Genomic DNA, 224,493 nt, shown 5'->3' with positions numbered 1-224,493 from the left:
ATTGGGAGGTTAAGTCTGGTTACAGTCCTGAGACCCCACACTGGGAATTCCTAAAGACTGACTTCACAAACAGACAGCCAGTACCTATAAATATTAATTTTTCAAAAAGAAAGACAAGAGGAAAGGCAGCAACAGTTCAAAAGTGAAGCCTTGAATAACTTGATGTGGAGGAAGGACAGTGGAAATAAAACAGGTAGAAGCTCATAAGCAGAAACATACAATAATTAAACAAACTCCCTGAAGTTTAATATGTGGTTAAAACTTTAAGCCCACAACAGCATTCCTCAGCCCTGGCTTCAAAGGCACATGACAGCATGTACTTTAGTACGTTAACAGCAAGCGGTTAGTGAAAGGAAATTCATTTGAGTCAATAACTTGAGCTGGTTATTTGTCAAGGTGCTTGTTCCAGCACAGAGACCTGGCAGCTGTTGTCTAGAGACTTTGTCTTCTATGCCCATGTGGTTATTTCTGAGACACTGCAGCGGCATTCTTGTGCTCTGACATCAGTGGCTGGACTGCAGATTTGATTATTAGCTACTCTTTTAAACACATTATCATTAAGAACTCATTACAGTGAATGAAGCGTTTTGTTTCTGAATCCCTCCTCATGTGCTGTACGTGATATACCTTACCTGATTCCTTCCAGACTCTCTCAGTGAATTTGTTCTGCAGATAGAGACTCATCCGAATGCGGAGCAACTCAGAGAGGTTTCTTTTCTTGAGTAACAGTGCCAGTTCCAAAGTACAGAAATAACTGATTATGAGTAAAAGTTGTGACTTTTTAAAAGAATTACCGGCTTATTATTATTGAAAATTTGCCCTTTGTGCTAATAATGGCAACTGTCAGTGACAGAACCTGCAGTTCCACATACAACCACATGAGGCTGACACCAAGAGTAGTTCAGCATGGTGGAGGGGTGGTGAGCACCTCACATCAGGAAGGTCCTGAATGTCAATACAGGACAGGGCCTTTTTGTGTGCAGTTGCATATATGCATGTTCTCCCTGTGTCTGTGTGGGTTTTCTGCAGGATCTGCAGCTTTTCTGCCATCTTCCTCCCAAAGAAGTGCACGAGGTTAGGTTAATTAGGATTTTTAAATTGGCTGTGAATGTGAATCATTGCTTATCTCTATGTTAGCCCTGCAACAGGCTGGTGGACATTTCTGTACTTTGCTTTGCTTCATTGGCCAGTAAAGATAGTGGATGCATAGTCTTCACTACAGGTTTTCGGGCTTTCAAAGGTTCTTTGGAGATTGGGTGCTTTTTCACTATTATCAATCCATTCTTTGTACCTGACTGTTTAATGAGGAAAAAATACACAAGCACAACAAGGGCACCAAACTCAATAGCTGAACCAGTGTTGTGTCTACACATAACAGACAACCAATTTTATATTCTATCTTCAGGCACTTTGTTACTAGCAGCTTCAAAATGCATCATTCAGTCCCATCTCTTACATTGTTGAATCTGCAAAATATTCCACACACAACACAGTTTGACAACCATGAAATAGTAAAATTTTTAGCCAACAAGGTGATTCTCAAAGCTCTAGTAGCTGAAAACTTGGTGTATCCTGGTTTGGTGTGCAGTGTGTTCTTAACAAAATTTGAGGGAAAGGACCTGAGAGATGCATATGGCCCTTCTGGTGATTCATTCATGATTCATTTAAAACTCTTCAGGGATGCTATCAGTGGAAGTGGTTCTGAAGGAAATCATACACAGCGAAGTGTCAAGCTACCTAAGAACCAAACTGAAAATCAGTGTAAAAAGGTCTCTAATTTTCATGCTTTTGGTAAAAATAATCATCAAATATTAAAATAATCAACAAGATGTACAGAGGTGGTCAGGAGAAGTACAACAATGAGTGTCTACAGCCATCTGTAAAACACAGTGGAGGCTCTATCAGGATTTGGGATTGCATTTCACCCAGAGCATTTTGATCCACCATGCAATACCATCTGGAAGGTGATTGTCAACAGATTCATTTTTCAGCATGACAGTGATCTCAAACACACTGCTAATGTAATAAAAGCATACCTGGATGGAAAAACACACAATGGAACACAATCAGTGATGGACTGGTTTCCCCGGAGTCCAGACCTCATCATTTTTTAAGCACTGTGGGATCATCTTTTTTTTTTCTTTTTTTTTTTCTGCCTGTCCCATTTGGTTCTTTAGCCGTCAGAATTGTTGTCTGAAGACCAACAAGGATACCCAATGGATTTATTTTGCCAAATGGATCATCATGGCATTGCCATATTGCCGTATTGGTCCATTTGATCGACCTTTGTTTTTATTATTTATTTTATTTTATTTTCAGTTGTTACAGACGGGACAGACATGAGTGAGGGATAGGAAAGGGAGAAAGAAAGAGGAAGGAAAAGAAAAACACAAGGGGAGAGGGACAGTGAGAAAGGGGGGGGGGGGGGGGGGGGGGGGAATATCTCCGGGATCACCTGTTGAGAGAAAAAGAATAGAAAACAAGCAAAAAAAACAAAACAAAGCAACATACTATACACAACACCATCGCATTAATCTAGCTAAGTGTAAACAGCAGTAAATACTAAATATTGAATGTTGTTGTGCAGCACGCAGGACAGACAGCGCACAATGTGCTTTGAAGTAGCAGCCAAGAAAGGTGTGATTTAAGTCTATGAACAGTGAACACCTGTGTGCACACCTGTGTGGATCGGCGCTCGTCCTTTAAGAAGCCTGGAGAACTACTCCTGAAGACTACTGAAATACAAACATGAAAAGAAGGTTTGCCTAAGAGAGTTCAGGCTGAGTAAATGAATAAAGGTGGTCATCCCAAGTATTAAGTTTAAGCACATTTTAAACTCTGCTCATGTTTGCATGTTGCAGTGAATTTCTGTGATTTTCCTAGCAAAATATCTAGAAATGAAGGACGGTTAAAGACTTTTGCATGGCACTTTTTATTTTACCCTTGTCAACTACATTAAGACTTAACATTATCCATGTCTAGGAGTGAATGGGCCAGTAAGTGGTAATTAGTAGGTATCAGACCCATAGAGTCCCTGAATGCACCTTGCTAACCTATACAGGTGATAAACACAGCCTGTTAATATTGTGGCAAAAGTGGCAAAAGTGACTTAGTTACTGTCACTGTTTTTGCTTTGTTATTTAAAAAAATAGAAAGTTTTTACACCACGGCTAAATCTAGATTTATCTGGCAACATGGCCAATATTCATCAAACAGTTAAAAGAATGCATCCGGTGTACATCCTGCTCATTATCCTAATGGTCAGTTTTCTGAGTTACCTGAGCTGAATAAGCAGCTCAGCCAAGGTATGCAGGACAAGTATTAAGGGAACAAAGACTAATGTTCTCAGTCTAAGTGGCACTTCCCGAAATGGATGTTTGTTGATTTGAGTCTTAGGCGGCTTTTCTTACTTCCCGAAAGACAACATTTTTCAGAGGATTCTGAAAAGGCCGGAGATTTTGTTTCACATCTGACAAGAAGTTTTGACTGCATTTGGTCTTAGTCAGGATAAATGATGATTACAAATCCTGACTGCAGTGAAAGTGCAGCCTGGCCCACGAAGAACCCATGAGGCAAATACGAGAAGAACAAAGGCTGCGTGCTCTCTGACTTCTCACCTGCCTAATGAGGTTTAGTCTATGAGAAACTTGAAAGGCCAGGTGTGCCATGTCCCTGGCCAGGCTTATTTTATTACATCAAACCCCAAAGTGGAGATTGCAGGAAAGGGCCTAGACGGAGGTTTGTGTATTTTTTTTTTTAAATTTTTAAAAAAAAATGGGGATCACACACCAGGCTAGACTCTTATGAAAGGCCGCCCTGCTCCTTCTCCAGCCAGCGAATCGGAAATTAAAAACTCCCAGAGAAACCTGGAGCTGAAAGAATGTGAGTGAGAAAGCCAGCAGACTGGGCTGTTACTACAGAGGAAGTTTCCCCATATAAGGGCGTCTGCTCTTTTCCTAATAAGGATATGTTCTCTCTCTGTTCTGGCTCAGTACAGTAGGGACTCCTGGACCACAGTTGTGAGAGAAAGTGGTGTGTGTGTGTGTGTGTGTCTTGTCAGTCATTACAGCCTCAGGACCTAAATTCAAGTTCAGGGATATCTGAAGGAAACAGCTTGATGGAGAAATAGACTCCTGCCACAAACAACACTCTGACTGACATTGTTATCTGACGTGCGGAGTAATCTAGAGTCTGTCAGGCTGTTTATTTAGTCTTTTGATTCATGCGTCACAGGCAGTTTTTAAGCTGCTTTTTAGAAATGTGTTTTGAAGATGTTTGCAGTTGTAACAAAAGTACAATGAATAAATGCTGCTTCGTTTAAGGTCAGCTGTGTCCCGGACAGCCACCGTAACCCTGGGCCTAGGTTTGGAAACTTATCTTTCTGGATGTTGTTATGATGCTGTCACAGCGAGCGCTCACTAACTTTGGCCTGTCAGCTTCGGGAATCTTTTTTCGTTCTGAATAACAGCAGGCTGACTGGCTGCGTTCTCCCTGTTTTGCAGATCTGGATGTGTGGACGTGATGGCTGTGGTGGCCAAAGGAAACATATGGCTCTGTGTGTGGCAGGCTCAGATATGTCAGGGCTAAGTATAGACTGAGATATTTGCCTCGGAGAGTTGGTTAGAATCCATAATGGAGCTGTGGTGGTGTTACAGGGGAGTCTGGAGAGCTTTGTACTTTTTAGCACCACTGTTATTAAACATGTCTGTATGCTAACTGACAATTTTACACAGTGGAAAAATCTGTTGTTTAGTTCACTAGTTTACTTTTGATTGTTATAGTTGGAGTGAATGTTAGATGTTAAATAACTCACCAACTACTTTGCTAGAACTAGGTTGGAACCTCCTTTGCCTTCTGAAAAACTTTAAATCATGCCACACAGCTCGGTGCTGGAAACATCCCTCAGAGATTCTGGACCGTGTTGACATGATAGGACCACAGAGTTACTTTACATCCATAATGGGAAACTCCTGTCCCACCAAAGTGTTCTCTATTTGATTCTGCCATCAGAGGCCATCAGAGGATATGTACAACGTGGTCATAAACTAATGGGTCCAGTCAGCAAGAACACTCAGGTAGGCTGTAGTGTTTAAATGATGCTCAGTTGGTATTAATGGCTCTAAAGAGTGCAAAAAATATCCCTGACAGTATTACACCACCGTCTGCAGCTAACCCACTGATCAAAGTTAGGATGGCTCAATAGTTGTTTACACCAAATTCTGACCCTACCATCCAAATGTCACACAAGAAATTGAAACTCGTCAGACCAGGCAACGTTTTTCTAATCTTCTGTTGTGGAGAGCCCAAAATAATGTGGTTTACATGACACTTAATTTCTTTAGCAACATCCGACTCCTGCTTTAAGTGAAACTTGCACATCTTCAGTTATGTCTGCCTCATATCTGACTCTTGCTGTCAAACTTCCCACTGTGTTTGGATGCTAGCTGCTATTTTATGATGTTGATTAGAGTGACGAGAGTGAACCAAAACTGCCAGGTACTGTAGATAAAGATAAAAATAACCCTTTGCACATCCAGCCTCACCATTAGACTAAACTTTAGCCATGACATCACCTGAGATCATGTGGCCCGCGTAGTAATTTGAGGTCAAGGCCTGCCTCTTACGGTCCAGATTTACTCTAGTCGCCGCTTGCTCGTTATAGCCTCATTACGTTCGTGCTTCATTCATTCTTACTGTGTGACATCACAAGGCAGCAGAAGCATGTCAGCTGGGAGCTCACCAACTTTAGGATCTGCGGTGATGACAGACTCAGTGTCTGACCACGCTACATTTTCATACGCCTACGTCAGGTTCTGGGAACAACGCGTACCTCATTTAGCCACCTCTGGAAAGTGGAAATAATTCCCAGTTTTCTTAAACACCTCATATGTGTGTTCTATCACACCACGGTTGATGACTTCATAGCTGGTGCTGACGACACAGAGCAGGCCTCTGTGTCCCGTGGGGCATCTCCTCACCTTTTCCAAGCTTCGCAGACACTGTCTGCATTCAGCACCACTGCAGTCAGTGTGGGGCCTTCCCAGCACTTTCAAAGTTAAACAGGAATATAAAAAACAAAATTAGCAGTCGCACAAAACATTCTGTCCTGAGGTTTCATTGTAGTTCCGAACCAGGTCAGATACACTACGAACACCTTCAGTACACACAGTGCAACTAAAAGTGTCTGCCTTCAGTTTGCTTTTATGTACTTTCCATTTCTTGCTTGTTTAAAAAAAAAAAGGGCATGAGGTTTAGTAGATGCATTTATCCAAGCAGTGCAGAAGTACTTAGTGGACTTTATTGCTGCACCCTGTTGCCAGTTTGTTAGATACACCTAATTAAAACTAATGCATGCTATTACAGCCGTCATGAAGGTCAGAGTTAGCTTTTGTTCTGATTTATGCTCACTTTATAACTGTGCATCTATACGCATATGCTGGCAAACCCAGTATGTTTTTACCAAACTTTGTCCACATTTCAGGCTGTAGTTGTGTTACCTCCACTCAGCTGTCCATTAAACTAAATTCCATTAGTGGTAGCTGGCAGACTATTCGAGGAATGTTCCATGGCTTTGGCCTTCAAACAAACCATCTATGTACCACTAAACCGAACATGAAGCCAAGATCTCAAAATGATTTTCCTGCCTGCATATTTCTGCTTCTTTGAACTCGGTGGCTGACTGCAGAGAGATGGCGAGAGCGTAAAAGCTGAAAACAACCCAGAGAGACCTTATTATTATTTTGCACTTAATTAAGATGTCGGGCATTTTAATTGTCTTTCCGAAAGCACGGTGCACATACTTTTGCGTCAACGCTGCACGCACAGCCACTCCACGAAGAAGGCGAAACTCGATCACAACAGCAGAATAAGTGCATAACATGTCATTTGCAGTGTCTTTGTTTCAGCAGCAAAGCAAACAGGCTAATGAAGACTTGCTGGAACAGTAAATTGCTCCTTTGTTTCACAGTTTGGAGTCAGTCTGCAAAAACACTCAGAGGGGAAATTTTTAAATGAATTGGATGGTGATCTGTAGATATTTAACAATGGAGAAGGGACTGGTCCATTACTGACAGAAAGGGTTGAAAACCGATGGAAACCCTTTGAAGGCTGTCTATGAAGAGACAAGCAGTGGAGACCAATAATGGATCTGGAGCCTGGTATGATTTGTGGAGATTTAACAATGGGGTTGGTGGGCAGATAAACTGTCAAGCTGGAAACTGAGTCTATTTAAAGGCTGCACTGGGGGAAAATGTTCAGCCTGGAAACATGCATGAGACCTAATCTTTTTCAGGCACAGCCTGCATGAAATAGTTGGGTTTAATATTACTTGGGGTAATGGACCTAAGTATAATATACTGACAATTTGATGCCAAAGAGACATAGTTGAAAGGTAGATTGCATTTTTCAGTCAAATTTTCTCATAAATCATTAAGTTGGGTAGAAGGGAAAGGGAAGATATCATTTTCATCTCCTGTGGACAAAGCCTTTTTCCCTAGCTGTAAAATAGTGTCACAGGTGGAAACTATAGTAATAGGCTGAGAGCCTGGGAACATCTGTACAGATATAACCGGAGGACGGATGAGTTTCTGAGCTGTCAAAGGAAGAGAGAGTGGAAACTGCCTGTTTAAATCCTGCATCCTGGAAATTGTTTAGACTAGAGACACAGATGAGAATTTTGGGCTATAACTCTTTCAACAAACAACAGAAGCTCATCACAGCTCGAGATTTACTGCCACACACATGGATGTGGAAGTCAGATGGTCTTCACCTAAACACAACTACATGTGGGTCCAGTACAGCATCTGTTCTGTTTCTGTGACCTCTCAGCTGGAGGTCGAGCGGGTTTCTAAACTTAGAAATAATCTCTGACTCTCTGGGTTCTCACTGAGCCCTTCATCCTGTGGACCTCATGCCGAGCTATGAAGGTTGATGAAACCAGGTGGTATTTTGGCAACCTGACTTCAGCCCTGCCAGGAAGTTTTACACCATCATGAAACCATCACTACTGATCAGAATTAACTTTTCAGACCTACAAATGCCAGCAGCAGCTAAAAGAAACTGTGAATTCTAGGGGTCATCAAGTCTCTGTGGCCCTAAAGATGGACCAGCCTGAACAGATGATAGTTTTCTAAATATGGCATCAGCCCGGCCACACACTGTGCTATAACTACAGCAGAGGCAGCTCCTTCAGAGTGATTCGAAAATTTGTTAAAGATCTGAGATGAAAAGAATTGTTCACTTAAAAGAAAACAAAATACAAAAAACACTTGGTCACTTCTTTATCAGATTTAGGTGAATAACAATCCTACGTCAGGTGCAGATTTGTGGGCTTTAAACCGTACCTACAAACACCCCTAAAACCTAATTTACCCATTAACACTAGATTATTCAATAAAATAGATATATTGACTTTTTCATGTCATAGTCTCTATTCCACTACAAAGGAGTGTAGTTGGGAGGGAGGTGGAGGTATGAAAGTCAGTAGAAGCGAGACAGAATACATGTGTTTGTATGAGAGGGATACAAGTGCAGTGTTGGGGAGTAACGGAATACATGTACCGCCGTTACGTATTTAAAATACAAAATATGAGTAATTGTATTCCGTTACAGTTACCTTTTAAAAAGGTGGTATTTAGAATACAGTTACTTTGTTGAAATAAATGGATTACACGGTGGTACTTCCCTGTTTCATATTGTGGCGGGTCAGGCCTGTTTGGGTTTTGTTTGACAGTTATGTTCTGTTGTTCCAGGCGGCAGCGTTACGGTTGCCATGGCTACAGGGTGACGCTCTCTCTCTGCGTGTTTCCTGGGTGAGAGAGGCCTTTTTGTTGTTGTTGTGCTAAGCTAATAGGCAGAATGCTACCGGTATAGCTTTAAAGAATGTAGCATCATAGGCAGTGTAGTCCGTGCTGCAGGGAGAATGGACTGCCATACACGTTATGTGTCTGTGAGCGAGGGAGGGAGAAAAAGGAAAAGTACGAGCTGTCATCAACCAAAAACGGGAGCTGGAAGCATGTAGATATAATAATAACCACTGCAGCCAAGAAGAGTGCCTGACGAGCCCAGTTGTAAGTAAGCTATTAAGACTCGACTGTACACCGTGTTCGTGTTTTCCTCCAAAAACAATAAGTTATGTTGGAGCAGCCTTTCAACGCCTCTCTCTGTCTCTCGCTAGCATAGTTGACCCAGACAACAAAGTAAAGCTAGTTTTCGGCTACGAGCCCGACGAAGAACCCACCGTATTAGCCAGAGGTCCCTTTACTACGGTTCGGAGCCGCGGACCTTCAGTAACAGTAATAAATCACAGCAATAGTACATTCATGTAGTTGTAAACAACATGATAATATATTAAGTAATCCAAAGTATTCAGAATGCAAGAAGCAGAGGGATTGATGGTGGAGGAGATTAAATACCTGGAACCATCCAAAGCAACAGACTGTACACGAGAGGTGAAGGAGAGAGTGCAAGCAGGGTGGAGTAGGTGGAGATTTTAAGAGGGTTAAAGATGTTAAGATTTTCATTGGGACTGATCAAAGAAAAGATTAATAATGAGTATATCAGAGTGCTGGGTTAGCTCAGTGTGTGAGCGGGCAACCACATATCACATGGCTAGAATGCAAAAGCCTGGGTTCGAGTTTGACCTACACGTCTTCACCCTGATTTCCTGTTCATCTCTACTTGCTATCCAGTAAAAAATGTGAAAACCCCAAAAAATAATATTTAAAAAACAGCATATAAGAGAGACAGGAGGAGAAGAGTAAGACCACAGAGAAGATGGAAGGATGTAGTGCTCCTGTGAAGGGAGCAGCCAAAGTCCACGACAAAAGTCATTTTACATTTCTTTTCTCTGCCAACTAAACAAATGAGACACAAATATATGATTACCTATGAAAAGGCAGGTTATCTGGCTACTGTAAACAGTTCAGTTTTTTATAAAGAATACTGCACTGAGAGCAGTGGCCAAGGCACCTGTACACACCTGTACATACTGCCACATTGCAGCAACTAAAATCTGAGTCTGTGCTTTTTTGGGGTCACATTTTTATGATTTTGTCCTTTTAAAAAGAATCTGATTGAATATTAACTGTGGCTGAGGAGACATAGAGCGGGTCATCAACCAATAGGAAGGTTGGGGCTCCCCACTCATTTCTCTCAGTTCCTATTGAATGCCAGACAAAGTGCTTAAAGAGGCAGAGTGAAAGCACATGTGTTTATGTGTGTGTGATTGGTGTACCAGTCCAGTGTTGTTCACTGACACCACGGTGGTGCAGTGAGTGGAAATGTACAAGAATGTTCAGTTCAGTTTGTCCTTCAAGTCTACCAGATGTGATGGGAAAAGCCATTCCTATTGACTTGAGACAGCCATGTTCCCTCTGTGAACACCGCAGACCCTCAAAGTGACATCACTGATTTCGTTTGTAAACTCAAATTCAGCATTTTGGCTGACAACCCTCTTGTGTTTTTGAAACCAAGTGGTGGTCTCGCATAAGAGACCAAGGACACTGCAAATGCATGCAATAACAATTTGTCAATCACAAAGTAACAGTGCTCTAAATTCTACCCTGTTATACTCTAAATGGGATCAATATTTTTAAAATGAACATAATATAGTATTAATTATCTTAAACTAGTGATGGATACAATCAGTTTAATTTGGAGAAGGTGTCCAATAAGGTCGGAGATCAAATGAGAAGTAGACTTCTATACTGTCGCACTTCAGGAGCTGCCCCCTGATGGACATTAGAAGAATGCAGGCTTAAGGGACATTTACAGTAGCTTTACTTTGGGAGACCCATATCTATCTTTAATATATAGTGTACAGTGAAGAGAGAATATCTTAAGTCCCCCTGACAACAAGATGCTTTTAGTTTGATATTGCCAAACTAAATCCAGCAGCTTTGCTCAGCAGGAATTACCTGACCACGTATTAAAAGGGTAACTTTGCACTAGTTCCTGTTTGGGTGCTTATACTACATTTCAAAGTAACCTTTATCACCTTGTTTAAAAGGAGAAATAATTCGAGCTCTCCTCTGCCAAATTTTCTCATCTTGCGGCAAAAGTGAGCTTGACCACATCCAAGCTTTTCTTCGTTTTTCACTTGGGGGGGAAAAAAAATCATGTCGTGAATAGTTTGAATTGAACATCTTGCGGCTCACACAGAGGAGGCTGTGAATGTAAACACGTCTTCTTTAGCTTTCTGAGGCCACTGCTTCCCTGCAGGAACGGCAGCTTCCCCCTATTAGCCTGGCACACGACTGCATACCTCGGTTAATTAGCTTCCCGTGAAAGCCTTGAATAAAAACATCTCCTTTAATCACACGCTACTGCCTCGTCTCATTCGCTGCCAAGGTAAATGTTACTTCAAGCGTTTAAAAAAAAAATTGACGTTTTGCTTCATGGGCTTCTACTTCCCAGACAGGTGTTTCACTCTGTGATGTGCAGCGACACAGGTCAAGATGTTACCTTAAAAATTCCTGAACATCAGACCAACTCAGTGTTTTTCTATCTATTCGAGTCTCTCACACTGAAGGTGTCTGAGATGTCAAACTGGTTTCAGGAGTGTTTGTTTAGTGTCTGTTTTACTGGATGGTTATTTACTGGCTGTCAGAGGGAAACCGTGCTCTCATACAGATTCACATAAAGCTTAGGGCTGCTTTAAAAGTTTGTTTACTGTTAGATAAATAGTGTACCTGCTACATAGCTTGTTGACTCGAATTTGATTATTTAGCAAATGCCGGTAACACAAATCTCCATTTACTGCAATACACCCATTCAAACATAGAAATAATTTAATGCTGTTTACCTGTTTGCAGCTGCTTATTTGACTTTTATGAATAGACATACAACATCTTGTAGACCCCCATTCATTACGGTGAAAACAGGTTTTAATTTAAAAAGTTATTGCAGGATTCCCTTGCATCTTGGGGTGACAGTAGCTCAGGCGACAGAGAAGGTCATCCACTAATTGAAAGGTTGGTAGTTGGATCCCTAGTTGCTCAGTCTGCATGCCAAAGTATCCCTGAACAAGATTCTGAACCCCAGTTTGCTCTCCAGTGAATCCATCTGACTGCTGATGTGTGTCAATGTTACATAGAATATTTTTTCTACTTAGGCTGGGGGAAAAAATGCATGTATGAATGAGGGATGTTGTTTAAAGCACTTTGAGTGCTCATTTAGAGTAGAAAAGCCCTACATTAGCAGCAGAACCAGCCCACATGCAAGGAGTAATAACTTTTAGACATGTTGTGGTCATAATACTTCTGAAGTCCAACGTGAAATCTTGACACTGTCTACTATATTCACAAAATCCATTTAAAAGTCAATAACAGTCATTGCAGCCAATCATTTGTACTGATTACTTTCTCAATCAAGTCATCAATAGTACATATAGACAAAACACTGGAAAATATATCTATACATCTATACCTCAGCTATCCTATAACACAACTGCAGCTTCTGTTGACTGACTAGCTTGACTAGACTTGCTTTGGATCATTTCACATCTCCATCTGTCCATGTATCCATTTATCCATTTTGAACGTGGATTTTTTACCAGTTGAATATACCTGAAACACCTGACCTTGTCAGATGTCCAAACTACCTCAATCGGCTCCTTTGAAGGTCTGTCGATGTTCCATGTGTCTAAAGCCACTTTTTCGGAATGTTTAGGTCCCTTCTTGTTGCCCAGTCCACAAAGCACCCGGCCTTTCCTAGGCTTCACTGACCTGCCAACCCTGCTCAGTCTGCCAACTGTAGGGTTCAAACAAGACAACATTTAGGTTTCAAATTCAAGGATATTCTGGATTTAAATTTGTACATTGTTGCTATTTTAGTGTTGCTATATGTAGACTGTGCATGGTCACAACACCTCTTTCCGAACCTAGACAACGATTTGCAATAACCATCATCAAATTGTTCAGCTTGTCTGCAGCTGGACAGATGCATTGTTTGTGTTTCTACAGCGGTTCAATTGCCGTTTTATTTAAGTGTGGATTAATTTAACTTTCAACTATAGAAAAGCCAATTACTCAAAGAGACACGCACATAGCTCAACTAACAATTATTTACTCTTTGTGTTTAGTCTCTGTCTTTACAGTGTAAGGACAGGGGAGATAGTAGCATTCAGCCAATCTTTCTGTGAATCCAGGATTAACTGCCTAACCAGTCAGGTTGTGGGTTGCCAGGTTGCACTGACAGGAAAAAACTGTACTTATTGTATTGTATTGGGTCTTATGGGTTCCAGCCAGGTTGGCCTGAAGAAGCCACATAGGTCCTGCTACCTATGAAGGCCTTTATGGTATTAGCCCCTTCACTGACAACATTCTGGGATACCTTAGGGACTTTCTACATGGTAAAGTTTGCAGTTTACAGAAATTGCATATTGCTAATTTTTATGTATAAATATAAGTATATAATATATTTCAATATCTACAAGTACATCACAACTGGGGAAACCTGCTGATGAACAGATATGGTCGAAAGCTCCAGAACAGCTCCAGATGGAGCTAGATAATAAAATAGTACCTCAGGGGATTTTCCATTGCAGTCGTTAGATGTTCTTGTAGAAGCTGAGTTCTTAGGTCAGTCTTCAAAAATGCCTTGCTATAGTGTAATTCATATGTTTAGTTAGGCCACCCCCTGCCTGGTCAGCATGGCTTTTCCACTCCACAGCCCTAGTTTGGAGTGTAGACTTTGTGTTATAAATTTGTAAGCTCAAAACCCAAGCTGAGAAAACCCTTATGTCATCATTAGGATTATTCTCTAAGACTTAACAAAACTCCTCCAGAGCCAGGAGACATGATAAACACAGGTAGAATAGTAATGAGTAATGAGTTTTCTAAGGCTGGGAAGCACTCTCCGTGGAAACTGACTTATGTATAAAGTAGGAGGAAGGAACCTTTAAAGATATAATATACTGTACTGTTGATGTTAAAACATAAAGTTCGATGTACATAATCAGTCCTCAGTGCACAGGACTCTTGTTTTTAAATACTTTGTCCTGTGCCTGTACTCCCTGTCTATGTTCTTATGTAATACAAAACACATAGTACTGCATGGATAATGACTCATCTTCAAAAAGTTCATCTTCAAGTATTTTGCTTGTGGTTTAAACAGAAAACTAGCCCAAAGGTTCAAACACAAAGAGAATGTGAAATAGCAAATTTCAAGCCACAGACAGTCTTATTATTGAAGTGTGCTATGAGCGCCTCTCAGCACTGCCGTGCTTTTTGGCTTTACTAGTGAAACCTGGTCGGACCCTTTGGCACTGGTGTCAAAAAAATAGCATCTGTGCGATGTCTGAGGTGAAAGTACAGTCAAAGTCAACAGCAGGTTTGTCTTTTGATGGAGTTGTTAGTGCTGAATGCTGCAGAAGTGAACACTGTTTTCACATGACTAATGCGAATGGACAAAAAGTGAAAGATTACTTCGAGGAGGACTTCAATTTCATAAATGGCTGTGAAAATATGACTTTTCTGGGGTTTTTCCCCTTCTGCTAAGCTGTTAGTATAAACATAAATGTGCTTTCGGTGAAATAAAGGATTATAAAACAATGCTTTCAGCTGTGGGAAAAGTAAAGTGTTGGAACAGTGAAATGCTTTGTACAAAGGAGCAAACTGTAAGCTCCTAACAGAATTGTGCTGCGCCGTATAGAAGTAATCTGGCCAGGGTTCCCATCAGCACTAATTGTTTCCAGATATACAGTCTCGCACAGTGGCTATGAGGACCCCTCCCAGTCTGTCTTAGCGTCTGGAGCAAAAAGGCTTCTCTCCATCTGTCTGCGAGCTGCAAGGTCAGACTGCAGACTACACCCTCGCCTTGCATCTGTCTGTTTGTCTGCTGGCAACCTGATGCTCTGCGATTGTCTAACTTGAAGGACACAGCTGGTCTGTTTTTACATTCCCCTAAACTCAAAAAGATCAACCGCTGAAACTTATCAGGTTTTCTTTCAAATGACTACCACAACAGCTGAATTTAACATTTCTCACAGATCTAACCATCTGCAAAACAAAATAGTGAGTATTTACTCTGTTAACTTGTAGTTTTCAGTGTAATACAAAAGTAATAATAGGTCTAAGTACTGCACTAACACAAACACTGGGAGAATGTGAGATCCTGGGATAAACATGGGAAACAAATTCCAACTACAGTCATGTGGAAAAAGTCCACTGAGTCTATTTCCATATGAATTAAGAGGGTAAGCAACAGCCAGGTGCTGTTAATTAAATGTACTTGATTACTTGCTCATCGGCAAGTGTAAACACCTTTATAAAATCCAGGGTTTGACAGTTCGCTGCGCTGGAGCTTTCAGGTGTGTGTTAATTTTGAGTCAAGGAGAAAAGACCACTGTCATGGACGCCTAGTTTTGATTTATTTGTATTGTTATTTTGGCTTCTGGGATGGGGTCCATTGTTGATCTTAGCTTTGTTTTATTTTGAGTCACGATTCTCGTGTTTATGACCATACCAGGGGTTTGGTACAGGGGTTATACAGCGCCTTATTGGTCATATTCTTGGTTTAGTCTTTAGGTTTCTTAACCTGTACTAATGCTGCCTTTGAAAATCTAGCTTCTGTTTGTGTTTAGAGCTGTAGCTATATATTTAATTCCTTAATCTCTGTCTTGGGTATATCCTTGTTTAATTATCAAGGAGTCCCTGTTTCTTTTGCCTCACTGTCAGTTTTATTTCCTTGTCATTCTCATCCTCATCCCTTGTCAATTTGGTCCTGCTTCCTTGCGCTTTGTCCTCAATGGATTTTGCTGTGGTTTTGGACTTGATATTGGGTAAATTATACTATTTGGGGAGAGAATATTAAAACTGGCAATACTGCACAGCATCACATTTGAGAAAAGCCAAATACAGCATATCAGCACAAACATCTCATACCGTGTACCAAGAACGTTGGTGGATGTTTGTGGATGATTTGGGATTTTTTTGCATTTGTCATGCAACGGGGTAATGATGCAAACCACTGCAGCAAATCTTTAATAAAATTGCTGAAAACAAAAAGAATCAAGGTCAAAGACCTCAACCTGATTGAAATGCTCTAATGGGACCTTATAGGAAAGATGTTCATAAACAAACAGCCTCAAATCCTAATGAACTCAAGCAATGTTGTAAAAAAGAGTGGGCCAAAATCCATCCAATTATACAGAAAACCTTTACTTAAAGTTAATGCTGCTACAGATGCTTCTACAAGCTATCAAAATGTGGGGTGTACTTAGTTTTCACAGGACTGTGAAATAATTTTTCCATCACATGACTGTGTGCTGATTGAATGCTCTTCACATTATCATACCTGTACCAAAGCTGAGAGTGACAGTGGAAAATCTTTTCCTCCCACCACACTTTTCACAGCAACCGTGGACCAGTTGACAGTGGATTCCTCAGCAAAGTGAGGAGGAAGTGATGACGCAGGAAGGAGTTATCAGTCAGCAAACTGTCAAGCCAGCTGCAGACAACCCAGGTTTCACAAGTTTCTCCTACTTCACCACAGACACAAGAAACATGTTTTCCATTCTAAGCAGGAGTGATTCAGGGCAAGTCTTACAATAGTGTAGTGGTTAAAAAATGTAAACCATTGAGGTGTCATTGTGAAGTGCTAATGTTAACAATTGTGTTTTTGCATGTTACAGCATAAAGAAACTATTTGAACATTTCTGAAGAACATTTTTTTGCCCTCTTTCTGAGATTTAAGTGAGAGGATGGATCGCAGTCTCACGTTTGTTTGCTATCAATCCGGTCGTTAAGTCTGACGTCACTAGCCGTGTCTGGGCCTAAACTCTGCTGCAGGTCCATATATCAAACGATCACTATGGCATTACTGAGAGTTGAAAAACTGTCTAAAGTCTTTCATCTTTAATAAAATGATCAGCGTTCTGCTCTACCAGGTAACAATTGAGTTTAACATCCAGGCATCCATGAAAACGGAATTTATGACATTTAACGGAGTTAGAAGTTAGCAGGAAGTTAGCTCGCTAGCTTCTATCTAAATACAATATAGCATGTCTTGACTGCGGGGTTTTGGAAACAAATTAAAACGTACAGCTCTGTTATCACTTCCAACATAAATGAAGACAGAAAACTAAACAACAAGTGACATTTGTAGGGTTACTGAAGTTTGGCTAGCTGGTGTGCTACGTGACCGCTAGCGGCACAGCTATGTTAGCATAATATAAACAAGCTAACTTTTTTTCCACTCGATAAAAGTTAGCTAGCTTAGCTTGGCTTAACAAGACCAAATATATTCAAGTCATAAATGGTATAACAGATGGATGTAGCTTGTGAAGCCTTTGTGGAAGTGCCTAAAGAACTCTGTGGCCTTAGTAAAGACTTTCTTCATAACTTTATGGGCTAAATTTCTAGTTTCAGATCTTACTAAAAAAACACGAGTTTCATTTTATATATTACTGTCGTTAATAGAGTGAGGAAGATTATCCACTGTAGCTTATAGCTACAGACTTTTCATTGACTTCGCTAACCAGTGGGTGATGTCACGGTGGCCTCATTCATGTTTTTTTTGTATTGTCTGAGTCATATTTCCTCCTATAAACATTGGTTCAGTCTTTGTGTGAAGCTAACTGTGTGTATTGTGGTGCATAAGAATGTGTTCCCAACATGAATGGACCCTAAACTCCCCAGAAAGTCGATTCTGTTCTTCTGGATTAAGATTTTTCAGTGGGAGAAACATTTCGTCACTCATCCAAGTGTCTTCTTCAGTCTCACTTGACTTGGTGCATACTTGGTTACATAATGACCAAAACTAGCACCACTGACTAACTATAAGTCGTGAGATCAGTTCATTAATATGCGTTTCTCCCACCAAAAAATGCTAAATCCAGATGAACAGAAACAACTTTCTGGGATTTCCTTACCTGGATGATTGAGCATGGATCAAGAGAGCCTAAAGTTAAAACAACTTGGAAATGTGGTTATCGGTAAGAAATTTTAGATTTATGATGGAAATTTCTGTTGTCATTATTTGCAAGATTTAATTTTTCGTATAGTGTTATACACTCTTGGTGTGTGGAAGTGTGAGGATCCAGGTGCAGACACAGAAGAGGGGACAGTACTGAAGTTGAAATGAAAAGCAAGCCTTTATTTGGGCTGATTAATGTGGAAAATAACAGAAAGCACCGAGGCAAGACAAAACTAGAAGCTGAACTGGGAAAACTAAGAACTGACACTTAACTCAGACAACAGGGAAGGCTAAGATAAGGTGACAATGATGCATATGACTGAGAAAACTATGAACAGGACTCTGTGCTGGAACAAGAAAGAACTATGAAACGTAAGCAATATGACCATGACCAGCACAGCGTCCTGAAACCTGACATAGCATGGGGGACGTTAAACAGACGATGCAACGCCGAACAAAGGAAGACTGAGGACTTAAATACACACATGAGGTGATCAGGGGAAGTGGAGACATATGAGGACACAGCTGACCAGAATGAAGCTTAATGACAACACAGGGGAGAGTAATACTAACTACAATGAACAAAGAACACCAGACTCTTCCAAAATAAAACAGGAAACACAGAGACATAGATATGACACGAACTTGACAACAAGAACCACACAGACATGAAACATGACAGGTAGATGCACGGACCAGGGAGAGATGACAAAAGGGACTAAGAAACAAAGGACTAAACTGCAACCTAGAAATCAACTAGATGAGTTAAACTATAACACAAATGAATACAAAAATATGCATTAAAACTCAAACACTGGGCCACACGACCCAGTACCGTGACATTTAGTTGCACATAGTGACCTAAACTGTTTAACAACATGATTTATTGGCAGGATGCTAACCCTAACAAAGTCAGAAGAGCAACTTGCAGACCATAAGAAGAGTGTGTGAATGCGCAAAAACCTCTTTTTATTATATTCTGAGCCAAGCTAACTGTCCTCAGAACCACGTTACTAAATTTACCTAGTACAGAATATCTGCTTGCTAATTAAATATATTGCTTGAGGTTCCTGGAGGTTGGTGGCTGTTGCTAGGTGTAACTCACCAAAAACCTCCTTGTGCTTGCTTGTTTACTAGTAAATTACTAGATTACTGCAGTCCCCTGTGGTTTGCATGGAGACTGCAACTTGTCAGCAAACAGTCATAAACTACCAGTCCAGCTGTAGTCATGCTTGAAAAATGCAAATGAAAAATAAAGAATGTTAGCCTTCAAAGTAAAAGTTATGCCTTAGCCCTGCAACCAACATGTTTTAAAAGGTGCAAGTTTTACACTGAAGGTTAATATTTTCTTTCTGGTTTATCTCGCACTTTAGCGCTTAGTAGTAGTTAGCAGGTGTTGGTAGAAAAATTACCATCTTCCATGGAAACTATGATTAACCAGTCTGCTAAAGACCAAAGAGATCATAATGCCTTTTTCATTGCAGCACCGTATACCTGTTTATGACCAATTTCACCTAGCAACTGCTGCAGATCTCCAGCAACCATTGCCCAAAAAGGAATACACATTTGTTGCCGATAGGTCTGTGTGAATGGGGCCTAATTCACTTGACTCTACAGCAACACATGTCCAAAATGGTGAACAAGCTATAGTCACACGGTTAATAGTCATGTGACTGCAAAACCAGGATATATGTCCATCCATTCGCTTCCGCTTATCCATTTCAGGGTCGCGGGGGCGCTGGAGCCTATCCCAGCTGTCATAGGGCGAGAGGCGGGGTACACCCTGGACAGGTCGCCAGTCTATCGCAGGGCCAACACACAGGGACAGACAACCATTCGCACTCACATTCATTCGCACATTCACACCTAGTGACAATTTGGATTATCCAACAAGCTGCATGTCTTTGGACGGTGGGAGGAAGCCGGAGTACCCGGAGGGAACCCACGCAAACACGGGGAGAACATGCAAACTCCACACAGAAAGACCCCGGCCTGATGTTGGAATTGAACTCAGGACCTTCTTGCTGTGCGGCAACAGTGCTAACCACCGTGCTGCCCCAGGATACATGTATTAAATATAATACATTCCCCTTCAACACATTTCTGACTTGTTCATACTGTAGCATTCTTTTTCTTTTAAGGCTGATTTATTGTACAAGTCTTAATCCACCTAAAAGCATCATTGTTATCTTCTACTCCCCAAATACTTTGAATGAATCATCAGCTGTGAGCTCACTGCTATTTCTACAGCTGTATTCAGTCATCACCAGCAAACATGAAGGCAATGACGCAGGAAGGAACTATCACTCTATCTGTTTAATCAGTGGCAGCAAACCTGGATGTTTTGCAGCTGTTCTAATGCATTTTGTAGACATGACTGCAGACGATTTATAACTCCGTATTTATACTCATTTATTAAACAAAATTCACTGTATTAAATCGCTATTTTCAGCTTCTTTTTCTCTCTGAGATCACTGTCATGTTTACAGTCTGTCTGGGTACTCTGTAGGGAAAAGACAGGGGTCACCTCCCATTCGCTATTCCCAGTTAATGTTTATAAACTCGGCAAACAAGACTAAACATTAGACTAAATAACCTCGTAATAGCATTTCTTCAAATCTAAAACCCTGGTGGCTTGTAGGACCAGGGTCCCTTGTGAGGTCTCGAAGGTACAATGACTGAAGGGTTTGATAGTTAGGTGATTACAACGTGTCATGTGATGCTATGTGACTATGAGGCCTTGTCCTGGTAAGCAGAGTTTTTACAGAGCACATCTGACAGGAAGGTGTTCTGTCGCCGCATGAATACGTAGCCTGTCTCAGTTACACGTTTCCTTTATAACCTTTATACATTCACCATGCTGAATTATCCCCACCGTTTCTGAGTATGATATCAATTTTAACACTTTCCCTTTTGTTTGCCTCCTCCACCCATCTGTTTTTTCCCCCTCATTTTCCACTCTGTGACATATTGTATAAAGTCTTCTGTATTTTGTTACCGGGTGTTTTTTTGTCTGTACTTCAAACACTTAAACCAAACTTGGCCGGCCGACTTTCATTAAGCATGTACTGTATAAACTGAAGGTTGTGCCTTTCCTGCCTTTTGAGCGCGACCTTCTGCGGTTAACTATATGCTACGATCCCTTCGCTTCTCACGGTAACTGTTCCCAGGTATGTTATTCTCCTGCCTTTTGGACATGTGGTTTAGCGTGCCTGGCAGGGCGGCAGGCAGCTCTCCTGGCTCGATGTGTTTATGCAGGTGCGGGACGTTCAGGACACACCGCCCTGCAGAGTATTTTGGAGGTGCTTTTCAGAGCAGCTTACCCTGCAGTATTAGAAGGGGCCGCCTATATGTGGCATTTAAGTGGGACAGCCCAGAAAAGGCATTTCCTCGGCTTACTGGAAATGGAGTCTTAAAAAGCTTGAAACTGAGTCAAACACATCATAGTGAGAAATGCTCTAATGACAGCAGAAAGATTGATGTTCCCGTACACAATGTGAGACAACAAGATCATCGAAAAGAAGAATGCTGAGCACACGTTACATAAGCCACCTTATTTTTTGAACAAGTGTCTGTTAGTGTGTGTTTCTTGAGCAATAAACCATTGTCATTCTCTTTGAGTTAAGCAAATCATAATCAAGGAAACTAGTTTAAAGGGCTTGCTTGATATCACAGGAAAAAACATGCAATGCTTTGTTGCTAAGAGACTGTAAAATATCCAGATGCATCAGATGCAACAGCTTTAGAAGCAAATGTAAAACCTCTGTCTTTTGAAACCTTTGGACCAAACTGCTGTTTGTATTGTCTATTCAGTGCATATGTTTATCTGATGTGTGTGCCAGATTTGCAGGTTGCATAAAGTGCCACCTCTAAATTGCCTGTAGGTTTGACTCTGAATGGTTTTCTTTCTGTTTGGCAGACTGGTGAAGTGTCCAGGTTGTAATCTACCCCTTTCAAAGAGGGAGGTTTCCAGACCTAAGATAAGACCTAAGAAGACTTGTCGAGATAAGTCTTCTGGGTTTTTTTGTAGAAATCTTTATCTAGTTAAGAGTGAGTTGATCAGCTCTTGAAATAAATCAACCTCTTTGCTGTAAATTCAGCTGAAGTGTAATCTCAGAAGAATATCTTTGCTCAAAAGGAAAATTAAAAGGCATTTTCACAGTGTCATCGTTTCCAAACATTAAATGGTGTTGTCAGTATTTGAAACAGGATGATAAGATAACAGTGGTCATCCTGTTTAGAAGTACTGACAGGGCAATTGTTTGCTATGGTTTCATTGTCAGGAAGCATGAGAGAGAAGAATAGCCTTGCCCTGCTTGGCTGACACTGTTCTGCAAAGTTTCCTGGATAATGAATTCCTCTGGTTTTGGTCAGCCAACAGTGAAAAACCAGGATAAAGGGGGGAGAAGGACTTAAAGAGTGAGAGAGGAGGCCTGAGGTGATTGTCCAGTCAGCATGGAGGGTGTTAGCAAGTCCTCTGTATTGTGGATAATTGCAGATTACTGGTTAGATAAGTGGATTGACTAGAAATGTGTGGGAGTACAGAAATGCAAAACAACAAACTGAATTTTATTTTGAAAGTGTCTTTTTAAGGTAGAACTTCGTCAAGTCTTCATGAACCCTGGTACTTCAATCAGAGGGAGGAAACTACCAGAGCAAATATTTTGCACTGCAAATTAGAAACCAGGCCTGCTGGCCACAGAAAGCTGAGTTCAATCCAGTACGCATCTACCTGCTATCCTTCACGTTAACAACCAGCGCTGGGGCTGACTGGATTTACACAGGCACAAAACCCCGTAATATTCTCACTTTCCAGCATATTCCACTTTAAAGCATATGAACTCTGGCACCAGTTTAAAATGAGCACACGCTCAATGAGCCATACTGTTGCTACGCTGGTTCAAACACAGATGCATCTTAAAACAGAGTAAGAACATACACAAAGTACACTGCGCCTCTACAGCGGAGGGAACTAGGTTGAGAAATTTGAAAGAAAACAAACAGGATTCCAGAGCGGTGCGCTGTGGCGTGAGGCTGCTGGACTGAAACACAAAGAGAGGCCTGTTCACTGCATACGGGAGCATTCCAGCTAACAGAACAGGCTCTGGGATGCTGTTGACCTAAGCTACTTTAGAATGTTTGTGCAATAGCGTTTGACCACTTGATTAAAAATATCGTTTGATGCTGAAGTGGCTCTGTCCTAGCAACGGGCAGTTCAGACTGGTCTGAGCAGAGCAACAAGGATGGCTCTTATGAAAAGATGAGCACTGAATGTTTTGCTCACTGAGAATGAACATCCAAGTGTCACTTTTAGATTGCCATTGGAAAGCCTGTTTATTTCATCTTAAATGGTGCCACATTTGTAAGCAAAATACATTTGAAGGTTGAGCAACAGAGTTGAGTATGTGGATTTAAGGGGATGCGACTGTTGAAACTTGCCATATCTTCTCTGCCAGTGCCAAACAGGTTATTTAGCTATTGACTCATGATTGGTGTCTTTTATGGGATAAGATGAAATAAGACATATTGCCAATTTAAGAATTTATTCATTTATAAAACATGGGCCTCAGTAGCTTGTGGACGATCCATACACAGCCACATCAGCCTGGCACCTCCTCATCATGCTGGTCACCAGTTTTGTCACACACTGCCATGAGATGGCATCCTATTCTTCAACCACAACTCAGGCAGTGTGGTTGTGTTGGCCACTCTCGCACAAAGAGCATGTCCAAACTGATCCCACAAGTTCTGTGGATTTAAGGTCAGGACTGCCGGCAGGTCGTTCCATCTTCTCAACTCCCAAATTCTAGAGGTAGTTTCTAATAAACCCCACTCTGTGGAGGCAAGTGCCAGAATCTTTGAGTACAGGGTTCAATTCTCTATGCATTCAGATTGCTTCCAATGATGACAAACCTTGGTTTTCTAGTGATGGAGATGCTGCACCAAACTATCAAAAGCTGCTACTGTATTGGTGTAGCAATCAGCACAGCGTTCTCTGTGTCTTCCCCACACTTTGACCCTACAATCTAATTGCCATAGGCAGAATTTGGACTCGTCGCTGAGCAGCACTGTCAATCAACCTAGGGTACCACAAGCTCAAAGAGTCAGTACATACTCAACTCTGCTGCTCAACCCTCAAATGCATTTTCCTTACAAATGTGGCACCGTTTAAACGGACATAAACTGGCTTTTCAACAGTAAGATTTATTGCCAAGAACCATTGTTACATTGTAACCATTACATCGATCAAACACAAATTGAGAAAATAATTGAGGAAAGTGATAGAAATATGATTTAAATCCAGAATAATGGTAACAATAGGACACAACACTTTGTGAAGGTAATTCACTCACAGCCATTTAGTCAGTCAGATCCTTTTAAACATGCATAAAAAAATCCCCATGCTGCTATTGTTGACCATTATGAATAAACAGTAAAAAGTAAAACTAGAACTAAAGACATTTTCTGTTTCATTTTTTTTTATTTCAGTTTATTTCGTTTTTCAACCACACAACATTTTTAGTTAGTTCTCTATTCAAATTCTAGTCTTTGTTTTATTTATTATTTATTTTTATTACATAAAATATTTTGCTTACAGCTAGTATTAGTTTGTCAGCTAATTATTAACATCATAGCCAATATACCTTATCAACCTGATACATTTACAAATGTATATGCAAAAAATATTGTCAAAGTTTTTGGCTATCTCCATCCTTTACATACAGTCTATGTCATAATCATGCTTAAATTAGCATATAGCAGTCTTCCTATGGGACGCAATCAACAGAAATTAGGCCTAAAATGTGTATCAGGATGATTACAGATTTTTACTGCCAAGTTTAACAATATGTTCTAAATCTGCTGATCTAAAATTTGGCTCTCGCAATTAATAAAATATTTTTTATTAGCTGAGGCTTAAAAATTACTCTTGATTGGATGAGTTTCACTGAGTTTTTTCTTTTTAATATGTCTCATTATACAAAGGGACTAGTTCCAATATGTGCCAGTCTTAACTTTAAACAAGAAAGCTGATGTGAAAATTGAGATATATCTTGGATTTGCCAAGAAAAATCCAGCTCTGGGAAGTGAATGTGACCTGATTCTTTCTTTTTTAACTAATACCATAGAAATGCCCTTGAGCAATTTTCTGAACTCCAGATTGCTCTGATGGAGCTGCTCACTGGACGAACAGTAGAAGACTGTGGTTGCACTGGGCAACTGCCAGGTATGAATGTGTGTAACTTTGTACGTGTGAAGAAGGGTGTTGATGAAAGAGACTGTGTGTACTTGGCAAATATTCCCAGGATAAATTAAGGCAAAAAAGCAAAAGTCTATACTGAGAACCAAAAAAAGAATTGCTTGATGTGGTGGCAGATTTGTGCCTTTGATGGTCGGATTGAACCAGTCAGTGCAGAAACATGGAGATGAATTTAGCTGAAGTCTGACATTGATTCTTTTTGGCTTGTTGTGTCTTACTGGTTTATTAAACTGCCGCTTGAAGTCACCGACAAAAAAAAAAAAAAATGTGAAAAGGTATAGGCTTTGCAAAAATATAATCTCGTGACATGTCATGATCCTGGGTTTTTTACCGAGTCCTGTGGGTTTGGGACTTTCTTTTCTGTTTCTCAGTGTTTCTCTTATATGATTACCTTTGTTACAATTTATACAATTTTCATTCTTGGTTTCTCTTTATGTTTATTTCCTGAGGCTGGTTTAGTTAGAATTATGTGGCTTCTGTTCGTATATGGAGGAGGTTAGAGAGAGGTACAACAGTGAGGGTCTGCAACCATCTGTAAAACATGGTGGAGCCTCTTTCATGGTTTGGGACTGCATTTCAGCCAGTGGTGTTGGGCATCTTGTCAAAACTGATGGAATTATGAACACACAAAAGTATCATCAGGAACAGACATCATGCAATGCCATCTGGAAAGCATCTGATTGCCAACAGCTTCATTTTCAACATATCAATGATCCCAAACACACGGCCACTGCAGGAAAAGCATACCTGGATAGAAAAGCACACAGTTAAACACTATCAGTCATGGACTGGCCTCCTCGGAACCCAGATCTCAACATTATTGAAGCAGTGTGGGATCATCTTGACAAATAGCGAAACAAGACAGCCAGCATCCAAAGAAGAGCTTTAAATGTTCTTCAGGAAGCCTGGAGAACAATTCCTGAAGATTACGACAAGTCTAAGAGAGTTGTGTTGAAGAATAAAGGCGGTCATACCAAATATGGACTTTGAAGCTGATTAGAATTGTACAAACTTTATTTTGGCTTATGTACTGCATTTCCATTTACCACCTATTTACAATTTACCTGGATAAGTGAAAATAAATTTGGGATGGCTCGAGACTTTTGCACAGTACTGTGTATCTTATACATTTTCTTTTTTTTAATTTTGGTAGTGAATGTCACCTCTTCTCCTTTTATCTTCGTTTCACCTTTTCAGTGTGATTGAGCTCATCTTGTGGCATGTATATACATCTGATTTCATGTATGACATAAAATTCATCTCACCGTTAGCTTTTTCACACAGGAAGGTCTGGATATCTTTTTTTTCACCTAACAAACAAAATCATCATTTAGAAACTCTGGTAATTTATTTATTTGAAGTCTTGTCTCAGTTATTCTCATAGACCTGATCTTTAACACACAGCTACATTTTTACAGTTAAAGGTAAATCCCAGACGATAAAATGGAAACAAACAGTCTGAGAATCCCCCTGACGAATCTATCACAACACTGTGAGTAAACTGAGGGCCTCCCTCCTTCACTCTTTGCCTCTCGTAAGCACTCCGTCTACCTTCTCTTCCTTCCTCTTCCTTCCTCACACACTCATCCGCTTATTCCTCTCTCACGGTTTCGTGGATGTCCACACATCTCCAGCATGCTCGTGACAGCAAGCTGTGTTTGCGGAGCACCATTCATTCGATCCCCACCATCTCTCCACCCATCGAACCCTCTTAACCCTTGACCCCGTCCGCTCCACCTGCCTCCTCAAACACGCTTGTGCACACACTGTTGACACCTCTTCCTCTGTTAGCTCTTTCCGTCTCTGACGTCAAAACCCCTGTCAGTGAAGCTCATTAACAGGTATATCTCACTTGAGACTCAAGTCTATGGGATCCACAAACATGGAATCACATTCTTACTCACGAGACGTTGTCCGGCCAGTCGGGTACACAGAAAAAGATTTAAAATTGTATGTTTTTTAACATCTTTTTCAGTCTCTGAAAATGGTTGGGGAGGAGAGAGAAAGAGGTGTTTCATTATACACATGTAAACACTTAATGTCAGTAACTCTAATGACCACGCAGATTCTTGAGGACTCTCCATAAGGCTGTGTGCAGCGTACAGGTTACCTCATTCTTTTCCTTTCCATTACAATTATATCTTCTGGTTTGCTCTTAGCCCTCCAATGAGCTACCATGGAATGAGAGGAAACAGAAAATGGTGTGGATTTGTTTCCCCGACCGCCTAAAACCATGCAGTTAGCATGGAAGACTGTATACCATCTCAATATTTTAAGTGTAACTGTGGTTCAACAGGAACTAGAAACTAGAGCCAAATTCCTACACTCCCACCGTGACATACACCCACAATTTATTACCCGCCATTATGGAAACCAAGAATCAAATATCTACCAGGATCCAGACTCTAATTCCAATGGTCCACCATGAAGTTAAATCTTACCACTACACAACAATAACAAGAGCTGGATTCTGGCGAGGCCATGGTGCTAGTGTGTGTACGTACATGTGTGTGTGTGTGTGTGTGTGGTCTGACTGGTGCCCACATCCTTCCAGGACAACAACATGGCCACCTAGGAGACACACATTCATTCCTCAATTACCTCCCTGCCTTCTTCCAACCATTCCCTCATCATTCATCCTTCATTCCCTCCAACAGCGAGGCGGCTGGAGGCTGTGACGTCTGTTGTGTAATACGAATTCGCCATAGCTTGTCTTCCAGCATTTTTTCCTCGTGGTGACATTCCTCTGTTCAAACAGCCTCCTACATATATAGGAGGTGATTTGAGCTGAGCAAACCACGCTTGTTCACACAAGACATTTGAAGGGGAGGTTGAAGAAATCCTTCTTTACTTTGCTTCTTGTTTATTAACGAGTAAATAAATGAACGTCCTGCCCATTTGACAGTTAAATCCACTCAATCAAGTATGTCTGCAGGGTAAGCAGGACTCTAGAAGTTGATCATGCTCCTGGCTTTGGAAGATGAATTATACACACTTACCAACCAATTTATTAGGTGCACCTCGCTAATACCAGGTTGGACTCTCCTTTTCCTTTAGAACTGTAGCATCCCTGGCTGAATGATGGTCTCTTATACTGATGCTTCACAGAGGTTTTATTGGAAATGTTTTTATTGAAACATTCAGTGAAGACACCGTAAGAGCTAGGAGCAAAACAAAACCAGCAATATTAATATCATAACATCAAAGTAAACAAATTTCTCCTGCTCACATATAGCATATACATCAAATTTACATCACTCAATTCATTATATCACCTCACTAACTTACAACTACACATAAAGGTCAAGGTCAAGGTTAACAACATAAACTCTATTAAACGACATTTTGATTGCATGTAACTTATTCCGTTAAAGGAAACATTAACAAACCTTGTGCCACTGTCAGCCAGGTACTAATTGGCAAAGGAAACGTACATATTTTTCACTTTAAGGCACACTATTTACCATATCCTAAAAGAAACGTTACTAACAGCCCTTTAACGGTTTTGCGCCAGTTTCCTGTTTCAAAATAAAAGCATGTATTTCAAAATAAAACCGAAGTGCATTTCAAACAAACGTAAAAATATTTACCAAATTTAAAGGTCATTTACAAGAACTGCTGTACGTTTTTGTGACATAGATTCAGTAAATTCCTGGAGACATTCCTCAGGGATATTGGTCCATATTGGCACGACATTGTCAGTAGCAATACTAAGGTAGAATTTGATGTTTAAACAATGCTCAGTTGGTATTTCGGTGCCCACGGTGTGCTAAGAACTATCCTCCACACCATTATACCATGATTAGCTGTTGATGTAAGCAAGGGTGGATCGATGCTTTCATGTTGTTTATGCCTAATTGTGACCCTACCAACTACAGCAGAAATAGAGATTCAACAGACCAGGCAACTGGTCAAGAATCCATCCATTCACTTCTGCTTTTTCAGGGTCGCGGGGGGCGCTGGAGCCTATCCCAGCTGTCTTAGGGCGAGAGGCAGGGTACACACTGGACTGGACAGATCACTAGTCTGTCGCAGGGCTAACACATAGACAAAAAAACCATTTGCGTTCACATTCACTCCCACATTTACACCTATGGGCAATTTATCCTATCTCCACTAATTGCATGTTTTTGGACTGTGGGAGAGGGCCAGAGTACCCGGGGTGAACCCACACAAACACAGGGAGTAACATGCAAACTCTGCACAAAAAGACCCCATCCTGATGGTGTAATTGAACTCAGGACCTTCTTGCTGTGAGGTAACAGGGCTAACCACAGTGCCATCGTGCATCTATTGTCGAATTTTGGTGAGTCCGCGTGAACTTTAGCCTCAGTTTCCTGTTCTTAGTTGACTGGAGTGCCACTCAGTGCGGTCTTCTGCTGCTGTAGCCCATCTGCTTCAAAGTTTGATGTGTGTGCATTCAGAGACGCTCTTCTGTATATCCTATTTGTAATCAGTGTAATGAGTTTCCTTTAATTATTTATGTTTACCTATTCGAGTTACTGTTGCCGTCCTATGAGCTCAAAGCATTCTGGTCATTCTGCTCTGATCGCTGGCATCAACAAGGCATTTTCTCCCAGAGAACTTCAGCTCACTGGATATTTTCCCTCTTTTTTTAGACCATTTTAGAGATGGTCATGTGTGAAAATCCAAGTAGATCAGCAGTTTCTAAAAATAATTTGAACAGCCCATTTGACACCAACAACCATGCCATGTTCAAAGTCACGTAAATCCCCTTTCTGCCCCATTCTGCACAAGTGCTTTGAGTTGCTGCCATGCGATTGGCAGATTAGATTTGTGCATGTCAGTTGAACAGACATACTTAATAAAGAATCTGGTGATTGTAACAACCAACTTAGCAGATAAGTGTAACTGGTCACAATGGAACCAGTCGTTATCAGCGTAATGTTCCTGTTAGGCCCAAGGAACACAGCCCTGTGTGCTAACACATACATTCCCTCATTTTGTAAATGAGTACGTCTGCGGTAGCTTATTTTTTCATAATGTAAGCTAAGCTAAATATTCTCTCTCTTTTAAGCTAAGCTTTCCCCTTCATTAACTCACACTTAAGCCTTTTATGATAACTAGTACAGAACCTGCTCAAAACGAGGACAGTTTGCAAAGGCACGATTGAGGCTTGCAACTTTCAAGAAAATTTCTCACTGTCTGCTGCAGACAGAATAAATTACGGAAGTCAAGTGAGACTAAAACAAAACAGCAAATTAGTGCAGTGTAAAATGCTAAAAAGCTAGTAGTAGAATTACTTACAGTTACTCGTTAAGTTTATCCATCACCCTCTATCAGGTGGTGATTTTTAGTATTTTCAGTGTTTAAGTATGTCTTACTGTTAATTTAAGTACACATCCATTCATACAACATACATACAATTCAGATTTAAAGTGGCACACTGTCATTGGTACAAAGAGGGCTGTAAAGCTATACTTAAGTAGAAATACTGCTAATAGTACTATGTTTTTAATCAACTCAAGTTTAAAAAACAAAACAAAGTAGGTCAGTTAAAATTAAAAAACAAACAAACAAACAAACAAACACTAAATACAGCTTGGTAAATGTAATCTTTTAGCCCCACATCTGAGCCAGACGATGCCAGTCCCTTATTCTTACTAACCTGGACACTAAAAAGGAAAGTCCCTTACATTTCTGCCTCTTTGATCCCCGATGGTAAATATCAGCCTGGTTTGGTGTTTACCAATTGGTTATTGAAGTTTTTTAAGCATTTACCACGAGCTCCTTGTGGCCTTTTTACGAGAAGTCGTTAGACTTCAAAAACACAGTATTTACTTTGTCTCAATGTCATTTCTTTGTTGTGTTTTTCAACACAGGGAGGTACAGTTTTTCACAGGTGCACTCGTTGGCGTGTGTGACTTTCGATTTTTAGCTTTGAAACAGCAGGTGAGTGCAGCGGTTTCACCTCAGCGTGGAACATCCTGTCACATAACTGAGAGCTACTTCCTCCTCAGGAAAAAAAACATCAATATTTACTGGAATACACAGAAGCCTCTAAATCCAACCCTCCCCCCTAACCCACAGCATGCTTTTCTGTTCTAGTGCCAGTTGTCATCCCACCAGTGAGAGCTGTACCTCATCTTTATTTATAACTTTTTTTCTTCTAATATTCATAGACCGCAGAGAGGACATTTTGACAGCAAACATTCTGCATTCCTTCTGCTAGACTCCAAAGTAAAGTTTACATTCCTGGGATATTGGGTGGAATGCTGCCCTCTGCAGCTCTGGACCCCCTCGAGAAATACAAGTGGATGGAGACTGGGATGCTTAAGGAGAGGTTATGCAACACAAACTTTATTTAGAAAGTCCTTATCTCAACATTACAGAGACAACCTGGGATTGCAGAAAGAGAGTGAAGACACTGAGACAGAATAAATCCAGAAAAAAGACAAGAAAGTAATTGAGTTGACTTATCTATTCTTCTGTTCACTGAACTTCAGATGATTTGAAATTAATTTCTGAATATGAGTTATGAACTTCAGCAATTCATGAGATTCAATAGCAATGAAAATACTGTCAGTAACCCTGACTACCTTCAAAATAGAGACTGGATCCTCATGAAACCAAAAATAATGAATAAAGTTATGTACAACTTATCTAACATTGTGCAGGTCTCCATATTCCTGCCATGATAGCTCTGAATCGTCAGAGTGGGGTGCGCTTCTTTAACAATGTTCAGGTTGCGTGGTAAATGTCAAGGTAACATTAACAAGAATGCTAGACCCAGTGTTTCCTAGCAGAACAGTGCATCGTAACAAGACGATCACTCGTATTCACCTAACCCATCAGTAGTTTTAATGCTGCGGCTGACTGATGCATTTAATAACAAAGTAGAATGGATAAGAGGTAGCATGAGCCATAGCAACGGACAGGACAAAAGGAGGTTAAAATAAATGGATAAAAATAAGATTCAATTATGATGGGAACAAGTCTGCTGCTAACAAGATTTCACCTTAAATGATAAATAAGCTACTGCTCCATTGCTCCATCGGATAATAGTACTTATTAGTAGATTTGCACCCTACATCAGGAGGGGACACTTTGTCCATCTCAAGGACACTCAATGCACTGCATGGCTACTGAAGGGCTCGAAATTGGAGTTTCTTTAGAGGACAGTCTGGACTTTGATTCAAGTGAATTAACATGGATCATACACAGATGATCTAATTTAAGGAAAGATCAGAGCCCTGATTGGTTGGCCTGATTTAATTGTGTCACTACATAATGATTTGTCTGCATGTGAGCACTACTATAAAACAGCAGGCAGCAGAAGTGTTTATGTAGCTGTTCTGTTTCTGGAAAAAAGTGTTTCATAAGCACATTAACATACCACTCTAATAACATCATTAGAATGCCACTGAAAAATAAAAAGTAAGGTCATTGCACTGTGGTATATTATGAGCTTTATAGCAGCCAATACAACACTGCCCCCTGCTGGCAGCAATAATTACCTACTTTCTAATTCAGAAATGGGCTTTTTACCAAACATACCCATTATCATTAAGGTAATGTACATTATAAAGTACCTGCTGTGAAAAGTGCTTTGAATGTGGTGAGCAGCTAAATTTACACATAAAGAAATGTGTTATTATTTCAAATGACTTCACTTCGTGAAAACAGTTTTGTTTTCTGCATCTGGGAAAAATGCAATGAAACCTAGATTTAATGAGTCTAAAAGCATCTGTGTAAAGCAAACCAGGTAAATCTAACAAAAGATTGGATTAGGTGAATTGTAGGAAATGTAGGTTCCAGTGTTTTTGGAGCTTTTAGGGACTATAAACTGGATATAAATGGTGGACACACCCACTGTGACCTCAGCCACGGTTTCTGAACTGAGCAATTTAAACCCATGTACATGTTAGCTGCTAATTAGGGATTGCTACTAGATTAATAAACACCGTCATTTCAATCCCTAAAACAGAACTACAGGCCTCTTGGACAGACTTTAAGTCATAGTATTTCAGATAGTTACTGTACATAACCCTCAAACTCCCAAGCTTCTTTTGGAGCTAAACATTCAAAAGGCCATTAGAGGAACTGCCATTTCTGCCACTTCTTGTTGGCTTCAATTTTGAGTTCCATGTTTTTAACAATGTTCTCTTTCATGTCCCTCGATCTGTTGGAAGTCTAATATTTATTACTTTGGTTCGACCGTGGCTCAGGACCAGTTGAAAGGTTGGTGGTTTGATCTTTGGCTTCAACACCCTGCGTGTCAAAATCTTTCTAAATTTCTGAAGTGTCCTCTAATATTCATCTAAGATTTATGTCTGACAGCATATGTATATCAGTTTTCTGCTCTGTGAATTAATGTAACTAGGCAGTGCGTAATTCAGAATTTGAGTTACAATGATCAAAATCTCTTCTCTCGTCTCTGGAAAAAAAAAAGTTGACACAAGAAATGCCACCTTCTCTTCCATTTACGTTTTTTCAAACAGCTTCTTTCAGGAAAAAAAAGAAAAGGAAAGCTAATAGCAACTTGTTATTTCCTCTGGTCCATCTTCTGATGACGCACTAACAAACCTCGCTTCAGTGAGGTCATTGTTCGTTCCAGAGGAGGTTATTATCTCCACTTTTTAACTTTTGAGCGAAGGAGTGTAGTTTCCATATACTATTGCTCCTGTTAGCTGTACTTATGTGATAAATTAGGGTTTTTCTAGACACATTATATTATTATAAAATGATATGCATTAACACATTACTTCCACCAAAAAGTTAAATCCTTTTAAAAATAATACGTCCTTTAATTTGTCCTCCAAAACCTAAAAATCTCCACCTTCTCTTGTGGTAACTTTGTACCCAGTCAAACTTTCCTCATCCTCCACAGCTGGGAGGTTTCTGTTGGGAAGGAAAATCCTGCTCAGCTATTTGCAGCAACCTGCTACTTTCTGTGTTCGTAAGCAGCTCAAAATATTCCCTGTCCTACTGACGCTCAGTTCAACTCTTTCTGTGCCTCGGTGATGAATTTGCAACAGTGTCCAGTATTCCTCATCACTCACTCTGCCATGGAAACTTTTGCTTTCTGCGTCACAGCAATCTGTTACTTCCACATCCGAATCCAACTCCAACACTGTCTGTTCTGAATTTCTAGCTACCTCAACTGCTCCCTGATCTCATCCTCTGTTGAATGCTATTTCCTCCTGTTTACATTAAACAAGAATATCATATACCGTACAACGTGGATTTTTAACTATTTTCAAGGTACAGTTGAAAATGTTTTTCATTAAAATTCCCATGAGGTGTACCACAGGATCTATTACTAGTCCTCTTCTCTCTTTTTTTGGTTTTTCACTTCACTATTTATATTTAAATGCTACTTTTGTGAAATCAGAGACATTCACTTTTATGTAAACAACACTGGGTCAGGCACAACCCCAGCCTTTAATGAAACATTTACTTGGCTAACCTATAGGTTCAGAACATAGGCCGCCCTTATCTGGAAAAAATGCTGACTCAGTATTGTCACCAAGAAATAGGAACCAGTTCTCAAATGTCACTCAAAGTTTACACTCAACCCTGGGTACATACAGGTAGCAAGACTCAGATCTTGATCAGATAAATTTCCAATACTAGATTCCCTAGAAATGAGATGACTTTGTACCACTTTGTACTCTAAATCTAAAGCTTCTACAAAAATAATTGCAAATATTTACCATAGTACCAGAGGAACCAACGTTTAACTGGTTCTTGACTACTTTCTTTTGCATCTTGCTTCCATAAAACACAGAAACGTGAATCTGCAAAGCAACTTCTTGGGAAGCTCATGGATTTTAAAACGCTTTGATATGAATCAATCAGTTTTGATTTTTATGAGGCATTGTGCAAGAGGAATGCCAAGCCCATTTTGCAAAAGTCAACAGTTGGTTGCAGCCTATTACACAATGTGCTCTCACCATGGTAACTAACTATTGACATATGTGGAGGCCTATGGGGCAGTTGGTGATGACTAATTTGAAATTGAGTAATTGGTAGATTTAAATTTCATCTGACTGTCTGTGATTTTGAGTAAGGGCATACAGTAAACACCAATCTATATTAAACTTTCAGGTCATACTATAGTTTAAATGCAAATCATCACAGACTTAAGTATTGATTATCATCATTTTCTTGTCTTTCTCTCATACATATCCTTAATAATAATAATAGCTCTAAATTTTGTGGATTTTTTTTTTTTTTTTCTTCACTGAACTCTTTCAAAACTGCCCTGGGATAGTTACAGGAACTGAATAGGAGGCTGTGAAATCTCAGCTTCTTTCCCACCAAGAAAATTTTTTATTTTGTGAAATTTAAAATGTCAATTCAAGTCATTAACAAAGTGCTTAGATTTTCAAACTAAAAGGTCACAGTTGACAATGAATCTGTCTCAGCTCCGGTATGACGGGAGGCAAATCACAAAGGGGTCATAAGATCAAGAAGAAGATGAATAAGACAAAACAATCCAAACTGTTCATGGGTTACGTTCAACCACCCGCCCCACCCACCTCCACTTCCCTTTTTCCCCCCTGCTCATTTTCGCCTTCTTCTTCTATATGTTACTGAAAAGGAAAATGAATCGAAATAAAGTTTTAAAAATATATTTCAAAAAACTTATTAATTTGCTATCTCACTTCAGCTTTCTACCTCCAACTTGGTACCAGTAGCAACAGAGAGAGGTCTGCAGTACAACAGTCTCAGAAAGTGCATCTAGTTTCAAGTATCCTACAATTTTGGTTAAAAATCAGTCTTCACACTTCAGATTCTGAATTTTTATTTAGCAAATAGAAGACACGTGTGTGCACGCACGCACACACACACATAATTTTCCATCGGGTTCAAATACAGAAGCATGACAACAACAGTGTTAGTGTTTACTAATACAAGGTAACTTAGGATACTTTGCATTAGTATATTTTGGTTTAAGATCAGTCGTCTAATTATTTGTTTTTAAAAACAAGGGATAAGAGAGTTCTCACAGAAAATAGTGTCAACTTTCCTTCAGCTCTTACATAATTTGCTCAATTAGATGCCTTTTCCTGAGAACCACAAGTGAATGCCAAATAACCTACAAATGCTCTCACTGTGTATTACTTCACTTGCCACTATTTACTGTGAATATTTTACTTCAGTCCTTTGTGAGACAGGCAGTGAAATGAAAAGGATTTCCCTGACAAGCTAAAAGAAATAACCATGAAACAGTTTTTTCATGGTTGGCTACGTTTTCTGTGTTCACTGCATTTTGCTTTTATTTACATTTTACACAGCGCTGCCATTTTTACCCTTCCCCTTATTATTTGGAGTGTAGTCTAACGTCTTAACAGCAAGATTAAAGTTGCACTTGCTTTTATTTTTGTTATACATAAGACTGAATAAAAATCAAATAATTTAAAATATTGGAAACAACAGATAAAAACACTGTTGCCCCTCAGAGGCTTTAAATATTCTGAATGTAGTTTGCCTACATTTTACTGCAACCCACAGCTAGCGCTTGTTCATTTCCACTTAATTTACATACTGCACTTCATTGTTTTATTGCTGAGAAACTTATAGTATGTAAATTTTGCATATGTAACCAGACAAAAAGAGGCAGCTGCAGCAGCATCCCCTACCAACATGCTGCTTATTGCACCCAGGAGCGTTGTGTGTACTGTGTACATCCAATTTATTGGAGCGACTCCACATTGCTAGAGCAGGACGTACTCAACAACAATGACTGTCACTAAACACGAATACTTGCCTCGTTCATCTGATAAGTCTTCAATCTCAGAGGAAACCATGTCTAAATCAGACACTGATCATGACAATAAAGCTACCAGAGCTAGATTTGCTTCACAGCAAACAAGGTTGTAGTCCTGACAGTATATATATATATATACACACACAATATCTTAAAAACATAATTGATTTTTTTTTAAAAAAGCTTCAAAAAAAGACAGAGGAGAAGACAGATGGTGTTTCAATCGCCCCCCCCCGTCAGTTTTTGAAGAAGAAAAAGATTAAGAATGAAATTTCATTCTTGGTCCATGGTGATACACACAGGAGGAGGAGGAGGAAGAGGAAGCCCTCAGGGTTTGAGGGAGCCCCAGATGATTAGTCCTACTACAACAGCAACAACAACCAACACTATCAGTATAATGCAAATCTTCTTCCGGGAGCTTTGCTAGAAGAAATTAAGCAGAAGGAATTTAATGTTTGTGATTTTTTTTCCTTTATGATCCAACTAATAAGTTGATTAAATGATCTAGAGTCATGCACACATTCTGCTTTACAGAAACAGGCTCTAACAACCAGTCTTGCTTTACTAATCCAAGTTAAAATCTCATTTTTCTAGCATTTATTACAGCTCATCTGTCTTTTCATACTCCTGTTCCTCACCACTTCTGTCATATCATATATTAAGATATCTCTGTCACATTACCTGGTAGTCTGAGGCTCGGGCCAGCTGGTGCATCCCTTTCTGGATATTGGTCTCGGTACTCTCCACGTTGGCTTCTATGCTGTCTGCAGGAAACAAAACAAAATACATAATTTACTTGCGGTAAGAGTAGAAACTGCACAATCCTGCTCACTGAGCCGTAAACTGTCAATGTGAAGCTGTTTCACCTGTCAGCATTAACTTACTGAAACATTCTTACCTATCATGTCTCCTTGCTCGTGGACCATCATACCCAGGTCCTTGAAGATGTCATTTATGTCTACGATGTCAGACTAAAAATCAAGAGAGCCGGTCCATATTCAAGAGGCACTTACAGTATGTTTGTGACTTTGTGTTTGTGGAATTTTTTTTTGCACAGATATTAGGTGTTGAAATTTGATCCCTACCTCCAGCTGCCTTAGAGCTGATTCTCTCTCCAGGATCAGTCTCAGATCCTCTTCAGTGACAGCGTCAGCCTGAACCTGTATCTGGGAATCACTGCATACAGATGCAACGAGACTAGTTAAAACATTATTTACTATAATAATAAAAAGCAGAAAGAATAATACTGTTCAGAAACAGTGGCTTTACCTCGGTATAGGAGGAACATTTCGAAAGCTGTCTTCAGGCTGACCACCCTGCTAGAAGTCAATTGAACACATTTAAGTCTTATTGTTGCAAATCTGCAGAGGTCCTTCTATTCCTGATTATGGGTATAGCAATGATTCAGTAAGTACAGAATGTCCTTTGTTGCAATATATAAGTAAAAAAAAAAGAATTATTAAGTATTTGCAGAACACTTCATTGTTAAAATATATGCATGGCCAAGTTGAATAAATTCACCTTGCAGCTTTATTTACTGTGCAAAAATAAATTATTAAACATAGCAGCAGTAACACGCTGTTCCTACTTATCAGCAGCATAGCAGATAAAAAAAAACATTGAGTGAAGCGAGATAAGCAAGAGTGAGATAAGGGAACACAGCTGTGAGTGGGTCCAATCATGGGAATCTGTGACTACAACAATCACAACTAAAGATACTTTTTGATTCACAATCATGTGACAGCTTCATGTGAAACTACTTCTGAACTGACGGCTGTGGTTGCAACAATTTTAAGAGGAGTGAAACTGTAACCAGCTGTGACTATTTCAAGCAAGCACTGTGGTGGAGTACAGTGCAATAACAATTTTATGTGGATTTTTGTAAAAATAAAAAAATGTAGAAATTTCTCAACAGAAGCCGACATACTGAAGAGAGAAACCCAACGAGGTTTGTGAACGAGCACTTTGTGACAGTGGGGAGAGAAAGATAGCCCCCTTAACATGCAGCAGAACTACACTCAGCGATGGTGACCATCTGCCTCGGCAGGCTGGGGAGAGGAAGCAGAGAGTGAAAACAGTAAGAACCACGAAAGTGAGAACAAACACTAGTGAAATCTGCTGCTGAAAGGAAAAAGCCAGTGAGCCTTGATGTACAGCACCTACTTGTTTTGCTGGATTGTTAGTGCAAAGCTTAAACAAGCTACTAAAAAGCAGTGCATAAAACCATTTTTTTATTTTCTACGGTTTCAAGAATGTCTAATTTTCCAGTCTCTTCTCTTCTGTAGGTTTTCAATAGGATACCAAACATATTCTCCTCTGCTATCCATCACAACCACTTATGCTGACAAAAATCGCCTGTATGTGTCGTCCAGTTTATGGCTAAGCAGAAAAACGCAACACTTCTTAAACAGCACTTCACACGCGTGTCAAAAGACCTGAATTCCATCTTAATCTACGCAATGATGTGTTTACATTTATAGCAGTTGCTTTACCCTACTCTCATACTCCCATATAGGGCTGTGCGATATGACCAAAATATCATATCCCGATATGAGACATCTATTGTCCCGATAACGATATAAATCACGAAACTTTTACATTTTCTGTAAATTCTGTGAATCTCGGGCAGCTCGACTAGCATGAAGTGTTTCCAGCTGGGCGTCGTGTACCTGGAGTCCAGTGTTTTAACCGATGCATGAAACGATACATTTTTAGACACAAGTTGTAACGGCCGCCGTTTTCTTTGTGAGTATTTATTACACGGCGTGCTGCGGGGAAAAGCCTGTTCTAACGTTTGAGTCTAAGGTTTATTTTTTAGCACCTGACGGCTCTTTTTTGCTTCTCACCCGTAAATACTCTGCACTTTGTTCAAAATACTCCGTTTATTTTTGAAAAGTCTCAACAGGATCTTGAGCTTTATTCTGAAAGGTTTATGTGGAAAATAAACAAGCGGACACGGGATGGTTTTATCGTCGTTGTTGCTAACGACAACGCATAAAAACAGGCGCTTGTCCGTCCAAAGTGTGGTTATATTACATATAAGAGAAATAGAGAACTTTAAGAAATTAATATAGCCACTACAGTGACCATCAAAACCATGAATAAATATTGCCGTAAACAGTTTATTTTGCGACACCACGAAACAAACGATAGCGTAAAATGAAACGATAGACGTTTTTATATCGTCATCCGATATATATCGTTATATCGAACAGCCCTACTCCCATACAGTACCTATTTTATAACTGTCGTTTAATGCTCTACCCACCAACCTGGTGATCTGATGACAGGCAGTTACTTACAGACAGTCTGGAGCTGGCTCTGACTCTGGCCACAAACTCCTTCTCTTTGCTGGCGGCATCTCGCTGCGACTTTTGAAAGCTGTTCAGAGCAGCGGAGAAGTCGTTCAGCAGGCGCTCTCTCTGTATCTTTCTCTGACGCTAAAATAAACACAAAAATATTGTAAACAGATGAACAAATGGACTTGTCAGAACTATGGTCTGTACTTAATCAGTCTGGTATGGTACCACAGATTCTACAGAAAAGATGGATTACAATGCTCATTGGTCAGTGGACTGCTATTTTGAACATTTAGATGTTGCCATGGTTTCTTTGGAACTACAAGTAACCACTTTGAATGAAAGAGTGAAGCGCTATGATGTGATATATAAATAACAATTATAGCTAAGAAGTCAAAAGCATTTTTGTTTCAATCTGTCAACACATTTATTTCTGCAGTGAAGCTGTGAAGTTGGGCATTTAACATGGCAGTCTATGTAAACAGGCCCCAGGGACATGTGAGGAACTACAGCTTTTGTGCCAGTGAGTTTATTTTTCAGACCGAGAGGTTGTTCTTTGTGGTTTGCTTGACTGTGACAAACCTTTTAGATCAGGAAGACTTTAGAAACTCATTACCTGATCAGGTCCGACCGGGAGAGCAGTAAATGCTTTCATCAGTCGGTCAGTCTCCTTTGCCAAGTGGTTGCCTTGTTGCTGCTTCTGTTGACTAATGACATTAAAAAATTAATTTGTTAAAGTCGAGAATAGTACTCAGACATTACAAAGACAAAGGATGGTAGGCATAATACTGTGCATAGGTTTAAAAGGAATCAGAAGTAATTTAGAGTATCTAAAAAAAATTAGCCGGCATTAAACATTGCTGTAATAGTCTAACATTTTCTTCACTTGCACATTTACACTTTCACTAAGATACTTCTGATAACCGCCCAGGTATGTAAATCCAACCAAGCCCCAGTAACTCACATCGTCTGTAGTAGCTGGCTGCTGTCCTGTTCAGTTCCCAGCACAGAGATTGCCCTTTGCAGCTCGGAGTCTGGCAAAAAAGTCACAGAGAAGCATGTTGTTTATTTGTATTGAAGTGTGTCCACGTGCTGGACGCGCTGGCTGACAATAATGTGTTTTTATGTGTGCATTTCTTACTCAGCAGTGTGATCTTCTGGATGTTGGAGCTGATCTGGTTAACCAAAACACTGGGCTCCTCTGGAATCCCAGCCTGGTAGGCCATGATGAAAGCTACGAGGACACACAAGACCACAGGCTTCACTCGACTCGCTCATGAGTTAACAGTGAGATCTAATTAGCGTCTGGAGTCAGCTCACTGTTCTCGTGACTGTCATGTGTAGAAGGAAAAAATGAGGCTTTCGGGGTGAAAGCATTTGTGTAGATATAGTATAATCATTGTATCTTGCAAATTTCCAAGAAGAGATGTTGCAGCTGTGCTTCTATTTATGGCATCTTTGACATTAGGTACAGCATTAAATACAAGATAAAAGAGTGATTTCTGTGATCTCCTCTCCCCAAAAATGATGCAACGTTTGTGACACATTACTTACATTTCACCTTCTTTCTACAGGTTTTCATCTTGAAGCAAAGCTCCAGAAATATGAGAAGCTCACTACTATCTTTCACTGGGTGCTCCTTAATACTCATGAACTCAGTCCGGGGTTTTATTCTCACACAACACAGTAAAGCCTGCCACACGGCTGGTGTCCTCATTGCTCACAGTGTTTAATAAATTTGAGTTCAGAGTTCTGAGGAGGCAAGTTTATTTCTTTTACACAGGAATACTCTCTTATTAAAAGTACAGTGGACCCACCCCTCCCCAAACACTGAGTACAGTGTGTGATTAGTCACAGTAAGCTTAAGCCTCAAGCTAAGAGGAGCAAGGATGGAAGCTGAAATAGTAAAGTGAAGGAGTGGCTTAAATAAATCACTTTATAATACAACTCATGACCTAGAAATGGCTCAGAGGTCCAGCTTCTTTGGAATGTGATACTGTAAACATGAGCAACCTGAAACAAGAAAAAATACTGTAACAATAATAAGTTTTATGCTGGTACTTATCCACTAAAAACACTGTGAAACTAATACACTTACATTATTGAGGGATCACACAAATGATCATTACAGCTAAAATGATTTGATATCAATGCTGTGAAATAAAATATAATAAATATAATAATATATATTATATTGCATATAATAAAATATGCTGCAGAATTTAAATATTTTCATCTTTTAACCTTAAAAAAAAAAAAAAAAAACAGCTATCAAGGCCCAAGAGGAAAGTCCTACAGTCTGATAAAGGTGCTCATATCATACTGTACAACCTGAAGTGAAGGAGTGTTGGGTCGGGAATATTTAGAACAAGCTCCTCATGCAGACTTCCTGACTCAAAAAAAAAGACTGAAACCTAGTATGCAAATAGCCACCTGCTAAGAAACTGTCACAGTGACAGGATATTTCTCGTTTGCTTTAATTAAAGATTAAAGTGTGATTAGGGTTAATTAAACCAACGTGCGTGTTCTGTTTCTGTCTCCTTGCCAACAAGGAAAAAATGCGGAAATCACCAGAGTATTTTTATGCCATCAACATGAACGGATAAACTGCAAATACTTAGTTATGACCTACTTGTGTTTGTTGGAGTTAACGCTGTCCTAATGTTTCCTGTACACTGCTCTTCATTTTAACATTAGCGGGTTTAAGAGTCGTGAAGTTACAAGAGAAGTTAGTATGAAGATGTTTGTCGCTTTTCGTTGCAAAACAAAACAAAAAAACTTAAAAATACAAAACAGCCTCGTAAAAATACGTTGGTCGTCTAAAACGTTAGTGAAATCGTCAAGAATGACTAAAAGTTTACTTGAGTTGTGTAAAAGTTTGAACTTTACCTTTCTCGTGACTTGTTTCTTGCGTCGTTGTGCTTCCTGATTTTTTCTTTTGGCCACTCCTCCGTCACATGATGTCTGCTGCACTCACAGCGAGATCGCAGCTGTAAATTAAAGGTGTCAAACGGTAACATATGGAGCCCAGAAAAGTATAGAAACAGAAAACTGTCCTTTTCTTAAAAACAGAGCAACGACGCAGTACAGCAAGCCTATTCAAATGGCGGCCCGCGGGCCAAATGCGGCCCAGAAGCAACCTGCGAGTGGCCCTGCCTGTGGTCCTGGCAGAAACACAGAGAAAACGCAAAAAATTAATTCATTAATTAATTTTTAATAAATTAAAAAATCCTACAGCGTAGTGTAGACTGTGAATGCAACACTTCAGTAGCCTAGCAATATTTAACCCACAATGCACCGTGATGTAAACATATTAAACAATCATCGTAATATATGATGCGACTACAGCACGTCTTTCTCAGTCCAAAAGCTCAAAATTGACAATGAACCCTGCCTGGACTGACAAATACTTTTTCATTTTACCGCCAAATCCAAATGCCAAACCAATGTGTTTAATTTGCAGTGAGTGTGTTGCTGTACTTACGAAGGCACCACAATGACAAACACCAGACTTTCTACACAAACTTTCCAGAGCAATCTCAGGAGAGGGCTGCAAAAGTACAGTTTAACTGCGAGTTTAATAATTTTACAACCGGAGTTGTACTACCATGGTGAAGATCCTGTACAGTCCAAGAGAGAGTTGCAGCAGCTTCCCTTCGTGTTTGCACAGTGAAATACTGCATGCTGGCCGTGGTGGATGCGGTGATAAGTGACGAAAAAATTAAAGTAAGTGTGACATCTGCTATTAAAAACGTACCCCTGTCAGACAGTTCGTAGAGTTGAAGTTCTGGTGTCAGACGAGTTTGAAATGCTGTTAGATGACCTGAGGAAAACTGATGTAATATCTATAGCAGGAGATGGGTTCACAGACAGAACTGATAATGCACAGTTGTGCATATATGTCCGTTTTTTTGGATGGGAAATTGCTCGCTTGCTACCGTTAGAGGGACACACAGCTGGCGAAATAATGTTTGAGAAGATTTCAGCTCTTTTTGAGGAAAATGGTCTGGATATGAAGCGTGTCTGTATACTTGTGATGGATGGGGCTCCATCCATGGCAGGAAAAGTGAGTCGTCAGCAAAATATTTGTTTTAATTTGAAAGGGAATTATCAAAATGTTTTTTTAATTATTATTATTTCAAATGTGCAAAAAAAAAAAATAGTTTAGTTATAGTTCCCCTTTTTTAAATGGACCTTTTGGTGTGCATTTGTGAGAGGTCACCAGATTTACAGGGGAAAAAGGAATTTAAAAAATTACTTGTTTTTCAATACAGTTGTGTGAGTTTGAAATTGATCATGATCTGCTGCTTACTGGCTGCAAAAAAATATCTGGCCCAGATAAATTCCTCGGTTTGAAAATCTGGCCCAACTAACTTCTTAGTTGAATAGCCATGCTGTACAGGTTAAGTGCTTCATGTCTTTCATTCTTAGGTATTTATCGGCTGTAGGCTACCAGGTGAGATGCTGGTTCGTGGGCAGGTGAGGGGTCCAAATCAGTTCCAAAAATGCTAGTTTACACTGGACAACATCAGTGCTTCAAGTTAGTGTAAAAGCCATAAAAAGGATTATAATTCTGTTTAGGTTTTGGGTGTCATACATGATCCTCGGGGCCCAGAATCGGCCTAATAAATTGAATTCACATTGAATTGAATACATTCCTTTTAAATCGTGGGCCACATACAGCCAACTTTATAAAAGCCCCTTTCTCTGAACGTAAAGACGTTTCACAGCACAATTAATCCCCTTTTATATAAGAAACAATTAGTGCAATTTCAACCTCACACCTATGCCGTTTTTCTACATGGTAAAGTGGATGGTTGGTTTCCACAGTGTGTTTTTTAGCCTGTTTCCCTCCCATCGTGCCCAACTAGTCACTGCAGATGGCCTCCCCTTGTTGAGCGTGGTTCTTCCAGAGGTTTCTTCCTGTTAAATGGAAAGTTTTTTATTCCCACTGTCACAAATTGCTTTCTCATAGAGGGTCATTTGATTGTAGCAGTTTTCTCTCTGTTATTGTAGGTTCTTATGTGTGCACTATGTGTGCAGAAATGTACACAACAAAATATAAGTATGAATGTGTAAAGTGTGTCCATGTGCTTCAGTGTGTATGTATGTTACTAGTCTAGTTGATTCATGTAGGGTGTTCACTTCTATGTGCATGAGTTTCCAGTCCAGACTCTGAGTACTTCCTTCAGGCTTTCTGAGGCCTGAAGGAAGAAACTGTTACTGGGACTAGATGTTCTGGTACATCTTGTGAGGCGGCAGGAGAGTAAAAGGTTTGTGTCAGGTGTGTGGGGGATCATACACAATGATGGTGGCTTTGTGAATACAGAGTTTGTGGGAAATGTCCTTGAAGGTGGGGAAAGAAACTGGGGTCCTGCAGCTAACATGGTTCCTAACCGATTAACCACAACAATAAAACAACTGACAGGTGAAATGAATACATTCATTATCTCTTTGCAATGCAGCGTTTTCATGGAAACCCTTGTATTTTAAAATTCTTGTGAATGTTACTTTTACAGGTGTCTATCCACCAAATATTTCACTAGCACCCTCCAATGGCAGCATCCTCCTATTGCAGGACAGCGCATCTTGCCACTCCACAAAGCTGCTCTGGACAGTTAATTTGCATAAATCAAACTCCTCAGATCCCAACCTGAACATCCACGAATGAGCCAGAATCAAAGGGCTCATGTTCATGCATTAATGGGCCAGAACTGAACTGTGTACAAATGATGGATGTAATGTAAACGTGTCTGTCTCTAAAGCGCTTTGGTTCACCTTCTGTGCTTTATATGTGCTATAGGCTAAATAAAAAGTGGCAGTGGGCTGCATACTGAACTCAGATAATAGAAACAGTATTGATTCTATCATGCTAGTATCAATTCAATACCAACAGTAGCACTGGTAATGATATTAATAGTTCCCAAATAGAGTCAAAAAGTCAAAATTCAAAAAGAACAGTAACATAGAGTATCCTATTAGGTGGGCCTACCTTGTCTGAGAAATCACCACAATACTGTGAGTGTCCCTCAGTTAGATCAATCCCTTGCATGTCACGTCCACAGCATGATGACAAAACACTCAGCTTGAGGTTGCAACACAACATTTGTGTGCAGTTAAAGGGCAGCACAAAGGGAGCTTGTAGAAATAACTGGTTTTAATGTTTTGCTGATATGTGCATTTGCTAAATTATTTCCTTTAAGCTTGTACTGGACAATTTTTTAAAATATGCTGCTTTATAGGAGGGCAATCGTGGCTCAAGAGTTGGGAGTTCGCCTTGTAATCGGAAGGTTGCCGGTTCGAGCCCCGGTGGTCAGAGAGCCCGGTGGCGCCAGTGTCCGGCAGCCTCGCCTCTGTCAGTGCGCACCAGGGTGGCTGTGGCTACTGTGGGATTGAACAAAAGTATTTTATCAGTACAATATAATCTGCGGTATAATCATTGCTTTAACAATGTAACAGATAGCTTTAAGATGGCCTTAAAATGTTTATTTATACTGTTATCATATCAACCTTTTATTCCAGATGATTCATTGTTATCTTTTATTCATTTGTATCTTTTCATTAAGCTTTGAAGTAGTGGCATTCATTTACAGCATTTATTCCATATATTATATTTATAGTTTTAGTAAACTGCTAACACATTTGAGGGTGGCCTCTGTTTGACTGTGAGTGTTAGTGGGTGAGGGGAGAGGTGACACAGAGTGTCAATTGAGGTCAGGACACACACACACACCTGCATACACTGTAGGTAGGCTATGTTCTAGGTGAGAGTTCAGATATCTGCTGGTCACTGCATTTTTGTGCGTGCAGAATTGTTAAGTTTGTTGCAGAAGCAGGGTTCGAGGTTTTGGAGAAGCGAGGGGAGACGAGCCACCGGAAGACACATGGCGCGGAGGCGAAGAAGATGCTCTTTTGAACTTTGTTAAAATCGTTAATGAAACGTTTGTGGTTTTGAAACCTATGTATCTGTTTGACGTTGAAGGGGCGTCATTAAATTTAAGCCCTAATGGTATAAAACATCTGCTTGTGCATTGTTAGTTAGAGATCGAACAGTGGTCTCTCCACGCGTGTCATTAAAATCATTGTTTGACTTCACCCGGCCGGATCAGTGTTGTTATTTTTTGGATTACCTCCTGTATCCCTCCTCAATATTTGAACCCTTAACATTTTGGAGGCTCGTCCGGTTATTGAGGAGGGAGAGTGAGTTGGAGGCTTGGACGGAGAAATCCGGGTTCCGAGGTGGTCAGACGTGATCAGTGGTCGAAGTGAGTGGGCGTACGCCGGCGTATCACATCTAAACAGGTACAATGCTACAATGTAGCTTATCATCACCAGTGTGTGAATGTATGTGTGAATGGGTGGATGACTGGATGTGTAAAGCACTTTGGGCTCCTTAGGGACTAGAAAAGTGCTATACAAATACAGGCCATTTATACATACATGCCACCATATTGCTGAAAGATATTTCTTTTTAATTTGCTACCCTAGTTTACATATAAAATTGGCTTTGCTTTCAGAATAATGCAGAATCTGCATTAAATAGTATTACCTAACAGTTCACTTGCTAACACCACCTCAACTTTTTTAAATTGTTGTTATAATTTGGTTCTTGCACCTTTCCATGCAAAGTGTGGTAAATTTACAAAACACATTATGATGTTACATAAAGCTGCGAGACACGTTCTGTTTCAGGCACATCAAAGTTCACTCAGATTAACCAAATCAATAACAGTCTTAACTTCTGTATCCAGTACAGACTCACTGGAGTATACTACACTTTGTTAGGTGCACTGGTTTGACTCTTGAGGTGATTCTCTAATCAGCCAATCTCATGGCTGCAACTACATGCATAGACATGTAGACCATATCTAAATGTCCAGGCACATAGCCAAGGCCAAGATGACCTAATGAAGTTCAAACTGAGGATCAGAATGGGGATGAAAGGTTATAGTGGCTTTAAAGGTGTTGGTTGTTGTGGACTGGTCTGGCTCTTTTAGGAATTTCCCCACTCAGCCATCTCTAGGGTTTACAAAGAAGGTCCAAAAAAGAGAAAAAAGACTGCTTCAAGATTATAGTAAGGCAACAGTAACTCAAATAACCACTGAACCTTGAAGCAGATGGGCTCCAGCAGCACGCTGGATGCCACTCCTATCAGCCAAGAACATAAAACTAAGGCTATGGACTTGTTGAGTGTGTGACACAAAGAATTAAGGCAGTTCTGATGAGAAAAGGGGGCCCAACCTGGTGCGAGCAAGGTGTAACTAATGAAGTCTTCTGTGAGTGTATGTGGAAGTAAATTTTATGAGTTTTTCCAGATAAAAAGTGTTATCTTTGGCTACTTAAGGGGGTAAAAATCTGTATACTTTTCCCAAGAATTCTTAGAATTTATTTGGGGGTTTGTGTTTCCAGATTCAATTTACTGATGGTATCAATATAAAAGTTGTGGATTTGGGTTCATGAAAACAAATCAGCTCGATCGATGAACAGATGTACTTTGCACTGAACTCAGTATTCTCTGTTTGGACAAAATTCAGCTCTATGTACTTAAATTCTCTTATCTGTTGGTCAGGGTCGAGTGAGCCGTATGTCACATGGAATAATGTGATTGGTGCAGATCTGCATGCACTGACTTTGGTAATCAGAGAAGTTACATAAACGCTGTATTTAAGGGAAAACTCTCAGTCCAGAGTTGCTGCTCTTGACTCTATCCTTCTCTGCAGACCCAGCACCTCAGCCATGCTTCGTTTGTTGGTCCTTGGCCTTGTCCTGGCATGTGCAGTGTCTCTCAGCAGCTCTGCAGTAATTCTAGAAAATGGCGCTCCTGTCCTTTGGGCACAAACGGCCAGCCAAGTGACTGAGTTGCCAATGCACGATGGGATTCTGGTTCCAGACCCCTGGAACTACCTTCACCGCATGAGTTTATACCGGCTGATGATAGCTGCTACAGACCCCTTCATGGGATCCATGGGGACAAATGCTACTGACAGTCCGCTGTGGGGACTGCCACTGCAGCTCGCATGGATGTTAACTTCAGGTGAAGTCAAAGTATCATTTCATTTTTTTAAAGTCAATAATAATCCTTTCATCACAATTTAACAAACGTTGTAGTACAAAACTGAATAAAGAGCCTCCTAATAATGAAACTAACAAAGAAACAAGACCGCAGCTAATGATCTGTTGTTTTTACAGGGCGTCTCGCTGATCCAACGGGTGCAACAACTTGTGGCCTGGAAGCAGAGCCTTTGTGCATTTCTACCCAGAGTTGGTGGGCCTGTAAGTACAAGAAACAAATGCATAAAAAACAAACACAGGGGGAATACAAATGACCTCTTTATGTTTCTCCAGGTGTGAACTATTTTGCATCTGTACTTCCCTTTCTATCTGCTGCACAACAGGGCTTTATGGGAGCAGGAGCTCAGGTACTGTCTTAAACTGAAAATGAACACTTTGAAAATAAAACAACAACAACTGCAATAATAATAATAATAATAAGAAGAAGAAGAAGAAGAAGAGGACACTTTTTCATGCCATCACACAAATATTTGCAGTTTAAATAATAATGAATATGACCATTTTGTATTATTTATAATGTATGTTATATAGTGCATATTATCATGTATGTTATTACATTACCAGGTCCAGATGCAGGTGCCTGCAGGAGTACAGGACTATTGTACAACTTATACTGACTGTAAAGCTAAATACCCTGATGCCATGTCTAAGTGGGATGCCTTTTTTCAGGTATTGAAACACAGATATACACTGGTACATATACACACAGTTTCTATTCACATCCTAATATCCTACAATTTTAAAGGGGAACTGAACTTGTATTATTTTGCCCTTAGCAGAAAACATTACATTTTAAAAAGTCAGGGCCATTTGCCATTATAGTTCAAAACGGGTCTGTGTTCCCTGAATGCACCAGCTTTATGAAGTAACAAAGCTACATTGCTGAAATAGGTGTACTCCTTTAATTGTTCATATTGTTTTAAGGGTCTGAAGACTACTAGTGAATCTCTTCTGCCTGATGATGTGAAGAAAGACACTATCCTTGGTGTCTACTGGGACGCCCAAATGGCTTCAACCTATGCCTCTGCAGCATGTAATCCCAGGTAATTTCTTTTACTTTTACTGTAACCATGTTGCTTATTAATTGTGGACTATATCATTTTCATTTTTTATTCTACTGCTGTAACACAGCTTAGTTTTACCAGTGTCGGTACTCTTTCCTGCACAAATTTTAACATCAATGCCCTTATTGCCAATACTAATGATGGTGGAAAAAGTATTAAAGCAAAAATGATCACTATCCTTATTATTTATAAATGTTTATTTATTTATTTATTTATTTATTTATTTATTTTTATTTTTTTTCTGCCTGTCCCATTTGGTTCTTTAGCCGTCAGAATTGTTGTCTGAAGACCAACAAGGATACCCAATGGATTTATTTTGCCAAATGGATCATCATGGCATTGCCGTATTGGTCCATTTGATCAACCTTTGTTTTTATTATTTATTTTATATTCTTTTCAGTTGTTACAGACGGGACAGACATGAGTGAGGGATAGGAAAGGGAGAAAGAAAGAGGAAGGAAAAGAAAAACAGAAGGGGAGAGGGACAGTGAGAAAGGGGGGGAAAAAAATATCTCCGGGATCACCTGTTGAGAGAAAAAGAATAGAAAACAAGCAAAAAAAACAAAACAAAGCAACATACTATACACAACACCATCGCATTAATCTACCTAAGTGTAAACAGCAGTAAACACTAAATATTGAATGTTGTTGTGCAGCACGCAGGACAGACAGCGCACAATGTGCTTTGAAGTAGCAGCCAAGAAAGGTGTGATTTAAGTCTACAAACAGTGAACACCTGTGTGCACACCTGTGTGGATCGGCGCGCTTGTATTCAAATGGTTTCCCCATGTAATGGTCTGCAAGAGGATGTAGAGAGCCATAGCCCTGTCCCCCAGGGCATGAAGCAGGCATGGAGGAGATCCAGGCCCCAGACATCCAGAGGTCCCAGAGTGCAAGAGCCCAAGGAGGACCACCGGAGGGGCATCCGTGCCACCTTCATGGGAAGGGCTGAGGATCCCCAGACGAGGGGTCACCCAGTAGCCACCGGGCAGAAACTAGAGGGGGCTGCACCAGCGTGCCCGTCGGCTCCGCCGGCAGCCAGCTGTGCCAGAGTGAACCGAGCCGCAGGCACAGAGGCCGGAGGCCCGAGGGCCCTCCGCGCCCCGGAAGAGGCCTGACTGAGCAGCAGGCGCCAGGCCCCGCCAAGTAGCCACCAGGAGTGAGCTGGCACATGACCTGAGCGCCCAGCCCCGGACACCAAGAACCAACAATGCACCGACCCCTGAGGGCATCAGTCACCGGCAGGGAGTGTGGTGAGGGGAGATAGGCCTCCACACTTGGAGGGCCTGGGAGTTCCCAGAGAGGTGGAGTCTAAGACCCGACCTGACATATAGACACAGACAAACAGGCACACACAGACACAGACATGCATTCCCACCCTCATGCACACATATACAAACACTCAGCACTCACCCAACGTAGGAATAAACGTAAATGGACATGTACACACAATCACACTCCCCAAACATACTCTATACCCCGGGTCCAGGTATCCTCGCCCCCAGAGGGGGAAACGGCACCCAGACCCAAGAGATGTTACCCTTCCCTCCGGGGTGGAGGCTAGCAGACCGCCCCAGGCTCCGCAGCAGCAGGGAGGCCAATCGGACAGCCAGCATCTCTTCCCAGCCCCCCCGCCCCGATGGCTAGCAGAGAACGGGGGTGTGTTAAGACCCCATACCCTCCTCCTCCCGCTCAAGTGTAGTGTTGCTGCGTGTTGCTCTAAAGTGTGTTTAAAACAAGGGAGAGCATGGTGCTGCTGCCAGAGAGCAGCAGGTGTTAGCACGGCCCCTCCCGAGAACCCTCAATGTCTACATGGATTTAAAATTGAGAGGTGGGCACCGGCGCCAGAGGTAGGTTTGAATACACAGACCGTCTACTGGACGCCGTTAACGTGCCCACCCTCAAGGCCCTATATATATATATATATATATATATATGTGTGTGTGTGTGTGTTATGAGAGTGTAAGTAATGTGGATGTCTAAGTTGTGAGATAAAATTGAGGCACAGGTGGCCAGAAGAGGACAGAGGGGGGGGGAATGTCTCCCCTGCACCCTGGTGACACACCCGCACCCCAAAGCCCTACCTGTGTGGGTGGGTGTGGTGGAGCGGGAAGAGGGAGGCAGCCGGGGATGGGGAGGAAAAGAAGGGAGGGGAGGGTGTCCCTCCCTAGGGCCAGCTCCCCCGCTGACCCCAATAGGCACCCCCGTCCTCTGGCATCCACCAAGGCAAGGGAGCCCAGGCCCATCCAGACCGGGGCCTACGGCAGCAGCACCGCTATAAATTGTATTTATAAATGTTTATAAATACAATTTTTTTTTGTCCATTGAACTATTTTTGGTAGTTCAGTGCACACCAAAACTACCAAGGACGAGGCCTTGCTGTTTTTCCCTGCAAGTGGTCAAAAAAGCCAAACATTTATCTCAAATTTCAGCTCTCTTAATCTCAGCTTCTGTGTTCTCGCTTCTCCTACAGGCAGAGCCACTATTCCTCTGTAGAAGTGTCATTTGCTCACAGCTGGCTGAACGCAGCAGAATATGTAGCAGCAGCTCGATTCCAGACCAACATGAATTTAGCAGTGCTTTTCCTATCCCCTCTGCCAAGTCGGATTTTACAGGTACATATCTTCAACCTTTTCCATCTGTTTATTTTACACATCACTTCTTTTTTTCTGAAACACACAAAGTGAGAGAAGGCTTTTGTCCACTCTCCATTCTGTCTTATCATTTTAGGAGGGCGACAGCGCCCCTAACATTGTTGGTCTGACTGCAGAGGAGAACCACACACTCTATATCTTCAGCTGGATGAAGACTATTGACAGTCTGCTTGGTAGGACACACACGCACGCACACAAGCAAACACAAAATATTATTGCTAAGCTTTTATTTTAAGTTATGCTCATGATGATGATCTACCAGGTGGGACATTGGTGCGTATGTGGAAAGGTGCCATGTGTTCAGTAAACACAAGGCAAAAAGGTGCGCAGGTGCTAGAGCAGCTCCTCCTGAATCCCAGCTTTGCTACAAGCACTTTCCTGTCCATCATCTCTGAGATGACTACAAGCTGCTGAGTCAAACAAGATAAATACATAACTGTATTCATTTTTTCTCCTGAAAAATGACATTTTTGTCCATTAAACAAAGTTGTTTTGTCACTGGTTTTTAAGGTCAACTTGTTGCACTTATCTGTGGTGTATACCTGGCAGTACATTAAAGTAATTTCTTGGCTCCAGTTCAACTAGTATTCTAAAATGTGTCTCACAGATTTGTTTGGGGGTTTTTTTTGTTTTTTTCCACAAATAATCATTTTCCAGCAATATGTTTCCAGTGTAGTATAGCTACTTCTACTACTTAATTAAGGATATGATTAAAACAAATTCTCAATGATTTTGACCTATGCCTAAATCTAAAGAAATAAGTGTTCCATGAATTCAACAATGAGAAGTCTACTGCAGCGTAAATCCAGAGTTCAACTCCACACCAATACTGGTACCTAGTGGTAAAAAAATGTAAATACTACCAAGTAAGATTTCTAGCAATGACTATACGAATCTATAATATATGACTATCAATCTATATAATATAATCATTGATGAGAGTGGAAAGTGCTTTCATAAGGTGAACATTCATTTGATACTACTGGAAAATGAGTTTATTCTTCTGTCACTGCTCACTGTAGAGTATTCATACACAGAGGGTGAGAGACAGGAAAGCAGCAATATGTGATGGGGAGGACATGTTCATATTAGACACAGTCATCTTGGCTAGTACTTCAATGTCTAATTGTCAGTTTATGTAAAACAGTTGTTAATAGAAAATTGTACTTAGTAGTCAGTATAATCTTTTAGTTTACATATGGTAGTGATAGGATGTGCGATCCTTAATAGTCTGCAAAGGCTTTGTGTGCATTCCAGAGTGCTCTAGCATTCACAACCACATCCTGGGAGCATGGGAGAGGTCGTACCTTCTTTTATTGTTTTACGGTAGGATAAACGTAGCTATTTCAGTTTTAGTCTAAGTGCCTTTTTTACATATAGATGAACTGTTGGATTTTCCAGGCCAGCAGATTTAGGGAAGTCGTTTATGGGGTCACACTCTGACACACACACACACACACACACACATACATATACACCACCACATTTCAATGTAAGGAACAAACACCCACTGATGTATAAAATAAAGACCGGGGCAGTCTCAGAGCTGCGAGTCCCTGAGCCCTCACTCTCGTGCGAGAGCTCAGAGCTGCCCTTGCTAAGCAACAAGTAAAACTGTGTGTTTCCCCTCTCTTATTCTCAGCTGAAGAAGTGTTTTAGAATATATCTCTTAACACAGTTCACTGGAATGAGAGAATATTCCCACAGGAGAAATTGGAAACAGGTCTGCTACTGACCGGGCTATTTTCATTATATGGTTAATATACAAGCAAACAAGAATCAAGCTCTTTATTTTAACACAATAATGAAACATTTATTTTAACAAAACATCACACATTTGGATCACTGTAGTTGATGGCATCACCCCCTCTTCCCCACCCAAAAACACCGTACATGACATTTGTGTAAGGAAGACGCAAATGACATTGAAAACTCACCAGAGAAAAGCACAGTGAAAGCCTCAGTGTGTTAATAATGTGTCTATGCTACCTCATGATTGTCAGTGGAAACGTGTTATCAAATACAAACACATAATAACACAAAACACAAATGCAAAATGTGATATCCTGTCAGGAGAAGCACACTATGTGTACTTTGAGGATCATTTTCTCCTTTTCTCATTTCTTCTCTTGACGTGTTTCGCTTTTGAGAGTCAACTTTTTTTCATAATATAAACAATTTTCACAGATTTTAGTGCTCAGTCTAACATGTAACCAAGTAAACATTAGCCTTATTCACACAGCTGTACAAATGCAGCACTCCCAGAATATATTCTGTTTTTAACTGCATACAAAACACAGGACACAACAGTATATGCTGCTTCCTTGAGAGATAATAATGTATGAAGGTTTCATTATAAACACGTTGCATTGGAAAATTTACACGAGTGGTTCCCAAACTGTTGGAAAGGCCCTCTATATGGATGTTCATTTTGAAAGATGTCTTCACCCAAATGAAAGAGCATGCTGCCAAAGCAACAGGTGATGGTTTAAACCTGACCTTATAGAAATGTTAGACAATATGGAGCCTAAAAAAACTAGCAGAAAGCACAGTCTGATATAAAAAAAAAAGATGATATGAGTGGACAAAATCTGGAAAAAAACTAAGAAACGTGACTTTTTGAAAATCTTCACCCTGGAAGAAGCTCCCATTTTCAGTGCCTTGGACGAAAGGTCAAAATGCATAGAAAAGGCTATGTTTATTAAAATACCTGTGTATGTATGGATAGTGTAGAGTGAAACAATAAAAGCTGAACATTTTTCAAAAAATAAAGGCTGTTCCATCAAAGCTTAGAAAGAACAACTACTTACTGCTGACCAGTCCACACCATTGGACTTCTAAGCACTTAACCGGACAGGCAACACTGAAAGACTTGAGTATAATAAGAAATTGATTGGATTGCTGTCTGATGAAGAGTTATGTTCAATCTCCAATTAAAGATATGATGTATGGTTAGAGGCTAAAATCACAATGCTAGTTATTGAACCTTTTTCACAGAAATCATTTTGACATGAACATTAATTAAGCCTTGCTCCTAAATAGAAGATGTTCATTATTGTCATTAGTAACATATCCATTTACCTTCTATGTCAAAATGGATGTTGTGAAAAAAGTCTAAAAGTTGATAGCTTAGCTTCAGTGTTTTAGTTGTGGCTTTTTAGGCATGATTAAACCCTTTTTATGGTGTTTTTTCTTTTAAAATGAGTCAGCTGAATAGCTTAAAACGTTCAATCAACTCATGGAGTTAGCATGAAATAGCTGGCTAGCAGCAGCTGCTAGTGAAGTTATTTTTTCAGACAAAAACCAAAGTCAGCGAAAGTGTAGGCAAATAAATTGTTTAAACTGTGATATGTGAATCTACCACTGCAAACGTTCCCTTCAAATTAACTATAAAAAAAACAGAAGGATTATTAAGGAATTGTTTAAAGAACAAAAGTGGGCTCTGATGCTAGCAAGGCTAACGATATTCAGGTTAATGTCAAAATTTACTGAGAAGAAAACCTGTAGCTCGGGCTCATTGACATGTCAGTCAAATAAAGTATGAAGTTGTATTCTTAGTTCACTGAAGATGTAAAGTTGTATTTCTAATAAGAAATTTCAGGTATTTATTTAATAAAATGCAGTCAGTCTATAACTTGGCTGGGAAGTAGGAGATAGAAAAAGTTTGGGAACCACAGATTTACAGATGACATTTAGATGAATATTTTTTTAATTCTACTTTTTAAAGTATTACACCATTAGTAAGGTGTCCTACTGAGCACCACAGTATCCTGGTAACTGAACGAATACAGAAAAACAGACGTGGATATAAAGTCACTACGCTCCAAAGGGAATGATAGTGGAGGCTGTTTTATCGCCCCATTTCCCCTTAACGCAGGATATAAATTTCACCAAGCTTGACAAAACCTGTGAAAGATGGCATAACTAATACTGAGTCTGTCCAGATGTAAAGTGGGAATGTCACTGTAAAATCTAAACATAGCAGAGGAGTAGAGCTGGAAGGAGAAATCTAAACAAACATTAGTCAAACTCACTCAAGGTTCCCCCACTGGAGAACTTAAGCTACAAGGGAAGGAAGTGATGCAGCTTCAGCAAATACTCTAGGAGAAACACCTTCCAAATCATACTCAAATAAATCCAAATCAGGGGGGAGAACATGCAGAAATGCAGTTAAAATAAACGTGTACTTCACATGCATATGTTCTACACCGTATTGGCCATCTTGCTTTGGCTTTTTGCTGTCTGCTGAGAGGTGAGGTAGAGAAACGAGGGAACAGCAGATCTGCTGTTAGCTGACTTACGCTTAAGATGGCGTATGGCATTTGCATCTGTGAGTGTCGCTTTGCTTTATGAGAGGTAGAGGATCTCTGAGCCTCACACGGGAAACTAAGCCCTGAGCCTGCTAATGCACCGGAGTGTGTATCTGTGTATATGTGGGTATTGTGTGTGTGTGTGTGTGTGTGTGTGTGTGTGTGTGTGTGTTGGGTTTTATCTGGGAGAAAGTATATGTCAAACAGTAAGTGCATCTGTACAAATATATATATATTGTGTTTACATGTGCTTTAAAAAATGTCCAGGGTGTCCTTTATGCTTCTCCATAGGCTGAGGCCTTGTCTTTTAACAAGTCCAAACACAAGTGACAGCTCCAGCTTCCTGTAAAGAGAGGAGAGAAGGAATGGTTGAAATCTTTTCCATATATAGACTTTGCCTGTAGCAGCTTTCAAACATATAATATAGCACCACTGATGTACACTAAAAGCTGTCAGAGTGGCTTTCGGCTGCGGTACCTTCAGGAGGCTGGGTCATCGGTGGCTTCAGGCAGTACATGTGGTATCCTCTGTCACAGTCATCGCAGAACAGCAGCTGGTCCTGCATGAACACACAGTCGCTGTCATTATTTTATACAATACATTATAAAACAGGGGCTTGCTGGTTGCACATTGCATTTAAAGTTAAAATCTTAATTAATCTTTACAGACTTTCAAATTTTTTTGCGTATTTGGCTCCATATAATTCTATATCTACACACAGATAATTTAATATGTATTATTTCTCTGATAGGCTGCACACAAGCTGGTGAAAGGTCATTCCATAGCTTCACAGCCAATTCAAAGTGAGAGCCGACATTTCTGGAGACACAAAGGTTGGCACAAGGTTTTCCTCTGTGATACATACATCATTTTCCGAGGTGCCACAGAGGCTGCAGGACTTGCACTCGATGCACTGCCACTGGTATGTCCTGACAGCCTGCATCATGTTCTCAGTGAACTGCAGACATGTCGGATGACCTGTGTCGGGACGGTGAGACAAACACAAAGGGAAGCAGGGGCAGGAGAAGTGGATTGCCGAAAAGAAGTTTACAAACTGTTTTGGAGTGATTTTAAAGTGGATCTGTTAAACTGATTTCTAGCTTTATATTCTTATTCTCTTATTTTGTGACTCACCTAGCAGCTTTGCACAGTTACAGTTACGTGTTTTGAATTAATTTTAACACTGGCCATCTGTCTGGTGACAGTGAAGGCCAGTGAGTTCATTGTCATGTTCAAACAAACTCCGATCACTGATTACCAATTTGTAACAGCACATTATCCTTCTGGATCAGTAGATGGGTACACTGTGGTCTTAAAAGCATGAACATGTTTGGCAATAATATGGCAACTGTACTAAGGGCACCAAAGTATCCCATTTGAATGTCCAAGCAGAATTCAACTCATCAGACCAGGCAGCGTTTCTTTCAATGGTTCTGTTTTCCAATTTTGGGAAAGTCATGTCCCAGTGGATCAGCACTTTCTGAAATACCCACCATGCACCATGTTTGGCACCAGCAAACATGGCGCATTCAAGATCACTTTAATCCCCTGTCTTCCTGAACTTTAGCTGGTTGTTTGTCTACATTAATGGAGTGGCTGTAGCTCAGCAGGTAGAGCAAGTCATCCACTAATTGGAGGGTTTTTGGTTTGATTCCCAGCTGCTCCAGTCTGCATGCCAAATTGGACAAAATAATGAACCCAGAGTTGCTCTCTGAAGCATCCAACGGAGTATGAATGTTAGATAGAAAAGCATGTTGTTGTTTCTGCTCTACTCAGGTAGAGTAGAAAATCGCTATATAAAAACCTTTACCATTTACACATTGGACCGGGTTGCTGACCAGGTGTGCCTAATAAAGTGGCCAGTGTGTGTCCTTTTGCCGCTGTCCAGGTGGTTTTGCTTTTTATGTTTTAACTTTCATTTCATTTGCCTTTAAATTGGTTTTAGTTCATCCAAATGCGTTACATTTCGTTTTAGCTGCTTGCTGTGTAGCACATTGACCAATATCTGCTGTGTTTAAATGTGCTATATACATAAAGTGACTTGGCTAACATTGTGAAATATTTCCTCTAATGTGATCTAGTTCACACACAAAAAAAAGGATTTGACTCTTCACCCAGATGGTTGCGTGTTTCTCTGTCTTTGTCTTCTATGACAGTGTTGACAGTGTATACAGCAAGTGATTATATGACAGGAAAACAAAACACATGCAGTCATGTGTGCACAGTTAAACACAGCCGAGACATATTTTATCCTCTTCTGGTAAGCCAACCATGACAACACAAAAAGAAATATGTAAAGTGGTCCTCTTGTTGCCTGCCTTAATAACATTGTTTTATGTAGCCTGCCCACATCATCACAGTTATGAGAGGACAGTCATAAGTACACTGGTGTCAATGGGGTATCAATGAGCCATATGCAAGGGTGAACTGACATATATCTGGACTGGGAAAGAAGCCCAAAACACTGATCGCACTGATCCGTCTAAGCCTCATGAGTAAAATAACAAGGAATGTGACCTGTGTAGATATTTGAGTTACTGCCGTCCTCACAAATTACTCTAAGGAATCGCAGTTGAGAAGAAATCCGCTGAGACACTTTTAACAGACATCCTGTCGGCTTAAATGGATAATGGAGTGGTGACTGGCTCTTACCTCGCTGCTCACTGTCCTCTTTAGCTAGTGGAGTGACTTGAGAGTCCAAGTGCCTCCCTCTCCCATGTCACGTGTTTGTTTTACCATGGAAAAGTCATGTTTTGAATTCCTTATTCCGTAGTCCACAGTGCTATCGATGTTTTTGGTCCAGATTTAAGTGGCATGTAGCAAAGATGTATAGTTTGTTATATTGATTATCTGATGCAAAGTCAAATGTAAGGACATTTTTATTTGTTTAATTTTTTGTTTATGAAAAATGGAAAATGGCTCAATTGTTGAAAAATCCATGAGGATGGTAAAAAAATATATATTAGTGTGTCCATGAGAAACAAATTCCCAAGCAGAAGCATATGTGAATATATATCCTACATCCTTTCCAAGATACTTTCCAGAAGTGTCTTCACTGTGGTTTTCTGCAGTCCATTATGTGCCTCATGAGTCTTTCATTGTTCCCTCGAAAAAAGTTTTAATGGCAGAAGGCTCAGTTAGTCAAGTTGTCCCATTATTAGCTGTCAGCAACTACATCACTGTCTGAGAACGAAATATCTTCCAGCTCTGCATCTTCAAAGCCATGAAACGTGGAGGCCTCGCTGTCTGACGCGCTGCCGAACAATTCTTCGAGAGTGCTCCGCTTCCTCCCATCCTTCTTCGCTCCTCCTCTTCCAGCTACCATGAAAACATCAGCATCAGAGCAACACAGACAAGGCCACACAGTCTCCCAGTTGTTCTAGCACACTCTACCGTAGTAAGACAACATCTCGCTTGCTGAAATGATTCAACCAAAGGTTTTTTGCTGAGATATCCAGCAGATGCCGTTTTCGGCTAGTGTGGGAAACAAAACGGGGGGGGAAAAAAGGTGGAAAAATGCAGCCACGTGTGCCAAAGGATAATGCATGAAAACTGAGCAACAAAAGAGTGAAAGCATGTTGTCTAAAGGCAGAGGTCTTTACTGATGGACGAGGCTGACATGGAGAAGCATGCAGGATGGAAGCAAGCGGCGGATTCTGCAAATTCGTATGATTCTTTCCTGTGGTTGGCTCTCAGTTCTTATGATCTGAAAGGCTCATTGACAACCCCATTGAAGAGACACTTGAAAGCTTTTATTGCACACCAAAAGCATCTAAATCTACATTATCACCTGAAGGTACAGATTTGTTTGAATTTTTGGGGAACTTGTTCTGAAAGGACTACATTAAACTGGGTAACAACATGTACCTCCCCTCATCTCCCTCCTAAATATATGTGTGTAATTTATTCCTTTATATTTGATGCAAACTTTTAAACTGCATCGCATCTGTGGCCGATAGAGAAACACAATTTAAATCCATGTGGCAAAGATTAACATCGCAAGAAAGCGAGCGATACACATGAACAAGATCGTGGACAAAAAGGAAGTAAAGAGAAACAAAAATGAGATGTGTAGTAAGACTTAAAGTAAAGTATGAGTCTAGCAGACAACACATTTCTGAAATATCTCCACTGTCATTCTTACCTGCAAAGAGAGACCAATGAAGTGATTGATACAACTCACACACAGCTAGAGGGCAGTTAGCTTAGCTTAGCATAAAAATGTAGAACGGGCAGGAGCGGTGGGGGTTACAGGCTCTTTCATGAGGTAACAACATCTTACCAGCACATCTAAAGTTCACATTTTGTTTTGTTTTTTAAATCCATTTAAAAACCAAAAAGGAGATTTTGTTACCTCTGAACCAAACGAGGCTAACTGTTCCTTTTAAATTGGACTAAGCTAACCTAAGTGTACTGTGTTCTCATGAAAGTTTCTGTAACTTGCTGGAGTTTTTACGAGATGGAGGTGTTAGCCCGATGCCTAGCCCCAAACACGAAGGGTCATGTGCTGTTTTTGCCATGCCTTGCCAGGGTTAAACCCTCAAGCCTACCCACCATGGCAAGGTAACAGCACATGGGCAGCCTAAGCTTATGGAGAGGGGGGCAGGCTTAAGACCACCAGGTGGAGGACAGTAATGGCAAAGCTGGAACAGATGGGACTTTCAGGGGGTGAAGCAAGTGCTCATCACCCACCAGGGACACCATGTAATAGATACATAAAACCTAACCTTATGCATGGTATCAAATCTCATACTTCAGTATTTACGTTTAACTAATAAAAAAATAGTTTCCACTTGAGAAATTTTATTGTCTTTCCACTTAAGTCAGTGGGAACAAAGTTGGAAAACAACTAGGAAAGCCAGTTAAACTCCAGTTACTGAGCTGTTGTTGTCACATACGTACAGAGTTGTGTACATTCGTTAGAAACTTTATTAGCAGGCACACAAATCTGGCTGTGAGCACAGTAGCCATTCCCACAAGTTGCTGACACCTTCAGGTTACAAAACACAAGCCAACTGGAAGAAAGTTGGCTTAAAGGAACGATGGTCTTAAAAGGAATAATGTGGGTTGTTTCAGGCAGAGGATGAACTAAGAGGTGGCATAAAGGCCCAGTTTATGATAGCAATTTTCGTTCTGAAATACGAGTGATACAAAGCTACTTTAGTACAGACAATGAATAAAAATATACAACTGGAAATGAGCACAACTGGTCGCCATTAACTTAATGTTAAGCTTAGATGGTGCAAACTGTATATGAACAGACACATGAGTTGTATCAATACTTTCATGTCACTCTTGGCAGAAAAGTGAATGGGCACATTCTTAGTACGCCTTCTTGCTGTCCTACTGAAATCACTCATATGGCATTCACTTTTTTCTACTAAGTCTTCTGGAAGGATTATATAACTATTGCTCCACTTGTGGTATCAATTAGTGCTTAGGCAAATACAAAATCTCAGGTTTTCACATAAACCATCTATGACCAGTAAGTGAGGACTCACCAGAACGTCCGCAGTCAGAGCAGGACACCAGCTCCTCTGCTTGTCCTGTTTTCCTGTTGGAGTCCTGGTCTCCCAGGCAGAAGTCACAGTAGTCGTTGGGGATAACAGCACCATCGGGGCCCTTTTGAGCTGTTAGCAGGAGAAATAAGGGTAATGGTCCACGAGCTTCCATTCAGTCTGAGCTTTCGTAAGTAAGTGAAAGTTTTTGTGACCTGGAAATATCCCGTTAATCAGTATGATTAAATACCAGCCAGCAACTTACGTTTATGGTTCTCTGAACTCTGAGGAGGAGACGGAGCCATCTCTGGTTCCTTCTCCTCTTCTCCCTCCTCCTCTGCCAGGTGAGTGTGTGTGTAATGGTAGCTCAGGCCAGGCCGGTTCTTGTAGCGCTTTCCACACACTACAGATTTTTTTTTTTTTTAAATCACAGGAAAGTTAAAACCATGCAAAACTGCACACTGTCAGGTGAAAACATCAGTGTATGACACGGGTCTAAGTTAGTTGCTGTGAACACCTAGAGAGTCAGTGGAAGACGGTAAGGCAGAACCTCTATCTGCGAAATAACTACAACTATTTGTTGCTAAGAAAATGTTTCCTAAGGTAAATAAGTGGAACTATAGCAAAGTTAAAAGACAGAGAAAGACTTAAAAGAAAAATCATCTCATTTATGATATTTTCATGTTCATTTAGGAGTTTTTACATGGGTACACTGGCCTTGTAGCCATTATAGACATTTCTCATTACACAGCTCTCTGGTGCATTATTGATCCAGCTATTTCAGCCTTAACAACAATCAACCAATCAATTCTATTTTCAAATATATAGAAATAAATCAAACCAGTGCAAACACTTATCTAAGAATAGCACACAGCTATAGAGAAACCTATTAAGCATGCACCCCTTAGATGAGCTGGTGTTTAAGCATCAGTTGGCGCATGCTTTGCAACAAGCAAGCATTGAGGCATTAGGTTTACTGTTAGCATCATGCAGTGCTTGCACAGGGATGCCTAGACTACCTTAAAGCAATTAAAGCATTGCACATATTCAGAGCATTAGCATTCAGTCAGTCAAGGACGCCAAATGCTCGCTAGCAAAAAGGCCATTCATAAAGACAGCTCAAGAAGCTCCTAGAAAGACAAGATGGAGACAGGTTGAGATACCTTCTTCAGCCTTTTTTGAGTTATACTTTTGTTTGTATCTATCTGGAACAGAGAAGACACAAAAGCAAACAATATCGGAAAGACAGAACAAGACACAAAAACGAGGATGAAATTCATCTGTCTGAGGCTTAGTCAGCATCTCTAGCCACAATTCCCGCGGCAATCCATTACTGAGGAATTCTGTCCAAGTACGAAAGTGGCATGCTGGTCAGGTCTGGATTAACAGCAAACTCTTTCTTCATGCTGCAGAGGACTGCTCTTAGCAACAGAGAGAGGGCTTTAAAATATATATATATTGATACACATGTTTTTTCTCTTAACAGCCAGATCTCAGGAGAACACAGTAGCTCTGCTCTGAGAAAACACAGTGACTGTAATCGCACCGATCGCAGGATGGTACATGTACAAAGAATGAAGTTTTCTTTGCCCTTACTGTCACAGACATAAGGTTTATCCTGGTCCTCGATGTTAACGGGGTCTGCCCTTCTGCGGCTCGAGCCTCGGTTCTGAAAGGATACACAAAACACATGTGATCATCCATTTATTTCCTCCAACATAAGTTAAAAAAAGCTTACTGTATCCTATAATGCTGGTAAAGTATTCTGCTTTCAGGTTGATGGTGGTGTTGAGTCTTAACCTATTTGGATTTTGTATTAATGTGACAAATTATTTTTTTCTGTATTATTCTGTATTACATTACAATTCAACACACACCGTCATATATATAAATCCTGTTTTTGCTTTCGACACTCACTTTGCCTCTGTTTCTGTTCTTTCTCTTCGGAGTGTCGAGTTCAAAGTCTTCATCGTCATGGAAGCCATCCCCATTTTCCTCTGCCTCGAGTACTCTCTGCAGAGTGCAAACGCAAACAGAAAGACAGGGGTTAGACAGAGGTAGCATTACGTCTCAGAAAGCTGGAAATATATAGATGCAGACATATTTACAATTCTCCTGGTTAATGTTTGATTTACTTGTCGGGGGGTTTTCATTGTCATTTGTTGCAGGAAGACATCAAATCTACCTGGCCAATTTTCAGGGAAAGTTGGTGGAGAAACAAAACTTGAGATGCTGCTGTGATTTATTAAAAAAAATCCATGTATTTACACTGGCTGCACCTCAGAGAAGAGTGGACTTCGGGCATTGGCCAAATAAGATGTCAAATGAGACGCATACATGAAGTTAAAGGGACCCCTACTGGTGACATATACTAATCTTCCTTATCTTATTAACCATACCTGTATTTCTAGCAATGTCTCGTCTTCCTTACTGAGGTTGTTTTTTTTCTCCAGCAGGTTGTCCCCCCTTAGTAGGGCCTCCAGGGCTGTGGCCTCCCCCGGTGCCCCCTCACGCTTTGGGGCCAGTTCTGCTTCTGAAGAGAGAAGGCGAAGGAGGGAATGACAAAAAGGAAACAAAGACCACTTGAGTATGTGTATGTGTCTGTGTATAGCAAGGCAAGTGTGCATCAACCTGTGTGTTTTAATCCCACTTCTTCATCCCAGCATTTCGCACTAAAGTGGCTAAAAGCTGTTTAACCTGTGGCCAGGCAGAAAAGAGCACTTGGGGTGTAAGGCTGCTATAAGTAAAGCTCTTATGTGAATGCATCCTTTCACACTGCGCCTCGTGCTTCTCGACACTTACAAGTACAACTTTACAGTATAAATCTCCTGACAGAACCACAGTGATGCTTAAATCTATCTGTAAAAAAATGTAAAAACATTTTTTTATTGCAGTATGCTAGATTAAGCTACTAAACTGAAAACATATATTCCACCATAAGAAGTTGCCTGTGAGCCATGCAGCTCATGTCAGCCTGTGCTCTCCAGGCTGCCGCTGGTAAGATAAAATGATCATATGATGATGATATTAAAGAAAAATAGCGTGACGGCATTTAAAAGTAAATATATCTTCCTATAAATACAGAGGAAGAAGAAAGAAGCTCAGCACTGTGGTTACTTACACGTGTATTTAGGTACATTTTGCCTAAATGCCTCAAAGTCATTCGTTAACAGGTCGTCTAGTCCATTTATTTTATTTATCGTTTTATTATGTGAGGTGCAGTTGTGGTAATTTAGCACAGATGGTAGGTGACAGAGTTTAATGATTATCATCGGGGTGGACGAGGTTTTATGAGGAAGGAGGGAGCTTTGGGAATAATGAAAAGCAGGCTACCAGATCCAACATCAATAAAAGATAAGACAAGCGTGCTATGGGAAGGAAATTATCCAAATACATATATTTTTAAAAAAACATTCACTGCTTTTAAGCCTGTAATATTTCTCATATATCTCATTCTTCTTTATTTCTCCCCCTATCTAATCTCCTTCATCGTTCCTGCTTTTGCTCTGTTCATTTCCACAGAGACGAACTTGCTGCAGCAGCCCTGCCTCCTTGTCCTCTCCTTTCATCTCTAATACCAGGATGAGAGCCGAATGAAACTAAGGCTATGATAAGAAAAGCAGGGAGCGAGCACAGCTGCTGAGGATGTAAGACACTTATTGAATACAGAGCTTCTGTACCTCTGCGTTTTCCCTCCTCCTCTTCCTCCTCCTCTCATTTGTCTTTTTGTATGCTATGACTTTGTGCTTGCACTGCCTCTGTGTTTTCTTCATTCAATCACCGCTCTGCCTCCCCTCCCCAGCACATACACATTGTCCTTTACTTTGGTCTCTTTTGACAGCCTCCTTCCTGTACATGAAACCCACTTTCCTCCTCTAGATTGTCCTTCATTCGTGTCTTTACCTTCTTTTTGGGGGCTAAAGAACACATTGCCTCAGTTAATACATGCATGCACAAGTTGCCTGGATTTAAATTTTTAGGTGTGCATCAATAATTTTAAATGTAAAGTCCAGTTTACTCATCTTCAGCCTGTGAAAGCAGTTGCACAACACCTTTTTTCCCTCTGGAGGATCAAAAGAGGTTTTTGGATGTTTGAAAGAAGTGGGCATGACGAAAGATGCTGCTGAGTTGCTTTGTGAGATTTTGAGAGCGACTTCACAGTCAGGATATCTTGACTTCTGCTGCTCCTACACAGATCTCATGTGTTTTGTTTTAACCTGCTATATAGAAGACTAGTTGAGAGGACAGAAAAATGGTTGCTGAAACATGAGCTGGGACGTGAAAAAGGAAAAGCAAAACTCTACAAGAACAAGGAATTCATAAGTGGCATGGCTTCTGTGTATTCACAGAGACAAACCTCTCTGCTCAGGAAGCATTAAATAAACATAAAGCATTTTGCAAAAGCCCACGAGGGGAGAATTCACATTCTTCTGTTTTGTTATGATAGACATCTGGTCCAAACTACACAATAGGATATCTCAAAAACAAAAGTCAAGAATTCTGCACTTCTACTCTCGGCGTCCAGGAAATTTTGCATGCCTCTTTAACTGCAGTGTTACCTTCTCTAATTTCTTCTGTTTTTATGCAAGCTTGTTGGTTGATGAGCTGGTTAGCTGTAGCTTTTGTTTTTTTCTTGTTGTTTTTTTCCTAATCAGAAGGACTCTCTGTCCTCATTTTGAAAGCAAAGCATGTCATTCTTAGCGGAAAGCTCCAGAGTATTAGATTGCATCTGGAAGACAGCGAGAGGGGAAACAATAGAGTAGAAAAGCAGAAACAAAGACTTGCCTTCATTCCCCTCCTTCACAGGTTCCTGGGGGCATTCCTTTGCTAAAATCCCAACCCACCCGTTATAACACACATTCTGTATGCATGCATGGATGCACACACTCATAAGAGAGAACACACTTCCACCTCATAGGACTCACTTACATTGTTATGCCTCATGGACAAATGATTATAGAGGCCCAGTTAGGGTGCTTCTGTGGTGCAACGGGGAGCAAGAGTCATGTGTGTGTGTGTGGGGGGGTATTTGTGTGCCTATACATTCGTGCGCCTATAGCCACAGAACAGAGAGAGAGGCGGCATTGATTCGAAGGAGAAAATGAACCTGGAGACCTGGTAGGAGAGACGGGCTAACCCGAGCCAGATGGCCAGACAGCAAGCGTGCGCAATAGCTACATGCAGATACCCAGCAGCACAGAGGCCACAAATAAAACAGATGTATTTATGTGACGGCATGAATAAATAAAATAAAATGCATTAAAGTAGGCTCCGTTGCGTAACTGTGGGTCTCGACTTTCACTGCATGGCTGTGCTGTTTGTCTCACCTAGTCGAAGCTCACACAGGCGGAGCTGGGGATCCAGGGGAGGGTGGAGTCGCCTCTTCTTTCTCCAGCAACGAGCGGGGTAGGTATACATCTGTCCTGCTGCCTGGCCTGGAAACACACACACATCCATATATATGTACACACAGAGAGTCACACAGGCACACAGGAAGAATTTTAACAACCACTGGCAAGCGTACCATTTTAACAAACCTTGCATTGAGCTCTGCAACACGCAAACACAGTAATGCACACAGAGGCCTGGTCTTTCCTGACACTTAATATGTTGTAATATGATTTCCGTAGTGCTCAGGCACTACCCCATATATTCAGAGGGGTCCAGCTCTTGTGATCAAATTCTAGAGACTATGTATCACTCGCAAGCTAAAATCGCAGCTTTAATGACATTTATCTAAGAAGTACCAAGAGATACATCAGTATGCTAATGTTGAGAAGATGCAGTTTTACTTTTTTCCAGTCAAATGCTGTTTGCTCTCAAACCCTAATCGTATTCCACCAATAGCCACGTAGGAGGGAGAGATGAAAAACAGGGGTTTTAAGTCTGCATGAGCGGTGAATAAAAATCAAGAGTTGGAGGGGGAGGGATAAACCTAGAATAAATGCATATAATGTGACTTAGGTCTGCCACAAAGTATAGGGTGTGGCCTGAAGGGCTTTGCATACAAGATGGAGAGGAGGCTATTTGTGTCCAGCTCCCAGTAAATAGCAGATTGTTCCCTTTGGCTTCACAGAAGAACCAGATGCGCATAATGCATTCTAACTGCTTAAGGATAAATCAGCAAACAGTAACTCGGGGAATATACAAAAGTTGAGCTGGCAGACTTTTTTTTACTGATGGAGGAAATCCATTAATTCATATTTATCAGTGTTTTCTGATATATGTTTATTAACTTTCCTGCAGCGAGTTGGGCAAGAAGATTGATACCACTCTCATGCCTGTGCAGTGAAGATGAAGCTCCAGCATGAGGCTGTTCATCTTAGCTTAGCGTAAAAACTGGAAGGTAAAAGCTAATAGCTAGCCCAGCTCTAAATTCACCTACCAGAACTTGTAAGGCTCGCAAATTAACATGCTATATTTCACAGTCATTTCCTGGAGTCTGCACTGGTTTCCTGGCAGGCTCGTTTCAATATTCCCTGAGGAGTGATTGTTTCTGGCCAAAAAATTAATCCAGCTGTAATTCAGACTTTTGACTTTTGTTAGCAGATATACTGTATCGGTGAGTGAGTTGTAGACGGACTGTTTGTATATTCACAGTCAAGTCAAGGGAGCTGTTCTTCCTTCTTTTCTTAAATCTGAGAAAGTAACTTCTTTCTGGCCAAAATCATAATTCAGATCCCAAAAGCAAACAAATAATGTGGTTCTTTTTAAAGGTTTTTTTTTTTGTGTAAATTCTTTCAGCTCCAAAAAGAGTTACTGTAGCTTTATTGGCCAAAAAAAGATTTATTATAAACATAGTGTGCCATATTACACAAAGCATAAACTACACTCACGAGATTTGATGAAGTTCAGTTAGTTGATATATAATATCTCCAAGACATCAATGATACAGGATTTTTAAGACGAATACTGATGCTGATATTTAGTGATTTAAAAATCCAATAATCTGATATGTTGGTCGATTTTTTTTTTCTTTCAGACACACAAAACAAGAACAGATTTCCCTGACATTTGTTAGGGAAATGTGACTCTGCCCAGTCTGCTGAGAGCCTGATAGGGATGTTGCAGAGCGCCCTCTGGACAAACTATGCAAAATAAAAGCTGTTTCTCCTGTCTGTTCACTTTTTGAAGTATTCATTTATCAGATGGTAAAAAATGTCAGTACTGATAGATCAGACCAAGGCTAATATCAGCCGAAAATATTGGCTCATTGATAAATTGGTTGGGCTCTAATATCTGCCAACTTGTAGCTATAGAGGTATAACCATTGCCCAGGTACTTTATTCAAGTTTTTTTTTAGTTGATTTATTTTAGTAAGAGGAAGACATGCACTAAATGGCCTGTTTCAAATCTGGGCTGCTGCGTTAGCCTCATGGCATATGGGTTATTTGTTTAACCCAGTGAGTTAAATGGTGCACCTACTCAAGAATGATTTTAATTTTTTTTATGAACACATTCGTGAATAGAGCCTGTTCAGGTCTTTACATATGACATATTTAGTGAGTAAAAAAATCCACACTAGTGGCAGTATACACTTTACATTTTTACTACTGTTTGCATTCAGTGCTGCAGCCAGTAGCTGTAGCCTTATGTTGAATTTTTAAACGAGAGTGACATCAATCATCTCCCTGAAGCAAAAAAAAGCAGATATCTCCAAATGCAGACTTAATGAATGAATAACTTTTGCTACATTTTTCAACCTTTGCAGTGTTTCTCACCTGGCTGACGTTGATGCTTTTCCATCCAGATGTAACAGTTGTTCTGTGCCACACCGGTTTGTGAGTCCAAGAAGGGCATCCGCACGCTGCGCTCTGCACAGAGTCGGGCATTGTAGTTCCTACAGTGTTCGATGGCCTCCTTGTAGAACTGGTCGCCAAGCCTGTCCACAGAAAGTACACGAAGAACATGTTAGGAAAACAGGCACACGCAGCTTTGATTCCAGTGTAATCCATCAGGTTTGTTAGCATTAACTTCTACATCAACTGCCCCATTCATTCAACATCTGAATTAAATGCATTATATGTGGCTACTGAGTCACTCACAACAAATTCCTGCTGTTTATATCTTATTAACTAAATGCTAACATTTGTGGATCGCCACTAGTATAAAGTGGATATCAGCTGGGTGTTAGTATAATACAAAAACTTGTTCTGGCTTTAAAGGCAGCTGAACTGAAAGTGACTGGCATTAGAACAGTGAGGAAAAAAATAACAGGAAATGATTAGGAACCATTAGAAGAGATGAAATGTTTCATGCTGTCAAATTTATAGATGACTAAGTGTGCCACAATAAAGTCCACACAACAGATGTGCTATAAACAGATGTGCATCGACTGATAAGAGGATACAAATCAGGATGTGAACCATCAATAACCTACACAGTCCCAGTCTCACAGCAGGATTTCTGCAGCTAAGATCATAAGAGTCAGAGAGAACAAATCAAGATTTATTTGCTTCCCTTAATGATTAAGTCTTTCTTAAATCAGACACATGTAAAAGAGACTTTTCTGTTTAGCATGAAATCCCTGATCGTTTAATCCAATGCAGCGTAATTAGTGTCAAGGAGGTTGTTTTCATAATGCCACAAGGACCTTCTGTTGCTAGGCTGGAACATGTCGAAAGCAGCAGAACAGCGTCAGTTTTTCTGTTTATTTACATACAAGTCTATCTGGCTGCCTATCACCCGTCTCTCTGACTGGCCAAGCTAAGACGGGCGGTCTGTGGATACTGCGCACAGATATGTAAAGAATGCCAAGCTGGACAAAGACCAGCTCTCTGGTCACACTGAATCTCACAAAGATGTGCAGTGTTTGGAGATGGAGGGTGCAGAGGGTGAAGGAAGGAGGGATGGATAATGGGAAGGGAGAGGGGTAAGAAGTGGAGTGACTAGCAGTGAAGCGTGAACCAGGTAGTGCATGCATAAGATGAAGGAAAAGAGGGGGTGAGTGTCACATAAGAAGTAAGAAGGGGGTGCCTACTTTGTAAGAGCAAAGAGGACATAAATAGGAATAGGAAGAGAGAAAACTGAACAATCGGACATGTGTAGAACAAATGGCAGCTGCATGTTTTTCACATTTGTTAAATGTGAACGTCAACTTTGGCTATACTGGTGCATCTGGACAAGGATGTTTCCTTGTTTTACTCCCCACATGTTGCATCTGCAGGGAGAACAAAGGCTCGTCTAAACCCAGAACCCTCTTTACTGGGTTTGACCACATGTCACAGTGTAGAAGGAATCATGCAAATCTGTACCTTTAATTGCTTGGTAACCTTTTTTGCTCTCAAAATTAGGTCCAACAATTAGCTTTAGAGGGTATAGTTTTGTAGAATGTAAATGCAGTAACAGAAATGGCTTTTTATGGGAGGCAAAAAGTCCTAGTGGAAAACATATCACATGTCTGGAAACATACAAAGGACTGTTGTGTCCTATATCTGGATGCACAGCACTGCCTGACACACGCACTTCGGGTAAATCATCACATTTAACTCTAGTTATTCGTGTTATGAAGGAATGATAATTGCAGAAATGCCACTGAAATCCCATCAAAGCTCACTGTCTTGTCTGTGAATTGTAAAATGGCCTGTATTTGTAAAGCGCTTTACTAGTCCCCAAGGACCACAAAGCACTTTACACATCCAGTTATCCACCCATTCAGACACACATTCACACACACATTCACACACTGGTGATGGCAAGCTACATTGTAGCCACAGCCACCCTGGGGCGCACTGACAGAGAATGAATTGTTATCAAAAGTATATTTAATCTAATCCACAGTGCTACAAAAATAACTTTGGATTAATGTCAGAGAGAAGCAACTCCTTTCAGAAACAGGCAGCCAGCAGAGACTCCAAGACCAGGCAATAAACAGTCCAACAAGTGATCCCCATAAGTCCACAAATATAAGTCAAACTGCTGTTTGTCTTATAGATTTCTCTAACTCAAATCTGCTGGTGACTGTGGACTGGAATTCATTTATATCAGGAACAATTCTCTTCATGTTGACTAAGGTTTTTGTGCAGAGACCTCCAGAAATGAGGGATGCAGCTGGTGCTTTTTGTGACACGTGTTTTTACAGTATGAGACCAGCAGTCACAGTGATCCACTCAAATCCAAATCTCCAGAAGAGACTTCCTGTCACATAACTCATGTTCCCAGAGGTAAAGTGTTATCTCGGCTGTCACTATCAGTTGGCTAGATTGAATTGTGTGCGTGCGCATGTGTGTGTGTGTGTGTGTGTGTGTGTGTGTACCTACGGGTACTTCTCCTCATCCTTCCTCCCTCATTTTTTTCCCTCCCCCGTGTCATCCCATATTGCCTGTACGTTTCTGTCCCGTTTCCGACAACAAAGCGTCTGCATAACCTCCCCGGGCGACTTCATAAACTCTTACGTAAGTGAGTGTTCGTGCACAGCTCGTTTGCCTGCTGTGCATTTGTCTGCGTGTTGTATTCATTACGTGAGAGTAAATAGTGTATGAGGATGCCTCCGAGACTTCTGTCTGCGGCTTGCGTGTCCTGAGACATTCCTACCCAAACTTGATTTGACTATCCTCAATTGCTCTGTGCTCCAACCGTGAGTTAACTGTATGGCTGTGTGCAGTGATGGAGCTTATGTAAGGCGAGTTTTGCATGTCAGGGAACGCATTCCTCTTGGACACCAGCTTCCTGGATACTGATGGAATCTGCAGTTGTTACGTGTGTTTTTGTGTCTGTGTGCACCACTACGACTGTTTTAGCTCATCCCATGCTGGCACAAAAGAGCTGTGTATACAACAGTCAGTATAGGTTTCATTGGTCTTGGATCACTATTTCATTCTATACCTATAGGCACAGGTAGGTCTATCGGTAAAAGCTCATGGAGGTAAAGAATATTTCAATCCCATCCTTTGTTCTGTGTTTGGACATCAGGGGCTATTGCCCTCACAGGTACCCATTAATGATGTATCACAGTTAAAGGGAGACATCATTGAACAGTTGAGGGGCTAATTTCATTTGCATTCAACTCAAGGCGAGCAAACAGGGTCTCACACGCACACATGCTAGAGAAGGAAGTCCAAAAAGGGCTAATGAACGTTATGAATATTTAATGTGGTACTCAGTCCTTAGCCAAGGGGAGTGGAGGCTCCATTAATCAACCTTTGTGTTTGGATATCTGCTGTCATTTCTCTTCATCAGTCTTACTCGTATCTGTCACTTTCTCTTCCTCCTCGGTGAATTGAATATTTAGCCACTGAAAGAACTCATCAACAGCAAAATAAATCACTGTCATCCGTCTCTTCACATTTGTGTTAATCTCTCAAGACTCTCTGTTTTCTTGCTCTTTTGATCCCATCTCAGTTTGCTATAATGTGCTACTGTATCTCCCAGCCGATTATTTGCTTTGTTTTTAATAGTCTTTGCATTTTTAACACAAAAAGAAAAAAAAATTGGCCCCCAAAAAATTTAGACCTGTGTTCTCAAATGTGAACATTTAACACTTTCGTTCCCATGTGTGATAAACTGCCTTTACTAATTATCCAAACCTGTTGACTTGAAAAAATAAATTCTATTCTATTTTATTTATATGGTGCCAATTCACAACAATAATCACCTCAAGGCACTTTATATTGTAAGGTAAAGACCCTACAATGTTAGAAAGAACCCTCAACAATCACACGACCACCAATGAGGAAGCACTTGGTGACAGTGAGAAGGAAAAACTCCATTTTAACAGGAAGAAACTCATGGTGGAACCAGGTTCAGGGATGAGCAACCAGTTGGTGGGGAGGAGGAAGAGAAGACAGCAGAGAGACGGGACAAAAGACACACTATGAGAAACAGAGCAAGAGTTTAATATTAACTAATGATTAAATGCAGTAGTGGTATATAAAGACACAGAGAGTGAAAACAGATAAGCAAAGAAGACGTGCTCAGTGCATCATGGGAAGCCCCCAACAGCCTAGGCCTATGCCCCTGCAGCATAACTACGGGATGGTTCAGGGTCATCTGATTCAACTTTAAGCTTAATTGTTAAGTTACATTCATTTAACAAGGGTGAGTTATACTGGCTTGTAAAAGTTAAAAACACTTTAGTGCTTAGTTTAACAATTTTTTGCAATGAATAAACTCACAAAACGACATTATGAATGGTCACATAAAATAAGAAAAGTGTCATGTGCCATAGACTGACAGTCTGTCCAGGGTGTACCCCACCTCTTGCCCTGTGACAGCTGGGATAGGCTCCCTTCCCACAATTCTGTTTTGGACAGGCGGAAGAAAATGGATGGTAAAATTAACGGGCTGATTTTCTTCTGAACACAAATATGAGATATTATTACATCTGCTAACATGCAAAAATGCTTTTTGTAGGTGAACTCCAGCAAGCACCGTCTAATATAGTTCCAATTCTTAACCACAAAATGAGACCCTAATTACAGCATAATAAACTGTCTGAGCCTGTTTTTGGACGGAGCGTTTGTGTGTCTGGGGGCAGGCGGTTTGTTTGCAGGTGTGAATGCATAGCAGATTAAACTGTTGCTCTTTCACTACAGTTATTTGGAATTTTGAGATGTAGGCAGCTCTTTATCACACTAGTTTATAAAACTGGGCGGATATCAGTCATCAAGGCCATGACTGTCAGCTCCCTCTTCTTCTCTCATTCTCTCCCCCTCCCTCTCCTGTTGCTACTTCAATCATGAAACTGATCAATGATCAGCTGAGACGCAAGTCCCGTCTCTCTTGTTTGTTTATCGCTCACTTTGCGCCAGAAAGAGGAAACCAGCGGATGTCGTGCAACAGCAGCACGTTTAAGCTTGATCAGCTGTTGTTAGAATTGATTTAATATTAATTTCAAGTATCAGTAGATGTTTGTTGGAGCCACAGCCGTAAAGCTTCTGGTCATGATATCGGTTTGGATATGTGGTGAGAGGGAAACATGAAGATGAAACCAGGAGATGTCCTTACTGAATCATCAGAGCTGATGGAGAAACAGGTTTACCTTTAAGGTCACATTAATGAGTTGAAGGGAAGTTATGAACTGTTTCTGAGAGACAAATAACACCAGGATCCTTTTCTAAGTAGCTGACAGCTGGTAACTGTGCAGGGACAGGTCTAGAAAAGTTTTGACTGGGCTCCAGGTGGGGCATTAACAGGGAGAGGGGGGCACAAAGAAATGCTTTTCTTTCTTATTCTCATTTAAAGTGTCTCGCTTTTATTAAATAATTATCTGAATCTTACAACCAAAGTTTTTATCTGACATAAAATGTATAGAAATCATACATATACCAACAAGACTGTACATCACTGTCACAACAGTGTTTGTTTTCATTCAAAGGCTTTAAGGCTTTTCCTATAATACCTGGTGGGCCGGTCTCTAGTCAAAATGCCTGGGCCGATTTTTTGTCCCAGTCCAGCCCTGGGGACGACACGCAGTGAATTAATCTGAGAAGGTGCATTAAAAAATAAATGGCCGGGCCGGCAGTGCACATCACAAATTAGCTCACATAGACATATTAGTTGTGGCGCTTCTTAATGACGGTATCTTAGCTAACAACCCCAACTACCAGATTCAACTTGTAATTGGCTAAAAATAACCTAGCCTACTGGTGAGAATGACGTTGCTAGCTGGCAGTTTTTTCAAGCGATGTCGAAATTTCCACATTCAGACACTTCAAATGCTTCAGGAGCTGTTTGCTCAGTGCAGCATCAGTATGACGGAAAGACACGGATACATCCGTAGACTTGAGACAGAATTCACAATGCGTTTTCGGGACTTTCAGGTGTATGGACCAATGTTTTCTTTTCTGATCAAACCAGAAAGCTTTAATGAGCAGCTGGATTTGTCTCCCATTAACTGGCTGGACACAGAAGACATCGAAATGCAGCTGATTAAACTGAAAAGCACGACTCTGTGGGGGGTCACAAACTCAGCTCGAATCCACAGCTGTGCGTGTTCATGGAGCTTGCATTTTCACCTGCTGGACATCACTACCTGACAAGTGTAACTGTTAATATAGAGCGTTATTAAATTTATTGCTAATGCAATCATATGGCACATTGACTTCTGAGGAAATTTTAGATGGCACTCATCATCAGAAAGGTTGCCGACCCCTGATGTAAAGTTACAGAGCGAGGTCATCGACTGATGAGGCTCATAAGTTACCAACAATCTGCTCACTCAGTAAATTCAGAGTTTCAGACCTTATCTGACATTAACATCAACACAAAAACTGTGCACTGGTAGCTTCACGGCAGGCTTTCCATGGTCAAGCAGGTGTCATGTACAGGTGACCCAGTACTGTTATTCACATATAGGTGTATAAGCGGTTCATCAATACAGACCATGGCATGCAATTTTTGTTTTTATTGTTGTTTTTTATTGATTAAAGTTTAAATTAGCAGCTTCTGTACTGTATTGGAGCAGTATATTCACTGATTGGTAATTAAATGATGACTATAACAGTATGGCATGTTTTCTGAAATATTTTTTCCACTTCGCAGTACAGTACAGTTGTGGCATTTGTAGTTCTTGAGTTACAGGAAAACTGAACAATCCTGCAAAAGAGACTGTGTCAAATACTTTAGAGATGGAGCCCTGAAACATGCAGAACTGTTTAAATGTTGTGTGTCTGGCCGTATGTGAGAGGTAATGGAAAGCTGTATGAGCAACGCTTTCACAATACAGTAATTAGGATGATCTCTGTAACATTACACAGATGGATCTTTCTAATAGACTGTGCTGGACAGTACAACATATACACAGCATCTTGAAGGAAAGTTAATAGCATTAGGGAATGCTGGAGGTTAACCGCATATTGAGCAAAAGATGGTCAGAGGAGATCTAATCCAGTATAGGAGTAAGTAGGAGCCCTAGGGGGATGTGTGAAGCGGGGCAACAGCATGTGGGTACTGATCGGCTTCTTTGTGTGGCACTTTGTAGGTCGAGCAGTGTGAAGCATAGAGAAGGGAGACGGAGGAGGAGGGGCCAAGGAGGCAGAATGGAAGGGAAAGGGGGTGGCGGGGTACAGGGTGGGGATTTGATATGTCCTGGGGCACACGTGTTCCCTTTCAAACCCTGTCACACTCATTTTTCTCCCAAACACACAAATGACCGTACACACGAGCGCATTCATGCACACACACGCACACACACACACACACTCTTGCCTGTACGCAAACAGACACACAAAGGGAGTAAAAGGGAAAGGTGCAAAGTGCAGTCCGAGGTGGAGGGAAGAAGGAGAGAGGCAGGGCAAACAGCTGAAGAGGAAAGGGTGTTGCAGAAGGGGGGAAACCCTGAATTAGATGCTCTTGCTGTTGTTTTGCTGAGGGACGGGTGGAGGACCAGAGACACCAGAAGTCAGGAGAGGTGAAGGAGTGGAAGGTGTAGACATGGCTTGACCCATACGTCATTTCAACTCAGCATGAGCATTACTGGAGGAAATGTGGAGGATAAAATGTTTGTCCAACATAAAAGATTCTATTTTATATTGTAAAGGATACCACATGCTTATCTCTCAGCTCTCCAAAGTCTCACCCATAGAGAGAGAAAAATGTTTCCATGTGCAGAACATGGAAAAAAAAGAAAAAGCATTGATCACTGCTTGGAGGTTTCCATTTAAAAAAAATGTTCCTGTCCATTTAATTGTCTGTGCCTGGAAACCATTCTATTCCCATTCCCTGAGCTCGGATAGACAAAGGCCAGGGTTCAACCCAGCGCTCAGAGTGTAGCATAAATGTATGCAGCAGGACTAAATGCAGCCAGACAGACACCCCTCCACCCACCTCCATCACTCACTCATGCTCCCTCTCACAAGAACTGGGGGAGGGGCGCACTTCTAGCAAACATGCAAAAAAAAAACCCACAATAAAAACCCACGACCCCAAACACACTGACAACCCTACATCTCTCTTACATTTCCTCTAATCTCAGTTCAAGTTCTCTCAATCCTTGTGCAAACACAACCAAACCACATCCCACCTGAGCTCTTTGGTTTTTATTTACAAATCCAACTCTAATGAAAGAAGGTAACAGGCGCGATATGCACATCTCTGCATATGAATCGCAGCGCTTATTTGAATACTTCTCATGTCGGCTTCTCATTATCCCACCCGGCCTCCCAGGATTCAATTACCAGAAGTCCTTTTGAAAATGAGAATTTGAGTCAGTTGAGGAAAATATGCATTGTTAAACATGAGCGAGCGAGTCCACAAAGCCAGACATATTTACTGCCATGTTCCTTATGATTATAATTCATTTGTCAGAGCTGGGCACTGACAAGAGAGCAGGCTAGATTATTACCACGTCCTCACTGAGCGCGCATTATTAACGTGCCACATCCTGAGTGCGACTCAGAAGTAAGGCCTTTTGTTTCAAACACAGCAGACTCTGTCTAAGACCACGACTTTACTTCCCAAGGCTGTAACTCACATGTTACTTGATATTGGGTCTTACATTCCAACACATTACACTTCACATACACTTTTCATTACAGTTGCCTCTCATATTTTGCTCTGAGCTTATACTAGTATGTCTGTTGTGGTAGGTGGGGTCATGTGTCCATATGCATATCGCTTTCCCTTTTTTGCAGATATTAGATTGGTGGGGGGGGGGGGGGGGTCTATCTGAGAAAGCCCTGCTGCATGCAAAGGGAAGATGGGACTCCCTCCCTCCCTCTGCCCCAGCATCAGCCTGTCTTTTTTTTTTTTTTTTTTTTTTTTACGTGTACCTCCGTTAACAGATGGACCCAGCGAAACACTGAAATACTGGGACGCTCTCTAATCTGCTGCTCTACATGCACACAAAAGCAAACACATATACCTTCATTCCCCACAGCCTAATCTGTTTCGGTACAACACAGTCCCCCCCTCCTCCACACAGTAACCATGACATGTTTCTGGTTGTCAACAACAACAAAAACAACAACAATAAAGAGCTCTACAAAATAAGAGCATCATTTCAGAATTAAGGGACCCGCAGCAGCATTCCGTTCAAATTATTAAAACACTTGCCTCTTGCACAAGAAACTGTCAAACACTGCGCATTCCACATGACCAGTGGTAAACATCTGCCGTCAGACAGCAGCGGGTGGGGGGGGGGGGGGGGCATGCATTCTGTGATATAATGAAAGTTGGTTTTATCCCGTAAATCTTTACTCTACTTAGGATCACATCCCATTAACCTTTTTTTTAAACCCATGCACATATACATATTTTTCTACAAATGCATTTTCAAACCGCCAAGATCGGCTTTAAGCAGTTTATTCCTCCACGCACACAAATTAAAGTTAATGTAATAACCTGCTGTGCGTGAGCTTGTCAGGCTCAGACAAGCACGAGTCGCGCAGTGGGAGCTTTGTGTCAGTACTTGCATTATATTAACTACACAAATATCCCCGACAAGGAGCGCAAGCAAACTACTGACAGACGGATATTTTTAAAAATTCTATTTATTTTTAAAAGTAGAATCTCCGCAACTTTATGCATAAATGAAACTGAGTGTAGTCATTTGCGCGCGGACTGGGGATGTTTTCCGTTCGCACACCGTGCATAAGTGCATGCTTTTATATTCGTATTGCACAATACAGCAACTAGGCAACGGTACCTGAAGATACGGAGACTGCCCAAGTATATACTAAAGGTATTAAATGTTAGACTTATTTAAAAGCGCGTGCAATCCCCATACAGTCATAATAGCTCGTTACATCCATCTTACACGATGCAGTAATTTCGTTAAAATAATAATAACAAAAAAGAAATGTACTTACGATTTCAAAGGATTATGAATGACAGTCGCCATCTTCCTGTAGGACTATAACGTAATATTCCAAATCTCGGTGTAGTTTGGGACCCTTATGAAAAAAAGAAAAAAGAAGAAAAAAACAGCCAATGCGGTCCTGTGCGCTGTGCTCCCTGCCAATACAACACCAGCATCAGGACTTTAGGCGTGGCTTCAGATAAATCTGTCAAAATGAATGCCCCAGACCCCAGATTGTAATAACACCATGAAATTAACTTGATTTAGCCTTATCAGTGAAAACCACAACATGAATGCTATGTAGCATGAGATACTATTACAGTCTTCACTTCTAATGTTTTTTGTTTGTTTTGTTTTGTGGGTTTTTTTGTTTTGTTTTGTTTTTTTTGGGGGGGGGGGGGGTTGAATTTTTTGGGGGGTTTTAACGGCTGGAAAATAAATCCAACGACATATCAAACATTAATTGTTTTTTTGTAATTTAAAGTCGGTGCCGCTTTAAAATATATAGTGTTAAGGACGTATATATGTCGAACAGTCACTTTATTTTGTATTTCAATATCCAACTGTTTCCGAGAATCCAGTGAAATAAAAGTAATTTTCTACACGGTTATCCCGAGAGCTCGCGGAGAAACTTACCAATAGCTGTCTAGAACGTCAGACATTATTGTTCTCAATGGACCAATGAACGACGTGTGGAGGCGGGGATGGCGTGGCTGGACGTTACTACACGGGAGTTAGCTAGCTAGTGACTACTTACTTTCACGTTAGTGCCATGTTATTAAGAAGGTAAACCCAGTACAGTATCAACTCAAAGTTTGTTTATCGACCTATAAATACGTCGTTTACTTTAATCGATGGTGAATGTCCAGCAAACGTGTCAAAACGTGTGTAGAAAGATGTGCAGCTAACGTTAGCCCAACGGTGTTGATGGTAATCTGCCTGTAAACACCTGGACTGCCAAACACAGAGAAGTGAATGAAAAGCAACACGCCGTCGGGACCATTTTACTTCTAGACCGAACCATAAGAAATGAGGAAGTGGAACTGGCGAGAAGGACAGCGACCGCACACGCGACAAGGTGCTGGTCAGCGCCGTGGATGGCACCGAGGAAACCGACAACAGTGGTAGCTACGTTAAATGACACTTATATCACGTTAAAGTATGGAGCATGTGCCATACTAGTATACAGTGTTTGTAATGACAGTGATCAGTATGTCAGTATCATTGTTGTGTGTGTGTGTGTGTGTTTCCTGTTCAAAGGTATGAACGTGATGATGCAGGGCCCTCACACAGACCATCTCAGAGACACCATGCTAACCAGCCTGCCTCACATTCCTCTTCTTCCTTGCCTTCCTCGTCTTGTTCTAAGGCCAGCAGTGCTGCACCAGGTCAGTAACATACAGCATTGAAAGTGCACGTTTGCGTTCGGAAGCCCCCATTTCTTATTATTAAAGGCATCAGAAGAGCACAACACTTAAATAAACACATATGTACATAAACAGTAGTTTTACATGCAGTGTCTTGTCCAGGAGCACTTAAAGTAGAAGGATATTGACAGGAAAATTCCTGTTGTACACTTGGAAAATCAAATAGATGCAATGAAAGATGCACAAGCCTAATTTTTGCCTCCTTTTCTCCTGCCAGAGCTGCCAGGTTTCTATTTTGACCCAGAGAAAAACCGTTACTTCCGGCTGTTGCCCGGGCACAACAACTGTAACCCACTAACCAGAGAGCAGCTACAACAAAAAGAAAGAGAGAAGGAGAGGAACAAGATGTTGGCAGAAGATGAAAAAACAAGAAAAGTAAGTCTCTCATCAAGGGTGGTGGGCAAATCTTTTTAATCTTCTTTGTCTTTTAGCATTTTTATCATATTTATTCTTTAAGATTCCATTAAGCTTTTTCCTGTTGCTGTAGACAGACACAGTCATCTGATATGCTAAAGTTATGCCCCCTAGATGAAAGCTTAACATAAACCTCATGCAGTGTACTAAAGGATTATGGCTATGGTAGCAGCTGTAATGACATCATCACAGTACAGCATTAGAGCACAACTGCAAACTGTGTAGGAATAAAACACTTGAGATCACAGTTGATCTTAGCAGAAGCACATGCTTTTCTTCAATCTGGGACATAAATGTTTAAGAAGTTGTAAAGAAAGAAACCTTGGTCGTAAACATGTACGCACATTTTCCTTGTCATTTACAGAAAGCACCAAGAAGAGGACTAAACACTTCGCTGCTACTTCAGAAACGACATCTAGGTGTATTACCTGAGCATTCCTATTGCAGGTACTGTGTCACAGCCCTGCAGGCACGCAAAACTCAACATAACACTGTTTTTCTCGTGTCCTAGCCACAGCTGTAACGGATTATGGGAAACAAAGAGAAACTTTAACGCTAATCAGTTCTGCATGTGTAGAGTGACTTTTCTTCGGAGCTTTGCTGGCCACTAATAATGATGCTAATCTGTTTAGACAAGTTATTTTAAATGGTAATAAAAAGATGGAGAAACATGCATAAATACAGTCAAAGAAAATACTCTGCATCACTGGGAATGATATGAATAAATGGAAAAACAAAAAGTAATGAAATGCATATGAGGAAGTTTCTAGTTCTTTTTATCCTACAGGCAAACTGTCTAAATAAATACATAAATTACTACAGAGACACTGTCAGAAAGCTAAGAGAAAAGTGTATCAATTATCCTGGTTTAGTAGATTGTTTGCAGACAGTGCTAGTCTGTTACTATGGTTACTGCTGTGTGTGTGAATGACTGAATGTAGTGTAGAGCGCTTTGGGGTCCTTAGGGACTAAGTAAAGCGCTATACAAATATAGGCCATTTACTGTTTATCTCCAGGCTCGTCCATGAGGTGAAGGTCAGTGAAATGAGACGCCACAAACTAGAGATCCAGAGCACAGACAACAGCATCTCGAACACTGACAACTTCAGACTCATAGTGGTGAGAACACACACAAACACAGTGCAAAACACATGTTTCAATAGAATAAATGTTTGTTATAGTTGGTTTCAAGGGAGGGAGAGGGAGTAAGAACAGTTTGCTTCATCCAGAGGATGATTTGGGTCCACCAAGGCCCTGTGTATGATTTAAAAAAAACAACAACAAAAAAGATTGTTTTGAATGTTAAACGTTGACGTTAGAGTCCTTTTTTTTTCTTAATCGCTGGAAATGAACACAGTAGGTTACCTTTAAAAATGGCCTCTCTGTACTTGATGATGTGCATACGCTTTGTTTCTTTGTTGCCGTTTCTTTTTCAGGGGGATTCGGCGTGTGAGCGAGTGTTCACAGTCAACGATGTCTCTCATGGCGGCTGCAAGTATGGCATCATGAACTTCAGCAGCAGCAGCAAGGGGTCTCTGTCTGTGGAAATGTGTGATAACCTCTACTTCACTAACCGGAAGGTAGGAGCATTTCTTTGGAGATAAAAGACCCTCTCTGAATACAAAGAATATGTTTGCATTTTTGTAGTTTCTATTTAGTACACTGCAGGAAATAAAAATTAATGAACTCACATTTATCTTGGAGCCTGTTTTTATGATGTGTCTACAAACATTTGGTCTGTTTAAATAATATTAATCACTCTGATCTGGTTAACATGTTTCAGGTCAATTCCATCTGCTGGGCTTCGGTAAATTACCCCGATTCTCATGTGTTGTATCCTTCCACAGTTTAATTAGAGCTCTAACTCTAGTTCACTTAACCTTCCAATAAAGGGCTTAACCTGGCAACAAAGATCACTTATAAGTTGTCCGTTTCATTTGCATTATTTGTGGATTCATACTGCTGTTGTTTCCAAAAGAATACACTTGGTGACTATCATCAAAATGGTAACATTTTAGCTCTGTAAAGTGCACACCTGTGTCACAGCGTGTCATCTCTTCACTGTTTTGGTGAAACTTGTATGTCCTTGACTGAAGTAACTATCAGGCTGTGTCTGGTGGGAGTAGCAGACACCCCTGGCTGCGTGAGTTTACTTCCTGCTTCCCTCTTCAGCAACTCCAACCCAGGTTTGTCAGGGTTCTTGCACAATATGCAGCAGTCACATTGCCTTTCTGTAGTTCATTTGTGAAGGACCCAGGTAGCAGTATAGTAAAACATACTTTTCTAATAAGCTTCTTCAGTCTTGGAATTATTATTCTAGAAGACTTTTATTTTGAAATATGTTTTGAAAGCAGTTTTGCTGTTGTTGTGTACCTCCCAATTACCCTCAACACCCTTCTCCTCTTACTTCTTGTACTCGTTCAGATCAGCCTGGGATGCTGTGCAGCTTTAAGATATCCTCAGCCTGGTCTTGTGCTTGGTGCCTCAACCCCCAGTTTGACAAGACGTTCAGCACTGGTTAGTACTGCAGCTAAACATTTCTGTCGTTATAGAAAGGAGAAAATTACACATCTAAAATAATCATGTTTATGTGTGTGTTGACAGGCCTGTCTCGTAGAGTGATTGTGAAGGATGCAGAGACGGGCAGAACACAGACGTACAGCGTCGGCAGTGATGTCCTGGCTCAGCAGTTTGCCCTTAGGGTGAGGCATTTGTAACTTTAAAGTTGTTGAAGCACTCTGTAAGAACACCAAGCAAAAGAAAGTACACCTTTCCGTCCACAGGTTCCTGTCCTGTTTAACGGTTGCAGATCGGGGGAGATCTTCAGCATCGACCTCCGACAGCGCGGCCGCAGAGATCACAGCTGGAAGGCCAGTCGCTTCCATCAAGAATCAGCCATCACCTCTGTACGCGTCCTGCAGGATGAGAACTACCTGCTGGCTGCTGACATGCTGGGCCAGGTCAGGTTCTTGACTTGACTCTTTTAAGATAATACTTTCAGGTTCTTAATTACGGGTATTTTACTTATGTTTTAGCCTCATGCGGAAAGACTTGGTAAACACAGAACCATCAGGCCATACTGACAAACTGTGGTAGAAAATATCAGAAAGGAATGATTTGAAATTAGGTAATAATTCAAGGATAGTTCTGTTGAGCCTTTGTGTGTTTTCTAATTTCTTTGCAGATTAAGCTGTGGGATGTGCGAGGCACAAAGCCAGTGCAGGAATACAAAGGTCATCATAACGAGCATGCCTACCTTCCCATCCATGTCAATGAGTGTGAAGGGCTTTTGCTAGCAGGTAGGAGAGGATGAAACACTCTCAATACTCTCACTGGTATAAACCTTTTTTGCGTGCAATTTCACTGTTTACCATCCTTTCCACAGTGGGTCAGGATTGCTACACAAGGTTATGGAGCCTTAAGGACGGTCATCTATTGAGAACCATCCCATCACCCCACCCGGCCGCAAATGACTTGATCCCAAGTGTTGTGTTTTCATCTAACCTGGGTGGCAGCAGGGGCCTCCCCGGGCTGCTCATGGCTGTCAAACACGACCTCTATTACTTCCCATACAACACGGACTACCAAGAATGAGGAGTGCTGAGGCCAGCTGTATCACTGTGTATTTGAGAGAGTGTGGCTGGGTAAAGATGTTATGTGACAACCATTTACACTAAATTTAGACTGAAGTGGTGACCTCAAAGAACTGCTTTTAAATTTCATGGGAGTTGCCTCATCATACACATGATTGCGTTTTTGTGCCAAAAGGAAATGGAAGTGCTGCATTCACATGTGCACACCGGTACAGTTCGGTTTTCCTTACTGTTCTTTTTACAGAAGAAGTGCACTTATTTTAAACACAGCTAACCTTGATTGTTACTGGAAATAAGGGTGCTGGGATTGAAATTTGAAAATGATGATACCGTTTGTTTACTAAATCAACATGTTTTATAGTCTTTGTTGATTCCCAGTAAAGTTTATTAAAAACCTTAGCCCACTGCATTGTATTCAACCCATACACAGACACCTTAAGATTCCACTGTTTAATACATATGTATGAGCATACATAAATACAAGGTATTGATTGGTTCCATGTGATATCTATAGTCATTGATCTCTGTTTGAGACAGGATAAATCTATTATTCATGTTGAAGTCTGTTATTTCAGCTTATTTGATTGATCACAAGCAAACCAACTCTTCCAGTTCGTTAACAAGAAACAAACAAACAAAAAAAATCCTACACAGTCAAATCTCATAATACCAAGATATTCATTAGAAAGCCTGAATGCATCAAGTGTCATCTTCATTTAATAGTAATCAGGTCAGATACTCTGTACAGTCCTGTTGAAATACAAGCAACCTTGAATGTTGCTGACAAAGAAGAGCGACGCAGCCTGAGCTGACAGTAAAAGACTACTCTTACTAATGATCTCTGTTTTGAGGGGCCAGCCTCAAACATGGTTTGAAACCTCAACTGTGTTAAGTCCCTACTGTGATCCAGCCACTCTATAAAGCAGTTTCTGTTGCATTGAATCCCACCTTAGTCAGATTTGTCCTGATACGCAGTTATGACATTTAAAAATAAAATGAGGCAATTAAAAAAATTCCCTATTAAAGTAAACATTTTTCCCATATATGTACTGTGCATACTAAGTAGAATTCAAACAGTTAACATGGACAGCATTATTAAGGCTGTTCTCGTTTTTTTTGTTTGTTTTAAATCTGCCCATTCAAATTCACAAACAACCACAAATAATCAATGGGACTATTTAAGTAGTAATTACGAATTATATATGTTGGAATGCATCTTGCTGCTACAGTACATCAGTGGCTTCCGATATAATGATCTAATATAGTCCCTGTGAAGCCAAAACGAAAGAAAAGTAGCTCTAGCAGGGGTGAATTAGAGGTAATCTACCTCAGTATTTCCAAAAAAGGGATCAGAATTCAATGTGGTTGATGACTTTTGAGGTGTTCTATCTAAAGCTGGTCCTAAATATTACATCCAGATCACCTGCACAAACCATTTTAGAACTAATAAGACATGATTACCTGGAAATGCTATTAAAAAGAAAAAAGGTCAGTACTTGTATTTTTTAAAAGGCTTAAATATGTAGCTCCAAACCAGGCAAAGGGAGCTAATGGTACTAGCATATCACATAGAGGGTGTGCAAGAATACAAATCTGAACGGATCTACAGAGCAACATGGAAATTTACCTGAAGTCATTTGTAAGCAAGCTTGTACAAAACTCACTTTGATCATCTCTCTGTTGTTTTTCTCTCCTGTCCTTATAATATTCAAGTCTTGCTCTGGCCTGTCTTCACAGTGTAAATTATAGGCATATTAAAGAGAAAAGCGATCGATGGACTGATGTTACAGGAGGCCAGAACTAACAAATAATACACGAGTCCCACCTGTACGGTCTAGAGGCATCCAGAAAAACAAAAATACCCCCAATGAAACCTGTTAGACTCAAGATGTCGCAGATTCCAGTTTCCACAAACGCTGGCATCTTTAATTGCTCTATTGAGTCCTGCTAGAGTTCCCCTGTTTTCTGGTTGCAGCCGTTGCAGACCCTCACGGGGTGGTCCCATCCACGGGACGGCACGGGGCGCCGCTCCTGGGAGCAGTCATCGCACACGCCCTGCCCACAGGCGCGACAGTGGTGGATGGAGAGACGTGGTGAGAACTCCCTTTGGCACTCGCAACAAGAGTGGATGTCCTGATCTGGCACCCAGTAGGCCGGCCGAGCTGCGTCCTTCACTAGGCCTGGAAACAAATTTTTATTTCTCTCACTCTTTTTTTTTTTTTTTTTTTAAACGTTGTTTCTCTTGCTCGCTATATTATTTTTTAGATCCTATGCTTACCAAGAGGTATATCGATGGCACCAACTACAGCCCCCAAAGTGTTCTGGACAGCTTCTCCAACCTTCCTCGCTATCAGGGTGCCTCCCTCCTCCTCCAACGCAGCATCCAGCAACTCTACAACATGCACACATCAAATCATATCATGTTGTGAACATTAAAACAGCCTGAACCAGCCCGGCAAACAATACCGGACTCTTAAACTCCCACAGAGAGACTCATTTGCGTACCAGTTGGAATTCCTCTGTTGTGGAAACACGCATCGCAGACCCTAACAGGCGCAAGACCCCAGCCCCTCTCAGGGACCGGCCGGGTTTTGGAGGAGCAGGCGTCACAGAAGCCCTCTCCGCAGGCACGGCAGTGGTGCTTGGTGTCGTTGGGCTGGAACTCCTCCCCACATTTATGACATTTCTACGGCACAATAATAAGTAATGCGATTTATCGGCATAACAGTAACATAACAGGAACACTGCAGCATGTCAAATGTCAACCTACATTGTCTCGATGGGCTATCACCAAGAAAATGTTTTACTTACACAAGTGATGTTTCCTTCACAACTACACATTCTGGCCCTGTGATTCCTTATATATAGTTAGCTAAGTATTGGTTGCATACCAGGATGAGGGAATTGGATTTCCAGTAGGCAGGAGCAATCTGGTCAGTGAGCCAGGAAGTGACCGCTTTGGCAGGCTTGACGCTGAGTTCAGACACAGACTGAGAAATGTATTTGACTCCGTCCAACAACCTCTGAGCAGCGTTGTTGTTGTCTTTCAAAAAGCCATCCGACTGCAAAGAACAGTGTAAAAACACATAATTACAGTACGCCATAGAAGTTGTGTTTATACAAGCGTCCCTCACAATTATCACTAAATACTGACAACAGTGCTGACAGAAATACAATGCCTGCCTTACCAGCTGGCGTTTGCACTGCTATATTCAGACTTGTGACTAATTATGCTTAGATCAACATGTTCCAGGAGAACACGCGGCGTTACTTTTCTGGATATTAACATACAGTATAAGCCACTCGCCTCAAAGTGGCCAAATTCATATGACTCAAAGCAAACAAAAACTGAGCTTTTAGATTTCAGCGGTTTAAGTGAATTCACTGTGGCCTTACCCCAGGCCAGATGTGCTGGATTTCTGTTCTGACCACTGTTTCCACTGGGTCCTGGTTTCCATACCAGTACTGCCTGCTTCTGTAGATCACTGAACAGTTGGGACACTCAATGACATACCTGTAAAAAGACAAAACCATCTCAGTTTCAGCACAGGGAGGAAAGGTTCCAGAGGTGCCACACACTTTTTATATCAACTGTGCTCATTTTTTCATAAACTTTAAAGGGACATATGAAGATATTTATGAAAAATCATTCTATACTCGCAGGACTCACCCTGACCAAGCGTAGATGGCCAAGCCAAACCACGGCGAGTCAGACGAGGCCGTCGTTTTGGGAACCACTATGACTTCCTTTCCCCTTTCGTAGCAGGCCTGAGAAGTTCAGCACAGTTGCTCAGAACCTTGTCAAGCAGGTATACTTCAAATGTGGCATAGATGTATGTTTGTACTTGCCTTGCATGTGTAGATGCGGTTGTCGTACTGTGCAGAGTACCGGCAGCGGTGTTTGGCTTCATGGTCAAGACCTTCCTTTAGGTGATTCATGCTCCTCTTACAGCCTGACCTGAAAGTTGGTGCCCAGCAAGTTTTATAAATAAGTAAAAGTAAAAGGTACTGGCAGTGATGATGCTGTAGAAATCTGACTTAAAGTATTTTTGATATTTTTTTTAGCAAAGCATGAACACGTACCCACAACTGAGGCAGATGCTGGAGCAGGTAAAGTATTCATCTGGAAAGAAGGAGTTACTGGTCATATGTTCATCTGGAATCTCCCCACTGAAGCGCTCACTCAGGGCCTGAAAGAAGGCCACAGGTGGAGATGGGAAAGGTATAAACACATTTCCATTGGCTATGCCAAAACATACTTAAATGTAAGCACTGCTACCTGCAGGGCCTTGAAGATGACACTGGCAGATCGTGGCGAGCGTGTCGTATTGTTGTCCAGCTGCTGCTCCAGGCTGCGGAGCAAACCACTGAAGTCCGTGGGAGGGTTGTAGGTTCGAGTCCCACGATACTGGATGGAGCTGAATGCTTCCGGAAATAAGCCCAGCTTCCTGAAACGCTCCTGGATAAGGCGCTCAGCAGATTCTGATGGCGTGTCTGAATTTGGGGTACACATACAGATGGAGACAAAGGAATGAGGCGGTGGTTTGTGTGCTTATTTTTGAAAAACACTGAGATGAGACAAACTTCTTTGATGCACCTGATCCTAGTAGATTGGTGTGGACAGTCTCGTGGAAGATGATCACCGCGGGGCCCAGAGTGGACAACGGTACATCAAGACCACAGCGATTGGTAGTTGCCTTTAATTCTCTAGTGAAATGTTTCAGGTAGGCATCTGATGCATCACCAAGGAACTTGAAGAGATCGTCATGGAGACGGTCAGCGTGTGTCCGGTAGATTACCACATCAGAGATAGCCAGGACCTTGAGGAGCAGCCGAGTTCTCTGACCCTGATTAGCCCCTGATAAGTTTAAAAAAAGAATCATGAATGCCTGCCTGCTTCTACCCCCGTTTGTTTCATAATATTAAGTAAATTAATAATTTCATACCAGCTCCAAGCAGTCCCTCTGTATCGATGACTACAACCCGATGCAGAGGGTCCATAGCTGCCCAAACACCCACAGTGCAGGACTCCTGAGTGGGAGACGTCTTGAACACTTCTCTCCCAAGAAAGAACGTATGGTTCAGGGTGTAGGATTTTCCCTCACCAGTGTTCCCAAAAATGGAGACCACCTTGAGGAGCTCATCTGGACTACAACCCAGTCTGCTGACAAAGTCCTCCTCATCCTTCACCTGAGAATGCAGACAAGATCAGCTCAATGGTTGTAACGCATCATTAATAAAACACCATCAAACGCCGAGTACCTCAACAAGTGCTTACCTGCATTTCCTCCTTCTCATCCACTAGCAGGAAGCTGCGCACCTTCTCCAGTTTGGATTTGAGGATTTCCATTTCACTCTCCCCATCACTGACACTGTTCTCTTGAGGAGCTTTGGCAGGTGGGTAAGATACCAGAGGGTGCTTCCTCTTGTTGACTCCCCCATGGGTGCGTTTTTGGCAATCCAAACACAGGTTGATCTTACAGCCCTGGCAGCGGACCACCGCTCTGAGTCTCCCAGAGCAGCTGCCATCCCCTTTGCAGGAGTCACAGAAAGGAACGTGGCCCGAGGCGACCCGAACCCGGTCGTGATTCCTCATGCGCTCCTGCCGATGTAGCTCCAGTTCACAGCGGGCACACTGCAAGCTGCCACACTCATCGCATTCGAACACAGCCTCGTCCGAGCCCCCACAGGCATAGCTCTCCTGACAGACCAGGATGGTGCTCATTCCTTTGTTTACAGCTGGACCTTGACCACTCATCTCAAACCTGTGAGGTCAGGAATCCCCTGGTATGAAAACAAGTATAAAGGATTACTGTGGGTAATTGGGACGGCACAAGGTTATGGCACCGTTTTGTGAATCTATATAACCAGATGTCAGATAACCTGTTTTGTTAAAATACTGAAATAAACCAAAAACAAATTCACTCATGAGCAGTACTGTCAACAAAACGATAGCAATCCATGCCCCTTTTCTCTCTCCTTGCTTTTTAATGGGGATATTCAGTTTATTAAAACAGCAAAATTAAACACACAAAACTCGGACTAGTTTGTTTACCTTTGTTTACAACAGCTCTGTAGCTAACAATAGCTGGCCGGTATCTGTTTTCTTGTTCTGGTAACGCTAACTTTCTACATGAGAGTATCCCACACTGTTCTATACATTAAAAATGCCTAAAAACAGGCATTAAAACTCAGTAGTAAAGATTCATTAGCTAACAGCATTCACACAAAGAGACACTCCTGAAACAAACAACCTTCTTTTGAGTCGACTGACCTAACAGTTGCTACCAGTCCGACGGCTGTCTCGTTAAATAACCTGCTGAATCGACACAGTCTAAAAGTGGACACGTACACTACCTAACACCATACCGCCGAATGCCACGGAGAGCTGACGCTGGCGGGGGGGCAAAGTTAGCAAGCTGTTATTGTGTCAGACCCCTGTAGATGTTGCTGCTTTTACATCAGCTGATCGGCTTGTTTTTATCCAGAGGTCAAAAGTCACGGAAACACAAAGCATTTTGGGAAACGAAGGCCTTGCAAGTGACATGGAAAAGCGCTTGCTAAAGACGAGCTGTTTGTAACCTGTTTATGGCACATACACCAACGTATACCCCGCATTTGACTTTTACAGACTGTTTGACGAAAGCTGTGGACCAGCTTGAGTTATCGACGGAGATATCGACGAAAAATCAATCGTTGCCCACAATGCTTTGCTTTTTCAAGCGACTATAGGGTCTGTTTTTATTCTACACCAGCGTGGGCCGGAGGCACAAGCTGAGACGGAGACAGAAGCTGAAGCTGACACGTATCTCGTTGATATCAAACGAATAATAATAAATGTTACACTTACAAGTTGTTCTATGCATTAAAGTACATTTAGTTGTTTTATGAACTAGTTTTTTCGCGGTCTTTTGCTTTTGTGTATGCGAGAGCCCCGCACCCTTTCTGGACACCCCGGTGTCAAAACAGTGCAGCCACATGAGTGGGGATGGATTGTGGCACCACTACAGTTGTAGTTGACTCTTTAATTCAGCTCTTTAGCTATTTTTCCCTTTTAATTTATTTAAAGCATAGTACTTCAAGCAGTTTTCTCTTTTCGTCATCATTATAAATTTATCACCGCCTGTCTTAATGTGCTGCTGCCCCGGTCTATTTCCGAGCTAGCAACAATTAATGCTAGCTCGGTGCTAACTTGACAGGGTAACCGTGTTGACACCATACAAAGGTCATCACTCGTCTTTTATGCTCATTCACCTCGTTTCGCTGTTCAGTCGTCATGGAAGACGAAGCCTTCACTGACATTAGCGGTAAACCAATCTCTCTGGACTGTCAGACTCACTCCAGCTTTTGCAGGGAGTTCATTATCAGCTCCCCAAAAGTGTCCATGGGCAAAGTGATGGCATACACCTGCTCCGTGTGGCTTCTGGCATATGCAGTGTTCTTCTTCACCCAGGTAAGATGATGCTCTGAGCCCCTTCTTGTTTGCGATGATGACGGTCAGGCAGGAGTGTCCATAGACTGATGTGGGTGGCTGTAGCTCAGGTGGCAGAGCAGGTCAGCCACTGATCAGAAGGTCGGTGGTTCGATCCCAGGCTACCTCCTGGCTGCCTGACTTTTCCAATTCAGTGCCGCAGGGGTTGCACACCTCTGAGCAATTTAGAATCACCAATTAACCTAACCCAACTAACTGCATGTTTTTGGACTGTGGGAGGAAGTCTGGGTACCCGGAGAGAACCCACGCTGATATGGGGAGAACATTCATACTCCACACAGTAAGGCCCCCTCCAGATGGGGGGTGGTGGTACCCTCTTGCTGTAAGAGAACAGTGGTAACCACCACCACCATTAGGTAGATATATATCAGATAAAGGATGTTGAATATGGAGCTCGCAGGCAGGAGGAAATGAGGAAGACCATAGAGAAGATTAATGGATTTACATGAAGAGGATTGGTGTGACATAGGCGGGATAGGGTTTGATAGAGACAGATGATCTGCTATGGTGACCCCTAAACGGAGCAGCAAAAAGAAGGCAGAATACATTTCTTTCTTTCTTTCTTTCTTTCTTTCTTTCTTTCTTAAAGATACTTGTTGTAATCAGAATTACAAAATACTGGCCCACCACAAGGGGCCAGTATTTTACAAGAAAGTCTTAATGTAGTCGCCCTAATTTTGCAGCATTTTTTTAATGGCTCTGGGATAAATATATATACACTTTGAGACTTTTCCAGTGATGAAAAGATAGTTAGATGTTTACTTTTGTTTTGTCTCACATCATTTCTGTTTTTTCCAACTGAGCGTGGTTTCTTTCCGGAAGTGTGTGATAAAAGTCACTTTTAAGGTGCATCGGCCATTGTTTGCTGATCCCTTCACTAGGATATCTCTCTATCAGCATTTCCTCTTCCTCTTCTGTTGGACTCAGAATAGACTGGATGCCACACCATTAGTATCCTGCAAATTGGCATCGCGCAGAAGTGCGCTCAAAGTTTTGTTTAGCTCTCCAACTCAGTATGTAGATGTTCTGTATATAATGTCATTCTGTTGCTAGCATTAGGTACTTTTGAATGGTTGTATATTATTTTAACTTACAATGATTATTTTAAATTGAATACTTTTCCTCTCTTGCAGAACACTGCCGTTCTGTCTGGCGCTATTCTTGTCACCCTTATTGGCATGATGCTTCACATCCACTTTGTGAAGGTAGACCACGAGTCCCTTCTCGTCATTGGCTCCTTAGGCATCCAGGTGTCCTCCAGCTATGCCTCGGGCCGCGAGATAACCACTTTCATTGAGATGAGCAAGATCAAGGATATCGTCATCAATGAAGCTATTTACATGGTGCGTTGGTGAACCTGTGCCTCTGTACTTGTGTGACATGTTGACATTTTCTCATGTAGTTATTCTACAGTTTGCCACGAAAGATTGGATTAACGTCTAATGCTTTTATTTCAGCATCAGATCATCTACTACCTCTGTGTACTGTTGAAGGACCCCTCAGAGCCCGATGCAGTGTCAAGTGTTGTGCCATTGTTTCAGGTGAGGATGAACATATCTCAAGAGCCTGTTTAGTGACTTGATTACCTGCAGGGCTGTTGATGTGGTGTCATTCATAGGAACCTGTTTTGAATTAACTCTATTTTTTTCCCTTTAGAGTTCAAAGCCAAGGCTGAACTGCTTGGTGAAAGTCTACAAAAGCTGTCAGGAGATTCTTTCAAAGTGCCAATGAAGCACATGTCATACAGGAACACCTGAGGTCATTCACCATGTTTTTCTTTTAGCCTCTTCCTTGTTTGTGTTGACACATCTTAGGTGTATTTTATAAACATTGCATTTCTTAATGTTTTGCTTTCAAGGATAATGGTGTCATAATTTTGTACTGTGTTACATGATTAATTTAAATAAATAAAACACTGGTCTTGACTACTTGTTTAAACCTAAAAAGCCAAATTCTTTAACTTGAAATGTAACTTGTAATGTAAGATCATAAAAATAATATTTAACCTTATAGTTTTTTTTTATATGCTTAGAATTCCACAAATTATACAAGTTTGTGTATTTTGGCACAATTAGCACGCTCTATTGTGTATTTGTTTTTGTCCCCCCCCCCCCCCCCCCCCCAAAAAAAAAAGAAAAAAAAAAGAAATTCATAGAATATAACAAACCAATATTCATTAATTACATAGATATTGGTAGTATTTGCTCGTCTTTAAAAGTTTGTGTTTAGTTGTTTAGTTTTACCACTAGGGGGCAGCAGTACTCACAAACTTTTGGGTCCACGCATCAGTTTTTACAAGTGATTCAAATGTACACCATGTCCTGTTCTTTGTTGGCTCATTGTTGTTGTTTTTTTTCCATGAATTGCTTTTGAATGTAATCTCTGTGAGAAAACAAAAGTCTCAGCACAGTTTTATAAGGCAACAGTCGTATATGTGTATAAGATGGACTGTGTGTGTGTGTGTGTGTAAGTGTAAAATAAAGATCTACACCCTTTTCCTAAAAGTATTTTCACTTCCTCATATCTACTTGCACCTTCATCTCTTAGGAGCAGTAGGTCACGTTTACCACAGAAGTCTGAAATATCACTGTTGGCATACCAGACCTGTTTTCAGAACAGTTTTTCAAGGTTACCTCATCAACTGAATGACAATCAATATATTGTTATTGCATTAATTGTATTCTTTTTATCCTGCAGCTGTAACACTGTAATTACTATAATAACCCTTGTGGCATCAGTAAAGTGTCTACCTATACAGTGTGTATTTTTTTTAAAGCGTTACATTATAAATGTTAATACACCAATAATTGTCTAACTGCCTATCAGATTAACGCCTAGGACACTCACAAGTCATCGCCACCTTTCACTTCTGTTTCCTCTTTTTAGGCCTTATTCTTGTAGGGCCTTTTCATGGCGACTCTGTAAATTCAAGTCAGACCCTCGTGTGAACTCCATGTGGTACAGACCAAAAAACAAAAAGCAGAAGGGTGTGATTTTCACGGGGTGAAGCATCACACTGCTGTGAGAAGTAGCCCCTTGACAGGATAATAGTCCCTCCTGGAGGTGTAAAACAGCCAGGAGCCAGTTCAAGAAGAAAACCTGGGAGTGACCAGGAGTGGCACCTCTGGGCTTTTAAATAAGCCCCATAAAGCAGGAGGAACACCAACACACCCCTTCCCCCTCCACCTAAGTAGGGGAAAGATTTGAAACAGCAAAAACCCTGTGAGCTAGAGCTGTGGACCGTTATATGCCCATGATAGCAGCAGGGCTGTGACGATTGTGCCTCCCCTTCTGTGTATGTTGTGGACTCACGTATTGTAATGTATGAATTCAGTCAAATGTGTTTTTTATATAAAGACTGTTTTTCTCTGTTATCTAAGCAGATGGCAGATGCTTAAGATCAGCTGAATGTTTTGGGTGTGAGAATCTTGTGCTTCAGTGGGAGAGGAGGGGTGTTAACCCCTTTACCTCCTGCAGTGCGCGCACACACACACACTTACACCCACACACCTGCACACATTTGTTTTTGTTGTTTCTGAGACATTAAAACAGAATTCCCACACTTTCCAAACACTCTAAAGTAGATTTGAGGTATAATTCAACGTTTTTCCCAGTAGTCATAATAATTTCCTTCATGGAAGAGACAGCACCACTCTTAAGGCTGATCAGCAGCAGCTTGACTTAGCATGAAGACAGGGGACTCTTAAATAATAACCCCACCTACCTAAATGCACTGCTAAAATACACAAATTTATATATTATTATTGTCCGGGTCAAATCTCACAAAACACTAAAGCACAAACAGAAACTCTGAGTCTTGACTGCTTTCAGACAATAAAAGACTGAGGTAATTACACCAGTGTAAAGCAGATTAAACCAGGAATATCAACGCAATTAAAGATCATTCAAATACGAGCACTAAAATCCATCCATGCCTAATAATGTATAATAACTACTGATAATAAGAAACTCAAAATCGTTTCTTTTAGTGCATTCTGAAAATGTTCATTGTTAAGTGTTCATATGCAATACATATGCAAACTTTGGGTTAAACAAATAGATCTAGCGAGTGAGGGGATGCACTTTAATTTTGAATTAATACAAATTTTTTTCACAAACACAACCGCCACCCCCCACCCCAACCATGCCCACCCACCTCACCACCTCACCTCACCATCTGAGCTGTAGAGATCTCAGGGATAGGCACGATTGTGGCTCTTTTTCACTCTTTAGCACTACGGTCACCTCGGTGAGCCGAGGAGAGTTCGAACTTCTCAATTGATTAATTATACTTTTAAAAGTAGAAAGTGAGATTGGTTCTGGTAGAAGTTGGACGGAGATCTACCACAAGGAAGAGGATTCACCACAATGGATGAGAGAGTGAGGTTTTTAGAAGTGAGATTTTCCTCATAAAATAATTGAAAAATTGCTCACAGAGAGCTGGGGAGGCAAAGTCTAGTTTATCAGGGCAAGGACTGATGGCAGAATTGAACATTTTAAACAGGGCCCGGGGGTTATGGCTATTAGTCACGATGAAGTCGGACAAAAAAGCAGCTTTAGAAGTCTTAACAGCGTCCCGATATATAGTGCGGCAGCTACGTAAAATGTCCAGGGATACCTGAAGCTTATCTTTTTTCCACCTCCTCTCAAATTGAGGACAGATAAGACGTAAATCTCGTATATATAGAGTCATTTAACCAGGTTTGAGGGGAGGATCTAAGACGCTTCACATTAGACTGTACATTATACCACCACCCATCCATTTTTGCTCCACTTATCCAACTCATGGCTATGGTTGGGCCTGAGCCTATCCCGTACCCCAGCAGGAGGCTGGGTACAACCATTCATGCTCACACCTACGGTCAGTTAAGTCAGCCATTAACCTAACGTGCTGTGGGACTGTGGGCGGAAACTGGAGTACCTGGAAAGAACCCAAAACCAGGACCTTCTTGCCCTGAGGCGATGTTGCCCTTTCCTTATACCTTTAATTCTAGTATTTATGCTAAGCCAACCAAAGGCTACGTATTAACGATACAAACATATACATGATGGTATTCTCATCTCTTTCCAAGATCGGTAATCTAATAATAATATATACATTTTTATAAAGGATCCAAGGTACTTGTTGTTAAAAGTCAACACACAAATTCATTCGCTTTACTTCCACTCCATGTTTTACATGTAAGGTTCGGAACTTTATGCTAAAAAAATCAAAATGAACGAACTGCACAGAACACACATGTTAGGGCAGTCCACTGAAATTAATTGTGTGCTGCGGTTTTTCATTTGTTGCGTATAAGCTACTCTTTGTATTCACAATGTTCTGTCCTTGTATTGTTGTCCTGTGTGTGTATGTGCACCAGTTCCTGGCTGACAGGTGCAGGAAGAAAACGTTATTGTATTGTTTAAAATGTGTCAGTTTATCTTCTTTATATACCAGTTCAAACAGGCAGGAGCAACATGATGTCAGTTTGGATTTGAATCTCAAAAAAAGAAAAAAAAAAGGCCTTCCCCGCCTCACTGGCAACGTCACAGGGACTTTTACCGGTCACTTATCTCTCCTCCATGTTGAACACTGCCTACAGTGCTTTGGTAGAAGTGTGGAAGTGTATTTTTCCAGTGGGACTCGCATTTACATGTCTCCCTCGGGGGGCGTTTTTTTTCCACGGATAGTTTTAATCTGCCTGTCATGGAAAGCTTAGAAAAAAAAACTTCTTGGCACTGGAGCTCCACCTGGGACTCCAGCTGCAGAGCCTCATTGTTCTTCAGTTCAACGCTAAAAATGTGCCTGATCAAGCCTCACTCAAAACAAGCCTTTGTCTTTATAGTGTGCTTCCAAGGGCCAAGGGCAGGCTAAAGAGAAACACACCTTCTCATTTAATGGCTTTTCTTTATTTTTACTACTTCCTACGTTGTAGATACATACAGAACACATCAAATATATGAAGCAAGATATATATATATTGTTAAATTACTCTAAATATGTCTTATATTTTTGATTCCTTAAAGTAGCCACCCTTTGCTTTGTTGACACTGCTGCAAACCCTTGGCTTTCTCTCAATGAGCTTCATAATGTAGTCACCTGAAATGGTTTTCACTTCACAGGTGTGCCTTGTCCATTTGTGAAATTTCTTCTTAGGGGTAACATGAAGTGAAAGAAAAGCAAATTAATTTAATTGTGTTGACTTTTAACAACATGTAAGTTAGATCCTTTAAAAACGACACACATATATATATATATCAGTTATATCATGATCAGTAGATCATGTTTATATTGCTGTATAGTTAATACACAGCGTGTTATAAATACTGGAAAAACACCACTGCCTCATGGTTTTGAATAGACAGACAGACAGACAGACAGACAGACAGACAGACAGACAGACAGATAGATAGATAGATAGATAGATAGATAGATAGATAGATAGATAGATAGATAGATAGATAGATAGAAAATAGGCAATCCAAAAATGGGTTTCTAGTTATTTATACACCACTCTGTATTTAATTACGAGTTATTATTAATCTGGCTTTCCTGTCTCCCTCCCCTTACCATCAAGCAGGGCAACAGATTGCTGCCCCTCCCTGTGCCTGGTTCTGCCAGAAGGTCCTTCCTGTTAAAAGGTAGTTTTTCTTTTCCACTGTGGCTGATGTGCTTGCTCATAGGAGGTACTCTGATTGATGGGATTTTCTCTGTATTATTGGAAGGTCTTTACCTTACAATATAAAGCGCCTTGAGTCAACTGTTGCTGTGATTTTATGAAACTGTTGGATAACTATGCAAATGATCTTTTATTTAAAAATAACATTCTGCCCACTTTGACTGAATAGAACCCATCAATATATTATTTTATTCTAAATTTTAATTCATTCAATTCAACTCAGTTTTATGTATATAAGCCACTTGTATTTTGAGTAAAAATTATAGTGAGATCCTCAATAATATGATGATCCCCAAGAAGTGATGGGGACACTGTCTTATGATTTTATACATGTTCACTGATATTCATTTAATCCACCAGTCCAACCGAAGGTGTGACAGCGGTGGAGGTTTGGACAGCTTCCATCATGGTCATTACTTTTCTTTTCAGTTCTTATTTGCACAGAGATTAGTTTCTCTCTTGAACAGGAAAGTCTGGTGTTGCCTTCTTTCTTTCCTCAGGCTCACTCTATCACTTCAGTCAACCTGCCTGCCTACTGCTGCAGTTGTAGTTCTTGATGAGCTGACGATTGAGCCTTTTGGCACAGTTACAGAAAAAAGACTCCCTTCTTTTGAGCTTTTGTAATCTGCCATTCACTCGGTTTAAAAGAAAGAAAGAAAAAAAATCATTGTTTTAAAATCTGCAATGAAGCAACAGGCTCTTCTCAGGCCACACCCTTGCAGAGTCACCTGTACATGAGGTAAGGGAGACAAACTTCTTGTCAGACCAGCTGGCAGCAGATAAGAAAGACAAGCCTGCTCTACAGGTCTGTCAGGGGGAGCTGACAGCAGGGAGCTACCTGCTAAAACACACATCCTCTATTGAAAAGAGCCAACCATTGTTATGAGTGCATACAGGCCTGTAATACTGTGTGTGTGGACGAAGGCAGGCCTAAACTGCCGTATTCAAATCCACTGGGTAGGTTTGTGCTTTTAGTGGTCTGGAAATAAGTGATCTGATTATCCTTCTATTGCGTATGCATCCTCATTCCATTACTCCCACATCTGTCATATACCATTGCTGTACGATGACAGCTGCTGAGTATCTTCACTTTCAGTGGTGCCGAGCTGTCTGTGACCAGTCATTCAGTCACAGCTATTGTGGTTTGCATAAAATATTACAGCAATAAATTGAAAACAAATAAAAAGCGGGCCGCAAACAACCCTACCAAGCTGTACGTCTTTTATTGTTCATCTGAAAGCCTGGTGTTAATTTCCATCCCTAACTTTTGTATCAGTCTTAACTGTGACTCATCCCAGCATGAAAAATACTCTGGGCCTCTTCGCCTCATGTGCGATTCCAGATAGGCATGCGCATATGTGTGTCACTTTGCCCATCACTGTGTAACGCTGAGAGGTATGCTTGCTCTGTAATCAGCTGCTGCAAAAAGATGCGAATTATGAAGACACTCCGTCATTTCTTCCAAAATACCCGCACGGTGATCGTGCTGCAGTGGCATGCAAAGTGACATAACAGTGGCTTGAGACACACAAAGGACGAGCGGACGAGGAGTTAAGGGGAAGAAAGGAAGCTACTGAAAGTTTCCTCAAACAAAATATCGGAATTTCTTATTCACTCCCACGCTATTAAGGTTACAATGAAAATGGTTGGCTTTTAAACTGTAGAACATTTCTGTGTGGAGCTCAGATATTGTTGAGCAAAAGAAATAGAAAGATTAATATTTGTTTAACAACAAGACAGCAAAATTCCAATAAAATGATCCTGAAATGTTTTTTTGTTGTTGCTGAAGTGAGACTCATCCTCTGGAGACAACACTAAGAAGATGTTCATCCTGGAGGCTGTCTCATGAGCCAGTTCTTGGAAAGCCCCGCAGCACATTTCTGTTGTGTCACCATGAACACATGACACATGCACACTGGCCCAACAGACTTGTGTATCTGAAAAGGGAGACTTGGAGTCTGTATACAAACAACTTTGCTAGCAGGAGATCCACGACTTCAAACATGATAAAACCAACCCCCACCACAGGGAGCTGATGAGACATTGTGGTTAGCTCTGCTGGGTCTTTGTGTCAGTGTTAAAATACAGCTTACACCTCCTCCTGTTTTCTTGACATAAACAGTTGTTGTCAACAGACCTGCTTTATACAACTGGTCTCGTGTTGACGTGAATAATTTAGCACTGTTTTTCAAACATTATCATCTGTACGTGACCGTACATACAGTGCTGTGGAAAGTATTTGGCCCCTTCTTGGTTTTTTCATCTTCCTTTTTTGCATATTTGTCACACTTACACTTGTCAGCTCATCAATCAAATTCTAATACTAGACAGAGATAACCAAAGTAAATGCAAAAATGCCGTTTTAAAATGTTCATTTTATTCATCAAAGGCGAAAAAAACTATCCAACCTATTATGTTGTCTAAGTGTGGTGAAAACCACTGCTGACCATGAAGGAACCAAAGGGTCGTCTGTTTGTTTTTTTACCAAAAAAACATCTTGATGATCACTAAGACTTTTGGAAAAATATTCTGTGGATTGCCGAGACAACAACTGAACTTTTTGTAAGCTTTCAGTCCCGTTACACGTGGCATAAAACTAACACGTTTCATAAAAATAATATCATACCAACAGGCAAACATGGTGGTGTTAGTGTGAAGGTCTGGTGCTGCTCCCTAGCAGAAAAAACACTTACTAGAATTAGGGGACAATTAGTTTTTCACACAGGCCCAGATAGGTTGGATAGGCTTTTTTCCCCCTTAATAGATGAACTCATCATTTAAAAACAGCACTGAATTTACTTGAGTTAGCTTTGACTAATATTAACATTTATTTAATGATCTGAAACATGTGGGTGTGACAAATATTCCAAAAAAAGAACCCAAGAAGTGGACAAATACTTTTCCATGTCACTGCACTTTAATTTAATTGCTTTCTTTTTCTTTGTTTTTAGGTAGGTTTTTTAGGAAGATCAAAAAATTGGTTTTTACTCTTTTCAGGGATTCAAGTATTTCTATTGTCATTCCAACAGATGACATGTGTATACACGTATACACATGAGGTGAAATAAAAGTCAACAAGAACACAATGAGAGCATTAAACCCAAAGACAAGGGAATAAGAAACATATTTACAGTGTAGCAGTAGCAGTTAGTGGTAATAAAAGTTTGTTTTCCACAGTAAAAAAAAAACCACACTAATGCTTTCTCATGTCTGTTATCTACGGAGCCCCGCAGGGGACATCGGAGAAACAAAAATTAAGACAGACTTTTGCGAGATCTCGCAAAACAAACTCGGGATCTCGCAAAACTTTTGCGAGATCTCGCAAAAGTTTTAGCCGCATTCTTCGGAGGCCGCCAGCTCGAAGCCGACCGGGAGGTTGAGGCACGATGTGCCGGGAAAGCGGTGTTCCTCCCGGCTGTAGTAGGTCTCGACCTCCCGTTAGCTTCGAAATAGTGGGTGTCAGATCTCCGAAAACATCGGAGCACTTTTGCAAATATGGGATGTCTTGTAAACAGAGCAGGTATCTGACGTTTACACAACTACATTCACGAGATCTCGCAAAAGTCCGTCTTAATTTTTTTTTCTCCCATGTCTCCTGCGGGGCTCCGTAGTTATCTGTGGTACAGTCTCGATTATATTAATAAGCTACTATGACATCACCCACTGGTTTGTGAACTTTTATAAATGAATGATTTTTATAGTCATTATACATGGTACAATGAAACTTGGTTTAATTTTCTCTTAAGATAAAAACACCAATATAATGACTAGGTAAGTAACAGATAGATAAGTAATTATAGATAAAAATAAACTTAGCAGGAAACTTAGTAGCATATTATATATATTCATCTTGGGGGTTTTTTATATTCCTGCTGTTTCTACATATCTCTCATGTTTGTTATTCCTGCTGTCTTACTATTTATATTTCTGCACAGTTTGTGTGGAGCACCCACAATTTCGTTGTGCATGTACAATGACAATAAAGGGCTATTCTATTCTATTCTATTCTATTCTATTCTATTCTACTGTGAGTGCAACTGGAAACATTACAGTATGTGTCCGATCACTGCATTGAAAATGTCCCAAAAAGCAAGAACATGGGTCCTACTCAGTGATTTGAATTTGTCGGGCTGAAGCATGCTGACTACAGCAAAAGGTGGCCACACCCACCTGGAAGGCAGCCACGCCCCTACTGAGGCAAAAAACATTTCAAGCGAGTTAAAAGACAGAATTGGTGAATTAGTCACAGAGACTTCAACCTTTTTTAAGAGTTTAAATTCGAACATTTCTTTTGTTAAAAATCTTTCTGTTTAAACTGTCTTTTTTCTAGATACTTGAAATAATTTAATTATTTTTTATCTACAACTTTTTTTATGGCATTTCATTTTTAGTTTATCCTGTTTTATATCCAGTACTTTGTGACCAAAAGGCGATTTCATAAATAAAGATTACTTGTTTGCTTTAGGAAGCAGCCACAAGTGGCCATTCCAGTAACTGCAGTTTGCAGCACTCATGGCATGTAGAAGGACAAAAATAATTAATAATATTCTATATATATAAATGGTAAATGGCCTGCATTTGGATAGCGCTTTTCTAGTCCTTAAGGACCCCAAAGCGCTTTACACTACATTCAGTCATTCACCCATTCACACACTGGCGATGGCAAGCTACATTGTAGCCACAGCTGCCCTGGGGTGCACTGACAGAGGGGAGGCTGCCGGACACAGGCGCCACCGGGCCCTCTGACCACCACCAGTAGGCAAACATTGGGGTTAGTATCTTGACCAAGGATATTTGGCATGCAGCCAGGAGGCAGCCTGGGAGCCTTCTGATTAGTGGCTGACCTGCTCTGCCACCTGAGGTACAGCCACCCATATGGCTGGTTTAATACACATTTCCCCATATATATAACAGAGGCATTATTTAGTTAAAAACAAAACAAAAAGTCTCAAGTTGGAATCAGTACAAAATAGTTCTTCTAGTGTTACCACTTTTACTCCAAAAATATGCAAACACTTGAGGTTACAGCAGCCAATTAGGCAGAAAGAAACTGATACACTGTTTTCTGACATCTCTTTTTCACCTTCATTGTAAAGATGCCCCAAACACGTAGACGTGCTTTTGTGATGGCGGTGACACAAAAACATCTTGAGTAAGCCGATTTACTTTCTGTGAGTAATCCGTCACTCTCTGCTGAACAAGTCCAGACACAGCATATTGCTCTCACAGAAAGAGTGACTGAAACGCACAATCTAGCTATTTATCTGTTGTCATTGACCTTCCAGACCACATCACGTCTTGTCAAACCCGTCCTTCCAAGTCTGGGGACTGTGAGCGTTTACATGTAGGTTTACCTATATTTTTGTTTATATTCTTGCATTTCTATTAACACTACATGTGCACATAGTGGTATCTGTACACGCGTGTCTGTTTGTGCGCATCAATATACTTGTCAACGAGGGGGCTTGGGACAATGAGGGTTGTGTTGACTCGCATCGCGCTCTCACTTGCTTCACTGCCATCATATGTGGATGTCACAACACCCCCTCCCTCCTCTCCTCATCCCCCAACGCCACTGTGAGAACACCTCACCCCCTTGATTCCCAGACGCGCACACACCCAATTCACAGACTCACATCCAATCAAATTGCCTACTTCCCATATGCAAATGACTATCATATTCCCTCCTAAAGTTAACTGTCACTTTTTTTAAGGATTTGAATCTAAAACACTGATGTAGTCCTGCCTCTATTTATCTGTCTGCTCCATCTCCAGCTTTGCTACAGATTAAGATGCGACTCGATAAGCAAGATAAAAACAAACCCGCGTTAGTATCAGTTACTTATAATTCATTTGACACTATATTACTCAATACTGTTTAATACGCTGGCAAGATCATCACATTTCCATCACTCTGTATGTTGCCTTTTCTATAAGTTTGTCACAAAAGTTTGGAAAACACTTTGGTGGCTGGTTTAATACACATCCAGTGTGTATTCACACTTTATAATGATTCATGTAGTCACAGTCGCCGAGCAAGACGATCAGTCTCACATACAACCACAGACTCTTTTCAAATTGGAAAGCAGGCGTTAGGCTCACTCATCTTCAGTCTCTATTCAGTTGAGTGTGGCACTGAGTAAATGATTACTCAGTGAAGACTTTGGTTCGAATGCATGTGTATTTCATCACAGATACAAGTTTAGGCACTGGAGACTGGTTTCACATACAACACATGAGCTCATCTTTACGCACAAATAACAAAATGATTTAAAATGTGCAATTTAGGACGCCTTCCTGCTGTCAGTATTCAGTGTGTCTCCCCCGGGAAGCACCTTGTGAACCATTTGTAATTACAAGGGTTTCACCATTGATTATTCATTAAATCTGGTTTAATTTTCATTTAAGTTGGCTTAGTTTTGATGTAACTTGACTGACTCATATTTCTCTGGGTTCGTGGGAACAGTTAAGAAAAGTGTGTGGTTTCACTGAAGACTTAGATAACGTGTCCCAATACTTTTGGACTAGTTTCTACTAGCCCAAAGGTAACATGGAAAGGTAACAGACTCATTATACTTGTTTTGATTGAGATAAATAAGACCCATACATAGACAGAATAAGCACTTATTAACAATACAGTTAAAAAGTGAATTATTCTTTTGATCCCCTCTTTGTGTCACTGATGCCTCCAGCCCCCCACCCCCCTCTAACTTCTGATTAAGATCTGTGCAAGTCCAAAGTGTAGACAATGGCAGTGTGACTAAACTAATAACATACAAGGTGTGTGCTCAAACTTCTCATGTGTTTGTTGTTCACACTGAGTGATCACTTCGAGTGCAAGCTAGAATTGATCTCCTGTGCCCTTTTTAGGAAGTGTGTTTTGTGAAGCTTGGCCCTCCCTGTAAACAAAGCATGACCTTTCTCGTATATTAAGTTTTCTTTCGCAAGAAAGACATGTTGATGCAAACCATGCCTCAATCACAGCAATTTTAAGAGGATCTTCAAAGAAGCATTAAAGTGACAATCCAAAATGGAATATCCTACAAAAGCTAGACCTGAATGTTTGTGTGTCCATAATACAAAAAAGGCAGGGCTGTGGCTTCTCTGAGGTGGGTCTTTCTGCATCCAGCTTCTTCTTTGTCTAATTCTCTGTCCTATGAAAGACATAAAAGAAACCCAAACTTCTCTTGAAAAATGACAAAAACACATTTCAGCATATCTTAAGTGTGGAAAAATAAACAAGTAAACATAAAACTTAACTCGGGGACGGGTACTTGATTTTCCCAAAGGGCCACATGAGAAACTGGGACTGTTGTGGAGGTCCACACCAATAAGCTGATTTCACTTCTTCTCAGTATTATTATTCAGTGTGGTTGTTGCACTCTTCTTTTAGTGTGTAACAAACTGCTGCCAATCATTATTATTATTATTATTATTATTATTATTATTATTATTATTATTATTATTATTATTATTATTATTATTATTATTATTATTATTATTATTATTATTATTATTATTATCATCAAGCAGAATATAGTTCAGCTTATTGGAGTGGTCCTCCACAACAGTCCCAGTTTCTCACTATATTGTCCAATCAAATGTGTTTAACAGCACTTTGAGGAAGATTTCCTGTGAACTGTTCAGCATGGTGGAGGGAGCATCATGGTTTGCGGCTGCTTTACCTTGAATGCCCGGGAATCACCGAGAACAAAATTGAATTCTGATTTTTATCAAAACATTTTACAGAAGAGTGTCGGGACAGCCCACCATGACCTGAAGCTTAGAGGAGGGTGGCTGTTGCCCTCTGGTATATGCAACAAGTTCATGAAAACAAGCAAAGAAAAGATTTTAAAAAATGTTCTTATCCAAGTGGTGACTAGATTGGAAGCATAAAACCTGAGATGAAGGCAGTTCCTGCTGAAGGAGGTTGTGAAAGTTACTAAAGTAAAGACTTCCCCTGCTTTTTTTCAGTTTATACTGTGAATGATTACTCATGTTGTTCATGAAAACTACACTTGTACTGTATGTGAGTCATAGTTTGGTCAGACTGTTGTTGCCTGTAATTGAGTATTATATGAAAATACTTACTTTGGCACCTTTTTTTCGATTGATACAGAGCTGCTGATATTTCTTTATTGCAGCTCTAATATACACACAAATATAAAACATTTATTAGGGTGTAACATTAGGATGTGCTATTTCAACAGCATAGTAGTATCACATAAGATGACTCACATAAATTTGTGTGCAAACTTCAGCTTTGAGCACCTTGGCACTGAGAATTTCACATAGCGTGCTCTGCTTATTGTAGCATTAATTATTCATCTACAAGTTGATTTCCATGCCATGTTTCCATGTGAGCGCTGCAGCTCGGAGCCTTATATTATCTGCTGAAGTTTTTGTTTCATTATGAATATTTGCTATCAGTCAAGAAAATCCCTTTTGCTTAATAATGATAAAGAATAAATGTCACAGCATGGATGTGGATGCAGTGAACAAACAGCATCACATTACATGCAGGCCTTTCTTCTTTTACACTACATAAAAAACCCAATAAAAATACTGATTTTGCTACTTTGTCACAGCTTTAGTGTCCTGCTGTTGTCCTGAGCTGTGAAGGGGCGATAGTGTCTGGGTGTTTGAGGGTCGTCTGTGGTAATAACGAGCCTTGTGATGAGGCCCATTTGAAGTGCTAATCATCTCATTTCAAAAGCAGCGTGCACCTTTATATGCACACTCCTTTGATCATATGTGATTGTTGATGGTCACTCTGAAGTCATTTTGTCCCTCTTGATAGCTGCAGATTCACTTGCAGGTTAAAACTCAGCATGAACAGAAAGAAAGAGTTGCATTTGATAACGAGCTGAATGGCTCACGTGCCTATAGAAATGACAAGTGCAAAAGGAGCAATGCTCACGTGTATTATTACCCAGGTATAACTCAACTATCCAACATGAATATTAAGCCCAGCACATGCATATGCATGGAGCGGAACTTGTGCTGTTGACTGTGGGACAGAAATTATCGTTGTTGCCTCCAGGCACAGCCAGAGTCGAGAACTGGGACCTTTCCTTATTGGCTTTGCTTGACATCGAAACTGGCAGTTGTTTTTTTTTTTTCAATGCAGTGTTCTGCACACTGAATGTGACTGACAGGTTGTTTTTGCTCTACAAAACACATCAATATAGATACTGCACGGAAAACAATGATTACCATAGTAATTTAAGCATTTAATAGCTTGTTGAGTTTAAGAACGATGCAACTCTGTCATGCACATGTCTCAAAATTTAGACCAAAGGCAACAATAACAGGAGCAAAAAAAGAAGAAGAAGAAAACAATTATAATCACAACAGTCAGTTTTCTGTCTGTGTGAAAGAGAAACTACAAGCACTGCCAAGTTCAAACTGCCAATTTGGATGACCGAGGAAGAGCAGCGGTGAGCCAATAGGCTTTGTCCCCAGCTAGGCAGACCTGTTGGTGCACCTGCTGATTCCCAGGCTTCCTTGCCAGGCTTTGACTACAGTGAAACCAACCTGAGTGAAACTGGCTCAGTGCCAGAGGAAGAGCTGGTTGACTACTTTTGACACAATCGCTAAAAGCAGGGGATCCTGGAAGGCGGACCAGCCCTCACTGACAGGACGAGAAAAAAAAAAGAAAGATGACTAACGATGAGAAGAGAGAAGAGGGCGGAGGAGAAGAAGGGTACAGTTCAAGGATCTCCTGGGAACCTGGAACCTGTCCGGCATGGCCTTGACGATTGCTCAATCAATACTACGCAACCTCTTAAGTGTTTCTGCTTGCATAGGCGAGCGGATGAAACTTCTGACATGATTTTTGTATTATAGTGAAGGACTTTGCAGAACATTTTTCACTTTTAATGACTGACTGGAAAGCAATCATAGCTTTTTGAAGAAGAAAAGAAGGAAAGAACGAGTGATAAATAACACTGGATGAGATAAGGAGTCTCACGGCCTGCCTCGACTGAGGTCTGCTACCCTTCAAGATGTTAAAACCCATAGTGCTTCTGACCTACAGCTGCCCTTACACACACACACACACACACGAACACGCACGCACACACACTCTCCACCAACTCCTGAAAGAAACATATAGTATTTGGGCTTTTGGCACCTTCATATCGAGCAGGCGCCTGGATAAGACAGTTTCCAATTTCATTGTACTACTGCACTATGTATGACTGTGCAATGACAATAAAGAGTTATCTTAAAGCAGGCCCTTCCCATCACAATGCCTTCTAATGTTCCTATTCAGTCTCATGCCTTCCTTTTGTGTCTCATCTTCGGTGCATAACACGATTCTCATTATTACACGCAAGCGTTAGAGCACAGACGACTCTATGGGCTCCTCAGTCTTACAAATATCACAGACGTATCAAAATCTAAGGAATAAAATAATTAACAATTACTGAACGACATGAGGCAAAGCATGCAGCTTTGAAGCGGCAACAGCAAGATCTACTGCAGACATCTGAATAAAATCATTTCAAAATGTGCTGTACTTGACAAAATCTGCTACCGGACAAAAAGAAGGAAAAACCTTGGTGGATATTAAGATAACCCTCACAATAGTGAGATTAGTCATACTGCAAACAGGCTTTTCTGGGCTTTCCATTCAGTTTTCAACTTCTGCTTCTTCCTGCTGACTTTCTATTTGTATCGTAATCACTGTGCAGTAATTCTTACTTTAACTGCTATAAAGAATACACTTGTGAATATGTCAATCTTTAAAAAATACTGTACTGTCATTTATCTAATGGATTCGATGACTCAAAGAGGACTGATTAACATCTAGGCCACTGCATATCAGTACATTTCCTTTCCATTAGCTATCCTACAAGTTAAGTGTCACAGATCTTTGATATTACAGTGAATTATGATGTATTTCAGAAGGCTTTATGTATTTCTCGTTCACCAGGTGTGATCACAAAGTGGTGTCTGAACAGAGGCAGTGTCAAAATCTGCTTCAAACTGACCTGAAGGTTCATACGAAGGGTAACCGCCCGGCGATGAGAGCTGGGTGTCCTGTTACAACCAATTTTTATTCAAAGACAGCAGGAGCTCCAAAACAGCCCCACAGGTGAGGTGCACGAGCGGGAGCTCACTTGTCGTTATTTCAACATTCATCAGGGTAAGGATGTCAGCACAAACGTCTTACATTAACATCCTGAAGTGCGTGAGGGAGAACATTCCGGAAACCATCTGAACTCACTTCTAAAAACCACTTTCTCAAGAACATTAAGACCCAAATCCTCATTCATAATTTCTTACTGTTAGTTTCTGACTCACCGTTGCAGCTTATATAAAAATGATGATGTCGTCTAAATGCAACAGGCCATGAAAAGCTATAAAGCTACATTCTCTGATTTTAAAAAGGTTATATCTCTTGCAAGTTTTTATTAAACTGTGATCATGCGTAACACCTGTTTTATTCATTTTTGCATATGTCTTTGTACACAGGTGTCTCTCAAAAAAGAGATCTCAATCTCAATGAAAACACCTGTTTAAATAAAGGATTTAACAATAATATCTGTAGTCTGTGTCAGCTTGCAATCGCAACAGCACAGGAGGGATTTTGTATTGGGTTTGTCTTTTTTTCCTTTTTTTTGTTAGTCATATCAACGCAATCTTTGTTGACCGACAGATTTGCCTGCAATTTGATCCACTTCCTGAAAATGAAAATCATGTTTTATTGATTGCAGTTTTGACACACTGGAGAAGATTCAGAGCCCAGAAGCACACAAGTACAAATACAAAAGATCATAGATCTCTTTTTTCAGATAAAGGGGTAGTTAGGCAGGCAGGTAGGTAGGCAGAAACTTTATTGGTCCCACAAGGGAAATGATCATGTTACAGCACCTTAATAAAGAAAACAAACAATACAGTCTAAAATAAATAAACAACATGGTTGAAGTAAAAGTGCCATGTGCGCACACTGAAGGTCTTAGACTGTGATATAGTGATATAGTCATATATCGTAGCAAGAAAATAAGACTGAGACTGTAAGAACCTTAAATGTGGGATTGGCCACACCTGTATCAGGTAAGGCTTTTGAGTTTTATGGACCAGTTCTCCCAATGTTTTGATCACACTTCTTATTAGGTGCTAGTTTCTGGCAGTATCTCTCGCCATGCTAATATAAATGCTCTGCTATGTTTTTCAGCAGCTGCTGCCTTTAGCTGCTGTTTGAAGGTGGGCAGGTAGCATGCAGTCACCTTTTAGAGTCTTTAGCGCCATACATAATATTAAACTGTGGGAGGTTGAAATAGTGAACACTGATTTGGATGATAAAGCTTTGTGTTTGTCACTGAAAAGCACCCACACAGTACAAGATCATCATTTAAACCATTGCTCATATGGAATTATTTGTAAGAGCAGCTTTAATCTTTCTATGGACCTCTGTGACTGTTGTCAGTGGTCATGGCTAACACCAGCTGGTTACCGAGAGTTCATGTGTGAAAGCGCTGTCACGCTGTCAGATTGCAAAACACCAGCTCCCTTCTGTGACCTCTCCACTGCATGAGGTCAGTAGGCCAAGAGTGAGATGTCCCGCGCTTCCCTATCAATAACAGACGTTCAAACAGAACCCTGACAGATTTCCACATGACGGACTGCCCACTGACTAATGGCAAACAGATTTCTGAAGTATTGGGGTGAACGCGTTTTCATATGCTCTCGCTCACTGCTCTGAACAAAGGCACTTCTCATGCTTTCCTCTGTCATGTTCACCCTCAGTTTCCTCGGCGACACTCCGTCCATGTTTATTTTTCTGCAGCTCGGGCTTAAAAACGAGTACAAGAGATTCCTTTCAGATAAAAGCATGCATGCAGTCTGTAATCAATGTTCTGTGCTCCACTGCTAGTGTTTATTCTCAATCAGTGCATTTGATTCAGTCACTCTCTCCCAAATGTCACTCTCCCGTGTCATTTTGGAAAAAGGCCTAATCAAGATGTGGCAATCAGTCACAGCATGACACTGCTAGTACCCATTAACAGTCATGTGGATTGCATTGGAACTGATCGAGCTGACGCACAGCTGGAGCCCAGAGGTTGTTTATCATATGTTTGGGCTGAGGGTGGTTCAGGAAAACTACCCGGTGTGATCCTGGGGACCTTTCGGGCACCCTGCAGAGAGCAGTGCTTTGGCTTTTTACAAAGTTTTCCTTCGCATCACGCTACATAAACAACTGTTTAACAACTTTAAAAAAATATATATACATAACACAGAAGATAGATGAGCTTCACTTCATTTATTGGCATCACATCACTCCATGTAAAGGACACACAGCTTTAGAGCAGAAGGTGGTTAAGATTAATGGTGATTTGGTAATGATACAAAATATAACAAATCTGTAGTGTACATTAATCCTGTTAAAACTCGTGCCTCGTGTGATATTTCATAAACATACGCGCGACGATAAGACCTGTTTTTAACAAACAGAACAGTTTAAACATTTAGTCGACTTCCACGAGAAGCATAACAAAATATACAAAAGTTTACACCACCAGATAACAAAACACTGGAGTGCAAATGTAAGTTTTTTTCATTCTTACACATTTGTCACAGGTACAAGCTTGTTTTTTTTAAAGTGTATTTACCTTACACTTGCATTCACACTGAGGCTGTTTAGCAACCCCTAACTGTACACACAGGAGGAGATAAGCAGCGTATTGAGCCAACAAAACAAAGAAGAGGCGAATAAGACAGCCGGGATGAAGATGGTTGGTGTTAGGAAGTCGGGATCCCTGCAGTGCTAGCTTTCACAGATGCAGATTGATGAGGAGAGGGGAATAAAAAGCCAAAGGTCACTGGTCTCTTGCAACCTTTCACCTTAAGACGAGGAGATTTACAAACTAGCTCCTCGGCCCGACTTGATGTGTCACAAACAAAATCTCCCTCTGTGTTTTCTTTATCAATTGTGCATCAGGAAATAAACACCGGTCACATCAGCTGACCTTAAATGGGGAGGACAGAAAATAGCAACAGAAAAACCAGCCTGGGGAGATTTGCACGCAGGTAAGAATGCAGCAGCTCACACAGCAAGGTGAACTCACAGCTGCTGCATATAAATCGCTGGTGCAGTCAGGCAGTGGGAACACAGCAGCGAAGTGGCTAACGCCCATCTGCTCAAACACAGACCCGACACTTTCCGTTTCTCTATCTCTCTCACATGCCTACATTAAAAGGCAGAGCACCATGCAAATTCACAGCTTTACATGAAGACCTGGTCTTTTCTCTTCTCTCTCCCTGTGCCTGCGCGAGCTTGATCTCTTCATCTCCCCACACTGAAGTGTCAGCTCACACCGTCCTATCCTCTCAAGAGGGCGCAGGCTACGTGAACCAAATCAAACATGTAAATGTAATGTAAACAATACTGTTGTCCCGGGTCAATGTGAGAACGACCCAGAATCCTCTCTGCAGTCACTGCTGATGTTAGCTCAGTGCTCTCAATCGTGTCTTTTGTTTCCCCATTTGGCATCCCACTGAAAATAAGCCAAATCATTTTTTAAAAAAAAGGAAACAGTGCTACGCTGCCACATACTGAATATGTGATCGAAGTGAAAGTAGGAGAATCAAATAAATAACAAGGTTCTGTCCACAACCCACAGGGTCGACAATCACAAGGAGTTCAGATGAAGCAGAAGAACTTCTTCCAGCTACACCTGGAGAACGCTTTGGTTCGCCTGTCAGAAAACCTCCTCTTCTTGGTTTTACGCGTTTTGTTCTTTATGGCAGCGAAGATGGCGGAGTCAAAAGCCTCCTTTAAGTTCTTCTGCGTGAGTGACGAGCACTCTATGTACTCCGTGGCTCTGATCTTCTCCGCCATGCTCCGGGCCCGGGAGCTCAGAATCGGCTTGACGTTGGATCGGTCCAGGTTGATGAGGACGTTTACGTCCAGCAGCCGGTCGGACTGAGTCCCTACGAGAATGATGGGAGCAGTCGGGTTGTTAGAACGGATCTCTGGTACCCACTTCTTGGTGATGTTGTGAAACGAGGTGGGGTTGACCATGCTGAAGCACAGGAGGAAGACATCCGTGTGGGCGTAGGACATAGCGCGGAATTCATCAAACTCCTCCTGTGTGGAGACAGAGCGAGGGTTAATGCCGATCAAAGTGAGCACCAAGTCTGAGTCACTAAATAAAGATACGCCATTAACATTCAGTTTGAAATCCTGTCAGTGAGTCACACAGTGGGTTAAGCAGGGATGTGACGGTCTGTACTTTCATAGCTCATATCATTAAATTCAAAAGGGTGTCTCATCAGTGGATAATTTGGTATTTTGTGTCAGCCTTAAATGAAACTCTTGATTCAAGTGTAAAGGCATTCATACCTGGCCAGCAGTGTCCACAAGCTGAACTTTGACAGGAGATCCGTCAATTTGGACCTGACCTGTTAAAAACCACATCAGTCAGTCAGTTTACAGTAAACACAGTAACCAATTCAAACATCAGAACATGCAGCTCGTGCACTCTCGTGCCATTCCACTTCCAACATAACTTGCCACTCAATGTAAATCTGTGCTGTCATTAAAAACTAAAAATCATCACTCACCGGAGAACACATCAAAGCCTGTCTGCTTGTACTCTGTCGGATATCCGTTGGAGGTGTAGCTGATGATCATGCTGGTCTTCCCGACGGCTCCGTCTCCGACCAGCATACAGCTGATGACAGCGGGATCGAGCTCATCCTCCCGGGTCAGCCCGCACGCAGATGGGACTCGGGACTCGTGGTAAAAGTAATCCATGTGAGGTGGCATGTCGAGCCGAACATTAAACCTCTGGATGCAAACTCTTCTCCGTCCCGGTCGCAGCGACACTAGATACCGTAGGTTACCTCTCTCTCTGACACATACCACCAGACTGACTGTAGAAGGACGACTGAGGAGCAACATGTGCGGGGTGGGACGTATTTAGGGCAACCACTGTGCTCAGACAGGTTGTGATTTGCATAGACACGCCTACTGACAGAACAATAACAACAGCTTTCTTTCAGCTTTTCTCTCTATTAGATAGATATATAGATTAGCTTGTTTTAATAAAGCCCATATATATTAGACATTCATTGTGGAGAAAATATTATATACAAATTCTTTGCCGTCTGTAAGTTAAAAATGAAAAGTATCCGATACTTAAACAACATGTAAATGACAAAAGCGCTCAGGATTTATTTATATTTCTTCTAAGCGTCTAAATACAATCACTTTTGGACGAACTACGCTCCCTGGTGTTTACAAGGTAGCATTGCAGTCAAAGTGGTCACATGATTCCATGTGTCACCTGATTATCACGGTCTACCCTGCGTTCTGTACGCGGAAGCTAAGTTAGCTGGTGTGAGAAAACGAATGATCGAAATTTCCTCTCTTCGTGTGTTAATGCTGCAGAATAAACGCGTCTGTTGTGCTTTTTTGTTCTTAACTTTACGCACGCGGAGAAAGGAAATACGTTACTGCAGCTTTAACGGGTAAATTTGTGCTAGCTGGCTAGCTACCTGCTAGCAGGTTTTCTTTCCCACCCCATGTTGCTTTAGGGTTGGCTCCTGTCCTGTATTGTTAATCCATTCAATAAGTGAGCTGAGGCACTTTTAACCATGGCTTCAATTCTCGATGAGTACGAGGATTCTCAAAACATCCGGCAAAGTGCGCAGCAGCACAGCCGCCTGTCAAGCACCAACATCGGGATAACCCATTCTGGTAGGTCGCCCTCTTCGTTTTTTTTAAAGCTCCGTGCTAAGATGCAGTGGGAAATATTTGGCTGATACAGACATTTATATTCTCAACGTTAGGCTTTGTCAACGCGAGGCTTGAAGAAGAGAAGCCGATATTCAACAAGCAGAGGATTGATTTCACCCCACCTGAGAAGATAAATCATCTGGCTGTCTGCAACAATCAGCTGTGCATGAGTCTGGGAAAGGACACCTTGCTAAGGCAAATAGCACAATGACATGCAGTTCAAGCGCTCACTGCTGTTTGTATGGCTTTGATTAGTTTCATTAGGTTTTGTTATTTTGTTTTGTAATTTACCGTCATTAACCCATTTTGTAAAAACATGGAGGTGCAGTTTAAAATGTAAATCAAAAGTGTTTTGGATCAGGGACGTGTTTACCACACTGCTGTATTATCTTTCATTTAAACAACGCTCTGCCAGTGTGGGAGAGGAGCTGATGCTGTTGGGAAATCAACTGTCAATCAATCATCTGTGCTCGGCATTGAATTTCATCTGCTTACAGCAGCTCATGGACTTCTCGTTTGAAAAGTGTTTTTAATCTCCCACACACTGTCACTACACAGCTATGCCCGTGGAATATGTGAACAATGACGTATGGCATGCTTAGCATCGTCTTCCTGAAAGAAGTAAGGCCTAAGTTTAGAAGATATTGTATGGTTAATATGTTGGACCCTAAACTGAATGTCTCTCTGCAACAGCACAGAGATAGACTGGTCACCTGTCCAAAGTCTGCTCCATCATTTGCCCTGTGACAGCCAGAATAGGCCCCAGTCCGATCACAACTGTGAATTGGATATGCAGAAGAAAATAGATGGCTAGAGCATTTCTGTTTTTTTCAGACCTCAAATTCACAATGGGCACAATCTTCCTAGTTTTAAACATTTGTCAGGTTGTGTTTACGCTTGCTTTAGTTTAGCTGTGTTCTGTTTTTATTCACATTTTTACACAGCGTTCTAACTTTGTTGTTAAGACAGTTGTATTATTCAGCTCATCTGTCTCAAGATATTGTACTAAGGTTTTCCATTTTATTGTTCTTTTGTGTAGGATTGACTTAGCAAAACCAGATCAACCCAACCAGACTGAATTAGGAAGGAAAGATGACAGTAAAGTGCACAGACTGTTCCTGGACCCAACAGGTGAGATAAACCATAATAGTTTTCAAAATATTGTTTATACATCATAAATGCACTGCTAATTACTATCGAACATTCTGCAAGACAGTGCTATGTTATGTTGTTATAGATTATGCAGAGATTATATATTGTTGTATAATTGGAGAAGTAATTGATTTTGATTAGTCATTGTGTATTTTTGAGGTGATTCAGCATTCATACATAAGTGCTGTAATATTAGCAGCAAGTCTGAACTTGGATAAAGACAACAGTTTCATATGATAACACAATTAGAAAAAAATGTCTGGCAGTGCATCAATCTATAAAGCATCATCATCATCATTAAATGCTATGTCACAGTTATGACTGCTTAACAACAGCTATAACCTCCTCCATATTTTCCCGTTACAGGCTCCCATCTGCTGATCAGCTTGAACACCAGTGAGTGTCTGTACCTCAACAGGAACACCCAGAAGGTGCGCAGTTTGTCCCGCTGGAGAGGCCACCTCATCGAGAGTGTGGGCTGGAACAAGCTGCTGGGCAACGAGACCAGCACAGGACCCATCCTGGTCGGCACGAGTCAAGGCATCATTTTTGAGGCAGAGATCTCTGCGAATGAGGGCAGCTTGTTTAACACCAATCCAGATCAATACTTTAGACAGGTGAGAAAGTGATTACGTCTGCTATTTAGCACACGATAGCCACATCTGCTTTGTACGTTTTAACTGTTCAAACTGTATTATAAGCATATACATTTAATGCACTTGTGGAAACAGAAGAAAATCCTGATGTAGTTCATTTCTTCCTCTTGATATAATTGATAACATCCTGATGTAGGTTCACTCTGTGGAGGAGGACGGCAAACCTGCTCCAGTCTGCTGTTTGGAGGTCGAGCGGGGCCTGGAGAACAAGTACTTTATCATAGCTACCACACGCAAACGCCTGTTCCAGTTTGTGGGTAAGGTAGCCGAGGGGTCGGAGCAGCAAGGCTTCAGTTCCATTTTCAATCAAAATCAGGACTTGCTGCCCAGTTTCCAGGAGTTCCCAGTCAATATGGGACACAGCGAGATCACCTTCTACACCCCTAAGCTGCGAACGTCCCCCAAGGCGTTCGCCTGGATGATGGGTAATGGAGTTCTTTATGGTCAGCTCGACTACGTCAGGCCTGATTCCCTGCTGAGTGATGTGCAGGTAAATGTCAGTCAGCATGTGTGAAAACTTTTTAACATTTTTCTTAGTAATATCTCATCCTTGCTGTCTTTATGTGTCATATACTATCTCCACATCTCCTCTTTCACAAACAGGTGTGGGAATACACTCCAGACATTGACCTTGATCAAAACAAGCCTATCTCCATTGTGCTGACACAGTTCCACTTCCTGCTCCTGCTTCACGACCGAGTTAAGGCCATCTGCACTCTGAACGGGCAAGTGGTTTACGAGGACTTGTTCCCAGATAAATTTGGCAGCCTCAAGAAAATGATCAAAGACCCAGTTGGCGGGTTGGTGTGGATCTACACTGAGCGGGCAGTTTTTCGATATCACATCCAGCGGGAGTCCAGGGATGTCTGGCAGATGTACATGAGCATGAATAAATTTGATCTGGCCAAGGAGTACTGTCGCGATCGGCCTGAGTGTATGGACATGGTGCTGGCAAAGGAGGCTGAGCACTGTTTCCAGAATAAACGCTATCTGGAGAGCGCCATGTGCTACGCACAAACACAGAACTATTTTGAAGAGATTGCTCTCAAGTTCATAGAAGCCAAACAAGAGGAGGCCTTAAAGGAGTTCTTACTGAAGAAGCTAAACAATCTCAAACCCAGTGAGAGAACTCAGATCACCTTGTTGGTCACCTGGTTAGCTGAGCTCTACTTGAATCGCCTCGGCCAGCTGGAGAGTGACGGCAACAGCGTCATTTTCAAAGAAACCCGTGACGAGTTTCGTCAGTTCCTTGGCAGCTCCAAGCACAGAGACTGCCTGTACAACAACCGCACCACCATCTACGACCTGCTGGCCAGCCACGGCAACGTGGACGACATGGTTTACTTCTCAGTCGTCATGCAGGACTACGAGAGAGTGATATCCCACTACTGCCAGCACGACGAGTACAGCGCCGCTCTGGATGTGCTCTCCAAGCACTGTGACGAAAAGCTTTTTTACAAGTTCTCCCCGGTGCTCATGCAGCACATTCCCAAAAACGTGGTGGACGCGTGGATTCAGATGGGCAAGAGGCTGGACCCAAAGAAGCTCATCCCAGCTCTGATGAACTACAGCCAGATGGGCAGCACGCAGCAGATCAATGAGACCATCCGCTACATGGAGTTCTGCGTTTATGAGCTGATGGTAACAGAGGAGGCCATCCATAACTACTTGCTGTCGCTTTATGCAAAGTACAAACCAGACTCTCTGCTGTGGTATCTAGAGCAGGCAGGCACACACGCCTCAGAGATCCACTACGATCTCAAGTATGCTCTCAGGCTGTGTGCGGAGCATGGCTACAGGCAGGCCTGTGTGCTGGTTTATAGGATTATGGAACTGTATGAGGAGGCAGTGGATCTTGCTTTAGAAGTAAGTAATGTATATTAATGGATCAGCAGTGCTCGTAAAGAAGCGGTGAACATATGTAGATCATTGAAATGTTGTGTCACTTTTTTTCTTTTTTCCAGATGATCAAAATTATAGACAGCAGTTGGCGATTTCAATTGTCGCACTGTTTTTTGTCGTTTTTTTAATTGTCCGCAGGTAGACGTGGACTTGGCCAAGTCCTGCGCTGACCTCCCAGAGGATGATGAGGAGTTGAGGAAAAAGCTTTGGCTGAAAATCGCCAAGCATGTGGTGCAGAAGGAGGAAGATGTTAAGAAAGCCATGAACTGTCTGTCCAGCTGCAACCTGCTCAAAATTGAAGACATCCTTCCTTTCTTTCCAGACTTTGTCACCATCGACCACTTTAAGGTCTGTAATAAGTAGGATGTTCTTTCCTGTCTTTTTTTCCCCCTCAGTGTGTGTGTTTTTACAGTAAATTGAGCGGTCGGGTGAGACCTGATCTCAGTAATCACATTCTGTGTATTCATAAGTAGAATCTTTAAGCAGTGGGCAAGGTTTTAGGCAGTTTTTTCTTTCTATTTGTAGTAGGTGATGAGTATCCAGATGGGGTGATACTGGCTGGCATCTGCATTCACAAAGACACAAAATAGTGTACTATTTCAAATGAAGGTTCTTAATGCTCTGTTCATCATGGTTTCTCAGGAGGCCATCTGCCTTTCCCTGGAGGAGTACAACCAGCACATTGAAGAGCTGAAGCAGGAAATGGAAGAGGCCACAGAGAGCGCAAAACGTATTAGGGAAGACATACAGGAAATGAGGAACAAGTATGGTGTAGTGGATTCCCAAGAAAAGTGTGCTGCTTGTGACTTCCCATTGCTCAACAGGCCCTTCTATCTGTTCCTCTGTGGGCACATGTTCCACAATGACTGCCTGTTGCAGGTAACTTGCTGCACACAGGAATATTTCACTTTTTATTTAATTCAGTCAGTAATCAATCTGGAAATTATCGACTCTGAATATGTCCTCTGACCTTTTTTTTTTTCTCCTTCTACGTTTTTTTTAGGAAGTGACTCCTCATTTGTCGGCCTTCAAGCAGAATCGCCTGGAGGATCTTCATAAAAAGCTGGCAGCAACCACACAATCGTCCAAATCGCGCCACCGTCCAGCACCAAAGGATGAGGGTGACACGTCAAGCTTGGGCAAGGCCACTGCGGGCACAAGCCGTGAGCAGATAAAATCGGACATTGATGACATCGTCGCATCCGAGTGCGTATACTGCGGCGAACTGATGATCAAATCTATCGACAAGCCTTTCATCGATCCGCAGAAATTTGAGGAGGAGAAATCCAGCTGGCTGTGAACAAAGACTTTTTTTCTCTTCGTTACAAACTCACTATATGTCAGCGAAAGTGGATGATCCACAGGACAGACACATTAAGCGGAGACATGCCGATATCCTGTTGGTAGTGCCTACTGCTGAACACTTAATCAGCTTCTGTCCTCTAGAAACTGCACTTGTTTTGTTGTCAGTATTTGAAACTGAACATTTGCACTGTAGTGAAGAACATAGAGAAGACATAAACCAACCTGATCTATGCTTGTGCTAGAGTTGTATACTGCATACATGTGCCTAAACCTCAGATTATATATAAGGATACAACTGCTTTACACTCATTTCTAGCTGTTAACTGCATTATGTTGTGTATTTGTTTGATTCAGTGAAAACACAAAATGCACTAACAAAATATCTGCTTGTCCTAAGCTTGGTTTGTTCTCTCCAATTAATGCATCTGTGTTCATCTAAACATTATATAACATATAGGCTGTTTTTGAGTTCAGCTATGGCACAGTACAGCTTCTCAGTTATGACAGGTTTTTTTTTTTTTTGACTTGGCTTAAATGTAAAAAATATTTAACAAATCATTTTATGTTTACTGTGAAAAATGAAAAGCCCTGTGCTTCATCAAAGTTTCTCAAGATTGCAGTTGACTACTAACAGCCCAGTAAGTTAAAGGAAGATGAGAAAAGAGCAGCATAAGTGAAAAAGATGCAACTGGTGATTTTGTGTAAACTGCATTTTAACAGGAAGATCTGAGTTTAAGTGATTGCAAATACACGTGTCATTGTTGGGATCGCTGCCTGCCAGTTTTTGGAAGTTTTTCTTTTCTTTTAAGTTACAATTGTCAGGATCAAGATTTGAGAGGCTGACAACTGGTACTATAATCCAAACACAGGTGACAGGAAGCTAATGTGCCTACAGTGGTGGACTTGCCATGTTCAATAAACAGATGTGCAAGAATTTTCCTGTATATTTAATTTTATTGTTGCAAAAAACTAATTATTGTTTCTGTTAGTTTTAATTTCTTCGAAGTCTAATTCTTATTTTTATTTCAGTTTACAGAAATAATTGGTTTATAAGTAACTTCAATTCTTAGTTTTAATTATAATAACCTTGCTACCAACTCCATGAGCCTGTAGTCATTATATAATTCAGTCATTATCAGCGACTATAACTGGTAAGTTAGACTATAAAATATGTTTTTCGTTGTTTTTGTTGTCCTCCGAGAATCTTAAGCCAATTACTTACTCACATTTTTTCAAAATTTTGTGACGGTGTCCACTTTACCTAAAACGGAGTTCCCTTCTAGTGACGTAAGACGTAGCTCGGTAATCTTCGCAGCCAGCAGACACGATCAATCAACATCGGAAATTCATCGATACATTTACGTTAGTTGCAAAGACACGTTCCAAACCCGAAGGCATGATAGCGCTATCTCGTATTTTATTAGCGAAATATACAGGTGAAAATTTTGTCATGGTCATGTCCTAGGAGACGTGGATAGGTTGGCGTCCTTCTCTCTGGGATTGATTAAAATGCCTGCTCCTTGCTGTACCTTCGCCATGGCGTCGTGTCTCTGCTCTCTCAGTAACAGAAAGTGGCCGCCTCTCCGCTGTTGCTGCCGACTCAAAGCTCACAGACTCGCTCGGCATCTCAAACCGCCATTTTGGAGTCAGAGAACCGAGAGTCGGCAGCAGCGACGAGAGAGACTGAAAGGCGGACACGGGGCCGAGGTGAGAGACTCTGCGGTGGTTGTTATGGCGAAGGAGCAATGGGGAAGATGGCCGGGAGGGAGAAAGAATTAAAAGATGGGGATCATGCGTGCGCCAAGCAACCGAGCCGCGGCTCGTATCCGAAACGAGGGTCCAAGAGGCGCGGGCGGAGGCCCTAGCTGTCGCTGCATGGTGACAGCAAGCAAGCTAAAGAGTTGTCATTAAACCGATTTCATATCTTAATACATTGTTTAGGCAGGGAGGTGGTGGCCTTAAAGAGACAGGGCCGATTTAAATACTTCATATTAATGGTGTGAGAGGACGAAGGTGTCAAAACGCCTTAGTATTTGATAAGCTAACTAGCTAACGTTAATGATACGCTAAGTTACAAAGATAGCAAGGAGAGGCTAGCTATAGTAAAACTACCTGTGCTACCTAATTGAACTGGCGTGGGCAAAGCCGTCAGTGAGCGTCTGTAGCAGCACATTGAGCCTCTTTACTGTCACTGATCCGAGGCAATGCTGCTTTTGCTGACAGCTAACGGTCGTTAGCTTTGAAGCTACAGTATTGCTGAAGGTTAGCTAGCAAGCCCTGGCTAACACTAGCTTGGTTTTGCTATCCACCAAAGCACAACGTAACGACGTGATAGCAATGCTATTTAAAATAGTATTTATTTTTAAACTTTAGTCCCTTGCAGCCTGCTACATTTGAGGAAATGAGCTCACAGAAAGTCAAGTGAATAAATACCATAGTGTTGTTTATGGGTATTGTTGTGGACAGCTGAGTTAACTTTAGCATGGAAACTCTCAAAACAACCACCTGACTCTTCATAAGGACCTAATGCATAATAACACTTAATTAATTACACTATGCCTAAAGTTTAATTTTATTTTTTAATAAACTGCAAGGACTGAAAATGATTACCAAGATTACTTACACACACTATCGAACATAATATATGGCTGATTATAACGTATCATAACTTATTTTTTATTGAAGATAAACTAAAATAAATTCTCAAAATTGAGTTCAAAGCACAATTTACTGTACGACGTATTTATACTGAAACATGGGAGCAAATAATTTTTACTTTAAACGCATAGAGATGTTCAAATAAACTAACTTTTCCTTTGTCATTTTGAAATCACGTGCATAAACACTGTTAGTACAGCACTGTAAAATGAGCTTCTAATAAAAGCTTTTGTTTTTGCCATTTAATTGTCAGTGTGTGACTGCATTTCTTATTTTGTAGGCTTTTCATCTTGATCATTAGTGTTGGAATCGAAAATCAATGGCATCCATTATTGAGAAGGTATGTCCATTAAAAAAAATAAAATAATAGAATAAACATTTTGTAGAATGGACAGTATCATACTTCATATCTGTGCATTTGGAGGCAAGTATTTTGTCTTTGGTGTAAGTGCCTTTTTTCTGACCTTGACAAAAAAAATGTAGGCAGTAATTATGAAATCATTATGAAAACATACTAGGAGATTATCTCCCATTATACCAGATTAGCTGAGAAAATGAAGCAATGTACAGTTCCTTTTAGTCTGGACCATTTTTACTCTTTAGGTGAACACTTTAGGTGCATAACATTAAAATGTTTTTCTTCACATAGCTGTAACTTTCCTGTACTGCTCATTCTTACCTTGTGCCGTTTGCACATCTATTTCTTCCACACTTCTCTCTTCAGTAAAAGGTCCTGCCCTGCTGGGCAGAGGTGGTCTGTGGTGTATGGCGTCAGGGCAGGGTGGCCAGCTGGAGGTTGGGGTATCAGGGGCCTCCAACCTAGCCAAACCTCTCTACCTGCAGCGCTTAGAAAGATCCCTGAAGTTGGACAGTTTTTTGCGTCAAACCGCTGCTATCTTCAACAGAGACATAACCAGGTACAGAAAAAGAGGTGCTGATAGTGGGCATTCACTTGTTGCTTCCAGGCTAAGGTTTGTTTTGGCCACCTATAAAAAAAAAACCAAAGTGTTTTGCAGCAATCTTCCCATCTTATAAAAATGAAACTGTATGTTGTGTGTGTGTGTGTGTGTGTGTGTGTGTGTGTATATATATATATATATATATATATATATATATGTATATATATATATATATATATATATATATATGTTTTGCATGGCTGATTGCACCTCTTGTCATCTGCTTTACATTACACTGTCTAAGAAGAGAACAGATAATATACAAATAGGATGCAAATGTTGAGCTTACGGCCATACATTTCTCTTGTAGTGATGATAGCGATGACAGCGAGGGTGGACTGGAGCCAGGGATATCCCTGGATGCCACCACTCATGATACGGCGTTGACAATAAAGAATGAGTCGTGTGATCAAGGAGATGGATTGGCAGATGGCAAGCCGCTTAATGGAGTACTTCTGCAAGGTAAAGGTAAGATGTATTGAGAAATGTGTTAGTGACATGTTGCTACACATCCACACTCATTGGTTTAATGAATCTTTTCATGCATATTTATCCTGTGTTGTTTCTTTTTTTTGTTTGTTTCACAGACCAAAAGGCAAATAAAACAAGCCTTTACAATTTTTCTAAGCTGAAGAAGAACAGGAAATGGCTGAAGGTATTTACACTGGCTAATACTGACCTCCATATTTGAAGAATTTTAGTTTTATATCTACCTCCTTTCTCATAGGATACGTTTGTGTGTGACATGTTCTCAGCTTCCTGTAACCATGCCTGTACTTACTTTTTTTCTCATGTAGAGTATCTTGTTGAGTGATGACACCACAGACTCAGATACAGACTCAGATGACGCTAACTTCAGCATGTCTCGGGAAGAACTACATGACATGCTGAGGCTCCATCGTTACACGAGGCAGCATCAGAGCAACTTCTACTCTGACCGGGAGGTACAAATACACACATAAATAAAGAACACTAATTGCTAATACTTTGTGTCAATTTAATGTCATTGTAATAATAAGCTTCTTAATTAAGTTCTTAATCAATAAGTTCTACAAAACAAAAGGAGCAAATAACACTGCTTGTGCTTGATTCATAGTGGTTTCTCATAATTTCTTCTGGTTTAGCGTCATTTAGCTGTCGAAATGTGTTGGAAATCCCCTCTCAGAGAGTCAGAACATAATGCAGGATGTAGCTCTGGGGCCAGAACAGGTGGTGAAATATATAATTGGGTGAAATCAATGGCATGGCCATGCATAATTTGCCTCAGGGATAATATATAAGAAGCAAATAAGTGGGGACTCAAAATAGTACCTTGGGGAACCCCACTAAATAAAGAAGTACAGGACAAGACATTTACTTTAAAAAAATGAAAATCAGCCAATTCAGAGCCTCATCACCTACAACAAAGTTCTTCAGACATATTAATTAAGATGCATCATGGTCCTCTGTGTGTTTGTGTTTGCTCAGCTTCACCAATATCAGTACTACAGCACGGGACTCTTATCTACTCATGATCCCTTCTATGAGCAACAACGCCATCTGCTGGGTCCAAAGAAAAAGAAAATCAAAGATGAAAAGAAATTTAAGGGTAAGAAGAAAAAAGGCATGCCAGTGTCAGTGCCTTTAAGGAAAACAAAAACAAACAAGAAAAACATATTTTAAAACCGCAAACAAGATCTACCTGTTCATTTAAATGTCTTTCCTTTTTTTTGTAGCCAAACTAAAAAAAGTAAAGAAGAAGAAGAAACGGGGAGAGGGAGAATTTGCGGATGAGGAGCGTCCCTTCGTCACCAAAATATTTGCTAAGTTTTCCCATGATGCTCCGCTGCCCATGGTGAAGAAAAAACATCTCACCGTCGAGCAGCTGAATGCTCGCCGACGCAAAGTCTGGCTCACCATTGCCAAAAAAGAAATCCCCAAGGTTAGTTAAGCAAAGAGTCAGTTTTGTTTTGATGTTGGTCCCAATTTTCCAACATTTTCTAATGCCAACTGTCCCATTTCTACTTTTTTTCAGTCCTTCAAGCAGAAGACTTCTGCTAAGAATCTGGTATTAACCAATGCAAAAAAGGTGAGTAAAGTGTACACAGCACTGTATGGTTAGGTACATTTAAAGCATTTTGTTAAATGTTTTTGGTTTTGCACACATGTGTTCAGCGTGTTGGTAACTCTCCATGTCTGTATATTGCAAAAGTAACTTTTAACGTGTGATTCATGTCCTCTTAGCTGGCTCACCAGTGCATGCGAGAGGTCCGGCGTGCAGCTATTCAGGCTCAGAAGAACTGTAAAGAAACATTACCCCGTGCCCGGCGTCTTACCAAGGAGATGATGCTCTACTGGAAAAAATATGACAAGGTGGAAAAGGAGCACAGAAAGAGAGCCGAGAAGGAAGCCCTGGAGCAACGTAAACTCGATGAAGAAATGAGAGAGGTCTGTGACAAGGAAGTTATTATGGAGACATTTTTAATTTGCCATTACAGGTTTTTTGAAAATCCTAAATATAGATACATTTTTCTCCCTGGGTTTTTTTTTTTTTTTTTTTTTTTGACTCTCTCAGGCCAAGCGTCAGCAGCGCAAACTGAATTTTCTCATTACCCAGACGGAGCTGTATGCTCATTTTATGAGTGGTAAAGCTAGCGTGGGGGCTCCAGGTGGAGATGCGGCACAGGAGGAAATTCTGAGAAAACTTGAAGACACTGCAGCCCAGAGACAGATAGACATTGGAGGAGGAGTAATGGTCAACATGGGACAAGAGGACTATGGTATGAACGACTCAATCGAGTTTAATGTATTACAGAAGAAATTAGTAGTCATCGTTGATGGCTGAAATTTATATATATATATATATTGACTCCCTTCATCAACTATAACAGTGTGAAATTAAATGGGACGAAGCTCATTTCTGTTTGTTTCCTGTCTAATCTTCTACTTGTAGATTAGATTTTCTTTTCTTCCTCTACAATGGTAAAACAAAAGTACACTCTCCATCTATTCACAAGCATGATAAAAATGATCTAGTCCTCAGTAGGTCTTAAAATTAACCTCAAATGAACCGAAGCACATGATGTGTTACACTGTGTCATTATGTATTTAACAAAACCTAAGTCAAAATGCAAAAGCGTTGTGTGGAAAAGTAAGAACACCCTTGATTCAGGATCTTGTAGAACCGCCCTTAGTAGCAATAACTTGGAACGAGTGACTTCATCAGTCTCTCGTGTCACTGTGGAATGATTTTGGTCCAGTCTTCTTTATGGATCATTTAGATTTGTAGGTATTCTATCACAGCATTTGGGTCATGGTTAGGCCTGGCCTTTGACTCGGCTATTGCAACACCGTGATTCTTTTCTTTTTCATTCATTCTGTCATAAATTTGTCGCTGTGCTTGTGATCAGTGTCATGTTGCGTGACTCAGTTTGGGCCAGGTTTTAGCTGTTGGACTGATGGCCTAATATTTGACTCTAGAATACTTTGACATACAGCTTGCAGTCATTGAGTCATGGTTGACTCAATGACTGCAAGGTGCCCAGGTCCTGTCACTGTAGAGCAAACCCAAATCATCACCGTTGCACGAGTCTTTTTCTAATTGTACTGTCACAAATGTTAACATTTGGCATACTAACTGAGGCCTGCAGGGCCTGAGATATAGGTCTTGGGTCTGGCGTTGGGGTGAATTAACACATTAAGTTAACACACACACACTCCAGGCCAGCAAACTCCCAAAATGTCTGCTGTTGAACACGTGCTGATGATCAGGTAAACAAGTGCATTTGCTTAGCAGCAGCAGCTGACTGCTGCTTCTCCTGCTAATTCATGGGGAAGCAGTAAGTATGTACTTATTTTTTTTTACTCAATTTGTCTGCATTTTGCTTTTTCGGTAAATAGATAACGACAGTGTAACATGTCGTGTTTTGTACATTTGCAAGATTTTAAGGCAAAAACGTTAAAATTTAAAGAGTGTGTACTTTGTTTTTATCATGATTGCTGTCATTATACCGTTTACTAATGATGATAATTTGCAGTTCATTTGATTAAGTATAAAGAATTGTGGTAATACATTAGTAAGAATTTCAGTTTAGACCAGCTGTGTTTCGACTATATACTCTGTCAGAAGAAATATTACATTTAAATGGTTTGCAATGCATTTATGCACAAGATGATGGTATGTGATTGCAGATAGCGAATACTACAAATCCCAGGCTTTGAGGAATGCCCAAGAGGCCTACCAGATTCATCAGGAGAGAGTGAGTAATTCACGCACATCCTTTATTAGATGCCCTAATTCACACAGCGCAACTGGCGGTAATGTCCAAATCTCCTCCTTTAGACGCGAATGTTCGATGAAGAGGCTAAAGACAGTCGCAGTGCATCCCTGCATGCAGCTGGCAGCTTGTCCACAGGAGCCGGCTCTGGGTTCGGAGAAAGCTACAGCCTTTCAAACCCATCCATCCGTGCAGATGAAGACATTCCTCAGCCCACCATCTTCAACGGAAAACTCAAGGGCTACCAACTCAAAGGCATGAACTGGCTGGCTAACCTTTATGAACAGGTACACATGTCTTATTTTATTGTTTTTTATTGTTTTTTCTGACTTATGCTGCGCTTTTCTGAAACTCTCAGTATTCCTTTAGTTTGTTTTCATTACTATGAATTGGGCAGTTTTTAATGGCCAACAGTATAAAAGAAATCTTTATTAGTGTTTTGGTTAAGAAAATTTATGAATCTCTAGTGTAACAGCACTAACATGATTCAGGGTTTGTTAGCATTGTTTTTGGTCAACATGTGTACAGTTTTAGGATGTTTTCTAATATTTTTTTTCCTCCCCACTGAGTGATTTAATTCTTCTTCCCTTTTCTCTTTTGCTCTTCATTTCCACAGGGAATCAATGGAATCTTGGCAGATGAAATGGGACTGGGAAAGACGGTTCAGAGTATCGCTTTGTTGGCACACTTAGCAGAGGTGAGAGAGAGGACGGGGGGCCAAAAGGTTTCATTCACCACACTCTTCCAAAACACTTTGCGGAATATTCAGTTGACTCCACCATTGTTTTCGACTTGCGATAAAACATCTAAAAGGCAGCCTATTTGCACCTGCATCCTTTAAAGGGTCCCCAGTTTCTGGCTTTTTGCAGGTGCTGGAACATTTCAATGAATTAGTCATATGACTTCACTCCTCTGAAGAGCTGATTTGCCAGCTCTTTACATTTTTTAGTCTCACAACCCCAAAGGCCAAAAAAAAAAAAAAAAAAAAAGGTGGAAATGTGAGCTTTTCAGTCAACTGTCGTTGGCAGGAAGGTGCATGCTGTGGGCTTCACAGGCCCTCCAGGACTTCCTGTTTTCTGGGTGCTGCTCACACAAGCACAGCAGACCACCTGTTGCGGTGGTTGACATTGTATTTGCTTTTCTGTTCCTGCAACAGAGAGATAACATCTGGGGTCCATTCCTGATCATCTCTCCAGCGTCCACACTCAACAACTGGCATCAGGAGTTCACCCGCTTTGTGCCAAAATTCAAGGTGAGAACCCATCGTGGCTAAGCGAGCACACACACACTGAAACATCTGCAGAAGCACGTCCAAAGGAACTGCTGATTCGCCATTTCTGTTGTTCTGCCGCCAATGCATTTCTCTTTCCGCTTCTTAATGCAGTGGTTTGTTAGTTTTGACATTCTGAGAGCAAGTGCAGGTTACCAGATGAAATGTTATCTAGAGCTGTCCATTAGGGGGCAGTATTGTAGCACTTTTCGCATTGACACATAACTACATAGCTGTTTTTATTTTTGTTGAGTGGTACTTCTCAAAAAAATCATTTTGCATGCCATAACTGGCTCTTGAAAGACTGTGCGTAGCCAAAATATTATCAAATGCATCAATATGTCAGCTATGCTTGAACACACACACACACAGTCAGTCAGTGATAAACATGACTCTTTGTTGTGTACGACATTCAGCTTTGCCCATTTTCTCAGCCAGTTTGGAAATAAATCAATTGCAGTTTGTTTTGCTAATGAGGTGTGAAAAGACCCCATTACACAATTTGAAGATAAGCTTCCTGAACATTCAAAGCAAGACTGACTGAAAACAATGGGAAAGCGGCTTGCGTTGAGCGACGTAATGATGTGTAAATCTTTTCACATCGCATTTTATATCTCAACAAGTGGGGCAGTGGTTCATGTGCGATGTTATGCCTAGACATTTTCTCTGAGAACATCACTGTGGCTCTGTTTTTCCAGCATTGCTCAGTCTTAACTGTAGGGTTTTGTTTTTTTTATTCTTTTTTTTTATTAAACATGTTCACATGGGGATTATTTTGATCTATGAAGGTTTTCTGACAGAACAGTGTTACTGATATGTCCCATAGGTGTTACCGTACTGGGGAAATCCTCACGATCGGAAAGTGATTCGGAAATTTTGGAGCCAGGTAAACATTGAAGGATACATCACCGTACATTTTGCAGCCAGTAAACTCAGCACTTTTTGATCCTTTTAACTCTTAACGCTGTGTTTTGTCACACAGAAAACCCTTTACACGCAAAATGCACCGTTCCACGTGGTCATCACGAGCTACCAGCTGGTGGTCCAAGATGTCAAGTACTTTCAGAGGGTCAAGTGGCAGTACATGGTTCTAGATGAAGCCCAGGCACTGAAAAGCAGCACAAGGTAAAGTGTTATCATGGTGGCATTTATATTTCTGATCACAGGGTCAAAGGTTCATGTGTCGATGCGTGATATCTGATTTATCAGACTTTGTATTTAAAGATTTTATCTTACCCTTCTTTGGCAATTCAATAACTAGCCTGAGCATACAAACATTATTAAGATGTTTTAAATGCAGACCGGCCTTTTAACAACTTTACTAACCAATTATAATGTCATTCTGGCCAAAACACAAGTGTTGTAAAATAAATGACTCTTTTCTAGTCCCAGCAGTTCTAACTTGCACAGAATGCTGTGGCCATTTGTAAGTTTTCTTGTTTTTTGTCTTAACAAATAAAGCCCTGCGTGCTTTGGATAAGTGTCTTGAGAAATGCAAGTGAAAAAAGTTTGTAATAAATCAGCTAAAATATGCAGAACGAGGGAAACTGTTCTTTAAATCATTTGGTAAATCAACAAAAATGTCTGGAAAAATAAAGTAATCGGTCTCTACGGTTTCACTAGTATGTGTCATTTCTCGGCTCCTACTGGAGACCAGCCAAAATCAATAGACTGGCCAAACGTACAGCTACACACAAGAGATAATCCCAAAAAATGTAGTACATCCAGTGATTACATTAAATGAAGTGTTAAATGCAGATGATAAACATCTGTAGCTGTCACAGCAGGTGACGGTCCTGGTTTCTGTGCTTTTTCAGCGTTCGGTGGAAAATCCTCCTGCAGTTCCAGTGTCGGAACAGACTTCTGCTAACCGGGACGCCCATTCAGAACACAATGGCTGAGGTGAGCGACGTGTGTGTGTGTGCGCGTGTGTGTGTGCGTGTGTGTGTGTGTGTGTTGGCAAGTGTGTGGTCATCTGGGCAGAACTGTAAGAGACTGCATGTTTTCCTCTCAGCTGTGGGCCCTGCTGCATTTCATCATGCCTACGTTGTTCGATTCCCATGAAGAGTTTAACGAGTGGTTCTCCAAGGACATAGAGAGCCACGCTGAAAACAAGTCTGCCATCGATGAGAGTGAGTACAGCAAAGGCTACTATTTTTCCCCCTATTTTATATGTATGCTTTTTAGCTTATTTGAAAATAGGTGCACCAACACTGTCCTTCTATCCTCGCTCTATTTGCATGTGATATGATTTGTAAGTAAACATAATTTTTTTGTTGTTGTTTTTCAGACCAACTATCCAGATTGCATATGATCCTGAAGCCTTTTATGCTGCGCAGAATCAAGAAGGATGTGGAAAACGAACTTTCAGACAAGGTAGAAGAACCAAGAGTGTATTAACAATTAAGGTTGACACGACAATCTCATTTTTCAGTTTTCCTAAGGGCAAAAAAGATGGGTTTCTTCCCCCCAAGTGGCATCCTTCCTGTTATGCCACATTCCCTCTCCATATTTTAATCCCTATACTCTGCTAAGATAGTATAAGAAATATTGGATTTACAGTGGTCCCTCCTTTATCACAGTAGTTACGTTCTAAAAATAACCCATGATAGGTAAAATCTGTTTTTTTTACAATTATTATAGATGTTTTAAAACCCCTCACTACACACTTTATACACTTTTCTCAGACAGGCATGAACATTTTCACACTTTTGTCTCTTGTTTAAACACAAAGTTCAAACCTTCATAGAAAAATAAGTCCAGTAGTATAGAATCAAACCAAAGGCACCTGCAGGTGCCTTTGACAGTCCAAAATGTTTCGTCGACATTGTAACTTTTATCCCCAACAAACACCAAACATACTGTACAGCACTCAGAGTCACATTGCTAGCGATCGAAGATTTATGTAAATTTGACAAGCTGAACACATTCTGTACCGGACAGGAGACACGGCACGGAGATGAGTGATTAAAAATGGTCTACAGCCGATCAGGATGCAGAACACAATGCGCTATAAAAAAAAACAAAAAAAAAAACAACGAAAGGTGACCCAAGTTATAGCGAGGGACCACTGTATCCCGAATGTTGGGAAATGACAGTGTGACAGCAGCCCGTAGAATAGAAAATATGTCCAAATAAGAAGTGAGGATCTCAATAAATGAAATCTTTATGCAATATAGGAGCTTAAAGCTTGAAGATTTCTGTATCTGTCCATGTGTCAATGAATGAAACCAACGTTAGAGATGTGGTGCAGTGGATGATCTCGATGCATTAATTATCCACATCCTTTACCACTGCAACAACAGAATCACCTCTGCTGCAGCTGATGATGGAATAGTATATTGATACAACCTAGATTCAAACAGCAATGATGAATTTCCTCCATGAGTTACATCAATTCATCCCAATAGCCGGCAGTTCAGTATTCAGCCACAGTGATGTGCTTTAGTACAGTCCCTCCACATTTCTTCTCACCACCCAGATTAACATCTTTGCCTGCCTAAAAAGTTCAGAAGCCATGTATGGTCACTACAATAGCTTTGTTTGATTCAGACCTTAAATCAAAACTTAGTTACTTTATATTGGCTGTAGGAGCCTCTCCAGAGTTCATCCACTGTGTGAAACAAGCTATCTTTCTTCTGATTGGCTGCATCCCACAAACTGAAGGCTTGAACCGACGGTGGGTGGAGCCAAGAATATAAAAACACTGTAACTGAAACGCAATAATTTTTTAAACACTAACGTTCAGATAGCAGAGTTTATACTTTATTATCTGAAACTTTCGTCATGTTTCTCATAAACAAGGTAAGCAAAACGCAGACTTTTAATAGAGGACTTTTTCATGAAAAACTTGGTTTATGAATTGAATAGAGAGAGAGAGAGAGGATTAGAGCATGCAGGCCTGCTGGGGAAAAACAGATCTGTATGTAATTGCATTTTATACAGCAGTTCTCAGCTATAATGCAACCATATTGTGTCAGTAAGAAGCCATGCTTGTCACCTCTCCTGGTTAAACATGGAGCCTTCCTCCATCTGTCTCTCTGTACACCTCATTGACAGAGAAAGTATTGTAATGAGGGTATGAGTGATGCTTGTGCTGGCAGATCCTCCTGACAGATGTTGGACCCGAGGTCACACACGCACACACGCAGTCGCTCATGCTCTGTGGGAGTCTCGAGGAATGACAGAGTTCACCACTCGCCCACATCTGTCTTTTTCACTTTCCTTTGCACCCACATGTAGTCCTGCCAGCCCACTTCCCTCACGTCTCCGCTCTCCGCTGGTTCCTCTTTGTTTTGTCAGAACACTGAAAGCCAATACTAACCAGGAAAGTTCACTGGTGGTTCACGGTATGGTTTTATGGATCGTTACCGTTGGGTTTCACGGCTTTCGTCAAAGCGTGGCACAAGATAAAACCAGAGATTTGAATGTTTGTTTAAAGACTGTTGGGCAAATGGCATGAAGTCCATACTCACATAACAGTTTGGGCTATGCTCACAGGAAAACACTGTGTGTGTTCTAATGGGATAGTAATGCTGACTCAGAAAAATCAAAACCATTTTGTTCGGCTGACCAAAGAGGAGGGGACAATGTAAAGTTAATTTGAACTACACATGATGAAGCATCCTTCGTTGAGAACAATGATTCTGCAGTACAGTTTTAATGAGGCATTATTCTGCATGTATGTTATGTGAGTTATATTTCTTTTTTTAATGTTTGAACTCTCCTTACCTTCTTCAGATTGAGATCCTGACTTACTGTCAGCTGACCTCCCGGCAAAGGTTGCTCTACCAGGCTCTGAGAAACAAGATCTCTATCGAGGATCTGCTGCAGTCCTCGATGGGCACGGCCCAGCAGGCTCACAGCACCACCTCCTCCCTCATGAATCTGGTCATGCAGTTTAGAAAGGTATGAGCTCTGATCCATATTTTATTGTCTTTATGGTATTCAATGCTAAAAATGTATGAAAACTAGAAGACTTGAAGAGACCTATACGCTCAGCAAATAACTAGATATTCAAGAACGATAAATAAGACTATGGATACGCATATGTTTGGATGTTTGAACAATAAATTGGTTACATCACACAGCACATAACAATACGAACTAATTGCCAATCACAAAGTCATTGTGCAATGAGCAGACCCTAGGTAATCTTCTTTTCTGTCCAATATGACCAAAATATACAAAATGGACCAAATCTTTTATTTCGTATGACCTAAATTGCATAATTCATAGAGAAAGGGGGGCATTTTCACATAGATGCCATCACAAATTGTTCTTTAGGGGCCCTTTAAAAGCCTTGGACCCTAAGCAGTTCCCTGGCGTATGTGCTCGTGACAGGATTGTTAAAGTAATTGTGAAATCAGCACCGTAATGCTGCTCCAGCCACTGAAAATTGGCCTGTTACTTTTTGGCACTAAAACAGACAAGCACTGATGTAAACATAACCTATTTAGTAATTATTAAGGTATAGTGGGTTTAAAAAACAAATTATATTAATTCTTATATTTTGGTTGGCTGTGGCTCAGGAGGTAGAGCAGGTCATCTGCTAATCAGAAGATGGCTGGCTGCTCCAACCTGCATGCCAAAGTGTCCTTGTGCAAAATACTGAACTGCTGATGCGTTCTGCAGAGTGTGAATGTGTGGCTATTGGGTAGGAACTCTTAAATGTGTGTTTGTGTGAAATTGGTGAAAGAGAGATGTTGTATAAAGCGGTTTAATTGCTCAAGTAGAGTAGAAGTGCTGTATAAGAACCAGTTCATTTACCATTTGTTGAGAATGTTAGTCTGATCCGAACAATGACTTGGCTGCACAAAACAAACATGCTGATTCCTGAACTCCAACTGTGCGTATGTTTGTGCGTAGCTCTGCAACCACCCTGACTTGTTTGAGCGTCAGGAGACCCGCTCACCTTTCCACATGTCCCTCAAGCCCTACGTCATGTGCAAGTTCCTCTACCGTCATGGCCTCATTCACACGCACAATCAGACCAGGAAAAAGTGAGTTCTTACACACAGAGACATTCACAGGATCACGTAATCTTCACTAATATTCACTTAATCCAATAATAGACGGTCTGTCAGAGTTTCTGTTAACAGTGTTTTAGGGTTACGTTTACATTTGACATTACTGTGTAAACACTTTGAAAACTGTCTGGTTTTTTTCTTCAACAAATATTCAGCCTTGTGGACATAAGCTGACTTTGGGGCTCACAAGTGGTTATTATCCCAATTATAGATAGGAAAATAAGAATTTGTGTGGGTTGGACTGAGATCAGATGATCATGTCAAATTTAGGTTCAGGTCTGCTATCCCTCCTTTTTATTTTTTAAACTTTGGTGTAACCTGGTCTTTCTCTCCACGTCGTCCTCAGATTACTTCAAGTGCTGCTGTCTCCCTTCTCCCCGAATCACATACAGCAGTCTCTCTTTCACAGGAAAGGTGAGCACACGTCAAGCTCTCAGCTAGAATACAGACAGTTCTTGCTCAAACCAGGAGTTGGTTTTCTCCTGTGACGTGACCTGACATCCAAACCTCAGTTTCTGTCTTCTTAATTTGATGTTTCCATTAGGGATGCGCTGATAATACAATGATACTTATGATGGCAGTGGCTGATGATAACCTGTTGTCACACCAGTTTGGTGTTGGCTACATGTTCAGTCAGTGTGGTGAAGACCTGACACACAGTTCAGCTATTTTTAATCAGAAATATTGTCAGAAAAACGGGCACAGGGGGCATTTTAAATACCTGTGTTTGCCTCCATCAATCAAAAGTGGTTAATCCCTGACTTCCATTAATCCATGCTTAACATTTTCTCCTTTTTTGATTTCTTTAGTGTCATGTTTCAAATATTTTAATATTTTTTTTGCCATTTTCAGGTGATGACAAAGGAAGCTGTTTCTCCTTCTTGCGTTTCATTGACGTGTCACCAGCTGAACTGTCCAATCTTATCCTCCAAGGCACCTTAGTAAGGTAGGCATCAAATAGGCTTTAGACTGCTCTAAATGCTCTGTTTCAGACGGATATTTTTACTCTTAGCTAAGTAAGAGATCAGTGAGAGTGGATATATATGACCTTATGTGACCTTATATGGTCATCTTAAGCACAGCCCCATCCACCTGCTGTTAAATCCTTTTGTTTGTGAAGATTTGGGAATTAAGTTGGCTTAAACAGTGGGTTGCCTTAAAGCCAAAGGGGGTAAGCAAAATTACTGTAGTCCAATTTTAAACGTTGTAAATCCACCTTAATTGAGGCTGAGCTTATGTATCACTTAAACCCATTTCTACAGTTTTTTTCCCCCATTTGTAACTTGAGTCTTCATTTCCTGCCTTTACAGGTGGTTAGCCCTTTTTCTGTCTCTGAAAGCTGCATACCGGCTCCATCATCAGCGCCTGTTCGACCTTGAAGAACAGGGCCAGGAGGAAGCCGGAGACGGGGAGGCTTGCAGAGGAAAGTTACAGCCAGGGATTAAGTGTCTGTCTCGCAAGGACCTGATTCTGTGGCTGAACAGACCCATTTCCTTCGCCAACATGCACAACAGTCCTGTTTTGCAGGTAAGAAACATCAAGGTGCATGCATGCTGATGGCAAGCTATATGCAAGAAATTCCTGAGTAGCCATCTGCAGTGCACATTAATGCGTGGCAGAAATGAGAAACGCCAGTAAAGGATCCATGTCCTGCTGACAGTGCTGAAATTCTCTCCAGAGCATCAGCCGGTGTTTGGCCACACATCATGCTCTCTGCCCCAAGCTTCCTCTCCGTCCACAGGGACGCAATGTGGAACCTAATCCCTTTGTAGCCCTGTGACCCATTAATGTCGATTTCCCTCCTGGTATATGTTTCTACGACCTCGCAGCACACCGCCTAGCTTCACTCTTACATCAGATGTGTAGAGGAAATCTCCTCAAATCATTAAACACCATTTCAAAAATATGTATACAAAGTCTTGTATTAATAATTAAAACATATCGATCTGCTTTTAGTACAGACTTTTAGCTGGTTGTGAGGTCTGTCTGTGTGGATTAGTATACATGACCAGTGTGTTGCTGGTGTTTTATGGCAAAATATGATTAGTGATGTGTAATGTTCGTCGGTAAAGATGATAAATGTAATACATGCAGCAAAGCCTTTTCTCTACACGCAAATAGTTTCATGGGTACTGCTGAGACAGCACATTATTGCTTCGACTTTTTTTTTTCTTTGTATTATTTGGCAATATGGAAATCTTATTGTTAGTACAGAAGTGGTGCAATGCCAGTTCAAATACAAAGAATAGTAAAAAAATAATAATAAAAGCTCTACACTGTCGCTGCTTAAAATTCCTGCTCCTTCACTTATCTGCTTAACTGAAAAGCCTAAAAAAAGTCATCAAGATTTCACTCGGCAAACTGCTAGCAATTGGCAGATACTTTCTGTATCGCATTTCCACCCTTCCACCAATTCTAGCTTAACTTGTTGGGTGGAAAATACTCAGGAGTAAATGCTGCCGGGGGTAATTCCATCCTCCTCTTCCTTTCCCGGCCTCATCATGCTGGGTTAGGCAGCTGTCTAGCATCTTAGGTTCCCCCCTGGAGCTTCTCAACATATGAGAATAAGAATATTAGATGCAACTTCAAATATGAGCAAGGAATAGAAACTCGCAGACACCTGGAGAGTTTTTACTGTATGTGTGCTTTATGACCACGCTGACCCCAAACTCCTACTTGTAGAAATGACTCACTCCCGCAGTTCTTGCCAACTTCTTTTAACTCCTCATTTTTCTTTTAAAACTGCATGGAGCTGGCACACAGTGGCACTTCTTTCTGCTTGGCTCATCTCTCTCTGGCTGTGTACTTGACAGCGTGGCCAGTATTGCTTTCAGCTTTCCTTTTGCTTCTATCAAGGAATTGAGAAAACCGAGAGAACCAAGACGCGCACTATTATACCCAGAAAGCTGTGGGGGAGCATTGGATTGGCTGTCTGTCCCTCTGTTTCACTCTCACTGCATCTCTGTTCCATCTCAGTGCTGAAACAGTCGTAATATACAAACAGCATGTTGTCTTTCTCTTAATGTCATCCATATCTATCTTATGAAACTCTGCTTTTGTTTGTATCTGACATCTTAATTATGTTCCACAACCATAAAGATGTGCTGATATGATTTTTGCATATTGTCAGCACATTTTTAAACTGTATTTTTTTGTCTTAATTGCAATCTGCTAACAATCGTAACATCCTCCTGTATGTTCAAGCTGTTGAAGCTTTAGCACTGAAAGCTTCAACAGGCTTAAAAAATCTGCTCTTGCTGGGTTTGAAAAACTAAAATCTTCCTTGGTGCATTGCTTTTGTGAAACACACAAAGCATTATGGCCTTCAACAAAGAAAATGAAGAAAAAATTGTAGTTGCTAAGCACTGCCTGAGTTGGTCTGACACTGATAGTTGATTTTATTTATTTTTTTGTCTGCCATTAGATGGCACTGTGTAGCCATAATCTCACACACGTCACATAAAAGCAGACATTACCATATTCCTTTAAAAACCTACCATTCTGTAATACTCTACTATACTTTGTTCCAAATGAATGTTTGTGTTTACCACAGTGTTTTATCCTGATGTCCACATGCTGTGACATGTGGAGTTTAAACCATATAGGCTGCAGTAATCTTACATTTCACATAGCAATTTCAGCCTTAAGTTGAAATGTTATGTAATGTCTTTGGATAAAAGCCAGATAAACTTAAATATAATGTGAGAACAGCTTATAAAACGATGAGCACTGAACTCAGTGAGCTTTGTATGATCCTACTTTGTTTACTTCTGTTTGCAGTTCCTCTCTTTTCTGCTTAAGCAAAATCATTGATTCATTGTGGTGATTTCTGTATATGCTTTTCAGGATTTGGTGTTCACGGCCTCCAGGCCCGGCGTGGTGGGGCACACAGATGTAAAGGTCCACTGCAGAAAATTGGGCACCTTTACAATCCGATCCTGCCAGCCCACGCTGCCACCTAAGTTCCTGCTAGCCGCCACACCCAGGGTATGTGTATAAGAGCAACAAACAGACTGAGGAGGACACACTTGCAAGTCCTGCCTGTCTGTATGTGATGACAGTCGGGGTTGTGTGCTGGCGCGCTTAAAACAGCTAAGCATTTGGGTGGTCATGGAAATGGAAGAGGGAAGCGCTGTGAACAATGCTTTTGTGGCTTTTTAACAATGAGAAGCTCTTATCTGTGAAATGTTTGTATGACTGTGTGTGGTTGGGGTACAGGAGGTCAACACTGTGACTCCCAGCTGCACTTAAAACAAACGGAGTCTCCAAAAAAGGGCTTCTTGCTCAGGTTATTCAGTAGTTGTTCAGCTTCCTCTTGCCCCCCTCACCTCCTCCTCCCTCTACACACACAAACATACGCAGATGCAGAAGTTGCTGATTCAGTGAAACCAGGACTGCATGCATCGACATCTCTCCATCTACAGCTTGAATCTCTCTGGAGCAAAGTTATCAGTTTTAGTCTTAAAAACCGAGCCTATGTCAGCGTACAGTATTTGTGCTTTGCCATCGTAAAATGTTGTTTCTAACCATCATGCAATGCTGTCTTTTGTTTCCAAGGTGACAGCAGTTCCCATGGAGCGCTATTGTAACGACCGCAGTGCTGAATACGAGTGGCAGGTGACACGCAGCGGAGGAGGCACGATCTTTAAACAGTGTTTCCTGTACGGCTCTCCTGAACTGGCATCAGAATGGCGTGTGAGGGCTAATGCCTTTCACCCACAATGCCCTGGGGGTGTGATGGCCCTCTATCCCCGCCATGGATGGTCCTTTATACGGATACCTGGTAAGTCCTGTCAGTCTCTCTGTGTGTGTGTGTGTGTGTGTGTGTGTGTGTGTGTGTGTGTGTGTGTGTGTGTGTGTGTGTGTGTGTGTGTGTGTGTTACTACTGAACATTCAAATGAGTCCCCCTGGTCTCATGCACAGCTTTTCACACTAGGCTATCAAATCCCATAAGTAAATGTCCCACAATTTACAGTCTAACAAATAGATGTATTAGATGTAGCATGTAACAGCAATGACTGTTCAAGGGGCAGCTAATCTGAAGAAAGTTTGCTTATGTGGAGAGAGATACAGAGCTTGTTTAGGGCAGTAAATGAGGTAAGTTTAGCACCACACAGAGGTGACCAATAACAGTAAATAGTGGATATCCTCTTTTATAGAATAGTGAGTAATAGAGGCCCGTGGGAGAATCCATAGATCTTAGTTCTGGGTCAGGAGGGCAGGGCAAGCAACATCACCCTCCACTATCTCTACCTGTAGGTCACACAGTGACTTCCCAGGGAACTGCTGAGATAAAGGGCTTCTGCAGAGCTTCACAACACATACCAGCAATTTCCATTGAATTATGAGATTCAATGGAAAGATTGTGTTTTGTTTTGGGGGGTTTGTCCAAGTGAATTTATGGCTTAGCAGGCCTTTATCAGAAAAGATTGGCTTGTTGAGCAAAGGGTTAGCTGCAGCACACTGAAAGGTGATTCACCACCAGGCTTCAGATGACTGATGGATGTCTAAGGTGAGAGAGGCCGCTACCTTCTTACAGAAAGCACATCCGTTCTCAGTGACCTAATGAAGGGGTCTCTGATAAACTCTGTTATGGATTATGATGACTGTTTTGTCAAATTGTCCCAGCGCAGCGGACACTGGATACCTTGTTTGATAAGCCTGCAGTGCGCTCATTTAACGACCTTTCTGAGGTGCACTGTAAAACAACAGCTTCTCTAAAAATCATAATAGGTCCTTTAGATCCTGTCAGATAAATAATAATAAAGCTTAGTCCTTTTTTTAAGCTCCTGTGTATACATGTGCTTGTGAGAGCGTTTCTGTGTAAAAGTGAGAAACAAAACAAGTATTTGTGCGTCTGTGTGAGAACAGCCTGAAAGCTCTTGTGAAGTTATACGGAGGCAGACAAAGCGAGGAAGTTTAGCTACTGGTCATTGTTCAAGTGCTCAGTTAGGTAACACTAATAGATGGTCTGCCTGTGTGCGAGTGAGTGTGTGTATATGTGTGTTGTTTCTGTACAGTCGAGCCCATTCAGGGACGTGTGCGGTGCTCACACGGGGACCGAGGTGTCTCTCAGCCCTCCGCACACACTCTCCCACGCTCAGGGGGACAAGCTTTTAGCGCTGTCTCTCCTTCACTAACAGACAGGACGGTGCGCTGGGCTGAAATCAGTATCTGGCCACGGGCTCTCAGTCCGTCTGGTCTCCCACTTCTTTCTCAGCCTCAGTAGGAAGGAAGTGACCCAACACTCAGGCACCCGTCCTCCGCTGAACACATTGTTGCCACATCAAGGCTCAGATATGTACAGTAGCTCAGCTGAAGTTTCCCACCCTCCGTCTCCTCCGCACTCCCAGCCCCACACCTTTAGAACAAATGGCAGAGCTGAATAACTGTTTGTTTTGAGCGCCATGGCGTGAGTACAGCTGCCCACTGATATCGATGGAGGAATCTAATCAGAGGACTTATTAGGAATCAGGCCAAAGAGGAGGAAAAAACAATGGGCTGTAACATTTTGGACCGTAGATTATTTTTTGTTTGTTTGTTTATTTGTTTTGATGTCGTGGTAATTGTATTATTTCCTTGAAGGAAAAAAGAGAGAGAATTAATTACATGTTAAAAATGTTAACACCGATGATGACACGATGCTTCTGTATGTCTCTGAAAGAAAGCAACATGTATTATCAGCTCAAAAATGAAGTACAAACAGCCACACTATCTTCTCCACGGAGACATGGCAGAAAAAGAAGATTGGACTCTAGTTACAGAGAAATTCTGGGCTTGTTTTCTTGCCAAATTAGTTTAGTTTGCTTTGTGAAAATTCTACTCCTCGCAACCACTCAATTAAAAAAAAAAAAAAATCAAATGGAGACAGATTTAAAGTTTAAAAGAAACTTTCAGTTCCACAGAAATAGCGTTCCTTGCTGTCTGTGTGGCCTCTGTCTCCCTCGCATTAATTAGAAGCAGCCACTCCACAAAATAACGGGCTTCTCACTATAGCACCGACTCCTTAACTCCTTTTCTAGCTTTATTGTGTACTGTTAAACGACTGTTGCTGCCATGAAGGAATCTCTGAAGGAGATGGTTGGCAGGTTGTGGAGCTGTTTTTTGGTTGTTGTTGGTTTTTTTTTTTGTTTGTTTGGTTTTTTTAGCTGCATTAGAAATCGCACAGGAGTCTGTGTGCGCGTGCTTCCATATCCATCAGTAAAGTTCTGGCCCTGCCGTTCACATTAGGCTGTGGGAAATGCAGTTCTGCCTTCCTGTCCCTTCAAAGAAACTCTGCTCTCCACCAAAATGGCAGGAAGCTTCCCCGGCCCTCTGATAGACAGGCACAAAACAACACAGACTGCCAGCCTCACCACATCACCGTCTGACTCTGCCCTTTTTAATCGGCATTAAGCTGGCACCGGTGTCCGTCTGTGGAATTCAGCTTTTTTTTTTTCTTTTCTTTTCTTTTTTTTTTGCTAGCAATGAAAAACAAATATACAGCCAAGTGTGTAAAGGGATTGTGATTTCCTTGTCCAATTTATGGCTATAAATGTGTCCACAAGAAAGAGCAAATTTAAAAAAAAATCCAGTGTAGACTGAAGGGGGAGACATTAGCCACATTATTTTTCTATGCTGGGATCTTTAAACATGGAAGCCAAGTAATCTTTGTGCTTTGATCTGTGGTAAGTTCTGAGTCAATGCCAGCCAAGGGTAACTAGCAGTAATCTGTCTTAATGACAGAGTTCAGAGTGGGCTGCTGTGGTGTGGTGCGGTGAGGTTCCCCAGCGAAACTTGGGAGTCTTCATCAGACTGTCTGTCTCTTCCGCTGCTTTAACGACTCCTAGAGAACCAAAAGAAGCGTTCCTCTTGCATGCTTGAGGGGAGGCGGTGGTGTATGTGTGAACATGTTCCATATATGCTCCTCCATCGCTCAGACGCTGCCACACTTAGTTGTGCAAGCATATTTTTTTTCTTTTAAGGGGATTCATGTTCTTTTTTTCTTTTTTTTAATGACTCTCTTTCAGGCTCCAGAGCAGAGATGCTGCTTTCTGGATGCAGACTGACTTTGTTTGGGGGGGTTGTAAACCTTCACTAAATTCTCCTGTTTTCTGTCGGGCTTCTCACTTCCTAGCTTTCAAATCCTCCCACTGGCATCTGGCTCTTAGCTGTACTGATGCTGTCGCTGTAAGAAAATTAAGTTTCACTCTGATTTTTGTCAATATATGCAGAAGCAGCAAAGTAGTGTCAGGCTAATATTTCCATCATCGGCGGTGCTGAACAAGTGTTGCTCATTGACTTATTGATTGCCCAGTATAATGTATCATTGTACAGTGAGGGGCTGGTGCTTGGTTCGATCGTTGATTCGACCTGTTCTGTGGCCTCCCATCTGTCTCTCTTTCTCACATAACCATCCATCCATCTTCCTTTACTAACTCCTTCTCTGCAAAATCGCTGTTCTTCATCACATCTGGCTCGCTTCCCTCCGTGTTCAGGGCAGCTCCCCGCTTGGCTTTGGCAGGCAACAGCAGCAGAGGGGAAGGAAACAGAGGACAGCATAGAAGATTGTAGCGGCGTATTAATGAAATTAGCGCCATAGTTGGTTTGGGAGTATCAGGCGCCAGGCACCAGGGCTGGGCCGGGGTTAATTAGCTGGCAGCAGGCCTCTAATTGGGTCAGGACCATGTCAGACCCCTGGCTCTGGCCCTGCAGGGATTGGATTACAACGTCGGGGGACAGACAGCAGGGGGAGGGAAGGGGCGAGCGAGAGAGGGTGTGTGTCGTGGGGTGGGAGGGTGAGTGTAGAAGTGGAGGAGGGAAGGATGGAGAGGCTGCTGGAGGGTGCTACAGTGGATGTAGTAGAATGGGGGTGTGAGGAGGGACAAGGGAGTGCAGCTTAATCTGCCAGCAGGCGGTAAGCATGAAGGAGATGGGGAGGGCCTGGCTGGGTGAATACCTCTGTTAGACTGGATTGGATTGAAGCGGGTGGTGGTGGTGGCGAGGAGGGGGGTGCTGTGAAAGGGGGGCAGGGCAGGTGGTGAAGCTTGATATGTGTATCCATAGCAACGGCAGAGTGGTGTGACACCACATGGGATTTGCTCGTGTTTTGGGGTGTGGTCTTATCGCAGTCCTCATCCCTGTCAGGCCATGATTTTAAAGTTGTTTTGTGCCCCCCCCCCCCCCCCCCCCCCCTTTTTTTTTTTTTTTTTTTTTTTTTTTTTTTTGCTTTCAGTTTTACTCCACAATTTGATTTACACACCACAACATATTTGGACACGATCTCTTTGTTTGCAATCAGCTACATAATATCGCTGTTGCTATGTCAATGAATTTTAGTGACTCTTTCGAGCCAACACACTGTTTTTTTTTTAGCCGTAAGGACCTTTTCATTTAAATTCCTCCAAACCGTCCATAATTCATGGTACATGCGTAGTTACTATATCCAGTTTGCTCACACTTAAGGGCAGTGGTCCTGCATTTCATTGCCACCACATGTAGCTTATAATGTAAGCATAAGTGTTACATTGGAATGAGACAGACCACCAAAGTCCTCCCAAATTGTAATTATTCATTTTCTTGGCTTCCCTTTTATAGAGTATAGGAATATGAAACTGGGGTTTTCTCAATGCAGTACTAAATGCTTTGAACTCTGCAACCTCTCTATAAGCCACATTGCTGTGGGACGATTTTTTTCTGCCTGTTTTCTTGCTTGCCTTTCTTTCTTTCCTTTTTTATTGTCTTTGTGTTAATAATTTCTCTGTGTATGAATGCAACTCAGAATTCAATATGATGATGATCAAGTGATGCCGATAAGCAACTACCAAATGCTGTATCATGGTCACCGGTGTCATCAAACACCAGAAGGTTGCTTTCTTAAGGAGCAGAGCAGCTTCCCTATTAATGGTCTCCCTCATAATCCAGTCATAAACAAAAGGATTATTGTGACTGACACGTCTCTGTATACAAGAATAATAGTATCCAACTGTTTAATATGGGATTTTCTCATTGCCTGTTAATGCCATTCAAGACTTAGTTTAAGTACATGCAACATTTAGTCCTCTTTGGCCAGAAAAATCCTCAGATAGGGGCTTTTAACCTGTCTTAAAACATGACACTGGAGTCTGGAGGCTTAAATATAATCTGCTAAACACAAACAGATCAGTAGCAGGGGTTTAGCAGTGTTGTCTTATATGAGTATTTGTGTCTCTGCCAAGTGGTGGTTTTGCGCCTGGGTGGTTGGCAGCGTGGCCCGCAAGTGTTAGTCAGTGCCCTTGACTGAGCAGCGGCCCTGGTTAGACTGGCACCTGCGGCCGGGAGGCCCCGTCTGATCTCAGCCACAACATCACCGCCGCCGCCACCACCAGGCTAATCCAGCTTCGCTGTAGCCGGAGCCACCACAGACCCCCTTTCCTCTCCGTCTGTCCCTCTCTGTCTGGACCTCTTTTTTTTCTGTTCTGCATGTCTAATCTGCTGCATGCCTGCCTCTCTTGTCTTTTACTTTCTCAGTCCATTCACTTTCTTGACGCCAAGGCCAATTACAGGCCTTTCACGGAAGGGTACATTGTGTATCTCATGGTTTGCGGTGCACTGGGCTCTTTGTACAAACCGAATAGAACCACAGCAATGCACAACTGCCTATTTTAGAGTAAATAAAGTGTCACATCGAATCTGCTTCAGTTGTACTTTAATGCCTTTAGCTATAGGTGTATTATTTAAGCCATTCATTATCCTCCTTAAAGCATTTCCTATGTCATTTCACAATTTTTCAATATTTTGTGAGTTAGCTCAATTCATTGTAGGTGTTTTCTCTTTTGTATTTACAATATAACAAGAAAAGATACTAATCTGGAAGAACGCATATCATTTACTAAATGTAGATCCCTGTTGCACCTTTCATTTTACATAATGACAGGAGATAAAACGCTCATCCTGCTAACCAAATCTTTCTAGCAAGTCTTGCCCTTTGGCAGCCATCTTGGTAATGCCCCCCAAGCAGCTATTTGGGTATTTCGAAGCCTCTGCCTGAATAAGGAGAGAGCGTACTTAATATCAGGACATAACAGCTGTTTTATTTATATTTATATTTAAAATGTTCAGCTAAACCCATTACACACACCATGCATGTGCAAAGCTTCATAACATTACAGCTTTTTAACAGCTCAGCCAGCAGTGCAGTAACTATCAGCTTCTTTCTACCAGAGCACTGAACAAGTACCATTCTAATTCAGCCTGTATGATAAACTGTGAAAACATGCAGCACACATACATCTTTTCTTCTATAATGACTAGATGCGCCCTCTACAAAGCTGAAACTGTGGGTGTAGCAAAAGCACGGTTGGCTCACATGCTTTCCAGTTTGACTGTTGGTTGTTGTTGGTGAACTTCTTTGTTTATTGTAATGGCGTAAAGTACTTGCGTTAGTAGTGCGTAGGTGCTACGTAGAGCTTTGCAGACCCACATTTACACGTTGCTATCTACGCCATACATGGAAAAACCAGTAACGTGGGCTACTCTTATTTATGCAAGTGCTGTTGATCGTCTTTAAGCTCGCTCTTGCTGCAAAGGAGACGGTAGTCATGTTATACAATGAAATTCTTAGCAGTGGAGTGAAACTGTTAAAAACAAAACTATTCACTGCAGCCATTGTCTGCGTTTCTCTTACGTGATTCTTTGATATTTGATATTTTGCACTTCTTCCTCTACGTGGCAAACTCCACTGTGGTCTCACTCTTTCATGTTCAAGCCAACTTTTTGACCGGTCAACACACAAACCTTTGCACAATCCTCTTTTCTGCAAATGGAAAAAAAATACAGGATACTTGACAAAAAAGCTACGCGCCTCAGAAAACATGAACCTTTTTCAGCTTTTCAGCTGTCCAGAAGAAAAATACAACAAGCGAAATTAAAGACGTGTATGAATTTAATCCAGAACAAATTTTGCCAGCGTATTCCCAGGAGCTGTAGGTTGTGAGTGCGAGTGAGACCAGGACTGGATGTATTTGACAGGCTGACACCACTCCACAGTGACCTGTAGGTGAGCTCTCCAATACTTCCCCAGAGCATTTCACCTATTCATCTGTTCTATTAGTTCCTCTTTAACACCTCTGCCAGGCCTGACATTTTTTCAGGAGGTTATACTAAAAGGTCACAGGTCAGGGTTCAGTCCAAGTACAAATTAGCATAGAAGGGTCTCCTTAAAAAAAGATCTATTTGAGATTGTGGGTCTGTGGTACATTTTAACACAGGTGTATATTTCAATTATTTTTTGCATGTTTCAAATATGTTCCAGGAGGCTATTTTTTTTGAAGGTATCTCAGTCTGTTTTTTGCTTTTTGGAGAATGTGTTTTGAATTAATGGCCGAAGCAAAGTGAAGAAATAACACTGGGAAATATTTATAAGCCCAGGTTTGCAGCGCACAAAAGGGCTTGGGGACAGGAGTCCACCTCTTATGTAAGACGGTCAAGCCTCACTCTCCCATAGGGACTCTCTTGTAATCCTGACCTGACCCTGTCCCCTGACCCTGGACCTGGCTTTAGGTTCTTCCCACTCAGGGCCACGACCTCTCGGTCAAACACCATCGTGTGCCTGTCACAGGGTCGAATGCAGGCACAGCTTTTTCCTTATTCTACCATTGTGTCAGATGACGTTAATTCCTCATCAGCTGGACATCGAGGAAACCACTTCAGCAGCAGACCCAGGGTCAGAACACCCCCCTCTTTCCCATTGCTCTTGTCGGTAAATCACTTGAAGGCCAGCGAATACCTGATGTGGTATCAACAGAAACGTGACCAACTGCCAGGCCTGTTTGTTCACCTTTTGTGCCTTTGTCTAAAATGGAGTGTAAATCACTTTTTCCTCAGTTTCACTTTGTCTCTTATTCATCGTATCCTTAATTCTCTCTGCTCTCAGCAACAGCACAGTCAATCATGGCACAGGCTTTATTTAAACGGTCACTAAATTAGGGCCAGATCTAGGAGGATCGGTTATTCAAGAGTCTTATCTAACTTCTGAATTAATTGGAGTTTGTTTTTTTTAACTTTGTAAGTAAGCAGATATTTTATTGTGTCAACTCACTAAATATTTTCAGTGATTAATGTGATTTCGTCACACAGCTACTTACTGAGAGTGATATTGAAAAGTTGCTGTGTTGCCACCCGGGTGGTTTGTGTGGTAAAACTTTCTTTCCCTCTTTCAGATAAGGAAAGCCTGATTACAGAAAGTGGAAAGCTCCACACCTTGGATATCCTGTTGAGTCGACTAAAGGCTCAGGGACACAGAGTCCTCATCTACTCTCAGATGACTCGCATGATAGACCTGCTTGAGGTATAAAAGCACACATACACGGCATACATCTATGAACAGAACAGTTTGTTCCTCATTTTCATTACCTTTGCCCCTTTACAGCTCTGCTCGCTCTATTCATATGTATTCTATTTATAAGTTACCCTCACACTATTGCTAATTGTAGAAAAAGTAACGCCCTGAATTCCATTCAGTAATATGTAACCTGAAGGTGAGTTAAATCTTTTAGATATCCGCTTAAATAAATTCCAAGTTTCCAAGTAAGTTGTTTAAGCTCCTCACCCGAGCAGTGTAACCGTTGGGGTGTGGCGCTACAGCACCTCTAAACCACCCGCCTGTCCCTCGTTGGTGCACTCATTAGACTGCTAATTAACAGGTCAGGACTAATTAGAGGGGTCTCATCTGCAGGGGAGGCAGCCAGATGGGAGGGATAACTGGGTGCAATAAGGAAAGCGGGGAAGTGGAGGGGAAATGGGTGATGGGAGTGGCAGGGTCTTTGGGGTTAGAGGAGAAGGAAATAACATGAAAACCGAGACAAAGGTAGATGGATGAGGAAAAGGTGGGAACAAATAAACGATCACAAAATCAGTTTTTCCCGGTTCGAGCTGGATAAATGAACCCGTATTACTTTTACCCACATGCATGTTTTTCTTTTTAACTTCTTAGATAGTTATAATCTTATTGGAAGGTCAGAGGCTGTCAGTTTGGAATCCAAGATGAAGATCGAAGTGCATTACTGCTCTCCCTACAGGAATATAATGCTGAAACACAGCCCTGACAGTGATTATGTGTCGACAGCCTCGGTGCACTACTCTGTTGTTGCCTCCATATTTGTTGCAAACATCACTATGGAGCCAAAAGCCTCTCGCATGATGTCATTGGGAATTCTGTCCCTATTCGCGCAGTGCAGAGCTGGTTCCACAGCTAAATGCTTTGATGGTAGATGGACCTGGCCCAGGTGGCTAAGGACCGTCTTCCTGTGTGTCTGGAAAACAGCAGGAATGCCTCGTGTTAAAGGCCACTGGAAAACGACAGTGATGAGAAAGCTCAAGATGGCTTCGATAATGCTGGCTAGTCATTCTGCTTTAGTGTTCTTCTCACTGATTGCCCCACCTATAGTCGTTCCCTCTAGCTATGATTTAATGAGACAACATTACAGCGCCCTGTGTATCACAGAAGTCATTGTGTATAAGTGACCTCATAATGCAATGGGAGGTGGGCGTTGGTTGAGGGGGAGGTTGTATATGACAGCATCTCCTCTGCTAATGGGCTCAAGGCAATCACGGATGAAATCATACATTCACCCAATTTGGCTTCAGTGTTTTTTTTCCTCCTCCATGTTTGTCCTTGGTCATAGCTAAAAAAATAAATAAATCTGCAGATGGAGTTCATTATCTGAAAGTGAGTCTCTGACTAAGAGAGAGAGTGCGGGAGAAGCTGATGTTGATCTGTGTCATTATCATCATTGTTTTCGTCACCAGTCGGCTGCCGGTTCTTCTGGTGACATCACGCGGTCAGTTGATGGATTAAGATTCGGGTGGCCTAAAGAAAAATAACACTGTTTGCTTTCTTTGGCAGCAGCTGATAGTGTAGTGGGACCACAGAGTCACTGCCTTCCTATTTAAGCTGAGTTTCTGGGGCTACTTAGACATCATTTTACTGCACTCTAAGTCTGAAAAGCTTAAAATGCAGGAATGAGGGGAAATGCCCACAGTCTCTTGGAACTGCTGCCAAACCAGAATAGAATTTTGTCGGTAAATGAATTAATGCAATTTGCCTTTCAGGTGTGCCTTGTTCATTATTCAATTCAATTCAGGTTAGTTTTATTTATATAGTGCCAAATCACAACAGCAATCACATCAAGGCACTTGATATTGTAAAGCAGACACCCTACAATAATACAGAGAACCTTTCAACAATCAAACGACCCCCTATGAGCAAGCACTTGGCGACAGTGGGAAGGAAAAACTTCCTCGGTGGGGCGGCCAGCTGCCATCACTAGTTTGGGGTGAGGGGAAATTGTCTTGGACTGTTGGAGTGACACACAGTGACCTATTATTCAATGAAAAGCTCGGCTTCTGCATAGATTATTTTGTGGAACATATTATGACAGTTTGTTTGTACGTTTCTGTACACTATGATTGCAAATATAGAAACTCTACAGCCTGTGACACAGAAGGAAAAGCCAGAGAGTGGAGTTTTAGTTACCGTGTTTGTTAACACTGTGGTTTTGATGAATGGATAGTTTTGCAGGTTTCATCACCTTGTCCTTGTCTGAACTGGTTTTCTGCTTATACATGCAACTTTTTAGCAGTAGCTAATCAAAGTTCACGTTCTTGCTCGCTGACACTTTGAAGGTTACTGCAGTCATTTGGCTCCTGTAATATTGTGGAACTATTTTTGAAGCCAAAATGATCTGAACTGTTGTAGTGAACCAGAGATTGCATTTTTCCTGCATTTCATTCTCCTCAATGCAGTTTGGTCGCTCACTTCTTACTCTGAGAGTTGAGTATGCTGTACTAGAGGGGGATAGAAGGGTCCAATGAGCTTTCTGCTAAGGTGTGATTTATACTGCTGTGTTGATACATGTCAAAGATATGATGTAGTTTTCATATAGCCTGCCACACACACCCTCCCCAGACATTTAATGACACGCACACACACTGATTTGTCCGCACGGTGGCGATATGCTTTGCGTCTGTGAAACAAAATGTGGTCATTTATATATTTATTCTCATTTTCTTTGCTATTTCAATCTGTGTATAGACTCTCTCTTCAGCGTTGCATTAATTTAATGCTAAATAACTGTGGCTAAACATTTATTAAGTGGGAAAAAAAGCCAACATGATCTGCTTTTGCAGTCACCATGAGAAACAGAACACGGAGAAACTCGACAGACTGGCATAGGAGCCAATGCCAGATAGCATTTTTGTAATTGCAGAATGATTCAGCCACACATGCAAAAAGAAATGTGCATAGACTACACCATAGGATGTTTTACAAAGTGTTTTTTCACACATCTGTATTAATGCCTAAAATGGGAAACACCGTTTAATAGTTAAGGTCAGTGAAGTTCTGCTGCTCCTGTGGTCTTGGGCAGGTGTTGTATGTACCACGTCACTGACAGCAGACATAACAGTCTTAAGCCCAGCTCAGTTCTGAAGTGGACTCTGTTTTATTATGGTGCCACAGCATGTTCTTTTCAGTTATTACAGCTGTTGGGTTAGGAACAGTCTGTGACCACGCACACTAATCTAACAGCATTTGCTTGACTGTGGGGACTCATTTTTAACGGGAAGTTGGGAACAGCCTGTGTTCCCAGAGCCACTTTGAAAGAAAAAGCAAAATTGCAATTGGAGTGGATAGAAAAGTATCGGGCATTCTTAAAACAAATTTGCGGGTTCCCATGCGTCGTGAACTTCGGGAAACATAGGGGTTTGGGGAGGTTTTGTTTTGGTTTTTTTGGTTTTGTTTTGTTTTTTTTGGCAAAATGTGGTTCATAATGGGCCGATGATAAGAGTAAACATTTTGTCCAGTCAGGCCGACCCGGACATAGTGCTTGATTTATAACATTTGTAAAGGAATACATTAGAAAATGAGTGAAAAACTGCAGAAATATCACACTTTCACCTACGGTTAGCACAAACTGGATCAGAATATTGTAGAAAATTGCCAGCTGTTGGGATTTATATTTCAGTGTGGCAGTAATCCAAAGCATGCTACAACTAACCAGGACTCCAAGTGTAAACCACAAAAAGGCTGCAGAGGAATTTGATCTGTCAGGTGTAACTTTTCTAAAACGTTGATTCTGCAGATTTAGATGGAGATTAGAAAGACAGCAGCGTTGTGCTGGCAAGATACCAAAGCCCAATTCAACAAGGTTAGCAGCATTTTGGCGAGCGCTGCCCTAATGGTCCCTAATGTAGTGTTCGGTTAGAGCAGATGGGGCTGTTGGGAACAGAGCCAGACACTCAGAGCGATGAGGGGGCAGGCCCTACCGGGACTGAGGGCCCCGGGTGTCGTGAGAGGGGATTTGGAGGGGGTCATAGAAAACATAGCTTCAAATCATCGTTATCATTGATAATGGCTGTGTGAGGGGAGTTGTTATGTGTGGCCATTTATTGTGACTGGTTCAGGGGGGACTGACATGTTTCATCGAGGAGGTCGCGAGTTCAGGGCAGCGCTCAAAGGAAGCTCAGCGAGTCACCTCATCACTGCTGTTGCTCTGACTTCAGAGCTCCTCCCATCAAACCCACACACACAGGCGCACACAGCGCAGCTTAGCAGACTTTGGGGGGGATAGAATATCAAGCTCTTGATTTCTCAATGCCTCCCTGGGCTCGGATTGAGGTTTCAACTCCAGCAAATGCACATAAGAAATGTGGGATTTTGGAATTTTGGACACAAAATTGCTGTCAGAAAGAAATTCTTACAGCACAGATGAATATTCCTTGACCCTTGAAATTTAACAAGTAGGGCTGCAGGCTTTATCTACTCCTCAGAGAAAGAATAGAATTTCATATTTGAGAGCTTATTAGATTCAGTGTGTAGTTGCTGCTTGCAATCCCCAGAGCAGAGGCTGAAGAACAGTTTGAGATTTGAGTTTTGGATTTGAAGTTTGGATAAGTTTGGTTTGCTGGTTTCGAAATCACTGGTGAGGGCGATCTATGAATGCCAAATATTGGCTAATCCTAGAGTACAGATTTTTTTTTATTAACTTGATGCAGATCTAGTTATTCTAGTTATAGGTTTTATGAAAATAAAGCAAAAGATGTTGTGATATTCCTCCCTACTGGAAGTAAGCCAACCTTCTGCTCTGCGAAAGACCAGAATAAATGAGGAGTCATTATTTATTTATTAGTAATTATTTTCTTTACTGTCTTTGTCCCATCTTTCCAGGAGTACATGGTTTATCGCAAGCACACCTACATGCGCCTCGATGGATCCTCCAAGATTTCTGAGCGCAGGGATATGGTGGCTGACTTCCAGAGTCGGTGGGTAAAGATAAAATACGACCTAGAGTGCAAGTGGTTGTGCGTGCACGAAATAAGACGTCACCCATACATCGAAATATATATGGGTGTGTTTAGTCCACATTCTCTGGTTTGCATTAGTACATAGCTCTCAGGCGCCAGCATTACTCTTTTTGGAGGACAAAAGAGTTTGAAGTTTATTGGAGTTTATTGAAGTTGCGTTACGGTGCAGGACTTTCACTACTGGTGCACATTTCACATCCTGTACAGGACTTAAGCTTGACATTTTTATTCTTAACTTACATTGCAACTTCATTTAATGGCATGATATGTGGATATTTGTGCTGTAGCTGCAGTTGGAAATGATATCTTCTGATTTTGTCCCCCTCTTCTATTCCCTCCACCCCCACTCCTCTCTCACTGGCCTCCACAGAACGGATATCTTTGTCTTTCTGCTGAGCACACGGGCCGGAGGGCTTGGCATTAACCTGACTGCTGCTGACACTGTGAGCCCCTTATTGATACCATATCATAGTTTAAATAGCACTAACATTTACTAAAGGTCTATATCCAGGGCAGCACACATTCTCTGTCTTGAAACACAGTTTGAGCATAAATAAATGCGTTTGGATAATGACTAAGGTGCATGATTGTGTATGTAATCAGTAGGGGTAAACACGCCTCTGAAAATGATAATGTCAGTGTTTATTAACATGTCTCGGTATAAACTCCCTGTAGCCCTGTTCGCGTGAAATTAGCTTTCATGACAATGAGCGTGAAGCGATTGTTAACACAGGACATCTGTCACGTTAAAAGGCAGTTCACTTGGGAAAACACGTCATTGTTATTAGTCTCCGAAATTGCAGAGAAGGGAGTGTCTGTTTCACGCTCAGGCTTTCTTCACACAAAAAAAATGAGACAATGTGGTAAACATGGATATCTTAATTTTAAAGAAAAATATTATGACATTTATTTATTTATTTAATCCTGTGCAGGTTATCTTCTATGACAGTGACTGGAACCCCACAGTGGACCAACAGGCCATGGACAGGGCTCACAGGCTGGGTCAGACCAAACAGGTCACCGTCTATCGCCTCATCTGTCAAGGCACCATCGAGGAGAGGATACTGCAGCGGGCCAAGGAAAAGAGCGAGGTGTGTCAAAAATATCCTCCATTCTTTTTAAACCAACAACAGCAAAATAGCACAAATGCATAATGGTCATATTAATAACAGAGGTGATTAATGCTTTAATGGTCTTCTGTAATAAGATCCAAAGGGTAGTGATCTCTGGAGGCAACTTCAAGCCAGACACGCTCAAACCCAAAGAGGTGGTCAGCCTGCTTTTGGACGATGACGAGCTGGAGAAGAAATGTGAGTGTTTTGATTGGGCAGATGTTCGAGTTTCACTGTGAGGGGAAGGAAAATATGAAAACAAACATTGTGTCTCTTTCTGTAGTGCGCCAAAGGCAAGAGGAGAAGAGGCAGCAAGAGGAGAGCAGCAAGGTGAAGGAGCGCAAGAGGAAGAGGGAGAAGTATGCTGAGAAGGTATGGAACTGATTAACTGAGTTGGTGGCTGCCTGGATGTGGAGTGGAATATGTAGAATACTTCGAGTAGAAACACATGTGAAATGTTAGAGAGAAAGTTGGAATGGAAGAAATTGTAAGGTGGGAAGATAAGGAGACAAGAGTCCTGGAAGAAACTTTTACAGAAGGTTTTGTGTTCAGCTCAAGAGTGAAAACTGTAGTCTGTCTGTTAGACGATAGACTCTCTTCTGTCTAACATAATTATAACATTGACTTGATAGTGAAGCTGCAGGAAGGGTCGAGGGGACATTGAAATCATGACTTATTCCTTTGAGACGTTATACAGTACATAGCTGGTGAATCTGACAGAAATCAGGTCACTAGTTTGAGATAGTCAGTGACTAAAGTAGGGTCAGATGGAAGGTCAGAGGTTCATCTAAAATCATTAAATATCTTCCTCTGGGGATCATATCCATACTGGATTTCATGGCAATCTGGTCAGTGGCTGGTCAGTTTTGTCTTGCTCTGAACTCAAGAGCTGAACAGAAAATGTATATGCCATGCAACTGACTGTCAGCGCATTCAGTTCAACTCAATTCAGGTTTATTTATATAGCACCAAATCACAACAACAGTCATCTCACAGTACTTTACAATGTACGATAAAGTCCTTTCTGTAAATAAGAGAAAACCTAACCCCTGTATATAAGTGGCGACAGTGGGAAGGTAAACCGCCTTTTAACAGGAAGAAACCAGGAAGGAAAACCAAGCTCAGGAAGGGGCAGCCATCTGCTGCGACAGGTCCGGGATAAGGGGAGGGATAGGACAAGACAAAAGACCCACTGTGGAAGAGAGTCAGAGATTAATAATAATTAATAATTAAATGGTAAGTGATAGATAAAAACAATTAAACAAGGTGGGTGAAGAAGAAACACTCAGTGCCTCATGGGAAGCCTCCAGCAGCACAGGCCTATTGCAGGATAACTAAGGAAGGGTTCAGGGTCACCTAATCCAGGCAAACAATAAACAATAGCCTATGTTTTATCTGAATTTAGAGATCATCAGTTTAAGTAGTTATTTTGTATCATCTGGCTTCATTGATAGATATAGCTGGGTATCATCTGCATAGCAATGCCTTCTAACAATAAGTGGCTTAAACCACTGGTTTAATATTTACTAGTTAGGTTAATTCTGTTTTAGAGGGGAAAAAAATTTCACACCCCTACTTCAGCAGAATTGATTTCATCAATACCCTCTCCTGTTCCCGTTTCTGTTTTTAACTTTCAGAAGAAGAACGAGGAGCTGGAGAACAAGAGGAAAAAGGAAGTGAACCTGGTCATTTCCCACGCCCCCTCAGCAGACAACTCTAACTTGTCGGCAGATGGAGACGACTCGTTCATCAGCGTCGAGATGGACTCGGCCATGCCCAGTCCTTTCAGCGAGGTGAGGGATCCAGAGGAAAAACAGGAGAGATGGATGGTGTGTGCATGTGTGCGATAAAGAGAGAGAAATGCTTTTGTGAAAGTGTAGGTCATAGATGAGGTCATAGATGAGATCAGATTTATGTTAAATGTGATGACTTGTGGCTGCTCCATTAGGCTTCTTTGGCCTGCATCCACAAACTCACCATCTTACTTTGCATGCTGTGCTATTAATCCTCCTCCCCTTTTCTTTTCTTATCTTTTGTTTCTTTTGGGTTATTAATTCTTCCCCTATATTCTCTTCTCCGGCTTTCCTCTTCTTTTGATCCACTCTTCTATCCTTCTTACCTTTTCTCAACCATTTGTCACTTTTATACCTTGCACATTGAATATTTCCTTTCCTTTCCTTTCCTTTCCTTTCCTTGCCTTTCTTCTCTGTTCCTCGGACTGTTCCTCTTGTTGCCCTTTACTGTACTTACCCGGTTCCTCGTTCCCTTGTGGTGCTGACCCGCAGCCTGTATGTATGTCTGTTTGTACTCCTATGCATGGACAGATCTCCTTAAGTAGCGAGCTCCAGCCCGGCTCATTACCTCCTGATGCCGACGCGGATGAGAGCAGCAGCGACATGCTCGTCATCGTGGATGATCCACTTTCCTCCGCGCCTCAGTCTCGTGCCACCAACTCACCCGCCTCTGTGTCTGGATCAGTCTCTGACAATATGAATGGTGAGAAAACAATTTTCAGTCGAGCCATCGTTCATGGAGCAAGTAGAGCAGAATACTTTGTTTTTCTGCACTTTGCATAGACTTGCTCTGCAGTTAGTGTCCCTGGAAAATTTGCTGTAGATCAAGACCAGATTTGACTTGTTACTGATACTCCCCACCTCTGAATTTAGGACATATCCGTTTGTATAGTGAGTGATATCAGCAGCTAAAGTTCAAAGTTTCCAAATAAATATGTAGCATATATGTAGCATTAAAGACAGTCACTTAACCCCAAAGTATGTAAATGGTGCTAAAAGTTGTGTTCTTCCTATATAAAGGCTTTAGAGGTCTCTCTTGCTCTCTGGTTGTTTAGCCAATGCATTTTTGGCAGTGTTAAACAGCCAGCCCACCCAGCCACGTATCTCATACACTATCAGAAACCTAATGGTTTGTCCTAACTAAAAATAATCTAAGTACATATAATCTCTTCCAAGTGTGGAGTTGCCAAATAAAACCTAATCTGTCATTTCCATGAGACTATTATCTTGTTCTACTGTTGCTAGAATAGCAAATTAGTGTGACTTACATGAAAGTCATCGCTGCACGTAGAAGGCTGGCTTGTTATGTTCTCTCTGCTATCTCGCCTTGTGTTTTAATAGGCTGGGGTCCATTGAGACAAGTGGCTTTTTACCTCATAAGCTGTGTGCAGCTCGTTTCTTGCTTGTTTTACATTTATAACAGTTTTATTTTGGCTCGGCCGCACTCAGAAATCAAGATACACGGTGAATGTTTTTTCCTTTTATCTTCACTTTGGATTTTTGCGGCAAGATAATCTCTCCTAAATCCATACTTCTTCGCTGCCATGCTAAGAGGTGCTTGCCAGCAAGATTATTGATGTGTAGTGATAACCAGAGCCAGCAAGCTGGGAAAAAAGTTGGTTCCTTCAGAGATGTAGATGATGTTTAAATGAAAGGTTTGGAAGATGAGATGGAAAGCAAATAATCAAGAATCAACTGGTGAATTGAAAATGGGAAAGGAAAGAAGAGTGAAATTTAGCCCTGAAGGTCGGGGGAAGCGTGGGGAATTTTATGAAAGGTTTTCATGTGTGCTTTGGTGTTAGTGATAGAGTAGGGCCTTTTTCCCCACATAGGGAGGTTGTAATCCAGAGTATTTGGAGTGAAACGTGTAGAGAAAATGCAGACCAGTGGTGGGATGTGGGGAGTCAGAGAGGGAGAAGACAAGGTACTGGAGGATTAGGTACATCACCACTCTGGCTCTGATTGTGCAGACAGTATGGAAAATGAGAAGAGTGTTCCTGTTTTTGCTTGAGCCAGCACTTACAGTAATGATGAGCCGTGATTAATGTGCAATTGCGCTTAAATGTTGCAGAGAAATTACCACAGTAGACTCTGAGAGACTGGGTCAAGGCCAAACCAAACTGAGTGTCTCTGACAGTGATGTTGATTCCCGCCTGACTTTATTCCTCTGTTGCCTGACTGTAAAATACTGAAGAGTTTTTTGTTACTATTTTTTCCTTTTATCACCTGTGGTGTTCAGGTGTTTCAGCCTCGGACACAATCAGTCCAGGCAGAGGCAGGTCCGGGCGGAGTCGTGGGCGGCCTAAAGGCTCTGGAGGCGGTGCCAAGACTGGAGGGAAAGGACGCGGGCGTAAGTCAACTGCAGGTAGCGCAGCAGCAATGGCAGGAGCGATGGCAGGCGCGGCAGCTGCTTCGGCAGCAGCTTATGCTGCTTATGGCTACAGTGTTTCGAAAGGTATGTAAATATTGTACGGATCTATATGCACAGGCACTGGCTGTCCAGAAATCAAAAGGAATATGTGTGTTATGTGTGCTTTGTTTACCTGTCAATGCATTTCCTGGACAAATGTTCCTAAGGACTGTTGATGTCACAACAAACATGCTTGTCCTGTTTCTCATGTTCATACATCCATATTTTCAAATGAGCACTCTTAACTCAAGAGTAACTCAGTTTTTAAAAAAAATATTGTTTTAAAATCTGTCCTTTTCCCTGCAAGCTAAATGTCTACTACCCATGCACAAGGTTACAGCTTCACCAATGTTTCAAGCCAGAGTGCTGACCTGGCATCTCTTTTCAAGCCACAATGAATGCACTGAATGAATACCTTACTGGCTCCTGTTATGGATACAGTAAGCCAAGAGAAAGTAACAAAGGAGAAGATTGTTAGAGTCCATAATCATTCCACATTCCAATCAGTGCCACACAGTTGACACTGTTATGAACTTCTCCCAGAGATGTCTAATCGAGACTTTTTTTGTTTTGGTTTTTTTGAGCAGCACGGTGGCACGGTGGTTAGCGCTGTTGCCGCACAGCAAGAAGGTCCTGAGTTCAATTCGAACATCAGGCCGGGGTCTTTCTGTGTGGAGTTTGCATGTTCTCCCCGTGTTTGCGTGGGTTCTCTCCGGGTTCCGGCTTCCTCCCACCGTCCAAAGACATGCAGCTTGTGGGGATAGGTTAATTGAAAAATCCAAATTGCCACTAGGTGTGAATGTGCGAGTGAATGTGAGTGCGAATGGTTGTCTGTCCCTGTGTGGTGGCCCTGCGACAGACTGGCGACCTGTCCAGGGTGTACCCCGCCTCTCGCCCTATGACAGCTGGGATAGGCTCCAGCGCCCCCCGTGACACTGAAAAGGATAAGCGGAAGCGAATGGATGGATGGATGTGTTTTTTTGAGGCCGATGTATTTTGTTGTGGTATCACTGCAAAAAAACAAACACAAGCCAGTTATGTCTTACTGAACTGTCTGTTTGAACATGATAAATAACCTTATCATTTCCTGTCCCTAATTTCAGCGGGCCTCTCTGCATCCAGCCCTCTGCAGACCTCCCTGGGCCGGTCTGGTACCAGTCCTGCCTTTAGCCTCAGCAGAAGCTCCTCCCCCCAGACCAAAGGAGGCACCTCCACCCCGAGCCCCCACAAACAGCTGGCCCACAGCCACCACCACAGCAGCCACGGAGCAGTCAGGAAAGGAAAGGGTCCTGGCGGTCCTGGGGCTCGATGATACACGCGTACGCGTATTCGTATTAATATGCCCTGACAGATAACTGACCTGCTCTTCACTGTGATTCCCAGAGATACCCCCCCGTCCCCTCCCCGCCCACCTAAACTAATAAACAAGAGTATTTATAGTAACTGAGGCTCACTACCTGGAGGACCACGCTCTCCCTTCTGGCTCAGCAACTAAATAGAAGCTAGAGTAACCACAACAATTTAAAGGTACAGCCTCAACCAGCCTCTGCATTTGTTCATTTATAGTCATTTAGTTTTATTTTTTTTTTTTTGTTTGTCCAGAGCAGTGGACAAAAACACTGCCTTGAGCATTTTAATTTTAATTTTCGACAGAAGTATTTCTAAGTGCTTTTTTGAGAAGACAAGCTGTATTCTACTATTGACGACAGGAAACCCAAAGGCGTGTAGCTCAAAGGGCTTTTCAGATCCTTGGGTTTGCCCGGGTAGCGAGAAAAAGGAGTTCCTGTCAAATGCACTGAGCCACGTCTTCCCTTGTTTTTTATTTTTAATTGTTATTTTGTTTAGATTTTTGTTCTGTGTTACTGATTCTCCTACATGCACATTTGGTTATTTAATTGTTCTGTAGATATGTTCAGCGCAAAGCTGGTGGACAAGTCTGCATTTTACAGAGCTTAATGTGAACCCACCATACCAAACAGCTTTTGTACTAAAGCTCCTATTTTTGTAATGAAAGATGTACCGAAACCAACAGGCAGGCAGTTAAAACTGTGTCCATAAAATGTGTTCATGTATAGGTGGAAATGGAAAATTTCTGATTATTTTTTTGTGTCCAATGGGGAAAATAATGTAAAAACAAAAAAAGAAAGAAAAGGTCTACTAAAATAAGGGGTACTGATTGATAGAGCAATGCTGCTAATGTTAAACGTATGAATCGATTCACATTTATTTTGGTTGTTTTAAGTTATTTAAGTTAAAAAACAGGCGATTCACAAAAATTGCGGAAAAATCTTCACCTGTAAACTGTAAATTCTGAATTCTAGAGCCATTTTTTTCTTACTTTTTCCAAAATTGTTTTCTGTGATGAGAAATCTGTGGTTCTCTTTGATGTCATTCATGTTTCAGAAACAAAAAACAGGAAGAAAAAAAAGGTGTGCACCAGTGTCCTGAGTTGAGCACTACATCTGTTCTAATGGGTTTGTTTTTGTGTTTATAGCGTGAATAAAATGCAATGTTCTATATCGATTGTACATAATGATGAATGAAAGCGACATTTCCTCTGGCTTTTTCTCTCATTTGCCTGACTATTTTTATAAGTCACATGTACATATGAAGAAATGCATCTGTCATTTTACTAACAGGAGTCAACTGAAAATAAAAGATGGCGAAATCTGAGCAATTTGATTCTGAGGCTTGTTTGTTTGTTGGTTTTTACATTAGCACTGTCCTGGGTTTGAACCCATTGCTCAGAAATCCAACTTCACAAGGGTTAACTCATGTATGGTATCCTGGAAAAATATAAATTGGCTGTAAGTTAAAAAATGATAACTATCAATATCAATTGATATAAATTAATTATCACAGTTACATTAAAGTGGTTACTAGGGATGCACCGATACCGATACTGGTATCGGGTATCGGGGCCGATACTGTAATATGTGTGTGTACTCATACTCGTAAAAGTTAACCGATACCATAAACTGATACCAACTTATTTCATTAATCAGAGGGTGGCTTGTCATTTCTGTTGTAAGTTCTTAGATTGGCCACTAGGGGGCCAATTATTATTTTATTTATTATTTATTTTATAATAATTCTTTTGTTTGTTTGTTTACAATATGGACACTCTGCAATAATTTAAAAGTTTAATTTATTCGCAAACCTAATTTGTATTTATTTTATTCCAAACAGAAGTGTTTATTTATTATTCTGAAAGCTCGAGACAGTGCCAATAGTTCAGTGATATTTTGTAAAATTACAATGTGGAGACTCTGCAATAATTTAACAGAAGTGCTTATTTTTCACTTGGAATTTTTTTTTTGGTCATTAAGATTTTATTTTTTATCGGCAGGGAATATGATAAAACCTGTCTTCCAATTCATTGCATTTGTGTGTGTGTGTGTGTGTGTGTGTGTGTGTGTGTGTGTGTGTGTGTGGTAGAAGTATCGTTTTTTGTACTCTGTATCGGCAAGTACGCAGATCCAAGTATCGGTATTGTATCGGTTTGAAAAAATTGGTATCGTTGCATCCCTAGTGGTTACCAAGTGAAACTTTATAAAAAGTACACACTCTTATGTAAAAAGTATTTATTAAGCCCTTTTTTTTTCTCCATTTTTATTTTTTATTTTTGCTTGCTTACTTGCTTCAAACCCACCAGCCAGCCATGGCTTTTCTGTTTGGAGTTTGCATGTTCTCTCCAGGTACCCTGGCTTCCTCCAACAATCCAAAGACATCCATGTTACATTAATTGGCGATTCTAAATAGATTTTAACTATGAATGTGACCGTGAGAGGATGCCTTTCTCTTTGTTAGCCATGTGACCCGTCCAGAGTGTACCCTGCCTCTCAATCTGTGAGGCTGTTGTGGACTTCAGGTCTGCAACAGTGGAAGGAGTCTGCACTGGCAAAGAAAAGAAATGGAATAAAGGACCAAGAATGTAATAATGCTGCTTGTAGAAGTGCTAGGTTTAAAAAGTACAGCTGAAACGGGGGCTAAATGAGATTTGGAAGGCCACAAATTTCATAAAAGCTTCATATTACTCAGTTAATATCTTCCACAAATGGGTGGTCACATATCAGTAGACTACTGCCAGGTGGAAACATGCCTTGCCATCTCTCAGAAAACTAAAACATCTGTGTGCAGCACAACAGTGATAGAACGCTGACATCTTCATGTCAGTTTCTCAGTAGTTGCACGCTTTATTCCCCCCGTGGCTATAGATACAAACAATATTTATTTCAGCTCTTTATTTAAATATAACATCTGAAGCTCAGAAACAGCAGTTTCTGTTATCACACAAATGTTTTCTCACCTGTGGCTTTTTCTTAAAACCATTTTGTTTGGCACCCCTCTTGTTATGTCCCTGCTTGTTTTTACCCCTTGTAAGGTTCTCCGTATTCTTCCTTCAGCCAGAAAGTGATTTTACAGCATCTCCTGACAATCCCACAATCATGGATTCACAAACTCACCAAAACACCCGGAAACTGGGACTTCAGAGACCGTTTATTTAAGAAACCACAATTCACATGTTTTTGATTTTAAAAAAAAGATAAAGGTACGATTAACAACTCTACAGAGGAAAAACGAAACCTTATACCTGTAATCTCATTAGTAAGACATCCTTATACAGCCAAGGGTCACATTCAACCCTAATTTAATTGGTGGTCCTTACAGCAATCTTAAAATTACATTTAATCTATTCTACTGTAGTCGTTCCAAGAAATTAGATCTCTGTTGCTCAGAATAATATGCAGACCTCGCCATGGGCAGTTTTTGTTGGAGTAACTATTAAAGAAGTAGACTGTAAAAAGATTGCCAAATGTAGGGGTTTTTCGTGCTGCAGGGAGCTTTGAGCTTCGTTGCACTGGGAGGGAAACGTATATCTCAGAGATAAGATATTCAAAACTTCTGGCACTTAAAATAGAAACTATCTGTAAGGTCTGTTTATGAAAAATCATTTGGAAGAACTTAGCCTTGATGTAAGGAAATGACAGAAAAACAACCCATTTGAGAGGCGATCAAACTGACAAAGATGCACCTGAGACCCATGTCGCCGTTTTCATGTCACCCTGCTGAGATTTCATCTCAGTGAGCGCATCTGCAGTGTGTTCTTCCTGGTGCACTCTCGACACGACCACGGGGCAGACTTGTAAACACAGGACTTCCAGGTCTGGGCTTGTTCCCGGTCAGCAGTTATATAAGCCTTTTCACCTAGATAGACTCTTTGACTTGAATCACATCCAGGGTACAAGCTGCTCCGGCCAATGTTTGGGTGTGTCCGACGTATGTTTGTATATGTGCACTCAGGAGACCTGCTCAAAAAGCTTTACTGACTTCTTAGAACATTGCTGTTGAGTTACAGTCTGCAACCCAGATGTGAACCAGCACGTCTGTTTTCTGGTTTATTCCAAGAGCAGAAAAGCTGCTTCTTGGAAAGAGAAGACCCTCATGGTCTGTTCTTATGACATGAACACAAACACACTTTGAAAGCCTCCCTCACCACAGGTTATTAGCTGGTGTGAAAGAGTTCTGTCAACTGGTTCAATTGCAATCTTCACACCGAGTGCTTAGTGTTTGTTTTTAAACCTAAGGAGGGGGGGAAAAAAAAAAAAAATACTCCTTGGGAAAATGCAGTACAGGAACAGTTTCTCCTTTAGTGTACTTTATTTTAGGATTTCTGGTTAAATCAGTTCTCTAGAATACATCCCTTTGCTGTGCACTCATTAAACTGCCACTTTTGATACCTCCATATTTTCCTGACCAAGAACAGAGCCTCTCTTTTAAATGAGCCACAGCTCATTTAAACAAACAGTTTCCGTTGCAGCAATAACACAAAAACAGTCATTTTCCACTTTTTTAAATTGGTATTTATTTAACTTGACACTCAGTTGTCACATTCAACTTTTCAGAGTCAGATTTATTCTTTGACACATCAATGCACTCAACCACGAGCGACAGCAGTACCTTCTGAATTGGACGGAAGTTGCACCGTACAAATCTAAACAGTTAGCAAAGAAAAACAGTGTTTACAGTGAACATTGTAGGGATTGTATTAAGCTACCCTTCTTTTTTCCAGTACAATGGATGGTGATGTGAAGCTACAGAATGTAAAACACAGGTAGAACATGGCAGATCAAAGCCTCATGTGTAGTGTATTCTTTCCATTACATGCTAGTGAAACAAAGGGTACGAGCTACTGTGCTGCTAACAGGTAAGACACCATGGTCAATGCTGTGGCCTCGATGGAGAACAGGTGATGGTCCTCCACATGTGGGCAACTGCTCCTCATGAACTCCGCAAGCCGGAGCAGGTACTCCAAGTTGTGGCCCGTCTTCCCTCTGGACATTGCGATCTGGGCACCGATCTCCTCCGAGGTGGCCGGGCCCAGGTAGAGAGGGTTGTCGGAGGTGGCGATGTAAACCAGCGCCTGAACCGGAGGCTGGTCGTTCCCCTCAGGGAAGAAATCCACCATTTTGGTCATGTAGCCTCCGCAGACCGTCTCTCGCACAGTGAGGTACTTCATGGACTCCTCCATCTGTGAGCCTGCCACCTCAAACGCCACACCCCAAGTAGTCTCCTGTGGAGGAAGAGGAAAACATTAAGTCATCATTCAATTAACTGATGTAGACTGGAAACTCCACTGCAGTTTCTACTGTAAACCAATAGGAAGCAGAAAATTCCACTTACGTCATCATCTTCGATCAGCGTCACCACTCTTCCGGGCTGCAGAGAAGAAGAAAAAAATAAATAAATCATGTCACGGACAACGCCTGATACAGTGTGAGCCCAGCTGTTCAACATATCATGCCACCCTAAGCAATCTAATGATGTTCCCGTTAACAAGTAAACATATGCCCCATCTTACCAACTCATCGTTCCCACGATGGAAGTTGTCTCCGTGCCAGAAGCGTCTCTTGTAGCCTTGAATGTAACCGACCTTGCTCCTCTGATATTTGAAGTCAGGCTTCCACACCAGCGACCCGTACCCGAAAATCCACAGGCTGGTCTTCCCGGCGATGATATCTTGAGGCTTCATTGTTTTTGGATCGTTAGTTTTGACGACGTTCAAATGAATGAATGGATCTTTTTTCCTGAATGATTTGTTTTAAACCAGCTAAGATGACTAGCTAGCTAGCGTTAGCTTCCGTCGGTCCAGCAGCAGAGGTACCGGTTGGCTCGCAGGTATACCGCGGACGGTATTTGAGCCCAACTGCTTGGCAGTTGCGAAGATGGAATTTCGCTGTTTGTTTTGCCTTGCACTGTGCATTGCCATTGCATTAGAGATGCCGCATTATGCCTTAAAAATCCATGGCAGCCGCTTTGGCCCTTAGCTCAATGTCGAAAAATGACAAAACCCGCTTTTGCCAGCTGCTTGCCGGCTGGTGATGGTTGGTTTTAAAAAAAACGAATTAAACGATCGAGGATTTACAGATGTTAACGCTTTTAACGCCCAGATGGTATTAATATACCCACCAAGATGTATCGGTCTGTCTGACGCGTTCCTTCGATAACATGGCGAAGCAGGGATCTTACTTTTATAGAGTCCGCAGGAGGTAGGCGGGTCCTCTCCTACCGTTCAACACCAATCATATTTAAAGGGGCGTTACCAAATTACCCCGTTTGCCCAAACAGATTTCGGTGCGCCAAATAGGGCGGGACTAGAAAACAAATTCGTTACACTATTGGTTAAAAATGACTTGCCCGGCATTGCCATCTTTTAACGCGATTACTCGATGAACTGTCACTCAAAACAAATAACTCTGTGATTGCTCCAATGCGTTGTCACTCTCTTCACAAGCTTTAGCGATTCATACGGCTGATGCAACTTCCCAAAGCGTTTCAGGGCCTCAGCAGGAACCAAGCAACATACCAAGACATTGCATCAGATGTTCCCATAGGAGATTCCCTATAGGAATCATTTTATTTAACCACGTAAAAAGAACACATAAACAACTGCTTCACTTTGATACAAAGCACAAATAAATCATTCTAACTGAAAGATATGACTTTACACAGGAGAGATGGAAACCACATCTGGTATAGCAGGGAGTTACACAGGACCTTATATGGATGTACATGTGTAAGAGAGAAAGCATATGATTTATTCCCACTACTCAAAAAGTCAGAGTTCCTGACTTCACTTTATGGCATCCTGGAAAAATACAGTCACTTAAGCTGCAAATGAACTAATTATTAGTATCACTATTATATTGATTAAATGATCACAGTTACTTTCAAGTGGTCAAAGTTTACAAAAAGCACACAGGTTATGTTATGTAAACTAGGTATGTATTAGTCTTTTCTTTTTCTTTTTCTCTTTTCAATTTTTGATAATACATAAGCAGTGTGGCACTGTGGGGTGAACTGATGGTGGCTAAAATTAAAATAAAGAAAAATCATATATATATATATATATATATATATATATATATATATATTTATATATATATATATATATATATATATATATACAGTGGGGCAAAAAAGTATTTAGTCAGCCACCGATTGTGCAAGTTCCCCCACTTAAAATGATGACAGAGGTCAGTAATTTGCACCAGAGGTACACTTCAACTGTGAGAGACAGAATGTGAAAAAAAAATCCATGAATTCACATGGTAGGATTTGTAAAGAATTTATTCGTAAATCAGGGTGGAAAATAAGTATTTGGTCACCTCAAACAAGGAAAATCCCTGGCTCTCACAGACCTGTAACGTCTTCTGTAAGAAGCTTTTCTGTCCCCCACTCGTTACCTGTATGAATGGCACCTGTTTGACCTCATCATCTGTATAAAAGACACCTGTCCACAGCCTCAACCAGTCAGACTCCAAACTCCGCCATGGCCAAGACCAAAGAGCTTTCGAAGGACACCAGGAAAAGAATTGTAGACCTGCACCAGACTGGGAAGAGTGAATCTACAATAGGCAAGCAGCTTGGTGTGAAAAAATCAACTGTGGGAGCAATCATCAGGAAATGGAAGACATACAAGACCACTGATAATCTCCCTCGATCTGGGGCTCCACGCAAGATCTCATCCCGTGGGGTCAAAATGATCATGAGAACGGTGAGCAAAGATCCCAGAACCACACGGGGGGACCTGGTGAATGACCTGCAGAGAGCTGGGACCAAAGTAACAAAGGTCACCATCAGTAACACACTACAACGGCAGGGAATCAAATCCCGCAGTGCCAGACGTGTTCCGCTGCTGAAGCCAGTGCATGTCCAGGCCCGTCTGAAGTTTGCCAGAGAGCACATGGATGATACAGCAGAGGATTGGGAGAATGTCATGTGGTCAGATGAAACCAAAGTAGAACTTTTTGGTATAAACTCAACTCGTCGTGTTTGGAGGAAGAAGAATACTGAGTTGCATCTCAAGAACACCATACCTACTGCGAAGCATGGGGGTGGAAACATCATGCTATGGGGCTGTTTTTCTGCCAAGGGGACAGGACGACTGATCCGTGTTAAGGAGAGAATGAATGGGGCCGAGTATCGTGAGATTTTGAGCCAAAACCTCCTTCCATCAGTGAGAACTTTGAAGATGAAACGAGGCTGGGTCTTCCAACATGACAATGATCCAAAACACACCACCCGGGCAACAAAGGAGTGGCTCCGTAAGAAGCATTTGAAAGTCCTGGAGTGGCCTAGCCAGTCTCCAGACCTCAACCCCATAGAAAATCTGTGGCGGGAGTTGAAAGTCCGTGTTGCTCGGCGACAGCCCCAAAACATCACTGCTCTTGAGAAGATCTGCATGGAGGAATGGGCCAAAATACCAGCTACTGTGTGTGCAAACCTGGTAAAGACCTATAGTAAACGTTTGACCTGTTATTGCCAACAAAGGTTATGTTACAAAGTATTGAGTTGTATTTTTGTTATTGACCAAATACTTATTTTCCACCCTGATTTACGAATAAATTCTTTACAAATCCTACCATGTGAATTCATGGATTTTTTTTTTTCACATTCTGTCTCTCACAGTTGAAGTGTACCTCTGGTGCAAATTACTGACCTCTGTCATCATTTTAAGTGGGGGAACTTGCACAATCGGTGGCTGACTAAATACTTTTTTGCCCCACTGTGTGTATGTGTATATGTATATGTGTATGTATATATGTATATGTGTGTGTGTGTATATATATATATATATATATATATATATATATATATATATATATATATATATATATATATATATATATATATATATATATATATATATATATTAATTGGATTTACTTACTTACATACTTATTCTTCTGTGTTCCTGGGTTGAAATCCACCAACTAGTTGTGGCTTTTCTGTGTGGAGTTTGCATGTTCTCTTTCTGCTTGTGTGGGCTCTACTCCAACTACCTATTACAGTCCAAAAATAATCATGTTAGGTTCCAAATTTTGCTGTGAGGTGTGTATGTATGCCTAAAAGGTTGTCTGTCTCTCTGTGTTAGCGCTGCAGTGGACTGGCAACCTGTCCAGGGTGTATCTAGGGTGTATTTCACCCTAGATAGGCTTTAGCCCAAGTCGAGCCTTCAAAAAGGAAGTGGGCCATTCACTGGATAACTGCATTCACTGTGGCTACGTTCATCTTTTCAAGTCAGTCTTTGCATGCATTATGTATCTAATTGGGACCCATTACAACACCATAACATGTTAATTTGAGCTTTGATTCTCTTTCTGTCTGTGTAGGTACAGCAGGTGATTGTAGGTTACAATCACCAAAACGCCTACTAGCTTAAACTTCAAAATGTAACCACATTCGATGCTTTTCTTGCAGTTATACTCAGGAAGCATAATCTTTCTCAATTATTTAAACACATGTTCCCTCATATATATTGTAATAATCAAGTGTGTTTTCTTTGGATTTCCTGCAAAATAATAGCATGTATGGGTTTCTACTTCATGCATTTGAAACCCTGTTAAAAAAGATAAGAAAGAAAATGGCAAAGTGCCAACACAGCTAAAACATGGAACTCAGTCAAGACAAAATAAAAGACATGGGATGCACATAAGATCCAGCCTCAGATCTGATCAAACGCACAAAAATGCCCACCACTCCTGTTAGATCTGATATACAGTTATAGCAGAGGCTCATCTGTGCTCAATACATAGATTATCTATAAATAGCTGGCATTACCTGTCTTGATAAGAGGCCAGGCCCCTGTATCAGCTCTTCATAAATCTAAAGCTACTGCATGCACGAGCTTCCAGCCCATTGTGCCTTCATGTCCACCCGCTTCTCAAGCTCTCTGCTACATTATCTCGTGTTGCTCTCACCACAGCCTGCTAAGGACTTCAGTGGCACCCACTTCTCCGATGTTTGCACACGTCCGTTTATCATACATTCATTTGTCTTTGCCTTCAAACCAATCTAAGATCATCATTCAAGCCTCATGCTGACATAGTCTCATACATTTTTAATTAGTCCTGATATCCTAGTAAAACCTCCCGACTCCTATTTTTTCCCCGCACATATATGCAGTGACACAGGGTATGCATTCTTCTACTAATGTTAGATAAAAGGTTAGGGGGTAATTAGGACAGATGATTTGGATCTAAAAGTAAACTATGGAGGAATTATGGTCAGTGCATGTTTATCTTAGATGAGGGTGTGTGTTAATAAACTGTACAGTGTGTTTGACTGGTTCACGTTTTGATTAAAGGTTGGTTGTAGTGCAAGTAAAAGCAGATCTGCTTATTGCTCTAGAAGTGTGGCATTTAAGTTAAACATAAGGGTTCCTGCAGGTTTTATGTTGGCATGTACTGATCCCCTGTTTCCTGTGTGTGGGGGTGGGGGGGTGGGGTTCTTACTGACACCTAGTGTTAATTAACGAGACAGCTATAAGACCAGGGCAAGGGCAGTAGTGCTGCTCCATACTGCAAATTTTCGTATAGATCTGATGTTAAGTAAATACAGGGCCAGCATTGCAGATACCAGTACCAGTACAGATACAGATGCTGATAAGTATAACTGAGAAAGGCAGCTTAAGTGGGGGAGAGTGTGTGTCAGTGTGTCACTATTTATGAGCTGAGTCATCATCAATTTGTTAACTTCTTAACACATTTTAATAACTACTAAATCGCTGTGGTGATTTTTACTTTGCATAGTACTCAGTTAACACAGTAAAACACATCTTTCAGCTTTTCATGTATTTTGAAACTGTTTTTGGAGACCCTGAATGTACATATGTCTGTCTCTAAAGCACTTTGCGTCAGCTTCTGTTGTTTAAATGTGCTGTAGGCTATAAGTAGAATAAACATGATGTTTGAACAGAAAAAGTTTTAGACATTTTTCATAGTGCAACAAAGTATCAATCCTATTGTGCTAGTATTGATCCGATACAAATTCCGATACCAGGGTTGGTATCGATACTATCAATATTTGGATCAGGCTCACCTCAACAGGGCAGGGCAAGGACACATAGGCCAACAACAACAAACTCATGCTGTTTGAAGCCACTTAAGGATTTTAACAAACCACAAGAGCTCCAGCTATAAAGAGAAAGACAACCTGCAACTTTCAACATCTGCAACACATCAATTTATACATTTTATTTTCTTCCCTTTTCCTAGATTGGGAATAAATAGCACTGATTAGTGTGTTTGTCTGGGCCCTGGCTTGTTTTGAGGATGTTTCCTGAGAGTCCGAGTCATGTGAGCTAAGTACAGAACGAAATGAAAACGATGCGTGAGAAAAGCAGTCAGCATGCAGTGGCATGTTCTGCTTTTTTTTTTTTTTTTTTTAATCAGAGAGGAAACAGGAACTGATGTCACCGGGTCACAAACAGGATGCTGTGATTATAACACAATGAAAATGCCTGGCTGTGTTATGGACACCGAGAGGCCAAAGAGCAGAGCCTTAGCATGTGCGACGGAGTGTGGATGAGAGAGCGCTCCTGCTCGTAGGTGTGAGTGTGGGGACGGTGGGAAGCGCTATCAGGCTGGGTCAGGTAACAGATGACCACAGCGCGAGAGGCCTTTAACTGGGTGATTCATCACTGTGATAGCACGTATGTTTTTTCCGAGCATGTGCGGAAGCTCCCCTTTCCAAACTCCTTTCTTTTTTTTCTTTTTTTTTTAATGAACACACACTAGCTGAGGATGAGGATGCCTAGGTCAACGGGCTGACAGGATGAGTGTGTGTGTGAGGGAAAAACCATCCAGATTCTCTGCGGAGTGTTGATTGCTGCTGATTAGAGGGGTGTTCGCTGTTGCAGCATTTGTGTTAATTGGAGTCAGGAGAGATTCTGATAATGTGCATGACACACACACACACACACACAGACAGCGAGAGAGAGAGAAAGGAAAAAAGACAAAATAAAAAGAATAATAATAAAAAACACTGATCCTTAAGCGCTCTTCCAAACTGTATGGAACAGTGGCAATTTTCCAAATAGATGAGGACGGTAAATGGTAGTAAGACGAAGAAGAGTACTCTGATAAAGATCTCTATTTTAGAAAAGTTGACTTATTTATTTATGTGGTATCCTCGCAGATCCGCTGGCTTCCATCTGGTTTCACCCTCCTCTCTGCTGGTGCCAGGTCCTCTCTCCAGCTTTGTTTGCAGAGGAGTGGGTGGTACGGAACCGGGCATTGAAATATTGCTCTTAACCCTGAAGGGGAGGAAGAGCAGTTGGGGAGCCTGCAAGTGCCTGAGTGTATTTTTTATGAGAGGAGGTCTCTGTGGGTCGTGCGCACAGGCTGAGAGGCTTGGCATATGCTGCTGTTTTTATGGCACTGCAGACTCACACCGCGCTCCCCCACGGCATCTGCTTGGACGGCCGCGCGTGTGCGCACGGATGCGTGCACGAGCTTTATGAGGAGGGAGGGGTGAGAGAGAAAAGAGTAGTGGTGGTGGGGAGGCATTCCCCCTTTTGCCCCGCACCGGGCTTTGTTTCACCATTTCCAGCTCGAGGGGGTGGTATCCGTGGAAACGGATTTGAATTTCAAGCCAATTTAGGGCTGGAGAGAGAGAAACAAGGGGGTGGGTGGGTGGCTGAGTGAGTGGGGCCAGAGCCAACAGCATTTCCAGGAATTACTCGAGGTAGACATACTACATTCAAGGACTTTCATTTACCAAATGTCCAAAACATTATATGTGATGTTGTGTTGCTGCAGGAGAGCAGTTAGCACTGATTAAACCAATGCTGTTGGCTGAAATGAAGCTAAACAGATATAAATAAATACTAGACACACACGGTCAATAATGTAAAAGAAAAAAAAAAAGGCCTCATAAATAATTTCTTTCCAGAAATTTTCACAGAATTTTTTATTCTACAGAAGTTTGGTCCTTATAAATATGCATTATATACAAAATAACATTATAAAACATATAAAGAGCAGTGTGTCATATTTAAATTAAAACTCTGGAAATACTCATTTAAAAAAAATTACATTATTGGTTCTGTACTTTTGAAATTCATTATAGGCAGGCAGTGGTGTGACAGTCTTTTTCTTCTCGTTTTGAGTCTCTTGTTTTCAGTTGCATTAAAAAGAACAACAACAACAAAAAAAAAACCCCAACACCTTTTTTCTATGCGCAAACTTTTCCCTTTCTCTTGGATCGTGCTGGCACTGCACTGACTGTTGTGCTCCTGTGGTTTTCTCTTCAAATCTCTGTTGATTTTCAAAGTATTTTTTTCCCCATTGTTTTTGTTTATTTATTTTGGTAGTGCAAATCGATCCAAGGACAGACAGGGGAACACAACTGAGCATTCAAACCCCGTTTTTTTTTAAGGCTTCTAGTGAATTTGGGCTGCATACGATCTTCACCCTTGCGCATGACGTGTCCAACCCCCCCCAAATTTCTTTTTTTCCACGTGATTGACGGCTGAAGATTAGTTTCAGACATTCAGAACTCAGCGGTGGTGAGGTTGGATTGTGACACGGGGTGAGTTCACTCGTCTAGACCCTGAGTCTTGCATAGCAGGCGAAGCTGGCTGTAAAGAAGGAGAAAGGTGGGGGGGCGGATTTGGAGTGGTCAAATTTTTAGGCACCTTTTCTTTTTTACTGATTGGTTGGCTGTCAAAGTCATCATGATTATCACACAAGGCCAGGTCAGATACACAGGGCGACAATCCACCCTATATCTCTCTCTCTCTTTTTTTTTTACTGTCCAGGATGGCCAAGGTTAGAAGTTTAATAATTTCACTGATGCTGTCGTCACACCTCGTGCAGTCAGTCTATTTTTTTTGCCAGTCCAATTAACCATTGTCGCGACTGAGAGAGGTCCTTCACTGTACATGTGTTGCATACAAACACTCGGTCAAAGTTTTTCAATTCTGTCCTTTTTGTTGTTGTTTTTGTTTTTCTTTCCTTTTTGCAGAGCAGACTTTTCTGCCCTCTCCAGTTCTCAAGTGTTCCAGAGCAGCAGTGAACATCTAAAATGATCTCCAGTCTCTTCTCAGCATTTGTAAACAATCCAGAATTTTACATTCTGCCTTGATTGTGTCTCCTCCCCCTCGTTCCCTTGCCTTCTGACACTCACAGTTTATACCTGTGGGATAAAAGAGAGAAAAAAATGGAGTTACACCAAATAATTTGAACAACATAAAAACAGCAAATTAAAAGCAGTTTCCATGAGCACTCCTTTAGCTCAAACGCACCGGTATCGCTGTTATGTTTTGCTTGGAAGTAAACATCCAAAAAATTCCACTTAAAGCCACAGCACTAAAACATAGCACCTTTGAGACCGAGCAGAGCCAAACATGTGTGAGAAATCATTATAGGTTCTCACTTTAGGTCATCATATGGCCAAGATAAAGTGTAGCTAGCATAATTTATAGAAACCAATAATGCATGTGATTGCGTTTCCCTCCCAGCTTAGGTCAGACTACCAAAAAAACAGGGAAAAACAGTCTCATCTTCTCCTATGAATGTTGGTGTACTAGTGAGGAGTCGTGCACTTGAGACAACCTAATGGATGTCAAATAGAAGATCTAAGGCAATGCTGATGAAGATGTGATTTTATTTCACTTATTTATTTATTTTTTTGCCTTACCTCAGTCGCTATGACGCATTCCCTCCTCTCTTCCGCTATAACAAATACCGACTGGTACATGGAGTCTCTCGAGGAGCATATTGTAGATATTCTACACTCTGGCTTTTCGCTGCAAAACACAAATCACACTTTGTGTTAACGTAAACTACAAGCACATGGCAGAACTATGCGTTAGGTGTATACACATGCGGCGAAGCAGCAAAGAAGAGTGTGCGGTACATAGCTAAGCACTTCATCCACAATATAAACTCTGTGGATGAAGAGCAATGTATGGTTGGGGGGCCCACTATTGGGTGCAAATGAGGATTACATGACAGAGGCTTATCATACATAACAGTCATTTCTACTCAGCAGAGCCCTGTATATATACACACTATCTATGTGAGTGGAATAAATAGTTCTTTAACAGACATTATCGCAGCCAAGACGAGAGTATAAAGACATGCAAAGATGTTTTCTCTTACCTGTACACTCTACTCAAAGGCATTTTATCGTCTAAACCCTTGTCATAAATAAGACTTTTATCCTCTTGTGACTTTTCGTCCTTGAACTCCTTTGATTTCGAGTTGTAAGGCTCCAAGTGATAGTTTTTATGAATAAAGTTTGATTTCTCTGAGTCACAGTCTACTTCCAGGCTGATTTTCTGGTTGGTGTTTTTGAGCTGGGACACTGGGATCAGGTTATCCCTCTGACTGCTGGACAAGTTGTTCATAGTCTCTGATTCTCTTCGCTGCCTCTGGGCTTGCCTGTGGATGTGCCTCAAGGCCAAGACCACCATGCACAGCACCACCAGTAGTGCCACCAGCCCAACAGCCAGAGAAACCGCCGCCCACTGGAAACCATCTTTGTTCTCTCCGGTGGTCACAGGAGAGGTGACGGCGAAATATTCGCATTGGGGTCCAGTGAAGCCAGCGGGGCAGCTGCAAGTTGCTGGAGACTTGCCCGGCCCACCTCCCCCACTGCAAGTACCCCCGTTGAGGCAGGCCCGAAGGGAACACTCGTTCAGGATCCGGTCGCAGTTTCGCCCGCCGTAGCCGGCAGGACAGATGCAGGTGTAGTCGTTGATTCGGTCCTGGCAGGTGCCTCCGTTAAGGCAGGGGTTTCCAGCACACTCGTTGATGTTGATTTCGCAGCGCTGGCCGGTAAACCCTGCGCGGCAGCTGCACACACGGATGCCACCATGGAGCTGACACAGACCTCCTATGAAAAAAAGAGAAAGCGGATGTAGATCATAAGCATCAACGAATACAGGTTGGGAGAAAACTCAGAAGCTACCTTTAGCAAACAGAGTGAGAGACGTTTGAGGCATTTCAAAATCAAAGACAGAGAACACAATCTCCGTAATCCCTCCCGCGAGGCTGCTTGAGTTCACACATTTCCACTGAATCCACAGTGTGACCGCAGTGCTGCATATTGTTCTCCCAGCGCAGAACAATCCCTGAGCCCTCTGTGTTTACATGAGGACAGAAATTGAACTGCGCTGGATATTTGTCCCCTTTCATCAACAACCACAGCAAGCTGTGGTGACATTTACAAGCTGCTGCTCGAAGCTGCTGAGTGTTTACACGGAGGACAATAGACACCAAGTTCCCACCAATTCCTGTTGTTCCAGTGGCAGGAATTGGAGTGGGGGGGAAAGGGAAGTTCAGAAAAAAAAAAGGGGGGGGGGGGGCAAAGAGGAAAGGAAGACTGTACCATTAGCGCAGGGAAGCGACGTGCACTTGTCCACTTTCTTCTCGCAGTTGAGCCCGGTGTAGCCTCTGGGACACTCGCACATGTAGCTGCGCCCGTTGTCCTTTTCCTTACATTTCCCCTTGTGGAAGCAGGGGGAGTCGGCACAGGTCAGCAGGCTGTGCTCACAGTGGGAACCCTCGAAGCCCTGGGGACAGGTGCACATGTAGCCGCTCTCCAGATTCTTGAGAAATGGAAATAAAAACAAGTCGGTGAGTAAGTATGATCAGCAGCGAATGTTGAAACCTAAAGGTGGGCATGCACCGCTCAGTTTCCTACTTACTGTGCATGTCCCCCCATTCCTGCAGGGGTTGCTGTCACACTCCTTCATCTCCAGCTCACATTTGACCCCCGTGAAGCCTGGCAAGCATGTACACGTATAGCTTCCCTGGCCAGTGTTCATGCAAGTGGCGCCATTCAAGCAGGGATGGTGATGGGTGCAGAAGTTCAGGTCTGGATTGGGGGAGAGAGGAGAAGAGTGTTTGTTTACAGGGTGTCTGCAGGACACACACACACACACACACAAACTATCTACCCCCGGATGTGTAGAAAGCTATGAATAGAACACTTCAGAGGAAACCTAATTTACTAATGCTTTCAAGTTAATTCAAATGAAAACAGGGTGCAAGTAATATGAGAGCATCTTTTTAAAAAGGAATAGCAGCAGTGAGCCAAGTTGTCTGGTGTACCTTGGTCACATAATAGGCCTCCCCAGCCCTCCTGACAGTTACACTGCCACGGCAGCTGGCAGGTACCGTGCTTGCAGGCCGGGTACTTCCTGCACTCGTCACAGAACGTGCCCTGCCAGCCATCTCTGCAACTGAAAAATTAAAACAAAAACCAAAGACATTTAAAACATTCGTCTTTGTTTTTTTCTCATGCTAAAAGTGTTGTGATTGCAGTCTTAAGCCATCAAATAACTCAGATTAAATATCCCTGTAACAGATTAATTGCATGTTAATATTAAGAAATCGGTTAACATCAGTAACTGCGTCATACCACAGTTGGACACAATCATTAGATGATTAATTAATGCATCACAGAAATCTGAAAAAAACAAACAAACAAACTTTCACTTGGCTAAAAGTGAGATCTTGCAGTAGTAAAACCTTGTTAGTTCATCGCTCATCACTCAGTGAAAGTGCACTTTATTTGTACATGTAGGTTGTACAATGTATGTACAGCATGTGTAGAAGTTAATGCTAAGAGTGGGGCTGGAAGCGGCGATCTTTATTGTGTTTAAAGATTACTAATTATAATATAATAATACCCGAGGAAAAATATTTTTTTAAAGATTAAGATGCTTCCTAAAGGTTCCTAAGATCGTGGGACTTAAGATGCTCTTTTAAAGGTTAAAACATTTTGCTGTTACTTAGTGCGCAGAGACATGGGAGCAGCTTTACTGGTATCTAAAGGATTTAACCTCAATCTGGAATGGTTTTAGTGGTGGGAACAGTGGATTTGTGTCTAAAAAGAGGGCAAAAATAAAAAATCAGGAGGAGTTTCTCACAGCGAGTGGGTGAGTGTGTGTGTGTGAATTATCCACGCTGGTGAGTGAGATAGGGCAGTGACAAGGAGGGAACATGGGAAGCGGAGAAGTCAGTGAGTGATGCTGTGAAGAGAGGGCGCGGACCGAAACGCTGACGTGAACTTCAGCCTCACTTAATGAATCATATGGAAATATTTCAGCTCATGTGGATCCTCGGATAATAAAAGTGCTTTTGTTGCACATAAACTGGGAGGCAGCTGAGTGAAGAATTTGAGTGAAAAACAACCCAGGCCTTCCACATGAAAGGAGCTGACGCTGTGCCCATATGTGCTCCTTTCCTAACAGCCAACACATATTTCAACACTTGCAATTATTAATACTTACACACACTCGCCAGGTTTGGTGCAGTTTCCATTCCTCTCGCTGCAACCCTCCAGACAGATAGCTACAAGCAGAAAGAAGAGAGAGAAAAAAAATGAAACTTACAGTAAGGCTGCTGCTCTTTTACTGTTCTTTGCCTGTTGTCCACCTGTTCCTCCTGACACAATACATCAGGCGTGACAATTTCACATTTTCCATACTGTTAAAAATAAACCATAAGCTAAAATGTCACACAAACTCCTTGCACTGCCATTAGGCACACAACAACCAAGGCTTTCCTTGAAATAGCCAACTGTAAGCTCTGTATATTAAAGTGCACGGGGCCTTGGTGAGGCTCAACTTTCCTCAGAAGCCTCCATTTGATCTAAACCTGTCCGCCACACCCACAGCTGCCACTGGGTGGGTCGTTTGTGTGTGTGTGCGTGTGTGTGTGTGGGTGAGAGTTTGTTTGTCCTGTTTTAAGTGTACCGGTCATGACACTGATTCGCCGGGGCAACATATCAGGCGACTGACAGTAAGCGGCCGGTTTAGTCCAGAACAGATGCTCGCTCTCAATAGCAGACAGCTGTCACTATTGTTGTTTGTGGTCTGCCAGAACCATATTTGCAGCTGCCACTACCGCGCGCCCAACAATGGAAGGGGACTAAACATCGGTGGCGCGTGGCGGATAATAATGCTGCGATTAACCTTGGCGCGTGCAGTCCGCCTGGGCTCCTTCTATCAATGCCCGCGCGCGCACCCCCTCGCGCCCTCCCCTCTCTCCTGCAGATTAAGTTACCGGGCACGCGCTTTCTGAAGGTACAGTAGTAAACAGAAATTAACAGCTCTTCCTTTAACTTACCTGGACAGAAACGGCAGGTAAATGTTCGCTAATACGCGTAGACTTAGCTTAAGTTAGCCAGCTATTTGTGTCACGTGACTACTACTACTACCACTGTGCGCAAGTGTCCACAGAGTGTGTTTCTGCATTAATGTGTTTGCTACTAAGCTCCTTCAAACTCTACACGGCCGGGCTTGTTAAAATTTATGTATGGGAGCGTGTGAGCGAGAAGGCAAATTATGGCCTCTGAAAGATGCCCAATCTGTCTTTCTCATGTATATTTTCTGTAGTCAGTGGCGATTGATGTGTGTGTAATTGCAACACGTGAGCCCATCTGGTTAGAATTTGGCGCCACAGTCAAAATAGCACATGCCAATTTCTCTTTCACCGCCAAGTGACATGGATGACAGATCCGCTGTCACCCGTGTGGCCACATATCCAGCACATGGTAACTATTACTCTCACGGTGCCTCCTTCCAATCTACTCTTTGATTAATTTGTTTTGGTGAAAGGGGGCCCTTTGTATTGTGGAGCCAAATGGCATCGAGCCTCCTCATAGGCTCATTCAGAACTTTCCAAATCTTGGGAGTGCTGGTGCACGATCTGGCCAAGTGGGTTTGCACAAGTATAATGTGCCTGTTGTCGTGCTAAGCCTGCCCCTGCCAAGAAAACCCATATATTCAATGAGTACCCACAAACCCACCAATTGCACGTCAGAATTACATGATTACAAATTATATGAAGCAAACAGCTATGAAAAATGCATTCCACACCAAAATTGCCTATCAGACTTGCCAGATATCATGAGGTCATGTCTAGTTATAGCACTCAAACATCCTGTGGCCTTGAGGATGATGACCTATGGGTTACACTACTCACATACTAGCAACAGCTGATATCAAACTTATGCATTTCTCTCTATAGGCAGAAACCATTATAATGATTATGAAGAGCAAAGGGCGATGCACAGAGTGGAAACAGATTCATCAGAGTATTGGACAGTTAACCACTTTAAGGTAAGGCCTGTCCACCAAATCCTGCAGAACACTATCCAAAAACTAATTACAATCAGATTGAGTTGAAGCAACTACAGACTGTGATCACCAAGAACAGACTACTGATAGCAAGTGAGCCAGACAGTTGTGAAACATAAAGATTATGTAGCTGGTTGCTTACGTTCTTCGCAGTATTTCCCCTTCCAGCCGGGCAGACAGGATAGCTGTCCATCACGGGTGCAGGTGTAGTGGCCGAATCGGTCATCCCTGGGCGTGCACTTTTTGGAACAACTTTCTCCGTAGTAACTTTCATTGCAGATGAATCGGTACGAATACTTCAGCTCTGTCTGCACATCGGCCAGTGTATCCTGAGACCAGTCAGTTCCTACACCAAGTTGTCTTTGGATGGTAAAGAGGCTAATCAAAGCGTCTTGGTTGTTGGTTTCTGAAAGAAGATGAAGAAGAAGAAAAAAGAGGAGAAGGAAGAGGAAGTCAGAACTAATGGAGGAAGTTTAGAGTTTAAACCTGCCCATGTCCTGGATTGATTATGGTTTTATGTCACTTATGCATCATAAATGGCTTGCGAGGTCAAAAGTCATCCACTTTTGCTTTAATAATCTGCCCAGTGCCAAGCTGCATCCCTTATCAAATCCCATACAGCTTAGATGAAAGATAAACTCAGGTTGAAATTTCCTCTTTCTTTCCGTCAGCAAAAACATTCCCAGGCCCAGTCCCCTCTTCCAAAGGGCAGAACAGAGTAAGGTGTAAAATACAGGAAGATGTAGTCAGGGGCTTTTGGCAGGCACTGAGTATTCTCACCAAAGCCCACAGCTCTTTCCCACGCCAAAAATAAACTAGAGGAAGTTCAATTGTATTGGGTATAAGAATGAAAAAGGTGTTCTGAAGTTCATAACAAAGGCATGAATAGGCGTGAAAATTGTCTGAAATGATGAACAATTAACAGGAGGTGGAGGGGGAACACTTCAGTGACTAAACAGCATTTAATAGCCCAATTTGTTTTCTGCTTTTGTGCATGTTAAGAGTGCAAAAATTGTAAACCGACTGGAGTGTGTTAAACCTACAGACAGAGCTCCCTCCTGTGGTAAAAAAGGCTGCACTTACCTACAGGTAGGTTTCCATAAGGTGAATGCCAGGCTTCAATTATTAATGAAAAGGACCCCTAAAGAGAAAACATATACCGTTAATACATGCTACAAAGACTATAGCCATTAAAAAAGAGTGCTCGCAATTTAGACGAGAGCCTAAATCTTGCTTATTTTTGTATTTCATAGGCTCCTGCTAATTGAGAAGAGAAATTCAAATCAGACTTAAGACTGCACGAGCAAATATGTGTCACAGTGATCACGAGAGCCTTTCTGGATTTTGAAATGAACGACATGGCAGCAGTCCAATCTGTTAGTCGAAAGAGTATTACCTAATGATATGGATTAGACTAGCTGACCAATAATCGGTGCGCTCCCAAAATGCATAGCAGTTCCCCGAAAACAACATAATAGCATAATAGTAGTGAAACAAATAAAGTGGATGTGCTGCTCCACGCCCTTACCGGCCAGCCAAAGTTGAAGGGTATTTGAATCGGTGTAGGTAAAGTGCCACTGTCCTTGGCGCTGAAAGAGTTTGTCCCCAGCACTGGTGTCATTGTACTTCCAAAGATGCAGTCACCTGGAGAGACCACAGCCTGATAGTTCTTCAAGCAAATTCTAAAATAAGTCCTGCAGTTGGGTTTGCATGCATCTCCGTTTGCAAGCAGACCTTTGTGGTTTTTAAATTCGTGGAGATCCAGCTCAAAAACTCCGGATCCAAATACCTAAAAGAGAAGGAAATATTATTTAAGAAAACGTCGTGCAGCTACATGAAGCTTATTCTGTTATTTAAAAAAAAAGAGGGGGGAAAAAATTAAACAGTCGGCTCTCCATCTGGTTTCGCCGAGGTCTCAGGACCACCAAGGAGATGTACATCCTCTTTCATACCTGTGATATTAACGTGGTGCTAAATGCGATGGTAAAGGTGAACCAGGCTGCCATCCTTCTTGTTTCTCCAGGGCAGCCGCGTCACCAGCCACTCACGCAGCAAAACCTTCTTATTCCGAAGTATTGACGCCGAGGTAAACAAATAGGGTATTAAAAAAAACCCTTCCACGAAACACTATAAATCCTCCACTCCCGATTAGTCCTCAATAGCTCCTTGTTGCCGTGCGTCAAAAGCGTCCAGAAGAAGCGTTTCCAATCTCCAAGTTATCCAAAGGTGAGGGAAGACCAATATCCACAGCTGTGTCTCACTCCGTCAGCAGGCGTCCTCTCCTTGCATGATATTGTACTCCACAATGGTCAACTCCTCTGTGTGCGCGCGGCTCAGACCTTGTTTTGGTGCTCAAGTCGGTGCGTCAGTGCGCCACGGACGTTCATCACTCGTCTTATTACTACTGAATGAACCCTAGTGTGTCTCCTCCCAGATATATAGACTACCACTGCGCTGCTCATTACATAAACTGCCACTCACCCAACTGGCACCGCCCACTTTACATATTCAACCCCCTTCTCTTTCCACCCCAACAATTATCCAGATTTAATACCCACTGGCAGAGAGATGACTGACCACCATGGATACCGGGCGATTATTAACAAGCCCCCAACATCTGCTGACTTATTTTTAGCGCACAATATGCAGGACGCACATTTAGACTTTTTTTTTTTTTTTTTTGCACAATAAGAGGGGACAGCGCAGAAGAGCCGAAACTTCGAGAATGGAGAGCAGAAATTCAATTACTGTCCTACTCTCCTTGTACCTTCCTTAACCCCCGGTTCCACTCAATTGCACGCCTAATTAGCCCTTACTGCAGCACTGGAGCCTCGCACACTTGGGCTATCCTTCCAGGACCCTCCACTCTCTGTGGGGTCACATGTGCGCCTCCCTCGGGATGTAAGACAAACAATGAAAGCAGAAATGCGATTACAGGGGGGAACAATCTTTTGAGTTGTTTTTGAGTTTTCAGAATGTTACTTTTTTTCAGACTAAACCCAGAAGCACAAGAGCCAATATCTTACAACTCCCAAACCCAAATGATCCCACTAAAAACGCACGCTTGCTTTAATTTAGAAAAAGGGCCTTTGCTCAGCTCCAATAAAAAATGTATTTTACGCACACCCACCTACATTACGTATTATGTTTCCATTCTGTTTTTTCTCCCTTCTGAACATCTTATTCTAGTTGTGTTTAATGTTGCAGCGCGTGCGCCCCTTCATGCCCACCCAAGTATTTTTACGGTTAATGGCAGCGTGCCTCCTATTGTTGCGGCGCGTGTCCCTCTCTCGCCCTCATGCGGGTGTACAGGACTCGGGGACATAACTATTCAGCTGTATGCAAATGAGCTCTCTCTCTCTTTCTGTGTGTGTGTGATACCCTACAAACACACACGGAGAGACTACGCGCGGTTTCACCCGCGTGCGTAAAACTGATTTATTCTCCACGCGGCCTTTTACATTTAATAGGACTCTGAGCCCCGCATTTTCGAGATAAAATATTTGATTTGATGGCCTGAAATTGGCAGCGGTGATGCGTCCAACTATTGAACTGACAATTTGTCTTATCTTAAATCCGTTTGATGCAAAAAATAAATAAATAACCTCCAGGTTTACCCACTAAGGATGACGTAGACGCCAGTGTAATGCACAAATAATGTCAATCACATACAATTTATACATTTTATTTACTGAATTTGCATTGAAAAGACTTCCGGGGGATATTTAAAAGAAAAAGAATCCCTATTTGGATTTTTGGAACCCACTCTTTACCTCAGTTTCCCCCTCATATCCATTGGCTGTTTTTTGATTAATCTCATCGGTTGTATTTGTTGTTCGATCGCCCGTGTCTCTCTCATTTACCATCTGGTGGGAGACTGGCAGTCCGACGCACCGTTTTTCTATCGTCTGTTCGCGGAGGGCACGAGCCAGTTTTCTCCAACCTGTTCATCTAAATTCTGTTTGGCATCATGCGAGCGTTTGTTAAGAGGAAACTACAGTAATAGTGTAATAAAATGACTTCCTACGTGAACGCTGTGGATATGACAAAACTTGTTGCTGTGCAGCAACAACATTTGCCCACGTGAGGAGGAGGCTTCTGGAAAATATGATAATCAGGTTGTTGAAGACAAAACACTGAATACTGTAGTCAGTGCTGAGCATATGAACTGTGCACTCCTCCATCAACTCTGTTATTTTTTCCCCGTTTTTTTTTCTTGTAGGTGTGCATGCTATGCATATGAAAAGGGAACAAATGTGTCCAAGTACATGTGACTAGAGTCTGATTAATCTTAAAATATTAGTCACCTAGAAGCAACAAAAGCTCCTTTCCCCCCCTCCTAAAAGTGTATATTTATCACTTAACGGATGATGACACGCTTAAATAGTCTGTGATTTTCCCTTGACCTCAGCACGATCTCAAAGTGTTTGCATTTCATCTGTTGTTTCTGTGCACTGCTGAGAGTGAAAATGGAGAGCATCTATATTTATTCAGTGTTTATATGAGGGAGACACGATGGATTGGTTGAATGCTTGTCATATTGACACACCTGTTGTGTCTCCAGTGGGTCCACAGAGACACAATGGCATTGGCTTGACTGAGCCATATGCCGTGCAGCTCTTTCCCCCCCCCTTTTTTTTTGACTCTCGGATGCTAATTCTGTAACTTGTTGACACTGCGATGTTGATGACTCTTTCTGATTTAATGAGGTGTTTTTAAACAGAATCTGTGTGTGCGCTCTATAGGAGCTGCACCCATTTATTCAATTTACGCATTTTGAGTTGGTTCAGGATTACTGATCCACATTAGCACATCAGTTTTTCTGCCAATAATGGTTTCTAATCATCTTCAATATTCCCCCGCTTATCTGCTTTATGGCCCTATGTCTCCAGTCCAGCTAAAATGTCACCACCATAAAAAGTGTGACAGTTGCAGTTTAACAGGTGAGTGCAGCTGATAACACAAAACTGTCTTTACTATGAAGACAATGCCATATGGGCTTTGTTTTTTTTTCATAAAGCTGAAATAAACCAAACAGCTTTGCTTTTTTTATACAACACTGTTAATGTCGGCAATATCAGACCCTTCCTTTTATTATAGTGCTTGCACAAGATAGCAGATATTACACTTTTATATACTTGCAGATGGCCTATTCATGCTTACTTACTGATTATATTTGGCAAAAGTTGAAAACTCTTTAAAGGGAAAGCATTGACGCTGTAAAGCATGGTAGGCAAAAATCGAAACACGTCGCACGATGTCTGCAGTCAGAAACATTTCCAGTAGAGGATCTGAGGTAGAGTTAAGCCGCTGTCATCAAATGCTCTCTGTGGTTTTATTTATAACATGCGTTGCTGAAAAACCATTGTATTCTTGAGCTCTTATGCAATGCCAGGCAGCAACTGGAGCCCACAACAAGCCAACTGCTTTGGTGCAGCTCATTCTTGAGCTATTTGGACCCATTCTCTAAACCACAAGCTGGGACCCTGCATTTATTAAGATGTTGCATCAAAGCTCGCTGCTTTCCAGCAACACAGCAGGATCTGACTGACTAGGCTTCAGTTCATGCTGTAGCCTTCATCCGAGCGCTTTGATGTTTGGATGCGTGTGTGTCTGTGTCTACGAGCTTGTATGTGGGTGTCGTGGAAGCTGAAGATAGCGTACAAGCTCATGTCTCCTCTGCTTCCTCTTGCGTCCCTCTACTCCACAGCGAGCAAACCCCCCTCGTGGGTTTTGCTGGTGCGCTTCAGATCGTTCCGCGATGCTTTCCTGGCTGTTTGTGGATTTGAGGAACGCTGCGGAGAAAACCGCGTTTCCTGTTCTCACCATTCTGGACAATTCTCATGAATAATTGTGATCTGACAAGGAAGTGTAAACAGGTTGATCGGTCAGAGAGCGGCCAAGAAAATATCTATTGTTGTCAGTGGAATGTGAAGAATGCTGTATTAATGGAGCGAGCAAGATGATGTCAGCCTCTCCATTTATTACATGAGTAATCTGAAAACGAAGGGCAAGCGCTACAGTATAGGCACATCTGTAATGATACTTGAAACTTGGAAATATGAGAAGACAGACATTTTTCTAATATGTCAAATTAATTTATACAGTTTTATTTGCCACACATGGCTTAACATACAGAAGGCTATTAAAGTTTTTAGGGCCACAGATCTCTTACAAGGGAGTTACAAGTATGCACACTACCATTTGTACTACCTTGAAACTATTTATATTTTAAACTTTTTGTGGGTAGATGGAGTGGGTTTAAACTTCAATGGGTGCTAATCTAAAAAAAAAATATAGACTTAACTAAATTGACATAATATAATTTTGCTATGACAGGAATCTGCTTCTTTGTTCAACCAGACCATAACAGCAATTTTGACTCCGGTCGTACATTTTTGGAGTTGTCTTTGAAGTAGAATAGTTTGTATGACAAAGTGGAATCGGAAATCTCTTCTGCTTCTTTCTTTTTTCTTAATGGAAAAATCTGATTTTCATTTCCAGGTTAAACTTCTGTGGACAAGATGTAAAGTCATCAAGTGTCCACTTTTACTGTTTTAGACCACAGAGAGTGAAGGAAGGAAAAGGAAGCCACTAATTGTCTAAGGTAACACATGCTGTAATTTGAAGCCTTGACAGTTTTACATTTCACTACACCAAGCCTGTCTTATAGGCAGAGAAGTAACAGAACTGGGAGTACATCAGGTGAAATGGTTTGGACTTCACATTTTGTATACTATGACTCAGTCGTTATATACGACATGTGTATGCAGTCAGTCATATTTGTCTGATCCTGTTTAGCTGGATGATGATCTGGAAGGCCGGATCACATCTACTACTCAACGAAGCTTATATTTGACGTCCACCTGGGCTTTATCGTAAATGTATCATAAATCCTGATTTAATTGAAAGGAGGTCAGTGTGTTGGAGTAGACTGACATTGACATCGACAGTTACACCAGAAGACGGCAGATTTATGACCTGCTCCTCAGAGGTACAGGTTCACTGCCTGGCTGTATACAGGATACTTCTTAGTCACACCTGAAAGACCTCATTTAAGGAAGTCACGGGTGACCTGCACAAAAGTGATTCAGAAAAAAATCCGTCAGCAGATGCGAGTCTCTCTGGATTTTCCATTTTCTTCAGTTGCAGGTGAAGGAAATGACCTCGAGAAGTCAAGCTATAAAAAAAGTGTTTCTTTAATGAAACCTGAAGAATGTATAGGTTAACATTTTAAGAAGTTCTTCATACAAACCAATTTAATAAAAGTCCAGTTATTTTAATTAAAGAAGGTGAAACATAGTATAGATAATCCATGATATTTGGTTGAAAGGAAATTTCAGACGTCTGATTCAACTCTCGAAATTTGGACTTCATTGGAGCAAAATGCCCCGTATCTGTCTACCTTAACAATGCTTTCCCTTATGTTCTGTTTTGGAACCTGTCTTTTCTTTCTCTGACTTCATGGTGTTTACTACAAACAGCACTGTACCAGCACTGACTTGGCCTTTTGACGATTACAGTGGCAACATGAACCATCTGGAGTTGTTTAGCATGCCACAGACTACAGAGAATGTGCCGTCATCAAAACTCACCTTGTCTGACAACATCATAATCTCAAGGAGGGGGTCGAGGTCAGTTTTACCTTATCTTAATGGAGTACACACTAAGGTTTGAGGTTAGCTTTGGGTTTTATAATTTAGATGAAGAAGTCACACAAAATCAAATAAACATGTTTTTTTTCTCCCATATGTGATATTTTCTAGATTGCTTCAGTGCAAGTTACCCTTTTAAAAAAATGAACTATAGAGATGTCTGCCTTCTGTTGGTTATAATGGACCAAAAACCATAAAAACATACATCAAATTTTACTACGTAAAAGAAATACTTCCAACATGAAACAACTCAAAACAAAGGGTATTTCCAGGATTTTTTTTTAAATAAGGTGAGCCTGAGGAGACTGAGAGCACAGGATGGAGAACCCAGACAAATTAATATTTAAACAGAAATAAAATCATTGTGGAAACCTGGGAAAGAAAACACGTTTTTCAGGCTCATGTGCAGTCCTGAGTTTACACATTCATTATGTTATAAGTAGTCTGCATAAAGAATTTAAACATAATGTTTTGATAAATAATGTTTTTGAAATCCCTTAAAAGATGTGAAAATGCTTATCTCACACGGACTCTGAGAAATTTGTCCCATATGAAGCCGGTTAGATTATTGTAATGCTCTGTTTGCATCAGTAGGGTGACTTCAACTCATTCAATATGCAGCAGATGGAGTCCTTAAAGGTACGTGGAAATTTGACCATATTACCCCAGTATTAAACTCTCTTCATTGGCTCCCAGTGCAATATAGAATTACCTTTAAAATCCTTCTATTAGGTCACAAAGCTCTCAGTGGTTTGGCCCTCCTGGGACAGCTCTGACTTAGCTCACTGTTTATAACCAAATCAGACCTCTCAGGTTATCAGGTGCAGATCTTTTGAATATTCCTAGAATCAGATTCAAGTATGCTGAGAGTGCTTTCAGTTACTGTGGTCCTATTCTTTGTAACAAGCATTTGTGCTCACATTCAGTCTGGTTCACACAGGCTTACAGTCAATAGCTGTGTGCGTTTCTTTTTTTTAAAAAAATTGATGCTTTTCACTGCCTTAAGGCATTGTAAAATCGACACAGATTTTTATGTTTTTAATCTCCAAGGTTTATTATAATGAAATATGCTATATAAATAAAACTGCTATGTTATATTTTGTATAATGAAAAATATTTAGATTACTCATTGTGTGGAATGTCACTTTTCAGAATACACATGATATTGCTCAATTGGGTATTTGGGTATAAAGTTTGGTCTTTAATATTGCAATTCTGCAAAAAAAGTACCAACAGCTTTAAAATGAATAGCTTGAAGCACAAACCACAATAATTGCATCGATATAGGGGAATAAAAGCAGAAAGCATCATAAAGGTACTTTCTGTTCCTCTTTTAGTCACAATGGGTTGTCACTGCAGGTAGCGCTGCATGATTGATTTTGTGGATTTATTTACTCATTTTCTACACCAGTTACCCTTCCTGGCATACTTCTTACGTTTGTTCGGTGTGTAAACCTGCACCTTCACCTGGTGTGTTATGTGTTCAGTTACATTGTGGTCGTGTCCCAGTGTTTTATATGCAGTGGCAGCCGATACAAACAAATAAAATGCTGGGAGTTTTTCCTACGTTCTTTGTTCTGGCCAGGTTTTTTTTTTTTTAAATTTGGTGTGGGGGTATATTTGTCATATTTGTCCCTCAAGTGAGACATTTGTGAGTCATTATGCTATGATTATTATTCCTTATATTGAGATGGTAATTGTTGAGGGTTGATGCAATGTGTAGTTACATTTCTAGGGAAGTGCATGTCAGGTTACTCCAAATTAACTCAAGACAAGCTTTGCAGAATTTAATCAGCACCATTTTTGTGAAGATGAAACTGAAAAATCAAACTAAAATACTTTTTTACTGAAACAGTTTTTCAAACATAAAAATTGGGTACATGAATTCATATAACAGAGCAATGCCAGTGTTATGGACTTAATGATTTTAAGTTCTGTTAATGTTTACTACAGGACTGAGGTAGAAATGATTTAGTATTCTGATACAAATGCTGTGATTGCTGACATGATTTATGAGGATGTGGATTGTATAGGTTTCCTGCCTTTAACCACCACAGTTTAACTGTAGTAGCCATGGAAACACAGGCTATATAAGCTAAATATAGTGACAGCAGCTCCTGAAGTTGATAAAAGCAGCAGATATCATTCACCATGAACAAAGAGCTTTCAATAATTATTCAGATAAGTGGAAGGACTCACCGCTCGGGTGAATTTTTTGATATGTAGTTCAAAGTCAAGGCTTTACCGTAGTGATAAATAATAAGAGTAAAAATCATGACATAGTGTTTAATAATAAAAGCACACAATAGGATTTGTGATTTCTGTGTGTTTATTTGTATCTTTTAAGTTTAGTTTTTCAAGACTTCAGAATCAGTCATTTAGGAATCAAATCAAGCCATCCATTAGATGAGCAGTGAGTGAAAGAATCCACTACACAAATCCCTCCCTGGGCATGAATATCCCAGCGGATTGGTGCCATAAATACGTGTTTGGGAGTGAGAGTGAAGTGGGTGTAGGCTATGCAGTCTCTCCAAAGCCTTAACCACAATGAGATTAGTGTCAGTCGGCAGCATTAATCCCAATAGTCTCCCAGCAGCAGCAGCAGCAGCATCAAGCTGGCCCACCGTTAGCTGAGAAAAACACCGGTGGGAGGCTGAAGGGAGTGGGCTGCAGCGACTTAACCAAATAATGGATTAATCAGTTACAGACAGAGGAGGAGACGGCTTTCTACATAATGTGCAAAGCAAAACAAACAAACTTACTACTGTGATGCAGGCTTGTCCATTTTTTTTCTATACAGTCAATTTGCTGATATTGTTGCCTTACATATATCGGAAGATTTATATTGTATGTCTTGTTGTGTTAGCATGTTTTGTTCATCCTACAATGATAAGATGACACAGCTGACACATTATTAAGCGTTAAGTATATTTGGATTAATTATTTTGTGACACAATAAAACAAATATCTTTAGACTAATGTGAGCTTATCGGCTCACAACACCTTAAATCATCAAAAATTTTAGAACATTGTCTTTTTGACAATCTTGGATTTACCCAGAAATTTGGTACAAATACAATATGATATATAAAATACTATTTAAGATAGATTTTTCATCGACTTCCAGCATATCTAAACAGCTATTAAAGGTAACTGCCTGAAATTTTCACTGAATCAGTAAATTCAGTACCTATAACTTGGGACAGATATATCAACAAAATAAAATCAAGCAGTAATTCATAGTCACACAAATGAAGAAAAAGCTCCACCATAAAAACAAAAGTATCAGTAGATAATTTCATCTAACTAGAACACAACTCTGATGTTTCCAGATGGTAGTCTAATTATAACGAGAAAATGCATTTGTTAAATATAGCCCCTTACGACTGGGTAATGGGATGGATAGATATACACATTTTTTTATTTTCAGGACCTGCTGCGCTAGATGAGTCCTATAAATCAAGTTTAAAATCATATTAAGAAGCTTTAGAAAAGCAGAAACCCAACAAGTTGCCATGTCAAATTTTACACAGTTGAAAATATTTATAGCAAAACAAGCTTATTTCTTGTGAGTAGTCTTGGAGAGCCAAGTTGCCGTGTCCACATGGTGTGATTCATAATCTGTTACAAGACCCTAACCCTAATTCCATGACAGCAACAGGGAAGCAAGGATCAGGCAACCGGTATGCTGACTGCCAGAATGAATGCTGTTTCACTATATTGACGATAGATTATTTATGTATATATATATATATATTTTTTTATTTTTGTATATATTATGTTCGTGTTAGCCATGTGTCAAATTGACAGCCCCACACACCCACGACCCTGATGAGGACAAGTGGAAGAGAATGAATGAATGGATGGATGGATATATTATTTCCCCTGTGAATGTGATGTTATGTTGTCTAAGGACCTTGGAAAGAAAAGCGACTGGACTCCTTTAAGTACTGTAAGTTTCTTGAAAACGTTTCACCTCTCATCCGAGAAGCTTTTTCAGTTCAATCTCCGCTGGCGCAAAAAATTTGTGTAGCCATCCATCCAATTCAGGGTTGTGGGGGTTGCCTGTTTGTGTTTGTTTCATGTGTCGTGTTCATCGACGTTCCCATTAACGTAACTTAAGGGTCACTGGAATTTGTTTCCATGACAGAATTTTGTTTGAAACACCACTGAACACAGGAAAAATATTACTGGTTAAAAAACATTGATTAACTACAAAAATGATCAGTATTGAATACTGAGAATTGTGAGTGTTGTAACTTTATTGCAGTTTATTGTTTGATAACAGCATTTTGGTTATTTTGTAAGTGATTTAAGTGTTTGCCACATGTTTAGTGAGAGCTGTTAATTATAGATTTAATTTTCTGCTAAAGGGGAGCATTTAACAGGTATTTTCATTAGAAGACTGCGTTTCCCAGAATCCTCTGTGGTAGTCGAAAGTTACTCTGGGTTTTAGCTTGCAAAGAAAGTTTCGGGAAGCCATTATATGTTGCTCTGAGCAGTTTTTATGTTGTACATTCCCCTTTTTGAAGCCTTATATAAAGACTATTGTTTCTACAATTGATGTCCGATACATTTTTCTGGCTAAGTGGATTCGCCACAACAGTGAGCCCGAGTGCCATATACTTGTGATTGTTCTTGATTGGGATGCTTTGCTTTGAATATACAAATATTTTTTGCTGAGAATTGAGAATGCTGCTCAAATATTATGGAAAATATGTAAATGCTATGTCATACATACTGCCCTTTTAAAAATATAAAGATCTGCTTTTTAATCAAAATATAGCATTAAGCAAATTCAACTTCTGGGATATTGACCCGGTTTGGTCAGTTGGGTAGTGGGGGAGGGTTGCTAATCAGTTTCAGCTTCTTTGGTGTTAATGAAATTAACAACAGGTGCACTAGAATGGCAACAACTAAAACAAGAATGTTTTTTTCAGTCGTTTTCATTTGTCTAAGCTCAGTGTCACTACTGGTGATAGGTGACAGGTTGCTCAGGTAGCCCGATTTCTCAAGGATGGCACATTAGTATGTGCCATTGCCAGAAGGTTTGCTGTGTCTCCCGGCACAGTCTCAAATGTGTGAAGGAATTTTCATGGAGACAGACAGTTACTCTATGAGAGCCGGACAGGGCTGTAGAAGGTCCTTAACTCATCAACAAGACCAGCAACTTCCTTTGTTCAAGGAACAGGTCAGTGATATTCTGAGGAGGCATATTCATGGAGTGATGTACAGACTTCTACATGCTGTGCAACAGCCCCCTGACTGCCATTAGGTATTGGGATGAAATCCTTGGACCCACTGTCAAACCCTACACTTTTGCAGTACAACCTGGGTATCTCCTGATGCTCTACAATGCCTGGCTCATGTGGCTAGTGTATGCAGGCAGTTTCTGGAGGTTAAAGGAATTGATGCCACTCACTGGCTCCCACACTTGCCTGACCAAAATGCAATAGAACACCTCTGGAACCTTATGTTTCAGTCCATCCAAATGCACCCAGGTTGCACCAAGAGCTCAGTGATGCTCCAAAATTGGGGGCAAACCCCCAGGACACCATCCATTGTCTCATCAAGAGCAGGCTTAAACATTTTCAAGCATGCATACAAGTATGTGGGGGCCATACAAACTACAGTGGAACCCCGACTTACAAATAACCTGTTTCACGAAAAATTCAAGTTATGAAGGCACTGAACGGCAATATTTCTGCCCGTGTTACGGAAAAATGCCCGAGTAACGAAATCTGCTGGCTCTGATCGGCTGAGCCTACAATGCCCACAAAGCCTTCCGAATCATGTGACAACCCCTCGGCTTCCATACTTGTGCTTCGCTGTTCCACTTGAACGACGTATTGTTGTTCTAGTTAGCAATTAGGCTATAGCCTATCGTCTCAGCATCGCCTCACTCAAAACGCGCAATGGGTGCTTCGACTTACGAAAATTTTCGACTTACGAAAGACCCTCGGGAACGAATTCATTTCGTAAGTTGGGGTTCCACTGTACTGAGTATCATTTTGAGTTGCTGCAATGATATTTTGGAAAAATGGACTATCCCGCTCTATTGTTTTTTTCCCTTTTTCACTTTGCATTCAGCCCTCTGTAGGTTGATAATTTTCATATCCACCAAACAATGTGGCATTCCTAACACATCAGCCAGTCCATATCCATATAGATACACAGCAGTGTATTATCATTGGATCACTGTAAGACTACAGTCTGCTAACACGCAGACTTTCGGAGATTATACCTGTTCCTCCCTTCACCCTTTGGCAATATATTAACTATTTTGCTGCTCTTTGCTGCAAAAACTCTGCTCAGCCCACTGATTCCCCACCAGAGACATCTCCTGCCTCCCGTCTCCTCCTGTCTCCTCCCTTCCCCTCCGACGTTGGTACGATCCAAAAAGCCGGCAGTTTGTTTGCTTGGGAAAGGAGAGTATCCTCTGAGGTCAAGTCAAACAGGATGTGCTAGAGTGTGGTCCTTCGCTCCTATTGGCTCTTTGCAATAACTCTCTCAGTGGGGCTAACACGCACGCACACACTCACACACATAAACACTTTTTGAACATGTGCACACACACACATCTGAAACGCCATGCCTAACAAACACAGACATAGTTTTGTGATCTGCTTCTCTGACAGGCTGACAGTTGTATTTATCCTAAAAGAGCAGTTTGTGATTAAAGCAGCGTGCTCGGCGCGGGCTTGTTTGAATAAGACGTTGCGTTCGGAAAATGTCAAACACTTAAACTAATAAACAGAAACTGCTGCAGATGAAGACACCACTTAGCAAATCAGACAAACTGCTGCATCAGCAACTGCTCATGGTTTACATGAATTCACAGATATTTTTCAGTCTAAACTCCAAAAAGCCCTGGAAATGTTTGTAAATCCAGCATATCTAAGCAAACACAAGCTTTTCATCGTATGAAACATTCCTTAATTGCCACAGAAGTCATTTTCCTGCTTCATGCTTTGTGTCAACAGTGTAAGAAAAGGAAAGAACAAACAAATTGCAATTGTTGTTTATCTGTCCCAAGTTCTTAGTTTTGCTGAAGTGGCACATTTCCATGGGCAAGTATCTGTGTCAGTTTATCTTATTCCTTTTTATCAGATTAAACAAAAATATATCAGCCATGTTTACTAATATTTAATAAAGGACAACGATTAATATTGTATCCAGTTGTATTAGAGCAACATTTTGAGAATTACCCCGAATGGTTCGTCGACTTCAAATTAAACATCTCGTCTGGGGCTGCCTGTAATTTTTCCAGTGCAGTGGTGATATTTTATCTTAATTAGAGGTTTTCACTCAGTAGTCACATAAACGAACACGTAAAAAGTAAAATAATGAATAAACAGACATAAGAACAACCCGAAGGAGACCAGTCTGGAGTCCTCGTGAGTTGTTTAATTACCCTGAGGTCACACTGTGTTTACATCTACACAGAAATGGGTCTGACTTATGGGCTGAAATGTTTATGGATGTTAACACGGTGAAATTGACCTATCGTAGGACCAGCAGCAGTTTAATGTTCCCGATCCTCTTGGTGTGCGTAAGGAAGAGAAGCAGTGATAATGACATTTTTACAGTCCGAAAAATAACTTCGTATGTGGTAATGGAATAAAAGTAAAATGTGGTGATTACATACATTCTCCTGATGGTATGGTATTGTTTTCTACCCTCACCTGCCCTGTAGGGCAGTCAGCCTGGAGCCTAGTGTAAGCAGCGTCTGATGGCAAAATAGCGGTCACATGGTGCCCGTCACTGGCCTGACAACTTGTGACACATGCTTTGGTAAGCAAATCAGCAAATGTAAGTTTACTGTAATATGATTACATAAGAAAACGTGGAAAAAAATTTGTTACATTCTCGAAAAATGCTGATGTTTTGTAATCAATAGTTTCATTTATGCTGCAGTGAAATTCTTAATGTCAGAAACACTTATATCCCAAGATAATGAATGTAGCGTACGTTTGTTTATATCTTCCCCGTCTCCTCCTAGATGAGTGGACCGAACTTAATGAAACTTTGCACAAACATTGCCGGGGCCACTATGAGTTCCATCATCTATGTAGCATATGGAAATATTTTATACAAATCCCACAGTTGTATATATTTGTAGATTTGATGAGTAATTTAAGAAACGAGTCAGATTAGAATGGTGTATCACAATATAGCGTATCATAGCATCATACTATAATGACTGGATATGATATGGTACCCTATCTCCTGTGTAGATATGCATATACACACACACACAGTATCATAAATGCAGTAGTATATAAAATACTGTATGTTTGTAATTATAGTTGATTATTAACAACAGTTAAAGTTACAAGTTAAATTAAACACAGCAGGAAAATTGATGCCAGATGTAAACAAGTATGTACATATATAACTCAGTTTAAATCTGTGACTGTTTTAATCTTTATCTGTGTTATAATCCATTATGGGATGGTATTTATTTATTTATACTGTGCAAGAGGTGAATTTTGTTATTTGTATTTGTTTATAACAATTTTTGTTATTTTCTCAGCGCACTGGGCAAAATTGTATCACTAAATAGTTTTGAATGTAACTGTATAGTTTAAGCTTTCTCAGGCAAACTGCAGATAAGCCATTTGCCACATCTTTTTTTCTGCAGTCCCACATCTACTGCATTCCACTTGAGTTCAACAGATGACACCGCTCTTTCATTGAAAGGTTAATTATGTCATTTAACGGTTATGCACATAGCGAGGGAAGTATGCATTTAACTGATATCACATGTGGATAGAAGCAGAAATTTTGGCAACATGAATTGAGTTCATCCAAGTGGACAGCATGGAAATTTGCCCTGTTTTAGTGACAAAAGAAAAGGACTTAGAAAATGTGGCACTGGTCTATTAGAACATCCTAATAGAGGGCCAGTGGCTTGGAAATTGAATCAATTAGGAAGAAGAGGTCAGAGGAAATGGCCTCAGGGTCAGTTAACCCCACCTTTTATCCACAGGAAGACCTCTGTCATTGAGCTGTCTACTGGACCCACTGGCAACTTTTCCCCCCCTATTTTTCTATTAAACAAACATAATCTGAGTAAATGCTACATACCATTTTGAAGTGATGATTTCATTTGTGAAGGGGAAAAAGAAATCCCAACCCACTCTTTGTGAAAAAGTAATTGCCACCCTTGTCAAATCAGGAATTAACTCTGATTAACCACATTTTTTGGAAAGCTTAGATAAGTTTTTTAAGCCACATCCAGCCCAGACCTGTTGAATCAAGCAATCCCTTAAGTAGAACCTCTCTGACAAAATGAAGGAGGCTAAAAGATCTCAAAAAACAACACATCATATCACAATCTAAAGAAACAGCTGAGAAACAAAATCACTGACATCTCTAAGACTCCAGTTGAAACATTGTCAAAGCCATTATCTACAAATGGAGAAAACCTGGAACATCGATGAACCTTTCCAGGAGTGTGTGGCCTACCAAAATCACCCCAAGGAGGTCACAAAAGAAACCCAAAACAACAGTTGATTCATGGAAGAGGTGAAATGCATCTTTTGGGAAAATTTTCCTTTTACTGATGAGACAAAAGTTGAATTCTGTGGAAGGTTTGTCTTCTGTTACATTTGGCATAAACTAAGACACTATTTCATAAAAAGAACATCATATCAAAAGTCAAACATGGTGGTGGTAGTGTGATGGGGCTGCTTTGCTGCTTCATGATGTGGATTAAATTCCTCTCTCTACCAGAAAATCCTGAAGGAGAATGTCTGGCTATTGGTTCTTGCTCTGAAATTCAAACAAACTTGTGTTACGCAGCAGGGAAATGATCCAAAATGCACCAACAAGTCCACCTCAGAATGGCTCAAAAACCAAAATGAAAGTTACAGTCCAGACTCAAACCTGATTGAGATGCTTTGGCATGGCCTTAAAAACAAGCTGTTCATACTTGAAAACCCCAAATGTTGCTGAATTAGAATGATTCTACAAAGAATATTTACTGTGGTTATCTTTAATGAAAAGATTGTTAATGATCTGAAACGTGCAACTGTGACAAATATGCAAAAACATAAGAAATCAACAAGGAGACAAATACTTTTTCACAGCACCTTATATCCACTTGCATTTCGCATGTATTGGATGGTTCAGCCTTACAAATTAAGAGCTATATTGCAGAGATCACCCCTTTTCTATATATACTATCTATGGGCCATTCATGCAATTTATAATAAACTTCAGATTCTACCTCTCCAGGTTTATATGACTATGATGCAATGCAAAACCATACTGCACCAGTTCATTTGAAGCTGTGAAGGAGAGTGGGTACTCATCGCCTACCATCAGGGAAAACTACTGGCTGAGTGTCTGGTCTGCTATTTAGGGATTCCACACCTCCACTTAACAGTGATTAACTCGGGGCCTTTCCTGGCCTGAGTGAGCGAGGAAGGCTGGGCAGAAACATCTGAGGATCAGCCACTCTGGGTGAATAACAAAAATCTCTGCAGCTTCGAAGAATGCTTCCTTGATTGAGTAGCCAGAAACGGCGTTGAGTGGTTGAGGATGAGTCAAAGGAAGTATGTAAGGAAAACTCCTGAGCGGGAGGATGAGAGTAATGATATTTCTGTTTATCTGCAGAGATGGTAGTGGGGTATTTTTGGATGGCTGCTGTTTTTTCCTCCGTAAATTCCAGGTTCCGGCTGTTTTTCCTTCTCCTTGTTCCCAGCCTGTGAATGCAGGGCCGCTTCCTCTCCCTCCTTCCTATTCTGAGCCTCTGATTGCATGGAAGTGGGGGTGGTTAACAGGATAGTGTGTCTATACGTGTGTGTGACCAGTACGGAGCTGCATATATGTGTGTGTGTGTGTTTGTGTTGCAAATCTTGAATTGGGGGGTGGCGAATGTTGCAATATGTATTTTTTCTGTCAGTCAGTTTAAAGTAATGAAAGCGCGCGTGTGTGTGTCTGAGCATCTCGGGTGTTGGGTGTGGAGGATGTAACCATTAAAGAGATCAGCATGTCAACTGTTCCCCAAGTGCTGCTTTCTCCAATCCAGCTGGCGATGGGAGGTGTGTGTGTGCGTGCGTGTGTGTGTGTATGCACTCTATGCCCTACACGCTCCTCTCAGCAAGGAACAGACAGATGGATCTTTGGTTTGGCCAATGTTGTCTGAGTCTGGCTTCTGATCTAACTGTACGGTCCTGCTGCAGGCCAAATTACTCTGCATCTCTCCCTGCAAATTAACCGACTTCTAGCAGAACAAACAGAGAGCTACAAACACCCCAGAGGAAACGATTCATGCCTATTAATACAAGGTTTGCATTTGTGCTACATGGTTACATATGATAAACATCAAGTGTCTGAAGCATCGGTTATTTCTCAGTGTTGCATGTCAAGCAATAAACATCACATATAAACAACATGGTGAGTTTGTTTTCTCCCCTTTAGTTGCTATGCAATCAACCATGTTGGTACAGCATTAATCTTAGTAAAACATTTTATTTGACATCCCGGGGACAAGGGATCGACTATCTGCCGGTATCTTCATTTAGTCCCTTTTGCCAGTTTACAAAGTCAGCTTTGGGAAAGTCACAAAAAAGGTTGAATATCTGTGCACTAAAATGCTGCAAGGTCAGAGAACCAAAAATGTTATTTCATGATTATAATTCATTTGGGGAATGTTTACATATTTCAATCTGATATTGCATCCAGCTAATGCTGTGTAACCCTGGATGGCGATTGCTTGATGTTATCGTAAACACTTGAAAAAAGAAAAGAAACACATTTCTTCCTTAAACTGTTGGGAGTCTCTGGGCTCTTCATTATCAGCTCAGTGTTTCTTTCGCTTTTCGCTTTTTATGTAAACAAAGAGTGATCTATTACTTGCAAAGCACGGACACAGCAATACATGACTCATATTTTGCAGGACAAAGTGCAGCTGAATTTGAGGTTAAGTTGAAATAAACTTCAAGTGCAATTGAAAAAAAAAATGGAGAAGTCCAAAAAAAACCCAACTGCATATAAGCTTGTGGAACTGACACATGGAGCTAATGTGGAAGTGACTTAAAATTGCATTATTTCCAATGGCCGGTACAGGGACCACTATGAGAACAAAGCCATACTTTTTTTTTTACCTAGATTTCCACTTTGTTTATAAATACACTGAATTGGTATCAGTACAATTCAATCTTCATTTTGTAAATCATTGTTCAGTTAAAATAGTAAAGTGATTCACAAACAAGGGAATGCCAAACTTAAGGTATTGTTCTTCCAGATCTATTTCTGTTTAATCGACTGGGTCAATTTTCATAGAGCTTTACCTTCTGACTGTAATTGCTTTCAAAGCCCAAGCAGAATGAAACAGAATGAAAATGCTGCTTATGATGAATCAGAATAAACTAATTTTTTTTAGCTTTAATTTCTGTCTGTGCACATTCCTCCGTCTTGATGCTAATGCCTGGGAACATGCATTTTGCACTTTTCCAAATAACTGTTGAGTCTAGACCTGACCTTCAGCTGTCTTCAACACTAATCACCTCAGTAAGGGAAGAATGCTTACATGTGTTAACAAAAATCTGATTCTAGTATAGACTACCATAGTATAACAGTGTGCAGAGGAGGGATAGTTGATATATTAGACAAAGGATGTTGGTGAAGATGGAGCTGCTAGGCAGGAGGGAAAGAGGAAGACCACAGAGGATGTCATAAAGCAGGACATGAAGAGGGTTTGTTAGACAGAGGAAGATGCAAGGGATAGGATGAGATGGTGGCAGATGATCTGTCCTGTCTTCCATTTAAGTTAAGAGTTAAAGAGAAAAGACTGATGCCTTTTTAAAAGTCTGTGGGCTAAAATATGAATCTACTTGGAGCAACCATACAAAATAGAAAAGATGACATCAACCACTGATATCTGCAGTCTTTTTGAAATGCTTTTGTCTCTGCCATCTTGGTTGTAAAAAACTGAGTGGGACATGTCTGACTGTAAAACTGCATGCTTACTGGCTAACGACTTATCAGTCGCAAATTGTTAGCCAATGGGTGTGCAGTTTCTTACCACAGACAATCTTCCATTTTGAAACATAATATGACCAATTTAACTAATGACTAATTCAAGATGACCCCAAATGAGTGACTATAGCATTAACTCATCAGAAAAGCATTTACAGAGGTCAAGTCAGAAAGCCTCTGTTTGCAACCACATCTAAAGCCATCCGATGGCCTTCAGATAAAAAACAAAGTTGATTGCAATGCAATTCTGCATTGGCTTCTTTTTTCAGACCTGGAAACTGCATTCATTTTTGATACTGTTTTAGGCAACTCCCACTTAATTTGCTTAGTAAGTAGGAAGAAAGCATGTGCATATAACCATCCTGATTTTGTCCAACCCGTACCCCTGAAGCACTGTGTGTCTCGGTTAATTATAAGTTCTTTAGTTCTTTGTTATGTTAGGATGGAGACAAGCTTGTGTTTGTAGAGTGTATTGGTTAGCACATTCACCTAACACACAAAAGGTTTCCCCGGTTAGCAAATGGGAGGAAAAACAAAACCAGCCTAGTGTACTCCTAGTGCTGGTCCAAAGCCCAGATAAATGGGAGGGTTGCTTCAGGAAGGGCATCCAGCGTAGAAAATCAGCGCCAAATCAAATTACCTTAAAATGATTTCTACCACTGCCGACTACATTTACAGCAGCTGGCATAAGTCAAGGTGGAGAGACACAATTTTGAGTGCATGCCCTTGCAAGCGAGTGGTCCCTTGGATGAATATTTCAGTGTTGACATAAAAACAATGGCACACTGCAGCCTGCTTCTCTGTTTATTGTACAACAAACCACTTAAACTACTGTCATATTGGATTTTTCCTCAGCCTCTTGTTTTTGGATTCCAGGCTATACTGCTGAAGGTGCAGTATAAATGGACTGACATTAGCAGTCACATATAGACATATCACCTTTCCCCCCGAAAAACCCAAAAAATAGAAACACGAAAAACGACAAAAGACAAAAGACAAAACCCCCATTTTCGAGGTGTGTAAATCACTTGGTCAGGCTTGCATTGCTATGTGAGAGTCTGTCATTTATCTTCTGATTCCTCCAAACTGCACTTGAGTGTTTTATGTGGTCTGATTTATCAGATTAACTGTATGATGAATCGCTCTAACGCATCCAAAGAGGATGATTTCCCCAAAGACGAGTGATGTAAACTGTACGGTGGTGTTTCCCGAGTTCTTTTACTATGATTTAGTGTTCAGGGAACTGCATGGTGAATTTGTAAAACTATTGTTTGTATCTTTTTCCATCTGCCTCACACAGTAAATCTGAGATTTTTCTCAGTCTGCTTCCTCTCTGGGACTTTCAGGGTTGTTTTGACCGACAGCGGAGACGTTTGAACTCTTTCATACCAGCAATATGTGGACGGACGATAAACGCAGTTGCATTTTCTTGAGATTATGAATTATGTTTCTTCCCTAGACAAGCATGAACTTTTTTGCTTTAAAAAAAATATGTTCTTATCCACTTTCTCTATCAGAAGGTTGACTGGAATTTCCAGCTAAGAGCGAAATGATAAGGGTTGGTGTTATCTGTGTTTAGACTAAAAATGTTTATGAAGAATAAAGTTTAGAGTATATCCAAAAAACACATTCTTTGTTTGAGTGCGTTTACATGTGATTTATTGATTTAAGTATGCATGAAGACCAGCGTCAGGTTAGAAATGGATTAATAGGCAACTCATCCTTGCTAGGGTTTGTTTTACAGGGATAGAAGGAATTTGTCTTTTCCTGGACTCATACATCAATATGGCAGATGTTTCCTAAAGGATGGATCACAAGGCCTTTCAAACGGATCCACAAACTACCTTAATTGCTGTTTGTTTTGTCTCCCTCCGCCTCCCCCTCCTCTACTCTCGGTCTTGCGTCAAACATCTGAGGAGCATTTTCAAGAACAAAAAGGAACTCATATTGCCGCTGCGAATTTGGCTCTCGGACACACGGGGGATCTGGGTATTGTTTCCCCACCTTTTATCCATCCACATTTGATCTCCGCTTTCATTCACAGTCCAAAATCCGCTCGGTCTTCTCAAGCTTTTTATTTATTGATTTTTCCTTTTTAACCAAATTACAATTCCCATTCATGATACTCGCGGTGTTTTTCCATGCCCGAGATGGGTATTGGGTGCTGATAGGATATCAAGCACACCTAAGTGCTTCCCTTTCCTCCCTCTCTTTATTTTCTTTCCTTTTCTCATCGGCCTCTGCTTCTCTATCAGGCCCCTCACACATGCTCTGTGTCACGTCCTGTAGCGGACAACAGCCCTACCTTCCCTGAAAGGCACAATGATTCCAGCCACAGATCAATCCTCTTCATGTCTACAGAACTGATTGAAATCTTGGAGAAAAAAAAAGTATGCAAGCAAGATTAGTCATGTTTTATCCCTCCAACCCTTGTTCTTCCTACTCTCAAACCTTTTCTTGCTTATTTCCACCTACATTGACTCATGGGTGCCCTTTTTTTCCTTGCTTTCCTATCCCTCTAGCAACCTGCAGTGTAACTTGGTGAAAAGATTTGAAGCTCACCCTCCTTTCAACTCGGCGTGTATGTTTATTGACCAGTAACCACCTTTCAGCCCTCAGCATTGTCAGGTAGGGTTGTGTTTGTTGATGTTGTCTTAGTAACAACATGGGTTACCAAGAATCATTTAGCTGTTGCTGAAAAGGATTAGAGTACGGTGTTTTAAAATCCCCACATCTCAAACCAGTTTGTCTTATCACAGGAGAGTCTGGAGAGAGAAGGAGGAGAAACTGAAACCTCGAAATCTGGCTCACGCATCGTCTTGAGTTTGTACGGTCGTGATGATCGTGATGAACGGTGGCGTCACTCAGGCCCACTTGCATTGGCTGCAATCAAACAGCAAGGGCTTGCTAAGGATGTCTGAACAGGGCAAGCTCATTCCTGATTGGCATCTTGGGTTCACATCTCACTGGGGAAGGAGGAATGACCTCATGTTCAAGTGACTCAACATTTGTCTTAAGTGTGTGCACCAGAATGTCAGTAAATGCAGCACGGTAATGACATCATGTTACGAATAACATGCAGTACTGAAGGGATGGCATTAGCTCATTGCACAGTAAATATTATACTGCATAATTTGGCCATATGCGATTTGGGAGAGTTGTTTATAATTGCTGCCAGCCCCTCGCCCTCAACATGGCAGTGGTGATTCATGTGATTGAGAAGAGTGTGGGAGGGGAAGTGGGGTGGAAGAGGAGGAAGAGAGCCAGGAAGTAGGGGGGAAAGCTGGTCTATCAACGAGGCCTGATAATGGAGACCCACAGGAAACTGCTGAGGAGGATTTTCCACGATGTCGCACAGGAGTTCTGGCACTAGAGAACACACACATACATACACATATGCACTATTTTATCCCTTCCCCATCCCTCCCTGCTCTAATCCCACACAAACAGGGCCACCCACACCCACATGGGTAGTACAACAGTGTCCCCTCAGCAAAGAAAAAAAAAAGCCTCGGAGTATCAACGCCCTCAATCAGTGATTTTAAGTTGATCGGCAGGTCTGTCAGCACGTTTTCCTTATCTCCTATTCTGGCTGCACCTGCTCCAGCGGGGCACCGTGCCAACTCTCATCCCCGGCTTGTCATTGGTTCGCAGCTCTCAGGGACCACAGGGCATGTTGGCCAATAAACAAGATGAAAAGAAAGCGTACACAGTGTTAGGTGTTGCCCTCCTCCTCCTAAACTTAGAGCTCGGGATGCATGAGGTAGAGCGTCACTGCATCGTCTGGTCCGACATCAAAACACATCCTTCAAATACAAAACGCAAGCCAACCAAGCACGGCAAGAGAGAGGTGTCCAAGAGAAACTTGGCCCCCCTCCAGATCAGCCTGAAAGGAGAGCGAGGAGGCATGTGTGTTAATGTGTGCGTGTGTGCGTCGAATGTGTTTGTCCCATACTCGGACAGGGAGGGGTCCTTGTTTTCCTTGTGCTCTTCCCTTTGGTTACACTGTTGTTTCCCAGACCCCCCTGTATACAACACATCCCATTAGGAAGGCTACTACCTTCACACTTGACAACACATGCACACACACACACATACACACACGGACCCAGTAGGAAAATCAGTGCTGAGAAGACCTTGCTTCTCTTCCTATGGTGCAGTCGTTAGGGAAATGGAGAGGCAGTGCCATCAGTGGACTCCTGCTGCTAACGACACTGTTCAGCTGCTGCTGGTGTGTTTTTTTTCTCCAAACGGTGGCCATAGTTAGAGCTCTAATATATTTGCAGCTCATTAACAAAAAAAGCTGCCCTTTGAATATCTGCCAGATCTGGCTATCACGATTGCTTGGTCATTAGCTTATTGATATTTAATGTCTGTCATCAGCTGTCCTGTAGCCATTAGGGGGCTTAGCAATCAGTTGTTTGTTTTTGAGCTGTTTGCCCTGTATATGGCTCGACGTGGTGCGCAACCTGTCTCCTGTTTGAAAAGCTCGCCATTCTCAGGACGTCCTGTAGAGTAGCCCCCCCAGAAAAAAGAAAAACACACAGACACAAACAGATATAAACACATACAGGCATACTTCATCAGTGCAACCCCCCCTTCTCTCCCCGCTCCTCACAGCTCCTGCTTCTTATCTTAAGCGTCCAGGCAGCTGCGTGTTTGTCTGTGTGTGTGTGTATATGAAAACGAGGAGACAGATGATGTGTGTGCGCAAGCACCCTTGTGTGTAAGGCAGAGAAAAAGGTGTGAAGTACAGTCACCGAGGTTGCCTTTCAAGTTCTCCTTCCTTGTGTAGCGGCGGTCAGTAGTCGGAGATGGGAGGGAGCAGGATTAACAGCTGCACGGACTTGGTGAGTCTGCCGGCCGTGGATGAAGGAAGGACGTTGAATCGCTCCAGACAAGCGTGTGATCCAGCGAGCAATATCATAACCAGAGATCCCTTGCAGAATTTTTTGCGCTAGAGGAACAGTCCAGCATGTCATTTAACTGAAAATAAAAACTGAATATGACCAATCAGTGTTAAGATTTGCACACTCATCACACAGTAAAAAAAAATGTTGTCGTAGATTCACTTGAATTTAGTTTTTTTTTGTTTTTTGTGGTAGTTGGTGCGCTTTGTCATCGGGATCCACTAGCACTCAACAACTCAACAAACAATACAACTCTTGAAACACAGTCCAAACCCCCCCCCCCCCCCCCCCCCATCACACAACATACTTTTAACAGCATCTTTTATTCAGTCAGACATGATTAAGTTTAATTTCATCAGAAGTTTTTTCTGGCATAAATGCTGAAAAAATTACAGACTCTAAACCTGTATAAGAGACGCTCTGGGGCGATATTTAATTGTACCGTGATGCTTTGAACTAAATGGCATGCTAACATGTGCTGATGTTTAACATGTTTAATGCCTACCATGTTTGCTATCCTACAATAGTGTGTTAGTATGCTAATCTGTAATTAAGCTACTAATAGTAGCAGTAATTATGCTGATTAAGGTGTTCAGGTTTTTGAGATTAATGCTAATTGCGGGCCAATTAGTAAGGCTTTAAAATGCTTGTTTGTGATTGCATAGTCAACTGTCCATTGGTTCCAGATTTGTAAAAAAGCTGTTTTATGTGTTAGCTGTATATCCACCAACTTGTGACACTGTTGCATATTCAGAGATGAAGAGTAGCTAAAGAGACGGGACTGTATAAAACACAGAGAAACTGCATCCAGATGGTCTCTCTCAGGTTGCTCACCGGGTGGAGAAAGTCGGGGTATCTATACAGTATATTCTTATGTCTGTGTGCTCTTAGTGCATTAAACACTCTCCCTGTCTGTTTACAGGCAGTATGATGGGTTCAAAATGGATTTATGTGCTGCTGACACAGGTCAGGTGGCCATAAAGGAGGTTTTGCTGTTGAGATGATGCATGAAGGCTCTTCTTTCTGTTACATGCTTCAAATGAAATGGAAATGTGGTGCCCCACTGTAGCATATTAAACAAGGAAATATGATACATTAGAGCATCACTCTTGAAGATGTGAAGTTGTCTCACAGTTGATCCTACAGTGTTTGTCACACTATCCTCTGTTTATGCCTGTTTGTACCATTCTCTGCACGCATCTCTGCTCATTCCTGCATGCGCCTTTCTTTGATTCATGGACTGTTTAGGTTTAGAAGCCTTTGATTTTGGAAATTGATGCATTTGATGTTCTCTTCGGGAAATCTCCGCATGAAGGGGGGCTGTTTGTGTTTCTGTCACGTGCTCTTTTTGGGGCTGTTGAACGTTTGTGCTGGGTTTTGGGGTCGTTTGTCTGTGTTGTCTGTCACTTTGTGTCTTGTGGTGATTTGGGATTGTTTGTCTTGTTTTTTTTGCTGTGATTATTATGGGATGCAGCTTGCTGCTGAGCCACTTCCTGTTTATTGCTCTTATCCTGTCCTCGGGATCATCACTGACATCACAAGGTTGTTTACGATGTGGGAACCAAGGTGAGCTATATTTACTGAGTGTGTGTAGCCATCTCAAAACCTCTGACCTCATAAAAGTCAACTGTAGTATTTTTTATGTCAGAGCTTGGCAGTGCACAGTGTGTTTTTTAAAAAAGTACCCCACATTTCCGTTCCCATTTTACAGTAATTGCAATAGATATAGCTTTCAGCCTCTTTCACTGACTACTAATAAAAAAGCATTTGCTCCGTCCATTATTCACACTTTTCTTCAACTTGAAGCCAAGTGATGTAATTTTTGGGAAGCAGGAGTAAATTTTATGTCAAGAACAACATCCTCTTCACACATAGTCTTTGGCTGATATCCGTGAATCTCTCTTAAACAATGAGATTATTTCTGTAGCACATTTCAGTTTATGGACAGATGACCACCACTGTGAGTCATGGCATAAGTTGATAATGCATTTTCAAATGTTCTACACTTGTTGAATACATGCACAAAAAAAAAAAACAATGACTTTGCATGGAATACCCAACTGCAAGTATTATTTTAATGCATAATGTCACTTTGATATAAGTACTAAGAGTTTTATGTTACATTTAGTAAACCAACTTAAGCCATTTTTACACATGGGTCATTCCATGGAGTACCAGTGAGTACAGCCTAATGCCCCAGAATCACATGAATTATTATTAGTATTATTATGTTTTAATACAATAACTTTAGCATCTACTAACAGTAAAAAGTCTGGACACCCTTATTCTATGGGACTATATTGCATGATATGCATGCTCAAAGTTGATCATAGAGTTTGAATTAGAATTAATGCCATTACAAACCATCCGTGTTGTTAAAAAAATTGCACAAAATGCTGAATTTTTTGGGAGCTCAAACTAGTTGTGTAACGTATGTACACACCAAAAGTATTTTCACCAAAAATGTGTCCTTAAAAAAAACACACTGTGAATACAATTAAAGTAGACATCAAGTGATGACGAGCTGGCCTTGATATTATTAAGTAAGAAAAGGAAGAAACATTGTATTTTCAGTACCGGCGCGCAGTTTGAGCTGCAAACGGACTTGTTGTCAAATGCAGTGGTCTGACTGGTCAGATCTGTTTAATCACATGTGAAAATTCGAGTTTGGTCAGCATGAACCAGCGTGAACCAAGAACCTGGAACCTACCTGGAACCCACCTCAGGATGGCGAGAGGCAGGGTACACCATGGACAGGTCGCCTGTTTGCCGCAGGGCTAACACATAGACACAGACAACCATTCGGTCTCACATTCACTCCCACATTCACACCTATGGGCAATTTAGAGTTTCCAGTTAACCTCTCCCCACTAACAAAAATCATTTTGTAGTAAAAATACTGTTTGTAATCAGCGCACATTCATATATATACATAAATAAAACTACATAAATACATCAAAGCATTTCACTATTCATTGTACTAAATGCATTTGCCACAAATGAGTCCTTATACACAGTTTTACTACAGGGATACTGTGACGAAGGCAATAGTTCAAAATCTGAAACGTACGAAGATGCTTTATATAGATGAGTTTAAATTTCATGTTGCTAGCATCTGCATTTAAAAAATAATGCAATTTAAAAATGGCAGATTTGAACCTCAGCAGCTTGTAACAATTTTCATAGTAAGATGTTGTTTAAAAAAAAGGCAGCTGACTCTAAAGGTGTTAGGTGGCAACATTTCTCAGAATAAACTGACACACACTTATGGGCGATGACCTGCATGACTTTCATAAGAATTGGGTCATAACATGGCCGGTAGTTGCCTTTTCCAACAAGCAGCCAGTTAGAGATGGTCTACAATAGGAGTGGCACAGTGCACCAGTGGTTAGCACTGTCACCTCAATGTGACGGGTCTGGGTTTGAATCCAATGGTGGACAGGGACCCTTCTGCATGGAGTTTGAAAGTTCTCCCTGTGTCTTCATGCTCTATCTGCAGGTACCCCGGCTTCCTCCCACAGTTCTAAGTCATTGGTGATTCTAAATAGCCAATATGTTTAAATGGTTGTCAGTCTCTCTGTGCTTGCCCTGCAATAGACTGACGACTGGCTTGTCTGTCACCCTCTGACCCTGCTGCCCCCACCACCACCTCCTGAATTGATGAAAGTGCTTAAAATGGATGGAGAGACAAGACAAATCATACTACTGGAAACACTCCTTTTGGTTTAGGTCAGGGGTGACAACTGAGTAGAGTGCGCTGAAGGTGCTCCATTACCGTAAATAAACAGCATAATTACTTCGCCTTTTCTCATGTGGGCTGAGTAAGAAATCACATAGACTTTGTACTAGGGAGTGGGCAGGATTTAATGTCCAGTCTGTCTAAATCCGACATTTGTTTTCTCACATACAAGTGAATGTATAGAAGCTCTGGGCTGCAGTGAATATGTGAAGAAAAACAGGCATACCTTCAGTACCTTTAGATCGAAGGCCAGCACAGCTGTTTCCACCACGTCCACTATTAAAGTTAAGCTGATGCCATCCTCATATTTATTGTCCAGACATGACAGAAACACTGATCTTCTCATCTGACTAGAAATATAACATTTAAAAAACAATTGGAGAAAATGAAAAACTAGTTGGTATTGGAAACATTAACCAATGCAAAATCTGCAAGTATTCCACTTTAAAGTTCTGTGCTATGGTTGTAAAAAAAGAGGATGAGCATGGCATGCAAAGGATAAAACAGAGAAAGTTTGGCAGTGCAGCTCACATTCAGAAGCTTTAATGAGTAACGGCACAGGGTGGAGACCGTTTGATGCCTCAGTGCCAACCAGGTCGGGGCAATGTGCTGCCAACTTCTGTTAAAACAAAACAGAGGAATGGGGCACAGGCAGTCCCCTTATTTTCCTCCTCTCCTTCCACAAATGCTTTCACTCCACACCCCGTTTCCTCTAAACTCGCTGCCAGCTTCCTTTTTCATCTCTTTCCCCGTCCTGATCTCGTCCAAATCGGCTCTGGGGTCTGTGTGCGACGCAAGAAGAGGAACAACAAATCCAGACTTAGCTGCTTAATTGTTTTGTTTTGTCTTGCGAGTGTGTGTGCGTCAGACGACAGAGATGTCAGTTACATTTTCACATAACAATGACCTCAATATGTTTTATCACATCACCAGAAGTGCCCTTTCAATGCCAGCCATCCTTGAAGACTCTGTATTCAGCAAATCACTCATTGAGTCTTTCAGCTTCACAAGCCCTGTTATTAACCCAATCAGCATGTTTGGTTGTCATCCTCTGAAGTGTAGCTTTCAAGTGATGGGCGCCAAACTCACAGATGCTGTTGTTTAGGTCCTTAAACAAGCACTGAATAATAAAAGTAGGAATGTGCTTTCTTTTAAGCAGCGTGTGCATTAAATTGCTAACAAGTGCAAATAACAGACTTACTTACCATATTTCATTTCAACTCCCAGTGGTATAAAACATTGAATAGAAACACAGCCTTGTTCTATGTATACCACTTTGACTATCTTGTACAGAATAGGCTGCCAGATCTTCTCTGAGAAGGAGATTTGGCAGCAGTTGTGTGATTTCTGTGCATGCTTTATGATCTTTTTACACATAAGCACTGATTTTACTGGGGCGTTATGCCCTGCTAGTTCACAAGGGCATATAGAATGGTTACTGCGCAGCTGCACGCGGGGTGTATTGTCACTAGCAGAGATAATAAAGCGGCACAACAACATACTTCTGTGCCTGTCATATGTAAATTTTGGTGTAAAGCTGCATTTTGATGTGAATCCACTGGGTTTGTTTTAGTGTTAGGTTTAATATTAAATGATGCACTGGGAGATAAGGAGTAAATACATTCCTAAAAGCCTTAGCAAAGACTTGTGAATGCTCAAACACAGAAACTTAAAGATCCCCTCCAGCCATGTTCGAAGATATAGAAATCCCCTCTGAGCATTGGGATTTAAACAAGAGAGAATTTTGCTTGATTTGCCTAAAAAACTGTTCTGTAACAAAACAAAAATGCATTGCTTTGGACAGACTAAAGTTTTTCCTCTCCTTATTTCCAGAAAATGCAAATTTGAAAGATCTCTAACAACCACTTTTCCTTTTCCAATGAGCTCCTGGCTGTTGGTTGTTGGCAGAAATAGTTGAAAATCTGTCATTAGACTGAAATGCGGTGCTGGCTGATTTATTTTAGCATATATACTCAATGGCCCTTTGACAGGTACACGTGTTCAGCTGATTATTAAATCAAATATCTTATTGTCCAATCACATGATAACAGCTCAGTGCATTTAGGGATGTAGACATGGTCAAGACGACCAGTTGAAGTTCAAGGTGAGCATGAAAATGGGGAAGAAAGATGATTTATGCGACTGTTCGTGTGAGATGGACGCGCCTGGGTTTGCAGAGAATGGGCTGAAAAAGAGTAAATGTCCAGTGAGCAACAGTTCTCTGTGTGGAAATGCCTTGTTGATGTCAGAGGTCAGAGGAGAATGGCCAGATTGCTCTGAGCTCACAGGAAGGTAACAGTTACTCAAATAACCACTTGCCACTACCAAAGTATGCAAAGAGCTCTGTGAATATACAACAGCAAACTTTGAAGCAGATGGGCACCAGCAGCAGAAGACCACACCGGGTGCCACTCCTGTCAGTTAAGAACAGGAAACTCAGGCTACAGTTCACACGGGTTCAGCTGGACAACAGAAGACTAGAAAAATGTTGACTTTCAGTTTCTCCTGCAGTATTCAAATGGTTGGGTCAAGATTTTGTGCAAACGGCAAGAAATCATGGCTCAATCCTGCCTCGTATCAACAGTTTAAGGTAATAGTAGTGGTGTAATGTTGCAGTAGCAGTATTAGTAGAAGATGCTTACTTATTGGATCTGCAAAGGTTTGGCGTCGGATGTGGGAAGCTTCCAAAGCCCAACATCCACACCAGATGATCAGCCACTAACCACTGTACAATGGTTGCTCCAACTTTACTTTGCTGAGGTGACCTTATTAGGCCACTAGGAAGTTGAGCCTTGCGTGCCAATATCACTGCAACATCTGCCCCGACAACAGCTGATAAGTCTGATTAGTTTTTATACAAACACTGGCAAGGCACAACAATATAATAATGAACAGGGAAGTGAAGGGGGCAGCAGTGTGATAATGCAAGGACTTGAGTTTGTAGTGTACTACAGTTCACCTGTGTGAACAGCGCTCTGTATTCCCGGCTCAGTGACACGAGTTGGGACGTGTGATTTTAATGCCACGCCCCACCCCTCCATCTCACTAATCAGCTTCAAGGGGTCGTAGCTTATGTCACCATGGCTACAAATGCTCCTGGTCGCATAGGTTTCCTCTCCCCTCTTACCTTTCCTGATATCCCTCTCTCTTTTTTCTCTCTCTCTCTCCCTTCCCACTGTCGGCCTTATACCTCCAAGCCTGGGAGCGGAATTCTGGGAACATTTTTCCATGTGAAACAGCGAGGGTCAGCCTAGGGGTGTGACGCCACGGCATTGTTCCCGCTGCGAGGAGAGGAACCGTGCGCCGTTAGGCCAATTCCTGTCCGCTCCAAAAAAACAGCCACTTTCTCACACTGCTTTCCTTCCTCCGCCAGACAGCTCAAAACAATCCCAGAGTGTTTGTGGGTACGAGGTTCGGAGAGGCAAGCCACAGAGCAAAGAGAAGTGGAGGGAGAAAGAGTGAAAAGAGGGAAAAAAAAGTAGAGGAAAGAGCGAGAGAAGTCTTTTTCTGTTGGTTTATCCAGACTGTTTATGGGCCATTGAAAACAAACAAAGGGGGAAAAAAGATCCAACTGTGCCCAACTGACACTCGCTGAAACAAACGGCAGGCTGACATTATATCTCTGTAAGTGGGCTTGAGCAACCGGCTGTGAGCCCGCCTGCCTTCGCCTCGGCATCATAATCTGTTTTGTTGTAAAAACAATGAAACATTCTTGTCATAAAAAAGTGCACGCTGCTCCCTCAGTCATCAGCTTTTAATTTCTTTTTTCTCCCTTCTCCATCACATGCTCATAAAGATCGTGCATATTCAGATGGGTCCTTGGGGGAAAACTATAATCTCATTTGAATGTTCTGGGGAATTTCACACACAAGTGTGAAAGCGAGCTTTTTAAAATGAAGTTTTCCTGAGCATCTTCAGATGTTTGGCGGTCAAACCCATTTTGCTGCACTTAACCATAAATGGTTCCTGAATAGCCAAACTAGTGGTTGCAATCTTAGAAACATTACCATGACCCAGAAGTAAATGACAGAGCCCCGTTCCTGTAAACAGAAACGTACCATTAAAGTTGCTGAGATGACACAATGACAAAAGGATGCACCTCTGTTATCATATAAAATTTGTTACTTCCTATGATTTTCTAAATTGCAGCATTGGGTTTTTCTTTTTTCTTTTTTGGGTCTCCACAGAACGGTGAAGGCGTCTGGCCCAGTTTAGATGGAATGAGCACTTGCACTATGTTTGCATCCCTCCTGAGGTCAGAAGTTTAAAGGGTTCCAAATGTGCGTCTTTGTGTGCATATTTAATAGGGGACGCGGCCTTGCATACGTGCACAAATTGGCACTGAATCAAAGTATCCTCCCCCTCCTCCTCCCTCAGGCTTGTCCCCAACCCCAGCCGTCCCCTCTCACGACCCCATCATGATGGTCCCATTGTTTTATTCCGCCATGCAATCTGCACGTATGGATAACTCAAAAGACACATTCTTCTCTGTCTCAATGTGTAGAGTTGATACAGCTTGGCGGAAGTCCTAAACTTTATATGCAACTTATGCTTTCCTGCAGACTGTGAGGAGGAAACATGATAGGAAGTATGAGGCATCCAAATCCCTCTCATATGTAAAACGGGAGACGATCCTAATTTGGTGCTTTTAGTGTTTTCTTACAGGTTTATTTGACGTTTTCATTGTGCTCCTGTTTATGTTTTTGGGAATTTAAACACCCCCCCCCCCCCCCCCCCCCCCGCAAGTTTTTTTTTACGCCTACCTGTTTTGACCGAAATGGAAATTGAACCCATTGGAAGAGGACAGAAAATAGCCTCGGCTGCTCTCTAGAGTTTCCTGCCTGTTGTCAGGTTTGTCTGTGTGCGTGCCCTGTCCTCCGTCCTCCTTGGCCTGCTTGTCTTCCCCACCCCGCCCCTCCTGTCTGAAGATGCATGAGTGTGTGTGTGAATGTGTGTGTGAGCGTGGGCTGGATGTCTGGGAAAGCCTCTGACACAGCTGAGGGAGGGGATGAGCAACAGGCCTAATATAGTATGCAAGTGTGTGTGTGTGTATGAGTGTGATGTGTATCATTAAGGAAGCACCTGTCCTGTGTGACCGTCGGTTCTGCTGCATTTATCTGACCCCTCTCACATCAGGTGGCTTCCTGGTTTGCATCACATGCTGCTCCCCGATTCCTGCAGGGATTGGCTAATGTAAGCTCCTCCTCTTCCTTTGCTGCTGCTCATTGAGCTGTAGAGCAGCTGCTTCTTCACACATCTTCTGTGTCCAGCATTCTTCTTCTTCTTCTTCTTCTTCTTCTTCTTCTTCTTCTTGTTATTATTATGCAGGCTTCATTGTTGTATAAATGGAAGATGGCTGGATTAATGCATGAGGGTAAATTATGTAGTGTTTGAGCATATATCTAACAAAATAGAAGACCTAACTCAGCCTGGACCACTATAGACAAAAGATGATTGTTAGTATTAATATATAATAGCAATATATATGGCTGTATGAGTCTGCTTTGGGACAGCAGAGAGCAGCAGCAAGACCCCCATTACTTAAACACAGCAGGCATCAGTGACAACCGAAATTAAATCTGTTAAGGAAGATGTGACATGAAAGCAGCATCTAGGGTGGAGGTCGGGTTGCAAAGCAGCTTGCAGATGCACAGGTACTGTTACAGCTAAAATACTTTGTCCCATCTTAAATTTAGCAGTTGGATGCTACAAAGAGCTAAGCTGACCACTGATGTGGACTGACATTAAGATTAGCTGATCTGGCTAAAGATCAGACCCATACTCTGTGTAGAGAATTTGAATGAAACCAGGCATGTCAAACCCATACTGTCAGCATAAATATGTTTCATTACAAATTTTATCACTAAAAATGTCTTAATATAAGAAAAAGAAGTGCAATTTCAACTGGACATGTCAGTTCTTTTCTAAATGATAAAGAAAAGTAATAAAGTAAAGGAATCTGTTAGCACAACTCTTTGTGCTCTTTGTAATTGTAAGAGCTAAAATGTAAAATTACAGAAAACGTAATTATTATAAAATGGAACGTTTTTGCTGTGTGTCCAGTCTAAAAACCCCCTGACATTTCTATAATAGATACTGAAACAGCAACCTTATCATTATTACTTGTTTTTAATTTAATTTATTGCCTAATTACATTGTTGTAGCATGAATGCATGAATGTAAGAGATCTTTATGCAAATAGATTCAAAAGTCCTAAATTTATGTCTTTCTTCATGTTTTCAAAAGCTGTCCATTGGAACCAGATACTTTACTCAGAGGCCCTTTCTGGCCTCTGGGCCTTATGTTTGACACCCCTGCCCCAAACCAAAAGGCTCAAATAGCATAGGCTGTAATCTCTGGCATGACCAGCTGACTAGTAGGAAAAATACAATTTTGCATTTTTTTTATTACATCTTAACAAAGGTAACAAAGTGTCACATGCTGTAGCATTTTCCACTTATTGTTATTTTAAAAAATGTCTTACTCAGCATTTTCCTTTAGCTATAGAGAGAAAGAGGAGGCTGACATTATTTTTTTCTATACGGTGGCAGAGCTTTCACTAAGAAAGAGACAGTGAAACAGCTCAGACCTCTAAGAAGTACCACAAAGTAGAGCCTCCCTCTACCATGACCTGCCCCCAGGAAAACTAACAGATAAATTGGAGTACAGAAATACTGCACAGGCTTTACAGTCTGTCAAAAACAATTGTCACTTTGAAACCCACTTAAGACACAGAAGAGACTGCTTTGACCCTGCATGTTCTGAATTTTTATAGCTGCCATTGGCAAACAGACATTAGTGTCTTCTTCTCATCCTTGTGTTGAATTTTGCTCTCTGCGCTCCTGTAATAGCCTTTTATGATCCTCTCTATTCTTTTCTGTAATATTTGAGCATCTAATGGGGACAAAGTTTAATCATTCAGTTTTATTGGATTTAAAGTAAAGCAAAGTAAAAAGGGCGAATTACGATATTTTTCCTTATTTTTCTGTTGTGCTGTTCCTAACAGAACAACACATTTACTCCCCCCCCTGCATCTGTCTTATTCATGTAAACACTGATCCATAAAACCCACTGCAGTTCTTTAAATTAGTCCCTTATATTGCAAATGCACACTTAAAAAAACTTCCAGCAAGCAAGGTTTTGAACTGTGTTTGTTTACCAGCAGGAGTCTTTTCCTTGATCCCTTCAAAGGCGGCCTACTGTATTCTCTGATCCAAGCCCAGGACGAGACCAGCTGGGTTGCTGCATACATCATTTGGGGAATTAGATGATTGTGAGAGCACAGAGACAGATTTAGCAAACACACAACACACAGTCAGATAGTTGTGTGATAGTATTTCCCGCAAGAGTCAGGGTAACACTAATGACTGCTGACAAACTCCATTTCCTTAAAGAGTGACAAGGTCATTTAAAAGCATTCGAGCTTGTAAAAGTCACCTATGTCGAACAAACTTAAAAAGCATGACCTCCTATTTGCTTTGTGGTCTTGGGTACTTGAGTTATACATGAAGCTTTCTGGTATAATTTCAAAGTGGGCTCTTTTGCATGCAGCTGCCATTGTACTCATGTCAAGGTCAGATTACCAGAGAGCAGCAGGTGTGCGAAAGTTAGCAGTAATAACAATTTGGCTGAAAAAGCACTTTTTCTTCATTGTCCTTGCACAGACAAGGACAAATCCACCCCTTCACCAACACTGTATATAAATTCCCTTTGACATTGTGTTTAGACAATAACTGTTCGCCGACAATACCGCGTTGCTAAATTATACTTAGTGTTACTCCTTAAGAAAACCCTGACTGTCTCTTTGACTTGATAAATGGACCCATAGGACAGCTAACCTGACCATTTATGAGTGGCAGTAATTGAATCTGGCTTAAAGGAAGTGATTCAATTACTTTTGTGTGTGACACAGCTTGCCCCCACCTTTCTCTCAGTCTAATGGTATGGTGTCTTCAGAGAAAGCCGTCTGAATAACACTCTGTCATTACACTTAAGGAAGACTGCGGGATCTGCAGCTAGCTTTTCAATAGTCTAAAGTGCCCTCAATCTTGTCTCTCCTTTCAAAAGAAAAAGAGGTAAAAGCCTATTTCTTTGTGTGTATTGATTTGGACATATAGGCATATTCTGCATTTATTACCCCCACAATTATTGTTCTTTTCAGAAAAGGACTCATGACATGACAAGGATGTTACTTACTGCTGATGTGGACCCAATAATTCATACACTAGAAATACATTGGATTTTGTGCAGATGGGATATACTCCTATTCACTTATGTTTGTTTTGCAAGTATTCCAAGTCTATCTGATCACTGACTGGTATCACAGAATTACAGAAAGTCAGTTTAGTGCATAATGCATTATATTTCCTACATTGTCTTCAAGAATATTCAACATTGTTAAGTACTGTATGCACTCTCAGGCATCTCCATTAGGTATACATGTTCAATTTTTATTGCAAAAATTGGTCCAAAAAAGAGAGAATTTCCAGAAAGTTACAGCTCTCAGGACCATTGTGTTGTTGGTGCGAAAGATTGAATAGCTACAGTTTTCACATGAGCTTACCAAAACTTTTCCGATATATAATTCTCAATTTCTGCTGCAAAATTCGAGATGGTAGGTCTTGATGTCATACTCAGTAATCCAGGTAAGTAAATCCCCAAAAGTTGATTCTGTTCATCTGGGCATAGCGTTTTCAGTGGGAGAAACATTTCGTCACTTATCCAAGTGACTTCTTCAGTGTAGGCTGACTGCAGGTTTCCCCAATCTTATAAACAGTACATTTGCATAATGACTGAAACTAGCACGTAATGTAGTGCACGCTGTTAAGTGCCAGGAGGATTGCCAGGATTTATACATAACCTCGGGCGAAGTGGATGGCACAACACGGAAGAGCTACCACATCAGGCCAGGACTCTGCAGTCTATTCACACCTACAGGCCAGTGGACACTCTATCAATGATGAGGATGTACGCATCCTGGACAGGAAGGAACTCTGGTTTCAGCAAGGAGACAAGGAGGCCATTTACTTGAAAAGGGAAAGACCATCTCTGAATCGAGGAGGAGGCCTAAGGGTACATCTTTCGCCATCTTACAATGCTGTGATTGCAGCCATTCCCCAACTCTCTGTGAATGGTACTCATGGTCTTTGATCAATGAGCTTTGATCAGTGGTTGTTGATCAATGGTCATGAGAATTTGCATATTAATGGTCAAGGACCTGACCTCCCAGCCCATTGTTCTTTCAGTGGTGCTAGATTGAGTCATTATGCAAATGTACTGTTTATAAGGTTGGGGAAACCTGCAGTCAGCTGGATGAGTGACGAAACGTTTCTCCCACTGAAAACGCTACGTCCAGATGAACAGAATCAACTTTTGGGAATCAAGATGGAAGGTTTAGAATTTCTGATGAACATGGATCCATCTTGCCTTGGTATCTGGAGAGAACCCACAATGACATGATGAGATCATGTAAAGTCTCCAGCCTGGATTTGAACCCAGGCACTTCTTGCTGTGGGGCAACAGTGCTAATTAGCACACCACTGTGGTGCCGTTCTGTGCAAAATTGCAAAATTAGTTTAGATTAAATCAGTGGTTCAGTATTTTATGACTAAATGTTTCCCTAGTAGGAGCTGGGAAAAAAGGTTGTGGCAGCAACTGATTTTCTTTTCGTTTTTGTTGTTGTTGTTGTTGATATAGTGGATTAGGTGCTGAACTATTCCATGGTTGAGCAGGACTTCCGGTACACTATGGAGATTTTCCACACAAGGAGGCAAGACTGAACCCCCCATCCTTTGTATTTGAAAGAAAATAATTTGCTACAGCACTAGAAAGTACAGTGGATGCAGTAACAATGCGTTCTAATAAAAAGAGCTGATGATATTTTAGAATTACACACCTCTGCCTCCTCCATGCAATATTGGACCCCCATAGCTAGCGGTTCTGTATGAAAGACTGACCAAGTCGGAAGGGTGGCAGTGGCTTTAATGGGCAGTTTGTTGACCTGGAAGCTGCAGTTCATGATAGCTTTGTGTATTGTGCATTGTTTTCATTCTCTGTTTATTTTAGTTTTCACTTGCTGTTCGGTTAGGTTTATCCACCTAAAACAAGTGGTTAGGTTTAGGGAAAGATTGTGGTTTAGGGTGGACTATGCCCCCTCACAACATAATATCTGCTTGCTGAAAAATGACAGTTAAAGGTCCTCAATAAGCTTCGACAACCAGTAAATTGTGGCAAAACATGAGAACAAAAGGCAGTTTGTGCATTGTTTGTGACAATTTGCGACAGTTTGGGCCTGAGACAGGAATACTTGGAGTCCTGGAATGGCAGTGGAAAAACGCTGGTCCCAGACAGCTTGGTATGCCTTATCGCATTGGGATCGAAGCTGATGTTGTCGCTATGGTCTGGTTTGCAACAAACACTCACTAAATCTCCCATCACAATCACAAATGCCTTTAACTTTGTCATCATGTTGCTTTCTGTTTCTAATTCACAACACGGATGATGTGCACAACAAACACAGGTTGCTTCCTTCTTGTAAACTGGCCCGTTTTCTAGCTCTTTGTACAGTATTCAGACCAAGCCTTTAAACCCTCCAACCCCAACTCCTCCTCTTTTGACCGCCTGTGACACACTACTGAAGAAAATATAATGAGCCTAATTGACTTGGGGTCAGTTTTTGTGCAATTTCCTTTTTAATGGGCAATGCTTTGATGCCATTTGTTTGGCAAATGGCATATGCCCCTAATTGTCTCTCTGTGAATTGAGCCTCCCCCTTTCTCTCAAGTCCCAAGTGATCTCCAGATCCTGTGAGGGCTTAAGTTGGAAAAAAAAAACTGTAAACCCCAGTTGGATGACAACAAATGATGCTGTGGCTGCTAATTGTGTGTGTGGAGCTGGCAGGAACAGGATGATTAAAAGTCAGAGCAGACAACTTTGCATCCAGTGCTTCGTATTTGACAGATCACCTAGTGGAGACACCTCACAAAGCTTAGATTTGTACCAGGTATGTTTTTGCATAGGTTCTTGTGTTATTGTCTTCCCAATACCCATAAAGGTACATGTGTGAGCTTGGCTGTAGAGGTTTTTCTCATCAGGGGCTTGGTTCCCAGGGATATTCATCCCCTGAGGCAGAAAAGTAACACTGGCCAGAGTGTGACTTGGTGGGAGAAACACAGTCCCTGGATCTTACAGTGGAACACATGGCCTTTCAAACGCACAAAATCAGACACACACACACACACACACACACACACACACACACACACACACACACACACACACACACACACACACAGCCATCTGGGCAAGGCAAATGTCAATTAAATCCAATTCACCTCACGTCACTCAGAAATTGAAGCCATAGTGCAACATTATTAAAACAATGATGTATACTCTATTGGAGACAAATGAGCAACACATTTCTCTTCTGATTGCCTATAACGGATGAAAGATGTCTCCTCTAACTCCAATAAAAAACATGAAGATGTAATCGTGATTGGATCACTTTAATGAATGACATGTCAGTCTAGCAGTGGACTGGACCTACTGAGGTATTGCCTCAATTATCTTGAAATATTCCAGCTGCAAGAAACAAATATTTCACTCGTTTCATGTCAGAATTATGTATGCAGAGGTTTCCTCGAGTGATCTGGGAAATGTATCTCTTGAGGGGCTGAACCTTGTGGAGTTGCTGAGACCTGACACACTGCTCATATACGAACACCACAGACGAGCAGATTCCTTAAAAACAGCCCCAGGGAGTTTTTTCTTTTTCTTTTTTTAACCAGAGAGATGATATCATGTGAACTCCACAGACCTCAATATACTTATTATGTGCTATAACTTATATAATAATTAATTCATCCATATTTGTTTTCTTAGTAGATTTAATTCTAGAGAAATCCAAGGCATGTCCAGACCATTTAATTATGCAACAGTTAGCTTTTTATTCAAGGGCTGGTTGAAAGATGAAGTCCAAAAGACCTCCGAGCAATACATATTTGCATTAAAAATAAAGAAATCATTGAATATCACAGCAGTCATTATGTTAGTATCTATAGCATCAATATGTTTTCTGCTCTCTCTGCTCTTAGCCCATCTTCTGACCAATTGGATTTAATGTCCTGACATTTAAATTTGTGATCTAAACATTATTCACCAATCACAGAATATGCAAAATAAAATAATATGTTCTGTATTTTGTTTTAGTATTATTTACAATTTTATTTGCACACACTGCTTACAAGGTAAAGCCACACACATAAAATCTACATCTACTTCCAGTAGAGATCAAACAATACTTTAGCTCTGGTCTTTGTTTTTATCTGTCTGAATCTTTTTACTTTTTACTTTCAATAACAGTTTCAACTTCACTTTTGCCATCCTGCACCAACTTGCAGTAAGAATGACATCAGTTGTGTTTCTATCTTATTGATCTCAGATCAGTGTCAGGGGACTTTCTTTAGTCCTTAGTCTCTTTGGACTAAGGACTAAAGAAAAATCCCTGCTCTGTTATAGTCCTACACATGCCGCACAGTACGGACACTTTCCTTATCTCTTGGCCTGCATGTGCAGTCATGTTTCAAAGCATTCTTATCTGATTCTCGAAAACATGTCCTGCGCTGGCAATCTGCACACAGCTTGAGGGATTTTGTGAAGTTCAGAGTTTTCCTTTTATGTGGAATTCAGTCAAGTGCAAGGACAGTGCTATATGTGTTTTGATTTAACCCCTCTCTAGAGTCAGCATGAGAAAAGACGAACAGAGTTTGCGTTTTGAGCTATTCTTTCTTTATGCTTTCCTAAAAAAAAGGAAAATAGGTGCAGTGGGTTATTGAAACATGCAAATATACATGGAAATACAGTGGTAAGACCACCTATATTGTTCAACACTCTCTTAGGCAGCGTTCTTGTCATTTCTTTAAGTAGTCTTCAGGAGTAGTTCTCCAGGATTCTTGAAGGACATACAAAGCTCTTCTTTGGATGTTTTCTGCCTTTTGTTCTGTTCTCTGTCAAGATGATCCCAAACTGCTTCAGTAATTTGGAGGTCCGGGCT

At 41.3% G+C, this 224,493-nt stretch overlaps 11 protein-coding genes across 22 annotated transcripts; 5 read left to right on the top strand and 6 right to left on the bottom strand.

Moving 5' to 3' along the window:
* Positions 1–35,928: 35,928 nt before the first annotated feature.
* On the bottom strand, positions 35,929–43,297 carry stx7l (syntaxin 7-like). Of its 3 annotated transcripts, none has more exons than XM_006793071.3 (10): positions 43,100–43,297; positions 41,352–41,444; positions 41,175–41,244; positions 40,827–40,917; positions 40,214–40,351; positions 38,181–38,227; positions 37,997–38,087; positions 37,810–37,882; positions 37,593–37,675; positions 35,929–37,334 (listed from the first exon to the last, which is right to left on the bottom strand). In XM_006793071.3, the coding sequence occupies exons 2-10, from the start codon at positions 41,434–41,436 to the stop codon at positions 37,239–37,241; spliced, it is 774 nt and encodes a 257-aa protein (XP_006793134.1). In that variant the 5' UTR covers positions 41,437–41,444; positions 43,100–43,297; the 3' UTR covers positions 35,929–37,238. The 3 variants fall into 3 exon arrangements, with proteins under 3 accessions (XP_006793134.1, XP_006793132.1, XP_006793133.1); XM_006793069.3 differs by having other exon boundaries at positions 38,181–38,230; positions 43,100–43,295; XM_006793070.3 differs by lacking the exon at positions 43,100–43,297 and adding an exon at positions 42,843–43,091 and having other exon boundaries at positions 38,181–38,230.
* A 5,583-nt stretch (positions 43,298–48,880) lies between these two features.
* leg1.1 (liver-enriched gene 1, tandem duplicate 1) lies at positions 48,881–53,581 on the top strand. Its single transcript, XM_006793068.3, has 8 exons — positions 48,881–49,244; positions 49,400–49,483; positions 49,556–49,629; positions 49,847–49,951; positions 50,207–50,325; positions 52,820–52,961; positions 53,077–53,173; positions 53,263–53,581. The coding sequence occupies exons 1-8, from the start codon at positions 48,947–48,949 to the stop codon at positions 53,412–53,414; spliced, it is 1,071 nt and encodes a 356-aa protein (XP_006793131.2). The 5' UTR covers positions 48,881–48,946; the 3' UTR covers positions 53,415–53,581.
* A 1,206-nt stretch (positions 53,582–54,787) lies between these two features.
* dpf3 (double PHD fingers 3) lies at positions 54,788–80,906 on the bottom strand. Of its 4 annotated transcripts, XM_006793066.3 has the most exons (12): positions 80,556–80,903; positions 70,530–70,690; positions 68,136–68,243; positions 65,208–65,341; positions 64,726–64,821; positions 64,405–64,477; positions 63,972–64,013; positions 63,074–63,211; positions 62,812–62,940; positions 58,176–58,288; positions 57,788–57,869; positions 54,788–57,653 (listed from the first exon to the last, which is right to left on the bottom strand). In XM_006793066.3, exons 1-12 carry the CDS (start codon positions 80,585–80,587, stop codon positions 57,586–57,588), a joined length of 1,176 nt encoding a protein of 391 aa, XP_006793129.1. In that variant the 5' UTR covers positions 80,588–80,903; the 3' UTR covers positions 54,788–57,585. The 4 variants fall into 4 exon arrangements, 3 of the variants coding, with proteins under 3 accessions (XP_006793129.1, XP_006793130.1, XP_035764589.1); XM_006793067.3 differs by lacking the exon at positions 63,972–64,013 and having other exon boundaries at positions 80,556–80,901; XR_004843692.2 differs by lacking the exons at positions 54,788–57,653; positions 57,788–57,869 and adding an exon at positions 59,963–60,628 and having other exon boundaries at positions 80,556–80,906.
* A 255-nt stretch (positions 80,907–81,161) lies between these two features.
* wdr21 (WD repeat domain 21) lies at positions 81,162–86,969 on the top strand. Of its 2 annotated transcripts, none has more exons than XM_087851900.1 (13): positions 81,162–81,666; positions 81,806–81,933; positions 82,190–82,347; positions 82,751–82,833; positions 83,403–83,505; positions 83,823–83,966; positions 84,170–84,219; positions 84,493–84,572; positions 84,811–84,903; positions 84,991–85,088; positions 85,170–85,346; positions 85,571–85,685; positions 85,772–86,969. In XM_087851900.1, the coding sequence occupies exons 1-13, from the start codon at positions 81,575–81,577 to the stop codon at positions 85,978–85,980; spliced, it is 1,530 nt and encodes a 509-aa protein (XP_087708026.1). In that variant the 5' UTR covers positions 81,162–81,574; the 3' UTR covers positions 85,981–86,969. The 2 variants fall into 2 exon arrangements, with proteins under 2 accessions (XP_087708026.1, XP_006793128.2); XM_006793065.3 differs by having other exon boundaries at positions 81,168–81,669.
* On the bottom strand, positions 86,415–92,481 carry zfyve1 (zinc finger, FYVE domain containing 1). Of its 5 annotated transcripts, none has more exons than XM_006793064.3 (13): positions 92,337–92,481; positions 91,258–91,763; positions 90,926–91,169; positions 90,577–90,837; positions 90,259–90,473; positions 90,063–90,169; positions 89,829–89,937; positions 89,650–89,747; positions 89,376–89,493; positions 88,871–89,041; positions 88,485–88,665; positions 88,258–88,371; positions 86,415–88,159 (listed from the first exon to the last, which is right to left on the bottom strand). In XM_006793064.3, the coding sequence occupies exons 2-13, from the start codon at positions 91,735–91,737 to the stop codon at positions 87,927–87,929; spliced, it is 2,331 nt and encodes a 776-aa protein (XP_006793127.1). In that variant the 5' UTR covers positions 91,738–91,763; positions 92,337–92,481; the 3' UTR covers positions 86,415–87,926. The 5 variants fall into 5 exon arrangements, with proteins under 5 accessions (XP_006793127.1, XP_035764554.1, XP_006793126.1 ...); XM_035908661.2 differs by having other exon boundaries at positions 92,234–92,477; XM_006793063.3 differs by having other exon boundaries at positions 92,254–92,477.
* Positions 92,482–92,631: 150 nt separating this feature from the next.
* pigh (phosphatidylinositol glycan anchor biosynthesis, class H) lies at positions 92,632–95,584 on the top strand. Its single transcript, XM_006793062.2, has 4 exons — positions 92,632–93,432; positions 94,605–94,814; positions 94,929–95,012; positions 95,128–95,584. The coding sequence occupies exons 1-4, from the start codon at positions 93,256–93,258 to the stop codon at positions 95,200–95,202; spliced, it is 546 nt and encodes a 181-aa protein (XP_006793125.1). The 5' UTR covers positions 92,632–93,255; the 3' UTR covers positions 95,203–95,584.
* A 17,800-nt stretch (positions 95,585–113,384) lies between these two features.
* rhov (ras homolog family member V) lies at positions 113,385–116,077 on the bottom strand. Its single transcript, XM_006793061.3, has 3 exons — positions 115,707–116,077; positions 115,486–115,544; positions 113,385–115,230 (listed from the first exon to the last, which is right to left on the bottom strand). Exons 1-3 carry the CDS (start codon positions 116,044–116,046, stop codon positions 114,784–114,786), a joined length of 846 nt encoding a protein of 281 aa, XP_006793124.3. The 5' UTR covers positions 116,047–116,077; the 3' UTR covers positions 113,385–114,783.
* A 342-nt stretch (positions 116,078–116,419) lies between these two features.
* vps18 (VPS18 core subunit of CORVET and HOPS complexes) lies at positions 116,420–122,822 on the top strand. The gene is made up of 9 exons (XM_006793060.3): positions 116,420–116,844; positions 116,937–117,078; positions 117,923–118,014; positions 118,402–118,652; positions 118,828–119,181; positions 119,295–120,557; positions 120,732–120,941; positions 121,236–121,472; positions 121,597–122,822. The coding sequence occupies exons 1-9, from the start codon at positions 116,742–116,744 to the stop codon at positions 121,891–121,893; spliced, it is 2,949 nt and encodes a 982-aa protein (XP_006793123.1). The 5' UTR covers positions 116,420–116,741; the 3' UTR covers positions 121,894–122,822.
* A 649-nt stretch (positions 122,823–123,471) lies between these two features.
* On the top strand, positions 123,472–163,379 carry ino80 (INO80 complex ATPase subunit). Of its 2 annotated transcripts, none has more exons than XM_087852015.1 (37): positions 123,472–123,605; positions 124,837–124,896; positions 125,281–125,473; positions 125,826–125,977; positions 126,103–126,170; positions 126,313–126,459; positions 126,983–127,103; positions 127,231–127,436; positions 127,530–127,583; positions 127,739–127,942; positions 128,070–128,274; positions 129,686–129,753; positions 129,837–130,058; positions 130,388–130,468; positions 130,928–131,023; positions 131,868–131,927; positions 132,024–132,166; positions 132,859–132,943; positions 133,056–133,173; positions 133,332–133,417; positions 135,782–135,949; positions 136,910–137,043; positions 137,417–137,484; positions 137,923–138,016; positions 138,381–138,597; positions 140,917–141,057; positions 141,628–141,853; positions 150,249–150,376; positions 155,255–155,349; positions 155,762–155,834; positions 156,324–156,482; positions 156,599–156,701; positions 156,787–156,875; positions 158,141–158,296; positions 158,828–158,999; positions 160,536–160,751; positions 161,810–163,379. In XM_087852015.1, the coding sequence occupies exons 3-37, from the start codon at positions 125,322–125,324 to the stop codon at positions 162,016–162,018; spliced, it is 4,716 nt and encodes a 1,571-aa protein (XP_087708141.1). In that variant the 5' UTR covers positions 123,472–123,605; positions 124,837–124,896; positions 125,281–125,321; the 3' UTR covers positions 162,019–163,379. The 2 variants fall into 2 exon arrangements, with proteins under 2 accessions (XP_087708141.1, XP_087708140.1); XM_087852014.1 differs by having other exon boundaries at positions 125,826–125,983.
* A 3,168-nt stretch (positions 163,380–166,547) lies between these two features.
* On the bottom strand, positions 166,548–168,235 carry chac1 (ChaC, cation transport regulator homolog 1 (E. coli)). The gene is made up of 3 exons (XM_006793059.3): positions 167,569–168,235; positions 167,391–167,426; positions 166,548–167,280 (listed from the first exon to the last, which is right to left on the bottom strand). Exons 1-3 carry the CDS (start codon positions 167,737–167,739, stop codon positions 166,897–166,899), a joined length of 591 nt encoding a protein of 196 aa, XP_006793122.1. The 5' UTR covers positions 167,740–168,235; the 3' UTR covers positions 166,548–166,896.
* Positions 168,236–174,957: 6,722 nt separating this feature from the next.
* dll4 (delta-like 4 (Drosophila)) lies at positions 174,958–184,539 on the bottom strand. Its single transcript, XM_006793058.3, has 11 exons — positions 184,101–184,539; positions 183,677–183,937; positions 183,232–183,289; positions 182,291–182,554; positions 180,298–180,358; positions 179,114–179,244; positions 178,708–178,877; positions 178,389–178,608; positions 177,158–177,893; positions 176,694–176,802; positions 174,958–176,189 (listed from the first exon to the last, which is right to left on the bottom strand). The coding sequence occupies exons 1-11, from the start codon at positions 184,152–184,154 to the stop codon at positions 176,184–176,186; spliced, it is 2,070 nt and encodes a 689-aa protein (XP_006793121.1). The 5' UTR covers positions 184,155–184,539; the 3' UTR covers positions 174,958–176,183.
* Between the last annotated feature and the right edge of the window lie 39,954 nt (positions 184,540–224,493).

The sequence above is a fragment of the Neolamprologus brichardi genome, chromosome 15 (genome assembly GCF_056152115.1).
Source record: "Neolamprologus brichardi isolate AB-2024 chromosome 15, ASM5615211v1, whole genome shotgun sequence".
NCBI lineage: Eukaryota > Metazoa > Chordata > Actinopteri > Cichliformes > Cichlidae > Neolamprologus > Neolamprologus brichardi.
This window is presented reverse-complemented; position numbering and strand designations above follow the sequence as displayed.

What these genes read in the sequence shown, in the direction of transcription:
- stx7l (XM_006793069.3), bottom strand. Translation starts at nt 41,436, where the DNA reads ATGGCCTACCAGGCTGGGATTCCAGAGGAGCCCAGTGTTTTGGTTAAC. An exon ending in AGCCAGCTACTACAGACGAT is followed by an intron (nt 40,918 to 41,174) that starts GTGAGTTACTGG and finishes TAATGTCATTAG; the next exon opens with TCAACAGAAGCAGCAACAAG. An exon ending in CAGCTCTAAGGCAGCTGGAG is followed by an intron (nt 37,883 to 37,996) that starts GTAGGGATCAAA and finishes CTTGATTTTTAG; the next exon opens with TCTGACATCGTAGACATAAA.
- leg1.1 (XM_006793068.3), top strand. Translation starts at nt 48,947, where the DNA reads ATGCTTCGTTTGTTGGTCCTTGGCCTTGTCCTGGCATGTGCAGTGTCT. An exon ending in AGTGGGATGCCTTTTTTCAG is followed by an intron (nt 49,952 to 50,206) that starts GTATTGAAACAC and finishes TATTGTTTTAAG; the next exon opens with GGTCTGAAGACTACTAGTGA. An exon ending in TCTGCAGCATGTAATCCCAG is followed by an intron (nt 50,326 to 52,819) that starts GTAATTTCTTTT and finishes CTTCTCCTACAG; the next exon opens with GCAGAGCCACTATTCCTCTG.
- dpf3 (XM_006793066.3), bottom strand. Translation starts at nt 80,587, where the DNA reads ATGGCGACTGTCATTCATAATCCTTTGAAATC. An exon ending in ATTCATAATCCTTTGAAATC is followed by an intron (nt 70,691 to 80,555) that starts GTAAGTACATTT and finishes TTCTGTGGACAG; the next exon opens with GCTTGGCGACCAGTTCTACA. An exon ending in GTGGCACCTCGGAAAATGAT is followed by an intron (nt 57,870 to 58,175) that starts GTATGTATCACA and finishes GTGTTCATGCAG; the next exon opens with GACCAGCTGCTGTTCTGCGA.
- wdr21 (XM_006793065.3), top strand. Translation starts at nt 81,575, where the DNA reads ATGAGGAAGTGGAACTGGCGAGAAGGACAGCGACCGCACACGCGACAA. An exon ending in TCTACTTCACTAACCGGAAG is followed by an intron (nt 83,967 to 84,169) that starts GTAGGAGCATTT and finishes AACATGTTTCAG; the next exon opens with GTCAATTCCATCTGCTGGGC. An exon ending in CTTCAGCAACTCCAACCCAG is followed by an intron (nt 84,573 to 84,810) that starts GTTTGTCAGGGT and finishes GTACTCGTTCAG; the next exon opens with ATCAGCCTGGGATGCTGTGC.
- zfyve1 (XM_006793064.3), bottom strand. Translation starts at nt 91,737, where the DNA reads ATGAGTGGTCAAGGTCCAGCTGTAAACAAAGGAATGAGCACCATCCTG. An exon ending in GCCATCTACGCTTGGTCAGG is followed by an intron (nt 89,494 to 89,649) that starts GTGAGTCCTGCG and finishes GTCTTTTTACAG; the next exon opens with GTATGTCATTGAGTGTCCCA. An exon ending in AATCCAATTCCCTCATCCTG is followed by an intron (nt 88,666 to 88,870) that starts GTATGCAACCAA and finishes ATTGTGCCGTAG; the next exon opens with AAATGTCATAAATGTGGGGA.
- pigh (XM_006793062.2), top strand. Translation starts at nt 93,256, where the DNA reads ATGGAAGACGAAGCCTTCACTGACATTAGCGGTAAACCAATCTCTCTG. An exon ending in TCAATGAAGCTATTTACATG is followed by an intron (nt 94,815 to 94,928) that starts GTGCGTTGGTGA and finishes CTTTTATTTCAG; the next exon opens with CATCAGATCATCTACTACCT. An exon ending in GTGTTGTGCCATTGTTTCAG is followed by an intron (nt 95,013 to 95,127) that starts GTGAGGATGAAC and finishes TTTTCCCTTTAG; the next exon opens with AGTTCAAAGCCAAGGCTGAA.
- rhov (XM_006793061.3), bottom strand. Translation starts at nt 116,046, where the DNA reads ATGTTGCTCCTCAGTCGTCCTTCTACAGTCAGTCTGGTGGTATGTGTC. An exon ending in AGGCTTTGATGTGTTCTCCG is followed by an intron (nt 115,545 to 115,706) that starts GTGAGTGATGAT and finishes GGTTTTTAACAG; the next exon opens with GTCAGGTCCAAATTGACGGA. An exon ending in TTGTGGACACTGCTGGCCAG is followed by an intron (nt 115,231 to 115,485) that starts GTATGAATGCCT and finishes GTCTCCACACAG; the next exon opens with GAGGAGTTTGATGAATTCCG.
- vps18 (XM_006793060.3), top strand. Translation starts at nt 116,742, where the DNA reads ATGGCTTCAATTCTCGATGAGTACGAGGATTCTCAAAACATCCGGCAA. An exon ending in CATCGGGATAACCCATTCTG is followed by an intron (nt 116,845 to 116,936) that starts GTAGGTCGCCCT and finishes TCTCAACGTTAG; the next exon opens with GCTTTGTCAACGCGAGGCTT. An exon ending in CCCTGCTGAGTGATGTGCAG is followed by an intron (nt 119,182 to 119,294) that starts GTAAATGTCAGT and finishes TTTCACAAACAG; the next exon opens with GTGTGGGAATACACTCCAGA.
- ino80 (XM_087852014.1), top strand. Translation starts at nt 125,322, where the DNA reads ATGGCGTCAGGGCAGGGTGGCCAGCTGGAGGTTGGGGTATCAGGGGCC. An exon ending in TTCGGAAATTTTGGAGCCAG is followed by an intron (nt 131,928 to 132,023) that starts GTAAACATTGAA and finishes TTTGTCACACAG; the next exon opens with AAAACCCTTTACACGCAAAA. An exon ending in GCATGATAGACCTGCTTGAG is followed by an intron (nt 150,377 to 155,254) that starts GTATAAAAGCAC and finishes CCATCTTTCCAG; the next exon opens with GAGTACATGGTTTATCGCAA.
- chac1 (XM_006793059.3), bottom strand. Translation starts at nt 167,739, where the DNA reads ATGAAGCCTCAAGATATCATCGCCGGGAAGACCAGCCTGTGGATTTTC. An exon ending in ATCGTGGGAACGATGAGTTG is followed by an intron (nt 167,427 to 167,568) that starts GTAAGATGGGGC and finishes TCTTCTCTGCAG; the next exon opens with CCCGGAAGAGTGGTGACGCT. An exon ending in CGCTGATCGAAGATGATGAC is followed by an intron (nt 167,281 to 167,390) that starts GTAAGTGGAATT and finishes CTTCCTCCACAG; the next exon opens with GAGACTACTTGGGGTGTGGC.
- dll4 (XM_006793058.3), bottom strand. Translation starts at nt 184,154, where the DNA reads ATGGCAGCCTGGTTCACCTTTACCATCGCATTTAGCACCACGTTAATA. An exon ending in CCTTCAACTTTGGCTGGCCG is followed by an intron (nt 183,290 to 183,676) that starts GTAAGGGCGTGG and finishes TTTTCTCTTTAG; the next exon opens with GGGTCCTTTTCATTAATAAT. An exon ending in GTCGCTTCCCTGCGCTAATG is followed by an intron (nt 177,894 to 178,388) that starts GTACAGTCTTCC and finishes TTTTTTTCATAG; the next exon opens with GAGGTCTGTGTCAGCTCCAT.